We start from the raw sequence: 288,358 nt of genomic DNA on the forward strand, positions 1-288,358 counted from the left end.
ACCCTCCTTTATCCAGGTTTCAAGATCTCTCAGCATTAGACCAGTGAATAACTTGCTCTCGGCGTCAAATAATGTTATGACCCGATAACTGGCTGGGTTTTTCGTATCCCCCTTCTTAAAGATCAGCACTATAATAGTAGACTTCCATGATGGGGGAAATCAATCTTTTTTCTTAAGACGTAATATTATAGAGAATTTGTGCCCACAGTTCATGATTTCTCTTAAAGACTTGGTAGGTAAGACCATTAGGTCCAGCTGATCTTGATGGTGAGGATTTTCTGATCAAATCTCGGATATCTTCTTTACTAAATCTTAATGCCCATTTACCTTCTTCCACTTTGAAAGTGGGCTATCCTTGTGGTTTTAGGTATTTTACTCCAAAATACCTTATCCAGTCTGGTTCTGACACACTGCTTGTTTGGACACCCTTCTGATCGATATTAAGATTATTAATTAATGTCCAAATATTGCGGGTAGAGTTTGTACCCAGTGACTGCAGCATCGATTGAGTTGTTCTGCAATCGGGTCACTTTATGGTGTCTGGACCAACTTCTATAATTATTTTTAATTATTTTTGTCCTAGCGGGCAATTTAAGTTTATTTAATTCCTCCTTCCTTACCATTCTTAATAATCTACGTGTTTCATTTTTTTTGGACCATGTGGTCTCATCAAACACGTGTTTGCAAATGCGCTGTTGACCCTGCTGCGGATTCTGTGGTCGATCAATAGACCACAGAAAGTCGTGGAAGATAAGAGGTGTAAGATTATTTTCCAATTCTTTCAAGGACATCACACTACAGAGTTGGTCCAATCCATCATTTAGGCGATCACCGTCTCTATGGTATTACTAGTCGATTTTTATGGATGTTAACGACGACAGAATTGTGCCATCAGTCTATTTTCTTATTGGTATTCCAAGTTATTAAGGCTTCAAGCCACTTATGATCACTTGTGCCACCCTCTTTTACAGAGAAACGTACACATCTTTTGAATAAATTCCTAGATAGAAAAATATAATCCAGTGTTGATTCTGTAGTCCCTCGCCACCATGTGGTGATGGGTGGAAGATCCCCCTCTATTGAGCCATTCAAAATCTTAAAGTGCCATTCATCAAAGAAATGCAAACACCTTCTTCCATTTGTTGCTATTTCTTTTCTTATTCCTTTGGGGCCAGAGTGGTTAATTGGAACACATTGAGAGTTCAGATCACCCGCTACCAACACAAATGCACCAGGATGGGACAACGTAATTTCAGTGAGAATGGTTGAAATTGAATCTAAAAATTCCAATAATTTTTCCCGGTTCCAGTATAGATTTATTACTATGACCTTTCTGTGGCCATTGCTTCAGGGTGTGACTAGCTTCACTACAAGGATACCTTCTTGTTTACAAGGAATATTTGTTATTTCTCCAAACAGTGCCCGTCTACAGGCTATTAAGAGGCCCCCCTATCGGTATTTGTTTTGTTTGTTTGTTTTTTTTATTTATTTGTAATGCGCGCCAGACCCAGGGGTAACCGGGCACAGCAGAAAGAATATGCAAAGCTTACAATGTTGCAGGGAATTACAGTGTTAGATAATTTACAATGGTAAGGAGATATGTAGGTACATACTTAGCAAGATGCAGATCTGATCAAAAGTTTGAGGCACTACTGTCAGGCGAAGCAGTGAATTATAAACAGTGTTAATATAAATATTTACATTTGTGGTATAAATCTAATAATACATATATACAGTTCAGATATAGTAGCACAACAAAGGTATCTAGCGGTGCATTACATGTTATTGGCATTGATATGTTTGATAAGATTCTTTCTGAAGTATGAGAAAGGTTGGTCTGTTCTCAGGTGTGTGGCAAGGCATTCCGCCATTTGGCAGCTAGCACAGGGAAACTAATACCGCCAATTTTAGCAAGTTTAAATCTGGATACTACCAAACAGTTGGAGTTGGAGGTTCTTGTTGGTCTACTAGAAGTTTTTCTTTTTATTTTGTCCATCAAGTAGCTGGGAGCAGCGTTATTAAGAGCTTTGTGTGTCAGGGAGATCATTTTTAAGTGGATTTTATTGTCAGTGGAAAGCCATTTATATTGGTGTCTAATGGGCGAGATATGTTCCCTTTTATGTATGTCAAGAGCAGCTCTTAGGGCATTATTTTGTAGGATATGTAACCTTTTAGTGATGGCTTTGTTGGCACCACTGTATAGGGCATTGCAATAGTCAAGTCGGGATAATATTGATAGTCTCACCAGGACCATGCAGCTATCATTGGATAAGAAGGGCTTACCTGCTCTTATTAATTTGCAGGTATATGCTGTGGTGGAAGCTAAAGAGTTGACTTGTTTGGTGAAAGACATGGTAGAATCAAGATAGAAACCTAGTGTTTTTACTTCCCTCGAGACCTTGATGCTATTGCCGTCTATGTTAAACATGGAATAGTCCGTGCCTAACTTGTTGATATTGGCCTGCGTACCCAGGATAATCAGCTTGGTCTTATCATCATTTAGGCAGAAGCCATGGGATGCCATCCATGCCTGAATAATGAGGTACACCCTATACACCAACCCCCTGTCCTCGCTGTGATCCCCGGAAAGCGGGAGGAGAATCTGTGTATCATCTGCATAATTAGTGTAGGTGATACCTAGAAGGTCCAGATCATCGAAGAGAGGTTTGGTGAATATGCTGTACAAAGTTGGTGAGACGCAAGAGCCTTGAGGGACTCCACATGTGATTGGCGTGGGGTCTGCTGCTGCCGAAGGGGAGAAAACTCTCATTGTTCTCTCGCTCAAAAAGGATTCAATCCATTTGATGGCATGGGTGGAGAAGTGCACTGCAGAGTCCAAATGTTTGCAGAGGACCTTGTGGTCCACGAGATCGAAAGCAGCTGAGAGGTCAAGTAGAAGGAGGAGTGATGTCTTGCCTTGATCTCTCAATTCATCTATTTGAGTCTTTAAATCAACGAGGGCAGTTTCAGTTCCATGAAGTGGATGGAAGCCAGATTGTCTAGCTCCCAGTAGTTTGTGTAATTCAAGGTGTCTTTGAATTTGTGTATAGGCAACTTTGTCTAGTATCTTCAGTAAGAAAGGTACCGTAGTAATGGGCCGGGAGTTAGTGGGGATGCAGGGGTCTAGAGTCTGCTTCTTGAGACGTGAGAGCACCAATGATTTTTTTAGGCTAGCCGGGATGGTGCCTATAGCGAAGGAGGCATTGATCAGTTTGGAGATGAGGTGTGATAGGTCTCTGGCAGCGTCTTTTATTATTTGTGCTGGGCAGATATCACCTTTACAATTAGAGGGTTTGAGAGAGAGGATCATTTTCTCTAACTCTATAGTAGTAGTTTTTGTGAAGGAGAATTTGTTGGTGGGGTCGTTAATGGTATCATTAAGAGGCGGCTTATTTGGGAGGTTTAGAGATTCTTTTTTTATTTTGCAAAGTGGTTATTTTATTTGCTAAGGCAGTTTGGATATCTGCGCACCAGGTCTGATCCTTGATACAGGTATAAAAATAGAGAAGAGTTCCTTCATGCTTGAATTAGAGTTGCGATGCGATCATTGTAGGAATTACACTTTGCCAGGCAGATTTCATTTTTATAGTGCCGAGAAATATTGGTTAAATTAACCTTATTTTCCTCAGTTGGACATAATTTCTAATTTAATTCACATTTTCTTTTTGTTAGGCGTAAGGCTTTGAGTTCTGGCGTGAACCATTTGTTTAAGTGTGCCTTAGGTTTGCTTGTTCGCATTTTGAGTGGGGCGACTTTGTCCATAGTAGCACGCATGATACTATTGTATTTATGAACTAGTGCACTAGGGTCAAGGTTGTCTGGCAATGCATTTAAGGCAGGGAGGATAGCGGGAATAATATTATCCAATGTCATATTCTTTTTGTTTCTGGTAAGGCAGGATGGAGCCGTATGTGGGGCTGGAATGGATGGTCTGGTGGTTAGTAAGTTAAAGGACACCAGTCTAACTGTAAAGCCAGTGAACTGTGGCTGTACAGTTAGAATCAACGATCCAGTCAAGTATTCTACCCTTCGCGTGCGTAGGGGTGTTAACTTTTTGCATTAGTCCTAAAGTGTTAAGGGTACAGGCAATAGTTGATGCAAGAACATCTACTTGGTCATTGAAGCCAAGATTAAAGTCCCCTAGTACCAACAGTTGTGATGTGTTTTTGACATTGTTGGACAGTAAACTGTGCAAATCCTCCTCAAATGTTCCAAGTGGACCCGGTGGTCTGTAGATTAGGTGAATAGTAAGAGATTGGGTATTGTTTATGGGGATTTTCGCAGTGAGGGCTTCACAAGATTGCAAAGTTGTAGCAGGGGCTAGTCTAAATGATAAATCTGTTTTAGATATAATGGCGATCCCACCTCCACGGGAGCCTTCTCGGTCTTGCCTGGATATGGTATAACCGTCGGGAATGGCCAGCATAAGTGATGGTCCTGCCTTATTGTGTAACCAAGTCTCGGTTATAGCAATGAAATCTAGATTAGCTTCTATAATTAAGTCAGCTAGGTCGATGGCATGTGCCACTAAAGATCTTACATTGAGGAGTGCTCCCTTAAAGGAATGTCCTTCCGAATCCGTTTTAGTTTGGACAGTGTTTGATGATGTGTTAACATTTGTCTTGGAATTGACAATTTGGATGTTTATATTGGCTGGTAGGGCATGAGGGAGATTGGGAACGTTACCTACCCTGGTATATTGGCCTTTCATTGTGTGCTTTATAGCAGGAAGGCCTTCCTTTTGCTCTGGCCATTGTTGGTTGTATTGATAGGTTAGAGCGTTCTATTTCAGGCGCATTAACTAGCCTGGTATCCTGTAGTAATATCAGGTCACTTCCCCCAAACAACAATGCTCTCATCTCATTGTTCCTAAATGAACTGGAACCCTGTGTGTTCCAAATGGTAATCTTTATATTCTCCCAACTAAAGAGAGGTCTGTCCCACTCCCAATTTCTGGCATACTTGCATTATTATCTCAGGTAGCATTGGCCAAGGCATTAATTCTGCCCCACCCGTTGGTTCCACGTCTTGACTCTTTTGCCATTTATTTTGTGCACACACTTCTTTGAGATGGGCCCCTTCCTTTCCGCCAGCGCCCACAACACCAACTTCAAGACTTGCTTTGGTTTACAACACTTCTAAGCCTTGAAGGTGCAACTTATTGACAACATTTAAAATAGTGTTTGCACCAATCTGGGAGGCAAACCCTACTTCTACCAAACATGTCAAACCAAACTCTGGGAATTGAACATACTCAATATCTTAAGCAGAAAATAAGTAAAGGTCTGGTATCTTTATAAACATTGAGAGTAGTGCCCCCCTGTTAAATGGTTTTTTAGTTTGTCCATTGGTATCACCTGTAAACCATAGGCTGGGTACTGCATATGGTGCTAAGATCTCTTGACCCCTGCTGTTCTTATTAAAACCCTCTCCAAAGTCAGGTTTCCAGGACGTTCCACTATTGAAGAAATAGACAGATTCCTTTCTTCCTGGCTTGTTTGAAGCTGGTCTCGCTTCTCAATTTCAACTTGCGTTGACAACTTCTTATCTTTGCCATTGAGGGATTCAGTTTGAATTTCTACTATTACTGTGGTTGCTGACGTTTTTTTTTTCCCTTGTCATATTAAAGATTGGAGCTATTTTTAGACCAGTGTCGTGGTGGGGAATGCCTATTGGAACTGATTTATGACGTGGAAGAAAAATCGGTGCCCATTTAGGCAGTTTCCCCGTTGTAGTAAATCTCAAACTCTCCTGTTGATGCAGAGGTCTGTGACTTTTATCCTTGCCCCACCCGTCGTCAGTCTGGATACCTACAGTGACTTTAAGCACAGTTCCTTCCTCTGACATCGTGAGTGATTTTTCCTTTCATATTTTCTTTGGCTTGGCTATAACCGGTGCTTTGGAATCCTTTGTCTTCCTGACCACCAAGCCTCTTCACAAAGTTCTTTACATTAGATTTTTTTACTTTGTTCCCCTACATTTTTTATGACTTCTTCTCTTGTGAGCCCGCTGACTTGGATGTAAGTAAAAAAGGCTTTTGTTTTCTGCATCTTGCCCTTCTCCGTCTCCTGTATGTCTGCTGTGAGCTTTCTCTCCATGGTATTATGTTGTCAGTGGCTTCCTGTACTGGTGCCTCGGTTATTTCAACTGGTGTTACTATAGTCGATTCAATTGTCCATTCCGCGGCCTGGGCCCAGCAACAAAACTCTTCAATAACTGACTCAGAAAGAGGGGTGTCATCTGCTATTTCAACTGTTCTAGGTAAGGGTCCCTCAGTTATAAAGTCTGTTTCCTTATCCTTGCTTATATCCATCGTTTGTCGCTGTATGAGATAAGCTATATAATTCTAGTCTCCTTATCTTCCTTCAACAATATGGTCAAAAGGTCCTTTATCCCAGTCAGCTCTCCACTTTTTTTTAGGACTTCGTCTTCCAGCTTCATCGAAGCGGGTATCACCGAACAATTTATTGCATTGCTCTGACCCACGACAGTAAATTCGAACTGCACAATGTCCTTGGCCATTTCCATGAGGATTCCTGTGTGCATTTGTATGTCCCCTTTCATTAGTTCAAACACCTTGACCACAGAATTGAGGACAAAGTTCAAAGCTGGAAGGGTAAAATCCCCTCTTGGCTTGGGCTCCGCAGGTCAGTATTGTTCATGTTCACTGGTAAGTTCTGCTTCATTTCAGCAGATGCCATGGACTCCCTCCTAGACTCCTCAGCTGAGTTGAGCACATTAACTTGATACAGGGGATTTTGCATTACATTGGGCGAGTAATTAGATGTGCATGAGAGGTTAAAGCCCAGCCCCAACAAGCGAGATTGCTTATTCTCAACAATAGTGTTTAGATCTTGAACTTGAGAGAGTTGAGCACTTGTGGTAACCTTGTGTCTATTCTTCTGAAAGAATCAATCTATTGTTCCTTTAATGTTGGTAGCTGACAGGGTAAAGTCATGTACTCTTATAGGTCAAGGATTTCTTATCTCTTCGACTGGACTCTCCTCCCTTGGAGCCATCTGAACGGAAATCTCTTGGTGAATTTGGGCAGTGACATAAACCGGCCCTCCAAAGCGAGTGTTGAGGCTTGGTCCCCCTAGATGGACTACCTGTGGGCCTACTGCTTGTTCCGTGTATGAGTCATCCCAATGCTGGACTCTGGAGTCGTCTACTAGTTGTCCACTCCTCAAGTTGCATCGCGTTGACATTATTCCTTGTCTCTCTCCTTTTTTGTACAGACTAGCAGCGTCTCTGTGAGGCAGTCGCGCAGAGCCGCCTATAGTTCTTTGAATTGACTCACGTGATTCACGTTCTTATTGAAATCAAGCGTGTGCTCTGCAACTTAATGTTATTGTTCAAGTGAATCTGTGATTAATGTTAAAAGTAACATTAAAGCAAATCGGGAAGGATCAAAGGGGTTTAACCCCGACAGTCTCCTTGCCCGCCGGCTCACGCTCTGACTTACTGGCGTCTATTGTGGGCCAACCAGCCGTACTTTCAAGGTCCTCAGGGATCGTGGTGCGTAATCGTGGGTAATGCTGTTCCAGAAGTATAAGGACTGTCTCCTTATCACCTGCCCACGACGGACCACAATAGACCACTAGTCCTCCCACTTCTCTGCCCGCGCTACGCGCACCAAATGATGTTATGTAGAGTTTCACAGGATCAGTATCACGCCGGCTCCTCCTCCGTTTAACAGCCACAATAAACAGACTCAAAACTCCTCAGTCGACCACAACAGACCACTTGTCCTCCCACTTCTCTGCGGTCCTTTTCCCAGTCCTGTGCCACGGGATGCAGAAACCTAGCATGGAAGAAAATGGCAATGTGTGGTCAGGGTGCACAATTACAATTACAATTAAACTATGCAACATGCACCAAAAGAATAAAAAGAAGCAAAGCAATACGCTGTAAAAGTGACAGCAAATCTTGACTTTCTGTAATTCCCTTGGATTTGGTAGTGAATTTTGAAAAAAACAACACTGTCAAGAAAATATCAAGCGAAAAAAAAAAGCACAAAAACTGTCTCTGGGTGAAGTCTTCCCACACCTGCATATGTAATTCCAACTACCTTCAGCAAAGAAAAGAAACGTAAAACAGGAAGCCATCAGATACACTAATCCCACCAAACTCTGAAGACGCAGGTCCCTATGCATGCTTTCAGTCCTAAACTAATGCAAAAAAGACACATCACTACAACACACGGGTGTCTGGGATGGGCATAGAGAGGTAAAATCAAGTGGCAGATTTTCTGCTTGCTGTGCTGTCAACATCACTAGCCCTGGATGGAACAAGGGGCATTCCTGTCATTAGAGTGTATATTTAAAACATAGCCAAATGTTGTTTAAGGGGGAGGGGGTTTGACATACCAGTTGACCACTCACAAAAGCCTTCTACTGGACCAAGTAGCGGATATTAGTTTTTGGGCAGTGAAAGGGACCTCTATTGGTAATTAAACACACACATTGAAAGCAATAGGCACCAATGATCTTTTCCAAAATGCACGTGCACTTGCTGCATTGTTCTCCGTGCAGATTTAAACAACTGCACCCAGTAGAAACAATGTCTAAGTAGTAAATTAGAGCTGCTTTAAGAGCGCAACAACTCAGACTGCACAAACAAATAACTGCAACGCACAGGGCAGCAACAACAGATATAGCTCTAAACGCCGGAGTCAAGTCCTAAAAATAAAAGTGGGGGGACTCATCAACAAATGAATGAGATGTGACGCCGCCAGAAATGATCAAATCAAGGTGAAATATGCACATTTCATTAAATTGGCTTTGCAATCATAACCACCCAAATTGCGAAGGACGAATGGCATTTGCCTTTCAAAAAATCAACACTCACTCAAAACCAAGAGGACATTTTCTTCTAATAGTGTTTTTGAAAACGTTAAAAGGTGTGCATGTTTTAAACTCCAAGAACCAATACAAATGTTTTCCCTGGGACTTGCAGTACCGGAATGGGACATTTCGCCTTCAGTTGTTTGTTATTCTTCATCCGGTTACATAGTGCAGTGATGAAGAATCCCGACAACGTGGTTTGATCCCCGAGGTCGGCTTTAATTCATAAATTCAAAGAGGACATTCAATGTTTCTCATTTTTGCTGGGGGGGTCTGAGTCCACCCTCTGAATAAAGTGGGGGGACTCCGTCCCCCTGCGTGTACCCTCGACTTGAGCCCTGTCTAAACGCACACAATGTACAGGGAGTATTGGAAAACACGTTGAATATATTATCAGCTAAGAGCGTCCCCGACCAACCCTCCAAGGACTGGCTGCCTTTGGGTAGTACGATGATGACACAACCCTAATTCAGGATGTTTTGAGAGATTTGCAGGAAATGGGAACTGGGCATGTGCCCGGCAGTGTTTGAGAAAACACATCATGGAAAACCCATTGGCCTCGTTCATTGTTTTTCTACCCAACACACTTTATTAAAGTCCCACTGGACGTGCCCTACTACTCTGGGATGCCTACACCAGGTTTACTCTCTGAGCCAATCTCGTTAAGGGAGAGCCAGGGGTGGGGGGCATCACAATCCGCAATGGTAACAGTCTTGAGATGTGCCACCACCGGGGTGCTCTGAAAACCAGCAGACATACCCAACCCATGCCCAGATGAGCTGGTACAAAGCAAAAAGCACACTTCTAAACATCACCATTGAACTTCTGAGAATGTTTCCTCTGGTGCTTACGAGTGTCAGACTATGATCCACCCTGGCTTTGTCTGGTCCCCTTTTTGCAAGAGTATGAAAACTGCTCCGTGTTTAAGGGGTGCCCACAGAGACCCATTTGCCACTGTCTGTTAGGCTATCTCTTATTTTGGAACAGACACTTTAGGCGCTTTTCCAAAATAAGATTTGTTTCAGTACTATGGATAAACATCTAATTTGATCCCATACCCCGGAATGCCATAAGTGATGGTGTTTGGGATCCTCATGATGAGTACCGCCCTTCCACAGAATGGATCCATAATCCTGCACCTTGTTAAATTGTCCTTCACTGTGTGAAAATTAGTCCGGAGAGCAATATTCCACTTCAGTGGCAAATGTCCGAAGCCTTAAGTGCCCCTTGCCCCTCACGGCCCACTATGGGCAAGTCTCTGATCCACAGCAAGGATGCAGATGGCCAGGGAGAGTGCTTGGTGGCCAGCCTGTGCATGGGACCATGCCATGTCGCCTTCAGCAGTTACCTTTTGTGTGCTGCAGTGTCTGGACCTCGGTGTGGGGTACCGAGCAGGTTCCTCTACAGCTCTAACAACTTCTCTGGTGGAGCAGACACTCATCCAGGTGTTGGCAGCAGGCATGGGGGGGCTCTCCACTGCCCCCGGGGGAGTGCAGGCATCACCAGTCAGGACACCCACATGCACATTAGATGAGCGTTATCATAATATTGCTCTCAGCTGAGAAATGTCACACTGAGGCTCGTGCACAGGATGGGGCTCCATGGGGGAGGCTGGCCATGCGGATAGAAAAGGCTGTGCATCCTGGGGAGAGATGGCACTGTAAACAGCGACTGAGGGAGATCTGAGATCTGAGGGATGGAGTTACAGGATGCAGAACCCCAAAAGGGCAAGCACGCACTGTCTCTTGTACCTTCTGCTCCATCTCCTCCTCTACCCGAATAGGCCCTAGAACGAGCCAAGCTAGGTGAAAGCACAGACTCATGCAAGAGTTCTGTATCTTTGCACGGTTGCTAAGCAACCACTGAACAGTTACAGAACTCTTGATAGCACCCGACCAAGTGCCACAGCCACCCGCCGCCCAGGCAGCCATAGAGCTTCTGTTTCATTTTTTTATTTTTATTTTTATTATTATTGTTTACAAGAGGAGTCCTGAAGGTCATGACAAGGGTCGAAAGGGAGACAGAAGAGGTCACAGTGGCGACCCTTAGTGACCCCCAAATGACATCCCAAGGTACTTTCAAATACTACGATACCATACAATGCAATGAAATGAAACAGTACAATACAAAAACACGGAAACGTGTGTTTCTTTGTGTGTCTTGTGTTTTTGGGGAAACAAATTGGTGCGAGGAAATGTTTTGTTTCACATTGTATAAAGTTGCACACAAGGGCAAAGGAACAAGAGGAAAAGGCAAAAAACAGACTATTTTTTTTTGTTAAAGGGAAACTAACACAGCACACTAACACTGAACAGTTCTACATGTTTTCAAATCCATATTTTAAACGTGTGCACTTTGTTCATACATTTTTGGTCAAAATCAATTTGGTAATATTTTTAAAAGGGGGCCTCCTACTTCTATTCTAGCCTACACCCCAACCCAACACCGTCACCCCCAGCACCCTACTCCCCAACCCCGCATACATATATGCATATTCGCATACATGTGTATGTAATTTGTCAAATTTTATCAAAAAGTGCAAATATTGAACACTTTTAAAAAGACATTTATGTGAAGATGTTTTGCACACAAAGTAGATCAAAGCAGTGAAATAGATAATAAGATAATAAGAATTAATCATACGGAAACAGCAAGGAGATTTAAACTAATGAAATGGATATAATGCATGATGAATGAACTAATGGAATGGCGTGGATGAAATAGTTAGAATGGATGAAGCGTGTGGAACGGACAAATACGCTGAGAGGAAGAATGTGTTGAAAAGTTGAGTATGTAGACCAGATAAGTGCATAGAGCGGATGAGTGTGTAGATCGGATAAGTGTGTAGATCGGATGAGTGTGTAGATCGCATAAGTGTATAGAATGGCTGAATATGTTGAGCGGATGTGTGTGTAGAACGGTCGGGTGAGTAGTGCGGACGAGCGTGTAGAATGGATGAGTGCGCAATAACAGAGAAGGAGTAGAACGCAGGAGTACATAGAAGAGATGAACGTGCAGAACGGTGAGCGTAAACCGGATGAGTGTGTAGAACGGATGAATATGTAGAGCGGATGAGTGTGGATAGCGGATAAATATGGAAGTGCTGAGAGTGTGTAGATCACTGGAGCAGATGAATGTACAGACCGACGAATGTATAGAGCGGATGAGTTTATAGACTGGATGAGTGTATAGACTGGATGAGTGTATAGAGCGGATGAGTGTATAGAGCGAATAAATGTATAGAACAGATGAGTGCGGGGAATGGAGAAGTGCGGGGAGTGGATAAGTGCGGGGAGCAGATGAGTGTGGGGAGTGGATGAGTGCAGGGAGCAGACGAGTGCGGGGAACGAACGAATGCGGGGGACGGAGGAGTGTGGTGGTCGGGCGAGTGTGGGGAGGGAACAAGCGCAGAGAGCGGACATGCACGAAGAACGGATGAGCACAGAGAGCGGATGAGTGTGAAGAGCAGATGAGTGTGGAGAGCGGACGAGTGTGGGGAGCGGACGAGTGTGGGGAGCGGATGAGTGGGGAGAGCGGATGAGTGTGGGGAGCGGACGAGTGTGGGGAACGGACGAGTGTGGTGAGCGGATGAGTGTGGGGAGCGGATGAGTGTGGGGAGCGGATGAGTGTGGGGAGCGGAGGAGTGTGGTGGCGGATGAGTGCCGGGAGCGGATGAGTGCCAGAGAGGGGATGAGTGCAGAGAGGGATGCATGCCGGAGAGGGGAGGAGTGCGTGGAGGGGATGAGTGCATGGAGGGGATGAGTGCGTAGAGGGGATGAGTGCATAGAGGGGATGAGTGCGTAGAGGGGATGAGCGCGTAGAGGGGATGAGTGCATAGAGGGAATGAGTGCGTAGAGGGGATGAGTACGTAGAGGGGATGAGAACGGACCGGAGCGCATTGAATTGCGTGACGTATAGAGTATGGTTTGGAGCGCAGGGAACGTTTGAAAGAGCATATAACCCATCATATCACACCACCACGCTTACTCTCTTCTTTACACCACCACTCAACTAGAACACAGAGATACTATGACACCATTCGGAATAACTGTTCTCATACCAACATCTGCCACACATTCCCCATCATTCTAAGTAAACACTGCTGGTTACACCCCCCCCCCAGCCAGGCTTTCTCCTCAGGTCTGGATAAATCCTGCCAGAATGAACACATACTCCTGATCTCTCAACCACCACACCTACCGCTAAAAAGCAGCTATCACACACATACCGCACCAGCTGCAAACATATCCGGTGCGCACACGCACCTTTGACTCTCTCTACTCTCTCTACTGATCTGAACTTCAAGGGTGTTCAACCTACCAGCACCTTCAGACCATACCAATGGTATATATGGCGCTATATAAATGCAAAATAACATAACATAACACTGAACAGACACGTAGACAAGGAAAACATAAAAAGGGATTTAAAAAATCATGACTGTGCCACAGACCAGCAACATACACAAAACACTTTTCTAATCTCCTTAAAAGACTGTTCAACACACTTTCCCTCACAGTCTAGCAAAATCCACCAATAAAGAAACAGGAATTTATCAGAGCCTTATATAGGGGTCAAACATCTTCAAGAGATGTGTGGCATCTGATTGGCTGCACAAACTCAGTCAAATCACCTGTGGGGGGACTTATTGGCAAAATAAACTTTAATAAAAAGCCTGTTATTCTTCACAAGATCTGCTTCTTACTGGCGAAACAATTATCAACAAAGGCCCACACACCTGCCATAAATTCATCAAGGATTTAGTCTGTTTTTAGAAATATGTTGCATTCTCATGGTAGGGGTGAATCCTCTATAAAAGATGTATCTGATACCATGGGCCCATCTTCAAAAACTTTGATGAAGTCTAGTGTGCAGTGCCTTCTAAAATATAGTATGTAGCCCAGCTCTTATAGGGACAGCTGAGGTATTGGGTAAAGAAAACAAACACACAGCATGTTAATGTCATATGAAGATAGATTAAAGTGTTGGTTGGGGGGAGATACCACTGAAATGCATGGCAATTTCCTGACTCACACCCAATTTGAAGACTCTCACACAAGTAACATTAACATTAAGAGAAGTTATAGGAAACAAAGTAATAGCATGCATTCCTAAGTATGTATGTGCCAAGAATATGTCTTATAATAAAAAAGAAAATATCATTGATCATCTTTGGGTTTGAACTTGGCCATGTTGACAGATGGAAGGACTGGCATCAATCACCTTTAAGAGTACTCTTATGAGCATTGGTTTCCCTAGGAGGGTACACCTAGATGAAAGTAAACATTTAGGCTGATGGATTTCTACAGTCTCAGGTAGGTCTCAAATACGCTACACATTCTTTGTCCACATTTGAGCATCAAGATTAAGTAGGTAAATACCTAATGTGAAATGTTATGTTTGCAAAATAGAACTGTACATATAACACTCTATAATGAAGCCCCTACTGTATTAGTCACTAGATGGCTGAACTAATGTAGAAAAATGTAACATGACATTTATTTAAACTTTTTATGCATGATAATGCTTTATTCACCTTACATTTGTGAATAAACACTACTGGGGCAGCTATGCCTATCTACTTGGGATTGCAGGCTTTATTGAAAGAGAAATGTCATTGTAATGTTTATTGACATGTGAATGACTTAATGATGAACTCTGTAACTTGAATTCTAGTATTTATTTACAAAATGATACACAGCATATGTATTACACATCAAATCAGAAACCAAATTAGAAATGGATATGACAACCTATAGTTTGATTTGCTATAGAAATGGTTTAAGTTAGACCCTTTCATCTTTTACATGGGACAGAAAAACTATCATGTGAACTAGAAATGAAGAAAAATGTGCATGTCATTGTTAAGACGGATTTCTGAACTCTGTCCTGGTGGCGCAGAAGTTCAGAAGGCCAACCTAATTACTTGGAACAGGGTAACCTCTGGACAAGCCAGACCAATCAAGGTAGCGATCGCGGCGGTCAAGACTAGGTCTCAAGAGGGGTGAGGGTGACTGAAAGCCCGCAATGAGCACACAAAGTAAGAGCGCTTACAAACTACTCCAAACAGTTGTTATATCAAAAATAGATACACATTTATTTTAAGGCCTTTAAAACAATGACCGTAGCGAGAAAATCACAATATCACAATATTAAACCAACACATACCATATCAACACAATATATATACAAATACAACAGTCGCTAGCGTTCTAAGCACGAAATGGGTAGTCCACCTGAAAGGGAAGGAAAACAGGCAGTGCGATAACGCTTTAGACTCAGTTCGCCTTCAGAGGTACCTAACTAGATGGAAGTCCGAGCCCTGCGAAGAGTGGAGCCTTGTGCTCAAAGTACCTGCCACGCCGGTGCCAACGGGCAAAAGGAGAAGCTCTTCGGAGGAAGTCAGGCAGTTCGGGTTAGTGCACAGCAGAAGGAGAACAGGTTCCGCAACTCAAGCGCAGCCTCCACCGCGGGCAGAAGCAGAGCGCGAGTACGGCCAAAAGGGTGCTGTTTTTACCCAGCAGGGAAAAGCAATGGGATATTGCAGGAGGGCGACCAGATCCTAGCTAAACTACTCACCGGTCCCCGAAGCAAGCAGACCCAGGCTTCTCCACGTTAGTTTCAGCAGCTGGCAGGTTCAGAAGAGCAGGGAACGCCTCGTAGTCGTGTAGAGCAAAAAGACGTCCCAATCGACGAAACCAGCACAGTTTGTTGCCGCAGCAGGACAACGGAGCGGCCGTGTGTATCTGAGCCAAATGTACACTCCTCCCTTCAGACTTGGGAACGCCAAGTGTACGAAGCGTGGGAGAGTGACAAGGACTCGAAATACAACACAACCTGGCGGCTGTTACAGAGCAGGACTCCCTTGTAAGCTGGTCAGTCAACTGGATGGCCCAGAGACACTTCCGAAGGCTTACTTGGCAGGAGTTGATGAAGTCGCCGGGTATAGCTGTTCCTGCTATTCCAAAGGTCGAAGCACCAGTACAGGCCTTCTGGTTCGATCAAAGGAGGAAAGGGTTTCACAGGACGACAGCAGTGCAAAGGAGGATTCCTTCAGCGGGTCACCAGCGATTCCTCGGTCCAGCCTCTTGGTTGCAGGATACTTGGCTCCTGTATTCCTTCGTTTGTGAGAACTCAGGAGATCGACATGGTAGTGGTGTTTCCAGCCCCCTCTTATCCACGGTTCCCTTCGCGCCAAAACGGAGGGGAGCCAATGGGAGATCCGCTCATCAACACACAGACCATACGTGGACCAATCACGGACCACGGTGGTCCCAGGCATTCACACTACCCTAGACTCTCTGGCACCCAGGATGTGTATTGGGACCAGACATCCCAGCCCACACCCTGGAGGCACACAAACGACATGTAGAAGCCCGCGAAAGCAACCACGTTTCGCGGGAAAGTACATGCCCAAATAAGGAAGGCCCCGGGTCGCTCGACCTGGGGAAGGTGAAGGGAGCAAGACGGTCAGTGGACAGGACAAAGGAGCCTCGTGGTCTGGCCATTTTGGGAGCCAGGCCACCATTTTGGGTTCAGTGCGAAAAACGTGCTCAGAACGCCAAAAGGAGCTCAAAATAAACAAAACGATCGCTGCCACCATTCCAGTCCCTGAATGACTTGCACCGATCAAAATACCATCCTAAAAGAGTATCTAGGGCCTGTAGAAGGCTAGAGACCCAAGAGAGCTGTAACTTAGGTTACAGTGCCCTCTTGTGTCATGTTGCGCGAAAGCCGCAACATGATAGAAGAAACTACGGGAAACAGCGTTCCCCGGTATTGACTGTCTTAAGGGCATGTCAGTTTCCCCGTAAGAAAAGAGCGAAAGCCCAGAGGAGTGCGGCAGAAGGCTGCACTTCTCTGGCAAAGTCAAGAACAAGGTGAAGCACAACAGCAAAAAGTTTAGGGGTTGCCACATGGAAGGAAAATTACCTACAATTACGAAATCTTTCCTAACACTCGCCCCTCCCAGACTATGGACAGGGGGAACTAATCCACCCCTGGATGAGTCTCTTGTTCAGGTCGGTTAAACATTCTGGACAACCCATCAGCATTGCTATGTTGGACACCTGGCCTATGCTCAACAGTGAAGTCGAAGCCTTGTAGACTTATGGACCACCTAAGCAACTTTGGATTCTCCCCCTTCATGTTCATTAGCCACTTTAACGGCTTATGGTCAGTTTGCACAGTGAAGTGGGTCCCATAGAGGTAGGGCCTCAGCTTCCTTAGGGCCCACACAACAGAGAAACATTCTTTCTCTACCGTGGACCATCTGAGCTCTCTGTCCTTAAGCTGGCGACTAATAAAACCGATAGGGTGTTCCTTACCCTTCTCATCTACTTGTGATAGTACAGCTCCTATCCCAGTGTCAGAGGCGTCCGTCTGCACGATAAAAGGTCTTTGATAATCAGGGGCCCTAAGGACAGGGGCCTGGCACAAGGAGTCTTTTAAGCCATTGAAGGCCTTCTCACACTCGTCGGTCCAAGTTACCTTCTTGGGTTTCTTCGGAGTTGTGAGGGCAGTCAGAGGAGCAGCTATGGTGCCATAGTCTGCCACAAAATTGCGATAATACCCCGTGAGTCCTAAGAAGGCTCTCACTTGGGTTTGCGTAGTGGGGGTAGGCCAGTCTTGTACTGCTTGTACTTTACTGGGTAGAGGCTGTATCCTCCCTCCACCTACTTCATGTCCAAGGTAAACCACTGAGCCTTGTCCAATCTGGCATTTACTAGCCTTTATGGTCAAGTGGGCTTTCTGAAGAGCCTGGAGCACAATCCCGAGGTGTTTCACATGGTCTTCCCAGGTGGCACTGAAAACTGCTATATCGTCCAGATATGCAAGACAGAATTCGTCCAACCCATTCAACACATGATTCACAAGCCTCTGGAAAGTGGCAGGTGCATTCTTCAACCCGAACGGCATTACCCGGAATTGGTAAAGGCCGTCTGGAGTAGAAAATGCTGTCTTCTCCTTGGCATGTTCTGCTAAAGCTATTTGCCAATAGCCAGCAGTGAGGTCAAACGTGCTGAGGTACTTGGAGGCACCCAAAGTATCCACCAGCTCATCTGTTCGAGGCAAGGGGTGTGCATCTGTCTTGGTGACAGCATTCAGAGCCCTGTAATCCACGCAGAACCTCAATTCAGAAGTGCCTGCTTTTGGAACCAACACCACTGGGCTGGACCAAGGACTACTAGAGGGTTCAATCACCCCAAGATCTAACATCTTGTTGACCTCGGTCTTAATATAAGACCGTACTTTGTCTGACATCCTGTATCCCCTACTTTTGGTAGGTACACTGTCTCCTGTGTCAATGTTATGTTTGCACCAAGGTGTCAAACCAGGGGACTGTGAAAACAGGGGGGAAAACTGCCTAAGCAAACTTTTCACCTCAGCCTGCTGATCAGAAGTCAGGTGAGGGGCCACTCGGACACCCTCAAAGGAGCTATCTGAAGGACCGCTTTGGAACAGGTCGGGAAGAGGTTCAGACTCCTCTTCCTCAATGTCTGAAGCCAGTAGCAGTGCTGCGATTTCGACTCTTGGGACGAAAGCCTTCAGCCTATTCACGTGAAACACTTTTGGAGCCTGTCCAGGCCTTCCAAGGTCCACTAAATAGTTAACCTCACCCAGGGGCTCCACCACTGTGTAAGGGCTTGACCATTTGTCCTGTAAAGCGCGAGGCCTTATTGGATTCATGATCAGGACTTGCTGACCAGGTGTAAAGTTGATGAGGGAAGCTTTCTGGTCGTACCAATGTTTCACCAGCGCTTGCCCTGCCTTCAATTTATCACTAGCCAAGCCCATCAGAAGTACCATCCGTTTTCTGAGCCCTAGCACATAATCAACTACATTGGTAGTAACAGGGGGAGTGGGCATCTCCCATCCCTCTTTGACGATGGCTAAGGGTCCCCGTACGGGATGACCGAACAGAAGTTCGAAGGGGCTGAAGCCAACACCCTCCTGTGGTACCTCTCGGTAGGCAAACAGTATGCATGGTAACACAAGATCCCATTTTCTTCTCTGAGGCTCCTCCAGAGCCCCAATCATGCTCTTTAACGTTCTGTTGAAACGTTCCACCAGACCATTGGTCTGGGGGTGGTATGCAGAAGAAAACTTGTAGGTGACCCCACATTCTTTCCACATAGCCTGCATATACTTCGACATAAAGTTGCTGCCACGATCCGACACAACTTCTTTAGGGAAGCCAACCCTAGTAAATATGCTGAGTAAAGCTTTTGCAACTGACTTGGCAGTTACAGTTTTCAATGGGATGGCCTCAGGATACCTGGTTGCATGGTCGACCAGCACCAGGATAAACCTATTGCCCGAGGATGTTTGCGGGTCAAGGTGACCAACGATGTCGATCCCTACCCTTTCAAATGGTACCCCCACAACTGGGAGCGGTACCAACGGAGCTTGGATTGTCGCGCCAACCTTACCAGACAACTGGCAGGAGGCACAACTCCTGCAGTGACTTTCTACTTGCACCCCCATCTTGGGCCAGTAGAAGTGCATGGATAACCTTTGCTTGGTCCTCTTCATACCAAGGTGACCAGCAAGAGGAACTTCATGCGCCAACTGCAGGAGGAAGGGCATAACAGCAAGGGGAACCACCAACCTCCTATAGTCTCCTTCTGTAGACTCTGTGGGCTCACTATACAGGAGTCCACCTTCCCAATAAATCCTATGCTTCCCAGGAGGTTCACCCTCAAGCTGGGAGCAGGCCTGTCTCCTTAGGCCTTCCAGAGATGGGCACTCACGTTGGCCTTTACTGAATTCGTTCCTATCAGGACCTCCTTCAACTAACAAGTCTTTTAGTTCAGGATGATCGTTGGGGTCGAATACTTCAGGCATCGCCACCTCCTCGTCAGGCCCGGGCGATTGACCAACTTCCTCCACCGCAGTGGTAGGCGAGCTCGGGGGAATATTCTCTTTCCCTCGTTTTGACTTGTAGACTCCTTTCGCCTTGGGTTTCCCCTTTGGCTGGGGCGGCGTATTGGACTTGGCCAATGCTGCCCGTGCTTGAGACCGTGTGTAGGGTCTTTCGGCAGTGTCTCCTACGAGCCCTAAAGCTCTGAGATCATTACCCAACAAGACCTTTCCCGGGACGTTTCTCTGAATGCTCACTGGAATCCTGACTGCTGTACCATTTAAAGTAAGATTTACAGGTATTACTGGAAACATACGTAGGGGACCGTCAGCCAACTTAGTGGGCATCAGAGTAGCTCTGGCAACTTCCTCTGAGTCTACCAAGGTAGAATCCACTACAGTGCGACTGCACCCACTATCCCTAAGAGCTGGAGTATCCACTCCATTGATCAGCACACTGTCTTTAAAGTAGTGCTTGGTATTATCCGGAATCCTAGCATAAGCCTCTGCGACTTTAGGCTCCCAGGAACCCAGGGACACTAAAACTACCTCAGCCTCTATTCCGCTGGGAAATGAGTCTGAGGAGAAGGATGCTCCTGTAATCTCTTCTTCCTCATAGGAGGAGAAGGCCAGATTAGCGGAGTGGACCCCCAAAGGTCTAACCTTACAACGGGGATCCCCCTTCACGTGGTCAGTTGCTTCACAAGAAAAACAAGCCCCAGTGGGTCTGTTTACGTAGGGAGGCTTATTGTAACCAGAGTTCTGTTTCGGAGGCTGACCTCCACTACCCTGTGAGTTCTCTTGTGTCTTACCCTTGTTTTTCTTTTTGTGGCCCTTATGGGAAGAAGATTTAGCAGATTCCCCACCCTCCATATCTTTGGACTTTTTCCCTTCCTCCTGCTTACCAGGATGAGTTTTGTCCTTATGGGACACTCGATGTGACACCCATAAGTCTGCTGCAATGGCCAGCTTCTTAGGATCTATCTCCTTCGAATCGGCCAAATGCTGCTTAAGCTCCGGGGAAGAAGAAGCAAAAATGTGTTCCAGCATGACAAGATTTATCATGCCTTCGAAGGTAGAAACCTTATAACCTTCGACCCAGCCAGTTAAGTTTTTCAAGGATTCAGCGACATAAGATACCCAAGTACCACCTTCCTTTTTCTTATACTCTCGAAAACGCTTTAAATATTGGGCCGGAGTCTTCCCAAACTTTAAAATGAGAGTTTGCTTTAACATTGCGAAATCAGCTCGCTCAGCCTTCGACATTTCCATAATGGCACTACAGCCAGAATGGGGCAGTCTACTGAGCAACCACGCAATCTTATCAGCATTGTCAACTTCTTGAACTTTGCATGCATACTCAAACGCATTCAGCCAGTCCATAATGTCATTCCTTTCTTCATACACACTGAGCAGATCTTTCGGAAACCGTGGATGAGAGGAAGCCCCAGACCCATGTCCAGGACCCTTGGACCCATTTGCAACCTGAAGCTTGGCCAGTTCCAACTGGTGATCCCTGTCTTTCTGTTTTTCTGCCTGTTCGATTTTTAGTTTGGCTATGCTGAATTCAAGCTCCTGCTGCCTAAACCGCAGCTCTTGCTTCTTGAATTCAAGCATAGCCTCCCCATCAACACTGGCAGAGGAAACATTAGACATCACATCCTCCCTGTCCTCGTGGTCGCGATGGATCAGTGCAGCGGCAGAACCGTCGGTTCTACCAGTGAGAGCAGCCCCACCACCTTCTGCACTGTCCTCAGAAGTTATAGCGTCAAGCTGCGCTTCTTGCCACGCCACGATTCTTTGGATCATTTCCAATTTAGTGCCTTGAGAGGAAACACCTCTCTCCGCACACATCTTCTTCAATGTTTCTGATTTGGAAGCATTTAAAGTTAACAAGGTATTTGTTTCCATACTGTTTGATAGGACTATGGCCTTTTTAAAGTTATACTACAACAATTCACTACGTGTACTGGTTGGAATAACCTGAAATGCCTTAGTTCGAGCGCAACACTGGATACCTTCAGTCGTATCCCACCGCTGTACACCAATTTGTTAAGACGGATTTCTGAACTCTGTCCTGGTGGCGCAGAAGTTCAGAAGGCCAACCTAATTACTTGGAACAGGGTAACCTCTGGACAAGCCAGACCAATCAAGGTAGCGATCGCGGCGGTCAAGACTAGGTCTCAAGAGGGGTGAGGGTGACTGAAAGCCCGCAATGAGCACACAAAGCAAGAGCGCTTACAAACTACTCCAAACAGTTGTTATATCAAAAATAGATACACATTTATTTTAAGGCCTTTAAAACAATGACCGTAGCGAGAAAATCACAATATCACAATATTAAACCAACACATACCATATCAACACAATATATATACAAATACAACAGTCGCTAGCGTTCTAAGCACGAAATGGGTAGTCCACCTGAAAGGGAAGGAAAACAGGCAGTGCGATAACGCTTTAGACTCAGTTCGCCTTCAGAGGTACCTAACTAGATGGAAGTCCGAGCCCTGCGAAGAGTGGAGCCTTGTGCTCAAAGTACCTGCCATGCCGGTGCCAACGGGCAAAAGGAGAAGCTCTTCGGAGGAAGTCAGGCAGTTCGGGTTAGTGCACAGCAGAAGGAGAACAGGTTCCGCAACTCAAGCGCAGCCTCCACCGCGGGCAGAAGCAGAGCGCGAGTATGGCCAAAAGGGTGCTGTTTTTACCCAGCAGGGAAAAGCAATGGGATACTGCAGGAGGGCGACCAGATCCTAGCTAAACTACTCACCGGTCCCCGAAGCAAGCAGACCCAGGCTTCTCCACGTTAGTTTCAGCAGCTGGCAGGTTCAGAAGAGCAGGGAACGCCTTGTAGTCGTGTAGAGCAAAAAGACGTCCCAATCGACGAAACCAGCACAGTTTGTTGCCGCAGCAGGACAACGGAGCGGCCGTGTGTATCTGAGCCAAATGTACACTCCTCCCTTCAGACTTGGGAACGCCAAGTGTACGAAGCGTGGGAGAGTGACAAGGACTCGAAATACAACACAACCTGGCGGCGGTTACAGAGCAGGACTCCCTTGTAAGCTGGTCAGTCAACTGGATGGCCCAGAGACACTTCCGAAGGCTTACTTGGCAGGAGTTGATGAAGTCGCCGGGAATAGCTGTTCCTGCTATTCCAAAGGTCGAAGCACCAGTACAGGCCTTCTGGTTCGATCAAAGGAGGAAAGGGTTTCACAGGACGACAGCAGTGCAAAGGAGGATTCCTTCAGCGGGTCACCAGCGATTCCTCGGTCCAGCCTCTTGGTTGCAGGATACTTGGCTCCTGTATTCCTTCGTTCGTGAGAACTCAGGAGATCGACATGGTAGTGGTGTTTCCAGCCCCCTCTTATCCACGGTTCCCTTCGCGCCAAAACGGAGGGGAGCCAATGGGAGATCCGCTCATCAACACACACACCATACGTGGACCAATCACGGACCACGGTGGTCCCAGGCATTCACACTACCCTAGACTCTCTGGCACCCAGGATGTGTATTGGGACCAGACATCCCAGCCCACACCCTGGAGGCACACAAACGACATGTAGAAGCCCGCGAAAGCAACCACGTTTCGTGGGAAAGTACATGCCCAAATAAGGAAGGCCCCGGGTCGCTCGACCTGGGGAAGGTGAAGGGAGCAAGACGGTCAGTGGACAGGACAAAGGAGCCTCGTGGTCTGGCCATTTTGGGAGCCAGGCCACCATTTTGGGTTCAGTGCGAAAAACATGCTCAGAACGCCAAAAGGAGCTCAAAATAAACAAAACGATCGCTGTCACCATTCCAGTCCCTGAATGACTTGCACCGATCAAAATACCATCCTAAAAGAGTATCTAGGGCCTGTAGAAGGCTAGAGACCCAAGAGGGCTGTAACTTAGGTTACAGTGCCCTCTTGTGTCATGTTGCGCGAAAGCCGCAACATGATAGAAGAAACTACGGGAAACAGCGTTCCCCGGTACTGACTGTCTTAAGGGCATGTCAGTTTCCCCGTAAGAAAAGAGCGAAAGCCCAGAGGAGTGCAGCAGAAGGCTGCACTTCTCTGGCAAAGTCAAGAACAAGGTGAAAAACAACAGCAAAAAGTTTAGGGGTTGCCACATGGAAGGAAAATTACCTACAATTACGAAATCTTTCCTAACAGTCATGCAACATAAACATTAGTTAAGTTTACAGAAAAGAAAAAAAAAACAACAACTCCCAGTCTCCCTTAATACAGATGTGCTTACTGAAGGCAATAGGCCCTGCCTTTAAATTTCAAGCAGGTCCAAAACTGTGGTCTTATTTTTATAAGCGCATCTGAAAGTCAGCCATTGCATTGATTACAAGATGTCTGGTTGACGATTAAGTGCATTTAAAAAAAAGCAGGTGCCTACAAAGGTCTTCAACCACTGACCTTGTAGAGCTTTAAGGTAGGGAGAAAGAATGTTCATCTGTTCCACTAGTCCATTGTAATGACAAATAGATTACTAATATGTGCTTTTGCCAAGTTCAATGACAATTTAAAAAAAAAAAAAAAAATGTTGGTTTCTGCTAATAATGACTAACCCACACACAGATTAAATGCAACTAATGTACAGCAAAATTAAACATTACAATCATGCAACATGACAATTGTACTAAATCAGTTGTAATTTTGGAGCCATTTGTCTCACTGGAAGGAAAAAAACGAATACAGTCCTGTTTTGACCAGAAAAACCAAAATCATATGCATACACAATTGTACAGTAAAACATGATTTGTGCTTATTTTGCTTATCATATGAACTCCATCACATATGAAATAGCAGAAACACAAAGGATAGCTCTGAATTCAGACTAGTTATACAAATCTGAATGTTATTTTCACCAATTAGACATGTCCAGGTAGAGATACATTTGAAAAGTGAATATTCCTGTTTAATATTGGTTTCTAACTCTTGAGGAGCAGTGATTTTGTAGCATGCACATCCCTCTTGTGACATATATAATTCAACAGGCCAATAGAAACAAGAGGTGGGCTGTGATGGGTGTGAGAAAGTCATGGGTCTGCCCAATCCAAAATGATGTGTCAAATGAAGCAGAATGCATTTGAGTTTGCTTAGCATTTAAGCTCAAACATATTGGAAGAAGAGAGATGATTGGGAAAAGAGAAAAACAAGATATCCCTTCCGAATTGAGAGAAGCAGATTCAATATCAACTGGAAGTAGCTTTTGGGAAGATCTCTTTCAAAGGGCTTTTACAGATTGGACTGAATCCATAGGCCTTTTGTTGAAGCAGGGTCAGATTCCCTGAAAGGGATTTTGGAGCAAAGGAATAGACTGAGGGGGAAACTTACCTGGTGAGCTGCCTGAGGCCTGCCAATGTTTCTACCTGTCCTAGGCTTTTTTCCCCAAGAATGTATCACATCTCACACAGTAATTAAACATATTTTGTGAGTCCTATTTCTATATCTATGTGCTTGTAACTCGCCAAAAGTCCGCAGGCAGCAGGGCACGGAGAAAACCTAAGAGCAAAGATTAGCATTAAAAAGGAAGATAGAAGGAAGATTGAAGTTCTAGGTTAGCCATAGCTATACCTAGAAAGTACCCTGTTATCTTGGTATTCACTGATATAAAAATGTTTTCAGTGATTTACTAAAGGTGATGTAATCACCTTCCTGTCTCAGGTTCACTGGGAGCCTGTTCCAAAACTTGGCTGCCCTGACCGAGAAAGCGCTACCTTTACCCTACCCGCTGCCCGACTAACCTCTGGGATCACCAGGAGGCCTACATCGGCTGATCTAAGGCTTCTCTTTGGTGTGTGAAGCGAGAACTTCTCTTTAAAGTATGAAGGCGGCACACCAAATAAGCATCTGTGTACGATCGGCATGACCTTAAAATTGACTCTCTCTTCCATTCTAAGCCAGTGAAGATCTTTCCTTCCTGCCGATATATGTTCGCCGTATTTAGTTTTCTTGACAATACGGACGGCATCGTTCTGCATGACCTGACATCTCTGTAACTCCCTCTCGGTAGCTCCCATTAACAAAGCATTGCCTTAATCCAGGTGGGACAGTATAATCGCCATTGCGATATTGGCAGTATTTGCTTTGCTAATGTAGGGTCTGATGGCTCTTAGCAAGCACTGATAATACGCATTGTTTTTAGCTAAGTAATTGACTTGGGCTTCGGCACCCACTGATGCTTCCCCCATCATCCCTAGTGTTTTAACTTGTGGTGACACTGGGATGGTGGCTTCTTTTATCGCGAAATCCTTGTATTGGGCTCCTAATTTAGATCTTACGTGGTGAGATACGAAAATCATAAGTTCTGTCTTACTATTATTAAGACACATCCAGTGTCTCTGCATCCAGATGTCGATGACCTTATAGACCTCCTCAATGTTGGTGCTATCTGTAACATAGTCTCCTGTTAATTCGAAAACCAGCTGTGTATCATCGGCGTAGTTTGTGAAAAATACACTGATGCTTTCCAGTAGGTCACAGAGGCTTTGCATGTATAAGTTAAACAACAAAGGAGACAGATTGGCTCCTTGAGGAACTCCAAACAGGATAAGGGCCACTTCTGAGAATTTATCTCCCCAGTGAATTCTTGCCTTCCTGTCACTCAAGAAGGACGCTATCCAAACCAATGCTGGAGGAGAGCAGCCTGAAATTTTATCTAGTGCAGCTTGGAGTAACTGGTGGTCCACCAGATCGAATGCCGCGCTGAGGTTCAGCAGCGTGAGCATCACAAATTTGCCCTTGTCAATCAACTCTAGCATATATGATTGTAAGTCAAGCATGGCTGACTCAGTGCTATGAGCTGTTCTAAAACCTGATTGCTGGTTGTGTAGCATCTCATAAGTTTCCACATGTTTTTGCAACTGATTCGTGGGGATTTTGTCCAATATCTTCAGAACAAAATTCAAGTTGGTTATAGGGCGTAGGTTGCTTGGGTCTTTGGGGTCCAGACCCGCCTTCTTGACTAGAGGGGTTATTGTGACTTCTTTAATGGTGTTTGGAACTTTTCCCTCCTGTTTAAAAATGTGTATCACTGAAAAAAGCAAATATAGAGTAATGTGTAGCAAAAGGTGTATGCTCTTTGTGATGTATACTTAAAACACAACTCTAGGAAGTTATTGAAGTATTTCTTTATGGAACACTTTGAACTTGGGTATTATGAGGGAAAAAAAACTGATCCCTTGAAAATAGTGAATCAAATAGGTGTTAGACTTTGTCACATCACTCTCAGAATTGGAGAGTTGCAGTATATTTGTCTCTATGGCAAAATAAGCAGAGACGACACCCAATCTAAAGATGGTACTGAGAAGGGACTGAGTGGCTTTTCAAGAGCATGAAGACAATACTGCCATCATCAGGTGAAGAGTTCCCGGGAAAGCAGGGATGTAGGCAGTGATTACATGTAAGAGGTGCATCACATCTCTACCCTAATCCTTGTTGCCTACACTAGTTCCGCTTGCTCCTTTATTTCTGTTCTTCTCTCTTGCTCCCCCCATTCCTGGTATCCCGCTTCTGCTTCCCTCCCTCCTGGTTTTATTTGTTCTTCCTTCTGTTCCGGTGGCTCCTTATACGTACATTCATTACTCATCTCGGCTGAGCCGCTGTTTCATCTGTTCCATGCTGCATCTGGAGGTTCTTTCCCCTGCAAGAAGGGGTTTTTCTTCTTGTACTAGGATCATGCTCCTGGAGGTGCACCAAGCCCTCTGTCGCACCACAAAGATGTGAAGTGACTTCTCAAGGAGACAGGCCTTTTCTCTTTCCTTAAAGTCCTCTAAAAATCTGGACTGCTCAGCCACAGCTACCAACTAAATCTTTGTGCTACAGACTGATACCAAAGGGGATTTATTGCTCTCACCTGTAGTCCTAATCTGGTGTAGTGCTCCCTAAGGGAACTGCACTGGATTCTGCCTAACACTGGTGTACAGCGGTGAGGATAAAAGTATTGGATTTACATTTTAGTTTGCTACTAGTACCTTGGTTCAATTAACCACAAGGTTAACATCACAAAAAGTTATTTTAACAAAGTCAAAGATGGAAAGTTATAATCAGGAGACCCTCCTTGCAAAAACTGCTGATTATCTTAAAGATTTGTGCAGACAGAAATGTCTTCCTGTCAAAGGCAAGAAAACAGAAATGATTGATAGACTGTTAGAGAAACAAAGTCTGGATAGTGGTGCTGTAGGCCCTACTACTCCAGCAAATGTGGCAACCAGTAATGAGGATAATGTTGAAAATGTTATTGTTGAGTCAGATGAGGAAGAGGAGGATAACAATGTCACCCCTTCTGGCCCTCTGTCTGCTCAAGGGCCTCAACCTGTAGCTACTGGACCCTTACCAGGCTCCACATTAAGTCCTGAATTTATATCTCTAGAAAAAATGAGACTTGAACTTGAATTCAAACAAATTAGTGCCCAAACTGAACAGAGGCATCAAGAACTAAGGCTCAAAGAAATGGAGCTCAACCATGAGCGTGAGATGAAGTACCAGGAAGGGTGCTGTTGGGCAATGATCTGAAAGACCTGGGAGTAGTGTCAAGTACTCCCAGACCTCCTAGTAAGAGATTACAGGAGCTTACCAGACCTGCAAGGGAGAGGACCTTGAGGGGCTCTCCCGAGGAGATGATAGAAAAATAAATCACTCCTACCCCACTGGAGTTACGAACTGCTTTTTCCGAGCAACCAGAAGCAAAGGGGAAACCCAAGACTTCAAGGAAGAAGACAGCAGAAAGCACTCCAGTGCTGCCAACCAGGAAATCTCCTAGGGTAGAAAAATCAAACCTGTGATTCCTGCTCCAGCTGAGGCTGAGAGTGAGGTACAACCCAGTGTGGTTGAACTAGAGCCTGAAGACTCAGATATAGTAGGAGGCCAGGAACTCATTGAGATCTTGACCCTGTGGACCATCCTGAGCTGCAGTCATTACTGCCGGAAGGGGGACCCCAAAGGGCAGACTTCAGTAAGAGACAAAGAGAATGTCCAACTCTGGAAGGTCTTCGCCACCAGGCAGCTTCTCAACTTGAAGGGCAAGAGCCTGGGAAGTATAGGTTACACTGGGAAGATGGCCTCTTCTATAGTGAACCAACAGAGTCAACCCCTGGGGACTACACAAGACTTTTATTACCCCAAGCAAACCAACTCCAATTCTTGCAACTAGCCCATGAGATACCTTTGGCTGGTTACTTGAGTTTCAAGAAGACCACGGAAAAGCTCTCTCTCTACTTTCATTGGCCTAAAATGGCGGCTGAGGTAGATAAGTATTGCAAGAGTTGCCACACTTGGCAAAACTTTTGGTAAAAGTGGCTGCAAGAACGTGGCACCTCTAGTGCCTCTCCCTGTGGTGGGAGTACAATTTGATAGGGTTGGAATTACCACCCCATTCCAAGGTTGGCGGGGCGGTAAGTTGGTCCCCTTGATCCTCCAACTTCTTCAGGCAAAAGGTTTATACTTGTTGTAGTAGACCATGCTACTAGGTTCCCTGAAGCAATTCCTATGAGGACTGTTACAGCTCCGGCTGTAGCTAAGGCCCTCCTTGGTATTTTTACCAGGGTTGGGTTTCCTAAGGAGGTTATATCCGACAGGGGGTCAAATTTTATGTCCCACTACATGAAAGCCATGTGGAAAAACTGTGGAGTTACCTACAAGTTCTCAACAGCATACCACCCTCAGACAAACGGGTTGGTAGAAAGGTTTAACAGAACCATGAAGAGCATGATAGGAGCTTTAGAAAACCCTCTTAAGAAAAAGTGGGCTCTTTTACTGCCATGCCTTCTCTTTGCATATAGGTAATTACGGTACCACAATTTGCGGTACCGTAATTACCGCCTTCCCCATACCCATTGAGCCCTATGGGGCAAAAATGGGAATGGGGAAGGGCCATGGAGAAAGGAGGAATTATTGCCCTGTCAACCTTGGAATGGGGGGGTAATTCCCCCTTTCCCCATGGCGGACTCCGGCATGGACCATGGTGCTAATAGCACCATGGCTTAGCACCGGAGTCAAAATGAGGGCCACTGACTATGTGATAGGACTCCGGAGGAGAATGTCACACATGATGGCTGAGGCAAGTGATAACTTGAAAGCAGGTCAGGCTCTGGTCAAGCATTGGAATGACCAGAAGGCCAACATGGTTGAGTTTGCTCAAGACCGGCTAGTTCTTGTTATGGTCCCAACAAGGCAGAGGTCCTTGCAGGGCAAATGGATGGGACCCTTCAAGGTTGTGGGAAAACTTGGAGAGGTGAAATATCTGGTGGACTTAGGCAATCCTAAGGAGGCTCCTAGAGTCTTTCACATGAACCGTCTAAAAGCTTATGTCTCAAGACCATAACTGGGAGCTTTGCTTCTAGCTTCAGCTTAAGAGGAGGAGGGGAGCGAACCTCTACCTGACCTCCTCAGAGGCAAACCTTTAGATGAGAAAATAGAAGGAGTCAATCTCTCTTCTAATCTAACACCTGAGCAACAGGAGGAGTGCAACGTTTTGTTGAATCAATTTGCCTCCCTGTTTTCTCCAGCACCAGGCTTGACCTCTTGGGGCCAGCATGATATTGAAACTGGTGACTGTTTACCTGTCAAAAGCAGGGGCTACAGGATGTCAGAAAATGTAAGAACCCACATCAAATGAGAGGTCAACAAGATGCTTGATCTCGGGGTAATAGAGCCCTCTACTAGTCCATGGTCTAGCCCAGTGGTGTTAGTACCAACAGCAGGATCCAAGGAGTTGAGATTCTGTGTGGACTATAGAGCTCTAAATGCAGCCACAAAGACGGATGCCCATCCTTTGCCAAGGACAGATGAGCTGGTGGATAGACTTGGTTCAGCCAAGTTCCTCAGCACATTTGATCTCACGTCAGGCTATTGGCAAATAGCCCTGACTGACCATGCCAAGGAGAAAACGGCATTCTCCACCCCAGTTGGCTTATATCAATTTAAGGTGATGCCTTTTGGACTAAAGAATGCACCTGCTACATTCCAAAGGACGGTTAATCAGGTTCTGAATGGGATGGAGGACTTTGGCATGGCAAACTTGGATGATATTGCAGTATTCAGCCCTACTTGGAAAGAATGTGTTGACCACCTAGGATATGTTTTGCAGGCTCTGCAACAGGCCCATCAAACCATAAAGGCAAGCAAATGTCAAATTGGTCAGAGTAAAGGGGCAACCATGGGCAAAATTGAAGCTATGCAAAATTGGACAACCCCTTCTACTCAAACCCAGGTGAGAGCCTTCCTAGGCCTCACTGGGTATTACAGGAATTTCATTGAGAACTACAGATCCATAGCTTCTCCACTGAATGTAATCTCTTCTCCCAAGTTCCCTAAAAAGGTCAAATGGAATGAGGAGTGCAATCAGGCCTTTGAAAGCCTGAAGAAAGCCCTTTGTCAAGCTCCAGTTCTCAGAGCTCCTGACTACCACCAACCCTTCATTGTACAGGCAGATGCTTCCAATATAGGTATAGGTGCAGTACTCAGTCAACTGGATGAGAAAGGTAGTGAGCACCCGATTTGCTTCATCAGTAGGAAACTGAAGGAACCTGAAACAAGGTGGGCAACTTTTGAGAGAGCATGTTGTGCCATTGTGTGGGCTTTGAAGAAGTTTAGACCATACTTGTATGGATCTACTTTCATCATTCAAACAGACCACCAACCCTTGAGATGGTTGATGCAAATGAAATGGGAAAACCCAAAACTGCTAAAATGGTGAATCTGCCTCCAAGGGTTTGATTTTACCATTGAGCACAGGTCAGGATGTCACCACCAAAATGCTGATGGTCTCTCTAGGATGTTTATAACCGACTAGAGGTATGAGACTCATCCAGGAGTGGATTAGATCCTCCTGTCCCTTAGTCTGGCGGGGCGAGTGTTAGGGAGAATTCTCATTCTATGGCTAATTTCCCTTACCTATAGTGTCCCCCAGCAGCTTTGCTGGATTTGAAGGGTTTGTTTCTTTTTACCTGCTAAGAGTGAGACTCTTTTTCCCACTCATAGGCATTTTTGCTATGTGTGTTCTGGGCTATTTGTGTGTTTAATGCCTATTGGATTTTCTCTCACCCATAGGAACCATCTTTATGCACATGTGTTACACAGCACCCTCAGTGCAGTGACACAGGGGTGTCGTAGCAACCCCCAAACATAGACTCCATACCCTGGGACTGACTACTGTCTCCCAGAGCATGTAAAGTCCCCATTGACTTTACTATTCAAATCTTCTGAACTTAACCACTCCAACCCATCTTACTATGGAGGCACTGGAAAGGGTTAATAGTTTTTCCCTTGGGTTCATTTTTGAGGGGGTACCTTAAAGTCCCGCTCTCTAAAGTTTCTGGCTGGTGGCAGTGGTTACTACCAAAAATATTCAAGCGCAAATATTTTCCTATGGGATTTTCCATTGTTCGAGGCTAACACTTTTACTGACAGCCTCTAACATACCGCCGGTTTCTTTTTTTATTAACTTTACTCCGGTAGGTTTTATTTGCCAGAATTTTAATATAACTTCTTTCTCGTGTCTTACTCTAAACTCCTAACCCAGGTCGGGGATCCTTTGTTCGCTCTGCCAAGAAGCCCTCCTTTCGGCGCCTCTGAGTCTGGGGTGGGTCTGTTGTTTGGGAGGGGGAGTAGAACCCCTGGACAGAGTTGCCTCAGCAACTCAGGTCGCACTTTAACCTGATAGGCTGGAGGGTCTCCCGCCAAGAAGACCACTCCACTGTGTGAGTGACAGCTAGGCTGTTTGAATGGGTCTCTTTCTGCATAAAAGCAGGGTCCTGAGGACTGGAACAGCAAGACGTTGCCACTGGAACTACGGAACCAAAGGGGAGAGAAGCCAAAGACATCTTCAGCATCTACACCACCGGTGAAGCCCTGCCGGATCGTCTCACCACTTTTCTTCCACACGACGAGAGGAGATCTTCATCGAAAGAGCCTTCTTCCCTTGAGCTGGTGGGAACAACCAGTTCACCCATCGCTCCCTCGGACCTGCCTTGGTCGAATCGACAGTGCTCAGCACTTGGAGAACGGATAGTCAGGTAGATATCGACCCGGACCGCGATTAAAAGGAGCGTACCTTTTAAAATTTGTTTGGCAGCACCGCTGCTGGTTTCATCCCTGGGTAGTGCAGTGACTCGAACCTTCCTCCACGACGAGAGCCTCTCTTCCTCTGCTGGACCCCTCGAACTGCAGGAACTACCAGGAACAACCGCCACCGCAGGAGCCACTTCTTCACGTTTAAGGTACATTGTTCTGCCAGGCCTCCCTTTCCCCGTGGTAGCCCTAAAGGTGTTTTAAATCCTTTATCTACTTGTTGGGTTGGCCGCCCTCTCTCTTAACATTGTCTTTCACCTCAATTCTACCTTTTCAATATTCGTTCACCAAAGACTTGACTGCAGCTACAAGAACATTTTTGCTCCTAAGCTCTAGGTCCTGTACCACTGACTCTGGCTCAGGCCTATTGACTCTGGCTGATTTGTTAGATCTGCTTTCACTAGATTGATTTTCAATAAGAAATGTGTTGATGCACCTGAATCTTCTAAACTCCTCTTCCTTCCTACTGTTTTAACTTCAGGAGTGCCATTTTGCTCAGTTTTCATTCACTTATCTTTCTGTTAAAGTGTCACTGTGCATTACTTGTTCACAAAACTTCAGGGAAGTGTTGCTAGGGGGTGGCTGAAGATATTTCGATTTAACGTGTGCTTTCCCTCCCTTTCGTTAAATTGATAGATGCCATTTGTAGTTGGTTTTCACTGTGCCGTTTTGCTCAGTTTTCACTCTACCGCAAACTTGTCTACAATTGAATAGGGAGTTGTATATACTTTTCCTTGACTAAACTTAACTCACTTTATCAACTGTGATCTATGTGTTGAACTAGATGTGTATAGAATAAATATATTCTCCGTTTGATACAAAGCTTTGGTCAGTGTTTCCTTGTTCCATAGTACTGTGATACCTATTGTGTAAACCCTGAATACTGCTCATCAACCTCTTGAGACAAGTCTGATTGCTCAGCCACAGCTACCAAATAAATCTTTGTGGTACAGACTGATACCAAAAGGGATTTAATGCTCTCACCTGTAGTCCTAATCTGGTGTAGTGCTCCCTAAGGGAACTGCACTCGATTCTGCCTAACACTGTATTCTGAGAAATGATTCACCATTCAATTTTAGGTTGGATGTGGGAAAAATGTAGTCCTACTTCTGTACTTTATATCATTTGATTTAATTTTTTTTGATACCATCAATGTCAAGTTGTGTGCTCGCATATATATAAAACTGTACTCATGTGTGATTTAGATAGTAAAAAGATAAACCTGAACATATTTTCTAGAATAATTATTCATATAATTCTTTCTGCAAATTGATGTTTGTGCAAATGTAATTGATACATGTTAGTGTGACAAAAAATAGGCGGGTTGCAACGATTCATTCTCATTGTATTCTGAACGTATTTGTAGTGTTAAAAGTGACCTCACCATCATTGTGAGCTATAAATAAAATGGAAAATGTTCTGATTAAAATGGCCTGTTTATTGTGATTGATTGTGGGATAGGATCACTGCAGATGAGATATTAGATCATTGGTATGCCCTCATAATATATGAACCGGTAAAAAAGTAAAAGTACATTCAATAGACATTTCATTACAATATCCAAAAACAAGTCCAAAGTGCCCTTGATTCTTGCTGTTTGTCAATGGCTGAGGAGCAGCAGCTGAATACTATAGTGCTGGGTGGCAATGCAGAGGATGTGATGGACATTTAGACAGACATATAAACAAGAGGTTGGCAGTTACTATAGCCAGCCAGTATGAATATCAATGTAAAACGGCCTTAAAATTAAAGTTGCATACATGAATGCATGCCCCATTCCATTTTGGATATGCTGCACCAGCAACAAATACTGTAGTACTCTTTCCTCAACTCTTCTAAATGAAGGACTTAGAGGGATTAGACTGGCCAGTTAATGCATAACTAGTAGTTGGAGTGCACTGAAAAAACAAATAGCTGTTTCTACTGTAAATATGATTACAATTAAAATAAATAATTAAGGGGAAAGGTAAATTAATACCATGACATCATTGGTGGGGACGATTGAACCCACAGATCCTGCAGATGCACTCTTCCTGATGAGGGCCTCAGCACATATAAACAGGCACTCTGTGGAGAGAGAATGAATGTGCAGCCATAATGAACACTGCTGAATGACATGGAATCACATAGGAAAAATGATAGAGAACATTTCGCAAAGTTTAATCAGGAGCGTCTTATGGATTTAAATCTGCCACTCAACCTCTAGAAGAGCAGCCATCACATTTGGAAGTGTTGGTTTTGGACCAAAGTGTGTGTGTTTGGCACCCACTGCAATATCTTTTTAGAAACATGCAGCCTTTGCATTGTAATTATGCGGACTACATTATGCTGTGCTGCGTTATGTCATCATTTTTCTGTGTGTCTTAACAATGGTAATCTATGCTGTTGTTTCATTGCTGTGTCCTGCTTTCAAATGATATGCTCCGTTAGGTTTTGAACGCTATGCTGCATCATGTTGTGCTTTGCCATGCCGTGTTTAAGCTCAGAGGACATCTTGAGCAATGCCTCTTTGGATTTTTGGGCCTCATTAGAATTTTGGCAGTGCATTAAAAAGAAAATCAGTAACAGAATTGCTGCCACTTTTTCCATATCACCAAATTACAAGAAATACAAAATCAGTGGTAATTTCCCCAGCAATAATTCCACTAGCAAAGCTAGTGGAGGAGGAATTATGGCTGAAAAAAACAGTAGTAATTCCTCCAGTGCTAATTCGCCAAAGGAATTAACACCAAAAAAGACGACAGTAACTCCACTGTGTTACAGGGAGAAATACAGCCAAAATACCACCCATAAAGGCAGTAGTTCTCCCAAAATATCAGTGCAGTTCTCTACAGCTCAATAGTGGAGGTAAATGTATGCAGGTGATGATAATTAAGCCACAGATGAATCCAAATGCATCCCAATAACTATTTAAGGCAAACACCTTTCACCCAACCTACTTTCAAGCAACATGCAGTCCCTACCAGACATGGATTGTGGGCGCCACAATTGGCTGTTGTGCATTGAACATCAGGACATGCAGTGCAGCAGCTGCCAAGATGACTGGTTCAGCAAAGGCAGAGGATACATGTGATGAGGATGCCATCCATACCGGATGTTAGACACTTACCCTGGACAATGACCCATGAGCATAACCACACTATTTTGCCTGAACAGGGACACCATAGCCGCACCGCTCACCCTCATACAGATAGACACCCACAGTGGATCAGCATCAGGACTGCCATCCCACCCCTGCTGCAGCTGTAGACTGTCCTGCAAGTTGCAGTAATGGGAATGTTTCAGCACACAGTTAGCATGCGATGTTGGGTAAGTAGCAGCACTGACAATGCAATGCACATGTGGGCCAAAGGATGAAGCATAAGAAGGCCGTTGCAAAGGGGGTAGGCATGCGCAAGAGTATTCCCATATACATGTGTTGTATGGCCAAAAACGTGTCAGTACATGATGCATGCGATTTAAAGAATGCAAGCCTACAATGCTATACACGCTAGAATGAATATGCCATCTCCAACATCACCCCATACCCCAGGCACAGTGTGACATGTGTAGGCATAATAGTGGAATACACAGGACTCACTGAAGTATGTACCACTACCCCCGGCAATATCTACCTCACTGTAAGAACCAGAAAGGCATACCAATGGCAAGATTGCCCACCAATGCAGTACCATTGAAGAGCAGCAAAAGCCTAGAATTTTGAATTAAGTAAGGGCAATTTTGCACCAGGGATAATGAGGTGAGGATGGCAGCAAAGGCCTTCACGATGCAGCAGGAATAACAGCACTAGTTGACCATTGCTCATTGCAAGGCCCATCACCCCTAATGTTGTGAAGTGAGAGTCTCGATGTATATTTGATTATGTACCTTATTAAAAGGAAAGCCATTCAGCACATCAGAATGATGTCTACTTGAACAACAAACATTCCTCTCTTTAAATACTTCTCTTGCCCATTTTAGGTGACTCTGGCTATCCGCTGCTGCCATACCTGATTACACCCATCAGAAATCCTGCAACATTACAGAAGGTGGCGTACGACGAAGCACATACAGACAATGGTGTGCATAGAGTGCGCGTTTGGACAGCTCAAAGGTAGATTCAGGAGCCTCCCGTGGGGTATTAATGTACATCCCTGCGAAGGAGAGAAAGATTGTCATGGTCTTCACAATGTTGAATTAAGAGGAATGTCCCCATGCCTCCAGAGGATGGCAACACTCACCCTGACTCGGACCCTGACTCAAATGATGCAGGTTGCAGATGCCATCTCAAGGTGGATGCATCATCTGTCATGAGCATTCAGTACTGTTTCAAACACGTATAAATCAACACTTCACTGTAACATGACTTCATTGAAAGCACATCTTTAAGAGACACTTATTGACTACTGGATTCCTTTGCTGAAATCCTAATTTTGTATCGACCGGAGACACACCCTGTACACCCATCTCCTGAATCACCAACATGCATGCCCATCCACCTCTCACATCCTCAACATCAATGCCCACCCACCTCTTTCATCTCCAGCACCCAACTAAACCTACCTCCTGCAACCCCAACACCCATGGTCACCCAACTCCCACTTTCACTAGGACCCATGCCCACAAACCCTCTGCATTGCCAACACACATGCGTACCCACCTCCTGCATCTCCAAGACCCATGCCCCCCAACCCTGCATCCCCAACACCCATGCCCACTCACCTTCCACATCCAATAAACATACTATGTGGCATGGCATCCCCTAATTCCATTGGGTCTTGCCACATCCATGAGCAGCAGGTAATGAGGAGGGCTGTATCGGGCAGGAGCACCTCAAAAGGGTCTTGGGGAGATATACTTCCGTGAATGTGGCTGATATGGAACGGACCCTGCTTCCCCTTCAAATATGCTACAAAGTGAGGGTAGTGGCTCCCTGCATGGTCTGGTTTTTGCTATAAATGCTAACTTACATTTGTGCTTTTGATATCCTCCTTACCTGTTCCCTGGACTTCCACGTCCTTCCTTGCTGTGCATAAACCTAACACTGCTCCGCGCTTGTGCTTTTACTTTTTAACTTCTCACTTCCCAATTGCAATTTCATAACAAAATACAAATAATTTGTTTTTTAAGGGACTTTTGCACATGTGTGTTCTCCATTTAATTATATCTCCATTTTATTATTTGGGACATAATCATGGTTTTGTTTTCTAGCTAGTTATGTCAGGATATATGATGTCATGTTTCAGTTTGTCGTTTGACATTAATAAATAAGTCAAGTGCTTTCAAGGAGCCATACGGTTGCAGATATCACTCCACAAAACACGCACAATGATAAATAATTCATGTGGAGGTAATGAGCTCAGGTATAGGGCCATAACACCCTAAGTATTCCTGTGAATGTAAACTGGGAAGCATAATCTAAACTCTTGCTACAATTGAGTGCTCCAGGCTGCCCTCTATTATCAGCACAAGGAAACTGCAAAACAGTTTGAGAAGGGTAAACAAAGCAGAATAATTGTTTTCTTTTATTATTATTTTGTTATTTAGTGCATTTGAAAGAACATTGTCAACCTTTTACACTGCTGCAGTTTACAACAAAAACACATTACAAAAAGATTATAAAACCAATCCAAAAAATTCATTACATCTACCTATAAAAACATCAATACCTTAAATATGAATATATTGAAACTTAAAACGTTCTACGCTTATATTCCAGGCTTGTCAGTACAGGCCCATTCATCTCTTAAATAACTATTAATTTACTGGTTGTATTAACAACCCAGTAGTTTGCTGTTCTGTTAGTCTATTTATCCTAGCCATCGCCTGTTGCCAGATATGGTGTGCGGCAGAAGCTATTACCAAGGATTCCACACTGAAAATCATACTCCAATCTTGGTCTGATGAGTGTAGCCTGAACTTCGCATAGCCCTTCTCATATGCCGCAGTTGGTGATTATATGCCTCTGAGTCTCCACTTGGTTAGAGCAGAGTCTACATAGTCGCTGTCCCCATGGGATGCCGAGCCAGGATCCAGTGTTTTTTAGGACAGGAAGAGTGTTTCAACGCAAGGCAAGGATGAATCTCGTCAGAGAAGGAGAGTTAAGTTTGGTCAAATAGCTCCTGGGGTCAACAGAGAAACTCTGGTTAGAGTATATTAGATATTTTCCCAGCTTAGATAGGTGGTTAACAGCTTGGGATATATCCAAGTATCTTGACTTTTGCTCCAGTTTTAGAAGATAGAAGTCCTGCCATGTTACGGGCAGAGTATCTATTCCTATTTCCTTAAGATGTGCAGTTACCGAATGAACTAGTTCTCGGTACCAGCCGCTTTTAGAGAATCGCGTTGGATGCAGTATCGTAATGTCAAATGAGAAATTATATCGTGCCTCCTATTGCAATGAATATATGTATATTGGCCTACGCCAAGCTGCTTGTAAGTCACTTGCGAAGAAATCCGTGTTGCAAGGTCCTGACCTTAAAATCAATGTAAGCCGCCATTTCAGGTCTATCCGCCATTTTAGGTTCGCTCTGTAGAGTCAACCTGTGAATTGAAATGGTGGATGATGTCATTCCAAAATACAACATGGCCGTCTTGACCTCTGCATGTAGCTAATATGTAAGTTGCCTGCGGGCCACTTGTTGAGGTCGTGAACTGAGACCTTGTCCTTCGTTGACCTGTGTGTAAAGGATTACTCGTGCAATGAAACTAATCCGCGAGCACATGATGAGAACAATGTATTCAAATGCTGAGCTAAAAACACTTGTTTAACTACATTGTATTAATGTTTGAAAGGATTTGTATGAAGAATCCCAGAACACACAGTTGCCGTGTAGGCTTGTTGATATATGTATTAAAAGCAAACCAGTTACATGTGGATATGCGAACTCAGCATGAACCCTAGATAAGTGATGTATTAGAGGAATATTAACCCGAAGTAGGGTTGGACATCGTGTTTGCAAATAGTATAAAAGAGCAATGAATTCTAATGTACAGCGTCTCTCACTGAATACACTGAACCACGCTGGAGTTTGCTGTGTTGCACAGAGTGCCGATAGCTATCTGATTTTGTTCTGTTCTTTGTAACTGAATTCAGAATAAAATAAAGTACCTTGTATGTTCTTTTGTAACCCGTGTTCGGTGTATTTCCTTTTGGGGTACTCAGCCTCGATATTTTGATTTTGTTTTCACAGTTGGCAGCCGAATAGGGACCCTCAAGATCGATGCCAGATTATCGAAGGTTGACCCTCGCTATCGGACCGGGATCGGACAGTGTGACAAAATAAGGGGGCCCCCACTGAACAAGACACGACACCTCAGAAGCGCTGCACGACTCGATCCCTGGACGATTATCTTGTGGTCCGAGAACGGCATCCGTGACGAGGGTCCACTTATCCTGGCGGGCAGCTTTGCCGAAATCACCACACACGAGGTAAGATTAGTTAGGTAAGATTCTTTAAATCCGATCGGACCTCCTTAGGCTTGGTCAGGTGAGTCGTGACCCGACTCTTAATATAATCCTGATAATTTGATTTTGGCGTATTGTATCTGCAGACACAATTATTGACCAGGTAACACCAATAATTTGATACGCCTGGGAAATTGTCTACCTGCCTCAGGGCGTTGTTCCACAGCGATAGACAATCTTTGGAATTTAGCTGTCCCCCGCCATAGGAGGGGTCGCCGGAGTTTACTATGCACTGTAAGCATGATATTGGAAGTATAGTGTTTAATGACATTTGGCACAGACAAACCAGACATGCCTCCGAACTTCAGTGGCCAATCAATGGTAGTTCTGAAATCCCTCATATTGAATATTTAGAGTCATTTCTATTAAAGAAAAAGGCTAGACCTGCAGCATTTGATGTTTTACAAAATTGGAAAAAAGAAGCGTTGCAGCAATTTAAAAGTAGAGAAAAACAAGCACGCCGTCATAAGACAAACGCCGAAAAAGCATTATTGTATGACCAAGATAAACATTCTGAATCGACTAGGAATATGGATAGGGCTTTCTCACTTGGAATACAGAAATGTATCCTTCTAAAGACCTTTGTGTTTCTGACAAATTCATAGACAAATTATTAAATGAACGAAGGCCTGGTGCCTCTGTGCCACCTCTGTATGTTCCTCTTCCTCCTGCTTTGCCTCTTCCTCCTGCTATTCCTGCTCTACCTGCTGTTGTTCCCGTTGTTCCTGCTCCTCCTAATGTTCCTCTTCCTTCAGCTCCTCTACCTCTTCTTATCGCACCTCTAACAGTACCTCCATTGAATTTGCCTGCCCCCTCTCTTCCAAGTGGTCCTTTGCCGCTTGTAGCCGATCATGGTGCGGGGTCGAAGCTTGTCACTCACAATACTGTACCGCCAGAGAAAAAACGTGATTTGATTGCATGGGCTAAGCATTGTATGGAGAGGGATGATCAAGCTAATGTTTTTGCCACACTTTATAATATGGATAATTTTCCTGAGAAAAACGTTTTTATTGAAGGTTTAGGGATTAATTTATGTGTAATGTGGGGTACATTAAATAATGCAGATCTCCCACAAGAGTTAAGGGATCTAAATACTTAAGCGTTTTCAAGAGATTCTGTGGAGAAGGTAAATGAGCATGTCGGAAGGTTATTTGAGTATAGAAAGGAGTTGGAAAGGTTACAGAATGAGGATGAGGAGGGGGAAGGTATGTATGTACAGAAATATTTCCTTCCTTCTCAAAAATCGATATCTGAGGAAACACGAATTTGTACGAAGGACACGCTTAGATGGATTTCAGATATGTCGATAACTCCAGTTGAAGTATATGACACATATAGTCAGTATATGCCAGAAATGCAGAGGAAAGTGATACAGGTAATGATAGAGTACCTACAGGATGATTGTGTAAAACGAAAGATTAGTTGTCCCACAGAGTTATTGAGTATTTATAAGAGAGCTTTTTCACTTGACACTTCTTCGACTGCTTTAGCGCTCGACTTAGCTATGTTGCTTAGTAAGCGTTTGGAGTCACCTACTTCTCAGTTGCCTATGAGAGAGGTTCCTCCGACATTTGTCCCGAAGGTTGAGGTTGCAGCCGATGCTGCACAGGGTATAGTCGCTGTGAACATTCCTGCACATTATATATCACAGTTTGTTCACGCCCCGTTCTCGAGACAAGAAGTGAATACTATTAGACAATCTATTCCTGATATTAGGAAAAATCCGACAGGATTCTATAAAGAAATAGAGTCAGTCTTGCAGTCCTCAGTGTTCACCTTAGGAGATATTGATTTGTTGTTTCCTGTACTCCTGCCTGTAGATTTGTGGAAACAAGTTAGAACTATAGACAACGTGCCAGGGTTGGGCGATACATGGGCGAATATAACTAGATTTGATGGGGAAAGGCCAGCTGGTGAAAGACCACCCCAGTTGATACTAACTTTTCCTGATAGAATCATTAAAAAATTGAAAACCATAATTCCAGAAAAAAGAATTATTTGGGACAAACTTACGGCCTGTGTCCAAGGGAAGTCTGAGGGTGCTACCGAGTTCTTTAATCAGTTCGAACAGGTATTCTCGATTTCAGCAGACAAGACCTAGGCACAAAGTCTGGGAAAAGGTTATTTGTGGACACATTTGTGCGTGGATTGCTGCCTGACATCCAGTCACAGATTATGTCCTCTGAGAGCGCTTGGCAGGCGAAGTCCCAATCAGAAGTACTGCATATGGCCCAGTACTACGAGAATCGTGTCAATAATGAAAAAGATAGAGTTGAAAAATGAAAAGGTGATTTAAAAACTAAATTACTATTACAGCAAATTGTTAGAGGCCCCAGAGTGGGTAGTTCGCAGATTAGAGGTCAGTATGGTCCACAAGGGAATGAGCCCTTGGGTCCTGTGAACATTAACCAGTGTGCCTATTGTCGTCAAGAGGGTCATTGGCATGCACAATGCCCCGTCCTTCGACAAAGGTCGAATAACACATTTGGAAATATGGGTAGACGATCCAGAGGTCGCCCGGGTGTAGGAGGCCCTGGTACAGGTCAGTTTGCAAAGGATCCTCAGCAACCTTTTTCACACGATAATCAGACTCTGAGTGTGGATACTAGGAACATATTTGATCATCCTTCTACTGCATATTTATCTGAAGAGCTTCCTTTTGATGATATTCTGTTTCGTTAGGATTGCCCGAAGCAGGGTTTGGAACCTATATCTATTCCCGTCAATCAGAAAGGTCCCTACGTCGAAATGGTGGTGGGAAATAGGAAACATCAGTTTTTGATAGATACTGGAGCACAGAAGTGTTCCATTGATCATTCACGGGTTCCAAACATTCCACTGTCAGGGCAAACCAATGTTTCTGTAGGGTTTTCTGGCACGCCTCTTGTTTGTCCAGTTTCTTCACCAGTACCCATTTCTTTGGGTCCCTTTACGGACCACTGTCCATTTCTGTTGACTTCGAATTGTGGAGAGAATTTGCTGGGGTTCAACCTGTTAAAAGAGTTAAATGCAGTGATTTATTGTTCTTCTGATGGAGTGCGCTTGACGATTTCACCACAGAAATATTCTGTCTCGCAATTCTTGACAAACCTTTGCCGCCCAAATTCATTAATGTACCAGAGAGCTTATGGGCTGTTGATGACAATGATGTCGGTGTTTTACAGATTGAGCCTGTTAAGAAAGTTTTGAAACATGGAATTGAGTTGCCACGCATTCCCCAGTATAAGATTTCAGTTGAGGGCGAGCGAGCTTTGAAATGCATCGTTTCCGACTTTGTGCATCGCGGGGTGATTGAAGAAATTTCAGGAAGTTTGTGCAATAGTCCGATTTTACCCGTGTACAAGAAAGGCGATAATGCAATTCCATTTAGTTTCATAATTGATCTACGTGCAATTAAAAAGTCGTTGCTCCGCAATTTCCAATTGTGCCTGATGTGACGACAATATTGACCATGATTCCAGCTACAGCTAATTACTTTAGTGTTGTGGATCTAAAGAATGCTTTCTTTAATATTCCTATAAACAAGGATAGTAGATACTTGTTCGCGTTCACCTTAGGGGGACGCTCGTTCACATTTACTCATGCACCTCAAGGGTACACAGAGAGTCCTAGCATCTATAGTAGGCCTCTGAAAGAACAACTTGATCCCCTTCAATTACCCTCTACTTGTACATTGCTTCAATATGTTGATGACTTGCTTTTAGCTGCTGACTTTGAGAGCGCCTGTAAGGAGGGCACTGTGTTATTGCTTATTCATCTAGCTAAGCATGGTCACAAAGCTTTGCTTAAAAAGTTTCAATATTGTTGCCAGGAGGTCACCTATTTAGGCTGTCTCTTGTCAAAGGAGGGAAGAAGATTGACACCTGAACTTATAAAACACATTTCTGGCATGTCTGTCCCAAATACACAGAAGGAAGTTAGAGCGTTGATAGGTATGGCTTCTTACTGTAGGTTGTGGATCCCACATTTTTCACTAGTGATCATACCGATGTTGGCTTTGACAAAGAAGGGCATTTATTCGCCATTGCCGTGGAACGCGGAACGCCAGCAATCGTTTGACTTGCTCAAGACTGCATTATGCTCTGCACCAGTTTTGGGCACACCAAACTATGAGAAGGCCTTTAAGTTGTTTGTGCATGAATGTGATGGATGTGCTTTGGCTGTATTAACGCAGGAACATGGAGGGAAGAATAGGCCATGCGGTTACTTTTCTTCCGCCCTTGATTCTGTAGCATGCGCTTTGCCAAGATGTTTGTGAGCTGTCGCTGCTGCTGCTGTGTCTGTAAAACAGAATGAGGGAATGGTCCCAGGCCATGATCTAACCCTGATGGTGCCTCACTCTGTAGATGTTCTACTGAACCTAACCCAAACGCAACACCTCACTTCTGCACAGTTAACGAGATATGAATTGATCTTGTTTGCTCCTCACATTGAAATTAAGAGGTGTTGTATTCTTAATCCAGCTAAACTCCTACCTTTCCCGCAAGATACTACTTGCGGCGATGAAGAGTCACATGACTGTCTGTATACTACCGAACAAGAGACAAAGGGTAGAATTGATTTGAAAGACACTCCTTTGGATAATCCGCAAGCAGTGCTGTTTTGTGATGGCTCTTGCTTTAAATTTCCGGATGGTACATCCACAGCTGCTTATGCAATCACCACATTAAGCACGGTCGTGGAGACCAAGAGAATTACGCATAACTCTGCGCAGGCCGCAGAGATTATAGCATTGACCCGAGCTTGTGAACTTTCCGAAGGGCTTGCAGTAAACATATATACTGATAGTCAGTATGCCTTTGGGGTGGTTCACAACTTTTGGAGACTTTGGTCAGAGAGAGGGTTCTTAACTTCACATGGCACCAAGATCCAACATGGCTCCCTAATAGTACAACTGCTCTCAGCGCTTGAGCTCCCTACTCAGTTAGCCGTCATGAAATGTGCAGTACATCGAAAGATTACAGATGATATAGGAAAAGGGAATGCTTTCGCTGATCAGATAGCTACACAAACTGCTACCTATCCCCTTATGATATGATATGATATGGCATTTGTAATGCGCCTATACACAAGTGTTTCAAGGTGCGAAATGTATGTTTCAGGGGAGACTGTAAATGTTTATGCAATGGATGAGGGTGTTGGGTCTCTACGGGATGTCCAAGCTGATGCCACGTTAGAAGAATCCAAGAGGTGGGCTGAAGGCTTGGGGAAACTTGATGATGACGGGTGTTGGGTGGACATAGTTGAAGGGAAATGGCTACTCCCTGACGCATATGTAATGATGATGGTCATCATGGCCCATGGTCCTATGCATGTATGTGCCCAGAAAGTGACGAAAATGTTAGAGAAAGTTGGGGCAAATGACAAAATTGCCCAGCGCTATGTTCAGGATTGTATGATTTGCCTACAACACAATGTGGAAGTTTTGGGCCACCCTCCGTCCCCTTTGAAGTTATCCACTTTGATTTTATTGAAACGGAACGGTGCAATAATATGAAGCACGTGCTGGTGGTCATCTTTTAGTAAATGGGTTGAGGCTTTCCCCGTTAAAGATGCTACAGCCATGACTACTGCAAAAACCATGTTAAAGGAGTACTTCCCATGGTTCGGGCTACCAAGAGTTATCTGGTCGGACAATGGTCAACATTTTGTTGCTGCTGTAATTCTGCAGATATGTGCGACATTACAGATCGACAAACGGTTCAATTCGGCCAGACACGCTCAGAGCGCCGGACTAGTAGAAAGACACAATGGTATCATCACGAACAAGCACGCTAAGACCTGTGCCGACACTAAATTAAATTGGCCGGACGCCTTACCGATCGTGTTATTATCTATGCGGGTTTCTGGAAGAAAGAATTGGATCCACGCGTCCCACGTTAAGAAAATTCCTCACCCTGTGCCACACGATACAGAAGAAACAGAACCCCTCGCTAGCGCTGCAACCAACGATCTCAAAGCAGTAAATAGCGCCGAGAGTGTGTCGGAGAATCTTACTGAGCCCATGAGGCTTGGGGAAGCAGCCATTTTGTCTCCACACTCTCCAAATGTTTTTCATCCGGAAACTGTTGTTTCAAATTCAGCATCTTCACTTGTTTCTGATACGTTGCTTCCAACAGGTAGTGACGACATATTGTTTCCGGATCAATCAGTACCGGGAAAAGCAAGGTACAATCTGCGTCCAAGAAAATAGACTTACGGCATGGTGTTGCTGTGCATTTGATAGACTTTCGGCACGGTTCGGCTGTGCATTCGGAGAAGGAAAGGATCATTAAGGGCTTGTTTTTGCCCAAATTTGAGAAAGGGGATTCTGTTGGCTAGGGTTGTGGAAGGACAAAGAAGTCACACGGCCGGGAGGTCGCCAGCAATGAACATATTGGTTTCCCTATGAAGACTCCAATGCCTGCCACCACTACCGCTCGTATGGGGCTTGTAAATGATGGTGTGACCAACCGGGACAATGGACAATGCACCTGGGCCCCAAAAACGTATTGCTGTGTTTTTATAATAATATTTGGTTTTATAATAGTCATTGTCATAGGATTGTGGTACCTCGAGGAAACGCATCCTTTAGAATCCTTGTTGCCTACTGAAAATGTACCTTCTGTTCCTACTCCCTTTGTACATTTGCATACTCTGTCCCCTAGGGACTCTCAGCATAGACAAAGGTACCACAGTAATACTCTGCTACTTATAATGAATGCTACGCATGCCATTTTTAATAAGTCTAACTGTTGGGTCTCCTCACATTTACCGCAACCCGGGGAAAAGGGGCTAGGTTGGTATATTCATCCTTTACCTTTGACAACTGCTTGTTATGCTTCTCTTAGAGCACTGTTGTTTGGCCGTTGGAACGATAGCATCTCAGGGAACTTTGATGGCACTAATTTGAATAGTTTTGAGAAACGTGTTTTGACTCCCCTGGGATGCTGCTTTTCGCAAACAGGAGTAAACCTAACATTGCTTCCATTAGGCCTTCCGACAGACTGTCCCGTCCTTTCCAATCTTTGATTTCCTTTAAGATGGCTCCGATAGGCAATATGCCTCCTTCTTACACTGTTAACCATAGCCGCAATTCAGTTTCTTTTTGCATACAGAGGAATAGCACTCAGTCAATGGGAGATTTTCTAGGTTGTGCCAACATTGCAAATTTGTCTGGGGAAAACAGACTTTTGTATGTAGGGGAACCTGTCTACTTTATCTGCGGTAATGTAGCATTTCCATGGTTGCCCAGGGATTGGCAGGGAACCTGTTATTTACGGATCCTGTTACCTGGAGTGTTTATAGCTAGTACAATAGAAGTTTCAAAGGCTCGTCCACGACGGGACTAGAACGGTGACACTCCAACACAAATCCTGGGAGATATAGCAAAATCAGTTGTGCCATTTTGGGGGCAGATAGCGAATTCCAAAGATATCAGAAGACTAGCGAGAGTACTGGAGAGAACCATCAACCGGACCACTGACATACTCTATAATATGACATTAGAACAGAAAGCGATAAGATTAGTAGCGCTTCAGAACCGGATGGCATTAGATGTCATTCTGGCTGAACGTGGTGGAGTGTGTAAATTAGTGTGGTCCGCTTGCTGTGTTTTTGTGCCAGATTCCTCCCCAACCATCTTCAAGGCAATACAGAATCTGCACGTCCTTAGTTCAGAAGTGCATGTTCCCGAGGGAAACTGGGATCTTAGCGCTTGGTTCTGGGACTACTTGCGATCTTGGGGTTGGGAGGTACTTTCAGTCTTACTGATCATTTTGGGAATTCTGTTGTTCCTTTGTTGTTGTATTCAGTGTCTACCTAGTATATGTTCGATGCTAGGGGGATGTTGCGCACAAGCGATAGGTAAGATAGGACATAAAGTGTATGCCCTAGATAAAAATTCCAAAGAATATGTGTTGAAAGAAATTTTATCAAATGACCTAATGGCAATAGGTATTTCTGACAGCGATTCAGGGTGCATGGACGATGATGCATGGAGTTATTTGCAAGGAGATCAGAAGTAGTTTAACACTTGGCATAAGGCCAAAAGGAGGGTTTGTCAAATGAGAAATTATATCGTGCCTCCTATTGCAATGAATATATGTATATTGGCCTACGACAAGCTGCTTGTAAGTCACTTGGGAAGAAATCCGTGTTGCAAGGTCCTGACGTTAAAATCAATGTAAGCCGCCATTTTAGGTCAATCCGCCATTTTTGGTTCACTCTGTAGAGTCACCCTGTGAGTTACAATGGTGGACGATGTCATTCCGAAATACAACATGGCCGTCTTGAACTCTGCATGTAGCTAATATGTAACTTGCCTGCGGGCCACTTGTTGAGGTCGTGAACTGAGACCTTGTCCTTCGTTGACCTGTGTGTAAAGGATTACTCGTGCAATGAAACTAATCAGCGAGCACATGTTGAGAACAAAGTATTCAAATACTGAACTAAGAACTCTTGTTTAACTACATTGTATTAATGTTTGAAAGGATTTGTATGAAGAATCCCAGAACACACAGTTGCCGTGTAGGCTTGTTGATATATGTATTAAAAGCAAACCAGTTACATGTGGATATGCGAACTCAGCATGAACCCTAGATCTGATGTATTAGAGGAATATTAACCCGAAGTAGGGTTGGACATCGTGTTCGCAAATAGTATAAAAGAGCAACACATTCTAATGTACAGCGTCTCTCACTGAATACACCGAACCACGCTGGAGTTCGCTGTGTTGCACTGAGGGCCGATAGCTATCTGATTTTGTTCTGTTCTTTGTAACTGAATTCAGCATAAAATAAAGTACTTTGTATGTTCCTTTGTAACCCGTGTTCGCTGTATTTCCTTTTGGGGTACACAGCCTCGATATTTTGATTTTGTTTTCACAGTAATGCTCAGCAGGGTCACTTCCGAAAACCCGCTGAAATTAATCTTTGCCCATAATTTGCATATGTTTGTTTTGTTTGTTTGTTTTTATTACTTGTATTGCGCACCAGACCCAGGGGTAACCGGGCGCATTTTTATAAGACAGCTTACAGCTTAGTTACAGGAAAAACACATGGCAAAAAGAAACAAGAAATATACAAGGAGTATATGTACACAAAACACACAGCAACGTATTTACAGTTCTACAAGAACAGGCAGTAACTGCTGGGCAGTGGGTGTGTGCAGAGTGCAGAAGTGGAGAGGGCTGCAGGATACATCCAGGCGGGATGGTGGTCTGTTATTTGTCTGCGTCTTTAATGTACTTTGTAAGGTTGTGTCGGAAGGTGAATTATGGTTGGTTTGTCCGCAGGGTGGGTGGGACTGTGTATCTTCCACAGTGACATAAGTGAAGGCAGCCCTAGTTCATGACATAAGGCCTCAACTGGTACCATTGCTGTTAGACCCAGCAATGAGCGTAACATTTTTGCCTCTAGTTTAGGTAACCAGTTGAGTAACCTTAATAGACAAACTTTCAAGGCATATAGGATGCTAGGTATAATTGAAAGTCGGCATGCTCTAATATTCACCTCTACGGATCGACCACCATGGAAGTTAATTGTCTTATTAATTGCCAGACACTTTCTCATCGCTTTCCTAGTGATGCCCTCTGATTAATGACCCAAAGTCATTTTGGCTCTAATTCCCATCCCAGATATTTTTACTCTTCATTTTGTTCCAGTTCAGCCACACCTAGATTACACCTAAAAGATCGAGCACTGCATGTCCCCCTACCCACAATCATCACCTTTGTTTTAATGGGGTTAGGGCCCAAACCATTCTCAGTTGCATTTACATGTAAGGCATCCAAAGAGCATTGAATACCTATGGCCGTACGGTCGAATATGACTGTGTTGAACGCATATGTCAGGCAATACAGGACTTTGTGCCCATAACTCGGGCAGACGTTAAAAGCAGCCCTAAGCGCCAGTGATAGCTCTGCAGTGTATACATTGTATAGCAAGGGTACCAAAGGGCACCCCTGCTGAAGGCCTCTGTTTGTTCCAAAAGGCTTAGCGAGGGTACCTTCCTGTGATGTGCTTACCCTCACCTCAGTGTCAGAGTAAAGGAGTTTGATGAAATACAAAAGAGAAGGAAAATTATGCAAATCAACTCCCAGTAAAGCCCTGCTTTAGCCCAGGAGGAATCCCGCCTCTCACAAAACTATAAACATCCACATGAAATACTTAGCGGAAGGCCTGAAGGAATCACAGCCAGCCTGGTCAAGGGCTTTACTCCCAAAGGAGCGACAGTTCAAAAACCTCCAATATTTAAAAGCACCTGTAGCTCACCACTGCTTTCCCTTCTTTAGGCCCCATCTATGGCCATTGTAAGCATTTGTGGAGCCCCGGGCACAGACACATTTGGGGCCCACTCCACACCGGGCCAAAGAAACAAAGGGTTCCAGGATATCTGGTCACACCTCCACTGTCGTAAAACACAACCCATAGCTTGGCATGCTGCCGGAAGTGATCAGAATAACCATGGATACTTCCCTCCAGTTCCCTTACCATCGTCATCTTGGCTGGAATCAGAATAATAAGCCAGTTGCATTCCAAGGGCAACATTAGCAGTCCAGGACTAGGGTAGTTATGTTCTAGCATAGAAACACAACACTATTTAACAACAGTAGCCACAAGGAATTTATTCAGGCTGTAGTATAAATGATGGACAAAGATAATAGCTGTATGAAAAAGGCAGCCAGAGAAGACGCAGGACAAACATAAGTGGTTTCACAGATTGTAAATGTGCGCAAACAAGGATATAGGAGACCAATAGGAAACACCAAGAAAGGCACACGGGCCAAAGCATTGATAGTGGTCAGAAATTAGATGACAGCAGCAAGGGGCATGTTTCTGGCCATAGACTGATGTAAGACGTGGGCCGTGATTTTCAAATGTTGTTGCTAATAGTGAACAAAGAAGCAAATTGCTGTAGTCTGCAATATATCAACAGTCATGATACTATATATTAATAATTAATGTGGCACGTTATGGCCTTAGTGAGGATTTTTTGAAGAGTATATCCTGAGAACAAACTCAATCTCAATGGCTGACAGTTTTGAAACTATTTTGGAACTGACCATTTTGACAGGTTAGTCACTACAAGATTAAATGAGCTGCCTAGTATCACACACATTGGTTAAGAGGTAAAGCTGTGATTTGAGCTCAATCTGCAATGGGTGTCCTTTGTTTTCCAGTTATTATTCACAGTGTTAAATTATTGGGGAAAGTTGGACTTTGACGAGCTGCAATATTACCATTTTGTAGAACTGGCTTGTACAGTACACAAATCACGTAATACAATATGATTTTTTTTTTAAAAATGTTATTGTAGGATGTTATGCAAAATGGGAATGTCTTTAGATGTATTGTCTCCATTATCAATGGAAGTAAACAAGTACCAGGACACCAATTGATATGAGCATTAAACATTTAATCTGGTGTTTGATGCTATATTTTAACGCTTTATATAGACCCAATACACAGACCTGTGGATTACAATTCAAGATATGCATAAGAAACCTTGATTTTTTTTTTTTTAAATAAAGAGAACAATTCTTTTGTCAGATAAGCAGACCTGAAATTGTGCTTGTCAGAGGCCATTGACGTTTGGCCCACTCTCTTCTGTCTACGATATATTTCACTCAAATGGCCTCCAGAAAAATAAAAATTAAAAAATGGACTAAACAATGCCACCAGCATGTGAGAAGGCAAACCTCTTAATGGAAGGAATCACAGTAGAAGACAGTGATTTACAATGGTTTGTCTAACGTTGTATTGTCCACTGCCAAAACCAGGACACAAGCCTGAACCCTTTGGTTCCACAGTCTTGATGTTGGCTACACAATCACCTTTTCCAACTTCAGAAAAGGTTGAGTCGGCCTCGCTGGAATTCGGCACTGTGATCGGGGCTTGTGAAAAAAAAATCTATGTAACAAATGCTTAACAGACAAAGCTATCATCTCAACCATTTTACCACTCAAATGTATCAATGTGCATTTCAAATGTGATTATTGCACATGATCAAAATATTACCCATAGAAAGTTGAGGATGCCACAAGAGATGTGCTGTTGTAAATGCACACACTATTTTTCCACAGTGAACACATAAAGCATTACAGAATAATTTAATCAGAACAGAATGTACTTGTCAACAGCAGTCAGGCAGAAGGTTCAGAGTCCATCAGTGCACCAGAAAAATATCTGAACAATGGAAACTGGCTTCTTTGGATCAGGCAGCCATGTCCCCACTCACCTCTGCAAGGTGTGGGCCCAGGGACATACCACTTTTGCCTTGCCATAAAACGTCTCTGAACCCATCTGTTTATTGCTTAGGGAGCAAACGGAAGAGAATGTGCTCTCGCGTTCTCCCGTGCATGAGTTCTACAAAAACGGATGCACACTGACACGCAGGCAGTTATGGAAGGCTTTAAGCGTGACGACTGCTGCTGCTACGGGATACTCACATCATCATTTTACAAAAGGGTTCCAGACTCTCACTGCATTCAGGACAGATAAACTGCCTTTCTATCTATTCCCACCTTGTTAAATGCACATTCACCTTTCACACAGTCACATGAACACAGTCTGCACAGAGCACTTGTTGTATATGTTCTCACTGTAGCTGTGTACCAATTACTATGTGTTGATAGCTTACTCTCCAGTAAGGTACCACACTTTCTCCCTGGGAACTGAAAGAAACAGGGAACAGACCCTTAAGAATAACCTTTTTGGCATATAGATGCAAGGTTTCTTCAGTTATACCATATTAGTTTGACCAATCAATTCCCTTATCTTTTGTTACCAACAACATTCACCTTTATACAGTTTACATTTGATTAGTACCTGGTGGGGGGTTGTGGGGGTGTGACAGCTTCCCAGCCAGTGAGGAGGCTCAGAACACGGTGATTGACAGATGGTAATCCCACTGCCCTCAGCCTCCTAAGGGCTTGTGACCACCATCTTCCCCACAAGGGAATGAGGTAAGTGCTCCACTCCCACCACCCTCCACTGCCCAAACCCCCCCCAGCATTGCCCTTACATCCCTCCGTCCCCCCTACACTTACCTGCTTTCAGGGAGCGGATGCGCTTGGAACACTTCCGTCTTCAACTGGTCACCTCCCGATCAGCGACACACGAAACCATGGAAAGGAAGAAGGTATAACGTGGAGTCCCTTCTCTCCATTTCCATGGCAGCCAATTTGTTTGGTTTACGTTTATTTTTCTTTTTTTTTAATGGCTGCCATGGAAAGTGAGAAGGGACTACTTGTAGTCCCTTCTCCTTTTTAAATGGTGGCCATTTTGTTTGTTTACCTTTTTTTTTACTATTTACAATTGCCACGGTGCAAAGGGAGAACGGACCACATTCCCCCTACCTTAGCGACCTATTTTCTGTAAAAAAAATTTCTGTTGCGAAACACAGGAGCATTTCGCAACTGAAAAAGAAATTCATTTAGTACCCCCGTCTTATGGGCTGGAGTACTAACAGCAATAAGCCCCTTGGAGGGGGGCATTACCACTTCAGGTAATGCCCCGGGGCCTGTTTTAACTATGGGCCCGGGGCATTACCTGAAGTGGTAATGCCCCCCCCTGCGAGAAGCTTATTGCGTAAATAGGACACACTTGGCTAAGGCTTGGGCGATGTGGATTTAACATTATGGAGTTTAACATGGAGCCAACATATAGAAATTCTCAGGCAAATAAGCCACCAAAGATCCAGGATTGCATAAGCAAGTTCTCAAGCCCAGCATGCATCCAACATAACTGTTTGCTTTCTATATTCCATGGCCCCGGAAGCCTGAGGCACAAATAGTCACGCACAAAAGCACTGCCTTTTGTTCTGCAGGCTTACGGGGACGTAGTATCTAGACCGCAAACTGTGAAGGAAGGAGACAGCCGGCGGCTGGAGGGTTCTCTGGTAAGTGGGGGAGGGATGGGAGCAGTTTGAGCAGGGCTGAGTAAAGCCACACAGCGTTGGGGTTTTTGGGAGGGCCAGTTACAAAAGTCTTAACCTGCAGAATCATGCCTTTTTCTTCTCGAATCCACAGGTTTAGTTTTTCGTAACTGGCCTTTACACAGATATCTAAATTAACATTGTTTTATAACTTACAATTCTCCAAATCTAAGCCAAATATCAGAATACTTAAGAATACTTAAGAACACAAACTCCTCAATTTTGCAGATTTATGCTTCACGTGACAGGACAGAGATATGTTCATGCTACCACACAACATTATCCACACACTGCACATTTCTCTCCTTGCTTTTACAGCATCTATTTCCTGCTTTCTTGTCCTCTTATGTTGCCCTTGCTCATGTTCTCTCCTATAGCAGACTAAGGCTTAGAAGCCCCTGGCGGGGACATAATACACCACTCCACGGGCACGCTTTGTCACCCTGAAGCTATTACCGAGTTGATTTAGTGCAATATAAAAGCCTACTAATTTATTAACAAAATATTTGTCTATGTTATGTTAAAGGATATTTATACTGTGCACTATCACCACCGGAGTGGTCCCCTGGCATTCTGGCAGATCTGAAAAGCAAGAGGGTAGGGTATGTTTGTGGAATGAGCAGGAAAAAGCACATAGAGCTTTGATGTGCTGTTGGCAGCTTCAGTTCGGTTTACACGTTCGCTCAGCATTGGTGAGATTTTTCGGTCGGTAGTTGTCATGTGATGTTTTGCAAGGGTATGTGTGGTTTGTTTAGTTGATTACGGTGTAGTAAACTGTGTGCAGTCTTTTTAGCAATATAGGTATGGTTTTGTTTTGTTCAGAGTTTGAGAGGATTAAGCAGAGGGATGAGTTTTTTAATGGGTTGGTTATTGGTGGCGCTCCATTCTACCTGCTCCGCTTCGACTAACTGTCGCCACTCGTTTCCCTTCAACTCTTATGTCCTCTGTCTATGGTTCAACCTAGGATGCTTGAAAAACTACAATAGGGGATGTCTCAAAGAACGTTATCTTCTTTGAATCATATTCAGGACTCAGATAGTAATGAAGAGAGTGATGGGTCAGTGTTCATATTATAAAAGTTGCATTATGTATTTAATAAATGCATACAAAAGTGGTCTACTAAGTAAAATTCAAATTTTATATAAACCAGTAATATTTCTAAAAACACATATTTCTCCCATGTGCATAAAAGCATAATCTGATAATATATACAATATGCAAAAGATGCCGATTAAATTGTATTCAACAGTGACCTGTGGAGACGAACAATCAATTCTCCTTATCCATATCAATTCTTTAGAAAAACTACAAAAACAACAACTTAAGTAATGTGTTTGTATACTCAAATATCACTGTTGTGATTCATTTCAAGTTAGTCCAACCTAGGACGCTCCCATCTCACTTGTTAGCCTCTGGTAGGGCCCTCCATGGGAATGGGTGCACTAGGGTCTCCCACCCACTCAGAAGTCTCGTCACTTCCCTACACTTGTCATGGTATGGTCTAGTCTTCCGTCTTGCGATATTTGTGTTCATTCCAAGGGGTGTGGATGTTGCTCATTCTTTTTCGTCCGGTCCTGAGCTGAAGAGCCAGGTTTTTAGGAGTTTTCTGAATTTTCGATGGCCCTTCATGTTTCGTATTTCTCTCGTTAGGAAGTTCCAAATGTGTGCAGCTAAGAAAGAAAATGCTGATCCCCAAGTTCTTTCCTTGTGTACGGTTTGGGTTCCAGGTGGATGGTGTTGCTGGTGTTTTGGGCAAGAAACAAGAGCAATATGTCCAAATGTCAAGCACAGTGTTCATGGAAGCAAAGTGTGTGCGCCCCATGGGACTGTGGGACTCACACACATAGGGGTGGTGTCAATAAACCCCACCATGATTGTTATCTGCATATGCACGTGCACTTTATATTACTATGCAGTGGTTTAAATGGACAGGCACTCACCCACACTGACTACATAATTTCCTTAATGTGAAGTATTTAGTACCAGCGCTTCTCAGCAGGACCACAATACATTTAGTTGAGGAGTAGCAACACTCCTCAACAGTAAGCAGGTCTCTTCTTCCATTTCAAGCACTACGATTATGTTGAACAATGATTTTATTTTCAGTACAGGAAGAACATGCTAAATAGCGATTGTTCTATAAAGATAGCGAAGTTACAATCCCGGCTAAGTGCGTGATGGTGGGGCGACCATTTAATGCACCTGTACTCTAGTTCTATTTTACACAAAAAAAGTCAGCGCTTCCAAATATCTTTCATTAGCAGCACTTTGCAAACGCTCGGTTCTTCCAAGGTCATTAAAATGAAAAAAAGAAACAACTAGTCTGATGAAGAGTGATTGCTCTATTGCAAGCATTTTGAAAAGTATTCATGAGAAAACTCCAGTACGTTTAGACGCACCGGACCTAGTCGTGCTGTGCATGCGAAGTTATTAAATCGCCTCAGAGTTAGGATTTGAGGTCTATATGACAATGCTGCCACCAACTGGCCATATTGCAAACGGCAGGATGAATAGCCCATGCATATATTTTCACTTTTTTCAACCATAAGCACTACTAGTGTAAAATGTAATCAAGTTGTGGGTTTCTTGGCAATGCAGAGGGCAATACCTGGAACTCTCACTGTACGCTGCTCATGCAAGTGTGATTCACCACACTCACTTGCAAAAACGGTAGGCCCTAGGTCTTCAATTCAAGTTTGCTAGACTGCTAGACTTTGAGGTAAGTATTCTGCCCCTTTCTTCCATCTCACAATACGCATTCTTCCCACCTTATCAAGTGCTGATTATCTCGCCACTCCTTCTGTATCACCCTGTTGGGGTTGGTACAGGAAGCATGAACCTACAGTTAACGAGTAAGGAGCTGTGGGAGAACTGTGTGTGGGTAGGACTTCCACACTAACAGGCCGATTCATGGAATAATTAGCACGGCGCAAGTGGCCAAAAACGTGCGATTCGCAGTGGAATAGCGGAAATCGCAGTGCAAGTGCGAAAATCGCACGAAAAGCAGCGCACATCGATTCATGGAAGGCCGTGCCTGAGAAAACCATCGGATGTGCGCTAAAAAAGTGCGCGGCGCACGTTGGCGCACAGGCCATCTAACGGCGTGCGCCAGGTCACAGCGAAAATCGCACAGGCCACAGCGAAAATCACATATAGCGCGGCGCACACAACAAAAGTAGGCGGAACACAGGGCGTAACACTCGGAATGGGGAACAACTTGCCAAAATGTGGGCGTCACGGGGGAAGTACAGGGTGCAAGTGCGCGGAACGCCCACACGCTCGCCTACAACACGTATTCATGGAATCGAATAGTGCAAAAAAGCGCACGGTCAAACCAGTGCACAGGCACAAACACGACCGCCACAAGAAAGCAGGCGGTAGCGTCTCAGCGCCTGTAATAAATGTGCGCCAAAAGGTGCGCCAACAAATAGCACTTATATACAGCCATGATGAATGTCCTATACTGTGGCCCTCCAGGACAAATGACGTGCAAAGGGATACCCACAAACACGGACACCCGCTGACTGAAAAATAACGTGTGCGTGTATTCCGGGGTGCGCTTGAACTTTCACACGCGATTTGGCTGGGTACGTGGATCTCAGGGGTGCGCGGGAAGTCCCACACGCGATTTGGCTGGGTACGTGGATCTCAGGGGTGCGCTGGAAGTCCCACACGCGATTTGGCAGGGTACATGAATTTCAGGGTTGCGTGGGAAGTTCCACACGCGATTTGGCCCGGTACGTGCGCGGGAATTTACACACGCGACTTGGCTGGGTACGTGGATCTCAGGTGTGCGCGGGAAGTCTCACACGCGATTTGGCAGGGTACGCGGATTTCAGGGGTGCGCGGGAAGTTCCACACGCGATTTGGCCGGGTACGTGCGCAGGAATTTACACACGCGACTTGGCTGGGTACGTGGATCTCAGGGGTGCGCGGGAAGTCTCACACGCGATTTGGCAGGGTACGTGGATTTCAGGGGTGCACGGGAAGTTCCACACGCGATTTGGCCGGGTACGTGCGCGGGAATTCACACACGCGATTTGGCTGGGTACGTGGATCTCAGGGGTGCGTGGGAAGTCTCACACGCGATTTGGCAGGGTACGTGGATTTCAGGGGTGCGCGGGAAGTTCCACACGCTATTTGGCCGGGTACGTGCGCGGGAATTTACACACGCGATTTGGCTGGGTACGTGGATCTCAGGGGTGCGCGGGAAGTCTCACACGCGATTTGGCAGGGTACGTGGAATTCAGGGGTGCGCGGGAAGTTCCACACGCGATTTGGCCGGGTACGTGCGCGGGAATTTACACACGGGACTTGGCTGGGTGCGTGGATCTCAGGGGTGCGCGGGAAGTCCCACACGTGGTTTGGCAGGGTACATGGATTTCAGGGGTGCACGGGAAGTTCCACACGCGATTTGGCCCGGTACGTGCGCGGGAATTTACACACGCTATTTGGCTGGGTACGTGTATTCCAGGGGTACGTGGGAAATTCTACACGCGATTTGGCTGTGTGCTCCCAGGTATTCCCTGTACACCCTCCACGGCCCCTGCAGGCAGCCAACACCACAGGGGACTACCCTGCACACCTGCTCATGTCACCCAGCACCCCCACCCCCCAGCATCCAGGGGCAGCCTCCACCAGGCCCCCACCCATGTCTCCCACCACCCCCACCACCCAGCCATCATGGGCATCCCCCACCAGGCCTCCACTCATGTCTCCCACCACCCCCACCCCCCAGCAGTGCAGGGGCAGCACCACCAGGCCCCCACTCATGTCCAACTCATGTCTCCCAACACCCCCACCCCCCCAGCCACCATGGGCATCCCCCACCAGGCCCCCACTCATGTCTCCCACCCACCCCCACCCCCCAGCCACCATGGGCAGCCCCCACCAGGCCCCCACTCATGTCTCCCACCCACCCCCAACCCCCAGCCACCATGGGCAGCCCCCCCCAGGCCCCCACTCATGTCTCCCACCCACCCCCACCCCCCAGCATCCAGGGGCACCCTCCACCAGGCCCCCACTCATGTCTCCCACCACCCCCAGCCACCATGGGCATCCCCCACCAGGCCCCCACTCATGTCTCCCACCACCCCCACCCCCCCAGCCACCATGGGCAGCCCCCACCAGGCCCCCACTCATGTCTCCCACCACCCCCACCCTCCAGCATCCAGGGGCACCCTCCACCAGGCCCCCACTCATGTCTCCCACCACCCCCACCCGCCAGCCACCATGGGCATCCCCCACCAGGCCACCACCCATGTCTCCCACCACCCCCACCCCCCCAGCCACCATGGGCAGCCCCCACCAGGCCCCCAACCATGTCTCCCACCACCCCCACCCCCCAGCACTGCAGGGGCAGCACCATCAGGCCCCCACCCATGTCTCCCACCACCCCCAACCCCCCAGACACCATGGGCAGCCCCCGCCAGGCCCCCACTCATGTCTCCCACCACCCCCACCCCCCAGCAGTGCAGGGGCAGCACCACCAGGCCCCCACTCATGTCTCCCACAACCCCCACCCCCCAGCAGTGCAGGGGCAGCACCACCAGGCCCCCACTCATCTCCAACTCATGTCTCCCACCACCCCCACCCCCCCAGCCACCATGGGCATCCCCCACCAGGCCCCCACTCATGTCTCCCATCACCCCCACCCCCCAGCAGTGCAGGGGCAGCACCACCAGGCCCCCACTCATGTCTCCCACAACCCCCACCCCCCAGCAGTGCAGGGGCAGCACCACCAGGCCCCCACTCATCTCCAACTCATGTCTACCACCACCCCCACCCCCCCAGCCACCATGGGCATCCCCCACCAGGCCCCCACTCATGTCTCCCACCACCCCCACCCCCCAGCCACCATGGGCATCCCCCACCAGGCCCCCACTCATGTCTCCCACCCACCAACACCCCCCAGCCACCATGGGCAGCCCCCACCAGGCCCCCACTCATGTCTCCCACCCACCCCACCCCCCAGCCACCATGGGCAGCCCCCACCAGGCCCCCACTCATGTCTCCCACCCACCCCCACCCCCCAGCATCCAGGGGCACCCTCCACCAGGCCCCCACTCATGTCTCCCACCACCCCCACCCCCCAGCCACCATGGGCATCCCCCACCAGGCCCCCACTCATGTCTCCCACCACCCCCACCCCCCAGCCACCATGGGCAGCCCCCACCAGGCCCCCACTCATGTCTCCCACCACCCCCACCCCCCAGCATCCAGGGGCACCCTCCACCAGGCCCCCACTCATGTCTCCCACCACCCCCACCCCCCAGCCACAATGGGTATCCCCCACCAGGCCACCACCCATGTCTCCCACCACCCCCACCCCCCCAGCCACCATGGGCAGCCCCCACCAGGCCCCCACTCATGTCTCTCACCACCCCCACCCCCAGCAGTGCAGGGGCAGCACCATCAGGCCCCCACTCATGTCCAACTCATGTCTCCCACCACCCCCACCCCCCCAGCCACCATGGGCATCCCCCACCAGGCCCCCACTCATGTCTCTCACCCACCCCACCCCCCAGCCACCATGGGCAGCCCCCACCAGGTCCCCACTCATGCCTCCCACCCGCCCCCACCCCCCAGCCACCATGGGCAGCCCCCACCAGGCCCCCACTCATGTCTCCCACCCACCCCCACCCCCCAGCATCCAGGGGCACCCTCCACCAGGCCCCCACTCATGTCTCCCACCACCCCCAGCCCCCAGCCACCATGGGCATCCCCCACCAGGCCCCCACTCATGTCTCCCACCACCCCCACCCCCCCCAGCCACCATGGGCAGCCCCCACCTGGCCCCCACTCATGTCTCCCACCACCCCCACCCTCCAGCATCCAGGGGCACCCTCCACCAGGCCCCCACTCATGTCTCCCACCACCCCCACCCCCCAGCCACCATGGGCATCCCCCACCAGGCCACCACTCATGTCTCCCACCACCCCCACCCCCCCAGCCACCATGGGCAGCCCCCACCAGGCCCCCACACATGTCTCCCACCACCCCCACCCTCCAGCATCCAGGGGCACCCTCCACCAGGCCCCCACTCATGTCTCCCACCACCCCCACCCCCCAGCCACCATGGGCATCCCCCACCAGGCCACCACCCATGTCTCCCACCACCCCCACCCCCCCAGCCACCATGGGCAGCCCCCACCAGGCCCCCACTCATGTCTCCCACCCCCCTCACCCCCCAGCAGTGCAGGGGCAGCACCACCAGGCCCCCTCTCATGTCTCCAACCACCCCCACCCCCCAGCAGTGCAGGGGCAGCACCACCAGGCCCCCACTCATGTCCAAATCATGTCTCCCACCACCCCCACCCCCCCAGCCACCATGGGCATCCCCCACCAGGCCCCCACTCATGTCTCCCACCACCCCCACCCCCCAGCAGTGCAGGGGCAGCACCACCAGGCCCCCACTCATGTCCAACTCATGTCTCCCACCACCCCCACCCCCAGCCACCATGGGCAGCCCCCACCAGGCCCCCACTCATGTCTCCCACCCACCCCCACCCCCCAGCCACCATGGGCAGCCCCCACCAGGCCCCCACTCATGTCTGTCACCCACCCCCCAGCATCCAGGGGCACCCTCCACCAGGCCCCCACTCATGTCTCCCACCACCCCCACCCCCCAGCCACCATGGGCATCCCCCACCAGGCCACCACCCATGTCTCCCACCACCCCGACCCCCCCAGCCACCATGGGCAGCCCCCACCAGGCCCCCACTCATGTCTTCCACCACCCCCACCCCCCAGCAGTGCAGGGGCAGCACCATCAGGCCCCCACCCATGTCTCCCACCACCCCCAACCCCCCAGCCACCATGGGCAGCCCCCACCAGGTCCCCACTCATGTCTCCCACCACCCCCACCCCCCAGCAGTGCAGGGGCAGCACCACCAGGCCCCCACTCATGTCTCCCACCACCCCACCCCCCAGCAGTGCAGGGGCAGCACCACCAGGCCCCCACTCATGTCCAACTCATGTCTCCCACCACCCCCACCCCCCCAGCCACCATGGGCATCCCCCACCAGGCCCCCACTCATGTCTCCCACCACCCCCACCCCCCAGCAGTGCAGGGGCAGCACCACCAGGCCCCCACTCATGTCCAACTCATGTCTCCCACCAGCCCCACCCCCCAGCCACCATGGGCATCCCCCACCAGGCCCCCACTCATGTCTCCCACCCACCAACACCCCCCAGCCACCATGGGCAGCTCCCACCAGGCCCCCACTCATGTCTCCCACCCACCCCCACCCCCCAGCCATCGTGGGCAGCCCCCACCAGGCCCCCACTCATGTCTCCCGCCCACCCCCACCCCCCAGCATCCAGGGGCACCCTCCACCAGGCCCCCACTCATGTCTCCCACCACCCCCACCCCCAGCCACCATGGGCATCCCCCACCAGGCCCCCACTCATGTCTCCCACCACCCCCACCCCCCAGCCACCATGGGCAGCCCCCACGAGGCCCCCACTCATGTCTCCCACCACCCCCACCCCCCAGCATCCAGGGGCACCCTCCACCAGGCCCCCACTCATGTCTCCCACCACCCCCACCCCCCAGCAGTGCAGGGGCAGCACCACCAGGCCCCCACTCATGTCCAACTCATGTCTCCCACCACCCCCACCCCCCAGCCACCATGGGCATCCCCCACCAGGCCCCCACTCATGTCTCCCACCCACCAACACCCCCCAGCCAACATGGGCAGCCCCCACCAGGCCCCCACTCATGTCTCCCACCCACCCCCACCCCCCAGCCACCATGGGCAGCCCCCACCAGGCCCCCCACTCATGTCTCCCACCCACCCCTACCCCCCAGCATCCAGGAGCACCCTCCACCAGGCCCCCACTCATGTCTCCCACCACCCCCACCCCCCAGCCACCATGGGCATCCCCCACCAGGCCACCACCCATGTCTCCCACCACCCAACCCCCCCAGCCACCATGGGCAGCCCCCACCAGGCCCCCACTCATGTCTTCCACCACCCCCACCCCCCAGCAGTGCAGGGGCAGCACCATCAGGCCCCCACCCATGTCTCCCACCACCCCCACCCCCAACCCCCCAGCCACCATGGGCAGCCCCCACCAGGCCCCCACTCATGTCTCCCACCACCCCCACCCCCCAGCAGTGCAGAGGCAGCACCACCAGGCCCCCACTTATGTCTCCCACCACCCCCACCCCCCAGCAGTGCAGGGGCAGCACCACCAGGCCCCCACTCATGTCCAACTCATGTCTCCCACCACCCCCACCCCCCCAGCCACCATGGGCATCCCCCACCAGGCCCCCACTCATGTCTCCCACCACCCCCACCCCCCAGCAGTGCAGGGGCAGCACCACCAGGCCCCCACTCATGTCAAACTATTGTCTCCCACCACCCCCACCCCCCAGCCACCATGGGCATCCCCCACCAGGCCCCCACTCATGTCTCTCACCCACCAACACCCCCCAGCCACCATGGGCAGCTCCCACCAGGCCCCCACTCATGTATCCCACCCACCCCCACCCCCCAGCCACCATGGGCAGCCCCCACCAGGCCCCCACTCATTTCTCCCACCCACCCCCACCCCCCAGCATCCAGGGGCACCCTCCACCAGGCCCCCACTCATGTCTCCCACCACCCCCACCCCCCAGCCACCATGGGCATCCCCCACCAGGCCCCCACTCATGTCTCCCACCACCCACACCCCCCCAGCCACCATGGGCAGCCCCCACGAGGCCCCCACTCATGTCTCCCACCACCCCCACCCCCCAGCATCCAGGGGCACCCTCCACCAGGCCCCCACACATGTCTCCCACCACCCCCACCCCCAGCCACCATGGGCATCCCCCACCAGGCCACCACCCATGTCTCCCACCACCCCCACCCCCCCAGCCACCATGGGCAGCCCCCACCAGGCCCCCACTCATGTCTCCCACCACCCTCACCCCCCAGCAGTGCAGGGGCAGCACCATCAGGCCCCCACTCATGTCCAACTCATGTCTCCCACCATCCCACCCCCCCAGCCACCATGGGCATCCCCCACCAGGCCCCCACTCATATCTCCCACCACCCCCACCCCCCAGCAGTGCAGGGGCAGCACCACCAGGCCCCCACTCATGTCCAACTCATGCCTCCCACCACCCCCACCCCCCAGCCACCATGGGCAGCCCCCACCAGGCCCCCACTCATGTCTCCCACCCACCCCCACCCCCCAGCCACCATGGGCAGCCCCCACCAGGCCCCCACTCATGTCTCCCACCCACCCCCACCCCCCAGCATCCAGGGGCACCCTCCACCAGGCCCCCACTCATGTCTCCCACCACCCCCACACCCCAGCCACCATGGGCATCCCCCACCAGGCCCCCACTCATGTCTCCCACCACCCCCACCCCCCCAGCCACCATGGGCAGCCCCCACCAGGCCCCCACTCATGTCTCCCACCACCCCCACCCCCCAGCATCCAGGGGCACCCTCCACCAGGCCCCCACTCATGTCTCCCACCACCCCCACCCCCAGCCACCATGGGCATCCCTCACCAGGCCACCACCCATGTCTCCCACCACCCCCACCCCCCCAGCCACCATGGGCAGCCCCCACCAGGCCCCCACTCATGTCTCCCACCCCCCCACCCCCCAGCAGTGCAGGGGCAGCACCATCAGGCCCCCACTCATGTCCAACTCATGTCTACCACCACCCCCACCCCCCCAGCCACCATGGGCATCCCCCACCAGGCCCCCACTCATGTCTCCCACCCACCCCCACCCCCCAGCCACAATGGGCAGCCCCCACCAGGCCCCCACTCATGTCTCCCACCCACCCCCACCCCCCAGCCACCATGGGCAGCCCCCACCAGGCCCCCACTCATGTCTCCCACCCACCCCCACCCCCCAGCATCCAGGGGCACCCTCCACCAGGCCCCCACTCATGTCTCCCACCACCCCCACCCCCCAGCAGTGCAGGGGCAGCACCATCAGGCCCCCACTCATGTTCAACTCATGTCTCCCACCACCCCACCCCCCCCAGCCACCATGGGCATCCCCCACCAGGCCCCCACTCATGTCTCCCACCCATCCCCACCCCCCAGCCACCATGGGCAGCCCCCACCAGGCCCCCACTCATGTCTCCCACCCACCCCCACCCCCCAGCCACCATGGGCAGCCCCCACCAGGCCCCCACTCATGTCTCCCACCACCCCCACCCCCAGCAGTGCAGGGGCAGCCTCCACCAGGCCCCCACTTATGGCCCCTATCACCCCCACCCCCCAGCCACCATGGGCATCCCCCACCAGGCCCCCACTCATGTCTCCCACCACCCCCAACCCCCAGCAGTGCAGGGGCAGCACCACCAGGCCCCCACTCATGTCCAACTCATGTCTCCCACCACCCCCACCCCCCCCAGCCACCATGGGCATCCCCCACCAGGCCCCCACTCATGTCTCCCACCCACCCCCACCCCCCAGCCACCATGGGCAGCCCCCACCAGGCCCCCACTCATGCCTCCCACCACCCCCACCCCCCAGCAGTGCAGGGGCAGCACCATCAGGCCCCCACTCATGTTCAACCCATGTCTCCCACCACCCCACCCCCCCCAGCCACCATGGGCATCCCCCACCAGGCCCCCACTCATGTCTCCCACCCATCCCCACCCCCCAGCCACTATGGGCAGCCCCCACCAGGCCCCCACTCATGTCTCCCACCCACCCCCACCCCCCAGCCACCATGGGCAGCCCCCACCAGGCCCCCACTCATGTCTCCCACCACCCCCACCCCCAGCAGTGCAGGGGCAGCCTCCACCAGGCCCCCACTTATGGCCCCTATCACCCCCACCCCCAGCCACCATGGGCATCCCCCACCAGGCCCCCACTCATGTCTCCCACCACCCCCAACCCCCAGCAGTGCAGGGGCAGCACCACCAGGCCCCCACTCATGTCCAACTCATGTCTCCCACCACCCCCACCCCCCCAGCCACCATGGGCATCCCCCACCAGGCCCCCACTCATGTCTCCCATCCACCCCCACCCCCCAGCCACCATGGGCAGCCCCCACCAGGCCCCCACTCATGCCTCCCACCACCCACACCCCCCAGCATCCAGGGGCATCCCCCACCAGGCCCCCACTCATGTCCCCCTGCACCCAGGTCCTCACAATCCCCAATCATGTGCGTTATGGTCAGCCTCCACAGCCAAAAGGCCCTACCAAGTAACCCATTCACCCACATGGAAATGGAAATTACATGTTACACCCCCAATGTTCATAAAGCAAATGAACCCATGTCCGCCACACACAATGGTTGCAAATGAATGGGAAAACACCCAACATGACATGCATGAAACCAATGAGATGATACCACACAGTGAAGTATGAAAACAAAATTGTATTAAAAAAAATTGAATGCAAATGAAATGAAACAAACTACAATGGCACTGAAAAAAAGATAAGCTGCATGTCCGTCCAAAAAAAATCAAAACTACAAATACAAATACAAAAAAATGTTGTTCAAAGTCACATTAAAAATAAAATCAATCCGAGACAGAAAAATAAATGCAAAGACCATTGCTCCATGGAGAATAAATCAAAAATAAAAAAAAAAAAACAATCCAATGAAGAACTATGTACAAAACATCCAAGGGTCCATGAGCACAACTGAACAAAGGAAACATACAAAATACCCTAACTAAAATCCAACTATATACAAAAAGTGGAGCAGTGTCCGTCGACTCCAAATCATAAGAAGAAACAAAGGAAACCTAAAACTAAAGAACTATATACAAAGGCGGCGGGCAAGTCCAGCGGCTCACTCCTCGTCTATGTCCCCAACACCCCCTCCTCGTCTATGTCCCGTAGGCGGTCCTGTTCCATGACCCCGAGGGTCCGCAGGGACGACGCCATCTGCTCCTCCAACCCCCTGCGGATTGCCTCGAGGCACTCGGCCCGCCTCAGGGCCCTCCGCATGGAGTTCTCCGCCCTGACCATCGTGAGCTGCGCCTCTTCCGCCCGCTGCCGCTCCGCACCTATCTGCTGGCCCAACCGCAGCCACACGGAAGACACTTCCTGTCCAGGGTCCTCCTGCCCTCCGGCCGATGCCTGCCCCTCCGATGTTGATGGCCCCGAGCCATGATGCCTCCCACGTTGACTCTGCTGCTGCCTCCGACGCAACTGCCTCTGCCAGCACGACGGCATCCAGGCTGATGGAATCCACCGACGCCGTCGTGCACGTGCCCTGCCTGATGATGCCGGCCCATTCTCCATCTGCTGGGGTACAGTTGCTGTGGTGTCCACCCCTGCTGGACCTCCGACTCCCGACAGTGGCAGGGATGGGATCCCCACCGAGCTGGCTGCATTGGTCAGGGCAGGTCCACAGGGGGCCCTGGTGGCATCTGGGCCGGAAGACGGCAAGGAGAACGACCGGCGTATAGCCTCCACAGAGGAGGAGAGGGCCGCCAGATTGGCCGACACATGCAGGAAACCCCCCGAACATGGAAGATCCCAATTGGGCCACGTCGGCACGGTGCTCTTCGTGATGATGTGCGTGCTCCTCCCGGGAAGCATGTGCGTCATCACTAATTGCACCCGCGCGCATCGCGACCCCAATCAGGACCTTCTCCATACGGACACGGGTCCCCTCGTCCGCAGGTGGAGGGGAGTCAGGTGACATGGACATCCCCTCTACCTGCGGAAGGGCCTGGGACGGGGCATCCCTGCTGGTGCATGGTGGTGCACTCACAGGGTCAGGGACAGCGACATGCACAGGCCCCTCCACGGTGACCTGTGCTGCCTCGTGCCCCTGCCCCTGGACTGCACCACTTGCACCAGCAGGGATGCCCCCACCAGGCCCCATGTGTGCCTCAGTGGCGGCCTCCTCCTCCTCTGTGGAAACCACCAACCTGGATGGCTCCTCACCGTCTTCCGCCGTAGCAGGCCCCTGTGGGGGCTCACCCACCCCTTCCGCTGCAGCCGTGGGGGCATCCCGGCCGCCTTGCTCCACAGCGCCGCCTCCGCCCTCTTCTTCACTAGCCGCTGCGTAGAGGGAGACATAGAACACAAGCATCAGGGTACTGTTCAATGGTCCCCTAGACAGGAAGCAATAGCAGATGAGTACCACTGTCAAAGTACACTTCCATCATGTCCCTCCACAACACATGGGTCAGTCCAGGCAAAACACACACAGTAACAGGCTTGGTGCATGCCATGGACATTTCCATACATGTCCAATGGACTCTTGAAACATACAATGATATGGAACTCACATGCATCATGGGTCATGCCTATCACATGCACACACTTCACCTCAGTCACATCCATCTGGCCTCATACACCCCAAACACAGCGGATACAAGGGTAACTAGGCTGCATCAGTGAATCTGTGCATTGTCACACATATGTGTCATGCATCCATGGCATTCACAAGTCACAGACACGCAGGTCAGGCACACAGACATGGCTACCATATATGTACCTGGCATCAGCACCCATCCCTCACCCCCACCCATGTCCAGGAACAGACACTGGCATGCTCTCATGTGTAAAATCTGCATAGGGCTCCCCATTTCGCATTTAAACACATGCAACAACCATGTGGTTCACACATCACTGGTCGCACATGCATTACCATGATGTCCCTGCACACATACATGCATACATGGCCTATGTCACACATACAGGCAAGTATCAGACAACCAGCACACCGCAACATGCCCTGTCTCACACAGCAATGCTTGGACACTTACCGCTCAACTCCAGACGGGTCTCCCTCTCAAGGATCTGGGCAAGGAGCGCTGGGCGTACGCGTTCCAGGACCCTCATCTGGATGGAACTCATGCGGCCCCGGTCCCCCTCCACGAGGCGCTGGGCCTTCACGAGGGTCCTGGGCCTTAAGTCCTCCAAGCGCTTCTTGATCTTCTGGACGTTGCGGGTTGCCACCCCCTCCGCGTTGATGGCAACCACACAGTCAGCCCAGATCCTCTCCCGTCCTTCCTTGCTGGCGCGGGACGATCCAAAGAGGGCATCATACTGCCCCAGGACATGCTCCACCAGGACACCAACTTCGGTGGTAGTGAAGCTGGTGCCCCTCTGCCCCTCTGGCCTGGGGTTGCCACAGGTGCCAGATGTGGAAGTGCCCGACATGGCAACCCCAGAGGCAGGAGTGGGTGGGCAACTGGATCCTGGGGCTGGGCTGTGGAGCGATGTTTTCCCAGTCGGGAGTCTTCTGTTCCAGCAGGGGTGGACACAGCAACTGGACCCCTGCTGATGGCTGATGTGCAGGCACCAAATGGCAGGGCACGGTGGCAGCAGACAGGCAGGCAGGCAGGCAGGCAGCAGCAGCAGATGGCACGTGGGAGGCTGCACGGGGCACTGGGGGGCAGTAATTCAGCCTTCTGGGCAGGAGCATGGTCTTCCGTGTGTTTTCGCGTGGCCAGCTTGATACGGAGTGATTTGGCATGTGAAAATCCTGCACGTCAGCGTGAAATTCGAGGAAAGGCCCTTAGCGCGTAAGCGCGTCAGCACGCATACGCAATTCTATTGGACCAAAGGCCCTCAGCACGTAAGCGCGTCTGTGACGTGACACGCACGGGTGTTTCCCTCATAGCACGTGATGACGGAGCACACGTGGAAAGACTGCACGTCAGAGTGTCATTGCGTGTAATTGGACAAAAGTGCGCTACACGCAATTGGCCTATGTACGTGTATTTCAGGGGTGCGCGGGCACTTACACACGCGAGTACATCAGCGCACGTGTATACCGTGGTGCGCGGGAATTTCCACACGCTATTGGCCTGGGTACCGGATATCAGGGGTGCGCGGGAAGGTTTACAAGCGAGTACATCAGCGCACGTGTATACCGAGGTGCACAGGAATTTCCACACGCTATTGACCTGGGTACTGGATTTCAGGGGTGCGCAGGAAGTTTCACACGCTCGCCTACAACACGCGCAAAGAAACACGTACGCCAGTAGGAAGCAGGCATACGTCGTCCCGCGACGCATAAATTTGCGCGCAAAAAAAATAACAAGCTCAGACGCCAGGATGAATATACCGTTCCTAGCAGCAGTGGCCGTGGGCTACCAAAGGAGGAGGAGGAGGATAGTCAGGGCCAGAATATTCACACCGGGAACCAGCCTTTTCGGGATGCCTGATGACCAGGTGTATGGGAGGTACAGGTTTCCACCACACATAATACTGGACCTGGTGAGTGAGTGGGAGGATGACCTCACATCACCCACCCTGTGCTCCCAAGCACTCAGCCCCCTGGAGAAGGTCCTCAATGTACTGCACTTCTTAGCCACTGGATCATTTCAGCGGACAAGTGCCATAGTGGGTGGGGTGTCACAGGCCACGCAGTCATGCTGCCTACACCAGGTCTTGAACATCATCACTGCACGCCCATCAGTCCGCAGGCACATATACCTGCCCAGAACACCTGCAGAAAGGCATGCTGCCGCCCTGGATTTTTACGGTGTGGCACGATTCCCCAAAGTGCTAGGTGCCATCGACTGCACCCATGTGGCTCTACGTCCCCGCAGGGCATCTGAGCACATCTATAGGAACCGCAAGCACTGGCATTCCATCAACGTGCAGGTAGTATGTAATGCCAAGGGAATCATCACCTCAGTATATGCCAACTATCCCGGGTCCACCCACGACAGCTTCATTTACCGAATGTCCACCCTAAGCCGGGACCTAGAAGCTGGGCGGCATGGCGATACATGGCTGCTTGGTTAGTATGAATGCCACTGCACATGCATGCATGTCAGATACTGAGCAAGGTCACAACCCCACCAATGATACCAATCACCACCTCCACAGGGGACAGTGCCTACCCTCTCAGCCCCCACATGATGACGCCAATTCGGAACCCCACCACGCCACCCGAGGTAAGATATAACACAGCCCACATTGCAACCCGGGGCATAGTGGAGCGCACATTCGGAGTGCTTAAGTCACGCTTTCGCTCCCTTGACCGTTCTGGCGGGCAGCTGTTATACACTCCCCCAGTAGTGTGCAGGATCATAGTGGCAGCATGTGTCCTGCACAACGTTGCAACACGCCGGGGCCTGGCCGTGGACATGGTGGTGGCCCCACATCCCCAACCACATGCACGGCCGCTGCGCATGGGAGGGGAAAGGGCACGGGGGAGGCAGCCCGTACACAGCTAGTGGCTAATTACTTCACATAGAAATCACACCCCTGTGGAGTGCACACTGCCCTGGCACATACCATCTGACAATCAATGATGACTCAACCTGACACTGATCCTGAATGTCTTGAGAATCAACCGTCAAAACCATATCAGCCTGAGATTGTTCACCTGGAAGTGTTACAATGTGTGCATCCCTAGCTACACAGACACCACCAATGCAGTTTCGTGAAAAAACACATTCATGCAGCTAAAATGAATACCCACTTGCAAAATGCAACATGAGGACAGTGCCATGTCACCCAACCCATCCCCAGCACCGCCACATGACACACCATGCCATGTCATGCTATGTGCAGGTAAACAAAGTAATCCCCACAACATGACACAAGTGTCACAATGTACAGTGTCCCTAATTGAAACTCGCGACACCTGAAATGCTCACAGTAATGCAGGACCAACAACACACTTGAGCAGGTATTTAGCAATAACACTTATCAGCTACTGACCCTCAAAACTACCATTAACATGACATTATGAATGTAAGGAATTAGTAGTCTCACCACCTGGAAATGCCTGCACTCCCACCACTTCCAACTGTACAGTGTTGCCGCCATGTAGAGTTGTAGGTGCACTGCTGCCAACATGGACCCCATCTCCAAAGTAGAGGGCCTTGTGTAGACATGAGGAAAGGACCTGCAAATTAGGAGGTAGACACGGATGTTGAGTTACACATCAATGCAACATGCAGTGTACAACACAACAGCAATATGCACTAGGAATGTATGCACAGTATTGACTAGACTACCCACACATGTAGTGGGAGTCCAATGTCACCATGTACGTCAATGTCACTTGGGCACACCCTTTGCAAGCCCATGGAAACGGGAAGCAGGAGGGGTGTGTGTGACAAAAACCCAAGCATCTGAACCAAATACATGACAAGCCTGCATGTGCCCAGCCACAATGCAGCGTATGCCCACAGGAGCCACAGAAGGCAACACATTGTCCCAAAAAAAAAAAAAATAAAGAAAAAAAAAAATGGCCATTAATGGGCCCGGTGGGGTTGGGGAGGCCACCCAGGAGGTCCGAGGACAGGGTGCACACCAAAACCCACCCGTGTGGATCTTGCGGAAAAAAAAACAGCTCCATGGGCTCATGGCCCACACGGCTACCCTATTGTGGGAGTTTCACTGCTGTCGCTATTATCACCCTGTGCAGCTGCATCCGGAGGTGGTTGCACCATGGGAGGCAGCCCACGCAAGGCCCTAGTCTGTTCCTCCATGGCTGCAAGCATGCGGGTGTGGTAGGTCTCGTTCTGGAGGATGAGTGTGCGGAGGTCCCCATGCAACAACTCACGGGATGCCCGGACCTCCGCCCTAGTTGCCTGCATCTCAGCTGAGAGCGTATGGGTGAGACGCTCCAGCTGCTGTTCTGTCCTTCGGTTTGTTGAAGCCTCAAGCTCAACAGGAGTCGTCCTGAGGTGAAGGAGCTCCAGCCTCAGGGCTTCCCTGTGGCCCTGGGACTCTATGGAGATGGCTTCCTGCAGAGTCACCAGTGCCGCCCGCCTGTCCCTGTTGGACGCCAACATGTCCTCCCTGTGTGACTGGCAGCTGTAGTCGCTCCATCAGCCTTTCGGGGGGGACTATGGAAGTTGCCACCCTATACATGGCCTGAGCCATCATCTCTGATGATGCTGCCTGTTGGGTTGCCATACCGTAAATGGATTGCTCCCATGCGGTATTGCCAGGTGGCGTACGGCCACCACGTCGGCGGGCACCACACCTGTCTGGGGCAAGGCGAACTGCAGCTTGCTGTGCCGGCACTGCCTGAGGCTGCAGGACTGCATTCCCCCTCTGATCTGCTGGCCCAGGAACAGGATCAGATGTCGCGGAGTGTGACCCTGCATCCGTAACCACCAAAGGCGTAGCTGCCAACACTGACATCCCCATTGAGGGTTCTGACCCTGGTGCAGGTGGGTGGGACAGAACAGAATCCCTCCCAGGAACACTCACCTGCGACGGCACGTAGGTCTCATCATCCGAATCAACACCTGAGTACAGCTCGGGGGAGGTGGAGCCAGAGACACCCCTTGAGAGCACGACCTGCAGCAGTTGTGGGTTCTCACCCACCACCACACCACGTCCCTCACTGGTGGTCGGTCGGCCCTCGGACCCCTCCTGGGTCTGCACCCTCTCCACAACCCCAGCAGTATCAGGTGCGTCTTCCCCTGCAAAGACATAAAAGCAAACAAATGGAAACAGGCATTAGCACCATGGCACACAATGAGGGCTGAGAAGCAACAGAACCAGTACTTGATTGACACATGTCCCACATGACTAAAACCCTCCCATGCATGCACCCTCACTGCGTATGAAGGGCAGGCAAATGGCAAACACTGATGACACCAAGATGGAAGATGAACACATTTTCTGCATGCTGCCTGGCAGTGGCATCACACATTGGCCTGTGATTGCCAGGTGAAATACACATGCCATCACACAGATGGCATGTACCATTGCTATTGAGTGAAGATGGAGAGGAGGGCAGCACTTATTCATTAAGTCCAGTTCCCTCATGTAATAGCTTTTCTAATTCAAACAGGTCTGATTTTTCACCTGGAGCTGCCAGTCCAAAATGGTCCGATTGCACAGGGACATGTGTGAACAAATGATATGCAGGTAACAAAGTCACTCCACTTTACCATAGCCATGTCAGACATGTGACTAGAGGACTGAGAAATACCTAGTAAAAGTGGTGGAATGCAATCTGCCTGAATGAACAAAGAAAAATAAGCAACAATGTTGTGGCAAGGTGACACTTCAAGGGCAACTGGCGTGCTGTTGGGCTAGATGTCTACTGTTGGCAGAAGGGATACTGCTATGGCCAAATGCTGCTGCGCAGAATGTATTGCATGAAGCACATGGGTGACCCAAACGACTCAGGCGCACACACCCTCACCTGGCACACAAACAGAAGCCCTCACACACACACCATGCACATGGATGACACACACATGCATGTGCACTCACCGGACAATGCCTCATAATCAGGCAGATCTCCTACGCCTTGGATCTGTTCCTCCGTGACGTAGGTCCCAGCGACTGACTCATGTGGAGTGAGTCCCATGTCTTCTACTGGAGACCCACCTCCAGTCACTAGAGTTGCGGCATGACTTGAGGCCAGCTTATTCTTTGCCCTGCGCTTTAGGTCATTCCAGCGCTTATAGCAATCATTGGCTGTGCGCCTCACGATTCCGAGGGCACTTACGATGTCCGCAACGGTCTGCCAGTGTGCCTGGCGTTGTGCAGGTGTGGTCTTGGATCCTGCAACAATGACCATCTCGTTATCATGTGCGGACACATACTCGACAAGTGCATTCAGTTCGGCATCCGTGAAGCTGGGCTTCCTCGACGGGCCGGACTGTGTAGCCGTGTCTGGGGCATCAGCCTGTGCCGGACGAGCACTCTTCCTCTTCCGCTTGGAAGGTGGTGGTGATCCTGAGTGTCCTGCGCCGCTCTGGACACTAGGGGCAGGAGCCCTGGTGGACTCTGTATCAGGAGTGTGGGATTGCACACTCAGCATGGGAGTTGGTGCAGGCATTGGCTCAAGTGTAATGGTGTCAGGGGGAATGTCAGCAGGATGGACTAGGACCGACATTGTCCTGGCTGGGTGTGTGAGAGCTGGGGTGGATGGAGCCGCAGCTGCCCCTGCAGCCTCTCCACCCTGCCTACTTGGGGCAGCAGATGACCTTGCTGCCCCTGATCCACGTGGCCTGATGACATCAACGTGCACCAGCGCACGTGTCATAGGCCTGCTGACCTGGAAGTCAGCCATGGAGTCAGCCAGGTCTGTTGCCACAATGGGCTGGTCCAACAAGGGCTGAGCATGGATGGTGTCAGCCACATCAGCCTCAACCAGGGGGGGGATTATGGGTGCCCTTGACTGGTCCTCCACACATGGGGGGTTAGGGTCACCTTGCAGGTAACGACCACGTCCCCTACCGGATCCACCACGGCCACCACTTGTGGCTCGTCCACCTTTGCCACCCTTACGGATTCCTCGCCTCCCAACCATGGCACTGATGTTAATGTGCGTATGGGAGTGGCTGTAAACTATTGTCCTGGGCAATTGGGGGTCAAAGGGGTTGGGTACCAGATGGTAATTGTACCCTAGTGCTCTAGCAAGGCTGAATGTGACCCCTGGGGAAAGATGACGGGTCACGCAACGCACAGGAAGCCCAAAAAAGGGAGATGACGTGCACGCAACCCCTCCTAGACCACGTGTGCGGAAAAAAAACCCTGCGCTACGCTGTGGCACCCAGTAACACAAGAATGAACGTATGCGTGTCACACGCAGCCTAGAATGACCTCTGAAGGGGTAGGCTACACACGGGGCAAGCACAGATGTTAGATACGTGCGTGACTCACCGTCTGCCAGGAAGAAGAGCGTGAAAAAGAAGCGCGTTTGGTTGGCAACACCCCCGCCAAAAGAAGAATTGTACGCTGTCTGAGGAGACAGGAGAACAGTAGAAGGGAACACTGTTTGAGGGAACAGGCCCAGGAAAACCAGAAAAAGAGAAAAAAGAGAAAAAGCTGTCAGAGGTAACAGGGAGTACGAACTTGAAATGCTGGGAAGTAAATCGCGTGTGAACCAACAAGAAGTACAGATTTCACCCACTCGCTCTCCACAAAAAGCACGTACAAGGAAATGGTGTTCTACACGAACCTTTTATGCAGGCCCACACGTCCAGCGTCACGCTAGGGCCATTTCCACCAATTACACGCTTTGTCACTTCCGCGTGTATGCGCTCTTTCCACCATTTACACGCTTTGTCACTTCCGCGTGTACGCGCTCTTTCCACCAATTACACGCTTTGTCACTTCCTCGTGTACGCGCTATTTCCACCAATTACACGCTTTGACACTCGGACATGTCTTTCATTTTTTTAACACGCAACATTTCAAATGTGTGCCATATTCAACGTGCACGTGACTTCATAGACTCGCACACGCTGGTGGCCTTTGGGCCAATGAATGTACAGACCTGTGCTGACGCGCTTACGCGCTAAGGGCCTTTCCTCGAATTACACGCAGACGTGCTGGATTTTCACGTGCAAAATCACTCCGTATCAAGCTGGCCACGCGTTCACACACGGAAGACCACGCTCCTGCCCAGAAGGCCGAATTACTGCCCCCCAGAGCCCTGAGCACGCTCCCACATGTCATCTGCTGCTGCCTGACTGCCTGCTACCCACGTGCCCTGCCATTTGCTGCCTGCACATCAGCCAGGGGTGCTGTTGCTGTGACCACCCCTGCTGGAACCGAAGATTCCCGACTGCTTTTCCATCGCCCCACAGCCCAGCCCCAGGACCCAGTTGCCCACCCACTCCTGCCTCTGGGGTTGCCATGTCGGGCACTGCAACATCTGGCACCAGTGGCAACCCCCGGCCAAGGAGGCAGAGGGGCACCAGCTTCACTGTTACCGAAGTTGGTGTCCTGGTGGAGCATGTCCCTGGGCAGTATGATGCCCTCTTTGGAAGGTTGCGCGCCAACAAGGAAGGACGGACTCGGATCTGGATGGACATCGTGACTGCCATCAACGCGGAGGAGGTGGCAGTCCGCGACTACGAACGTGTCAGGAAGCGCTGGGAGGACTTCAGGTCCAGGACCCTCAACAATGCCCGGCGCATCCTGAAGGCAGCGGATGCTAAGGGGTGCCGGGGCCACGTGTCGGAAGATCAGATGAGGGTACTGGAATGCATATCCTCAGCGCTCCACGTCCAGGTCCTTGAGAGGCAGACCCGTCTGGAGTCGAGCGGTAAGTGTACATGCATACTGATTGTAAACTGTGCGTGTGGTGTGCCAGGAGTGTGCAGGTTGAACATGTATTTTTATGTGGGCAAGTAGGGGGGGGTGTACAGGGCCGTGAGGGTGACACATGTGAGGGGTCTCATGTGTGACACATGGATGGTGCTTGTGTGTGTGGGCTTGCATGGCACAGGATGTGGAGGAATGATTGTCAGGGGTGACATGGATGTCGATCGGAACACTGCGACAGTTGGCGGAGGTGTACACATGCATGCAAGTTTGGTGGTGTGTGTGCATGTGTAGTGTACTCCCTATGTTGCATGTGATGTGTGGATGACCTTTGGCTGCTCATGCTGTTGTATGTGAATGGATGGTGCTGGCTGTTGCAATATGCCTGTGGTATGGCTCATGTGTGCAAGTTGAAATGACATGTGTGTTGGGGATTGTGATGCCATGTCTGAGGTTTACCAATGCCACTCATGTATGACTGTCATGTGTGTATGAGTCCATTGGACAGTGCCCTGATGCCTGTGTTTTCTTTCTCCCTGTCTGCAGCGTCAACTGATGAAGAGGGCAGAGAAGGTGCTGTGGAGCACAGCGGCAGGGGTCGCACCACCAGCCGGAGACGCAAGGCCCGGATCCCCTCCCAGGTTCTGATCTCGTCGGGGAGTGAGGAGTCCGGTGCCGTATCCCAGGCCGCAGCTACCGAGGGGAGGTCCAAGAGGTGGAGGTTGGAGTTGGACTCCTCGGCAGCAGAAGGGGCAGCTGGGACCCCACAGGGCCCAACGGAGGAAGATGGCACGGAGTCATCCAGGTTGGTGGGGGGTTTGGAGGAGGAGGAGGCCGTGCAAGCAACAGAGGCGGGGTCTGGAGGTGGGTATTCCACTGGTGCTAGTGGTGCAGTGCAGGATCTGGGACAGGAGGCAGCACAGGCCGCCGCGGAGGTGCCTGTGTGCAATCCTGTCCCTGCTCCTGTCACTGCATCATCTTGCACCAGCGGGGATGCCTACCTCCAGACCCGTTCTCAGGGAGAGGATTGGCTTACAAGACCTGGCCTTCCTCTCCCTGCGGATGTGGCTATCCTGCACCAGGTTGAGCCTGTCCAGGGTGGGGTGGCATTGCGTCAACGGGCCATGCGAGCTGACCTGCAGTCTTTTCATGATGAGTCTGCAAGTCTTCTTGCATGGCTCGTTGACTGCGTTGACCCACTGGGACAGCTCACCAGGGCTGGATTCCTCCGTTTCCTGGACCTTGTTCCGACCCCCTCCTCCACGGAACCCCCTATGCCCCAGTCGTCCTCCATGCCATCTTCCCACCCATGTGTCACCTGGGTGCCCTGTGGAGCTGCCTCCGATCGTGCGGCCAGGCTGGTGGACAACAGATCCCTGCCACAGTCGGGAGTCGGACGTCCAGCAGGGGTGGCCACATCAACGACTGCACCCCAGCTGGAGGAGGATGTGCAGGCACCATCTGACAGGGCACATGGACAGCAGCAGCTGCAGCAGCAGGAGGCTGTAGGTGGGAGCCACGATAGCTCGGGGCCTTCAACATCGGAGGGGCAGGCATCGGCCGGAGGGCAGGAGGACCCTGGACGGGAAGTGTCTTCCGTGTGGCAGCGGTTGGGCCACGCCATAGATGCGGAGCGGCAGCGGGCGGAAGAGGCGCGGCTCACGATGGTCAGGGCGGAGAACTCCATGCGGAGGGCCCTGAGGCGGGCCGAGTGCCTCGAGGCAATCCGCAGGGAGTTGGAGGTGAACATGTCGGCGTCCCTGCGGACCCTCGGGGCCATGGAACAGGACCGCCTCCGGGACATAGACGAGGAGTTCGATGATGCCCTGGCCCGGAACACCACTAAGTGAGCCGCTGGACTGGCCCGCCGCCATTGTATATAGTTATTTAGTGATAGGTTTCCTTTATAGTTTATTTTTATTTGGAGTCGACGGACACTGCTCCACCTTTTGTATATATTTCCATTTTAGATTAGGTTTTTTGGTAGGTTTCATTTCTTCTGTTGGGATGATGGACCCTGAATACTTTGTACATAGTTGGACTTTGGATTTGGATATTTTTTTTACTATGGATATTTTTTTCCATGGAGCAATGGTTTTAATTTTCTTTTTTCCCTTCATTTCCTTTTTATGGACTTGAACTTTGGAAGACATTTTTTAGGATTGTCATGTATTGATTTTAATTTGAAAAGGGACAGTCAGCTTAATTTTGTTTTTTTTTTACTTGTGTATTTTGTTTCAATTTGATTGCCATTACTGTTGTTATTAATACGTTATTTGGATTTTTTAATTCTTCAATGTGTGGTTTCATCTCATTGTTTTCATGCATGCATGTCATGATATGGGTTTTCAGGTTCACTTGCAACCATTGTGTGTGTGTGAGACACATGGGTTGATTTACATTGTTTCCATTGGAGTAGTATCATGGGTGCATGTAATACTTGGTTGTGTCTTTGGGCTGTGGTGGCTGGCCATGAGGCCCATGCTTGAGGATTGTCAGGGCCTGTGGGCAGGGGGACATGGGTGGGAGCCTGGTGGGGGCTGCCCATGGTGGCTGGGGGGGTGGGAGTGGTGGGAGACATGGGTGGGGGCCTGGTGGGGGATGCCCATGGTGGCTGGGGGGTGGGGGTGGTGGGAGACATGGGTGGGGGCCTGGTGGAGGCTGCCCATGGTGGCTGGGGGGTGGGGGTGGTGGGAGACATGGGTGGGGGCCTGGTGGGGGATGCCCATGGTGGCTGGGGGGTGGGGGTGGTGGGAGACATGGGTGGGGGGCTGGTGGGGCTGCCCATGGTGGCTGGGGGGTGGGGGTGGTGGGTGACATGGGTGGTGGCCTGGTGGGGGATGCCCCTGCACTGCTGGGGGGGTGGGGGTGGTGGGAGACATGAGTGGGGGCCTGGTGGGGGATGCCCCTGCACTGCTGGGGGGGTGGGGGTGGTGGGAGACATGAGTGGGGGCCTGGTGGAGGCTGCCCATGGTGTCTGGGGGGTGGGGGTGGTGGGAGACATGGGTGGGGGCCTGGTGGAGGATGCCCATGGTGGCTGGGGGGTGGGGGTGGTGGGAGACATGAGTGGGGGCCTGGTGGAGGCTGCCCATGGTGGCTGGGGGGTGGGGGTGGTGGGAGACATGGGTGGGGGCCTGGTGGAGGCTGCCCCTGCACTGCTGGGGGAGTGGGGGTGGTGGGAGACATGAGTGGGGGCCTGGTGGAGGCTGCCCATGGTGGCTGGGGGGTGGGGGTGGTGGGAGACATGGGTGGGGGCCTGGTGGGGGCTGCCCATGGTGGCTGGGGGGTGGGGGTGGTGGGAGACATGGGTGGGGGCCTGGTGGAGGCTGCCCATGGTGGCTGGGGGGTGGGGGTGGTGGGAGACATGGGTGGGGGCCTGGTGGGGGCTGCCCATGGTGGCTGGGGGGTGGGGGTGGTGGGAGACATGAGTGGGGGCCTGGTGGGGGATGCCCATGGTGGCTGGGGGGTGGGGGTGGTGGGAGACATGAGTGGGGGCCTGGTGGAGGCTGCCCATGGTGGCTGGGGGGTGGGGGTGGTGGGAGACATGGGTGGGGGCCTGGTGGGGGCTGCCCATGGTGGCTGGGGGGTGGGGGTGGTGGGAGACATGGGTGGGGGCCTGGTGGGGGATGCCCATGGTGGCTGGGGGGTGGGGGTGGTGGGAGACATGAGTGGGGGCCTGGTGGAGGCTGCCCATGGTGGCTGGGGGGTGGGGGTGGTGGGAGACATGGGTGGGGGCCTGGTGGGGGATGCCCCTGCACTGCTGGGGGGTGGGGGTGGTGGGAGACATGAGTGGGGGCCTGGTGGATGCTGCCCATGGTGGCTGGGGGCTGGGGGTGGTGGGAGACATGGGTGGTGGCCTGGTGGGGGATGCCCCTGCACTGCTGGGGGTGTGGGGGTGGTGGGAGACATGAGTTGGACATGAGTGGGGGCCTGGTGGTGCTGCCCCTGCACTGCTGGGGGGTGGCGGAGGTGGGAGACATGAGTGGGGGCCTGGTGGAGGCTGCCCATGGTGGCTGGGGGGTGGGGGTGGTGGGAGACATGGGTGGGGGCCTGGTGGAGGCTGCACCTGCACTGCTGGGGGGGTGGGGGGTGGGAGACATGAGTGGGGGCCTGGTGGAGGCTGCCCATGGTGGCTGGGGGGCGGGGGTGGTGGGAGACATGGGTGGGAGCCTGGTGGGGGATGTCCCTGCACTGCTGGGGGGGTGGGGTGGTGGGAGACATGAGTGGGGGCCTGGTGGAGGCTGCCCATGGTGGCTGGGGGATGAGGGTGGTGGGAGACATGGGTGGGGGCCTGGTGGGGGATGCCCATGATGGCTGGGGGGTGGAGGTGGTGGTAGACCTGGGTGGGGGCCTGGTGGAGGCTGCCCCTGCACTGCTGGGGGGGTGGGGGTGGTGGGAGACATGAGTGGGGGCCTGGTGGAGGCTGCCCATGGTGGCTGGGGGGTGGGGGTGGTGGGAGACATGGGTGGGGGCCTGGTGGAGGCTGCCCCTGCACTGCTGGGGGGGGTGGGGGTGGTGGGAGACATGAGTGGGGGCCTGGTGGAGGCTGCCCATGGTGGCTGGGGGGTGGGGGTGGTGGGAGACATGGTGGGGGCCTGGTGGGGGCTGCTAATGGTGGCTGGGGGGTGGGGGTGGTGGGAGACATGAGTGGGGGCTTGGTGGGGGATGCCCATGGTGGCTGGGGGGTGGGGGTGGTGGGAGACATGGGTGGGGGCCTGGTGGGGGCTGCCCATGGTGGCTGGGGGGTGGGGGCGGTGGGAGACATGGGTGGTGGCCTGGTGGGGGATGCCCTTGCACTGCTGGGGGGTGGGGGTGGTGGGAGACCTGAGTGGGGGCCTGGTGGAGGCTGCCCATGGTGGCTGGGGGGTGGGGGTCGTGGGAGACATGGGTGGGGGCCTGGTGGGGGATGCCCATGGTGGCTGGGGGGTGGGGGTGGTGGGAGACATGGGTGGGGGCCTGGTGGGGGCTGCCCATGGTGGCTGGGGGGTGGGGGTGGTGGGAGACATGGGTGGGGGCCTGGTGGAGGCTGCCCCTGCACTGCTGGGGGGGTGGGGGTGGTGGGAGACATGAGTGGGGGCCTGGTGGAGGCTGCCCATGGTGGCTGGGGGGTGGGGGTGGTGGGAGACATGGGTGGGGGCCTGGTGGGGGCTGCTAATGGTGGCTGGGGGGTGGGGGTGGTGGGAGACATGAGTGGGGGCCTGGTGGGGTATGCCCATGGTGGCTGGGGGCTGGGGGTGGTGGGAGACATGGGTGGGGGCCTGGTGGGGGCTGCCCATGGTGGCTGGGGGGTGGGGGCGGTGGGAGACATGGGTGGTGGCCTGGTGGGGGATGCCCTTGCACTGCTGGGGGGTGGGGGTGGTGGGAGACCTGAGTGGGGGCCTGGTGGAGGCTGCCCATGGTGGCTGGGGGGTGGGGGTCGTGGGAGACATGGGTGGGGGCCTGGTGGGGGATGCCCATGGTGGCTGGGGGGTGGGGGTGGTGGGAGACATGGGTGGGGGCCTGGTGGGGGCTGCCCATGGTGGCTGGGGGGTGGGGGTGGTGGGAGACATGGGTGGTGGCCTGGTGGGGGATGCCCCTGCACTGCTGGGGGGGTGGGGGTGGTGGGAGACATGTGTGGGGGCCTGGTGGGGGCTGACCATGGTGGCTGGGGGGTAGGGGTGGGTGGGAGACATGAGTGGGGGCCTTGTGGGGGATGCCCATGGTGGCTGGGGGGTGGGGTTGGTGGGAGACATGAGTGGGGGCCTGGTGGAGGCTGCCCATGGTGGCTGGGGGGTGGGGGTGGTGGGAGACATGGGTGGTGGCCTGGTGGGGGATGCCCCTGCACTGCTGCGGGGGTGGGGGTGGTGGGAGACATGAGTGGGGGCCTGATGGAGGCTGCCCATGGTGGCTGGGGCGTGGGGGTGGTGGGAGACATGAGTGGGGGCCTGGTGGGGGATGCCCATGGTGGCTGGGGGGGTGGGGGTGGTGGGAGACATGAGTTGGACATGAGTGGGGGCCTGGTGGAGGCTGCCCCTGCACTGCTGGGGGGGTGGGGGTGGTGGGAGACATGAGTGGGGGCCTGGTGAAGGCTGCCCATGGTGGCTGGGGGGTGGGGGTGGTGGGAGACATGGGTGGGGGCCTGGTGGAGGGTGCCCCACACTGCTGGGGGGGTGGGGGTGGTGGGAGACATGAGCAGGTGTGCAGGGTAGTCCCCTGTTTTGTGGGCTGCCTGCAGGGGCCGTGGAGGTTGTACAGGGTACACCTGTGAGGACCCACCCAGCCTAATCGCGCGTGATTATTCCCGCGCACCCCTGTAATACACGTACCCAGCCAAATCGCGTGTGATAATTCCCACGCACCCCTGTAATACACGTACCCAGCCAAATCGCGTGTGATTATTCCCGCGCACCTCTGTAATACACGTACCCTGGCTAATCGCGTGTAAAACTTCATGCGTACCCCTGTCATACACGTACCCAGCCAAATCGCGTGTGAAAATTCCTGCGTACCCCTGTAATATACGTTCCCTGGCTAATGTGGGATGTATTTACCCATGCATCCTAGCCCTACCTCAAAACTGTGCAGTACTGACATGAAAACATCATGATGGCCAGAGCTTCCCAGAAAATGCACAGGGAAATGCAGGAAGAATAGGCTGCCACCCATTTTTGCCGATGTTATGGGCACAGAAGGACACTGCCTAAAACCACCATTGGACTACCCGCACAGTAGTCTGAAACCATTGGGAATGGCAATGCTGATTGCCAAATGCAACCTAGAATTGTGGGGAATTCATTTCTTAAATCCCAAAAATGGGTGCAGTACCAGTACTCACCACTATCCAAAAGCCGGCGTTTTAAAACCACTCTGTTTCCCTGAAGGCAAGTCAAAATGCCTATTTTCAAACCTTGCAACATGTGCAAAATATTCACTGAACACCAGCAGACATTTGGCAGAATGGAGTTTTGTGTGCCTACAAAATCTGGGAAATGAAGAGCCCAAAAACAATGCTTATAACAAAAATGCTATGGAGTCAGCAGCTTAAGCCTAACTGCAACTGGATTTAAAACCACCAAAATCGAAAATGTTAAATTAAATGAGTGACCTATGTTTGGTGTCACATGCCTTTGTAACTGTTGAAATGTCATAGTTTTGCACTTAGAATCAGCATTCTAGCTGCATGTGTAAAATTACAAGTTATTTTAAAAGCAACAAAAAGTTAGCTGAAGGTCTGGCTTAAGGAACTTGATTTTGCCTAGCAACGGATCCCATCAGCAGTGAAACTTGAGTCACCACTGTGTTCCCAGGCCAACCTTCCTTTTGCTGCCCAGGCTAAGGATATGCCATCTATCTGATAATTGAATTATCTGTGCTCTGCAAGAGGGTGAACAAAGCCCTCTTCACTCAGGCAAAGGTTTTTATTACCGCAGTCGTAAATTGTAGCTTCCTCTTGGCAGGAGCTGGGAGGAGCACTGCCTGTGAGAGCAAGCTGGCTTGGCAGAACTGGAAAGAACCAGAAATTCAACCTTGTGCTGAGGGTAAACCACACCCCTTTGGAGCCAGAACATAACTTTAAAAAGATGAATAACTCATAGAGCGGACATGTGAAAATTTTATAAATGATACCATAATTCTTGTGATTTTTCTGCCCACAGTTTAAGACGTGGTAGGAACCGGTGGTATGTTCAGGGGGGTTTTAGCGGAAAAGTGGATATTACTCTAAATGTGTGCATGTTAAAAATCTGAAACTTCATCAGTTAATGTCCCTACCCCCTGCACACATGTATGTAAAGTTGGGTCCATGTCGGAAATTGAAAAAGCAGTTAAAAAGTGAAATATGTGCCAGTTCTGAATGCAAGCTCCCAGGAAGAGCAGAGTTTGAACAGGGGATACCTCCTGTAATGCATGATGGGTGCATATGATTTTAAAACAATATGTACCTCTGCAAATATGTATTTGTTTCAAATCTAGATTTGTGTGTAAGTTGACAGGAGGAGTGGACTTTCTGCAGGCTGTAAAATGACATCAATCTGACTCACAGTTCATTCCCCCAATCAAGTAAGAAATGGAAGTTTGACCAATTAGAAGTTGAGAGAGAGGTAGGGTCAGTGATGCTAGAACACACCCACATTCTAAACACATAAAAGCAGACAGACAGGACAGATAGGGGCATTCATTTTTCATCTGCCGCTGGAAGCCCTGCCGGAAAAATCCATACTTACCTCCATCAACCTCCAGAGAGCCAAACTAGAGACTTCAATCTATCCAGAGCAGAGAGACCCAAAGAACCGGTGCCTAGCAGAGACCAGACCCCTGTGAGCAGTTCCAGAGGCCAGGCGCTGTGAGCAGAACCCGGAAAGACCTGACCAGACTGAAGTCCGTGACCAAGTCGCTTTCCTGTTCAAAATCTCTTGTGAGTACTTAGCAAAACTCAGAACACATCTCTTAGTTTAAATTCATCTAATTCAATCTATTTAACCTAAGTAGAACTGCCTCCTAGCTGTCACCTGTCATTCTAGCTGCAAAAAATTTGTCACTTGTCATTTTGAAAAAGTGTGCGTTTAAAATTTACAAAACCAAAAACGACCTTTACTAAATTACTCATATCTCCGCAACCGTTTGGGCTAGAGACTTGCAATAACTTTCATTTGGAAGCTGAGATCCCAGGCTTTTCTAGGACCCCAAAACGGTAGAGATAGTCCTTGCGGTTCCTTTGTAATAGCGCTCGGCGCATCCGCGAATTTTACCGCGATTTGCAAATTTCTTCACGTGTAAAAAGACAGCAGTTTTGCCTTCCATTTGCCAGAAGTTCGTTTAACCTGCTAACTATCCCTGCATCATTGCTAGTGTGAGCCTGGACTAATATTAACTAGATACCACTCACCCTGAACCTCTATAAGGGAATTAAAAGCAAATTTAGCATATTTCTCATTCATTGCCAGCACATATCCAAGCATTGCCTGTGTTTTCAAAACTCCTATCTGTTTTCTGTTGTCTAAGCTTGCTGGATTGAACTGAATTACCGTTGATTGCATTTCTGAGGACTGTGTGTTTTCCTTCCATTTCCTTGCATTGCATAAAGAGGGGGGGAGGGAATAGCCCGAGAAAAGTGATTACATTGTCTGGTTGAATCATATTGCGTATTTTCTGTACTGCATTCATTGAATATTGCATCCACCTGAGCTTACATAAAGCATCCTCTACCACATTATACTTTTGTTCCTATTTACCAGTGTGTTACCTTATCCATTCATGTCAACTCATTAGTGATTATAAGAAGAGTGCTAGTGCCAGATTCTCCGTTGTTGATCTTTATCATATCAGATTAAGTGTGCTATTCAATTATTAATTTATTATAAAGTGGGATATATATACCTATTGTTTAAATTATCAAATAAACCTTTTAACTTGCAAAACAGAACTACTTCTTGGCTCAGTGGGGTCAGGGGGATTCCAAGAGAGGGGTGTTATATAAGGGTAGTCATCCAGAACGCATGAACTGGACCTAAAGATATATCAATAAGGGTTTTCATTCAGTCTTCTAGACTAGGCGTTAACTTAGCTGTAGTGCTGAATTGAATCCTCTTACAAAGTGGGGGCTCGTATCCGGGATTCTGGGTTAGAATACCACTTGTGCAGCTTAATACAGTGTGCTAACTGACGGGATACATACATCCAGTCGGATCACCACGCTGCATTACGCTGTGAAGCATTCCTCAAAAGGGACACTCCAAGAAAAGTTCTGTTCTGCAAAACTAAAATACTAACTTCTGTAAGTCAGGACAGAGACCAATCTCTAGAATGACGACCTTGGTAGATATGAAAATAGCCAGAGAGCACTTCTTACATAAGTTATTTGTGAGAGGTGAGTGGACTCACCAGGACCAAACAGTCTGGTTGCAGGCCATCATGCAACAGGTCACGGAAACAGGGTCAGATATATATAGAGATCAGGGTCCATTACACGTGGCCCTGAGTGAACTATATATGGCTCCTAAGGCCAAAGATGAGCACGACAAGATTGTTAGGATAGCGGCATATTTATATTTATACATGGGAGCCATACAGAATAAATGTGCTGAAGGCCATGATCTGGCAAAAAGGCAACAGATGGCGTTAGAGAAGGCCCAATCTGATCTGGACTCTTCTGAGCAAAGGCTGCACAGAAGCCAGGAGTCAGAAAATGAGACCAGACAGTACATCACTAAAATAAAGGAGGATATGGATGTGCTGCAAAAGGAAAAGTCAGAACAGGATACCAGATTTCTGGCCTTGCAGAAGGAACACCAAGAAGGTTTGGACTCCCTACTGCAAAGCCAGAAAAAGCTGGAGCAACAGCTAGACTTCAATAGGGCATGTGCTGAGCAGGTAGTCACCCTGCAAGGCCACCTAGATAGAGTGAAGGAGGAGAGCAATAAACTGATTCTGAAAGACCTGGATACCCAGGCAGAGTTTGATCAGGAGCGCCAGAAAGCTGGTGCCTTCCAAAGGCAAAGGGACGACCTGGCGGCACAAATGCAGGCTCTTAGTCAGGAAAGAGACGCCTTAGGCCAGGAAGTCTGCCATTTAAAAAGAAAAATGGAAGAAAATCACCTGGCCCACCAGGGGCTGGGTGATCTCCAAAAAGAAAACCAGAACTTGGTAGAGCACACCAGAAGGGTGGAAGATGCTCTAGCAAGAAAGGAGCAGGCCAATAGGGACATTGCCCAGGAGGTAAACCTCCTGCAGCAAAGACTGGCCCAGTTCTCCAGGACCAACCAGGAAGCACAGAGGGAGAATGAGGCCCTCTGTCAACACAATGATAGGCTCCAGCAACAGGTAGCGATGCAGGAGAAACTGATAGAGTCGAGTAAGGCCTTAACAGAGGAACTGAAAGCACAAATGCAGGCTCTTGCATTGCAGCAGGGAGCAGGGGCGGATAGAGATGAGGTCCGCTGGGAAAGAGAGATTCCTGACCATAACCGCAGGAGCCCTAACACCAGGGGCCTTCATCTCCCCCAGTCCCTGGACTCTACCATCCCCATGTCCCCTGGCGCACATGAGCACAGGGCCACAGGGATGGCAGATTACTATCCAGCCAGAAGCATGGGGCTCATAGGCCAGTACCATCCAGGAATGGAGGGGTGGGCATCCGGGTATGGGCACCCAAGTACAATACAGTTCAGTGGGGAACCCCAGGAGAGTAGGCCCATTAAGGGCATCCTGAAAACCTCTGCCCAGTTAGGTCAGTGGAGGGGGTACCCATCAAATCCTGGCAGCAAGGAGGAATCTGAAGACTCCTCTGAACTGCGCAGGACACAGGAGACCAGGTCCCCACAGTCTGCCAGCCATTCCCAGGCTCGCAGAATCCGGGAAAACCTGGAAGAACAGACGGGAACCTCTGGGAGCAGTGCCTCTGAGTCCGAGGAAGAATGGACAAGGGTTACCCGAACCAAAAAGGCCAATAAGGCAAAAAGGGCCTTGCTTAAGGACCCCTTCAAGCAGATTAAGGCGATCAGGAGCGTCATCACGCCTTACCATAAGAACGCTAAGTATTCTGTTTGGGAGCACTTAGAGTTGTTTGAACAAATGATGGAGACTTTCCATTTGAAGGACAGCCAAAGCTGTATTCAATATGTAAAGTGGACATTCTCCCCGGAATACTCCAGTTTCTTTGCGGGGCTGGAGGACCAAAATCATTTAAGATGGTCCACATATAAGGCGGCCATCCTGAAACATTTTTCTGTTCACAGAAATCCTCAAGAGGCTCGCAAGGCGGCCTACAATTTGCAATGTGGGGAGGATCAGGCCCCACGAGAATTTGTGCAGGAGTTAAAGCGTGCGTTTGCGCAAACCACCAGAAGGGTGCGCACAGATAGTAGAGAGTTTGTCAATACATTTTTCCATGCCTTGCCCAAATATATAATGACCCAGCTCGTGAGAGATTTTCATGAGAAAAGATCTTTAGACTGGGTCATTGAACAGGCTACCCGGATCTATGAGGTGCAGAAGCCCATAGAAAATAAAAGCAATGCCCAGAAAAACCCCAAAGCCAACAGCACCCCTGCTGCTGTCAAGGTGGCAGAGGTAAAGGTCACCCCCGTTTTGGATCTGGAGATGGGGGGGCCTAAAAACCTACCTGCACCTAATAATGCTAGGCCCAGAAGGTCCTCGGGCCAGTCACAGACAGGGAGCCAGGGAGGCAGCCCCACAAATGGGGTCCCTCGCTCTCCTGACTATGTAAGTCCTCGCTACAAAGGTAACAGACCCATCCTGGGTTATGTGTGGACTCCTCCAGCCCAAGGGGGGGGATCCAGACAAGCACCTAACCCAGGGAACTTCCCTCCAAACTTCCCACAGGAGGGCAGAAATTTACCAAACCCTGGGCAGAACTTTTTCCCCAGATATCCACCCGACTTTCAGCCCCAAAACCATCCATCCTTCTTTCCCCAATTCCCTGAGCCCAGACCACTGAATCCGGGAGAGGGGAGGCCAAGGGTGGAGGGGTACCCAAATCTTCCCAACCCGGGGTATTACCAGAGGAGGGATAGCTACCCTTCCCGGGATCAGCCCAGGGGAGAAAACAGGGCCCCGTATCAGCCTGAGCGGGTTTCCCAGTTAGAGCGCCAGGTTCAAAACATGGCGCGGGATATGGGTGACATACTGAGGGCTCAGCAGAACCCTCAGATCAGCATGCCGGCGCAGAACGCACCCAACTCTGGACCTGGTGCTCCAGAACAATGACGGGGGCAGCACCCCGATAACTCACCGGTTCCCAGGGAGGAGGCACAAGGGGAAGGGGGGTGTAAAGCCTTGGAGGAAGCTTCCTTCCTCACTTGTAAACAGCCCCTAGAAACCCAGGAACCGGAAACAAAATCTCTTGCCCCTGAAAGTCTGCCTCCTAAGGAGCAGAGGGGGGGTAGGAGAAACAAAAGACCCAAACAGACTCAGTTTGGGGAGGAGGTACAGATCTTCCAATTTGAGGGAGAGGGATCCACAGAGGATCCTGGGAAAAGGATCTTCTCCTTCAGAGAGGGGGGAACTCCTCCCAAAGAAAAATGGGTCCCTAGGGATGCAAATCTAGACTGGGGAGATGTGGAGACTGAGCTACCGCCGCCCACCATCTCATCCCAGAACCAACCGCAAGAAAATCCCCTGGTTCAAACCCATCCTGGGGACTGCCTCCAAAAAGGGGGGGGCGGCCCAGAACCGGAGCCAGGGGAACCCACAATGGCTCTGATCTCCAGTTGCCAAATTTTTCTTTCAGATTCCCAAGGCTCTCCACAGAATTCTGTCCAAATTTCTTCTCTTGCAATGTCCAAAACCAGAAAATTAGCCCACCAGTTGTCCAAAAATGTACATTATCTGTGCCCCCTTGAGGAGAAGGAGGGAAGATATTATGCCCCGGTACAAGTACAGGGGCAGGGTACAATCTCGGCACTGGTGGACACTGGATCTCAAGCTACCCTTCTGTCCAGAAGGGCCTTTGATGAACTCAATGCAGGAAGGGGAGAGGATTACCAAATTCCTCTCACCTCTCTTCCGGGACAACTGCAGAACTTTGACGGGAAGGAAATTCCCGTTGAGGGGACTGCAGACTTGGACTTTAAGATCGGGCGACACAAGTTGAAACACCCGGTCATAGTTGTGACCCCAGAGGGCACCCCTTGTTTACTAGGGAATGACCTCCTGAGAAGGTTGTCACCCCTAATAGATTGCGTAAACAAGGTCCTCTGGACCCAGACTAGCCGACCAATAAAATTAAAACAGAGTGTCAACCATATTAGTTTAAACGGCACCTGCCACATGGTTGAACAAAAATCTGACCAAGTAGAATTTCACTTCCAGAACCACCAAATTCCAGACGTGACAGTCATAGCAGTAGGACAACAGACTGGTGATGGGGGGTCCTCTCTATTTCTGAAAATCAACCTTCCTTCCAGTCTAAAGTGGTATTCCACGCTGGAAGGAAACACTTTGAAATTCTATACCAATCCACAATCAGAAAACCCCACTCCTATAGTCCAGAAAGATGTGAAATCAGCTCAAAGCCTGGCTGATATTCAGCAAATTGGAGAGCAGTTGTTCATCCCTGTTCAGTTAAATGATGGGAAGGACTCTGTTCTCGCTCGAGTGTGTGTGAACAACGGTAAGAGCTTCATCAGCGAAGCCATGTTCCGCCAACTCCCAAAAGATCCAGCCATTCCCACCTTCAAACTGATAGACAAATGGGAAATGGACCTGGAAGCACCTGACTCCAAACATCTCCTGCCAAGCAGGTGTATGCTCAAAATCTCCATTGGCAACAAGAGCATAGTCCATAATTGTTGGGTCGTGCGAGACGTCACTGCCGCCTTTTACTTAGGCAGTGACATTCTCAATCGCTTTGCCATTAGTTTGGACCTAATAAACTTCAAAGCTTGGTCCCGATTAGCGGATAATCCCATGGGCTTTGATGATCCAGAAAAAGCATTTAGGTCAGCTCAATTGCTACCTTATGCAGTTGAAATTCAGGTTAAAGAGGAAGTCACCATCCCAGAAAGGACCCGACAATTCTCCCTGGAAGTGAAAGTTAAAAGGGGACAAGAGTTGAAAAACCCTGATGCTTACATACATCTAAATGCTTCTCTCCAACAGCAAGGGTTGGGGGTAAACCCGACTCCATTAGTCAACATAGAACATGACCCCATTCTAATAGAGGTGGATAACAGCGACTTAAAGAGTATTACTCTAGCCGCAGGCACCATTATTGGAATGGCGGTTGATGACCGACATTTCTCCATTGATCTTGTAAATGAACTGTTAGGACCCATCCCCAAGGACTGTTTTGACAGTGACAGTGATGACAACGCAACACCAGACAGGATTTTTACCCGGCATGGGGGGAACTTCCTGGTGTACACTTCCTGCCCCTATGGTAAGGAAGATGTGACCTGTGACTTCAGGAGGGATGAGGTGATTTTCCAGGTCCATGAGGGCTGCCTTTCCCACCTGAAGCCTCCGGTCCAAATCAGCACTCTAACCAGGGACTTCTCCACCCAGCTGGAGGAGGCCGCGGAGATAGCCAAACCAGAAGTCTTTCCAGGCTTCAGGCAGATGGTGGAAGAGAGAGTCAACCTAGCTGATGCCTGTGTGACTCTGGAACAAAAGCAAAAGTTGAAACAAGTTTTCTTGGATTTCCAAGATCTCTTTGCGGTAGACTCATATGACTGTGGTCGCACTGACATCCATACAACAACAATCCCCACGGACCCTGGCATGACTCCTGTGTTTGTGAAGCAATATCGCTTGCCTCTCGCATCAATGGAGTCCCTTACTGAAATAATTAAGAACCTTGAGTCCCGGGGAATAATCCGTCCAGTCCACAGCACCTTCAATAATCCGGTGCTGGGAATATTGAAGCCAAACGGCCAGTGGAGACTCTGCGCTGACCTCAGGGAGCTCAACAAACGGGTCCACACTTCCCGATGGCCTCTTCCCTACATTGACCAAGGGCTGGCCCAGATTCAGGGGTCACAGGTATTCACTGCAATAGACCTGACCAATGGATACTGGACCGTGCCTGTCAGTAGGGAGGACCAATACAAGCTGGCTTTTACCTTTGGGGGCCAGCAGTACACATGGACCCGGACTCCCTTCGGATACCTTAACTCCGGTAATGAGTTCAATATTTTCCTACATAAGGCCATGCCCGACCTGGGTGCGAGGGGTAACCTGGCTTATGTAGATGATGTCCTCATCAAAAGTTCATCTGTGGAGGAACACATAGCGGAGATCCGTTATGTTCTGACACAGTTGAGGGCCGCCGGAGCAAAACTTTCCTTTCAAAAAGCACAGTGGTGTAGAACCCGTGTTAATTTCTTGGGGCATGAGATTACTCCTCAGGGTCTCTGTCCCCAGGAAAAGAAAGTGGAAGCACTTCAGAAACTGAAAGACCCCACAACTCTGCGGGAACTAAGGAGCCTCCTTGGACTGACTAATTACAGCAGAAAGTTCATTGAGGGCTACGCAGAGATCACCAGACCCCTGATTCATCTCCTGAAGGGGGGGGTCAAGTGGGAATGGGGTCCAGAACAAGCCGAGGCAGTAAAACAACTCAAAAGAAGCCTCTCACAAGCGCCTTGCCTAGCTTACCCTGTCAGAAACAAGGAGTTCTTCCTGGAGACGGGGTTCTCTAATACGTGCTTGACGGCAGTATTATACCAAAAGCATGACAAGGTCAATAAAGTAATCTCCTATGCGAGCAAAACTTTATCCTCTGTGGAGGAAAAATTCAACGATTGTGAGAAGGCACTCCTGGCAACGGTGTGGGCATTGAAGAATTACCGCCCGTTTATCCAGGGGGAACACATCATAGTGGAGACTCCACACCAGCCTCTGCAATATCTCCAAAGTGACAGAATCCGGGCCGGAAATGTGAGTAATTCCCGAATTACTTCCTGGATTCTGTCAATGCAAGGCTTTCCTGTGGAGGTCAGATATGGCCAAAACAAGAAGAGTCCCCTCGCGCAAGGTCTGGCTGACTTGCATGATTGTGCCAGAGAAAACTGTCTCGAGGACGAAAGTCTAAAAATAAAGGACAACATGGAGGCATACCTTAATTCCCCCCACAAAGTCTTTGAAGAGGACAAGTGTGAGGGAATGCCCACTGTGTATGTGGATGGATGCTCTTACCATGTCGACAACAACGGGGAGAAAGAACTGGTGGCCGGCGTAGGGAATGCATGGGTGAATGAGTCCCCAGAACCCTCCGCTGGATACAAAATTGGTCCCCGAAGTAGTCAGGTGGCAGAATTGATGGCGGTGCATCAGGCCATCCTCACTGCTGTCCAGCATCAACTCCACGAACTGGTCATAATCACAGATTCGGATTATGTACGGAACGGGTTCGTGGAGCACCTGGTTAATTGGAAGACCAGAGGCATGGTATGTGCTAACAACAAACCCTTGAAACATGGGAAGTTGATCCAAAACATTGATGATCTGGTCACCTCGAATGGGATGACCATCTATTGGAAGAAGATCAAGGGTCATTCCAAAGTAGAGGGACCAGACAAAACTGGAAATGACTTAGCTGATCAGCTGGCCAAAACCGGGGCCATCCAAGGGGATCTAATTGAGATTGAGTCCCTGGTGGGGGAAATCCAGGTCACTGCCATCACTAGGTCCCAGACAAATGCTCACAACGACCTCTCAATTGCACAATGGAGTAAGGAGACCCCTGATGCTGATTTGATTACTGCTCAGAAGGGGGATCCAATAATTGGTAAATTTTACCAGCACCTTGGGGACCCTGAGAACTTTCCCCTGACGGATACCGATTACATTGGGAAAGAGGACCTAAGAGTGTTGATGAAATGTCCAAAAATGTTCAGAATCCAAGACGGGTTGTTGGTAAGGAAATCCAAAGCTGGCCACGATCAGTGGGTGGTTCCTACCTCATTCCGAAGCCTGATGTTAAGTCACGCCCATGATGCGGCCACTGCCGGTCATAGGGGGTTTCACACAACACTGGAAATCTTAAGAGAGGTTGCATACTGGCCACACATGGGCCAGGACCTCAACCAATATTTGAAGGGTTGTCTTGTGTGTGCACAATTTCAGCCATCATCCCTCACGCACCGGGCGCCTTTACAAAAGAGGGGAATGACACTGCCATGGTCAGATTTACAAATCGACTTCGTAGGCCCCGTGATTCGCTCGGCTAGGGGGAATAAGTACATGTTGACCGTGACATGCTTGTTTACCAAGTGGGTGGAATGTCTCCCAGCCCCAAATTGCAAGGCAGAAACTGCAGCGGCCTTGATGATTAACCACATCTTTTCCCGTTTTGGTCTACCTCAAAGGATTGAGTCAGACAGAGGTAGCCACTTCACCAGTGAAGTAATGACAAAGATGTGGGAGATACTGGGGGTCAAAAGGAAGTTGCATATTGCTTACCGGCCAGCTTCTTCTGGGGCAGTAGAGAGATATAACCGAACCATTGTGAGCATATTAAAGAAGTTTGTGGCAGATTCTGGGCCAAGTTGGGATATCCGATTACCTCTGGTCCTAATGGCCATCAGATCTACCCCTTCATCTGCAACCAAAATGTCACCATTTGAGTTGATGACTGGGCGCAAGATGGTGCTTCCTCAGCATTTGCTCTACAGGACCCAAGAGCAGACACTAATAAATGCCTCCACTACTCATGAGTATGTGGAGAATTTAAGGAAACACCTTCAACATGCTTTTGCTTATGCTCAGCGGAATCTAGAAAGATCAGCTGATAGCATGAAGACCCACTATGACCTGAAAACTTCCAGGAAGGAATATCAGGTGGGAGACCGGGTCTATCTATACAACTTCCAAAGGAACCAGGCCAAGCAGCGCAAATTTTTGCCTACATGGAAGGGACCCTTTGAGATCATCGACAAGATCTCCCCTGTGGCCTACAAAATCCACATCCCCAAAGGTCCTTTGGCAGCGGGGGAAGACAAGTGGGTCCACATAAACCAGTTGAAATGTTGCCATCCCAGGCACACTCTGCAACAACTGGAGGAATCCTCTGGAATCCTAGCGGGTACTGTCTCAGACTAATTCAGTTCCAATCATAAAACATACCACATCTAGTCTCTAAAATATTGTGATTTGCATGAAACTGTCTCTTAGTTATACTGTTTTTTTTTCAAAATAAGAATGTAATGTTTCGTGATGATGAAATGCATATGCTGCCCCACTATCTCAACGGTGGTGGAAAAACGTCTATGAATAGGTATTGCCGCTCTTCCTTTGTCGTCCTAGGAGAAAGAAAACCTGAAGACGGGCCAAGGAGGATGATACGGAGACCGGGAACGAAGATCCAATGGGCCCAGTGGACCGCCCAATATTCCCATCAGGACCGGCGAGGAGAACTGATCGATCAGTACCGGATGGAGGAAAAGATGCTGAACTGTGCCATCTATTGGAAGAAGAGGAGGAAACATCCCAGATCTTGCGAGTCCCATCAGTGAAACTGAATGGCCATCGCAAGAGGGGGGCTTGTGGGATGTATTTACCCATGCATCCTAGCCCTACCTCAAAACTGTGCAGTACTGACATGAAAACATCATGATGGCCAGAGCTTCCCAGAAAATGCACAGGGAAATGCAGGAAGAATAGGCTGCCACCCATTTTTGCCGATGTTATGGGCACAGAAGGACACTGCCTAAAACCACCATTGGACTACCCGCACAGTAGTCTGAAACCATTGGGAATGGCAATGCTGATTGCCAAATGCAACCTAGAATTGTGGGGAATTCATTTCTTAAATCCCAAAAATGGGTGCAGTACCAGTACTCACCACTATCCAAAAGCCGGCGTTTTAAAACCACTCTGTTTCCCTGAAGGCAAGTCAAAATGCCTATTTTCAAACCTTGCAACATGTGCAAAATATTCACTGAACACCAGCAGACATTTGGCAGAATGGAGTTTTGTGTGCCTACAAAATCTGGGAAATGAAGAGCCCAAAAACAATGCTTATAACAAAAATGCTATGGAGTCAGCAGCTTAAGCCTAACTGCAACTGGATTTAAAACCACCAAAATCGAAAATGTTAAATTAAATGAGTGACCTATGTTTGGTGTCACATGCCTTTGTAACTGTTGAAATGTCATAGTTTTGCACTTAGAATCAGCATTCTAGCTGCATGTGTAAAATTACAAGTTATTTTAAAAGCAACAAAAAGTTAGCTGAAGGTCTGGCTTAAGGAACTTGATTTTGCCTAGCAACGGATCCCATCAGCAGTGAAACTTGAGTCACCACTGTGTTCCCAGGCCAACCTTCCTTTTGCTGCCCAGGCTAAGGATATGCCATCTATCTGATAATTGAATTATCTGTGCTCTGCAAGAGGGTGAACAAAGCCCTCTTCACTCAGGCAAAGGTTTTTATTACCGCAGTCGTAAATTGTAGCTTCCTCTTGGCAGGAGCTGGGAGGAGCACTGCCTGTGAGAGCAAGCTGGCTTGGCAGAACTGGAAAGAACCAGAAATTCAACCTTGTGCTGAGGGTAAACCACACCCCTTTGGAGCCAGAACATAACTTTAAAAAGATGAATAACTCATAGAGCGGACATGTGAAAATTTTATAAATGATACCATAATTCTTGTGATTTTTCTGCCCACAGTTTAAGACGTGGTAGGAACCGGTGGTATGTTCAGGGGGGTTTTAGCGGAAAAGTGGATATTACTCTAAATGTGTGCATGTTAAAAATCTGAAACTTCATCAGTTAATGTCCCTACCCCCTGCACACATGTATGTAAAGTTGGGTCCATGTCGGAAATTGAAAAAGCAGTTAAAAAGTGAAATATGTGCCAGTTCTGAATGCAAGCTCCCAGGAAGAGCAGAGTTTGAACAGGGGATACCTCCTGTAATGCATGATGGGTGCATATGATTTTAAAACAATATGTACCTCTGCAAATATGTATTTGTTTCAAATCTAGATTTGTGTGTAAGTTGACAGGAGGAGTGGACTTTCTGCAGGCTGTAAAATGACATCAATCTGACTCACAGTTCATTCCCCCAATCAAGTAAGAAATGGAAGTTTGACCAATTAGAAGTTGAGAGAGAGGTAGGGTCAGTGATGCTAGAACACACCCACATTCTAAACACATAAAAGCAGACAGACAGGACAGATAGGGGCATTCATTTTTCATCTGCCGCTGGAAGCCCTGCCGGAAAAATCCATACTTACCTCCATCAACCTCCAGAGAGCCAAACTAGAGACTTCAATCTATCCAGAGCAGAGAGACCCAAAGAACCGGTGCCTAGCAGAGACCAGACCCCTGTGAGCAGTTCCAGAGGCCAGGCGCTGTGAGCAGAACCCGGAAAGACCTGACCAGACTGAAGTCCGTGACCAAGTCGCTTTCCTGTTCAAAATCTCTTGTGAGTACTTAGCAAAACTCAGAACACATCTCTTAGTTTAAATTCATCTAATTCAATCTATTTAACCTAAGTAGAACTGCCTCCTAGCTGTCACCTGTCATTCTAGCTGCAAAAAATTTGTCACTTGTCATTTTGAAAAAGTGTGCGTTTAAAATTTACAAAACCAAAAACGACCTTTACTAAATTACTCATATCTCCGCAACCGTTTGGGCTAGAGACTTGCAATAACTTTCATTTGGAAGCTGAGATCCCAGGCTTTTCTAGGACCCCAAAACGGTAGAGATAGTCCTTGCGGTTCCTTTGTAATAGCGCTCGGCGCATCCGCGAATTTTACCGCGATTTGCAAATTTCTTCACGTGTAAAAAGACAGCAGTTTTGCCTTCCATTTGCCAGAAGTTCGTTTAACCTGCTAACTATCCCTGCATCATTGCTAGTGTGAGCCTGGACTAATATTAACTAGATACCACTCACCCTGAACCTCTATAAGGGAATTAAAAGCAAATTTAGCATATTTCTCATTCATTGCCAGCACATATCCAAGCATTGCCTGTGTTTTCAAAACTCCTATCTGTTTTCTGTTGTCTAAGCTTGCTGGATTGAACTGAATTACCGTTGATTGCATTTCTGAGGACTGTGTGTTTTCCTTCCATTTCCTTGCATTGCATAAAGAGGGGGGGAGGGAATAGCCCGAGAAAAGTGATTACATTGTCTGGTTGAATCATATTGCGTATTTTCTGTACTGCATTCATTGAATATTGCATCCACCTGAGCTTACATAAAGCATCCTCTACCACATTATACTTTTGTTCCTATTTACCAGTGTGTTACCTTATCCATTCATGTCAACTCATTAGTGATTATAAGAAGAGTGCTAGTGCCAGATTCTCCGTTGTTGATCTTTATCATATCAGATTAAGTGTGCTATTCAATTATTAATTTATTATAAAGTGGGATATATATACCTATTGTTTAAATTATCAAATAAACCTTTTAACTTGCAAAACAGAACTACTTCTTGGCTCAGTGGGGTCAGGGGGATTCCAAGAGAGGGGTGTTATATAAGGGTAGTCATCCAGAACGCATGAACTGGACCTAAAGATATATCAATAAGGGTTTTCATTCAGTCTTCTAGACTAGGCGTTAACTTAGCTGTAGTGCTGAATTGAATCCTCTTACACTAATCACATGTTTAACTTCACGCGTACCCCTGTCATACACGTACCCTGGCTAATCTTATGTAAAACTTCCCGCTTACCCCTGATATGCACGTTACCCGCTTTGCGTTCCTTGTTTGGCAGCCCTATCAACTGGTCCAGGGTTAGCCCAGCCCTTTGCGATGATTTAGCGATTTTGCAGGGTCGCTGCTGCAGGGTCGCTGCGATACTCTGCGCCAAGTCTGGTTTGGGAGCCTAAAATCCATGAATACGCTGTGCGCGGAAATCGGTTTTGGCGCACGCGCCTGGCGCAGACAATCGCACGCGGACACTCTACTCCAGCCGCTTGCGACACTTTTCTGCGAAAATCTATGAATTACCCTGTAAATCTGCATGAATAGGTTGAGGAGGTTCGACAAGGATGGGTCTTAATTCCAATACTGTAAAATAAGGATACGTTCTAGGTCATGATTAAGGTGCATTGGCAAAGCCATGTGTGTGCTACAGTTGTGGAATAACACATGGGTGAGTTGCACTGCCAGAACTGTTTTTATAGGGACATTGCATTTGAAGTTGTGGTGGGCATTTGATGGCAGCATCTGCACTTGTTTTTTTTAGTCTAAACAACAAAAAAATGTGTGTCTGTAAAACACATATACATAACTATAAGAGTAAATGTTACAAACAATATTCAAAGAAGAGGACCGATATGTACTTCCATGCCGTACAGTTTTCCATTCTTTAAGTTGCATAGTATTGAGATGACAACAACATTAATGCAACCACGTTATTTATAATAGTCATTGAGAACTTACCAAGAAAGGGCGAAACACAAACTATAGACAGACACAGGGGGATCTGAGATAGTGACACAGGAAGGGTAGAAGGAGCAACAGGATTATACTTAAGTATAATTATATAGTAATGGTGGAGCTTGGCAACAAAAAAAAATAACAAATACGTTTCATTTTAGTTAATGCATTAAGAAAAGTGTCAGAGAGGTTGCCAAAACATTTGTAAGTCTATGATAATTGCATAAAAAATTCTACCACATTTTGTATGTAATTTTATTGAATTGCTTATAATTAGATGTTATGATATGATATGATAGTTTATTTATAAAGCGCCTATACACAATGGGCCTCATTACACGTTAGGCGGTAAAAAATGCGATTTACCGGCATGGCGCTATTAGCGTGTCCGCCCTCGCAGGAGACCGCTAATAGCGTTCCATTACGAGTAAGGGGACACGCGCATAGGGCCATGCCGATAAATGACCTTACTGCCATTGCGCAAAAGCACCTTTCCGGCTCCGACCAAAGTGCTGATAGCACCTCCGCCCTCATGCTGCATGCTATTAGCGGTCACCGCTATTAGCGGTCACTGCTATTAGCGGTCACCGTAAAACACCGGAACCGGAAATAGCGTCATCGCACAGGAACGGGAAAGAGCCCGGCGGCCATCTTTAAAAACACAATCCATTGCCATCCCCTGCACTCAGGACCTGCAGCAACACCACAACTGGCAAAACCACTTCCCACAATAACAAACAATGCCCAAGGCCCTAAAGAAAGCTGATGCGCGCCAGTGCAAAGAACGCTTTTCAAACGAGGAATTGAAAATGCTGGCAGACACCCTGGCTGCAAATGCAGACGTAGTGTTTGCTAGCGGCATGCGGCGCGCTGCACTCCTGAGAAAAAAGGAGATCTGGGCTGAGGTGAAAAGTCAAGTGCGGTGGGCTCCACCCCCCGCACCGTAAAGGACGTGCGCAAGCGGTGGGATGATCTGCGCCTTCGTGTACGCAGCATATTATCGGCCAACAGGAATCTGGCCATGGGCACAGGAGGCGGAGGAGGATCCCCGATGAAGATGCAGGAGTGGGAGGAGACATGTGCCAGCACCATTGGCATTGAATCTATCGAGAGAGTGGGCCGAATGGAGTGCGGTGTGGCAACAACGTCAGACGGAGGTGAGTGTCCACGCAAAACACTGCAATGCAAAGCATGAGTTCCTCCCCCAAATGTGAAATGGGAATTAGCTAATGGATGGGGTCATCACACACACATGTACACAACCCTGCATATATGCCGTGCATATTCCCACACAACCACATGCATGCAGCACCTCACACACGTGTCACCCTGACTCATGTCCGGATGACCCACCCATCTGGCCAACAACCTGCATGTCCAAACTAGATGTCCAAATCCAAAGAACTGCAGCAACAACAACATATGCATGATGCACGTTGACCCATCACTGATGCTATCCCTGTCTTGCTCCCCCACAGGGTCACATTCTGACAGTGAGGAGTTGGACTCTGCAACGCAGGCCCCACCACCCAAAAAGCAGGCCAAGGGAAAGGATGCAGGCACCAGGCCCAGTACATCGAGGGGCACTGGGAAATCTGGAGTGGCCCAGGGTTCACAAGCCACACAAGCACCGACCACACCAAGGGTCGAAATGCCATCCGACACTATGGTAACACCCACACCACCCACCCCCACCACTCAGGAGCCAGTGCCAGAAGGCACGCCGTCTGCAGCCAATAGCTCCGTCGGGGAAGCAGCAGCCACGGCACCCATTAGTGATGTGGACGACCCATGTCTGACACCGGAAGGGCAGCGTACACCCAGCACCCAGCTGTCCCCACACCACAGCCCATGCAACACATCCAATGGCAGCATCCATGAGGTGCATGCCGGAGATTCAATGGATGGGTCATTCAGTCCCGTGGCAAGCTCACCTGATGTCGGCCACATGCAGCAAGCTGCGCTGAGGAGTAACAGGGGCAGGGCCGCAGACGACAGCATGAGCCTGATACGACAGCGCCAGGAGGAGCTCAATGCCCTGGTTGCCCGGCAAGTGAGCGAGGCTGCTCCGACCAGGGAGGAGATCCGGGGGTTATCAAGGGACATGAAAGCTGCCTTGGACAGCAACACGACGCGCCTATGTGACGAGATGGCTGCTGTGAGGCAGGTCCTAACGCGCATTGCTGAGGCGATGGAGAGCATGCGTCACACACAGGGAGCAGATCAACCAGCCACCCCCTCGTCTACTAGCTCCGACCAAACAACCATCCTGCGCAGGTCCAGCCGGTCCTTGCAGCGGTCAGACTCACAACCCCCCAATGGTGGTAGTGGAGAAGGGAAGTAGGGCCAACCTGTCACTGTTGACACTTGGAGACTAATGCAGCACTGATGTGCACACCATGTTTGGTGGAGTTGTGGGGGGAGGGGGGTGAGGGTGTTTGGTGGAGTTGTGGGGGGAGGGGGGTGAGGGTGTTTGGTGGAGTTGTGGGGGGAGGGGGGTGAGGGTGTTTGGTGGAGTTGTGGGGGGAGGGGGGGAGGGTGTTTGGTGGAGTTAAGGGGGCAGGGGGGTGAGGGTGTTTGGGGTGGAGGGTACATGCACGTTTGAATGACATAATGCTCAATACACACGTAATGGCATGGATAATCACATGACTGGACATTGATTATTGTGTATGTGTGCTTTATTGTTGAAGGGTGCACTGTGTTAATATCCTCCATACACCCCGTGCCCTGAGCTCCACATCAATTGCACCCTCCTAATCCATGTGCATCAGAAACAATGGTCTATCAGGTGCTGCCGCACAGCACGTCCCTCATGGCCATCGCCACCAGCATGACCTGCAGCCCCCTCTCCTCCATCCTCATCCCCGTCATCATCCTCAGACGTTGGTTGCAGTTCAATGTCAGGGGGCATTGGCACATTCCGTCTGATACACATATTGTGCAGCATGACACATGCCATGGTGATCTTGGCCACCTTCACATGCCCATACAGGAGTGCCCCGCCCGACCTGCTGAGGCACCGGAAGCGTTCCTTCAATAGGCTGAATGTCTGCTCGATCACCACGCGGGTACGGGTGTGTGCATGATTGTAGTCCTCTTCGTGCCTGTTCTGTGGGTTCCGCACAGGGGTAAGGAGCCACCTCTTCAGGGGATAACCTGCTTCACCTGCATGGGTGCAACAATGGGTATGTGTAAGTGTCTACATAAAGTGGAGCCTGCACATATCACACATACAAACATAGCATTTTCAACGACATCCACTGATCCAAGCACGCATGGCAATCAGGGTAACTGCAATGTGGGAAGGTGAGGTGGTCCTTGCAAGTGGACATGCACCATGCATGCATACGTCAGGGATTGCCATGTCCCGCCTGAGTTTAAGTAATTTGTGTTTCCTGGCCCTGGCAACGTTAGTGCCACACTGCTAGTACACTGCCATTCCTTAGTTGATGTCCCCATGCTGTTCAATGGCAATTCAGTGGTGGGGTACGGGTGTGGCTCACTACAATGGCTACAGGAGATCCATTTGTATGCACTCATGTGCGCGGATCATTTCTGATGTTGTTCAGCGTACATTTCAAATGTGATTTATATATGCATGTTGCTGATTTTTGTATTGGGGGAATGGTGTGTTGTGCGGTGTGCATGTTGTTTGGTATGGCCTGTTTGTCGTAATGGATAGATATGTTTGTCGTGGCACTCACTTCTAGCATGTGGTTTTGTTTCTGGTCCATTGTGGGCTGCCTCACTGTACAGGGATGCAAATATGTATGTCCATTCTTCTCCTGACGCCAGTTCACGCCCAGTTGGAGTATGCATCTCCCCCCCCCAATCACGCCCAGTTGGAGTATGCATCTACCCCCCCACTCACAGTCACATCACACTGCCATGTGGTTGGCCTCCTACTCACCAAGTAGCCACGAACGTTGTCCAGCATGTCGCTCCATGTATCGTGGTATTGTCGAGTTCCGCAGGACCATTGCATCATGGGTTGAACCGGGATATCGGGCACAGCAATGTGTGATGATCTTATTGGAGTCACATACCATTTGGACGTTGATGGAGTGGTATTGCTTTCTGTTACGGTACACTACCTCATTGGCATGTGGGACCACCAGTTCAACATGGGTACAGTCGATGGCCCCGATGCAACGTGGGAGGCCTGCCAGTGAATGGAAGCCAACTTTGGTGTTGGAGATCTCCTGGGCAGTCCGTGGCATGTATATGTGTTGACTTGTGTGCTTCAGGAGGGCATCGAGCACCTGGTTCAGTGTGCGTGAGAATACTGGTTGTGATATGCCATGCATCTGACCTACCGTATGCTGGTAGGTGCCTGTGGCCAAGAAGTGGAGCACAGTTACCACCTTCAGTAGAGGGAGGATGGCAGTACGGATGTCAATGAGACTCACAATGTCGTTGTATATCATGTCTACAATTGTGGTGATGGTATCCCGGTCCAGACGGTACAAGGTGTGTATCTGCTCAGGGGTTAGGTTGACTGGACTGGCTCTGATCCTGGGAATTGGTGGCTGCCTCTGTGGTATCACTAGGTGCACTGGTGGTGCTTGCTGCGCCTGTCTTGCCCTCCTCCTCCTCCTCCTGCGTCTCTTCTGTGCTGCCTGTTGTTGTAGCTGCTGCACTGCAATCATGTCCTCTAGCCCATGTAATGCTGCTAGTATTGCATCCATCTTGGTGTGGGAATGGGTGTGGGAAGGGGTGTGGTGTGCTCTTTTGTGCTGCCAGTCTCCATTGCCTCCACCTGTGCTGATTTTGTCAACCTGTGGCAGGTAGGAACACTGCTGTGCTCTTTTAACGTGTGGTTCACGATGCCGGTATTAGCGCCTTGCCGGTAAGGGGTTTTTGGGTCTACTACATGCCGGTATTGCCATGTCCGCATGGCTCGTGATGGCGTGATATTAGCGCTATGCCGCTATTTCCGGACTGAGGGGCGCGCGCTCACGGACTTGCCGCTAATAGTGCCACCGTACTTAGCGGTGCCGCTAATAGCGGTATGTCCGGGTCGTAATTGGGGAGGGGATTTACCGATACCGGTAATCCCTTACCGGTAACGGTAAATCCCTACCGCCTAACGTGTAATGAGGCCCAATGTGTTTCAAGCGCTATAGTTTCGGATCTCGGATCGTGTGCCTATAAGGTCCCAATTCAACGGTTCATACTACTCTGCGTCAGATACTATGCAAATGACCTATCCTACTGACATCTGAGTGGTTATAGGTGGTGGCCGTAGATCTTCTGTTTAGGACATAGATGGCTAGTCTGATACCCACTGAAGGCGGTCAGTATTTCAGGAGGTAAAGTATTGGCGTAGCTGGGGTAGAAGAATCCTCGGGGAAAGGGATGGGTCATATTGGGACAAGGAGAGTCATCGATCAGGAGGTCAGAACACCATTAAGCAAGATTTAATGGAACAAGGATGAAGGATACCCCCAATGGTGTACATAGGTGTGTCGGAGCATATATATCAATCAGAGACATTCATTGGGTCAGCGCAGGTTCCACAGAAGTTGAGAAAGGTGTCTGGATGTAGGATGGTGGATGTAGGGTGCATCAGAGTAAATGGCATAATAAGGCACAGCATCATGTACACAATACAGATTCAATAATGCAGCCTTATTCCTAGCATAAGCATCCTACCCTGCAGAGATTGGGGCCTTATGCCCAAAAGTTCCAAAGAGTGTCAGTTGTAACAGGACCTGGTAAACAGGAGAGAGGATGCTGCAAAAGTTCAGGATCCCTGCAAGGATAATCATAGCATAAGCATAGAGCTGTATGAAATTGGCTGAGGCACTGAGCACATTCAGCGCCCCCCAAACACCCTTGGACTGGAGGATTTATGCACCTATACTCCAGGTGCACAACATTATTGTGACTGCTTGGTGAAAATAAAAACTTTGAGAGTGATGGGCCACCTGTAAAAGACTAGTGTGGCAACTTTTGAGAGCAATGGTTCACCTGCTGATGTCCGGTGAGATGGTGGTAGCACTCTGCAAGTTGTACCTCGCAACAGGTATCAGAGCTTGGGCATCGAGGAGTGTGGGATGCGTAGTCACCAGGGATTTAGCTGCTGGTTCCCCAGTGGGCAGCTGAAGAGAGGTCTCTTTCTCCTGTACCTCTGCCGATTGCAGCTTTGCTGTGTCTTTGGTGCTTGCAGACAGCAGGTTGTCTTTGTTCTGGACCTCTTGCAGTTTTTTATGTCATTGATTGGAGGCATTGTTTTCACACACTGGTGGGTGTGGGCCCAGGAGTCATGGCCTCTACTGCATACTGTGGTGTGGGTTGTCAGCAGGACCTGGAATGGAACTTTCCAGTGAGAATACAGGGATGATTTTCATTGATGCACTTTCAGGACAATGCAGTCTTCCGGCAGGAGGCTGTGGCTCAACGTTTCAGGCAGTAAAGGCAAAGCTTCTTGGATTTGCTGAAAGTGAGAACTGACAACAAGTTTTAGTAATTTGCAATATAACACAAGCTCATCATTCAGTTAAGTCACAGAGTTCAGGGGAAGGTGTCGGAGTAACTGGCATTATCATGGGACTGTTCAATCTGTCCATTGAAATGGGAGCCTCTATCAGAGTTTATGGAAACTGGAAGACCAAAACACGGGATGAACTCTCTTGGCCACTGTAATGGAATCAGCATATTTACAGGGATGGGCCTCAGTCCATCCAGAACATTTGTCAATGATGACCAGGATATACTCAAACGAGGCACACTTCGGTATGCTAATGAAGTCTATTTGGAGATTCAAGAAGGGGCCATGAGGTACTTCATGTGCCCCTGTAGTGGTTTTCACAGGCTTCAAGGTTTGACCGTGAGACATGTTGGGCAGTGAGCACAGTATTCCTGAGCAATGGAGGGACACTAGTTGAAAACGAATATCTCTGGACTTCTGAGGTAATCTTTCCCTTGCTTGAGTGGGACACAGTTAGCAACACGTGCAAGATATGGTAAAAGAGATAGTGGGGCCACTACCTGGTCCGTGTTATCATGCCATATGTAAACGGAGCAACAAACACATTTGTGATTTTCACAGCCCTGTTTCTTGGCATGGGGGGGTCACATCTTGGAGGTCTGCCAGGATGGAAAGAGAAGCTAGCTGGTCCTGTAATGAGTAGAGAAACAGCAGCACATAATCCAGAGCCTGGTGGCCATTGAGGTCCCCATTTTTCACATGGCCATCAATCAGCCAGCACGTTACCCTGCGAGGTGATGTCAGGAAGTCGAGTGTGGGCTTTGCATTTCACAATTGCCAACTCAGTGGGTAGCAGAATCACATTAAACAGTTCATCCACATAGGATGCATTGAGAATGGGAGTACCTTGTACAGTGAGGTAACCTCTCTGTTTCTAGAGGGTCCCATAGTCATGTGCGATACCAAAAGCGTAACGGGAATCAGTGTATATAGTGGCTGTGAGTTGCTTGGCGATTGTGCAAGCCTGTGTGAAGGCATTGAGTTCCACAACTTTTGCTGATCATACTGATGGCAGCTGAACCACATCTACCACTTCAAAGGAGGTGCAGATGGCAAAACCTGCCTGTGGAATACTTGTTGAATCTCTAAAACAAGCCCCGTCAAAACGAGAAGGAGGTCTGCATTGGGGAGGGGGATTTCCTTGAGGTCGGTTCTTGGTGATGATACAACATCAACCACTGCAAGGCAGTCATGCTGGTGGCCATCATCGGGAATGCGTAGGAGGGAAGCAGGGTTTAGTGGAGCTCATCTGCTGAGAGTGATGTTGGTGGTAGTTTTTCATATTTGGTGAGATTTGCAGCAGATAGGTGTTGTGCTTTACCCCTGAGGAGGATTACTAATACAGTGTGTTACTGCTACGTTTATGTGGTATGCTAGGGTGATATTGTCAGCTTTTGTAAGGAGAATGGCAACTGTAGCTTCCGCTCTGAGGCATTTTGGAAATGCATAAGCATTAGGGTCTAACTGTGAGCTAAAATAGGCTACCGGGCATTGTAGGACTACATGCCTCTGTGTGAGTATGCCTATGGTATACCCCTCTTTCTCATCACAGAACAGAGTGAATTTATTAGAGTAGTCAGGAAGGGAGAGTGCGGGAGCAATGGACTGGGCAGTCTTGATCTTGGCAAAGGGTGTGGAAGCTTCAGGAGACCATGTGAGTTTGTCAGGTTGCGAGTCATGTGGCATCTTTTGCATAGGTCCAACCATGCAGCCATAATCAAGGAACCAGGGGTGACAAAATGTGCTCATTCCTAATTAGGAGCATAGTTGCCTTTTAGTGGCGGGCATGGGATATTGTAAATCCAGGACACTCGAGAGGGGGCAATGCGCTTAGCTCCATGGGAAATGTTGTGTCCTAGGTAGCGGGCAGTGGTTAGGCATAGCTGCAATTTAGCTTGTTTAACTTTGTGACCCTTTTCTGCTATAGCTGTGAGTAGCACTTCAGAGTTAGTGAGGAAGACCTGAAAGGCAGGTGATGCTAACAGTATGTCATTCATGTATTGGCTCATAGTGAAGCCCCCGGAAAGGCACAATCCAGGAGGTCTTCCTGCAGAATCTGGGAGAAGAGAAATGGGGAGTCAATAAAGTCCATAGGCAGGGTCCTGTAGATGAGCTGATGTCCATTGTAAGTGAATGCAAGGAGATACTCAGAGTCCTGGAGGATGGGCATAGAGAAGATGGTAGAGGCTCAATGCAAGTGAATAACAAGGCATGGGGTGGGATTGAGGAGAGAATGGTCAGGGGTTACGGGACCACTGGATGTGAGAGCATTACCGCCTTATTGAGGTTGTGCAAATCGAAGGAAGAACAGAATTCTCCTGTTTCCTTTTTCTCAATTGGGTGCACCAGTGTACTGCAAGGGCTGGTGGTGTATTAGAGGATGTCCTGCTCAAAGAGGGAAGAGATGACAGGCTTGAAACCTTTCTCTGCATGAGGGGATATTCTGTACTGGGGCACACGTGGGAGAGGCACTTGCAGATTGAGAATGATGCAAACAGGTTTAGCAAAGATAATGTGTCCTACCTCATTGGCATGTGCTGTCCAGAGGGCTTCTGGCACTGAGTCAAACACATGTTGTACATGTGTAGTATGTGTGTGCTTGACGAGTAAAGGAGGTTCTGTAGGAGGCTCTGGGTCAGTGGGTTGCTCAAGGAGAAATAAACATTCAGCTTGCCTAGATTGTTGAAACTCTAGATAAATACCATCAGGAGAACAATAATTTGTACAATGCACTTTGCACAGCAGATCTATACCCAACAGTTTGCTGGTGAGCAAGAGCTCAACAGAAAAGCATGATGTTCAGTGATGGGGCCAATAGAAACAGACAGTTCATTTGATACCCGGTGTGGAATATCGGTGCCAGATATCTCAACATCACTGAAAATTTCCTTTGAAGCATCAACATTTGGAAATTCAGACACTTGCAGGATGGAGCGCCTGGCGCAGTGTCAATCAAACAATTCACCCTTCTCCCTTGGATGAAACAAGTCTAGTGGTTGCCAAGCAGCAACAGCATGGCAGGGTCCCTCTGGCAATGTCATTGGGGACCATAGGAGATATGCAAGTCCTGGTATCCCCCATTAGGAGAAGGAGGAAGTGGAGGCTGCGGTGATGGGGCTGTAGGTTAGCAATTATAACTGTTAGGATTAATTAAATCATTGCATGCAGAAATCGCACTATACTGTTGTGGTCTGGCAGGATTGGTAGGACATTGCTGGATGAGATGGCCTGTCTGCTTACAATATCTGCTGAAAAGTTTCCCTCAGTGTGCAAATGTCTGTTGTGGCTGGTGACCCTGATGAAAAGGAGGCAGAGGATTCTGTTGGGCATAAGGCTGGTGTGAGGTACCCGGGTGTCCCCGATCCCTAGAGGTAGTTTTTTGTTGAGCATGCTGCATTTGCAAAGCCATGTGGTTGGTATCCCCATATGTCTCCTGGCATTTGAGTTTGTCAAAGAAATGTTGAACTGCTTGCAGGGCTTTTTTAATAGATTAAGCATGCCACGCAATCTGAAAATGTTGAATATTGTTTGAAATTTCAGGAAGGAGACCATTCACAAAATGAGAAACTAATGTAGGTTTAGTTTGTTCCACAGCATTTGCAATACCACAGTATTTAGTTAAACAGAGATTCAATCAAGATTGGTAGTCAGAGGGAGATTTAGACTGGTTTTGCATGCAATTGGCGATATTCGACCAGTCATATTTGAAAGGGTATTTTTCTTTGATGAGGGCGGTAAGAACAGAAATATTAGCAGTAATATTCTCATCTTCCACCAGTGTGTCAGGCCATTGCAGTTTGTCCATCATTTTTCTGTTTAGAGTGTTTATGAGCACAGCCACTAGGAGTTGCTTAAGATCCCCCATCGTGGGATCATAACAAGCAATCATAGTGTTCAAATGTTCTATGAAAGTAGTAGAGTTGTCAGGCAATATGGGGATCTGTTGTGCTATATGGTATAATGTAGTGGAGCTGCAGGTAGTGTGAATTCTCACATGTTCAGCCTTAGTACTGGCCTGAGGATAGGTGCGCATAAGCATAAGTGTGGTAGCAGCATCAGAGGGTGATAAGGCATCCATATAGTGGAGTGAGAGTGGCTCAAACATGGATGAATGTGATAATTGAATATCTTGCCTGGTAAGTTGTTCTGGCCTGGAGTTTACAGCATAAGATTTGGAAAGTGCTTGTACGTCATCCATGTATTTTTGGCAGATTGAGTCTGACATGCGCCTATAGGACTGGTGGCTAGGTAACGGTGTAGAAGTATATTGAAGTGGCAAACTGATTCTGTTGGGAGCAAAGCCAGGGTGGTGTGTAGGTAGAGGCCACTGGCAGCGGAAATATAGGTGGGGCAGAGGGAAGAGAAATTGTTAAGTCTCTCTGAGGAGTGAATGGAGAGGTTGTGGTGGGAGCGGAAGATGGGGTGGCTGTGGATGGACGTTGGTGTGTGATTGGCAGGGGAGGATGGTGAGGGAATGTGGCAGGTTGCTGGGCTGGCATGGCAGCTTGCTGTGGCATGATGGTGGTGGATCCATTTGATAGAGAATCACTTGGGTAGAGGCCCATTTTGGGAGTGTGTTTACTGTTTGGCAAGTTGGCTTTTTAGGGATACTTGTACTGCTCTAATTATTTCTCTAGCTTAGCCTGAGAGTTCCTCAGTGATCTAGTCTGACTGTCTTGCTATCTGTCTGTAGATACTTTATACCAGGTGGAATAAGCCAACCAATGAGCATCCGACATCTTACACTTTCTGTGTTCCTAAGCCTTGTGCAAGACAACAAGGTGATCCGCATGAAATGCGCCCTCAAAGGCCACTGAAACTCCTGAGAGTAAAAAAGGCCACTCTTTCAAATATTTACAGGTGAATGCCCCATATGTTGAAAATATAAAGAAATTGTTAGTCCCTACTGTAGGTGTAAGTGTTGTTGCGGATAGCCAAAAGCCCATTGCTAAGTTTAGAAATCAAAAGAGCGGGGAGACATAAAGGGAGGAAGTCCCACAGGTGCTGTCTGGGTGGTGCAAATTAACTCCTGGCAATTGGTATATACTGGTGGTGATAGCGTAAAGACAAAGTCGAGAGGTGGGGCACAAGGAGAGACAGGAGCAAACATGGTTTGATAGATGATGCTGACTATAAAGACAAATTAAGACACAAGATGGATAGAAGGAACCACATCAGGTATAGCTCAGCAATAATGTTTGACAATTAACTCCCAAATGGCCATGTTCCATCAGCATCGTCTTTTTAGTTGAAACAAGAACACTTATGTAGACTGCATGGCTCTGAGTGTTGAAGTAGGTCAAGTAATGAATTTGGGAGGCACATCATGCAAACGTAGCTATTATAAAAAATAATTGTCTTGCCAATCAAGGGCTTCCCTGTGAATGTAAGCAAAACATGTAGGTATAGCTGTATTAAGTTGTCTGTAGCATGGACAGGGCACTTGTTTATAGTAGAAAAATAATCTTGACAATGACCGCAATAATTCTAGAAATATAACTCAAATTTAGTTCATCAACCAAAATCACAATGACAAGTAACCCCAAAAAAACATGGAAATCCCAAAACGCAGCAGGCCTACAGGCAACAATTTAAAGACATCTGCAGTAGGCTAAGGATATGTGTGGTAATGGCTTACCACAGAGCCCTTCTGAATGAGTGGCAAATGCGAGCCACAGCATGGACCAAGTCAAAATATCAAAATAACACAGCGTCAGAACACAGAAGGCAACCTTAGCCGCTGCAGCAGCCACCTGAATGCACAACAATCTTACAGTGACCTCCCACTTAGAAACACTCTCAATAGACAACAATAGACAGCAAGGGGCAAATGCATAATCCTGGTTATGTGACAGCTCACATTAACCACGGTGGAGTGACTCTGAAACTCATTCAGTCCAGGGACAGTAGCATGTCCCACTAGTTTGCAAACCAGAACAAGACTGTGACATTATATGGGGGCTGTAGGCCTGCATCAGAAGAAAATGCAATGAGGATCAAAACCTCCTCTTCAACCAATGTGAGAAGCAAAATGAACAGTAGCCTGAACTGTTAAACCTAACCTTACAAAATGAGAATCAAACATCCAATGCAACAATGCGAAACAAAACTTAACAGTGGTAGAAACAGGAGCAGTTTTACTCAGAACATGACAAACTGTCAGTAATGTCGGTTATATCTTCTTCTTTGGATGGAATTGCGGATTCTCCCCCTTTCCCCCAACTCCTCACCTTCCTCTTTCTGCTTGATCTTTCCGTCCTTATGTCGTGGAGGCTTCTCTTTTTTCTTGTGAAGATAAGGTCGCCCTCGATAGGATGCCACCGTGCCACTAAGATAGGGGCAACAGGGGTTATCCTACCGAGAGCGCCTCACAGGGGGAAAAAAGCCGGAAGGCACAAAAAACCCCCTAGAAGTAGTATTTCAGATGGATGATCGAAGAAGGTAGGTTCGCTGATGGAAGAGCAATCCGATAAGCAAGCACAGGTCGGGCAGGCAGAGGTTCCAAAAGGGGTACAAAGGATTGAGCGCAGGCAGTCCGATAAGCAGGCACGGGTCTGGTAGATGGAAGTTCCAAATAGGTACAAGGGATTGAACATAGGCAGTCCGGTAAACAGGCATGGGTCTGGTAGTCGGAAGTTCCAAATAGGTACAAGGGATTGAACACAGGCAGTCCGGTAAGCAGGCACGGGTCTGGTAGACTGAAGTTCCAAATAGGTTCAAGGGATAGGAAAGAAGGACAAAACTGGGAAGGAAGGGGAAAAAAAGAGGGAAAAGGAAGAGGTAAGAAGAGGCAAAAAAGAAAGGGGAAAAGGAGAAAGGAAGGCTAAACAAGGACGAGGCAATGCACAAGGCAGAGAAACAAGGGTGGAACACAGCTGCGTGGAAACAGCGAAACGAAAGGCAAGAAGGCAGGAAATTCACCAGTAACGGGAGCGCCAGCAACACAGGAGGGATCCCAGAAACGTTGCAACGCGTATGCGACCCGGAAGTGAAGTGCTTTATACTTCCGGGTCACGATCGCTTACAACGACTAGAGCGGTACGCAGAAAAGACGAGGAGTGAAATGCTACGGCGGACAGAACTGCCAGCGATTCCACACCTGCTATCCCCGCTGCGGTATGACACAAACAGACAGTAATGACATATACATGATAGATATGTTTTTTGTGCAAGAAGGCCCTTTAAAACAGAACTTTCCAGAGACTGCATCATGTAGTTCAGAACTTGTCTTTATCATTGTTTAATGTGTTTAGAACATTAAGAAACATTGGCGTAGATGTGAGCTGCCACAACCTATCAAAGCCTTTCCACGTCTTGCAGGGAGCTGCTCTGATACAGGGAAGAGGTGTGGCACCCTGTGTGCAACCCTGTCAGTGCGTCTGAGACCTGCTCTTAATAAAATATGGGAAGTCAAACTGTTTTTTTTTTCTTTTCTTCCAAGATCGCTCCACACAGACTTGTTACCCTATTTGTTTCTAAGAAAGAAACAGCATCAACATAACTACGTACAGGATAGCCTAATCTAATGGGTACTCAATTTGAGAAATTTGAGTTATACCTCTCTACACTATTCAGAAGCAAGTCAGACATGACAAATTCAATAAAAAAAAAATCTCTCCAACATAACTATCTATCTAGAAACAGACGAAATGCAAACATACCAGGAGGTGCAGAGCGAGAGACAGCGAATACATGATATGACAAATCACATTTCAGTAAAAATATAGTGCAGTGTCGAGAAAAAACAAAGTGACAGAACCTAAGCACAAGGTTGTATTTATCGATCAGCCAGGGGAATAGGTTCACGGCTGTGCACTGCGCTGGAGAGTCTATGCGGACATCTTGAACCTCATTGCAGAGTTGGCAATTTCACTGTCAACAAGTGTGCCATGCTTATAAAAGCATCCTCCGATGGTGAGGACCATGTGTTATCTGGCCATGCGATTGTGGTGGAGGGCAGAGCATAGCAACATTCCTGCACAGTTAGGCCAGAGATAGTACACCATTCTGAGGTAGCCCAGATCGGGCTCCTTCCCAAGGGAACCTCTCGGCATTAGGCTCAACTTTCAGCAAATAAGGAGATTAGACAACGACTGATAGTAAACCAAGTTTCTTAAATTAGATGGAAAGTATGGAGCAGCATACAGAGACATTATCAGCATAGAAGCAGGAGAATACAGCAGGACAACTGTCCAGGCATTCAGCACATGGAGCTCACTGAATGGGCCTCCCTTAGGGTGCAGGTTATATAACATATCATAAGCAATCACTAATATATTATAACATTTTCACAATGGGGGTGCTACTTTGCAGCACATTTGCAGACATTTGAAAATAGCTGTCAGCATTGTACTTGTGACCTTGTGACAAAGCTGCTCGGTTACATGGTGTTGGAACATTGATAAGCAGCATTCACAGAAACACTATTGTTATCTGCCATATAATATGGTGCTCACGTTATACTTGTAGAGAGCAAATGAAGAAGAGAAAGTCTGACATGTCCCGTTGCCTTGCTACGGGGTGTCTAATCTGCAACAAGCGGGGAGTGGGCATGTCCAAGGACCTGAGTGCAGATTGAGGCAGATGGATACAGCGGGAGTGTGAGAGCATCATGTAGCTTACCCTAGCATAGCATAACATAACAATCCTGCCAATGTGAAAACTTAGGTTAAGCTGAAAAATGTGCATAATTTTCCATACATTAAAAAAAAAAACAATGAGGGAAGTAATGGAGTCGTCTTTGGATGTGTTGAACAGCTGTGTCTGCCCCAAAAGCCATTCATAGTGCAACTTCCATACACAGGGCTACTCCCAGGCGCACATGGCTCGAAGACCCATCAGAGGCCTAATCAGACAACGTGGTTCGCTGACGCAGATATGTGAATTTGCACCTCTCACACCAACCAGTCTCATTGTGTGCACTATATAGCCATGTCAACGAGAAGGCCCAATCAAGAGGTTCAGATCGTTGATGCAGCTACAAAAAAATTCCTGCCTCTCGCACCAACCAGTCACATTGCATGCACTATATAGTCACAATCAAGAGAAGGTCCAATCAGAAGGGTCTATTTGTTGACACGGCTATGCAAATTTGCACCTCCAGCACCGTCCAATCAGATTGCATGCACTATATAGCCATGTCAACGAGATGGCCCAATCAGGTGGCACAGTTTGTTGATGAAGCTGTGGGAATTTGCACCTCTCACGCCAACCAATCACATTGCGCGCACTATATGGCTGCATCAACGAGAAGGCCCACTCAGGCGGAGCGGTTAGTTAACCAGTACCTGTGCATACGCCATCGGCCCATCAAACTGCACAAGCTGCACTTTCACATTTACACATGACATATAGCGCATCAACAGCCTCACCCAATGAGAGCGTGACCTGCAAACATGCGGCTACGCCAATGCCCTCTGCCAGAATATGTGCATGTGCTAGCAACCAATCAGAGAACACGCTGCGCTTACATGGGTACACATGACATATAGTCATGTCTAAATCCTCAATCAATTACATGTCGAGTTCCGTAGATGTGGTTATGATGATATCACACGCATGCAGAATTGACAAATCAGAATGCGTGCTGTGGTACATGGATACACATGACATATAGCGAGGTAAACAGCCTCACCCGATGAGAGCGCGACTTATGTAGTAGACACGGCTATGGGTTCCATTGGCGCGACTACAGAACATGTTAATGTTCCTCCCTTCCAAGTTCCACCTCCTCTTTGCCTCTCCCCCAAATTATCCCCTTTAAAGGCCGCCCTCTAAGTTATAAAAATAGACAAAATAAAACAAACTGCACTAAAAGATCACAATGTCTTATGTGATCTATTTTATGCAGTTTGTGTTGCTGAAATTTATTTTTCGGAATGTTTCTTTTTAGCCGAGGGTATGGAGTTCATTGAAATTTTATAGCCACCATCACGGGATGATGGTTAAAAAAAGAAATGTTTATATGTTTGTATGCATATATATTTACAAGGAAAAAACTCTAGTTGCAGGGAAGTTAAGGTGAGAACTTAACGTAACAAAACCACTGAAAATCTGCTAAAGCAACCTTAACTTCATGACCCCTGTTGCGCAGCCTATGACCACAATGATGACATCACAGATCACATTACTGATGACATCACTAATTACATTACAACAGCAAATGGCATTAAGTCTGGCCTTCAGCTATAGTCAGTGTGCATGGCCAAATATATTTTAACACATGAATGGGTACTAGTCATGGCCCTCTGTTATGGACAGTGGTCACAAACTTGATCCATGTGCACTGAATATTTTAAAACACTGTCAGGCTACCAATCATACATTTTGACCTTTACCAGTGGATACAGCTTTCAACCTTGTCCACTTTATATTATATACAGTGATCAGGCACTAGTCATGGACTGTAACACAATACTGGCAGGGTTCACAATGTTTGGCTGTGCCCACTATATATTCTAATATATAAATGAGCCTCACTAGCTTTGGCCTTTGAACATGAGCAGTTTGTTTGGCCATGTTCACTTCATTTTTTTTTTAATACATGCCATAAGCGATGGCCTTCCGACTTGGCCACTGTGTATTGTACAACAATAACCAGCACCTATCTATGGCCTCTGCTGTGCCCACTGTATGTTATATACACTTACTAGCCACTAGCCAAGGTCTTCAACACAATACTAGCTAGTGGCTATGGCCTTTGTCTGTGTTGAGTGTATATTCTAACATATTAATGGTCTCTAGCTATGGGCTTTAGGTATGGCCACTGACTACAGCTTTTAACCCTGCAAAATGTGTATTTTTTGTAAATTTGTTTAATTGGCATTTGTTAAAGAAAGGGAAAATTGAAAACGAGCAATATGGGGTGTCACACCCCCAGAACATCTTAAAGGCTATGTTACCAAAATGTTAGTAACCCCTCTCTTGCCCTCCCCCCGTACCTCCTCCATCTTCAAAGATGCAGTCCTGGGTTGAACGGATCAGTGAGCTCCTGACGCTCTACCGTCTGGGGCCGGGCATTCTAGTGTCTATTATGCAATGACTCCCTCTAAGTCTGGCTTCTTTATTAGAAACGTGAGTCTAGTGATGCCGCGCCTGTGTTCCTTTGGCCCTCTATTCTCTGTTTCCAGTGTTACAAAAAGTCTTGTGGATTTGCAGCCATTCTATCTCCACATTCTATCATTGCTGCTGATATTCTTTCTATAAAATAAATGTCTTTGGCTATCCTGGCCCATTATCGCACCATTGGGGGGTGTCCCCTTTGCCAGTGTCCAGCTTGGCAGGCTCTTGCCGCTAAGAATAGGAAGTGTGCCAGTGGCTGGAGCTTGTTCTACTGTTTGTCTCTTCTCTCCAGGCCAAACAGCACTAGGACCGGGTCCAAATTGTAAGATCCCGCTCCTGCATCCCTTATCCAACCCATCATCTCTGTCCAGTACACCTGTACCTTGTGGCATGTCCAACACATGTGCCAGTAGTTGGCTCTTTCCCCGCGCCCATGCCAGCAGTGGGAGTCGACAGTGGGGAACATCTTAGAAAGTGATACCGTCTACGTAGCAATTTTATGACATGCATTTTGTATTGGCAGGAAATCAAGGTCTTAAAAGCCCTTCTGCAGAGTTGTGCCCAAAGTCCTTCCCATAATTCTATACCCAGATCCCTCTCCCATTTTGCTCTAAGACCCCTGGTCACCCCCTCCCTGGATTCCAACGGGGCTCTACAGAGAAGGGAGATGAGCCTTTTTATGTCTGCATGGGTGTCCAAGACCTTCTCAACTGGGGTAAGGTCCCTCCGAATGAGTGGCTTCCATTTCTCTGACATGAATATCCCTTTCAATCTCAGATATAGGAGTGGAGACAGCGTACTAATACCTAGTGCGTCTTCTAGTTTTTGGATGCTTTTGAACTTGTTTTCTTGTATCAGCTAGCCCACCCTGCAGATCCCTGCCCCAAAGCGGGTCTGATAGTGCCCAACTCCCGGGACTGACTCCCTGACCAATGGTGCACAGATGTGGCTCATTGGACAAGGCCACGTGGTTGCCTTCTTGCTTTTACCTCCCGCAGCCAAAACTTTCCACCTGGTCCCCAGGAATGGATGTTCCCTGATCCGCTTCGGGAGCCTATTTAGCGGAACCCGATAGCCATTCCCCCACCACAGCTGGGTGCAGGTGATGGTTCTCCAGGCAAACCCATGGTTTATCCACGTCCTCTCTTAGGTGGGGGACCAGCACCCTTAGTTGTTCTGCCCTGTAGTACACCTGCAAGTCTGGCAGGCCTACCCCTCCTTTCTCCTTTGGGAGGGTAAGAGTCTCATATCCCTCCCTGGGTTTCTGGTCTTGCCATATAAATCTCAAAATGTGCCACTTGGCTTCCTTCAAGTGTTCTTCTGGGGCCTTAATTGGGAGCATTTGAAACAAGTATAGTACCCTGGGGAGGAGGTTCATTTTGACCGCATTTAGTCTCCCCATCCACGTTACCTGCCCTTTGTTCCACTCCTCCATCTCTGTGAATAGCCTGTCAAACAATGGCGGGTAGTTGCCCTGCCCCGGTTCCCCAGCTGGTCTAACGATATTTATCCCTATATATTTCACCCCTTCAGTCTGGATTCGGAGGCCCAGGGGGTCCAGCTCTTCTATGTTCCTGGCTGAGTCGGGGCGAAGTGCAAAATCACAGATTTTTACATTAACTTTAAAGCCTGAGAAGCGCCCGAAGTCTCCTATCACCTGCAGGGCTGCCAGCACTGATTGGGTGGGATGTCGCAGGTGCAGCATTATATCATCTGCATAGAGACCGATTTTAATAGTTCTATCTCCCACTTCGATGCCCCTCACCTCGACAGATCCCCTAAGGTATTCTGCCAGTATATCCATTGTCATGGTGAACAACAGAGGGGACGAGGGACATCCCTGGAGCCTAAACGTATGGGACTACCGCCCATTAAACGTGACCCTGGCCGATAGATTCACATATAGGGCCTTGACGGCTCACCGGAGTCCTTCGCCAAAACCAAATTTCTCTAGTTCTCTGTGTAGGAAGCCCCAGTCAACCCGGTGAAATGTCTTTTCGGCATCTATGGCCACTAGGACTGGATTGCCCCCTCCTGCTACTGCCTACATCATGAGGTGTAAGGTCTTTCTCATAGTGTCTGATCCCTGTCTCCCCTGTATAAAACCCACCTGATCAGAGTGGATGAGTTTCGGCATAAGACTTTTCAGTATTGTAGCGATTATCCTAGTGAACAACTTCACATCAATGTTCCTTAGGGAGATGGGCCTATAGGACCGGCATTCTCCCAGGTCCTTCCCATCCTTGGGAATTACTGTGAATAACGTCCTTCTGAAAGAAGAGGGAGCCCTCCCGGTTTCCATGATGTTTGAAAACAGGCCTGCCAGGAACCCAGCCAGTGGACCAGCACAGGTCTTGTAAAAGCCACTGTGAACCCGTCTTCTCCCGGGGCCTTCCCTAGTTTCAGGCCAGCTATTTCTGTAAGGACCTCTTCTTTCATGAGTGGCCCATCTAACGCGGAGGCCTCGCTGTATCTAAGTATCGGTGGGGTCACCCCCTCAGGGTAGGAATCCTTTGCCACCCAGTCCTGAACCCCCTCGTTCCCATACAGAGATTAGTAAAAGCAAATTCTCCTGCTATTGCCTCTACTTCTGACTTACCACTATTTCTTTCCCCCTAAACCTGTCCAACCACCTCTCCGCCCTTTGGCCTCAAAGCTTAGCCGTCAGCATGGCATCTGCCTTATCCCCTTTTTCATAGTATTTTTTTCTCAAGTACTGGAGGCCCGATATAACTTTAACTATCTCAATTTCTTTCAATTCCTGCCGTTTTCCCCTGGCTGTCCCCAGGTCCCTTTCCTTCTCTTTGTCCCCTTTCCCCTCAACCCTCTCCAGGAGGCCTATCTCTCCCATACCATTCTTTTTTTAAACACACCATACAGACATTAAAAATAATACAGACACAGAGACTTTAGAACATCATGTGGCTAAGAATGCAGAAAAAAATTGATCTATTAAAAGAATAGTGCGCTCAGAAATATTATTGTCCCAAGTGTTCGGGCATGTGCTTCTAATCATACGTTGATCGATCGTACAAACATTTCCTATGCACATTATCGTAGTTTTCCTCTTTTTTACACATGCAAAATCAGCACCAGAGCGTGGCCGTTTTGTGATAATCTTATCCGTTGCTGCATCGCCCAACGTGGACTGCCCTGGCGGCACTAATTCATATCCCACGCCCCTGAGGCTGACATCACCAAACCTAGCGATATTCTCCACCTATCTCCAGGACATTACTGGACAGCGTAGCCAAACGCACCCAGTCATCACCTACGTGATAACGTTACTTGATGCAGAACCCGGAATATCAACTCACATCATCTCACAACACAGCACGTCCCAATTTTCAATATAAAACCATACTTTTAAAGGAAATAGCAAAACTGTACAATTTTTAAAGTACACATACATTTCACAATAAATGCTCCGAGAACGTCCAGCATTTGCCATATTCAAGCAAATAGATAATTTTTTTCTTCGTTCTCTATGCACAAATGTTTATCGCGCATCACACGGTGTTCCTTTTGGGTATAAGAAGCGCATTGGACGCACTGTGAATCGCAAGGCATTGGCATCAGCTTGGTGCTATGCCACCGTAAACGATGTCAGGTTGCTCCTTATCTCTGGTACCACGTAAGGGCATATCGGCCCGTGGCAATCGTCCCAAAAAAGAGTCACTGGGATCCACCCATTTACGTGTATCTGCAGCTGACGGTTAAAAAAACGTCAGTTGGTATCTGGAATCAATGTCAATCAAAGAAAGGCAGGATGTAGCTGTTTAAAAAAAGAAAACAGAAATGTGTCTCAGTAGCCGATCTTTATTACAGTTTATCATTTTAACCATTAATTTGGTCCTGTGTTACAACTATTGATAAACACTGACGTGAAACAATTGGAACACAGAGAAAACAATGTGGAAAGTACTCTTAAATCTGTTTCAGAAGTTAATGCTATGGAGTATGGTCAGCTCGAAATGGGATGCGGAGGTTGACGCTACAATCAGGGAGCAAGCTAAGGCCAAAAAGAACACATAGGTGTAATTTTAATTAAATATTAGCGTTGAATTACGCGTTTGTGGAACCTGGGGGAACCCACTAGTAGACTACATGCATCTCGATGCTGGACTGCCCATCTGCACAGGACAAAGCCAAGTACACACACAAGTTGTAATTGCGTGTTGTTGCAATATGCCACAAACAACAACCGAGTACAATGTAAGCCACCAATAATAATCGGCGAATGATAAGTTGACTAGTTCATCTATAAAATCGTCGAAAGTAAAACTTACATAATATTCGGCATTTCCATTCTATCGGCGTAACGCAAACACTCCATTCAAGTCAACACATTTTCCTAAAATGAAATGACATGTTCCTTTGTCCAGTTTTGGAATGGTGTACCTTATCATATTTAAAATTGATAGAGCCCTCCCTTCATGCATTCCTTTCGGAATCCTCTTTTTGTTTCAAGGTCGAAAAACAATTGAACCTTATACTGTGTACGAGGCGTGGGTTTGCTTAGCTCAGAAACAAAAATTTAACGGCGCTGACCTTCACTCAGAATGGGAGGCAATAGCCCTTCAGACCATAGTGGCATTACAAATATTTTAGAAAAAACATATGAATTGTTTGCTACCATTCACCAATGCAGGCGGCATTTCTACAGATTTATTTTGTTCCTCTGGAGAACTTTGCACTCTCCCAGCGACTCCCACAGCCAGGCCACACCACCTGTCAGCTCAGCCCATGTCCTGTTCACAGGGCACATCATGTAAACATTTTTCAAAGGAGCAAGTCTCAAGCCCTGACAACATGTGCTCGTATGAGAATGTCCGAGCAAACCCTGCTGAAACCCCCTCTGGCTAGGCAGCGGTCCCCTTAACCCAATGACCGCAGTTATACATTAAAGGCCTATAATTTGCACACGTGTGTTTGTACTATCCCTCTTTCAGTCACTAGCGAGTGAACTGTGTGGGGGTCTTGCCACCTTACAAATACACATACATACTAAACATGTAATAGTAATACTTTTACGTTATAATGCAGATGGTACCAAAAACAACTGCAAGCTAACTGGATTCACACATTGTAAACTATCACTTGGTAAGAAAACCTTCACAACAGTAGGTATAATCTACCACGCAGGAGCCACAACCAATGCAAGTCACTACACTGCAAATATAAAAAAGGAAGTGTGGATGGGTCAAATATAATGATACCAACATTACTGTAAAACAGAGAATGAGAAGGTCTGCGACCTACCTCAAAAAAGCCCACCCTACATCTTCCTCTCTTCACCTGCTGAGAACAAAAAACAAACTATAGTCCCATATTGCCCTAGGTACTAAACCAGAAAAAATAACCTTGACATTTGGACATATTTTCATTACTTCCTGAACCAAGTGTTCCAAATCTGCCAACAAAGTAGGGGTACTGATATACCCCAAATGCAAAGCACCACAGTGCAACACAACTACATATGGAATGTTTAGCCTGCCCAGATCTCCACAAACTTGTACAATTCCCTGCACATTGAAACCAGGCACAGTGCTCCACACCACCTCCACCCCTTTAACATCAAAATAGTTTGCCACATTTCTACATTTAGCATACTGCGCCAAACCATGCACAAAATATTTCCAACCATCAACACCCTGACTTTCTCCACCTCTGCCATCTTCACTACACAGAGCCTCTTTCAACACAAACCACAACCTCAACATCTGATGATTGGCTGATCCCTACAGTCCCCTTTCCATGCTGCATTTGCTGAGAAACCCAGGATGTGGCACGCCCTGTCCGCGGACAGCCGCTGTGTCTGCAGAGAACGTAACAATGGGGCAGCTCTTCTATCCTGTCCACTTCACTCTTTGCACCATTTCCTCATTGGCTACTGTTAAGCAGTCGCACAATCATCCACCAATCACATCCAAGAACTCTACATCTAACTCTATCATCACAGATCAGAACTTTAGATGTACTATTGATCACTCTCATTACAATTCAACGGTCACTGCAACGGACCTACAGCAACAACTACTATAAAACTCCCCAAGATTTCTACTTGCAGATTCATGCACATCCACATGCATGAACACAGACTACAGGTATGAATATTTTCTACATAGTACATGTACAGCTCTTCTGGGAATACATATAAACAGAGTAACTGCCACTTACCCTGCATAAACTGTAAAATGAACTTACTGGGCCTCATTACGACCCTGGCGGAGTGGGTTTACGCCAGCGTTATTCGCGGCGGACCCGTCCGCCCTACTACGAGTTTCCGTAGCGCCATGGAGCGTTTTCCGCCTGGTTTTTCCGGGCGGAGAAATCCATGGCGCTACGGGACCTTGTCGTTAATTACGCCACCGTATTTTGAGGTGGCGTAATTAACGCCTTCCCCACTCCCATTATACCCTATGGGGCAAAAATGGGAATGGGGAAGGGTAAAATGGGGAATGGGGATTTACCGCCCCGCCAAGGTCGGAATGGGGCGGAAAATCCGCCAACCCCCATGGCGCTATCGGCAGCTTTCCGCCGTGCTCCATGGTGCATTTTGCACCGCGATTTCCGCCAGGGTCGTAATGAGGGCCACTGTCATTTCTCCCATCTGCTATGATGAAGTGTTAAATTCAAACCTGTCTGCTCTCCAAATTTTTGTTTACTCACACAGCTATCTAAAAAAATATTATTTCATATTAAAAGACGGGAGAAATAACAATATAATTATGAAAAAGGCTCTCCAGTGTGTTATAAAATTACACGCAGCCAGGATGAGTACATGCATCTTCATTCAAGCACAACACACAGACAATATCATTAGAAAGGCTCCCAGTTCAAAAAAACACTGCCTCTATATGAAATTCTTCTGCTTTATTTCCCACACCTTCACAAATGCATACATTGCAAGCTTTTCTGTATAATCTCTGCCATTTACCCTGTAAAAATAGCAAACCATGCACATGATTATTTCTCCTATCTCTTAACATCCAATGACATAACATTAAAAAAACAAGTGTGCTCAATACGTTTACTATTATACTCATTTGTAAAACATATTCAACTACCAGATTCTAAATAAAATGTACAGGATGCACATAGGCAAAGGAAAGTGCATATGCATACTACGCTCAGTTGTAAGAAAACATTACTAATACAAAAACAAAAACAAAAACAATGTCTTCATTTACAAAAGTGCTATAAAGACACATATTCACTAACTTCTTTCTTTTACAATTGCAGTGAAGACCACTCTCCTGAAAAGCAGCAGCGTCTGAAGTACGAACAAGGACTTAGAAGAAACCTAGTCTTTCCATACAAAAAAGTAAGTACAATACGAACATAATGTTCTAACTGTTACTCAAACACACTAGCATTTTAGTGTTGTAGAACAAAGAAGTGTATTAACCCTTTCCCATTAGATGTAGTATTAATGCTTCCCCTTACCAGTTGCATACTTTATATTGTCATCTGAATTCAGTACAGTAACACACAAATACAAGAATAGCCTTCCCAACTTGATGTAGCTCCCATTCACAATCACACACCTCCACAATCATCCTTACCATCATACCCAGACAATCATGCACAAAGCACACATACACTGCACAAGATCCCAACCACACTTTCTTTTTTCTCCAACAGATCCCAAAGAATGCCTACCCTAAAAGCAACTCTGTAGAAAGCAACACAGAAGTAGAGCAAATCAAAATAAAAGTGTCCAAAATAAGCATCCATCTCTAGCAGATTTTGCACAAAAAGTTCAAACAAAATACCTAATACAGTCATTAAGCGAAACAAAACAAGCTTCCAGTACAGAAACTTTGCCTCCTCTATCAAATGTAAAACGAAACAGAAAGTGATTATCAAGACTTCAGCTACCACTGTACAAATAGCAACCTTCTATCGCACACATACAAAAAAGAAATACTAAACGTTTAAAAATACCTCTGCTGAAGTACCAAACCATGTGTGTGTGTGTGTGTGTTGCTGCAGGACTTTTTATAATAGTAGCACAAAAACTATAGACATAACATACAAAATAGAAGACAATGGGCCTCAATACGAGTAGGGGAGTAAGGGGTTGACGGTGTCAGTAAAGGTGCCGGAGCCGTTAAACCAGTACCTACCTATTTACCAGACATCCTTTGCGGGTCCCGCGTGGGGACAAGCATGCTAAACAACAGGCCTGTCATTAACAAGCCCGTTGTTAGCATGCTTCCCATTCCCATTGAACTCTATGGGGGCTCACATGGGAATCGGGATGGGCCGGGTTCCCTGAATGGGGAAATACCGGGCCTTCCAAAGTCGGAAAGGCCCGGTATTTCCCCATTCAGGGACCATTGACCCGGACCCGAGTTTGGAGGCAGCCATGCCCTTGTTAAGGGCATGTCTGCCTCCAAACTCGTAATGAGACCCAATGAAGATTCCAAATGGTTCCATTTAGCTCTCCACCTTATAGCAGAAAACAAATAGGAAATGACTGACCCCTTAATACTTTGCAATTACTGCACGGCAAAACTTGACAACAACCAAACACCTTCACGTGCTATCAGAAATAACTCGGAATTATTCCCATTACCAAAACCGCTGCAACAACTCAACTTATATGAGAGCATCGTAATTCAAACAGTGCACCCATTTCAAGCAATAACACACCTTCAACCAAAAACAACAAAACTACCTTCCTCTGAATTAGTGAAAGGCATTGGTGGCAAAGTAGTTTATTTGCCATTACATCTCAAAGAAATTGTACACCCTGTGGGAGTGCAACGTCCAATAGATCAATCTTCAATTATCTTAGTAAATGGCATACCTACAAAATACAAAATAATGTGGCAACAACTCGTGGACTTACATAAAGTTAAACAAGCCCTGCAATATCTAAAAGACAACAATGAATACTACAGAGAAATTAATATTGAAGAAAACCTTTGGGAAACCACTGCAATAATTCAAGAGTCATCAGAAACTGGTCAATTTCAACTTCTAGATCCTGCTACAGAATCCAATATTTTAGACCATTATACAATTCATTCATTACACACATTAAAGACATCATAGATGATGCATTTCAAACTTATCAAATGAGACAAGCCTAAGGATCTCCAATCAGCATATGGGAAAAAAAGTATAGAAGCATGTGCCTTTCCTCTACCCTTTCCTACTGGGAAAGGAGGACAGTACGATGATAGACCCACACAAAAAACAGCATCAGAATACCACTCTTTACAAATGTATTCTGAAGACCCCAGATTCAGACAAAACGTGGAATACATATTCCACCTTCTCTTTGAAAGTGAACCAGCAACTCTATGCTACGGAGTTGCACAGACATTGAAATCAGGTACCCATTTTCAAATATGTCAGCTACGCAATTACTACAAAAAGTGCAAGAAAAAGATGAGGTTTTACAGTAAAGCATTAGAAATCTTTTAGCAGACATGCGTGGTAGAAATGAATACAAAAAACATACACATATTCAATTCCTCCTACTGAACTCAATGAAAGAAATATATTGTATCACAATGTAGAAAGGTTTTTTTTAATCCAGCATGGATTTCTTTCCCCACAGACCCAATTATTTAATCAACAAACACAGGAACTGAGCAAATTGTACAATACACTGGTTTGAACTATAGTACTTCTAAGGTACGAACTATGAGGGTCAACAAAATACAGAAATGTCCACTATGCAATGCAATACTCATTATAAACTACCTACACTAACATGTGATTTTTTTCTTTTATCACAGTGATTAAAAAAAAAGTCTGCTCCAACTACCCATGTCATGAAAAAACTACATACAACCACAAAAAGTCAAACAATAAGTATATAATGATTGGACTCACAAACACCACAGCATACACACCCATTCAAGCAAACACCTGACCATAAACCACAATCTAAATTGTTTGCTTCTATGGGTATTTTATGCTGCAGCAATTGTTGCCAAACACTACAATCTTGACTGCATGGCCTGGCCAAAACTCTTCATACAGCCTCAACAAAAGAAACAGTAAGTATATAATAATTAAACTCACAAACACCGCAACATAACACAGCCAAGCAAACAAACGCAAACAAATATCAGCATTCTGAACACAATCCAACAAACAAACTAACACACATCATCTCACTATCCTGTAAACACTATTACACTACTACCAATCAGTACACATATTTTTTAAACATATCCCCTAAGCAGTCCACATACCACAGTACCCATAGAAATAAACACCTGCCAAATGACCACAACCCAAAAACATATATCCACCTAAAAACATATCCACTTCAATTAACATTCTAAAAAATAATCACAACCAACGCACAAACTCTTCAATACATACCCTCTTCACCCAATGCTCTTCTAATGACCAAAAACCAACATCATACTAAACTAAAATAGCCAGTAGTGCGCCCAATATTTGGTATGTCCTCAGACAATCGCAGTGACCGCGGACACCGCAAAAACATCACGGCCTTCTCCCACCTTAACAAATACAGCATTTGACCCATCTCTTACTCCCCCAACCTCTCCAAGCACTCATACACAACAACACACTCCGCAAAATTGGATTTATGCTCACTTCCACTCTGCACTGTGCGCGGATATCCGCGGAACCAATATGGCGGGTGCTTCGAAACAATATGATGCACCTCACGCCTCATCCAAGCCAATCAGAGAACACGTCATGTGTCCGTGGATATGACGCAAGCCGATTAGCCCATCAGTGTCCTGTCCGCGGAGAGAACAGGGAAGTGTGTCTGCGGAACGGACATCGATATCACTAACTTTTTTGCCTTATGTATTGGTCATTTAAAAAAAAAAACTACTGTATGGATTTACACCAAATTAACAAAATCACGCTTTCGAGACCAAGCCGCAGCTCCTGACGTAAATTTGCTGAAAATCCATCCAACAGTTTCGGGTTTAGGCGTAACAGATTTTTTTTTTTTCACCATCATGTCTATGGGAACGAAAGACATTTTGGGACCCCCCTATAACTTTTCCCCCCCTTGACCAAACCTCACCAAACATTACAAAAAAATTCAAAGTATACTTTTTTTGCAAAAGTTTGGTGAGGATTCATCAATGGGGAGCGAAGTTATAAGCTACCCAAAAAGTCCTCTTCTGATGGGTTTAGCAACTTAACCATAACTACATGGCCGCTACCGCAGACCATGTAATATATCTTTATATGTCTATATATATATATATATTACACAGCCATGGTAGTGGCTGTGCAGTTATGGTTAAGTTGCTAATCCCATAGGAAGAACATTTTTGGGTGGCTTATATCTTTGCTACCTCTGGACGAATCCCCACCAAAGTTTGCAAAAAAAGTATATGGCCCGCTCTGTTTTTTTGCAAAGTTTGGTGAGATTTGGTCCAGGGGGGGCAAAGTTATAGGAGGGGTCCCAAAATTTCTTTTTTTCCCATAGACATAAAGGAAAAAACTTTCATCACGCCTACAGCCCAAACCGCTGGACGTATTTTCATCAAAATTGGTGGCAGGAGCAGCAGCTTGGTCCCGTAAGCGTGCTTTTGTTAATTTGGTATAAATTCGTCCAGTAGTTTTTTTTTTAAATGATCAAAACGTGAGGCAAAACAATTAGTGATATCTATGTCCACTCCACAGACCCACTTCTCTCTTCTGTCAGCGGACTGGACTCTGATTGGCTGTACTGTCTGCGGACTGGCCTCCGATTGGCCAGAAAATGTGCAGACTTTTGCATGGTCTGTGGATGGCGGGACACGCCCGCTGATTGGCTGGTGGGAAAACATGGAATGCATCGGTTTTCCTGAAGCGCCCGCCATCTTGGATTCATGGACTTTTTTATGGTCCGCGGACAGCGCAGTGATTTTTTTTTTTTAAAAGCAGCATTTCACTTGTCGAACTCAACAAACAATCTCTGGGGATGTGGGGAGGATGAGGATTGGATTGGATATGGCCATTAGAAGCCCAAAAATGGGTTTTGTCACCCCCGAAAGTCCACAAACACTCCAGATATCCTGGGGCAGTGCTGTGGTGTTTGTGGACACTTCAGATGTACTAGGACATCTGTATCTATTTCTGCATTACAGGGTTGGGGGAAAAGCAGTTTTTGGATGGTTTATAACTTTTGCGCCATCCAATGAAACTGCATGTAATTTTGCATTTTTATTCTAGAACAAATCTTGAATGGTTTTGCAAAGTTTTGTGCAAATCTGTCCAGAAGGGGCAAAATTAGATGGGTGTCTCAAAATATTGTAAAGGCATATAGATGTGATGTCATTTGATGAATCTGCACAAAATTTAGAAAAAATGATTTTGAATCTTGATATAAATGGTTTTCTAAAGTTTGGTGGGATTTTCTCAAGAGGGGGTGAAATTAGAGGGGGGAATCTTAACATTTTTTAGATGGCTTATAACTTTGTTGCTATTTGAAGAATTTGGACAAAAGTTTTGAGAAAGATTATAGATCCCACCTTCAATGTTTGTGTAAAGACTGAATGGTTTTTGTTAAGTGGGGGCTAAGTTATATGACTATTGTATGTACATACATTTTGACACTTTTTAAAAAATAAAACATGAGCAGATTTCTAGCAAACTTGTGAGGAGCATTGACAAGGACATTAAAGCATGGTTTTGCAAATGTGCCCATGTTTTATTTTTTTACAAGTGTAATAATGTAGATACAAAAAATAGTCATATACCTTTGGTGACTGAGGTATAGCCTGTGGCCGTGGGCAGTAGCCAGATTGTCTGGGTCATGGCATGAGGTCATGACGCAGACAATCTGGCTACTGTGCATGACTGCTAGGGACGAACAATGGTGTTAAAGTGGCTATGTCTACCTGGTACCGGCTATGTGGTAAAGTTATTCGAAGGTAGGATAGGTTTGAAAGGGAAAAAAGTGCTTGTGGTAATATGTTCATAGGGTTTTGCAAGCTGCCATGGCAAGGGAAGAGGGGCCGTGTACGGAGCCCTGCCTTCTCTTTCCATGTTGGCTGTCTTGGAAAAGGATGTTCCTTCCTACAACACTGTAAGAAGAATAATCCTTCCTTCTTACAGCAGGACGCTGCAGGTGTCCCACTATAGGAAGAAAAATCTATGTTTTAGCACTCTGGGTTCCCGCTTTGGGAACCAGGGGTGCTAATGGCCTTTATCCCCCATTTCAGGGGCTGTAATGGGCGATTATGGTCTGTAGCCCTATTTATTTATTTATTTATTTATTTATTTATTTATTTATTTATTTATTTATTCATAACACACTAATGCCCGCAGACATCAGGCTGTGTGGTTACAGTATTTGTTGAGGAAGATGAGGTGGAGGAAGACAGCTTAGTACTTGCTGAGAAAGGACAAACCTTTCTGAGAGCATTGCGTTCATTGGATTTGGTGCGGCGGCGCTTGGAGGTGGTCCCGTAGGAGTACTGTCCAGGTAGTCTGCGACTGAGTGCACTCAGTGCATTTCACTTTGGTAGCTTTAGCCTTTGGTACACTCCCAACAGTTGCAAAGAACTGGCACACCCATGATTTGATCTTGGTGCTAGAAGTATGCACTTCCTCTACCTCATCTTCTTGGTCCTCTTCATTGTCTTTGAAAGTACTGCACTTTTTGTTGTTGTGAAGGTCCTCCAGCTGGTGGTGGTGGTGGCTCTTGGGGAGGAGGGATGGCAATAACTGATGCCATGTTTAAGATAAATAGCAGTTTTGATAAAATTCTTCCAAGTATGTACTGTGTACTAGATTGGTAATGGATAATGAGTACAAACAGGTATAGGAGGTATGCAAGGGACATTTTGAAGTTGAAAGTTCCTAGATCAGTTGAAAATGCAGTTCCGAATTGTCTGCACAGGACAGATCTTATCATGAAGTGCAGACGGGTTCTCGGACACATCATCATGCTGCGCGCCAGTGCATGGTCATGTGGTGCTTTACGGAAGGTCCGCAATGAAGTCAGATGTTCGTAGATGTCTACGGATGCAAAACTAGTTGAAATAGTTGCAAAAAGTGTATAGAAGTGTTGAAAATGATTCTAGAATGTGGGGAAATGGCAGAGTTTTAAGGTGACACTTTGTAAATTGGACACAAATATTGTTATATTTGGTAAGTATGATATTAGCAAGTTGTAGGAAAATTGCATACTCTGGTAAAAACACATGAAATTCACTGAAAAAACGTTGTTAAAGGGACCTTATGGTTAAGTTGGACTAATAAAAACCTATGAAATTCAATGAAAAAACTTTGTTAAAAGGACCTTATGGTTAAGTTGCACTAATGAAAACCTATGAAATTCAATGAAAAAACGTTGTTAAACGGACATTATGTTTAAGTTGCACTAATAAAAACGTATGTAATTCAATGAAAAAACTTTGTTAAGGGGACGTTATGGTTAAGTTGCACTAACAAAAAACTATGAAATTCACTGAAAAAACTTTGTTAAAAGGCCGTTATGGTTAAAAGTAAAATCTAAAAAAAAACCTGAAATTCGCCAGGTATGGTTAACTAAGCAACCATAACTCGCGCCACCACTGTGCCCTGCTAAGACTAACACCCAGGACATCAAAGATGACAAATATCATGTTTTAGAAATTGAATTCTCTAGTTGAACTAATCAGGCTTTTGCTCTCTTTTCCAACTCTAATGGCATAACATGACCATCTAAAACATCACACAATTTTATCTCCACAATATCTTACTTCTCTGACAGTTACAGTTTGCAAGTTTGCACATCAAAGCAACACAAGAAATGTTACTTTACTGAAGAATCAACATAACATCAGAAGGACTGCAATCTGCATGAAACATGTTAGAAATGAGTCCTCCTTTTAAGACTGCTTTCACATTCTGCTCAATAACACCTATACAAATCTTATTAAGCATTTTTGCATACTCTAAGTCTGCAGATTGCCTCATATTAATGGTAAGTTCCTGGAATTTAAAACAATGACAACAGTTAAAATTACCAATACTTCCTATAGTTATTTGGCTATCCTTAGAGTGCAGCATTTTGAAAACTGGGTACATGTTTACCTCCAAACAAAATGTGTAGTCAGTCTTCAAAACCTCTTGCATTCACAAGTGAATGAAAGCTAGCATCAAGTTAGACACCATGATTACTTCATCTACAATCTAGGTATTTCATTTTCGAAGAACTTTTCCTACTTCTTGTGCTGCACTTGATACAAGATTTCAATACTCTGGTTTGTTGTCATGCTCCACTGATAGCATCACCAGTTTATGTAAAGTAACACCGTCTACGTTGAATGCTACTAAACCTGTTGGAACAGTTACAATACATGACAAAGAGCAATCATTTACATTTTGGATCATAGCTCTAATTGCATGAATTAAAACATATGTACCTGTTCCTGCTTGTTCACTAACATACAGCAATACAGATTTGTATTGGACACACAAACATTCATGCGTGTCATGCTGTAAAGCATGTAAGCACCTATCTTTGATTTTACAATGAACTTATCTTTCCTATATATTAAGTTTACTATTTCATCATAATTTGCATCTGCAACTTTAGTTTGTTACATTGCACTTTCTAATTCTTCTATGGCAAGCTCAACATCAGTTTGTACAATTAGATCACCAAGAACATTTTGACTTCCTGCTACAGAGTCGTCTTGACTTTCCCTCAGGAGCCACTTTTGCCAATTCAGCTGCTAAAAGTTCTTCTTGGCATAGTTCTGTCTCCAGTAACTCCAAGTACTGCTCATATTTTGGATATGTAATTAAGCTTTGTTTAGCAAAAAATGATTCTTCAAAAGTTTCAAAACTTCCAAGCAAATCACTCTCTGCATGCCATGAGAAGAACATTTACAAAAGACAAACATGAAATAATTGCTTTTCAACTGAAGTTTGGCAAGACAGTTTCATGCGGTTGATGAGACTTGACTTCTCATGTCTACATTTCCATGTACTTTAAATCGTCCTCTGTCACTATTTGATTCAATAATTTGATATGAGTAGCATTCTGCGACTTCATATAAATAATTATTCTCCAACTCTATAGATTGATTTGGATAATATGTGTTAATCAAGTTGGTTTTCAGAATCTTTGTACTGTCAGGTACTGTTTCAGCTAAATGCTAAGTTCACTCAAAGACTTCAGTACCCAATTTCTAGTACTAGCTGGGCCAAGACTTAACCAAAGTACATTAATGCCACGTCCATACAGAGGCAAAATAGTTGTCTGATCTGTAGATTTGCAGCTACCACACTGACTATCTGAGAGCATCTTCAGACCAAAGCTTAGGTGTTTTTGACTCAGAGTTTTACCTGCTGATAGTTCTGCCAATACCTCAGCTGCATTGCTCTTTTCAGTGTTAGTCATGTTGCTGTAACATAATGACCAACAGATGTTATATCATCAGCAATATACTGTACATAGAAAGATTTAGAAAGAGGTTCTTTCTAAATCTGCCTGCTTCTTCTCTCCGACCTCTGCAACTCATCTAGAATAGAACTGCAAGACTTGTCCTTGGCCTCAAGCCCAGGGTTCGTATCTCCCCAGGACTGACATCTCTGCACTGGCTCACAGTGGCTTTGAGGATTAAGTTCAAAACCATCTGCATTGTCCACAATGCCTTCTGGGACTTGGGACCTGAATACCTTCAACTCTCTCTTCCTATATATCTTCCTTCTCGAGCTCTTCGCTCATCCGCCACCTACTCCCTCAGGGTCAGTCGCTTCTCAAAGCAACAAGTTGGTGGAAGATCTCTTTCTTCTGCTGGGGCATTCCTCTGGAACAGTCTCCCTGCCTCCCTGAAACTTGAGGAGAATCATCTCTGGTTCTGGAAGCACCTCAAAACCTTTCTCTTTGCTTCTGCTTTTTCTGCTCTTCTCCCCTGCTGACTTCCTGGCTGAAACTGAAACTTCACTGGTTACCTGGCCACGGTCTGATCTCAGGCCCAGGTCCCTCCCCAGCCAGTTGTATACCCGCACTGCCTTCCTGGCAACCCCTGCACTTGGGGACTTTGTTTCTGTATCCCCACAGTCCCACTACCAGCACTTGACACCTGATGCCTGCACTTACCCTTACACTTGCAACCTGCTGGCCTTACTTTTACATACTGTTATTTATTCTATTATCCCATGTACTGCACTGTCCCCTCCCACTCCCCCCTGCACTTTCCTCCTTCCCCCTTCCCATGCACTTGCATGATCTGAATGACACCTGGCCTAATAGGATCGCTGTCTGTCTTCCCTCTGTTCCCCCTCCCTTGCCTCATCGCGCCTTGAAACACTTGTGTATAGGCACGTTATAAATGCCATATCATATCATTATCTCCTTTTTAAATTATAGGTATTTATTGGTGATTTACCAGTAACATGGTGTTGAATGGATGACTTCAAACTATTCACTCAACCAACTGGTGTCACAGGGCTTGGAAAGCCAAATCTGCACTGAGCGTAGTAGTTATCTTTACTTTTGCATTTTCTCTGACAGTACTTACCACATGAGTGCCTTTGAAATCTTTCCACCTTTTTCCGTAGATCAATATTCACATGCTGAGCAGGAATAGAAAAAGTGACATATTTTTCAATGAACTCCAACACACATATATCACTTTATTTCACAAACTGAGCAGCATCTTTAATCCACAACAGCATATGTATATGTGGAGCCCCATGTGCCTTGCTGCGGTCCAAAGCTCCAAGGTGCAGGAGTGGCACGAACCAACCTCCCACGCTTTGGTCTCAGGACCTGCAAGTCAAAGCTAACACAGGCTTCATTGACCACTGCAGGAGAGAAGGGTAGGTTATTGTTGGTTGAATAGGTTTGGGGGTCGTAGGGAAACTGGGAAGAGGTTTAGGAAGGTTGTGGATAGAACTGGGGGTTTTAGGTAAAAAAAAAGATCCTTGCACATGTTTATTCAGCTCCTGTACAATGTTGCTGTGATACACCATCAATCCCCTCATCAGCCACTCCTCCCCGCCCCCTATAGGCCCTCCCATTACAACAGTTCACACTCACAACCATCAGAAAGGTGGAAGAGCTTTGGTAACATGAGAATCCGGCAACACCACTGCTGTGGTTACATAGCAAAGCATGCAAGACTTAGCTTTTGGGATGGGGTCCCTGTGTAGTGTTGCCCTCTTGTCTCCAGAATGCTGTCTAGTCCTGTGGTGCGCTAGGTATTACAAGAACAGTTTCATGCTGAAAAAGAGCGACCGCATTAGTGCATGGTGAACGCTATAGCAAGTGTGGCAAATACACTCATACACATACGCTTTTTGCACGTATCTGTGGTCTATGACGTTCTACCGCATGTGATTTCCAAGAGACAAAGCAGAGTGATGCGAGAAACTCTAGTGGCCTATAACGTGGGTTGCTGCATGTGGCTTCCAGAGACCATGCGGGCTAATGTGGATGGTTTCTGTGGTCTAAAACATGCATTGCTGCATGTGGCTTTCGTTTTGCGTTGTGGGTTGGGATCATTTGTTTAACACCTCATGCGACTGTCCATTGTTCGCATGAGGCCGGAAGCACCCGACTGCACTAAATTGTGCATGCAGGAACTTAGCTTTGGTATGGGTGCTGGGGCTGAGGGGTGGGCTGGAGCCCCCTGTGCAATTCCCCCTGGCCCTTTCACTCTCTGGGGCACTGAATCACTTATCTGATAGCAGCAAGGGGCCATACTGCTGCTCCGGTGGGGATGAACCCATTGCATAGGCTTCTTGAACAGGAGCTGCTTGGCACACATCCTCTTTGCGTGAAGACTCAAGCACAAACCCCCGCACATTGAGTTGCGTGCATGCGCATTGGTCTCCCCCACCCAGTCCAGCCCCTGGCAGTATCAGACTTGCTGAGAAATGTGGTCCTTGTAGGCTCTCCTCCTACACAATGGGAAAATCAGTCTCCTAGATGGAAAAATGGCCATTAGCTTTTCTAGGTTTTGTTGAAGGTATTTCTGCCACTGTTGCTGTCTTCTTCATCCTTGTCTGTTTGCCCCTGACAGCACTCCCCCCTACCCACGGAAGGTATGTGGCCTGGGCTTTTCGGGATGATTGATGTTAAATGTGCACAACAATCTAGGGGAATGCACATGATGAGATGGTTCCCGGGAATGATCCTCAGGTCTGTAACCCACCCAATCTATCAGGTAATATACCTGCCCATTTTTATGACGTTTGACACTTAGAATAGCCTGGATTTCGTACCCGGGTTCCCCATGTACCAAGATGGGTGGTGGTTTCTTGGTACGGATGGGCTTCTGGAAAGAAACATGAAACGTAGGGTACATTTTAATCTGGGGAGGTAGTGCCAATCGGAAAGTGACAGGGTTAATGATTTTATTAATGGCAAATGGACCCAAGTGGCATTGTTGGCATTTCCTTGGTCTACGTAGCTGTATGTCTCGAGTGGAGAGCCAAACCCAATCTCCAATGCGTTACATCAGACTTACCCGACAATGTTTGCCAGCATATGTCTTATAAGAGGCCTTGGCCCGGAGAAGATTGTCTTCGACTTCCTTCCAGACTTGCTGGATGCAAGTTTGTTGCCCTACTGGTGTAGGCAATACCATTGATGGAGAACAAACAGCAACTGTAAGTGTTCGGTACTGCATGCCATAAACGCAATAAAACAGGTTTTTTTGGTTGAGGTATGCATCACATTATTATATGCAAATTCAGCCAGCCAGGCATACTGGACCCAAGTTGACCCGCTGCTGGTGGTAAAGCAGCGCAGAAAATGTTTGAGTCCTTGGTTTACTCTTTCAGTTTGTGCATCAGTTTCTGGATGGTAACATGATGACAAACATATTTCCATCCCTATGGTTTTGCAGAACGGCCACTTGAACCTGGAGGTGAATTAAGGTCCTCTATCAGTGATAATGCGGGTGGGGAGCCCTTGAAGATGTTTCACATACTCCAAAAACAGCTCAGCTATGTTACTAGCTGTCGGGGCTCCTTTGCAAGGGACGAAATGGGCTATTTTTTAAAAGGCGTTCACAATGACTAGTACTGAAGTGTAACCCTGTACTGAAGAAAGGTCTACAATAAGGTCCATGGTGACTGTGTGCCACAGTGTTGGAGGGGTTGGTAAAGGTTGAAGGAGCCCTGCTGGCTTATGGTGATCCGACTTATTTCTGGAACACATCTCACATGCAGCTATGTGTTACTGGATTGCACGCTGCCACGTTGGCCAACAAAAATGCCTGGACACTAGCTCCTGTGTTTTGGACCTACCCGGATGTCCCTCTAAGGATGAGTCATGGCACCACAACATGGCCTTTTCTCGCAGTTGGTTCGTGGGCAAATACAGGGCCTGAGAATGATATGGGAGCCCGTTGATGATCTTATGTTGTGGATCTTTGTTACACAAAGCCCGCAGATCCCGAATTGTCATGCCCTTCTGGACTGCTTCAAACAGGCCGGTGGTGGCACCTACAACCTGTCTGGCTGGGGGTTTGCCTCTTGATCTTTGACCACCGGTTCAGGGTAACGTGGCAAAATATCAGCCTTATGATTGTTTGACCCTGGTCTATAGGTTATAATAAAATCAAACTCGGCAGAGAACAGAGCCCAACATAACTGTCATGGGCTCAAAGTTTTAGCAGTCTTAATAAATTGGAGGTTGCGATGATCTGTCTTACAGTCACAGTGTGACGTGCTCCGATTAATTAATGCCGCCATTCGCTAAAGGCAGCCTTCACTGGCAATAATTTGCGGTTGGCTATGGTGTAGTTTGCCTCAGCTGGGAGTAACTTTCTTGAATAGTACGCCACTGAATGAGGCAACCCGGTCTGGGGGTCCCTCTGAGACAAGACGGCTCCCAGCGCATAACTGGAGGCGTCAGTTTCAACCAAGAATGGGTGAGACAGGTCGGGATGTCTAAGCACTGGTGCATCGGTGAAAGCCTTCTTGAGTTGTTGGAAACCTTGTTCTGCTAGGGTATTCCACACAAATGGGCACCCCTTACGGAGAAGGCTCTTGATTGGTGTGATCAATTCCGAAAAGTTCATGAACCGTCTGTTAAAGTTGGTGAAGTCTAAGAAGGACTTTATGTCCTTCACATTGGATGGGGGTACCATAGTCCAAATGGCCTGCACCTTTTTTCAGCCCATTTGCACACCGGTCGGACTTAAGTAATACCCAAGGAATTCCACGGAGATGCAGTGGAATTCACACTTCTCTAGCTTGACAAAGAGATGCTGTTCCCTTAATCGGTGTAAGACCGCTCGCACATGTTGGATGTGTTCTTGAATACATTGCAGAGACCGAATGACATAACCTGATATTCAAACAAACCGAACTTAGTTCGGCAGGCGGTTTTCCTCTCATCTCCTTCATGCACCCGCACCAGATGATAAGTGCCTCGAAGGTCCGAATTGGTATAGTTGACATAGTTGACCACATCCCTGACTTGGTCTAAAAGGACAGGGATGAGTGGAAGTGGATACCGCTTTTTACTAGTGATCCGATTTACCACACGGTAGTCGATACAAGTGTGTTGTTCCCCGGACTTCTTCGGAAACAAAAAATAAGGGCGAGGGCACCAGGGAGCTGGAATGTGGATAAATCTGCTCCGTGAATTGGTTTCAATATACTACTGTAGTCATTCTCGGCCTCAGTCAGGGCATAGAGGCGGCTACATTGCAACATGGCTCCTGTCTCTAAATCTATCCGGCAATCCAAAGGCTGATGCAGGGGTAACGTCTCTGCAGTCTGTTTGCTGAGAACGTCTCAGAAGTCCTTATATTCTGCTGGTAAGTCATTGTGACCTATCTTCAAGTAAGTGTCCGTTGGAGCATCAGTAGCTCCTACAACATATGGAGTAGGTGTTGCTGCCCATTGACAAAGTTCCTGACAGTAGCGTGAATTCAATTGTACCAAGCTGTAGGTCCAATGGATATGAGGGTCATGTTTTTTATCCAAGGTAATGCCAGGATGAGCCCGAATTGCGGGGCAGCAATTATATCAAACAAATGTTTCCCAATGGGTGCCACCGTACTGCAGAGTCACCAGGTGGGTACTATGAGTTAAGGGCCCTGCACTGAGTGGTGTACCATCCACAGCCCACACCAGTTTGGGTCTCCGTTACTGGCACACAGGGACCCCAAGTTTGCCACATAGTGGGCATCTATGAAGTTCTGGTTACGCCAAAATCCACCAACAGGGTGATTCCCTGTTCTTGATTTGAGAAGCCTAAAAGGCCAGGTAAAGTGATGTGTGGGGCAAAATTGAGCTATGCTATAATAGGGGACACTCTGTTCACTAGGTTCGACTGGGTGACCACCACAATCGCCGAGCCAAAGCATTTCCTTGGGTTTTGGGTTTAGTGGGCACTCACGGACAAAGTGACCCGTGGTCCCACAATACATGCAGAGTCTGTCTTTCCTTCTCCACTCTTTTTCTTCCTTGGTTAATGATCCTCAGATGCAACCTAGTTGCATGGGTTCTTCCGCACTCGGCTTCTCCAAATCCCTGTGAGTACCTCGGGACTTTTCAAACCGGGCTATGGAACACAAATCGCTCCTTCGCTTATCTGCCACCCTTTCTGCCAAGTGGTGGTCCATGCATAAAGCCAGGACATTCATGGCAGTGCATTCCTGAGGTTGTCAGTCTACTTGGGCTATCAAGTCCGTCATATCATCGGGAAGCCCCTGGTAAAATAAAAACATTATTTTTTCTCGTGGCCACTCAGCTTCAGCCACCAACCTATTTAATTGAGTGACATAGGTCACTAAGTCCTTGCCACACTGCCTTAACGCAAGTAGCTCCCGGTCTTTGCACAGTGTTGCAGCTTGAACGTTAAATATTTTGCCGAATTCATTAAGAAATTCCTCCCAATCGTACAAAATGGATTCATCCTTTTGGACCTTGGGGTTTGCCCATGCCGCTGCATCACCCGTTAAGTAGGAGATCACAAAGGCAGTTCTGGATTGGGCTGACTGGAATGCCCCTGGCTTGGTCAGAAAATGGAAGCAGCATTGTGTCAAAAAGGTTGGGAACTTTTGAGGGTCTCCCGAGTAAAGCTCGGGTGGAGGAAGGGGCACTAAATCCTCTGAAGTTACCTGAAACTGAACTGGCACTGGGGTCAGACTGTGCACTGGTGATGCATGCACAACCAGGCCGCACACCTGTGCATCCAATGTTGCATACTCTTTCCTAGAAGCAGCTAGTTCCCCTGCAGGTCCTGCAATTCCTTTGCGATATCTTATATATTGGTGGTTGGTCGCATCACCCAGGCGCCTGAACAACACGTGTGCTTGTGCTTCTGTCGCAGTCCACAGCTCCAAGGTGCAGGAGTGGCACGAACCAACCGTCCCAGCTATGGTCCCGGGACCTGCAAGTCAAAGCTTACACAGGCTTCCTTGACCACTGCAGGGAAGGAGGGTAAGGGTATATTTGGTTGAATAGGTTTGGGGGCTATAGGGAAACTGGGAAGAGGGTTGGGAAGAGGTTGTGGATAGGACTGGAGGTTTTAGGGGGAAAAACAGATCTTTGCACATGTTTATTCAGCTCCTGTAGAACGTTGCCATGATACACCATCAATCCCCTCAACAGCCATTTCCCCCCTCAGACATCTAAGCCCTCCCATTACAACAGTTCACACACACAAACATCAGAAAGGTGAAAGAGCTTTGGTAACATGCAAATCCGGCAATATCAATGCTGTGGTTACAGAGAAAAGCATGCAGGACTTAGCTTTTGGGGATGTGATCCCTGTGAAGTGTTCCCCTGTTATCGCCAGTGGGCCATCTAGTCCTGTGGTGTGCCAGGTATTACAGGAGCAGTTTCATGCTGAAAAAGAGCAACTGCATTAGAACGTGCTGAATGCTATAGCACACATGGCAAATAGACTCATGCACACATGCTTGTTGCACATATCTGTAGTCTATGACATGTGCTGCCACATGTGGCTTCCAATAGACAAAGCAGAGAGATGCTGGAGACTCTAGTGGCCTATAACATGGGTTGCTGCATGTGGCTTCCAGAGACCATGCAGGCTAATGCAGACTGTTTCTCTGCTCTAAAACATGTGTCACCTCATGTGGCTTTCGTTTTGGATTGTGGGTTGGGATTGTTTGTTTAACACCTCATGCGGCTGTCTGTTGTTTGCATGAGGCTGGAAGTACCCGACCACACTCGGTCAAATGCATAATGTTATCAAAGTGTAACATGGCTAAAAATCTGTCATGAAACCGTGATACAAGTACAGGGTCCGCGGAACACAATTCTCCTGTTGTCATGTGTTTTCTGTTGATTAGTTTCACAAATCCACTATGCAAGATCATCACAATCATACTCAGCAGAACTTAAAGTCACCATTTCTGAACATGTGTCTAACCTCAGAACGTCTCCTATGCCAATATTCGTTGGTTCCTCTCATTGTAGCAAGAATATTGGTAAGCTTACCCCCTCAAACTTCAATTTTTTCTTCCTCCTGTTGCAACATCTCACATGCAGAAATATTTTAAATCCTGTTCGAGTTTGAAGTGAATGAACCACAGCATAACATAATTCTGAAAATTCACTTTCATATGTCTCAGGAGGATAGCTCAGTGGCAACGTGCTTGCCTTGGAAGCAAGACGACACAGAGCAATACAGATTTGATCCCAGGGTCCACAGTTAGAAACCTCGGGGTATTAAGCGCGTTATAAATAACCTCTCATATCATATGATACAATAAGTGACAAATATATTCAAAATTGGTGTGGAAGTAGGAATCCTTAGAATATATCCTTGTACGTCGATATTCTGAAGAAGAAATTGGAACCTTCTGATCATCCAATCTGCCTCCTGTACCAGTCAGAATAAGCAATGGGAAACAATGAGATTCTAACATCTTTTACCAGACATTGATTGGTGCACCTTTCGTTCCTTTCATTTGATACAATCCTAAACTGTTGCCCATTACTTCACGCGAGTGTAGAGGATGAATAGTGTGATGTTCATACAAACTATTCCATTCTGCAACAGATAGATGTTGGAATTGACCTTCACTGCTTTTGTTTGTTGACTCACTGTCAAGGATAGACAATCTGGTAGAGTCACACAGCTGTTGCCAAATGTTCCTGTCTTTTGTGGCAACACCATTTACTAAAACAAACAAATAATTTTCAATGTCACTCCACTCCTAGAGTGTTGATATGGTCTTCCAAATTGAGTGGCAAATGCACAACTTTACCTATGAGACCTTGCACTAATGATTTTCTAGTTAAGTTTGACATATTTGTTTACAATCTAACAATAACTTGACAAGGATGAACAGTTTGCAATGCAATCACTTCAATTATGTAAGATATTTGAAGCAAAACAGGGAAATCAGGCACTACCATGTCGTTCAAAACACTTCTTGTAGGAATACTTGTTTGATTATAAAAAACAAACACAGTGTCGACAGACATTAAGTGCCTCACTTTTGTCATGTCATTCTTCTACAAACAAATTCAGATAAAGTTATGTCCAAATATCTTCTACACTCTGTTTAATTCTCTCCTTAATGTACACTAGTTGCACCAGAGACTTATGAAAATTAAATTGACAAGATATACAAAAAAATGTAATGTCTTGCAGTAGAAGACAACTCAAACATTGCAATACATGTTTTATACTGTTGAAAAATCAGATCCTTTGAAAGCATAGGAAAATCATTTCTACTTCTTATAAGTGTTTCATCTGTGTACACATAATCTTTGAAATGCATCATATTCATCAATTGCAGTGTAGAAACTAAACTTTCTACATTTCCAGTCAAAAGTGTTTGATTTAAATATGCAGTAGACATACTTGGAGTTTTGCACTCATATAGTTTAACTAGAAGGTATCTAATTTTAGTATTATGTGCAGCCAACATCCGTATATAATGAAACTGACTCTTACATTTAGTTTTATCAAGACAAGCTAGAGAGTGACCTAGAAGTCCTGTTTTTTCACGAACTTCACAGTCATCTGTTCTCTGTAGCATAATGATCTATCTCTGAACAGTATTATTTGTGTGCAAAAATCTCTTTAAGACTTTACAAGAAAATGTATCAATATTGCACAAAAAATTGCATATCCATACCCTACTTTGCTTTTTAGGTTTTATTCTAGACTGAACTAAATGTTCAATTACTTTTATTATCACACCTTAGCATTCATTCTTTTTTAGAAATCATGCAGTGTTTGGACTTCATAGCCACGTCCACTCTCATCAATACCAAGAGCCACATTCTTTCCTTGAATGTATCTCGCTTCCTTAAAATATCTTTCTGTATGAGAAGTGTGTTTCCACTCTTCACCAAACACGTCACAAAAGTTGTCACGTGTAAGCACTTGAACTGTTTCTATATTTCGATGGAATGGTTTTGTCACATTAAGTAATTTCTTAAGTTTATTCAATACAAAAATAAACAATGTTCTTTTCATATGAAAATATTTTTTAATTATTACTTCTACTTTTTTTTCTTTTGCAAAAAAAACACTTTACAACATATCTAGATTTTGGCTCCAACTTCTCCAAAGATTTGTAAACCTTCGAGAGTGGTAGATTTTCCTATATGCATCTTTATTCCTCTGTTTCAAATTGATAGCAGATTTACTATCTTTTCTTTTAAAAATCTTTATTTTTTTACTTACTATAAACAGATTTGATAATATTTTTCTTTTATTACTTTCACTACTACTATTCTGGGTTCCATTAATTTGTTCACTTGGCACATCTCCTATTTGAAATTGCAGATTTTCAAAAGTATTATCGATAACAAGTATTCTTACAGAACATTCATGTACAGATTTAAGAACAGTGCTTTTATAATTATGATATTGGAAATGTCTACTTCCCTGAATATGATTGTTCCTTCTGGCACATTGTTGTTGCTTGCTTGATGGCATATTAGAAAAAAGCTGTAAATAAAAACATTTGGGATGGTGAAGGTCAGTGATTGTGTATTTTATATTTTCAATATAGAATATGAATTGTTGTGTAAATAAAATATATTCAGTATATTTAAGTTTTGTAATGTAGTACAGTTTAAAGTTCCCACTTGAAAAGTAGAGTTTTCCATATTTTATGTCAGTGTTTTCTGAAGAGTGTTCAAGCAGTAGTACATGTTATGCTATGGTTATGTTTGAGAAAAATATATTTCCCATATGAATTGTCCTTGATTCTTATTCTATAGGTATGACCTGGCAAATCCCATAGTTGATACATATCTTTCACTTAATATGTCGCTCCATTTTTATGAATTCTTAGGCTGTGAAACAAATTATCACTATAATCTAAATAACTCAGGTTTCATTCAGGCTTATCATCTTAAAAATGTACTGTGCCAACCACAATGCATCGCAAACTGAGAAACTCAGGTGTCACCCATTGAAACTCTACTTTGCTCATGTTATTAACGCTACATGCAAACCTTCACACACTTTCTCCAATTCTATGGGGCTGATCTACTAGAGGTATTTCAGCCTATTAGGAAACAGGCATTTCTTCACCAGCAATTTGAAAGAAGGGCACATGGTCTTCTCCCTCTACATTCATTGATCTCTATAAACTGAAGGTACAAAGTGGGTATCTTACTCCTAAGCACAGTAAACATGCCATACATTAGCATAACCTGTTAATTCAGATGCATAAAGGTGTTACAGATAATCTGTTACAAATTTTTGGTTTGATGTAGGAACCTGCCATTCATGAATCTCTGGTGCGTCCTCAATTCATAAGGAAAATGATGAGGGAGGAGAGCTGGATGGTAATGCTCTGACACTCAGTTGCTTTGTCCAGCTCCAGTTTTCACACCCTACAAGCCTCTACTGAAGGACTGTAGGCAAATTCCAGGCAGACAATATTGAGTACATGCTGGTCATGTGACTGGGTCCTGCCACGTAACTTCTCCTTCCACCATCTATTTAATCAGTCCTCCTTAGGTGTCCTCATCAAAGGACATGAAACAACAAGGATCTCACCTGTTTCTACCTGTTCAGGCCTGATAGGGCCTATGGCCTGACCCACTATACTGCATTTCACCTACCAAACTAATGACTAATAGAGCAACTCAACAAAAACAATCACCATGTGTGTCCTTCCTCCACTGCCCATCCTGACTCTCACTAGGGGTAGACTGGCCAAGTGCCTTGGGCAGCCCCGGAAAGCTACCCTAGTGAACCTCATCAATATTGCCCTTGCCCCATCCCAGTGAATAATTCTTTAGTAATACCTGGCATACTGTAGCCATAACTTCAGAGTACAATTTCCAAACCACTTCCCAAGTGAAGGAATGTTCACTGCAAGGTTACCAATTGAAATTATCTTTCCCTGTAACCTGGCAGAATCCATGAATTACCACAAATAAAGAAAATAACATTGGTGAACATTGGTGAACATCACAACCAAGTTAGCCACATTCAAACACTTCCAAAACTTTAGCACAGTAGACAGTCACTAATATAGGGTCACAGGAAACATCTTAATATTGAACTACAAAGCACATACACAGCTGCAATATCTGACAAGGGTAGAGTTATGCTGCTTGATTGATGCTAGTGTTTCCTACGCAGCCCCATTTGTTTCACATCTTCCAATGTCACCGAGAAACAACCTTTAATTGGAAATATATTTTTCTCATACACAACCATAGTATAAAATGTTCTGCTTGACCACTCTCCTGAAAACACTGAAGAAAAATATGCAAAACTTAACTTCCCAAATAATACCTATTCACTTTACTAAATCAGAAGCCTAAACATATTTTATTTATCATTTATAAACAATATACATGAAATATACAAAACACATAATCATTGACCTTCAGCTGCTCCATAGAATGAAAAGATCTTCACAATAACCAAACAAAGAACAACTGCACGCTCTGAGTTCTGGAATGGAATGTCAAACAATCACAAAAAGGTCACTTTCATAGCTTTCAGAACTCAATAGCAGACAAAGAGGACTGTCCAAATTATAAAATTACTAACAATGGAAAAGCCCAGGCCTACCTAAAATCCAGGATTCAATCATATGTACCCAGCAGAACACTAAGATCGTCCTACCTTGGTAAAATCATATTGGCCCCACACAAACTCAAATGTGGCTTAGGCAGAACCTTTCCTATACTTGCAGCCGGCCTTTGGAACAAACTTCCCAACCACATAGGATTGGACACCAACTACATGCTTTTTCGCAAACTGGTGAAAACCCATATCTTCAAATAATAATCTCTAGGCCCCACTTAGCATCTGTGTGACTCTCTTTGTTTGTCCCGTCTTCATGTCAGTCTCTGTCTGTCTGTACCGTGTTCTTGTTTCTGCGCCCCCAGGCTCACCAGCTACTGCCGCAAAATAAATATTAAATAAATAAATATAAATAAATAAAAGCAAACAAGCAAAATGCCCAACACCTTTGCATTACAGCCTATAACAGTCAATAATACCCAAAACAATCCTTCTAAAGAATACTTTGGAGAACATGTAATAACACAATTAAATAAAAAAAAATTGTTAAATTTGATAAATTACATAACCGCTGTTACACTTTGAGGACCCTCTCATAGCCGCCGGTACATGTACATTTTTCAAATGTACTGAAAAACAAATATTGCAAAGGTTTCAAATTTAAATCACACATGCCTCGATTTCAGAACATCCAAACAGAAAGACATGTACAAATATGTACTAAAACATCCATACAATAATATGATCACTGCACCAAAATACAAGACAGTTATAACCTCGGGTATGACCACCGGGTTCATACCTGTGGCTCCCAACGCCCAGCACAAAGTACTAGGTCCAGTTGGAGCGTGAATAGCCGCAGTTCTGGGCAACCATCTGTGGCCGTGGCTACCCGTAACATTCTTCAAAAAATTCAAACAACACAAAGGTAAACTTGAAGACATACAATCAAAAACATATGTAAAATTGTGTACTGTAATAAAATATCATGATCAATGCACACAAGTAGGTATTGCGGTACCTGTGTCTAAGGCGATAGTTATAGCCGCAGTTGCCAGAATATACACTACGTCCCATTGGCTCAGTGATACCGGCAGCTGTAACCCCTCTGCCAGGCCTAATGTTTCATTGGCTGCTGCTGTAACTGTGGCTATTTAAAAAAAGCATCAATAGTATTTACCTTTTGAAATATACCGAAAAAGTTCTCTGGTCGGTTCTTAATAGAGCCTTTGTTTTCTTTAGCAATAAGTAACCAAAAAATATATTTTCAATCAGGGAAATACTCTTCACCTCTTATACAATTAAACCAATCTTGGAACATTTCTTTTAATGATGAAAAAGAAATTCTTTTGCCGAAGAGAATAAAACCTGTGCTCCCTGTCAGAAATATTTCTCCACCATTGCAGCATAAACTTCGCATTGCAAACACTCTGTCTAAAATAATATTATAAAACCAAAATAACTTATTAAGTCAATGGCCCTCATTAGGACCCAGGCGTTAAGGTGTTTACGGCGGCGTAAACGGCGCCGACCCTTAACGCCTGATTCCAAGGTCCCTTTGCGGGATGGTGATTTTAACGCCTGCTTTTTGCAGGCGTTAAAACCCATGCCGCAAAGGGACCTTGGTGCTAATTACGCCACCGTAATTTATGGTGGCGTAATTAGCGCCTTTCCCCATTCCCATTATGTCCTATGGGGCAAAAATGGGAATGGGGAAGGGTAAAATGGGAAATGGGGATTTACCGCCCCACTCACCTTGGAATGGGGCGATAAATCCGCCAACCACCATGGCGTAAACATAGTTTACGCCATGGTGGTAAGGGTACGACCCAGGTGGTAACTTACCGCCTGGGTCGTAATGAGGGCCAATGATTTGACAACACATCACCCATGTCCTCAACATCACTATGAACCCCATTCTCAAAATTCTGAACAATGAAATTCCTCTTCTTCTGAAAAGGGCTCTGACATTTCAAATATCCAAAGAAACAATATATATATACCTCAAAGATAGCACAAACTCCTAAAACTACACCTCACTCCCAAGCAATACAAATGTACTATATATAAATCTCTTAATATAATGATATAATATAATCTAAAGTTTTATTGGCACATAAAAACATCACTCAAAAAAAGTTAATTCTCTGATAGGTTGAACAATTCAACAGCATCTGAGATGCTTGATATCCTATTGGCAGTTACCCACCACACAAACAATAAACAACCAATCAGAAAGTAAATACAAGAAATTCCACGTTCTCTCCTCATGTATTCTTCCTACATTTCTAATTCTTTTGTCAAAATCTTTTTATTGAAACATCGTACAAACATGAAATTCATCGAGTAATCTATCATAGAAGGAAAATAGCAGCCATAACAGATAATTAACGCTTCAACATTTCATTTTCATTGTTACAATTCATCTGTTCTATATAACTTCATCATTATAAAGCTCATAAAGGAAGGGTTGACTAAACATAACTTAAAAACTACAGGAAAAAAAAAATAAAAAAAAAGAGGTCCACAGTGCCCATGAGTGCAATCAATAGTTTTAACCTCTATAAATGGCACATAAGGTCAGACCTCCGCGTGTGCGTTGTTCTATGTCCATATCTAGAGTTTGTCATGGTTTCAGAAGGTATTTAAGCAGTTTTGGTTGAAAAAACATGTGCTCCTTTTCGGCTACGTGTTCCAGGAATGGTCCCCAGATTCTAGAAAACCTGGATGTCTTGCCTTATATTGTAGCCGTTAACTTCTCCATACCAAGTAGCTCCCAGATCTTTACCCACCAGTAGGCTAAGTGGGGGCCCTCTGTGTCTTTCCAGAACCGGGCTCAGGTGAGACGGTCTGCCATAAGCAAGTGAGTTATTGGATCCACTCTAGGACCCGACTGCGGATATGACCCATCCTCTGGAGTATCGCCCAGCAGCATTATAAGCGAATCCATGGGGAGGAGCACTCCACAGATGTCCTTAATCCTTGATCTAATTTCCAGCCAGAAAGACTGGATGATTGGGCAGTTCCACCACAGATGGCCCAGGTCCCCCCTCCCTCCGCATCCATGCCAGCAAGTGTAAGGGTAGTCGGGCTGAATCGCATGTAGTTTCTGCGGGGAAAAGTACTAGCGAAAACATATTTTAAGCACACATTCTCTTACTGTGGTACACCTAGACAATTTATGAGCTCTGCCCCAGATCCTTTGCCAGGACTCCTGGGCAACATCTATCCCCAGATCCCTCTCCCATGCTAGCATGTAGGGCAATTTCTCATCCACCGAATCCTCTTCTAAGAGGCGGTAATACGTGGCTACCCTGCGGGTATGTTGACCTTCCACCGCCGTTAGCTCCAACCCTGTAGGGGGCCTAGTGGCTACCCTTTTAACATTTGGGTTAGTTATCCAGTGGCGATGCTGAATATATCTAAACCTTTCGGTTTCTGGGAGATTTAATTTCTCTTTGCATTGGGCAAAAGTCAGGGGGGAGTTGTCCACATAGAGTTCACCCAGCCTCAGGGGATTCTCCCTTGAACAGAGCAAGTATGAGTTGGTTTGAAGCCGAGGAGTAAAGGCCAGGTTCTGCGTTACGGGAGACAGTGGGCCCAGGCCCGGCGAAAACCCTATCTGCGCACAGGATCTATCCCAAGAACGAAGTGCAGTTTTTGTGGAGGGAAGGAGGGATCCTCTATAGGTACGCGCCTTCCGTGGGAGAAAGGGCAGATGGCCCAGGGGTATCTCAGTGGAATGCTGCTCGATGTTCTGCCACTTAGGGGGTTCTGTTGGATGGGACCAGCTCAGAATGACCGCTAGCTGAGCAGCACAATAGTATCTAGAGACCGAGGGAAGTCCCAATCCACACATCAGTCTTTCCCGGGTTAGGAGCCTACATTGGATATGCAGAGTTTTGTGCTGCCAGACAAAGCGGCCTATTTCTTTCTGAAGATCTAAAAGGTCTTGGTCCGGGATTCATATGGAAAGTGTCTGGAAAGGATATAAAAGCCTAGGGAGTTGGATCATTTTAATAGCGCTGATGCACCCCAACCAAGATATTTCTTGTAATGACCCCCTGTGTAAGGATTCTTTAGCTTCTTTCAATATGGTGGGAACGTTGGCCTTCAGCAGACCCGCAAAGGTCGGGGTTAAGTGTATTCCGAGATATGTGATAGTTGTGCTTTTCCAATTAAGGGGATAAATATACTGTAGGGAATTCAGGGTGTCAGAGGTTTCTGACAGGTTTAGTCCCAATGAATTGGCCATATTTATTGAGAATCCCGAGATCATTGTGAATTGGGTAAGGAGGTCCATAAGGGGAGGAATTGTGGTCCGGGCCTTTCTCAGGAAGCAGAGGGCGTCATCCGCGTATAACGTGACTTTATGACATTGTTTTCCTACCTCAAATCCTTTAATGGTCGGTGGAGACGGATGTGCAGGGCTAGGGGTCCCATAGCTAACTCGAATATTAATGGGGATAGGGGGCAACCTTGTCTGGTTCCTTTACCCAAGGGAATTTGGGTCGTCCATTGCGAGTTCATTCATATTTGTGTTGAAGGGATCTGGAAGTTTGACAGGATTCGTTTAGAGAATTTTGGGCCAAATCCAAAGCCATTCAACGCCAGCTTCAAGTAGTCCCAGGACATGCTATCAAATGCCCTATGGGTGTTTAAGGACAGGAGCGATAAAGGGCCTGGGGTGAGGGAGATCAAGTTTATTACTCTGTGGATATTATCATGTGCCGAACGACCCAGGATGAACCCAGTCTGATCTCTATCTATGATGGATGGCAAGACGCAGCCATTGATTGTGTGACAGAACCTGTTTCCCATAAGTGATTAAATAGTTCTGTAAGGTGGGGCGTAAGCTCAGAAGAAAAGGTTTTATAAAATGATTTTTTTAAGCCGTCTGGGCCCTGGGCCTTACCCAAGGGGAGGGCTTTGATTGCCATTTCAACTTCCTTATGGTTATTGGGTCTTCCAAGGGCTCTCGCAGGGCCTGTGGAAGTTGTGGGAGATTTGCCCTTACTATAAAATCTTTGGAGTCTTGTAAGTTTGCCAAGTGGGTGGAGGCTTGTTCTGTGAAAATGTCTCAATGATCTGGAGTTTGCCCTCTTCTGTATGGATACACCTGCCCGCCTCATCCCGCAAGGCATCTATCCTGTTTTGCCTATTCTGTTTCTTTAGTTTAGCTGCTAGTAGTTTATTAGCTTTGTTCCCCTTTCTGTAAAAGTATTGCTTGGTCAGCATCATGGAGTAGGCCGCCTTTCCCATGTGGTGTGCCTCCAGCACCCTCTTAGCCACCCGTAAGTCTCTCAAGGAGCGTTGCAAGCCCTTTGCTTTATGTATCTCTTCGGGCCTACGGGCTTCATTCTCTAGTTGCACTTGCAATAGTTTCCTTCCTTTGCCTCTCTGTGCTGCCTGCTCAATCAAGTGCTCCCTGATGACTGCTTTACTTGCATCCCATAGTGTGCCCGAATTCCTGTCGCCTGTGTCGTTCTCATTGTAATATAATTCCAAAGTCTCCCTTATATGAGTACGGATCATTGCGTCTTCTAGTAAGAAGTCACTCAGCCTCCAGGGGGGTTTTCGAGGTGGGGTCACCCGGAATGGGGAGAGCATTAGCCTCACCGGTGCATGATCTGAAAGAGCCTCCGGGAGGATCTCTACCTCTTTCACCAAAGGGGTTAGTGAGTCAGATATAAGAAACATATCTAACCTGGAGAATCCCCCGTGCACTGCCGAGAAGTAAGTGTAGTCTCACTCATTTTGGTGGCAATAATGCCAGATCTCAATGAGGGAGTGCTCCCGAAGCAGCGTGGTAAGGGCTCTGAAATTGCTCTTACCGATGGCCGTTAAGGGTTAGGTTTTATCTACAAGAGGATTTATTACGGCATTGAAATCTCCCCCCAAGAGTATTTCTCCCTCTGCATGGTCATATAAAGCTTTAGACAATTTTGTGAAGAATATGTCTTGTTTGGCATTCGGGGCATATATTGAGACCAATGTGATTTTGCGCCCGTCTGTATGGCTACCACTAGCAGGAACCACCCCTCCTCATCTCGGACCAACTCCAATGTCTTAAAAGGAGTACCTTTGCAAACCAAGATGGTGACGACTCATTTTTTAAGACCGCTGGAAGCAAAGAATTTCGTGGGGTTCAGCTTATTATTAAGGCGAGGTTCATCAGCAGGGCATAAATGAGTTTCCTGAAGGAATAAGAGTGTTGCCGGTAGGGTTGCTAGTCTGTGAAACAATGCTTTACACTTTAGGGTGGAGTTTAGGCCTTGCACATTGAGAGTAACACATGCAACATTCGGCGCCGCCATCTCAGGTTTGATCCGACCTCCATGTCCCGTTTGGAAGCATTCATCCATCCCCATTACAGCCCTTTGTAGGTGTAATCCAACAGGAGGGGTCCGAGGGAGACCTCCCGCAAAATCTACCACTGGGGCATTAGGTATGGGTATTGCGTGGTGTGTGGGGTCGAGATTCAGGTTTATCAAGATCGTAAGGAGGGGGAAAGCAAACAAAAGGAAACAAAAGACATATGCAATACAAAGAAATAACCAGAACATATTGGGATAAACAACATCCTTGAGAATCTAACCATCCTCGATTCCCAAATACATTTTTGCCAACCAGTAAACATTTAGGGTGCAATCCGCACCGGTGCCCAAATCTGCTAAGTAAAATGAACTTCAACAACCATTAGTCACCCTGGATCTAACTTTCAGGAGTTACAGGGAACTGGCGTGCCCCGCTGAATGGGCGATGCATGAAATCAAACTGAAAGAGGAAGCAAGACTGCAGGTCAGAGCCTCCCAAATCATTCATCCCGAGGGCTTCACGTCCAGGGGAGTACACCATGTCGAGTGTATATAAGGAAAAAATATTTATCCGCAAGATGAGCAACATTAGTTCAGGTAATTTTCCAGCTGAGCCATTCGCAAGATTATCTTCCTCCGTCTCCGGAGAGATCCTAGATGCGTCTCGCTCTTCAGTTCCTCCCAAGACTCTCATTTCCTGCTGCAAGATTGGTTCTAGATGGCGCTACCTGCGGGGCTTTCTCCGATTATCTTTTGGCGTGGGGCTGAAGGTCAGATGGGTCAGGTCCCGGGTGCAAGAGTCTGAGGGGTTTGTCTTAGATGTCTCCGCCATCAAGGCCCTGGCTTCCTCACCTGAGGAGATTATGTAGTGTTGGTTCTGGAAGTCAAAAAGTAGTTTATATGGGTGGCCCCAATGATATCAGATCTGTTTAGATCTCAACTAGTCCGTCACATTGTGTAGCTGTCTTCTGCTAGCTAAGGTGTATGGAGAAAGATCCTGAAAGAGCTGGACTGTCGCTCCCCGAAATTGTACTGAGGCCGAGTTCCTGGCAGCTGACAAGATCTTTTCCTTCTGTCGAAAGAAGTGCACACGTGTGAGGACATCTGGCAGAAGGTTTCTTTTAAGCTGGTTCGAGGACTAAACTCAATTGGTTCTGTCTAACAACAGATCTTCAGATGAGGAAATGTCCAGAATGGATCTAAACAGCGCTTCCACATAATCAGGCAAGTCCTGCTCCAGGACCTGCAGGGGAATACCGCGGAGTCGCATATTGTTTCTCCTTGACCTATTTTCAAGGTCCGCTTGTTTCGCCCAGATATCCTCTAGTTGTTCCTCAATGGTCCTCACTCTCTCGGCCAGAACCTCGGCGTCATGTGTGTGCTCACATGTTACATTTTCCAGCTCGTTGACTGTAGCCTCTAAGCCACCAAGATGTGCTGTCAGGTCTGCTAGTGACTGGGCCAGACAGTCCTTGGAGGTTTTAATTTTCGTTTTAATTTCTTGGGTGATTTCTTGTTTAAAGGACATTAACATTACTTCAAAGTCCTCTCTGGAAAATGCCATTTTCAGATCTTGTCCCGGGGCCAGAGGTGGGTTTATGTCTGCTATAACAGTGCATGAGCAGGACGAAGTTGCTGACTGCGGTGCCAAAAAAGATTGGATCCCCTGTGTGTTCCGCTTTGCAGCTGTCTAAGGCATTGCCAGTGGATTCTCAAGTTGGTTGCACCTGTGATTTCAGCGCCAGTGTTCGTGTCAGCTTCAGGGAGGGAGGGTGAGCTTCCTCCAGCTGGGACTGGGGCTTGTTCCTCAGCTTGGGCTGTGGGCGACAGTAGGCTTTCTTTATCTTCCTTTCGGTCTTGCCCTCCTTTTCTCCTTTATCCCCCTCCTCTCTTTCTCCGCTCCTCTCTCTTTCCTTCTCCCTCCTCCTTTACTCCTCTTTTCCTTCCTCTTTTCCCTTTCCTCTTTTGCTTGGGCTTTTTATTTTTCCTTTTTCCCCTTCCCCTGCAGCTCTTCTATGGCAGGTGCTGATGTCTCAGCTCAGGCAGGTGACACACTCCATGTCGCCCGGGGAATTCAAGGCAGGCACACGCACACACAGCCCCAGCACACCCGGGGCCTCGGCAGGGAGCAGGTGTGAGGCGCACCCCCACGGGCCCTGGGTTCACTAACCTTCACACTGCCACAGAAACACTTGGTCGCTGGCCGGAGGGCGTGCCGGCTCCACGGAGTCCCGCTCAAGCACTGGTGCCAGATCCCCTCAGCAGCGGGTCGCACTGGATCTTAAATTAGGCATCAGGGGTGTCGGACTCAAGGGCAGCGCCGCTGGGGAAGCGGTCCAACTCCACTATATGCCCCTATCTGAGCTCCACCCCGCCTCCTATTCCTCTCCTCCAGACAGTTGGGAGCTTCCGGTGTTCGCGCTCCATGTTACGGGCACACCGCAGGGGCACAGCGAGGGATGTTAAGATATTCCTCCTTTCTCCCTAATGCACGTGATCAGCTCGGCAGGGCTGGGGCATCCCGGGTCTGACTGGGCGTCCCGTTGGCTGCAGGAGCACATTGGAGTGTTGAAGTCACCGACGGTTAGGGCAGCCAGTGTATGCCGCCATTTTCTCACCAGCCGCGCGGTACTTTTCGGCAAGAGATGTCAGCTCCCACAGGGCATCCAGCACCTCAGCCCGCACCTCGGTAGTGCCGCACCTTCTGGCATGTCCCAGGGGTGGAAATCGGGTGAGAAGTCATGATTTAAGGCATAGGTTATTCTTGATTTAGGTGCCTGGCTACGGAGCTCACAGCAAACACAGCCACATGGCGATCCGCTTAGCCACGCCCCTACATTTCTAATTCTAATATCTGAGGTGACAAGCAGTATTTTGTTCTATCACAGTACAATGAAAACCTTCATGGAATCGCCAGAGGAGATATGTAACGTACATGATAACAAAGGGAGCATGCCAAAGACCTTAAAAGAGTACTTATCACATATGAATATACAAATGCAATGAAATAACACCCATCACATATAGATACACAAATACAATGAAAAAAACATCTCAAAACGTTTTCTAAATTATGTCATTACTCACAGCCGTGGCTAAAGTTCATTGACTTTATATCTAGCCACAGTTACAATATGAAACTTTGGGGGGTGTGTCACATAGATTTTTATACATATATAGATAATAGATAATTCTTAGAAAAAACTCTTTAGGGTACAAACAGCTTACTTTTTTGCACATTAAGGACTATAGCTGTGGGTATGATTCAGAATCCCCGTCTATGACCCTTCTCAGTCGTTGCTACGATTAACTGTACCTCAGAAAATCAACACCACATTGGGCTATACCGTAGCCGAAGTTATTCATCTAGGTTTAAAAAAAATATATCTTTCTTTCTGTAAAAAAAGAAAACATAATTAGTTAAAGAACACACACACTTTAAGAAACACAATTCGATACACACTTTTTTTATGACCCTCATATCTTGAATGCAGTGCATCACATGCACTATATAAGATATAACATTTGAGCATATATCTTCTATCTATCTATCTATCTATCTATCTATCTATCTATCTATCTATCTATCTATCTATCTATCTATCTATCTATCTATCTATCTATCTATCCATCTATCTATCTATTCTGGTTTTTATATAGCGCCCTATCGCCCATAGGCCTCAGAGAACTCACAACAGAGACAGAAACAATGTAAAACACAAGACTACAAAGAGAACGAGATATAGATTCTATTATACCTCTCCTTCGTCGAACAGATATGTCTTAAGCAGTTTCTTAAAGATGGTAAGAGACGTACTGTTTTTTATGGGAGATGGCATAGCATTCCAAATCATCGGAACCCAGTGTGTAAAGTTTGTGCCACCAACGCTTTACCAAGGTTTTCTGTGGTTGTTGCAGATTATTTATTCCATTAGATCGTAGAGTTCTTTCAGCCGGGGCCTTAATTAGTCTCTTTGTGATATAATTAGGAGCGATGCCTGTCTGACATTTGAAGGTCATAACTGAGAATTTGAATTTTATTCGCTGTTGAACTGGTAGCCAGTGAAGTTTTTTCCTGGAAACTGATGTTTTCTCCCACCGACTCAAGCCCCAGACTGCCCTAACTGCACCATTCTGAATGGTCTGCAATCTCTTGATGTTAGCCTTAGAGGTACCCATCAAGAGACTATTGCAGCAGTCCAGATTTTGTTGTGATAGATATAGTCGAATTTGCCAAATGAGACTGATGTAAAAGGCGCATGTGGATTTAAGATAGGAGGCCTGTCTCTTATACGAGAGATGTGAGTCCATAAAAATGCCCAAGGTCTTAACATGCTTAGATACTTCAATGAAGCTATTGTTTATCTTGATTTTTTTGTATTGTTGATCTAATTTCCCTATTTTTTGAGGTGTGCCAAGAATTAAGAGTTCTGTTTTTGCCTCCTTGAGGGCCAAAGAGTTGTTTGCCATCCACTTTTGGATAGCATTGAACACTTTGTTTATTTTTTCGACGTCCTTTTCATAGGAACCTGACAATTCAAAGACTAGCAGGGTATTATCAGCGTAATTTGTGAATTGAGCACCCAAGTTTTTAAGCATATCGCATACGAGTTTTGAGAAAATGTTAAACAGCAGAGACGATAGGCATGAACCCTGCGGTACACCACAGGTCAGCAGTGTTTTTAGGGAGCTGAAATTGCTGTTTACGACTGCGGCCATTCTTGGACCTAGGAAAGTTTTAAACCAATTTATTGCTAGGGGGAACACCTGCCAATGGATTTATTTCAATCTCTCAATCAAGAGTTGATGGTCTATAAGATCAAAATCTGAGGAAAGGTCAAGTAGCATAAGTAGGGCAGTGTTTCCTTTCTCAACAGTACTTACAATGATTGCCTGGAGTTCCAGAAGCAGGGTCTCTGTTCCATGTTTGGCCCTAAAGCCGGATTGCTCATTAGCCAAGATTTTGTTGGTATCTATGAACTTCTGGTATTGTAGGTAGGCAATGCTATCGATAATTTTAAGCAGGAATGGCACGTTATGGGCCTGAAGTTGCCTGGTATAGAAGGATGCAGGTTTTCCTTTTTTATAAGAGGAGTAATCCATGCTTCCTTAAGATCACCAGGAATATAGGTTTCTTCAAAAGATTGATTGACAAATGGTGCAACCCATGGTGCCAAGTTGTCTGGGTAATCTTTGAATAGCTTAGCAGGGAAAATGTCCCCCTGACTGGAAGATGGGCTCAATTTATGAATCACTTCCAAAACCTCTGAAATTGAGACCATTTTGAAAGAGAAAAGATCTAAATGACTATTTGGCAGATCACTCTTAATGGTAGTCAACGTTAAGTGAGTTAACTTGTGATCAGAAAATAGTTTCTTTGGGTTTCAATAGCCTGTTGATGTTTACTATTTTTTTTCAGAGAAACCTTCATGAATCTCTTGGCATTACTTATCGCTCTCTTGAGCTGGGTGTGTAATTGGAGGATCTTTCAGTTCTTTAAGAATTGAAAAGATTTCCTTACATTGGGATTTTGCCTGCTGAATCCTTGCATTAAAGTGTTCAGTTTTGGATCGAAGAATGGTCAGTTTGCAATCCTTAGCAGCTAGCTTATAAGATGCTAGTGATGCTACAGATTTGTGTTTTCTCCAAAGGTGTTCGGACTTACGCTTATTTCTTCTGGCTTCAATAATATCCTTGGAGAACCACTTGTTCACGTTGGTGGTTTGTTACATTTTTTAGGTTTAAGGGGGGCCAATTCATCAAATGCTTGATTAGTTGCCTTTCTAAAGGCCTGAGTGAAGGAATCCAAGGATGTGTGCTGATGTAGCGGGGGCAGGAGAGGACCGACCTTATCTTTAAAAGCCTCACTGGTTACTGCCTTTCTGTTACGCCAGGTTCCTATAGGTGGAGATTTTGTGGGGCACTGAGTTTGTCTATTAGTGATTTGACAGGTAAAATTGGTCAGATGATGATCAGACCATGCAAAATCTAAAATTGAAGTGATGGTAATTTCCTGTTTTTTTGTCAGTATCCAGTCCAACATGTTACCAGCATTGTGGGTAGGATTTTTAACTAATTGTTGGAATTTAATGGCAACAAGTGAAGCTTTAAGGTTCTTAGCTTTTATATTTTATGACTTATTGTCCCATAGGTTCAGATCCCCCAGGACAACAACTTCTGAGGTGTCTTTGGAGATATTACCAATACTAGCCAATAAATGTTCATCAAACTTAGGAGTGAGTTTGGAGGGGCGGTACAGCAGTAGGAAGCTTATAGACGACACGCAATTAGCTTTAAGTTTGACATGAAGAGCTTCACAATGTTCCAGATCAAGGGTACTGGACATGTGAATGTTTAAATCCTTTTAAAAATAATAACAACTACCCCTCCTCTCCCTGTGACACGATCTACGTGAAGCATTGTGTGACTTTATGGAATAGGCAACGGTATCACATGGATAGTAGTTTGAGTCAGCCAAGTCTCAGTGAGAAACAGGATATCCACTTTCTTATCCGAGATCATGTCAGCAATTTCTGTTGCATGTTTTACCATGGAGCAGGTGTTTAATAAGCAACAATTAAGGTGGTCATGTGGCTGATGAGCAGTATTATTCTTATCTAGACCCTTGACCTTTGTCAAGCAGTCATGTTTCTTGGAACCCCCCTCCTGGGTGGGTTTGGTAATTACCCCTTGGCTATTGTGGATCAAGGTATTACATCCATGATGTTTTGTGCTTTCTATAGTGAAGGGGAGTCTATAGGAGTGTTAGTCGTAAGCAGCAAAGATGGTTCAGCATTTATTGGTTGCTCGACATTCTTACCTGGGCTCTGAGCATTGAGTAGTGCAAGGTGGGCCAATGTATCCATTCATATACGTTCCATTCTCAACCGTGAGCTCCCCTGTGCAAGTTTTTATAAGTCCAAGACTTCTATAAGTCCCATGTCAAGGAAGAGGGAAACAACGTGACCCGAACCTTCCTGAACCTTTATCTGACCGTATCAGACCATCCCCGACACTCAAGCGCTGACGCGCTTGTCGTGAGAAAATAAACGGTCAGAGAACTACAGGTCCATGTGGAATTGTAGTTCTATCTCAGAATGACACGTGGCAGCCTTTTAGTATAAGTGAGGTCAGCAAAGCTCACAACACAATATGACTGCACGGCCCAAGTGGATTTTAAAATACAAATATATTCAGGTTCAATTCACAAAAATGAATCTCATCAGCATAAACAGTAAAATAGTATTAAATCAGCTTTCTAAAAGCAATGTTAAAACAATGCTGCAATAATACCAGGTGACAAAACACTGTTGTTCTCTTTGCACATACTAATCATTGGGTCATTGGGAAAAAATCTAACTTGGATTGAAAAAAAACATCCAATAATGTAAAAAAGTGTACAACATAACACTACAATAAACATACGGGGATATATAAACCAGGTGAGAATAAACAAAGGACGTTATACTAGGTGGTTTCAAGACAGGGGATGGGGAAGGTTAAGTAAACTTGGAGAACAAGAGAGAATAGGGTGGGATATGTAAACTTGGAGAACATGGGTGGAAAACAATCAAACAGGTAGAAACACTAGTACTTAATTAATACATTGTTTTTCATATTTTGTGACAAAAAAGAAATGGAGAATGTCCAGTGCACCTTGTGTAAAAATAAACTAAGACGTAAGCCTTCAAATATTTCTATATGGTCTACCCCATACTGGGCTGCCGCCTCTTTTGACTCACATGTGGTCTTCTGTCTTCACTGGAGCTGTGAGTGGTTGTGCAGAATCAGCCCCCACTCTTTAAAGTTGCTGCCACCAACTGCCAGAGTCTTGAAACACCTGCAGCACTGAGAACTCCATTTGAAGAATCGTCAGAAATGCTAAAGAAGTTTGCGAAGGAGGCTTTTAATGAAATGTCTACAGATGTGCTGCTCTCATCTCCAGCAGTACCACTATATTTTGAATATGGGTTGGCCTTTCAAAGGAGTTAACTGTAAATCATCTGGTGCAAGTTCACTTGAATGATGAGAACGATCCAGCTACAAGAAAATACAAATGTAAAAAAATTACTAAAATTAACTTTCTAAACACCATCAATTGTATTACCGCACAGAAAACTCATAATAGCTAAGAGTACTGCACATCTGAAAGTGCACTAAAATTACAGCAAATACAATTAAATAAACCGAAAACCTCATTGACATGAATACAACAACTAAATGCCTGCATATAAATGCCATTGATTGACAAATCTAATTTTGTAGGCACATGTTAGTGAAAGTAAAAAAATGAATTAAAAAATACTTGACACAATCAGAGCAGATGAAAACAATGATAATGAACACTACCTGATAGCAGTGGATAATATAACTAACACGCACAACACTACAAATAGACCTTCAAATATGTAAATATATATTAACACTTACTTTCACATCAGCCCAACTCCTGACATGTGCTAAGTGAGAGTTCTGATTTCTAAAGGATAAAACAGCGGAAAATGGCTGGCTTTTATACTTTCCATAATGAATACCAAAAAAAGAGGACTACATTATAATAAAACTATTAAAATGGATGAGGCATTTTCCCTACAACATATCACAAAGAGCTACACAAATAGAATAGTAACAACAACCAATAATAAACAATCAAACTCACAGAAATAGTTTTTTTCTCCGCCAAACATCTTTCAAACCAGCGGCTATTCGACACGCCTGCAGATCTTGCTTTGTAGCATTGGCTATTCAGACATTTTTTTTGCACGCTCAAAAACAAACTAAGCCAACCTTCTAAACTTCAGATAAAACAAGGGAACACCTATGCATATAAAATAACACACACAAATGAAATTCTGTGCTGTATCATCCACATAACAATATGATTATTGCACAGAAAATGTATGGTTTAGTAGACGCGTCTATAACCATAGCCACGCCTATAGGTACAACTAATAAAATGACGAAAAGCATTGATGCACCGATGCATGTAGACACAGTTATTTAAAAGGCCTTCATGGCTGTTTGCTGTTAGCCGCAGATGCATGAAGAAAAATAGTGTCCCTAATTTGTCAACCAGCCGCCCTCCACTCTCCATGGATCTCATCCACCTCCATGATCTCTCCCAATCCCCCAAAACACTCAAAACATCTATGATGCTACTTCACCCAAAATGTATGATAGCCGCGGCTACCACACCTCCACAAACACATGACCTGCAATTTGCCAGAATATAGCCACAGCGGCACAGGGTCCCACTGTTACTGACGGATAAGAACACACTGTTGGGTGCTGAATAGCAACGGGTAAACACCCCAGTCGCTGCTGTTGCTAGGAGCGATCCTCAATACATGAATCACTCCCTTTTTTTCATAACCGCGGCTATAAGGATTATTTAAAAACAAATCTGAGTATGGAATATAAATGACAAAAGAGGCAGTAGTGATACAATGTTACTCAAAAGGTGTCAATACAATAAATGACTGCTCATGGAGTTATTTAAAGTGTATGATGATAAAGTATACATAGTACTAAGAATACAGAAGATTACGGTTAGGTAGGGTGGAAAAGGTTCAAAACAGGTAAAGGAGTGGTTGGACTCAAACAACAAGAGTATAATGCATAGAGAGTTCTAAATTCTGAAGGACAACACTGCATGTACTTATAGCTTTTATACTTTCCAAAATCAAAACTACAAAGATGGGACTATATTTTCTAACCAAAATATTAAAATGGCCAGCACATGTTGAGTGTAACCTATCACAGACAAACACAGAATTACAACAGTAACATCAACCAATTACAAACACCAAAACACATACATCATACACACTCAAGTCATACAAAAAACTAGAAATTGAAACTAGGAATCATTTTCCAGGAAACAAAGTGTTTTCCTAACGTTAATGATGAAACAAGGCATGGGAAAACTAATGGGACTTTTTCCTCACACCATATTTATCTTTTCTAAACTGACTCACAGGCAAAAATGGAGATTGACCAACAGATGTAATGGTAACATTGAAAAATCATTGAGAAATATCAATAAAGCAGTTTCAGCATTCATGATAGACCACAACAAATTATGGATTTCAAACAACAACATGCAGTTCTACATTATCAATTTCTAAAGACATCAAAATAGTACTCCAGTGCTAAAATACAGTGTACCCCAAAACAGTCCCTTTTATGTAAGGACTTATAGTCCTTATATAGGACTATTTATCACATATAAATACACAAATATAATAAAATAATACTCAACATTTTTTGTTTGTATAACCGTTGGTAGAGATCATTGACTTTTTTATAGGCGGTTACACGTGCTTAGTCAAAGGGGGGGCTCACAGACGGGTTTATACATATGGATATTTGTGTAATAGATAGTTCTTAAAAAGCCCTCTTTCAGATACAAAGAACACTTTTTCAGCATATAGCGCCCTAAAAACCACATTGGACGATACAGTAGCCAAGGTTATGGATCTATGTTTAAAAAAAAAATGGTATATATGTGTAAAGTCAATCAAAATAAAGAGGTGTGAGTATAGTTAATCTTTAAGGTACTGAAGCTGTGAATAGATTCACGACATATAGAAAAGGGAACATATAATACATTTCCCTTTATCTGTAAAAATAAAAAAACATAATTAATTTCAGAACACACACGCTTTAAGAAACACAATTTAATGCTCAACTCTTTATGACCCTCATATCTCCTATAACAACCTATAGCAGTCCATAAACCTCCAAACAATCCTTCTAATGACTACTTTTTAGAACACATAGAAACACAATTAAGTTCAATCTTTTATTTATTTGACAAATTACATAACCGTAAATGTTTCCATACATTGAAAAACACATATTGCAAAGGTTTCAGAATTAAATCACACATGTCTTGCGGTAAGAACATCCAAATAGAAAGAGACGTAACATTCTGTGGTAAAACATCCATAAAATAATATAATCACTGCACCAAAATACAAACAGTTGTAGGCGTGGGTAGGGCAGGTGGACTCATACCCGCGGATACACCTGCCTGCCAAAATGCTCGACGTCCGATTGGAGCGCTGATAGCCATGGGTGTGGACAATGGCTGATAGCTACAGCTACCAGTGCAAATTTTACAGATCCAAAAAAGAGATATTAACAAGGTGTACACATTCAAACAACAAAAAAATACACATGAGGGTGTAGGATCAGAAACACATCTAAAATTGTGCAGTGCAAAATTGCTGAAATATCATGATCAATGCACAAGACTTAGTATTGCCATAGCCGAAGCCAGGGTGATAGTTATAGGCACGGCTGCGCCCTCCAAAAATACACAACATCCCATCGGCTTAGTGATACCCGTGGCTATAACCCATCTGACACGTCTAAGGAACACATGGTGGCAACAGAAAAGACAGATACAAGTGATCCCAGTTCAAGGGTTTTTATTAAACTGTAAATGCAGGGTGGAAAAATGCCTAACCTAAACCTGGATCTAAGATGGGAGCAAATTCCGTCCATCATATGAAAAATAAAGCAGTCCTTGTGGTGTTGTGTCAAAATAAATGGGGCTAAACTAAAGAAAAACCTATTGCCAATTACTAATTACAGAAAGAGTGTGGGATAGGGTTTCAATAAAGAAAGAAATGTTCAAAATAACAAGTCAAGATGTGATTGCCAGGGGTATCCCATCCCCAGGTTTTGAGCACGGGACAAAGCGGGACGTTGCAGCACAGCACACGCTCGAGCTTTCTCAGCACGAGCCAATAGTTCCATGCCAGCTCTCAGGATCTTTGTTGGTTAAGTCTCTTTTAAAAAAAAAAAGTCTCTGGTGCAGGAAAAAAGCATGAGTTTACCTCTCCATATTACAAGCAGACAAGGCCAACAGAGGGCTCACAGCCCCCTCACTGAAGGCCTATTACCAAGCGGCCCAGATAAGCTGGATGAAGTGGTGGCTAAACACAAGCGACGACACCAGCTGATGGACCATGGAACTTGCCATGATGGCCCTGCTAACCCCCATGGAGAGGATGGCCACACCACAGCACAAACTGCCGCCGAAAATTACAACGCACCCCATAATGGGACCAACCATTCAGTCATGGCACAGACTCAAAGAGGCCGATTCATGGAATTAATGTGTGCTGAAAATTCCTGCGCAAGCATGCAAAAGCGTGCGAATCGCAGCGCAAGTGGGAAAATCACAGCGAAACCAGTGCACAGCGATTCATGGAAGTCCGTGCGCGTGTAAATCCATGGATGTGCGCTAAAATCCTGCGTGGCGCACACGTCTTCAAACAGCGTGCGCTATCAGCACAGCAAAAGCGCACATAGCGAAGCGCACACAACAAAAGTAGGCGTAACACGTGGTGTAACACGCGGAATGGGGAACAACACGTGAAAATGTGGGCGTCACGGGGGAAGTACAGGAGGCAAATGCGCGGAACGCCCACACACGCGCCTACAACACGTATTCATGGAATCGAACGGGGCTAAAGCGTGCGCCAAAAAAGACGCGCTAATCCGGAAACACGTACGCCAGCAGGAAGCAGGCGTACCTGGACCCGCGCAGCATAAAAGTGCGGGCAAACAATAAACAAGCTCAGACGTCAAGATGAATATACCGTTCCTCGCAGCAGTGGTCCTGGGATACCGCAGGAGGAGGAGGAGGATAGTCAGGCCCAGAATTTTTACACCTAGAACCAGCCTTTTTGGGATGCCTGATGACCAGGTGTAAGGGAGGTACAGGTTTACGCTTCACATAATACTCGACCTGGTGAGTGAGTGGGAGGATGACCTCACATCACCCACCCTGTGCTCCCAAGCACTGAGCTCCTTGGAAAAGGTGCTAAATGTACTGCACTTCTTAGCCACTGGTTTATTTCAGTGGACAACTGCCATAGTGTGGGGGGTCTCACAGGACACGCAGTCACGCTGCCTGTGCCAGGTGTTGGCCATCATAACTGCACGCCCATCAGTCTGCAGGCACATAAACATGCCCAGAACACCTGCAGAAAGGCAGGCTGTCGTCCAGAATTTTTACGGGGTGGCACACTTCCCCAAAGTGCTAGGTTCCATTGACTGCACCCATATGGCTCTACGTCCAGCCAGGGCAACTGAACACATCTACAGAAACCGCAAGCACTGGCATTCCATCAACGTGCAGGTAGTATGTGAAGCCAAGGGAATCATCACCTCGGTATATGCCAACTATCCAGCGTCCACCAATGACAGTTTCATTTACAGAATGTCAACCCTAAACCGGGACCTAGAAGCTGGGTGGAATGGCGATACATGGCTGCTTGGTGAGTATAAATGCCCCTCCACATGCATGCATGTCAGATACTGAGTAATATCACAACCCCAGGGGACAGTGCCTACCCACTGAGCACCCACATGATGACGCCAATTCGGAACCCCACCACACCACCCGAGGTAAGATACAACACAGCCCATATTGCAACCCGGGTATAGTGGAGTGCACATTCGGAGTGCTCAAGTCACGCTTTCACTCCCTTGACCACTCTGGTGGGCAGCTGCCATACATGCCTCCAGTAGTGTGCAGGATCATAGTGGCAACATGTGTCCTGCACAATGTTGCAACATGCCGGGACCTGCCGGTGGACATGGTGGTGCCCCCACATCCCCAACCACAAGCATGGCCGCTGCTCATGGGAGAGGAAAGGGCACGTGGTGAGGCAGCCCGTACGTAGCTGGTGGCTAATTACTTCACCTAAAATCACACCGCTATGGAGTGCACACAGCCCTGGCACATACCAGCTGACAATGAATGATGATGACATAAGGGACAGTCAACTGTCACAACCATACCAGCCTGAGATTGGTCACCTGGAATTGTTACATTGTGTGTATCCCTACCTGCCGAAAGACAACCAATGCTGTGTCACAAAAAAACACATTTTTCCTGCATGAATGACTACCCCCTTGCAAAATACAACATGAAAATAGCGCCATGTCACCCAAACCCTTCCCCAGCTCCACCACCCAACACACCATGGCATGTCATGCAATGTGAAAGCAAACAAAGCAATGCACAAGACCTGACACAAGTGTCACAAAGTGCACTGTCCCAAATGGAAACTGCCCACAGACAATATGCTCCCAGTAATCAATAACAAACAGCACACATGAACAAATACTTACCACCAACACAATACAGCAACACACCATGAAACATTGCAAAAACATGATAGTACTAAGTCAAAGTAGTGATAGTCTTACAACCTGAATAAGCCAGCACATCGACCCCTTCCAACTGTAGAGTGTTGCTGCCACGCAAATGTGTCAGTTTACTGCATACAACATGAACTCCATCTGCAAAGGAGACGGCCTTGTGAATTCATGAGGAAGGAACCTGCAAATTAGGAGGAAGACATGGATGCACAAGCACATATCAATACACCATGCAGTGTACAATACAACAACAATACCCACTAGGGATGTACACACAGTATTGACTACAGACTGCCCACACAACTCATGGGAGCCCAATGTCACTGTGTAAATCACTGTCACTTGGTCACACCCTTTGCAAGCCCATGGAAACGGGAAGCAGGAGGGATGTGTGTGTCACGAACCCAGGCATCTAACCCAAACTCAGGACAAGCCTGCATGTGCCCAGCCTGAATACAGTGGATGCCCACAGGAGCCACACAAGGCAACACAATGGCCCTCATTACGACCCTGGCGGAAATCGTGGTGCAAAATGCACCATGGAGCACGGCGGAAAGCTACCGATAGCGCCATGGGGGTTGGCGGATTTACCGCCCCATTCCGACCTTGGTGGGGCGGTAAATCCCCATTCCCCATTTTACCCTTCCCCATTCCCATTTTTGCCCCATAGGGTATAATGGGAGTGGGGAAGGCGTTAATTACGCCACCGTAAAATACGGTGGCGTAATTAACAACAAGGTCCCGTAGCGCCATGGATTTCTCTGCCCGGAAAAACCAGGCGGAAAGCGCTCCATGGCGCTACGGGAACTCGTAGTAGGGCGGACGGATCCGCCGCGAATACCGCTGGCGTAAACCCACTCCGCCAGGGTCGTAATGAGGGCCACTGTAAAAAAAAAAAAAAAAGTGGCCATGTGGGGGGCAGGGGGGGGCACCCAGAAGGTTCGAGGACAGGGAGCACACAAACACCCACCTGTGTGGATGTTGCAAAAAAAGAAAAAAAAAAACCTCCATGGGCTCATGGCCTGCACAGCTATGCCATTGTGGGAGAACTGTTGTCGCTCTCTTCACCCTCTGCTGCTGCATCAGGAGGTGGTGGCACTATGGGAGGCAGCCCACGTAAAGCTCTGGTATGGTCCTCCATGGCAGCAAGCATGCGGGTCTGGAAGGTCTGATTCTGGAGGATTCAAGTGCGGAAATCCGCATGCAGCACGTCACGGTTTGCCTGCACTTCTGCACACATGGCCTTGTGGGATGCCCGGATCTCCTCACGTGTTGCCTGCAGCTCATCTGAGAGCGAACCTGTGAGCTGCTCCAGCTGCTGTTCTGCCCTAACATTTCGGGAAGCCTCAAGTTCAAACAGACTCTGCCTTAGGTTATGTAGTTCCACCCTCAGGGCTTCCCTGTGGCCCTGTGACTCTATTGATATGGATTCGCGCAGAGTCTCCAGTGACGCCCGTCGGTCCCTGTTGGATGCCAACATGTCTTCCCTGTGTGATTGGCAAATGAAGTCTGTTGCCTGCTGTTGTTGCTCCATCTGCCTTTCAGGGGGGATAATGGAAGTGGCCACCCTCTCCATTGCCTGAGCCATCATTTCTACTGATGCTGCCTGTTGGGTTGCCATACCGTACTTGGAGTTTTCCCATACAGTATTGCCTGGTGGCGCACGGCCACCGTGTCGGTGGGCACCACACCTGTTCGGGGCAAGGCGATCTGCACCTTGCTGTGCTGGCACTGCCTGAGGCTGCAGGACTGCATTCCCCCTCTGATCTGCTGGCCCAGGAACAGGATCAGATACTGTGGAGTGTGACCCTGCATCCATAACCGCCAAAGACGGACCTACCAACACTGACATCCCCATGGAGGGTTCTACCCCTTGTGCAGGTGGGTTGGACAGAACAGAATCCCTGCCAGAAGCACTTACCTGCGACAGCACATAAGTCTCATCATCCGACTCAGCATCTGAATAGAGGTCTGGGGAGCTGCACCCAGAGGCACCTCTCGACAGTATGGTCTACAGTACCAAAGTGTTTTCACCCACCACCACACCACGTCCCTCACTGGTGCCTGGTCGTGGCTGAGAATCCTCCTGGGTCTGCGCCATCTCCTGAACCTCACCAGCATCAAGTGCGTCGTCACCTGCAAAAACATGAAATTCAAGAAATGGAAACAGGCATGAGCACCATAGCACAAACATAGGCCTGACAAGACAGAGATCCTGTACATGGTTTACACATGTCCCACATGACTATAACCCTGGCATGCATGCACTGTCAATGATTTTGAAGGGGAGTCAAAAAGGCAGACAATGAGGACACCAAGATGGAAAAGCAACACATTTGCAGCATGTCGTGTAGCACTGGCATCACACATCAGCCTTTGAGTGGCATGTCCAATACACATACATGACACATACCAGCACACAGATGTCATGTAGCATAGCCATGGTAAATTAGACAACTACAGCGATATGTCAGTGAATGTGTACTGTCACACATCCATGTTACATGGACATGATGAGAAGATTAATGCAGAATAGTGTTGCAAAATATGCATGTGCCGCACACTGCAACACATCCAGTGTACAATTAGACAATGATTGTAGGCAGATGTACACATCAATGGTTGGTCACTTCAACATGACAGGAAACAACTATCATGTTCCACATGCAAACAGGCCCTAAAAATACATTTCAGCAGGTCAATTCTCCCTCGCCCTGAATGGTTTAATCTTTCACATAACCAGGTAACTAAAGTGGCACAATGTGGGGTGTAAACAATGACAGAAGCATGTCACATATGTGGCATTAGGGATGAAAAAAGCATATGAAAAATGGGATAATCAAAACAATCAGCCTGAATGAACACAGAAAAAATCAGAACAATGTTGTTGCAAGATGATAGTTCAAGTGCAACAGCAGTAATGTGGGGCTAATTGGCTACTGTGGGCAGAAGGGATACTGTCATACCCAAATCAAAGGCACGTGAATGTATTGGAGGAAGCACATGACACTCAGGAGTACACACCCTCACCTGGCACTCAATCAGAACCTGTCACCCACACAACATACACATGGATTACACACACATGCATGGGCACTCACCGGACAATGCCTCGTAATCTGGTAGCTCTCCCACGCCTTGGATATGTTCCTCTGTGACGAAGGTTTCAGCAACAGACTCATGTTCAGTGAGTTCATTGTCCTCTGGTGGAGACCCACCGCCAGTCACCAGAGTAGCGGCATGATTTGAGGCCAGCTTGTTCTTTGCTCTGCGTTTCAGGTAATTCCACCGCTTGTAGTAATCATCAGCTGTGCGCCTCACAAATCCAAGGTCACTTATGCGGTCCGCGATGGTCTGCCAGTGTGCCCTACATTGACCAGGTGTGGTCTTGCACCCTGCAGTCACCACCATTTCGCAGCTATGTGCCGACACATAGGTCACAAGTGCATCAAGTTCAGGGTCATTAAAGTTAGGCTTCCTTGATGTGCCAGACTGTGTAGCCGTGTCTGGGGCTCAACCTGTGGTGCCAGAGCACCCTTCTTCCTCTTTTTCAAAGGTGGAGCAGAGCGTGAGTGGCTCGCGCCGCTCTGGTCAGTAGGGGCAGAAGCACAGGTGGACTGGGTACTGGGAGTGTGCGAAGGCACAATGACCTAGGTCTTGGTACAGGCAAGGGCTGAAGTGTGATGTTGGCAGGGGCAACGTTAGTTTGATGGACCAGGACCGACACAGTCCCGGCTGGGAGACTCAGAGCTGGGGTGGATAGAGCTGCAGCTGCCCCTGCAGCTTCCCCACCCTGCCTACTTGGGGCAGCAGATGACATCGATGTCCCAGATCCACGTGGCCTGGTGACACCAACTTGCACCAGCACACGTGGCGTAGACTTGCTGACCTGGAAGTCAGCCTGGGAGTCATCCTATGCTGGGTCAGGTGCCACAATGGGCTGGTCCAACAAGGGCTGAGCTGGGATGGTGTCAGCCACGTTTCCCTCAACCATGGGGGGGGAGCATGGGTGTCCCTGATTGGTCCTCCACACATAGGGGTCTAGGGGCACCCTGCAAATCCTGGCCACATCCCCTACCGTGCCCACCACGCCCACCTTTTGGAGGTTGGCCATCTTTGCCTCCCTTACCGCTTGGTCGCCTCCCAACCATGGCACTGGTGTTGTTGTGCGTATGGGAGTTGCAGTAAAAAATTGTCCTGGGCAATTGGGGGTGAAAGGGGTATTGTACTAGATGGAATTCGTACCCTAATGCTCCAGCAAGGCTGTCTGGAACCCCTGGGGGAAGATGACGGGTTACGCAATGCACAGGCACACCAAAAACAAAAAGCAACGTGCACGCAACCCCTCGTAGACCACGTGCGTGGAAAAATGAATCCACACTATGCTGTGGCACCCAGAAACACAAAAATAAGCGTACATGTGTTACACGCAGCCTACAATGAACTCTGAAGAGGTACATGACACACGGGGCAAGCACAGTTGGTAAATGCGTGCGCGACTCACCGTCTGCCTGGAAAAAGAACTTGAAAAAAAGCGCGTGTGCGCGTTGGCAACACCCCCGCCAAAAGAAGAATTGTACGCTGTCTGAGGAGACAGGACAAAAGAAGAAGTGAACAGGCCCAAAAAAAAAAAATGAACCCTGTCAGAGGTAACAGGGAGTAAGAACTTGAAACGCTGTGAAGTAATCGCATGTGAACCGACAAGAAGTACAGAATTCACCCACTCGCTCTCCACGAAAAGCACGTACAAGGAAATGGGGTCCTAAACGTACCTTTTAAAGTGGCCCACACATACAGCCTCACTTACGCGTGTACGCGGTAAGGCCCTTTCCTCCAATTACACGAGCTGACACCGGACGTGCAGTTTTTGGATGTGTACGATGAACATGCACCCGTGTTGATGGAAACGCCCGTGCGCGTCATGTCACTTACGCACGTAAGCCCTTTCCTCAGATTACACACATTCACACGCGGACGTGCTAAGGGCCTTTGGTCCAATGAAATTGCATATGTGTGCTGACGCTTCTACGCGCTAAGGGCCTTTCCTCCAATTACACGCTGACGTGCAATTCTTTTCAGGTGCCAAATCACTCCATATCAAGCTGGCCATGTAACAACACACGGAAGACCACGCTGCTGCACAGAAGGCTGATTTACTGCCCCCCAGAGCCCCGAGCATGCTCCCACCTGCCATCTGCTGCTGCCTGACTTTCTGCTGCCCATGTGCCCTGCTATTTGCTGCCTGCACGTCAGCCAGGGTTGCAGTTGCTGTGAACACCCCTGCTGGAACCGAAGACTCCCGACTGGGATACCATCGCTCCACAGCCCAGCCCCAGGACCCAGCCGCCCACCCACTCCTGCCTCTGGGGTTGCCATGTCGAGCACAACACCATCTGGCACCACTGGCAACCCCCAGCCAGAGAGGCAGAGGGCCACCAGCTTCACTGCCAGGGAAGTTGGTGTCCTGGTGGAGCAAGTCCTGGGGCAGTATGACGCCCTCTTTGGAAGTTTGCGCGCCAACTATGAAGGACGGACCAGGATCTGGATGGACATCGTGACTGCCATCAACGCGGAGGGGGTGGCAGTCCGCGACTTACAACATGTCAAGAAGCGATGGGTGGACTTCAGGTCCAGGACCCTCAAAAAGGCCCGCCGCCTCTTGAAGGCAGCGGATGCCAAAGGGCGCCGGGGCCACCTGTCCGACCACCAAATGAGGGTCCTGGAATGCATGGGCACAGCGCTCCACGTCCCGTTCCTTGAGAGGCAGACCCGTCTGGAGTCGAGCGGTAAGTGTACATGCATACTGATTGAACGCTGGCGTGTCGTGGTGTGCCAGTAGTGTGCAGGTTGAACATGTGTTTTCGTAGGGCCATGTAGGGATGTGTATGTACAGGGGCGTGAGGCTGACACATGTGAGTCCTCTCAGGTGTGAGACACATCGATGGTGTATGTGTTGGTAAGCATGCAGGCCAAATGCAGATGTGGGAGCACACATGTTTGAATTTCTGTGTATGTACGTTGGCATGGTTGTGGTTTCACACATGGATGGTGGTTCCAGCTGCATGTATCTGCACTGTGTACATGTGCATGTGTGTGTATTTGATAAGTGTGCAACTGTGATGCAACATGGATGCATGTGACACTGATATGTAGAAGTCTGAATGCCAGATGTGACGGCGATCTCATCACTGCGACAGTTGGTGGAGATGTACACATGTATGTAAGTGTGGTGGCGTGTGTGCATGTCTTGTGCACTCCCCGTGTTTCATGTGATGTAAGGCTCACCTTCGGCTGCTCATGCTGTTGTATGTGTATGGATGGTGCTGCCTGGTGCAATATTGCTGTGGAATTGCTCATGTGTGTGAGTTGAAATGAAATGTGTCTTGGGGATTGTGATGCCATATCTGAAGTGTGACACTGCCACTCATGTGCAAATGTCATGTGAGTATCAGTCCATTGTACAGTGCCCTGATGCCTGTGTCCTCTCTCTCCCTGTCTGCAGCGTCAACTGATGAAGAGGGCGGAGAGGGTGATGTGGAGCAAGGCGGCAGGCAGAGGTCGGAGTTGGACTCCTCGGCAGCAGAAGGGGCAGCTGAGACCCCACAGGGTCCGAAGGAGGAAGATGGCATGGAGTCATCCAGGTTGGTGGGGGGTTTGGTGGAGGAGGAGGCCATGGAAGGGACAGACACGGGGTCTGGAGGTGGGGATTCCACTGGTGCTAGTGGTTCATTGCAGGGGCAGGGACAGGAGGCAGCACAGGTCGCCGCGGAGGTGCCTGTGTGTAATCCTGTCCCCGATCCTGTGACTGCATCATCCTGCACCAGCAGGGATGCCTACGTCCAGACCCGTTTTCAGGGAGGGGATCCACTTACAACAACTGGCCTTCCTCTCCCTGCGGATGTGGCTATCCAGGACCAGGTTGAGCCTGTCCTGAGTGGGATGGCGTTGCATCAAGGGGGCATGCGAGGTGACCTGCAGTGTTTTCGTGAGGACACTGCACGTCATCTCGAATACCTCGTTGACCGCGTTGACCTACTGGGACGAGTCACCAGGGCCGGATTCCTCCGTTTGCTGGACCTTGTTCTGACCCCCTCCTCACCTGAACCCCCTATGCGCCAGTCGTCCTCCATGCCATCTTCCCACCCATCTATCACCTGGGTACCCTGTGGAGCTGCCTCTGACTCTGCGGCCAGGCTGGTGAAGGACACATCCGGGAGTCGGACGTCCAGCATGGGTGGCCACCTCAACAACTGCACCCCAGCCAGAAGAGGACATGCAGGCAGCAAGAGCAGAGGCACAGGCACAGGCACAGCAGCAGCAGCAGCAACAAGGTGGGAGCCATGATGGCTCGGGGCCTTCAACATCCGAGGGGCAGGCATCGGCCAGAGGGCAGGAGGACCCAGGATTGGAAGTGTCTTCCATGTGGCAGCGGTTGAGCCACGCCATAGATGCGGAGCGGCAACGGGCGTAAGAGGCACGGCTCACGATGGTCAGGGCAGAGAACACCATGCGGAAGGCACTGAGGCGGGCCGAGTGCCTCGAGGCAATTCGCAGGGAGTTGGAGGTGAACATGTCATCGTCCCTGCAAACCCTCGGGCCATGGAAGAGGACTGCCTCCGGGACATCGAGCGGGAGTTCGATGATGCCCTGGCCCGGGACATCGAAAAGTGAGCCGTCGAACTAGCCCACTGCCATTGTAAATAGTTTTTAGAGTTAGGTTTCCTTTTCCTTTTCCTTTTCCTTTGATTTGTGGTAAATGGACTATGCCACACACATTTGTATATATTTATTTTTATTAGGTAGTTTCTTAGGTAGTTTTCATTTCTTTTGTTGGGCTCATGGACCCTGGACAATGGATTGTACATAGTTGGACAATGGATTTATTTGAACTTTTTATTTTATTTTGAACATGGATTAATGGATTTTTCTTTTGGACAATGGATTGTACATAGTTGGACAATGGATTATTTTGAACTTTTTCTTTTGATTTCACCATGGATCAATGGATTTTTCTTTTTACGTTTCCTTTGGATTTGCGTTGGTGGAGGGAGAGTTTTGACTATTTTTCTTTAGGATTACTTTGGATTGGTTGTACTTTTCATTTATTAATCTTTTGCACATGCTTTTCATTTCATTTTTGCTATTTTTTTATGCTTTCATTGCATTGCTTTATTTTTGTACATAATAAATTTTCATATTTTAGTTCCATGTGTGGGATTCGCTCATTGGGTTAATGCATGTGAAAATGTGGGTTTACACAATCAATGACAACCAGTGTGTGTGTGTGTGACGGACATGTGTTGATGTACATACATGCCATTTGGGTTGTTTCATGTAATGGGCAATTGAATGTGGGGTGTATGTTATGCTTGGTTGGTTATTTGGGCTGGGGTGGCATGCCATGGGATTTTGGTGGCCATGAGGGTCATGATTGTGGGTCATGTTGAAATGTTGGGGGGGAAATGAGTGGGGGCCTGCTGGCAGGTGCCCCTCACTGATGGGGGGTGGGGGTGCTGGGGGACATGAGTGGGACATGAGCGGGGGCCTGCTGGCAGGTGCCCCTCACTGATGGGGGGTGGGGGTGCTGGGGGACATGAGTGGGACATGAGTGGGGGCATGCTGGCAGGTGCCCCTCAGTGATGGGGGGTGGGGGCGCTGGGGGTGCTGGGGGACATGAGTGGGACATGAGTGGCTGCCTGCTGGCAGGTGCCCCGCACTGCTGGGGGGTGGGGGTGCTGGGGGACATGAGTGGGGGCATGCTGGCAGGTGCCCCTCACTGATGGGGGGTGGGGGTGCTGGGGGACATGAGTGGGGGCATGCTGGCAGGTGTCCCTCACTGATGGGGGTGGGGGTGCTGGGGGACATGAGTGGGGGCCTGCTGGCAGGTGCCCCTCACTGCTGGGGGTGGGGGTGCTGGGGGACATGAGTGGGGGCCTGCTGGCAGGTGCCCCTCACTGATGGGCGTTGGGGGTGCTGGGGGACATGAGTGGGGGCATGCTGGCAGGTGCCCCTCAGTAATGGGGGGTGAGGGTGCTGGGGGACATGAGTGGGGGCCTGCTGGCAGGTGCCCCTCACTGCTGGGGGGTGGGGGTGCTGGGGGACATGAGTGGGGGCATTCTGGCAGGTGCCCCTCACTGCTGGGGGGTTGGGGTGCTGGGGGACATGAGTGGGGGCCTGCTGGCAGGGGCCCCTCACTGATGGGGGGTGGGGGTGCTGGGGGACATGAGTGGGGGCCTGCTGGCAGGTGCCCCTCACTGATGGGGGGTTGGGGTGCTGGGGGACATGAGTGGGGGCCTGCTGGCAGGTGCCCCTCACTGATGGGCAGTGGGGGGCTGGGGGACATGAGTGGGACATGAGTGGGGGCCTGCTGGCAGGTGCCCCTCACTGATGGGGGGTGGGTGGTGCTGGGGGACATGAGTGGGGGCATGCTGGCAGGTGCCCCTCACTGATGGGGCGTGGGGGACATGAGTGGGGGCCTGCTGGCAGGTGCCCCTCACTGATGGGGGTGGGGGTGCAGGGGGACATGAGTTGGTGATCACTAGTGCAACATGACACATGGCCTGGCTGGGGGGCATGGCCATGGTGGACAGGCTGCCTGCAGGACATGTCCAGGGGTGCAGGGTAGTCCCCTGTGGTGTGGGCTGCCTGCAGGGGCTGTGGAGGGGGTAGAGGGGACACCTGGGAGGACCCACACTGCCAATTCACATGTAGGACTCCCCGCAGACCACACTGGATACACGTAACCCGCTCTGACAGCAAATTCGCGTGTGAAAGTTCCCGCACACCCCAGTAATACACGTACCCCGCTCGCACAGGGCCAATCGCGTGTGAAAGTTCCAGCGCACCCCAGTAACACACGTACCCTGCTCGCACAGGGCAAATTGCGTGTGAAAGTTCCTGCGCACCCCAGTAACACACGTACCCCGCTCGCACAGGGCCAATTGCGTGTGAAAGTACCCACGCATCCCCGTAACACGCGTACCCCGCTCGCACAGGGCCAGTCGCGTGTGAAAGTTCCCCCGCACCCCAGTAACACACGTACCCCACTTGCACAGGGCCAATCGCATGTGAAAGTTTCCGCACACCCCAGTAACACACGTACCCCGCTTGCACAGGGCCAATCGCCTGTGAAAGTTCCCGCGCACCCCAGTAATACACGTACCCCGCTCGCTCAGGGCCAATCGCGTGTGAAAGTTCCCGCGCACCCCAGTAACACATGCACCCCGCTCGCACAGGGCCAATCGCGTGTGAAAGTTCCCGTGCACCCCAGTAACACACGTACCCCGCTCGCACAGGGCGAAACACGTGTAAAAGTTCCCGTGCACCCCAGTAATACACGTACCCCGCTCGCACAGGGCCAATCATGTGTGCAAGTACCCACAAACCCCACTAACACCTGTACCCCACTCACACAGGGCCAATCGCGTGGGAAACTCCCCGCGCCGGGGTGTACAGGTATTCGGAGGAGTGCGCAGGGAGTTTTACTGGCGTTTTCGTGGTAGGGGCCTGTGCGCCATGTACGGGATTTGTGCGCTGTGTATGGTGCATGGGGAGGGGTTGGGTACATAACTGGCGCTGCTGCAGGGTCACTGCGCCACTCTGCACGACATCTGGTTTTGGAGGCTAAAATCCATGAATATGCTGTTCGCGGAAATGGATTTTAGCTCACACGGCTGGCGCAGAAAGTCGCACGTGCACACTGTGTGCCAGCCGCGTGTGCCACTTGTGCGCTGAATTCTATGAATTACCCTGCAAGTGTCACAAGTGGCAACCACCAAGGTAGCATCAGTATAGGCCAGCATCAGATTGGTACTAGCATATGAGCAACCACAGAGTATCCACTGAACCAAACGGCTGAATGGGCAAAGATGCAGGTAATGGACATAATAGGATGTATCACTGGTACCCTTCCGAGAATCACAAGGCATCCTGGGGCTAGGAGAGGGGGATTGGCTATGCTACCACACCATCCGGGCTACGATCTTAAAACACACAACAGCAGAATCCCACCGACTGCCTCCCACCCAGTGCAAGAAAGAAATGGAACAAAACATAGGGCCTCATTACACAGACGGCGGTATGGGTTAACGGTCACCGTTAATGGTACCGGTGACCGTTAACCCTTACCGCCTTACTACGAGGTCCCTTTGCGGGTTGGAGACTTTAACGCCTGCTTTTTGCAGGCATTAAATACCAACCCGCAAAGGGACCAGGGAGCTAATTACGGTACCTCAATTTGCGGTGCTGTAATTAGCACCGTCCCCATTCCCATTATGCCCTATGGGGCAAAAATGGGAATGGGGAAGGGCAATGGGGGAAGGGGGAATTACCGCCCCACCAACCTTGGAATAGGGCGGTAATTCCCCTTTCCTCCAAGGCAGTGCCGGTATTTTACCGGCATTGACCAAGGTGCTAACAGCACCTTGGTCCACCGCCGTCTGTGTAATGAGGCCCTCAGACATTTTTCCACGGCTCTGCACAGTTTATTCCATGTCAATCCCAGACAAAAGATTAGAATACAAACACTAGCCACACTGTGGGCGGGAGACTTAGGCGTCACAATCAGCATCCCAGACATGCACAATAGTTTTCGGCTATCCCAGCAACCTCCCTCTGCCTCAAAAGCAGGGAGATACAATATAAAGTTCTCCACAGACATTATTACACCCCAGTGAAACTTTACAAAATGGGCCCCCAACCCACAGCATTGTGCTGGAGAGGTTACAAGGGGACGGGGACAATGGGTCACATACTCTGGTCATGTGCCACCCACCCTCCTACTGGCATAGAGTATACAACTAGCAGACATAGAGGGGGCAGATATAGCTCTGACCTCCAACGCAATGCTCTTGGGCGCAGATGGAGCAGACTGGCATGGTGACACGCTAACATGTAAGCTCATGAACCTGGTTTTCTACACTTTGCGAACACTCCTAGTCACGCATTGGAAGTCTAATATGCTGCACTCTCATGAGGAATGGACTGCCACCCTCTCAAAGATATGTTGACTGGAAGGAGCTGCGTTCTAAATGCAATCAAGACTGAACCCTGAAAGGGGGGACCAATACTGGGTATTGTTAGACCCATATATCTGACCAAAGGGGCATCCCTCACAGAATACGACTCTCTACACACTACAATAACCTGACAGATCTATCCGGCACCGAAGGCCGTGTCTATCTTCCGTGACAGAACTAAGAGCATGTCATGGAAAAAAGAAAAGAGAAAGGGAATTAGAGGGAGCGAGGGTTGAAGGGAGGGAGGTATCCATGGGGAGGGAGAGGGATGGGAAGGGAAGAATTACGTCTCTAATGTTTTAAAAAAGGTCAAATTTAGCTGCTTGCTACTTTTTGTTCAGTTCAGTTTCTTATCGACTCTCCCCTCGACTCCCCAGCTGTGATGGATCGCTTGGCTTTCTACTCCTTCGATTCTAGGTTGATACCATGGAGACCAGTGTCTCTCCCCGGCTTGGTTATCAGCAGAGGAGAGTCTTGTGTACCATTGACACCTGCTGCAACAGATGCTGGCCTTTGTTCACAGTCTTATGTTTCCGTCTGTGGAGGTTTCACAGGCATTAATCGGAAGGGCAAGGTCACTTCTCTCCTTGTCACCCTCTCGGTATTCGCTGTCTTTCGCCTCCTCTTGAACTGCCATGCTGAGTTAGCCCTCATGTCGTGCAGTTTGTCTTGCTGGTCCTGTGCTCTTGTGCTCCACATTTTATCCCCATGGTGAAAGAAAAGGGCCATCAGGTTTATGTCATTCTGGTAAATTGCCTGACTTTGCCTGACACTTGTATTGGGACATGTCAGGTAAACAAATCTGGTGTTAGTCTGTTGTCTTTCGTGTTGTGCGAAAGTGTTTCTGTTGGAAAAAGGGGGGTAGTGTTTTGGAATATCCTTTGTTGTAGGATGGGGAAAAGGTGTTGAAAGAAGGGGGATACTGCATCTCACCCGTTGGTGTCCCACTCCCACTCCCCAAGGACCGTCCATCCAGGTGATCCTCCTTCACTAGTCCACCCCCAGGAACTGGATCCAATAGCGATGGCCCTGTCCTGGCCACCTGAATGACATATCCCCGGGGACTAACTAGGGAGACACTGAAAGGTTTCTCACATATCCTTCCTCCATGCAAGGTGGATATACCTATTTTTTGGTTAGATTTCCTGTCATTGAGACTGGCCAAAGAACAGGGGTGAGAGAGGTCCATGCACTCTCTAATATTCCTCTGATCGATTTTAATAGGTTGAGGTGAAGTGATTTTATCTGACTCTCTACAATAACATACAAATTGGGTTTCAGAGGCTACCTTGGGATTCATGGGTTTTGAGTTTTCCCAATCCCATACTAGAGAGTTTTGGGAGTTGGAGCTTTTAGGTGATCAGTATAATGGACTGAGGGCGGCCTTGAACATCCCCAAATGAGAGTATATCTCAGCCACTAGAAGAAATGTGCACTGGCTGCCAGTTCGCAAGCACATTATTTTTAAAACGCTAACAGTAACACACTAATGTCTCTCTAATGACGCACCAAGATAGCTATCACAGAAACATATCAAAGCAAACTGTGAAAGACACACCCGCTACTTGAACACTCATCTCTTCATCGCCCCCAGATTCAGGCTAACAAGATCAGGGGGCTTAGGTCCCCAGTCATAGTTATCAAGAACTGGAATGCCCTGCCATTGCTTTTAAGATCGGAAACAATCATATTGGGTCTTCTGCAAGCACAGCAAGCCTCTACTGTTTGACCAGACTCAACACTCGCATAACTCTTGTTTTAATGCAATGTTACATTCTAATTATTTACATTACTTGTCTTCTTACGCTGCTGTAAAGTTGGCTAATAGCGTTTTCATGCCTACGGGTTTAGTGAGCTTTATACATGAATAAAGACATTTAAAAAAAAATAAAGATAATGTCATGTACACCATGACATCTGTATGTCAGCCGAGGACATGGTAGCTATGAAATATCATCACACCAAAAACATGTAATGACTATGAAAACTCAAAACATCCTCTCACTGTGCACACCATGCAAGGCCCATGTCACTGGGAAAATATCTGCAATATTCAGTGAACATGTGCTGTGTGGTGAGCCACATTCCAGCCATTACGAATCTATTGCATACATGCTAAGGGCAATGGCCACAATACCACTGGCACTGCATTCACAAGCCCTTCTCACTCTATGTTCTCCCAGGCTGAAAATCGTTATCTAGTCATGTCTGTTGTATGTCTATCGGTCTATTTTTTGGTTGAATCATTTTTTAAATCAGGGGGAGACGATTGCACCCCCTCCCCAATGGCCCTATACACACCCACCCAACCACACCAATATTGCCTAACCCCACCTCAACATCAACATTTTTGGGGAGCAATTCAAGCATCAAGCAAATAAATCCAAGCCAACAGGGTTCAAGCAAAAAAAAAAATACATTAATAGATCAATAGATCCACTTCCACCATATTTCTGCAGAAGCTCAGCTCACAATGTCATAGCTGAACAAGTTGATCCCTTACAAATGTCACACGGTGCTAATCACCCACAAGCAGAGGTTAGGTTCGAAGAGTCACTATCCACAGTCTGAAGCCTTTTACATTAGACTGCCTGATTGATCCTTTGGAAGACAATATCACGAGAAGCAGTGCAAGGCTCTGTCTCTCCAGTCGAGCAAGGCTTAGTGAGGTTGAAGGACACATGTGTCCACACACACATTTCAGATGCATAGCTACTCAGTAGCCATTCTGAACTGTGGCTACCCTAACGCATGTCCAATATGTGTGCGAACAATAGGAGGAACCAATGCCAGATTGAGGCTGGGTGAACAGAAATGGTGGTCCTTCACCTAATGTGACGGGGTGCATATCTACAATCGCAGGTCAGATGTTTGGGCCATCATAATATACATTATTAAATGAAAGGAGAAACTGTGCTACACACCCACACTTTGAAAAGTACTCATGGCATGTGCCATTCTAATGTGCTTGAATCAAGGAACTTGAGAAGACTTGGTTATCATCATTACTGCATACAACATGTATGTCTGTTGTAGCAATGGCCTCTGGCAGTATTAGACATGAGGTTGCTGTATATATGCATATGAAGCCTACCAACATACTACCCCTGAAGGTTAGCATTCATGCCTTACAAGCCCCAAATGCATGATAGGTCATGTTGTACTTACATAGCCATTACCTACTTTTACTTGATCAATAACATAAGTACATACTTGGCCATGCTTCTATGCACCCACTATATGTCTGTTGTGAGTCAAAGCTGGAAACGGATAAAATAGATATCACTAGGCAGTACGTGGTTGCCACTCACATTCAGGCCAGGGCAAGATCACTGAAATGACATCACTGTATCTCAGGCTTGTGGGTAAGCACATGCCTCCGGATGACATGTTAATGATTGATTATACCTTTCCCTTGGCCAGGGGCTGCTATAGCCACTCAAGACATCAGTAAAGTGTATCCCATAAAGAGGCATCTGTAGTGGGGTCAAATGCCCATCCCCTGAACTGACACATGTATCGGCTGCTATAACCTATATGTTGCATTCAAAGGGCAGTTTATCAGGATGTCATTTTCTCTTGTTCAAAGATATATTTATGATTGAAAGTACAACTATATCACACTGTCCCTGGGATGATACTTTTAACAGGTGTGCAACATCCCATTTCATTGGGCGCACAGGTTCAGATTACATGTGGAAAGGGGGGAGGAAGAGAAGGACACTGAATAATGTCTCTTGTACATATTTTTACATTTAATCTATGGGAAACAACAAAGCCATCATGCATATGTCATTCACCGGTTGTGGCCATATATGACTACATGCCTACTATGCCCATGACTTGCTCACTCGATATGAGGCCACTGACCACCTCTTCAATCTGTCTGGGAGATCCTTCAACTGTTGCCTGGATGTGAACCCACGTTCCACCTCAGCCTGTCCTTTGTTCTCCTCGTCAGATCTTCCATGTGCTTACATAGCACCTTGGCAGTACTATGTTGCTGTCCTCTAGCATTTATCTTATACATCACCCCCAGCCATATGTTCCTGTGTTATGTAACTTAGGCTGTTCTTCCTGTCCAAGTATAGAAGTCCACATGATGTGTATCTCTGTGAGAATAACCAGCTCCTCATCTGTGATTTTTTTTCCTTGGTGACCCATTCTCGTTTGTTGACCCCTTCGTCTTTTTTCTCTGATTGTTCAGCATGACTCATGGTGGCTCTTGTCCTATTAGTGAATGCTGACCTAATCCACATATAACCCCTGTGATTGTGTATTGGATCACAGAATTGCAATATGTGTATGCACTCCCTTTTCATATCTGAAATGGTGAGCACTGCACATGCATAGCACATATATCATGCCTTGTGGACATTGGACACCGAGGGCCTTTCCTCCACGTTTCTCCATCTGTTACCTCATACTGCTCCTGATGCCACCTGTACCTTCTTGGTCCTCCTGCCTTACCTCATCTATTGCATCTTCCTAGCTTCTCTGTTTCCTCTGCATTGCAAACCCTGTTGCCTGGTAGTCTGTCATTGGTGGCTGATGACTTGCAGTGTCCTGAGGTGATTGCTGGAGCACTGCACACCATTACATCTTCTGCCCGTGCTCACCTTATCTGCCTCACCGGGATACCTCCATTGGACAATTGCAGTCTGCAGTTCAGGATTTATGAGGATCCATTCTCACCCCTACAGCTTCACCTCTGCAATGGCTGCACCATCATCAGACCCCACCATGGTGTTGAGGCAGAGGGCTGTCAACATCTCCCCCGATGAAGTTGGCCTCATGGGTGACAAGGTCCTAAGACATTATTCCTCAGCTCCCAATGTCCCAGCTCAACAAGTGCTGACAAGCAGCTTGGGCCTGCTGCCCATTGAATGATCTGGGATGACATTACAGCTGCCATCATTGGGGGGTTTGGGGGTGGAGTGGCATTCTGTACTGTGGACAATGTGAAGGACCACTTGGAAATTATCCTTCCTTGTGGCAGCCATTGTCTGACACAGCTACAGGTACAAATCCTGGATGAGGTGAACCCAGCACTCCAGACTGAGGTCCTTGACATGCTGGCCTGGATAAAAGCTTCTGGTAGGTACACAAAGGGAATCTGCTCCAGCAGTTTTACAATGGCCTGGAATAGATGGCATGAGGTTCATGGGAGAGAGTATGTCTACCAAGAGAAAAGTGGTATCTAGCAACTTTATTGTGCAGAGGGTCATTGCCACACTGCAAAAGTGGTTAAGGATCAATGGGCATAGTAGGACCACACTGGGCTTACATACATCTGGTCATGTAGTGGAAGCAAGCTCTGGCAGCTTGTCCAAGATATGTGTACATGTGGTGGTCGGTCTTATGACCATAAACTTGTACATGTCATTCTTTATAACACTTGTGTCCATGTCCTGTTTTTTAGTGATATTCACATGATGCACTGTGGTTCTCTTACCAGTGAAGTGTTGAAAGGCATGTCATATCATTATGTGGTCAGACTACATATATCTGTTGCTGCACAATGATAACAGGTGACAAATGGTGGCCATGGGAGGATGTGGGAGGTGAATGTGACAGGAGTGTAGATTAACCTACAAGTAAAAACCTTGCATAGATGCTCATCTTTTGATTGAGATTCTCAAGTCAGCAAGGCATTGCATTCCACCTTGATGTGCCCTTGCTTTTTCCATAAACCAGATGAAGCACAACACATCTGCATATTGTCAGGGAACATGGTGACATTTAGGGGGTAATTCACAGTGTGCGCGTGCGAATCTCTGCGCCAGCCGCGTGCGCTAAAATCCATTTCTGCGCACAGCGTATTCATGGATTTCAGCTACCAAAACCAGCCGTGGCGCACAGTGGCACAGTGACCCTGCAGCAGCGCCAGTTATGCCCCCAAGAATGCCCCTTGCGCAGGGAAAAGCCATCAAAATCCCCAATCCAGCGCAAAGGCTGTGCTAACCCTGTACCAGCACGGCAAGCGGGGTACGTGTATTACTGGGGTTCACGGGAAGTTTCACACGCGATTGGCCCCGTGCGAGCGGGGTACATGTATATCAGGGGTGCACGGGAAGTTTCACATGCGATTTCAGCAGGGTACGTGTATTTCAGGGGTGCGCGGGAAGTTTCACACGCGATTTCAGCAGGGTACGTGTATTACTGGGGTTTGCGGGAAGTTTCACACGCGATTGGCCCTGTGCTAGTGGGATACATGTATATCAGGGGTGCGCATGAAGTTTCACACGCGATTCCAGCAGGGTACGTGTATTTCAGGGGTGCGCGGGAAGTTTCACACGCAATTTCAGCAGGGTACGTGTATTACTGGGGTTCACGGGAAGTTTCACACGCGATTGACCCTGTGCGAGTGGGGTACGTGTATATCAGGGGTGCGCGGCAAGTTTCACACGCGATAGGCCCTGTGCGAGCGGGGTACATGTATATCAGGGGTGCGCGGGAAGTTTCACATGCAATTTCAGCAGGGTACGTGTATTTCAGGGGTGCGTGGGAAGTTTCACACGCGATTTCAGCAGGGTACGTGTATTACTGGGGTTCGCGGGAAGTTTCACACGCGATTGGCCCTGTGCGAGTGGGATACGTGTATATCAGGGGTGCGCATGAAGTTTCACACACGATTTCAGCAGGGTACGTGTATTACAGGGGTTCGCGGGAAGTTTCACACGCGATTGACCCTGTGCGAGTGGGGTACGTGTATATCAGGGGTGCGCAGGAAGTTTCACATGCGATTTCAGCAGGGTACGTGTATTACAGGGGTGCGCGGGAAGTTTCACATGCGATTTCAGCAGGGTACGTGTATTTCAGGGATGCGCTGGAAGTTTCACACGCAATTTCAGCAGGGTACGTGTATTACAGGGGTGCGTGGGAAGTTCACACGTGATTCCAGCAGGGTACGTGTATTTCAGGGGTGCGCGGGAAGTTTCACATGCGATTTCAGCAGGGTACGTGTATTTCAGGGGTGCACGGGAAGTTTCACACGTGATTTCAGCAGGGTACGTGTATTACTGGGGTTCGCGGGAAGTTTCACACACGATTGACCCTGTGCGAGTGGGGTACGTGTATATCAGGGGTGCGCGGGAAGTTTCACACGCGATTTCAGCAGGGTACGTGTATTACAGGGGTGCGCGGGAAGTTTCACACACGATTTCAGCAGGGTACGTGTATTTCAGGGATGCGTGGGAAGTTTCACACGCGATTTCAGCAGGGTACGTGTATTACAGGGCTGCGTGGGAAGTTCACACGTGATTCCAGCAGGGTACGTGTATTTCAGGGGTGCGCGGGAAGTTTCACACGCGATTTCAGCAGGGTACATGTATTACTGGGGTTTGCGGGAAGTTTCTCACGCGATTGGCCCTGTGCGAGCGGGGTACGTGTATATCAGGGGTGCGCGGGAAGTTTCACACGCGATTTCAGCAGGGTACATGTACTACAGGGGTGCGCGGGAAGTTTCACACGCGATTTCAGCAGGGTACGTGTATTTCAGGGGTGCGCGGGAAGTTTCACACGCGATTTCAGCAGGGTACGTGTATTACAGGGGTGCGTGGGAAGTTTCACACGCGATTCCAGCAGGGTATGTGTATTTCAGGGGTGCACGGGAAGTTTCACACGCGATTTCAGCAGGGTACGTGTATTACAGGGGTGCGCGGGAAGTTTCACACGAGATTTCAGCAGGGTACGTGTATTTCAGGGGTGCGTGGGAAGTTTCACACGCGATTTCAGCAGGGTACGTGTATTTCGGGGGTGCCGGGGATTCCTACACATGATTTGGCAGTGTGGGTCCTCCCAGGTGTTCCCTGTACACCCTCCACGGCCCCTGCCGGCAGCCCACACAACAGGGGACTACCCTGCACCCCTGATCATGTCCCGCAGGCAGCCCACCCAACATGGGCTTCCCCCCAGCAAAGGCACATGTCTGCTTGCACTACTGATCACCAACTCATGTCCCCTTGCACCCCCACCGCCCAACAGTGCAGGGCACCTGCCAGCAGGCCCCCACTCATGTCCCCTTGCACCCCCACCCCCCAGCAGTGTGGGGCTCCTGCCAGCAGGCCCCCACTCATGTCCCCTTGCACCCCCAGCAGTGTCGGGCACCTGCCAGCAGGCCCCCACTCATGTCCCCCAAACACCACGCCATGACTATACAGACCCATGGCCCTAATGCCAACCCAAATCCCACCCCTCCACCCCCCAGTACAAACACCCAACAAACCATTGCACCCACTGCCTAGTAAATCACCCATTCCATGATAGTCTGAAAAGAACCAGCATGCCCATCAGCAAATGTCATACAGAGCCACACAGTTGCAACACATGACTGTGCCAATGCTCATGGAGACATGCACCAAAATCATCACTGTACACCACATCAATAATGTTGAATAAAGTAATGTATTAAAAAGTATAACAAATGTCAAAATGAAAAGCACACATGCAAATGAAGAAATCATTTTTGAAATAAGAAAAAGAAAGTCGAATCCAAGCAAGAAAAGAAATCCAAAACATGAAAAAATATAAGTGGTGCATCCCCAAAGTCCATAGAACGAAATCCAAAGATAGAAAGCATAAAAAAACATTACTCCATGTGAATATGACTAAAAGAAAGTATATACATGTCCTGAAAATTGAAAATGAAAGTCTGAAGGGTCCATTATCCCAAAAGCAAATGAAACCTACCAAGAACCCTATCTAAAATACAACTATATACAAAAAGTGGAGCAAAGTCCGTGGACTCCAAATCATAATAATCAAGAAATGAAACCTAAACCTAAATAACGATATACAAAGGCGGTGGGCTAGTCCGACGGCTCACTGTTTGATGTCATGGGCCAGGGCATCATCGAACTCCTGTTCAATGGCTTGGAGGCGGGCATGTTCCCTGGCCCCGAGGTGTCGCAGGGATAATGCGATGTCCAGCTCCAACTCCCTGCAAATACCCTCGAGGCACTCAGCCCGCCTCAGCGCCCTCCGCATGGAGTTCTCCGCCCTGACCATTGTGATCCATTCCTACTCCGCCCGCCGCTGCTCCGCACCTAACTGCTGGCCCAACCGCTCCCACATGGAAGACACTCCCATTCCTGGATTCTCCTGCCCTCCGGCCCATGCCTGCCCCCCTGATGTTGATGGCCCCGAGCCATGATGCCTCCCACGTCGAGCCTGCCACTGCCTCCGACGCAACTGCCTCTGCCAGCACAACGGCATCCAGGCTGATGGAATCCACCGCCGCCGTCGTGCACGTGCCCTGCCCGATGATGCCGTCACATCCTCCATCTGCTGGGTCCAGTTGCTGGTGTGTCCACCCCTGCTGGACCTCTGACTCCCGACTGTGGCAGGGTTGGGATCCCCATCGAGTTGGCTGCGTTGGTCGGGGCAGGTCCACAGGGGGCCCTGGTGGCATTTGGGCCGGAAGACGGCATGGAGAACGACTGGCGCATAGCCTCCACAGAGGAGGAGAGGGTCGCCAGAGTGGCCGACACATGTAGGAAACCCCCGACCATGGCCGCTCCCAACTGGGCCACGTTGGCACGGTGCTCTTCGTGATGACGTGCGTGCTCCCCCCGGGAAGCACGCACGTCATCACGAATGACACCCGTGCGCAACGCGACACCAATCAGGACCTTCTCCATACTACCAGGGGTCCCCTCATCCGCAGGTGGAGGGGAATCAGATGACATGGACATTCCCCCTACCTGCGGACGGGCCTGGGATGGGGCATCCCTGCTGGTGCATGGTGGTGCAGTCACAGTGTCAGGGACAGTGACATGCACAGGCCCCTCCACGGCGACCTGTGCTGCCTCCTGCCCCTGCCCCTGGACTGCACCACTTGCACCAGCAGGGATGCCCCCACCAAGCCCCATGTGCGGCTCAGTAGCGGCCTCCTCCTCCTCTGTGGAAACCACCAACCTGGATGGCTCCACACCGTCTTCCGCCATTTCAAGCCCCTGTGGGGGCTCACCCACCCCTTCCGCTGCAGCCGTGGGGGCATCCCCGCCGCTTTGCTCCACAGCGCCGTCTCCGCCCTCTTCTTCACTTGGCGCTGTGTAGAGGGAGACATAGAACACAAGCATCAGGGTACTGTACAATGGTCCCCTAGACAGGAAGCAATAGCAGATGAGTGGCACTGTCAAAGATCACTTCCATCATGTCCCTCCACAACACATGGGTCAGTGCAGGCAAAACACATGCAGTAACAGGCATGGCGCATGCTATGGACATTAGCATACATTTCCAAGGGACTCTTGAAACATACAATGTTGTTTTGGAACTCACATGCATCATGGGTCATGCCTATCACATGCACACACTTCACCGTAGTTTCATCCATCTGGCCTCGTACACCCCAAACACAGTGGATGCAAGGATAACTAGGCTGCATCAGTGAATCTGAACATTGTCACAGACATGTGTCATGCATCTATGGCATTCACAAGTCACAGACACGCAGGTCAGACACACAGACATGGACACCATACATGTACATGGCATCAGCACCCATCCCTCACCCCCACCCATGTCCAGGAACAGAGACTGGCATGCTCTCATCTGTCCATTCCGCATAGGGCTCCCCATGTTGCATTTAAACACATGCACCAACCGTGTGGTTCACACATTACTGGTCTCACATGCATGACCATGATGTCCCTGCACACACACATGCGTACATGGCCTATATCACACATACAGGCAAGTATCAGACAACCAGCACACTGCAACATGCCCTGTCTCACACAGCAATGCTTGGCCACTTAGTGCTCGACTCCAGACGGGTCTGCCTCTCAAGGATCTGGGCATGGAGCGTTGGGCGTACACGTTCCAGGACCCTCATCTGGATGGTACTCATGCTGCCCCGGCCCCCCTCCACGAGGCGCCGGGCCTTTATGAGGGTCCTGGACCTCAAGGCCTCCCAGCGCTTCTTGACTTGCTTGATGTTGCGGGTTGCCACCCGCTCCGCGTTGATGGCAACCACAAAGTCGTCCCAGATCCTGTCCCGTCCTTCCTTGTTGGCGCGTGATGATCCGAAGAGGGCATCATAATGCCCCAGCACAAGCTCCACCAGGATACCAACTTCCTTCTGACTGAAGCTGGTGGCCCTCTGCCCCTCTGGCTGGGGGTCGCCAGTGGTCTCAGATGGTGTTTTCCCTGACATGGCGACCCCCGAGGCAGGCGTGGGTGGGCAACTGGGTCCTGGGGCTGGGCTGTGGAGCGATGGTATCCCAGTCGGGAGTCTTCTGTTCCAGCAGGGGTGGGCACCGCAACTGGACCCCTGCAGATGGCTGATGTGCAGGAACCAAATGGCAGAGCACGAGGGCAGCAGGCAGTCAGGCAGCAGCAGATGGCAGGTGGGAGCGTGCTCGGGGCTCTGGGGGGCAGTGATTCGGCCTTTTGGGCAGGAGCATGGTCTTCCGTGTGTTTTCGCGTGGCCAGCTTGATACGGAGTGATTTGGCACATGAAAAAATTGCACGTCAGCGTGTAATTCGAGGAAAGGCCCTTAGCACATAAGCGTGTCTGCACGCATACACAATTTCATTGGACTAAAGGCCCTTAGCGCGTAAGCGCGTCTGTGGCGTATCGCGCACGGGCGTTGCCCTGGCAGGGCTTGAAGATCCCACATGGATTTCCATTGCTCTGTACGTGCTTTCCGTGGGGTGCGGTGCGTGTGTTTTCCAGGCATTGGGGTTCACACGCTATTACTTCACAGCAGGTGGGGGTTGGCTACGCGTTCTTCTACACGCAGACGGTGAGTGGTAGCCCGCTCGCCCAAGGCCTATCGCATATGAAACTTCCTCCGCACGCCCAAAATACACGTACCCCGCTCAATCGCGTGTGAAACTTCCCGCGCACCCCGAAATACACGTACCCCGCTTAATCGCGTGTGCAACTTCCTGCGTACCACCAAAATACATGTACCCCGCTCAATCCATGTGAAACTTCCCACGCACCCCCGAAATACACGTACCCCGCTCAATCGCGTGTGGAACTTCCTGCACACCCCCGAAATACACGTACCCCGCTCAATCGCATGTGAAACTTCCCGTGCACCCCCGAAATACACGTACCCCGCTCAATCGCGTGTGAAACTTCCCACGCACCCCCGAAATACACGTGCCCCGCTCGCACAGGCCCAATCGCAGTATGGGACATTCATCATTGCTGTATATTGCCACTTTTGTAATGCGCAGGGACGCTACCGCCTGCCTTTGTGTGGCGGACGTGTTTCGGCTTGTGCGTGTCTTTGGCTGTGCGCGGCTTTGCCCTATTCGATTACATGAATACGTGTGGTTCGAGTGCGTGTGGGCGTTCCGTCTGCTTCCCTGCAGTACATCCCCTGTTACGCCCTTATTTTCGCGCGTTGTTCCCCGTTCCGTGCGTTACGCCCCGTGTTCCACCCACTTTCTGGTGTATGCGCCGAGGTTGTGCGCTTTCACTGTGCGCGTCGCACACGCCGTTCGGGATGTTGCAGTGACGTGTGCGCCATGCACGGGTTTGGCGCACATCCCGAGTAAAACACGCGCAGGGACTTCCATGAATCGCATGCGTGCGTGTGTGCCTGTTTTTTCGTGCTTGCGCCTGCTTGCGCCAAGATTTTCGGCGCACGTTTGTTCCATGAATCGGCCCCCTAGTGTGATGGAGTGACAAGTCTGGCATCTGTGGTGAAACTTGCATAATACACATCATTTGCATACATTTCTCCCAGAGTGCACGGATGCTCATATCCAGTTGGAAAGACAAGAGTCTGTGAATTGGAGTTCACGTCCCATGTGCCATTCCCATTCCGCTGCCTGTGCAGGCATGCATTTAGTACATGCATCTGTGTCCAGTGGAATGTTAACATTATGTTTTCTTTAATGTTTGCATGGCCACATGTCACAGTTTTCTACAGACAGGTGCATGCACGTTCTCATGGTGAGGTTTTTCTCTTGTCCTACTTTTGCAGTTTCTCAAGCAGCTGAAATGGGACCCACCACTGAGGAAGAGCTGCATGCTATGGACAAAGCATCAAGATGGCACTATACATGACATTGCTCTCCATAGAGGGGCTTATGTCTGGGCTTCTGGTCTCCTCCAATGGCACTGCGGCTTAGCACCAGGTCATAGGTGAGGTCATTTATATTTCACACTTCAGCAGCTGAGGGAGAGATGGTTCCCAGGAGACAGAGGGCACACAGAGCCTGGAGAGCTCATTTGCAGCGACAGGGTTGGCTCTGGGGAGGGAGGAGGAGGAGGACATTTAGGGCCTACCTTCTATATCTGGAGTATGATTTAAGGGGGGTGCACATGCTGCAGACATGAAGTGAAACAAAAGGCTGTGCCGGACATCGTGGAGGTGTCAGCACATCCTCTCAACCCCGGCTCATCGACTGCAGCCCTACGTTTCTTCTCTGATGCTACCACACAGACTAGTTGGTTCTAATGCAAAAGAGACCATCCAAGTCAAAGTGCTGCCACTGCTGGTGGTTGGATTGCATCTGACCAATACTCTCCATGCTGTTGTTAACAGCAGGCAGCATGGAATCAAAGAGAGGTAGTCCTGCACTTCACCCACCTGGCGGAATCACCAAGCATGGATAGCTCTTCAATGGCCTCTTCCTCCACTGCCACATCTGTTCCTCAGATTAACTAAGTGGGGCCTCTGTGCTGATGCTCCTCTGTTTCTGTCTTGTTATCAGCTTTTTGGATGTGCCTTGGTGCCTGGTGGGAGGGGAAGTCCGCACTGAGGCAGATGAGCTGGTGCCCATGAAAGGACTATCGTGTGGGGCAAGTGGTGCAGGACTATGCCACTGCCATAGTTCCCAGTGCAGGACATGCTTTGATGGTCCAACAGTCATTTCAGGACAATGCCAGAAGGGGCTCCTCTCTCTGCATCTGCTCACATTTGCAGAGGGAGAACAAGTGGCTGAGACTGATTGCCAAGCAGTGGGAGTTTGTCAGAGAAAGCATGACATGCAGATCAAGGAAGATAGTAGAGCACAACAGATCCACAACTTCACCCATGCAAGGCAGGAGTTCACGCGAAGCATGCAAACACGGGTGGCAGCTGTGTTTGCACAGACGAGGCAGCAGGAGGAGGAGAGGCAAGCAGACCAGGCTGCAACATGTGTGACTGCAATTGACAGTGCCTTTGCTCAGGCTTCCATTTGGAGAAGTCTATGATGGCTGCCCAAGAAATTGAGGCAACAATGAGGGAGGCTCTAGTGACCCTACACATAGAGAAGAAACTCTGACTCCCGGAGCCAATATGCAGACGAAATTGGCCTTGGCACAGACATTGGTGGAACTGGAAAAGAAGAAGGACAATTTACATTGTATAATGTAGGGTTGGGATATTTATTATTTAGGAAGGGTAGCTGTATGTTTATTTTGAAAGCTTTCCTTTCCTTTTTGCACATATGTTCAGATTGTTCATATTTTATTTATTTTTTACATTACATCACTTAATTTTCCATGTCAATCCATGGTGTTGCGTTGTTATTGGAGAATGAGGTAAATGCATTTTCTTGCTGTTGAATGTGTGTCCAAGTGGGTTCGTAAACATGTTGCTATGCGTTTGGCACATAATCTCCATGTTCCAATGTTTGTGGTATGACAGTCACAAGGTTAGATGTGGTTTAATCTGGTGATTGACATGTACCTGCAGGCCATGTGTCCATGGCGGATTCCAGGTGAAGTTTTCACGATTTACACATGTTTGTGTCTCTGGGTAACACATATCTTGCATTACATCGTCTATTGTTTGTTAGACATCAAGCCAGTTTATTCCTGTAAATGTGTCGTAGGTGGGTGAGGAGGTGATGTGGCAGTGGGAAGTGTTGAACATTTCTTCCTATTGATTTAATTTGTGGGATAATGATAGTGGAGCTTGTTTCAGGAAGCTACTGTGCACTTACCTGGTCAAATGGGGATGTGCACATGGATGGAAGAAGTTGCCAGGGCATCAATGGAATGGTGTGTAGAAATAACAATAGGGGAAGTGCAGGCAATATACAGTAAGCACTGTACATGCAATCAAGCAATTTGGAAGGGGGATTAAATGGGCCAATAATGGGCCAATGTGGTTCGGTGAGGAGTGGAAGGTGTGTGAAGGTAGGTGTGTGCAGGAGATATTCTTTTTGGATGATGGTATTGGGATCATTCCTGAGAGGAAAAGATAATGAAATACTAGTCCAGCAGATTAGTTTTAAATGAATTGTGTACTCTATTCAATTTGTTTGAAGAATTTTTTTGCACATTTCTATAAATGGTGCTTTACATTATTTTAATTGCTCTGAAGTCGTGTTGCCTTATTGCAAGTTCTGGCAAGAATTGTTGTTGGTGCAGGAGCATTTTAAAAAGCAGTTTTTCTGTTTTTTAAGTGATATACGTACTAACTGGGCTAAAGTACTACAATACCCAGGTGTTTCTGTGGTTCGTGCATGCTCTTAATGACACATCAGGTGCATCAGCGCTGGCGCATCAGGGACGGTTTGTGGCAGTTTGTGAAGGGAAGAAGGAGGTAGGCCTTACTATTTGTTGTATTTTGCACCTAATAAGGCACTCTAAAACATAATGGGCATCCTGGAAGTGCTCAATTCTATTAATGCCGCTATAGCTAGGCTAGATGCTTCTAGAGCCCCATATACCACACATGACTCCTCACCCTACCACGATGTGCGATGCCAGCAATAGCGATATCCCGATGGCCCAATACCGGCCACCTCTGCCCTTCCCTTGTGAGGTTGCTATCAATGCCCATAGGGAGGGGGAGATGAGAAGTAGGGATCAAGTTTGGCAGTCTCGCCAGCCCCTATGGTGGGGGAAAACCACACACTAGTCCAACATCCAACTGCACACAGATGTGACAACAGAATAAAGAAAACACCAAGGTTGGTGTTTAAACAAGTTTCTGGTGAAAATAATATTGAGGGTTTAAGTGTTCCCCCAACCTGCACATTGAAAATGATGCTGCTGAATACCAGGTCACTCATCAAACATGCTACTGAAGTCGCCACGCATATCGAAGTGCACAACATAGAGCTATGTGCACTTATTGAAACTTGGAGCATTGAGGCTGCTGGTCCATCTTCAGGCCTGGCCATACCAGAAGGGTACAGCATCTTGCGTCAGGACAGACAAGAGGGTAGAGGGGGTGGAATAGCTTTGATTTTTAAATCTGACATCAAAATGTGGGAAGCCAAGGGAGAAGATATTCTGGGTACAGAACTAATTGTGGTAAAAATAGACAAATCAACCCTAAATCTTTTATTATTATATAGAGCACCAGCAACAGGACTTTAATTCCCTGTTTAACTGAGTAACTGCCTTTTACCCTTATTCAAACCTAATACCAAAATTATACTATTAGGTGATTTTAATTTGTGGCTAGGTAGCGACTCTGACGCCACGGCAGGGACCTTGGAGGTCGCACTGGACACCTTAGGATTTCAACAATCTGTGAGAACCACCACGCACACAAAAGGACACATCTTAGACTGGGTAGCCTCACACAATATGAACATCTCTCACATCGAAATCCTGCACTGTCCTTGGTCGGACCACTCATGCATTTATTTTCAGACCTGCATTGATTGCTTTACAACGAAATCAGGTGACATCAAGGTCTCAAGGCTAGATAGAAATCATAAGAAACTAATACTAGAGAAATTAAAACTATGGGCCTCGACAATCAAATCAGAGATTCTTAAATCAGGAACTGGCATTACTAACACTATTATCGAATCCTTTAAGGATATCACAGAGGAACTGGCACAATTAAAGGAAAAACGCTGCCAAGAGGGGTATAGACGTAATACTTGGTTCAATGCAAACCTCTTGGAGCGCAAAGCCAAAAAATGGAATATTTCTATGCTTGTAGAAAAAGTAGGGATTCTCTTAGCCTCGATAAATATTTAAAAAAACAGCTAAGACTGATAAAATGGCACTCCTTACAGCCAAAAGGAGTCATTTACAGATAGAATCACAAACGCAATCTCAGATAGTAAGGAGCTGTTTAAAGTCCTAAAGGAACAAGAACAGACGAAAGGACCAAATAAAGATCCATTGTTAAACAACTAGGTATGGTGCACCAATATTTAGACAGACAAGATGGGTAAACTTGAAAAAAATTAAGAAATCGTTGAAAAAAAAACTCACTCCGAATAAAGACGTGGAGCTAGAACTCTGTGATACTTCATCTAAGTACAGTGCTCAGCAGACCTTTATCTTCTCACCTATCTCTGAAGCAGAACTTACTAAGATTATCATGCAGCTCAAAGCCACCAGCTGCAAAGGGGATCCATGCTCCTTCTTGATCATCAAGGCGTGTTCTCCTGTGCTTATTACAGCTTTTACTAAATTCATCAACACATCTTTCCCTCAAAATTGCATCCTGAGGTTCTAAAGAAGGCATGGAATACCCCCTTATTAAAAACAGATCTCTGTCCTTTGACCTCGATAAATTACAGACACATCACCAACACCCTGTTTCTCTTGAAAATATTGGACAGGGTTGCCTATAACCAGATTTCACTACAACTCAATAGTTTGCGGATACTGCACAGGAATCAATCAGGATTCAGGCAAAGTCATGGGACAGAGACTGCTCTCCTTTCCCTGAAATCCCAGTTGCTTGAATCCATGGATAATGAACACGCTTCCATGCTTATGGTTTTAGATCGTTTGGCTGCCTTTGACCTGGTGGATCACTCCATCTTGATTGCCAGGTTAAGGGACATTGTGCCTCATTATGACTCATTTTTTTTCCGGCACCTGGCAATGGGGATTTACCAGGGCATTACAGCCCTGGCAGTCCCAGTAATTTTCCATTGCCGGGTGCCTGAAAAAAAGACTCCCTATTCCCATTTGAGTCCCATTGGACTCAATGGGAATTGGGAGGACGGATGCACTGGCACTGTGTACAACAGTGCCGATGCACCTGTCAAGGTCTATGGGCGGGTGACGTTCCGCCCGCCAGGTCAGACCTGGCGGGTGGAATGGCAACCGCTCGCAAAACTCAGAGTATGCCGGTCCGGTAACAATGATGTGGGTAGCTTACCGGCACAGTTGTTACCGGGCCGGCATACTTGTAATGACCCCCATTGCCTTTTTCTCAGACCATGCCTCGCAATGGATTACCTCCTTTCTGAGTGGAAGACAAGGTATGGTTGCTAGTGGGGAGGCAGAGGCGAAACCAGTCCCTTTGACCTACGGGGTTCCTCAGGGGGCTTGCATCTCACCATGTCTCTATAACAATTTCATGGTGCCATTCTTCAACTTATTAGAACATAAGGGCATTCTATTTGCCAATCACAGCATGACACACAATGGGCCTTATCACGACTTTGGCGGTAACGCAGCGGTTTTCCCGTCGGACGTAATCAGCACTAACGCCAAGGCCCCCGGCGGATAATCCGCCAAATCACGAGTTATCGTGCACGCGCCCCGGTCCATGGCGTTATCGCAAATAGCACAAACCCTTAAATTCGACGGACCGTGCGCTACCGCCATATCGCGCTAATAGCGCGCGGGAAACACGTCACCGCCGGAACAGGAAACAAAGCGGCGGCCATCTTGGAAATCACAATCCGTCGGATATCACAGCCCCTGGAAGCCATCCACGCCATCTGACACCAAAACATGTCACAGGAGCGCACTAGGGGCAAGACTGCCCTGGGCAGGGTGAGAAAGCCCAAGTTCAGCAACCAGGAGCTAGCTGTACTGGTGGAGGAGGCTGAAACCCATCATGAGGAGCTGCAGCAGCACAAAACCAGTGGGCAGCGCAGAGCACAAATTTGGCGCACCATCAGCCAAAGGGCCATTGCTGTGGGGCGCGTGCCCCGGGATGGGGAGGATTGCCGCAAGCGCCTGAACGACCTGCGTGTGCGAGTCCGCGGCATCCTGTCCCAGCACAGGGGTGCAAGCAGGAGCACTGGACGAGGGCCACCACCACCCCCACCCGAACTCACACCTTGGGAGGAGAAAATGACTGCCCTGATAGATGTTGGCACTATCGAGGAAATTGGTGGAGTGGAGGCAGGCACTGGCATCGATCCAACTGCAGGTGAGTCCCACCCCCGAAAGCATGCAACTGAAAGTATCACACATGCAGACCCTGAGTGAATGAATGCGAAGAAATGTGTGTGAGGAACTGCATACACCCATAAGTGAGGCCTAAATCCATTGAACCGTAGTGCTGCCTAGGCGACCCTGCACGTGCAGTGCATGAATGACAGGGGCAGGGGATAGACATCCATAGCCATGGGACAGCTACGTAGAGTTTGAGTGTGCATGAATACACCCCCAAAACCCTGAGGGCAGTGCACCCCAACCACGCATGCAATCTTGTCACTCCGACATTCCCATGCAGTGTACCTCCATACCCACTCACAACAAGCACCACATGGCGACTGAACAGAATGCAAGTTGAATGCGTGATTGATACTGTCTTCAATCCCACTTGTTGGCATGGACTGCATTACATAAATGTAGGTAGCATTGAACTCAGACCACACCCTATGTACCCCAAAGGCACACGTCAAACCCAACAGGACGAGGATGATGGTGTCATGATCTCTGCTTCCAAAAGGTCAGGGTTTTCCCAACTCCCTTGGAAGCAGATCCATAACCCAGGTTCCGAGTGCCAACCAGTCCCAATTGGGACCTTTTGGACCCAGTCCTGGCGCCAGTGGCACCAGGCTCATAAATATGCCCAGTCCCAGCGCTGGAAGCGCCGGGCTCATAATGCTTGGGTGGACTTACCTGCAGCAGACCATGCTGCTTACTTGCCTGCCAGTTGAGCCTCTGATCCTCTTCTGTTTGGAACTACTTTTCCTGTTGGGTGGGGCAGGAGCCACTCCCTAGATTCAGAACACTGGAACTCTTCTGGAAAGCAGGAACTCTTTTCTTACCTAGGCGTGGCTGTGGAAGGAGACACCTAAGCACTACAGGAGGCTATTTAAACCACACCCGATGGATGAATCTTGCTTTGTGTTATTCTGCATCCTCTGCAGCAGAACGCTCATCGTGTCTTCTGCATCTGATCCTGGGCCTAAGGAAAAAGGCTTACCATCCTGAATCCAGTCTTCAGCAACACCTATAAAGACAAGAAAGAACAGGTTAGCATTACGGTCTTCAGTGACAGCTCTTCACTTACCTGGTCCATCGGCTGTCACCAACGCCTCGCGCTGCATTCCGGCATCTGAAAGACAAAGGCTTACCTACTCTTCGTGCGCTCCGGAGGTCTTCACACTGCATTCCGGCATCTGAAAGACAAAAGCTTACCAACTCTTCGCACGCTCCGGAGGCCTTCGGCGCTGCATCCCGCATCTGAAAGACAAAACAAGGTTTGTTTAAAGACATTGGGGAACTTTAATACTCATGTGCCATTACTCCTTTCCACATCTAACCCAGTGGATATTCCGGCACCCTGCAGCCGCTCCGAACTTGTACCTGCAAAATAAAAAGACAGTTAGAGCGCATCGTGAAGCAGGCAACAAGCGCTTACTTACGTGCTTCCAGGCGCTTCTATTCATCACACGGGCTCCATCTTCAACTCACTTCAGCCCGTCATCCGCCATCGCCGGAACCCTGCAAAACAAGAAACATCATTACTAAAGACTTTAAAGACATTAGAATTACTCGAAACTTACCGTTCGTGCAGTAAACGACGGACAGCAGTCCTATGAAGTCAAGAGGCCTGCTCCCCTTATCCAGTGAAGAAACTGGTTACAGCACCCTGCCCCGAGGCAGATGGAGAGCACGGCGTTCACTTACCTAAGGTGAGAGCGTTAACCTTTGGGGTTCTACAGGAGAAGAGAAAGGGAAGAAGAGAGAGACATTCAATAACCCAGTTCCTTAATCCCATATTTTCTATCTGCAGACATCTTACCCTTCGAGTCAGACATACAGTGCACAGAGGTCCAGCCCAAAGAGCCAGCCGTGTGTTACACATCACCTTTGAAGATACGGTATACGCCCAGTCAAGACCGGCGCCTCTACGGGAATCAGGTGAGCGTTACAGAACACAAAGCCTACCACAAAACTCCCGTCCAGGTGCTATGGAAACCTCGGATACCGACCAGCTAGCCCAGTTACTTGGGGAACTAAGGGCAGAAGTGCATGCAGCCCGTCAGGAAACGAACGCTCTAAGAAGGGAACTGATTATTTCCAAGGAGCGAACAGATGATCTCGCTAGACAATTGCTACAGTCACAAGCCGGACAGACCCCGTTACCCGCATCTGGGGGAAATCTTCCTTCTACATCCTCTATGAATCCAGTGCAGATCAACCTACCTGGGAATGTACCTCTGGCTCCGCCCGAACGATTTTCTGGTGACCCAAAGAGGTTTCCAGTATTTATCAATCAGTGCTGGTTGCATTTCTTATGCCGGCCAGCAGCCTTTCCAACTGATCAAGCTAAAGTAGCTTTCGTGCTTTCGTACCTTAGTGGCAATGTGGCAGACTGGTCGATCCCTCTAGTAAATCAAGATGATCCGGTCCTCCATGATTTTCAAGCTTTTCAGCTCAGTATGGAAAAACTGTTCGCAAGACATTCACAGGGGCAGGCCTTGGACAATGAGCTTCTTTCGTTGCGACAAGGTAATCAAGACCTTTTGGCTTATATTGCGTCTTTCAACAGACTGATAGTGGAAACTCAATGGCCTGAGGACAAAAGGATTATGCTGTTTTATAGAGGTCTACATGGAGAGCTCAAAGATGTGTTAGCCCAAGTAGTGAATCCCCCACAAGATTGTTCACACTATATAGACTTAGTCGTTCAAATAGATCACAGACTGCAGAACAGGAAGGCCGATCGTTCCAAGTTTGATGCTCGAGTATTTTCCAAACCGCCAACTCCTTCCAAAGGAGTAGACTCCGGGGAACCCATGCAAATAGGGGGTCTGAAAGGTCCTCTAACACAAAAGGAGCGGGAAAGGAGAAAACAGTTGCAATTATGCCTCTATTGCGGAAACTCAGGGCACTTTCTTCGAGACTGTCCGGTGAAACCTGCCAAGAAGGCAATAGGAGCTGCAGTTACCAAAGTTACAAACTCTGAGCAGGGAAACGACCTCGCCCGACAAGAATAGAGGTCCTCTTGCCGAGCGTGAAAACCAGTTCCGTGACCTCGCATTTCGTTATACCTATGGTCCTCATTAGCCCTGATAATCCGGATCGATTACATGCAATTGAAGCTTACGTCGACAGCGGTGCCATCGGCAATTATGTGGATCATGAAATGGTTTTGAGGATGAATCTAACTCTTTGTCCCAAGGCTGTAAAGGACGTCATTACTACGGTGGATGGTACGGAGATAGCCTCCGGGCCAGTAACGCATACCACTCAAGAGGTGACGCTAGTAAGTCAAGATGGACACCATGAGAAGATTGTGTTCGATGTGATCAAGGCCCCTCAGTTTCAGATTATTCTAGGAATACCTTGGTTAGAGAAACACAATCCTCTGATCGATTGGCGAGCAAGAACGGTCCAGTTTCCAGAATGTGTCTCTACTTGTCACCCTCCACCTGGTGTTGCACTGGCAGCAATTTCTTCAGAGACTCCCCAGTTACCTCCCGAATACCTAGAATACCAAGATGTTTTCCGGAAGGATCAGGCTAACTCTCTACCTCCTCATAGGTCTTATGACTGCCAGATAGACCTGATACCTGGATCTACTCCTCCTTGTAGTAGAATTTATGCCCTCACCGAGCCTGAGAACCTTCACCTTCGACAATACCTGGATCAATACCTGGCAAATGGGTTTATTCATCCTTCCAAGTCCCCTGCTTCTTCAGCTTTGTTCTTCGTTCCAAAAAAGGAAGGAGACCTTAGAACTTGTATAGATTATCGCTCCCTGAACCAGATCACCGTTAAGAATAGATATCCGTTACCTTTGATCCCTGAACTCCTGGACCAAGTCAGAAAAGCATGCATATATACAAAGCTGGATCTTAGAGGAGCTTACCACTTGGTACGAGTAAAAGAGGGCGATGAATGGAAGACGGCCTTCCGCACCAAGTATGGGCTATTTGAATATCAGGTCATGCCCTTCGGACTTTGCAATGCCCCGGCCGCCTTTCAATATTTTATGAACGATGTCCTCAGAGAGCTCATAGATGTGTGTGTTGTTGTTTACATTGACGACATCCTCGTTTATTCTTCATCGGAATCTGAACATCGGAAACACGTGAAAATGGTCCTCGAAAGATTGCGTCAACACAAACTTTTCGCTAAATTGAAAAAATGTGTTTTCAACGTGACTGAAGTTGAATTCTTGGGATTCATATTATCACCTGGCGGAGTGCGTATGGATTCAAAGAAGGTCGATGCAGTTCTCAAATGGCCATCACCATCCTCCGTAAAAGGTGTGCAAAGCATGTTAGGCTTCGCTAACTTTTACCGCAGGTTTATCCCCGAATTCTCTCGAATAGTCCAGCCCATCACTGCCTTGTTAAAGAAAAACAAACGTTTTGAATGGTCTACCGAGGCGGAACAAGCTTTCCAGGATTTGAAGACTAAATTTATCTCTGCACCAATCTTAAAACACCCTCGCCCCGAACTCCCCTAAATCGTGGAAACTGATGCTTCAAGCCTTGCCATGGGGGCAGTTCTATCACAAAAGGACCCGGTAACCAATCAGTTGCATCCCGTGGCATTTTGGTCCCACAAATTCTCGCCTCCTGAAATCAATTACACGATTACTGACAAGGAACTTCTGGCTATCAAGTCTGCCTTTAAGGCTTGGCGGCATTATCTGCTGGGGGCCCGACACACCGTTACTGTGATTACCGATCACCGAAACCTGCAATATTTGAAAACCGCAAAAGCCCAATCCTCTAGACAACTCCGTTGGGCATTATTCTTTGCCGAGTTTGACTTCATAATTACCTATCGACCTGGTACAAAGAACGGTAAAGCTGATGCCCTTTCTCGGATGGGAGTGGAAGAACACTTGATCAACCCTAAACCTGTACCAATCATTCCCGAACAAAGAATTCTGGGTGTAATCGCCACAGAATCCATAGAGGAAGTTAGGGATAAAGCCAGGCAACTTGTAACTCCAGCAGACATACAGAATTGGCATCTGCAGGGAAAGGACTTTGCAGTAAAGGACAACTTATTGTATTTCCAAGAACGATTATACCTACCCAGCACAGATTTACAGAAAAAAGTAATCTCTTGTTATCAGGATTCTTTAATGGAAGGACATCCCGGTATGGCCAAGACCTCAGAAAAGATCAAGCGCTACTTCTGGTGGCCGTCTTGGAAAAAAGATGTCAGAGACTTTATAATGTCCTGTGGAGTATGCGCCCAAAACAAGAGTCAAAAGGAAAGACCATCAGGCCTCTTACGCCCTATTGACATCCCACCTCGCCCTTGGCATACGCTTTCTATGGACTTCATCACCGATCTACCTCCATGCTCCGGATACAATACGATTCTAGTAATCGTGGACTTATTCTCCAAGATGGCGCATTTCATTCCGCTCAAAGGCTTGCCAACAGCAGCAACTCTGGCCCGAGAATTTCTCGAAAACATCGTCCGACTGCACGGTTTTCCTTCGGTTCTAATTTCGGATCGAGGTAGTGAATTTATTTCTCATTTTTGGCGAAGTTGCTGTCGGTCGGCTCAAATTGATGTGAGACTATCGACCAGTCATCACCCTCAGACCGACGGACAAACCGAGAGGACCAATCAAACTCTGGAACAGTATTTACGCTGCATGCTGCAACAAACTGAAAAAACTTGGAAAGACATCCTTTGGATAGCCGAATATGCCTACAATAACTCTGTCCATTCGGGAACTGGGAAAACCCCGTTTTTTCTTTTGTACGGCAGTCACCCTCGAACCTCGGAGTTGGATCCCCTCCAAGATCTTGAAACACCAGCAGTAGACTACCTGCATTCTACAATCACCCAAGCCTTTAAGGAAGCTGTTTCTCACCTTCAAAGGGCTAAAGAACAATACAAGAAAGGAGCAGATCAACATCGGAAGGAAGCCCCTCAATATCAAGTAGGGGATCAAGTCTGGTTATCCACCAAATATCTACCTCTAAAAGGACCACGCACATTCAACCCAAGATACCTTGGTCCCTATTCCATCACTACCATAGTAAACCCAGTAGCGGTCAAGTTGGACTTGCCCCCGCACATGAAGATACATCCGGTCTTCCATGTCTCTCTATTAAAACCCGTGCAACCTCAAACCCGACTAACTAAATCTCCAAAACCTATCCTAGTTGATGGAGAACTCGAGTTTGAAGTCAAAAGCATTCTGGACTCCAAGATCTCTAAATCTAAACTATTTTACCTAATTGACTGGAAAGGCTACGGCCCCCAAGAGAGATCCTGGGAACCTGCTGAATATGTCCACGCTCCTCGCCTAATCAAAAGATTTCACCGAACATTTCCTGACAAGCCAAAACCCCCGGAGAAGCCCGGTTTGGGAGGGGCTTTGAGGGGGGGTACTGTCATGATCTCTGCTTCCAAAAGGTCAGGGTTTTCCCAACTCCCTTGGAAGCAGATCCATAACCCAGGTTCCGAGTGCCAACCAGTCCCAATTGGGACCTTTTGGACCCAGTCCTGGCGCCAGTGGCACCAGGCTCATAAATATGCCCAGTCCCAGCCCTGGAAGCGCCGGGCTCATAATGCTTGGGTGGACTTACCTGCAGCAGACCATGCTGCTTACTTGCCTGCCAGTTGAGCCTCTGATCCTCTTCTGTTTGGAACTACTTTTCCTGTTGGGTGGGGCAGGAGCCACTCCCTAGATTCAGAACACTGGAACTCTTCTGGAAAGCAGGAACTCTTTTCTTACCTAGGCGTGGCTGTGGAAGGAGACACCTAAGCACTACAGGAGGCTATTTAAACCACACCCGATGGATGAATCTTGCTTTGTGTTATTCTGCATCCTCTGCAGCAGAACGCTCATCGTGTCTTCTGCATCTGATCCTGGGCCTAAGGAAAAAGGCTTACCATCCTGAATCCAGTCTTCAGCAACACCTATAAAGACAAGAAAGAACAGGTTAGCATTACGGTCTTCAGTGACAGCTCTTCACTTACCTGGTCCATCGGCTGTCACCAACGCCTCGCGCTGCATTCCGGCATCTGAAAGACAAAGGCTTACCTACTCTTCGTGCGCTCCGGAGGTCTTCACACTGCATTCCGGCATCTGAAAGACAAAAGCTTACCAACTCTTCGCACGCTCCGGAGGCCTTCGGCACTGCATCCCGCATCTGAAAGACAAAACTAGGTGCGTTTAAAGACATTGGGGAACTTTAATACTCACGTGCCATTACTCCTTTCCACATCTAACCCAGTGGGTATTCCGGCACCCTGCAGCCGCTCCGAACTTGTACCTGCAAAATAAAAAGACAGTTAGAGCGCATCGTGAAGCAGGCAACAAGCGCTTACTTACGTGCTTCCAGGCGCTTCTATTCATCACACGGGCTCCATCTTCAACTCACTTCAGCCCGTCATCTGCCATCGCCGGAACCCTGCAAAACAAGAAACATCATTACTAAAGACTTTAAAGACATTAGAATTACTCGAAACTTACCGTTCGTGCAGTAAACGACGGACAGCAGTCCTATGAAGTCAAGAGGCCTGCTCCCCTTATCCAGTGAAGAAACTGGTTCCAGCACCCTGCCCCGAGGCAGATGGAGAGCACGGCGTTCACTTACCTAAGGTGAGAGCGTTAACCTTTGGGGTTCTACAGGAGAAGAGAAAGGGAAGAAGAGAGAGACATTCAATAACCCAGTTCCTTAATCCCATATTTTCTATCTGCAGACATCTTACCCTTCGAGTCAGACATACAGTGCACAGAGGTCCAGCCCAAAGAGCCAGCCGTGTGTTACACATCACCTTTGAAGATACGGTATACACCCAGTCAAGACCGGCGCCTCTACGGGAATCAGGTGAGCGTTACAGATGGGGAGGAGGCCACACCGACACAGTGCCCACGGCAGCAAGCCTCCACCAGCCCACGAAGAGGCTGCATGGAAGGGGGACGACCCAGGCCACCCCCCACTTCACCCCAATGCAGCCATACCAGACAGCAGCAGCACCCACATGGCTGCAGGGAGGCCACCGCCAGCTCGCCCCAAGCCACCAGACACAGCCCCGATGCAAAGAGACTGAGTGTGGATCGGTGCCCGGCGTAGGAGTTAAGCCTCCACGTGCTCATCATGCAGGAGGACAGCATTCACCCAGAAGCAGTGACGCAGAAGGGATAGTCACACCACAGGGAACCCCAAGGCCTGGCACACAGCAAGCACAAAGCCCACATGTGCCTTTGCGTCGTGTCCACACACCACAGCCGGACGAGGACACGCCATCATATGGCAGCCCAGAAGACCGGCACTCTGAGCCTGGCAGCCCAATTCAAGCCGGCGCCATGTCCCCATGCAGCCCCCCCCCCGACAGCGCACAAGTCGCAGGCCAGCACATGACACACCAGGGGTGCCCTTCGTCACAGGGGCAGCAGTGATGGGCCGACACGACGTGATTGAGGCCAAACAGGCCAGGGTGGAATCACTGGCCAAGGTGCAGAACCGGCACATCAAGGATGTCAGTGAATCTATACGGCATGGATGCAAATACATAGCGCGTGACAATGTGCGCACATGCAGAGACATAGAACAATGTACCGCTGCCCTGATAGGGTTTGGACAACGAGTGAGGGAGTTGAGCGAGGCAGTGTCAGCACTTGCTGAGCAAACAAGGGAGGGAAACAACCTCATGCGACAGCACATGCAGGCCGCCGCTTCAGTCCCTTCTACATCAACCACACCCACGGAGGGTTCCCTTGAGCCATCTCCTAGGCACCGGTATATGCGCCAGCTGAGGGCAAGCACACCAGAGGGGCCTGGAAAAGGAAAGCGCCCACGACCATCCTAGTGGTGCATGGCATCGTTGTTGGTGCCCTGATAAGACACATACACCTATCTGCACAGTTGAGGGTAGTTCACTGGGGGGAGGGGGGATTGTGTGCTGGTTGTTCACTGGGGGAGGGGGTATTGTGTGCTGGGTGTTCACTGGGGGCAGGGGGGATTGTGTGCTGGGTGTTCACCGAGGGGAGGGGGGGTTTGTTGGACAGAAAATAAATCACGCTTGAAAAATCACAAGGCATGGACAGTAGTGATTGTTGACAAATCCAATTCAATGTTGAAGTGACATCTGTTCAATTTACCCATCACCCGTGTTAGAAAAATGCATCAATCAATCCCTGTCTGGCCAACCTCCCCTCCCTCAGCCCAAACCTTTGTGCATGTGCAACACCTTCTGGCACGTCATCACCCTCACTCCCATCCTCAGGTGGCTGCACATGAGCATCAGGGGGCAGTGGCACATTTCTGCGACAGCAGATGTTGTGCAGCATGGCGAAAGTCAGTACAATTTTGACAACTTTTTCTGGTGCATACATCATTGCCCCTCCCGTGCGGTCGAGGCACCGGAAGCGTGCCTTCAGCATTCCAAATGCCCTCTCCACACAGATCCGTGTATGAGCATGAGCAAGGTTGTATGCCCGCTCCGCTGCCGTGTGTGGATGACGCACATGGGTCATGAGCCACGTGTACTGGGGATATCCATAATCACCTCCAGGGGAGAGAAAGCCGGTATGGGGACAAGGTAAGTCCAATGGGTGTACAGAGCTCTGTCATCAGTGTCATGTTGCCATACTTGTCATTAGGTCTACAACATTGTAGAGTTTGCTGTTCTACGGGCACAATTCAATCAATGAGGTACTCTCAACTTGGTACACCTATGTTTCTGGATGTAACAGTACTCATTCACTTGTCGCTGGGTAAGGGGGCCCTTCCATCTTCTTCTGCATGACAGAAGTGTCTGCCTCATGTGTCATTGCAATTCCATTTGGCTGCAGTTGCATTTGCTGGTTGTACTATTCTGTACTGTTCTCCATGCATTTGCTTGGCCATTCTGGGGACAGTGTTCTTGGGATGTACATTGCCATTACTCAGGCTACTTATGTGTGGTGCATTTGTGGATGTGCCACCTTATGGTTTAGATTTTCATTACTGTCGGGTGGGCAGGGTGGGATTTCTGTACTGTGTCAGTGTTGTGAGCCCTGGTGCTACTCACACAGGAGGCTTTATGGTGGTGGGGCTTCCATATGTCACTGTGCTGCCACATGTCTTTTACATCCTGAATGGGTGTGGTCTGCTGTGTTGGACATGTCCAAGGTTTGTTGTGCAAGCTGCTTGAATGTGCATGCTGTAGTAATGGTGCTGCCTAATGGGAAATACATTTGTACTCACCCAGCAGCCATGTGTTTTGGCCTCGGTGCCTTTCCATGTACGCCGGCAGGGTACTGTTGCGCAGGACCATTGAGTCGTGGGTGGATCCTGGGTAGCAGGCACAGCAGTCGCTGAAGGTGAGGTCAGGACCACATGTTATTTGCACATTGAGGGAATGGTACTGTTTCCGGTTTCTGTAGGCTGCCTCGTGTGCCTGGGGTGGTAAGAGTGCCACATGTGTGCAGTCCAGGGCTGCTATTACAATCGGGACTTGGGCAATGGCATAGAATTGACCCTTCAGCTGGTGCACCTCTGCCTGTGTGGCTGGCAATGCAATGTGCTCGTTCACATGATTCAACAGTGCATCGAGTACCAGTCCCAGCATGGCACTGAATGTGGACTGGGCCATTCCATGCATCATGGCAACGGTATGTTGGTAGCTGCCAGTCCCAAGGAATTGAAGCACAGACACGAGCTTCACTAGGGGAGGCACTGCTGTGCTGGTGGCTATGCGGCTGCCGATGTCGCCCTGGATTGTGTCCAGCAACTGGGTGATGGTTGCCCTGTCCAGCGGATATTCCGTCACCAACTGGCCATCAGTCAGGGCCCAGGGTGTTGGCCTGACCCTGTGTTAGGGATAATTCTCTGTTTAGGCTGAATTTCCTAACCTAGTGAGTCCCCCAGCAGCTTTGCTGGATTTCTGGAGTTTGTTTTTTTCCATCCTGCCAAGAGTGAGACTCTTTTCTCCCACTCTTGGACATGTATGTGTGTAATTCCTTTGAAATGTCAATGTGTTCGATGGGCTATCGGGTCTTTTACTCCATAGGGTCTCATATGTTTTTCTATGTGTGTTACCCCGCACCCTACGTGCCGTAACACGGGGGCGTTCTAGCGGATCTCCCACCATAGACTCCATACCCGGGGACTGACTACTGTCTCCCCGGGCATGTAAAGTCACCATTGGCTTTACTAGACCTAAATTTACTAACAGAACTAGTACAAACCATCTTATTGTGGACGTACTAGTAGGGGTAATTCGATTACTCCTGGATCTGTTACTCGAGGGGGCACTGTCCCGTCCCCCCTTGTCGAGTTTTGGCTGGTGGCAGTGGAAACTACTTATTATGTTCGTTCCAGAACATAACCCTATGGGATTCGTCCCATTGTTGGAGATTGATACTTTTTCTCATTAATCTCTAACGTACCACCGATCTACTTATCTTAAATAGGTTTATCGGGTGGAATTTTCTGCCAGAACTCGGTTTGTAAAATGGCGTCTGTGTTCGTCTCTGTGACTCCTAAACCAAAGGTCGAGCCCTTTGTTCCACTTTTGGCGGGCTCTGTACAGAGTCCCTCCAAAGTGGTGCCATTCTGTCTGGGTTACCACAGGGGTGTGGGAGGGGGTTTATTCACCCTGGACCGAGTTGCCTTGCCAACTCCGGTCGCACTCTGGAGTGATTGACCCAGGTGGTGAGCCTTCCCGCTCACCACTTAGCATGTGTTGATTGACAGCTAGGCTGAATGAATGGGGGTTTTCTGCATAAAAGCAGGGCTTTTGGGACTGGATCTTGAGAAGTCGCCACAGGACCTAACAATCTGACGAAGGTAACGCTGAGCCGACCTGCACGACGACACCTCCCGTGGAGCCCTGTGGAACCGACTCACCACTAACCGACGACAGAGGAGATCTCCCTGCCGGAGAATCTCTTCCCCTGACTGGTGGGAACAACCAGTCCCCTTTGCTTTTTATTCGCCTCAGGACGCAGTGGTCGAATTGCCCGTGCAGAGCACCTCGGCAACCGGATAGCCACTACCCCTGAACCACGACCAAAAGGTGGTGCCTTGTGACGGAGCACTCCGCGGCTGGTCTCTTCCCTGGTGGTGCACCGGACTTCATTTTCTTCGACGACGAGATCATCTCGACTCTTGGCAAAGACCCGACGTGCATCCACCACCAGGAACAACTGCCCCCACCGGAGCTGCCCTCCACAACAAGGTACCGTGTCCGCCTGGCTCCCCTTTCGATCGGTTCGAGTGAGGTGTCTTAATCCTCTCCGTTCTGTTGGGTCGCCTCTAAGCTTTTCTCATTCTTTGTTCTGAACTGGTTCAATCTACCGATAACAATTTGCGATACAGACTTGAATGCATCTCCACTAGAGACTTTTTGGGACATTGCGCCTTGCCTCTCTCCGAGTGGGCCTGGCCCCTGAACTTTACGATCTATTGTGATTCTTGCCTTCCTGCCTTGCATGTTATCCGCTAGGATCGAACTGTGTTGATTTCATAACCTACCTATCTTTTTCTCTCCCGTCCTAACTAATATTCGAGTGTCATCTGGGTTGGGGTATATACCTCTGTCTGAAAATAAGTGGTACCGGTAGAACCTAGAGTTGTCGATATTGCTAGGGGGATTGATCGTCTACTTTGTAGAGTAATTGTGTTTGATTTGTTTGCCGTGATTTGCCTTATTGTTTTTCATCGACGTGTTGTTTTAAATAAATACCTTAATATCTCTACACTAAGCCTCGTTGCATGTTTGCTTGTCTTGCTGTGAAGAATTGCCCTATTTTGTATACTCCACATACTGCTCCAACTTTTCTTGAGAGAGGTCTGACTGCTCAGCCGCAGCTACCACGTGAATCTGTGTGGTGTAGACTGCTACCAAGTAGGTTCACCGCCAACGCCTGTAGTCCTAAATCTTTTGCAGTGGTCCTAGAGGTAACTGCACAGGTTTCCGCCTAACACTGGTGTACAGCGGTGGGATTTGTATCGAGTATACAGTTTAGAGTGCTTTTCGACACTGTAAGATAACTAACCACAAAACTTTGCACAAAAAGCAACTTTCAAAAAAAACATGTCTACGATGGAAACTTACAGTCAAGAGTCTTTGTCAAGTGAAAATACTGAGAGTCTGCGAGCTCTCTGTAGGCAAGAGAATCTTCCTGTAAGAGGCAAGAAGTTAGAACTAATCGAGAGATTGCTGGCGAACCAAAGTCTGGGTACTGGTTCAGAGGAACCAATCTCTCCAGCAACTGTAGATAACAGTAATGGTGTTGATCTGAATCGTAATTCTGATGATAGCGATGAAGAGGCTGACGAGGACGGAGAGGCTAACGAAACTGTCTCCCCTGCTCCTCTACCTGCCTTACCAGCTGTGCCTACGGGGCCCATACCAGGTCCCACAAGTAACCCTGCTTATTTTAAACTTGAAAAAATGAAGCTCGAACTAGAATATAAACGGTTCTTGGCTCAATCTGAACGAAACCAAGAGCTCGAGTTCAGACAGATGAATGCCCAGGCTGAGCAGAAGCAAGCTGAGTTAAGACTCAGAGAAATAGAACTTAATCACGAGTTAGAGATGAAAAAGTTGTCTATGGAAAATGCTTCTCTCTCCTCTGGTTCCTCTAGGAGCTCCAGTCCCAAAAGACCCCGGATGCCGAAAGAATTAGTAGGTATGTATGAACCGAGATTGGATGTGTTGGATTGGTTAAAACTGTTTGAATACAATCATGGGCTCCAGGACATCACAGGGAATGCTTTGCTCCCCTGGTTGTTCTCTAGGCTCCCTCCTGTTGCGACTGATGTGGTAATGGAGTTGGGGGAGGCGGATAAGACGGATTACGAAAGTGTGAAACTAGCTTTAATAGCTAGATTTGGGAAGACCCCTTCCCAGTATCTTAAGAGGTTTAGAACCCTCAAAAAGCATGATGGTACCCCTTGGGCTACCTGGGTGAGTGAAGGGTTGAAAAACGTAGAGGGATGGATTAAGGGTTACAAAGTGAACACTTATGAGGGTATGAGAAATCTTTTTATGTTGGAGTCTATTTATGATGCCTGTTCTCTTGAGCTCAGACAGCACTTGGCTGATTCGAAGGAATTGAATTCCAGGGAGCTAGCTAGGGCTGCTGACTTGTGGGTTGCCAACAGGGCTACTCATAAGGATTCTGGGGCAACTCAGAAGAAGGATGAGGGAAAACAGCCTAAAAAAGACTCAAAAGAGAATTCGAATAACTCCCATTCCAAAGAGGGCCCCAAACAAAACCAGAAGTGTAAGCCACTGGGAAAACCACTGCAGAATAGTGTGTCTTCTGGTGCCAAACCGGAAGGAGGTCAGACCAAGCCATCATTCCAGAAAGCATTTGGTAAATGCTTTGTTTGTGGCTCGACTGATCACGTGAAAGGAGATCCCAGATGTAAGGGTAAACCTTCAGGGGTCCATCTTGTCTCCTTAGCCTTCGCTCCAGAGGAGGAAGTCCAAATGGCAAGTGGAAACTTTCTACTGCTAGCTGACGAACCCATTAGAGTCTCAGCCAGCGGTTCTTTAGTATCTCTGGGGTTGTGGGAACAACAGAATTTAGATGTCTATAATTCTATCCCCGATAATACTAAAGAGTATTATAAGGACAGTGTCCAGGTGAATGGTCAGGAGACTCCTGCCATTAGGGACACTGGGGCCAGCATAACTGTGGTGGATAAATCGTTTTTTCAGGCCGAGGATGTTGCTAAGGCACCCAAACGACTCACCAAGTTAGCTGGAGGGCCTGTGCAGATGCTTCCCCAATTACCAGTTCTCATCCAGTGTAACGACATGACTGTGAAGATACCTGTCAGCATACAGAGTGAGGTACCAGGACGCGTACTGTTGGGTAACGATTTGAAAACTCTCGGAGTTGTATCGCATACTCCCAGACCTCCTAGTAAACGGTTACAGGAGCTAACCAGACCCGCAAGAGAGAGGACCATGCGCTGAACTCTCCAGGAGATGATGAAGAAAGATATCACTCCTGCTCCACTGGACTTGTCGGCCGCTGTCTCCAAGAAATCAGAAGCAAAAGGGAAACCTAAGACTTCTATCCCGAAACCAGCAGCCAGCATTCCAGAGCAGCCAACACGGACTTCCCCGCGCTTGTCCAAAGTTACACCCATAACTCCACCTCCAGCCGAGGCTGAGAGGGAGGTACAACCCTGTGTGGTAGAATTAGACTCTGAGGAAGAGCTAATGGAAGGCCAGGAACTCATTGGAGATCTGGATCCTGTTGACCATCCTGAGCTGCAGTCTTTACTGGCAGAAGGTGGACCCAACAGGGCAGACTTCAGTAAGGCACAGAGAGAATGTCCAACTCTGGAAGGTCTTTGCCACCAGGCAGAAGCTCAGGCTGAAGGGCAAGAGCCTGGGAAATACAGGTTGCACTGGGAAGATGGCCTCTTCTACAGTGAACCGACCGAGTCTGCACCTGGAGACTACAAACGACTTGTAGTACCCCAAGAGAACAGACCACAGTTCTTGCAGTTAGCCCACGAGATTCCTTTGGCTGGTCACTTGAGTTTCAAGAAGACTAAGGAAAGGCTCTCGCTCTACTTCTATTGGCCAAAGATGGGGGCCGAAGTAGAAAAACACTGCAGGAGCTGCCACACCTGCCAGATCTCTGGTAAGGTTGGCTCCAAGAATGTGGCACCGTTAGTGCCTCTCCCAGTTGTGGGAGTCCCATTTGAGAGAGTAGGGATTGACATTGTTGGTCCCCTTGATCCTCCAACCTCCTCAGGCAACAGGTTTATACTTGTTGTAGTAGACCATGGTACTAGGTATCCTGAGGCAATTCCTATGAGGACTGTTACAGCTCCGGCTGTGGCTAAGGCCCTCCTTGGTATTTTTACTAGGGTCGGGTTTCCTAAGGAAGTCATCTCTGACAGGGGGTCAAACTTTATGTCCCACTACATGAAAGCCATGTGGAAAACCTGTGGAGTTACTTACAAGTTCTCAACAGCTTACCACCCACAAACCAATGGGTTGGTAGAACGGTTCAACCGAACCATGAAGAGCATGATAGGTGCTTTAGAGGAGCCCCTTAAGCGTAAGTGGGACCTTCTACTGCCGTGCCTTCTCTTTGCTTATAGAGAAGTTCCTCAGGAGGGAGTATGTTACTCTCCCTTCGAACTACTCTATGGTCATCCCGTCAGAGGTCCATTGGCCCTGATTAAGGAGGGGTTGGAGAGTGCTCCTTCCCCCAAGCCAGTCAGAGTGACTGACTACGTGATAGGTCTCCGGAGGAGAATGTCGCACATGATGACAGAAGCAAGCGATAACTTGAAAGCTGGACAAGCATTGGTCAAGCACTGGTATGATCAAAAGGCTAACATGGTTGATTTCGCTCAAGACCAGCTCATTCTCGTTATGATCCCAACAAGGCAGAGGGCCTTGCAAGATAAGTGGATAGGACCCTTCCGAGTAGTGGGTAAACTCGGGGAGGTTAACTATCTGGTGGACTTGGGCAATCCCAAGGAGGCTCCGACAGTCTTTCACACAAACCGACTTAAAGCGTATGTCTCGCGACCTGATGTAGGAGCGTTGCTTCTAGCGTCATCCGAGGAAGAAGACGAGAGTGAAGCTCTTCCGGATCTCCTCAGAGGCTTACCTTTAGATGAAAAAATTGAAGGAGTGAATCTCTCCTCCAATCTGACACCCGAGCAACAAGAAGAGTGCAAATCTATGTTGAATCAGTTTGCCTCCCTGTTCTCGCTTTCACCAGGCTTGACCCCTTGGGGCCAGCACGACATACTCACTGGTGACTGTCTGCCAGTCAAAAGCAGAGGATACCGCATGTCAGAAAACGTGCGAACCCACATCAAAGGTGAGGTCAGAAAGATGCTCGATCTCGGGGTAATAGAGCCCTCTACTAGTCCATGGTCTAGCCCAGTTGTGTTAGTACCAAAGGCTGGATCGAAAGAGCTTAGATTCTGCGTGGATTATAGAGCTCTTAATGCAGTCAACAAGATTGATGCCCACCCTTTGCCAAGAACAGATGAGTTGGTGGATAAACTTGGCGCCGCCAAGTTCCTCAGCACATTTTACTTGACGTCAGGCTATTGGCAAATAGCCCTGACAGACCATGCCAAGGAGAAAACTGCATTTTCTACCCTCGTTGGCTTATACCAGTTTAAGGTAATGCCTTTCGGACTGAAGAATGCACCTGCTACGTTTCAACGGATGGTAAGGTTCTAAATGGGATGGAGGACTTCTGCATGGCATACTTGGATGACATCGCAGTGTTCAGCAATTCCTGGGAAGAACATGTAACCCACCTGAGAGATGTTTTGCAAGCTCTTGGATGAGCCAATCTGACCATAAAGGCAAGCAAATGCCAAATTGGACAGAGTAAGGTAGTCTATCTTGGGCATGAGGTAGGCGGTGGAGAGATAAGGCCTTTGCTCAGTAAGATTGAAGCTGTACAAAATTGGACAACACCGACTACTCAAACCCAGGTGAGAGCCTTCCTAGGCCTCACTGGGTATTACAGGAATTTCATAGAGAACTATGGGACCATAGCTTCTCCACTGAATGTCATCTCCTCGCCCAAATTTCTGAGAAAGGTTAAATGGAACGAGGAGTGCCATCAGGCTTTTGAAAACCTGAAAAAGGCTCTTTGCCAAGCCCCAGTACTCAGAGCTCCTGATTACCGCCAACACTTCATTGTGCAGACAGATGCTTCAAATGTAGGAATAGGTGCCGTACTCAGTCAACTGGATGGGAAGGGTAGGGAGAACCCCGTTTGCTTCATCAGCGGTAAGCTGAAGGATCCTGAAACAAGGTGGGCAACAATCGAAAGAGAGTGCTTTGCTATCGTGTGGGCTCTGAAGAAGTTTAGGCCGTACTTGTATGGTTCTACTTTCGTCATTCAGACTGACCACCAACCCTTGAAATGGTTAATGCAAATGAAAGGGGAAAACCCAAAACTACAGAGATGGTCGATCTGCCTGCAAGGGTTTGATTTCACCATTGAGCACAGGTCAGGATGTCACCACCAAAATGCTGATGGTCTCTCTAGGATGTATGTCATCGACTAGAGGTATGGGATTCATCCAGGAGTGGATTAAATCCTCCTGTACCTTAGTCTGGGGGGGGGCGAGTGTTAGGGAGAATTCTCTGTTAGGCTGAATTTCCTAACCCAGTGAGTCCCCCAGCAGCTTTGCTGGATTTCTGGAGTTTGTTTTTTTCCATCCTGCCAAGAGTGAGACTCTTTTCTTCCACTCTTGGACATGTATGTGTGTAATTCCTTTGAAATGTTAATGTGTTCGATGGGCTATGGGGTCCTTTACTCCATAGGGTCTCATATGTTTTTCTATGTGTGTTACCCCGCACCCTACGTGCCGTAACACGGGGGCGTCCTAGCGGATCCCCCACCATAGACTCCATACCCGGGGACTGACTACTGTCTCCCCGGGCATGTAAAGTCACCATTGGCTTTACTAGACCTAAATTTACTAACAGAACTAGTACAAAGCATCTTATTGTGGACGTACTAGTAGGGGTAATTCGATTACTCCTGGATCTGTTACTCGAGGGGGCACTGTCCTGTCCCCCCTCGTCGGGTTTTGGCTGGTGGCAGTGGAAACTACTTATTATGTTCGTTCCCGAACATAACCCTATGGGATTCGTCCCATTGTTGGAGATTGATACTTTTTCTCATTAATCTCTAATGTACCACCGATCTACTTATCTTAAATAGGTTTATCGGGTGGTATTTTCTGCCAGAACTCGGTTTGTAAAATGGCGTCTGTGTTCGTCTCTGTGACTCCTAAACCAAAGGTCGTGCCCTTTGTTCCACTTTTGGCGGGCTCTGTACAGAGACCCTCCAAAGTGGTGCCATTCTGTTTGGGTTACCACAGGGGTGTGGGAGGGGGTTTAGGCACCCTGGACCGAGTTGCCTTGCCAACTCCGGTCGCACTCTGGAGTGATTGGCCCAGGTGGTCAGCCTTCCCGCTCACCACTTAGCATGTGTTGATTGACAGCTAGGCTGAATGAATGGGGGTTTTCTGCATAAAAGCAGGGCTTTTGGGACTGGATCTTGAGAAGTCGCCACAGGACCTAACAATCCAACGAGGGTAACGCTGAGCCGACCTGCACGACGACACCTCTGGTGGAGCCCTGCGGAACCGACTCACCACTTCCTGACAACAGAGGAGATCTCCCTGCCGGAGAGCCTCTTCCCCTGACTGGTGGGAACAACCAGTCCCCTTTGCTTTTTATTCGCCTCAGGACGCAGTGGTCGAATTGCCGGAGCACCTCGGCAACCGGATAGCCACTACCCCTGAACTGCGACCAAAAGGTGGTGCCTTGTGACGGAGCACTCCGCGGTTGTTCTCTTCCCTGGAGGTGCACCGGACTTCATTTTCTTTGAGATCATCTCTAATCTTGGCAAAGACCCGACGTGCATCCACCACCAGGAACAACTGCCCCCGCCGGAGCTGCCCTCCACAACAAGGTACCGTGTCTGCCTGGCTTCCCTTTCGATCGGTTCGAGTGAGGTGTCTTTATCCTCTCCGTTCCGTTGGGTCGCCTCCAAGCTATTTTCATTCTTTGTTCTGAACTGGTTCAATCTACCGATAACAATTTGCGATACAGACTTGAATGCATCTCCACTAGAGACTTTTTGGGACATTGCGCCTTGCCTCTCTCCGAGTGGGCCTGGCCCCTGAACTTTACGATCTATTGTGATTCTTGCCTTCCTGCCTTGCATGTTATCCGCTAGGATCGAACTGTGTTGATTTCATAACCTACCTATCTTTTTCTCTCCCTTCCTAACTAATATTCGAGTGTCATCTGGGTTGGGGTATATACCTCTGTCTGAAAATAAGTGGTACCGGTAGAACCTAGAGTTGTCGATATTGCTAGGGGGATTGATCGTCTACTTCGTAGAGTAATTGTGTTTGATTTGTTTGCCGTGATTTGCCTTATTGTTTTTCATCGACGTGTTGTTTTAAATAAATACCTTAATATCTCTACACTAAGCCTCGTTGCATGTTTGCTTGTCTTGCTGTGAAGAATTGCCCTATTTTGTATACTCCACATACTGCTCCAACTTTTCTTGAGAGAGGTCTGACTGCTCAGCCGCAGCTACCACGTGAATCTGTGTGGTGTAGACTGCTACCAAGTAGGTTCACCGCCAACGCCTGTAGTCCTAAATCTTTTGTAGTGGTCCCAGAGGTAACTGCACAGGTTTCCGCCTAACACTGGTGTACAGCGGTGGGATTTGTATCGAGTATACAGTTTAGAGTGCTTTTCGACACTGTAAGATAACTAACCACAAAACTTTGCACAAAAAGCAACTTTCAAAAAAAACATGTCTACGATGGAAACTTACAGTCAAGAGTCTTTGTCAAGTGAAAATACTGAGAGTCTGCGAGCTCTCTGTAGGCAAGAGAATCTTCCTGTAAGAGGCAAGAAGTTAGAACTAATCGAGAGATTGCTGGCAAACCAAAGTCTGGGTACTGGTTCAGAGGAACCAATCTCTCCAGCAACTGTAGATAACAGTAATGGTGTTGATCTGAATCGTAATTCTGATGATAGCGATGAAGAGGCTGACGAGGACGGAGAGGCTAACGAAACTGTCTCCCCTGCTCCTCTACCTGCCTTACCAGCTGTGCCTACGGGGCCCATACCAGGTCCCACAAGTAACCCTGCTTATTTTAAACTTGAAAAAATGAAGCTCGAACTAGAATATAAACGGTTCTTGGCTCAATCTGAACGAAACCAAGAGCTCGAGTTCAGACAGATGAATGCCCAGGCTGAGCAGAAGCAAGCTGAGTTAAGACTCAGAGAAATAGAACTTAATCACGAGTTAGAGATGAAAAAGTTGTCTATGGAAAATGCTTCTCTCTCCTCTGGTTCCTCTAGGAGCTCCAGTCCCAAAAGACCCCGGATGCCGAAAGAATTAGTAGGTATGTATGAACCGAGATTGGATGTGTTGGATTGGTTAAAACTGTTTGAATACAATCATGGGCTCCAGGACATCACAGGGAATGCTTTGCTCCCCTGGTTGTTCTCTAGGCTCCCTCCTGTTGCGACTGATGTGGTAATGGAGTTGGGGGAGGCGGATAAGACGGATTACGAAAGTGTGAAACTAGCTTTAATAGCTAGATTTGGGAAGACCCCTTCCCAGTATCTTAAGAGGTTTAGAACCCTCAAAAAGCATGATGGTACCCCTTGGGCTACCTGGGTGAGTGAAGGGTTGAAAAACGTAGAGGGATGGATTAAGGGTTACAAAGTGAACACTTATGAGGGTATGAGAAATCTTTTTATGTTGGAGTCTATTTATGATGCCTGTTCTCTTGAGCTCAGACAGCACTTGGCTGATTCGAAGGAATTGAATTCCAGGGAGCTAGCTAGGGCTGCTGACTTGTGGGTTGCCAACAGGGCTACTCATAAGGATTCTGGGGCAACTCAGAAGAAGGATGAGGGAAAACAGCCTAAAAAAGACTCAAAAGAGAATTCGAATAACTCCCATTCCAAAGAGGGCCCCAAACAAAACCAGAAGGGTAAGCCACCGGGAAAACCACAGCAGAATAGTGTGTCTTCTGGTGCCAAACCGGAAGGAGGTCAGACCAAGCCATCATTCCAGAAAGCATTTGGTAAATGCTTTGTTTGTGGCTCGACTGATCACGTGAAAGGAGATCCCAGATGTAAGGGTAAACCTTCAGGGGTCCATCTTGTCTCCTTAGCCTTCGCTCCAGAGGAGGAAGTCCAAATGGCAAGTGGAAACTTTCTACTGCTAGCTGACGAACCCATTAGAGTCTCAGCCAGCGGTTCTTTAGTATCTCTGGGGTTGTGGGAACAACAGAATTTAGATGTCTATAATTCTATCCCCGATAATACTAAAGAGTATTATAAGGACAGTGTCCAGGTGAATGGTCAGGAGACTCCTGCCATTAGGGACACTGGGGCCAGCATAACTGTGGTGGATAAATCGTTTTTTCAGGCTGAGGATGTTGCTAAGGCACCCAAACGACTCACCAAGTTAGCTGGAGGGCCTGTGCAGATGCTTCCCCAATTACCAGTTCTCATCCAGTGTAACGACATGACTGTGAAGATACCTGTCAGCATACAGAGTGAGGTACCAGGACGCGTACTGTTGGGTAACGATTTGAAAACTCTCGGAGTTGTATCGCATACTCCCAGACCTCCTAGTAAACGGTTACAGGAGCTAACCAGACCCGCAAGAGAGAGGACCATGCGCTGAACTCTCCAGGAGATGATGAAGAAAGATATCACTCCTGCTCCACTGGACTTGTCGGCCGCTGTCTCCAAGAAATCAGAAGCAAAAGGGAAACCTAAGACTTCTATCCCGAAACCAGCAGCCAGCATTCCAGAGCAGCCAACACGGACTTCCCCGCGGTTGTCCAAAGTTACACCCATAACTCCACCTCCAGCCAAGGCTGAGAGGGAGGTACAACCCTGTGTGGTAGAATTAGACTCTGAGGAAGAGCTAATGGAAGGCCAGGAACTCATTGGAGATCTGGATCCTGTTGACCATCCTGAGCTGCAGTCTTTACTGGCAGAAGGTGGACCCAACAGGGCAGACTTCAGTAAGGGACAGAGAGAATGTCCAACTCTGGAAGGTCTTTGCCACCAGGCAGAAGCTCAGGCTGAAGGGCAAGAGCCTGGGAAATACAGGTTGCACTGGGAAGATGGCCTCTTCTACAGTGAACCGACCGAGTCTGCACCTGGAGACTACAAACGACTTGTAGTACCCCAAGAGAACAGACCACAGTTCTTGCAGTTAGCCCACGAGATTCCTTTGGCTGGTCACTTGAGTTTCAAGAAGACTAAGGAAAGGCTCTCGCTCTACTTCTATTGGCCAAAGATGGGGGCCGAAGTAGAAAAACACTGCAGGAGCTGCCACACCTGCCAGATCTCTGGTAAGGTTGGCTCCAAGAATGTGGCACCGTTAGTGCCTCTCCCAGTTGTGGGAGTCCCATTTGAGAGAGTAGGGATTGACATTGTTGGTCCCCTTGATCCTCCAACCTCCTCAGGCAACAGGTTTATACTTGTTGTAGTAGACCATGGTACTAGGTATCCTGAGGCAATTCCTATGAGGACTGTTACAGCTCCGGCTGTGGCTAAGGCCCTCCTTGGTATTTTTACTAGGGTCGGGTTTCCTAAGGAAGTCATCTCTGACAGGGGGTCAAACTTTATGTCCCACTACATGAAAGCCATGTGGAAAACCTGTGGAGTTGCTTACAAGTTCTCAACAGCTTACCACCCACAAACCAATGGGTTGGTAGAACGGTTCAACCGAACCATGAAGAGCATGATAGGTGCTTTAGAGGAGCCCCTTAAGCGTAAGTGGGACCTTCTACTGCCGTGCCTTCTCTTTGCTTATAGAGAAGTCCCTCAGGAGGGAGTAGGTTACTCTCCCTTCGAACTACTCTATGGTCATCCCGTCAGAGGTCCATTGGCCCTGATTAAGGAGGGGTTGGAGAGTGCTCCTTCCCCCAAGCCAGTCAGAGTGACTGACTACGTGATAGGTCTCCGGAGGAGAATGTCGCACATGATGACAGAAGCAAGCGATAACTTGAAAGCTGGACAAGCATTGGTCAAGCACTGGTATGATCAAAAGGCTAACATGGTTGATTTCGCTCAAGACCAGCTCGTTCTCGTTATGATCCCAACAAGGCAGAGGGCCTTGCAAGATAAGTGGATAGGACCCTTCCGAGTAGTGGGTAAACTCGGGGAGGTTAACTATCTGGTGGACTTGGGCAATCCCAAGGAGGCTCCGACAGTCTTTCACACAAACCGACTTAAAGCGTATGTCTCGCGACCTGATGTAGGAGCGTTGCTTCTAGCGTCATCCGAGGAAGAAGACGAGAGTGAAGCTCTTTCGGATCTCCTCAGAGGCTTACCTTTAGATGAAAAAATTGAAGGAGTGAATCTCTCCTCCAATCTGACACCCGAGCAACAAGAAGAGTGCAAATCTATGTTGAATCAGTTTGCCTCCCTGTTCTCGCTTTCACCAGGCTTGACCCCTTGGGGCCAGCACGACATACTCACTGGTGACTGTCTGCCAGTCAAAAGCAGAGGATACCGCATGTCAGAAAACGTGCGAACCCACATCAAAGGTGAGGTCAGAAAGATGCTCGATCTCGGGGTAATAGAGCCCTCTACTAGTCCATGGTCTAGCCCAGTTGTGTTAGTACCAAAGGCTGGATCGAAAGAGCTTAGATTCTGCGTGGATTATAGAGCTCTTAATGCAGTCAACAAGATTGATGCCCACCCTTTGCCAAGAACAGATGAGTTGGTGGATAAACTTGGCGCCGCCAAGTTCCTCAGCACATTTTACTTGACGTCAGGCTATTGGCAAATAGCCCTGACAGACCATGCCAAGGAGAAAACTGCATTTTCTACCCTCGTTGGCTTATACCAGTTTAAGGTAATGCCTTTCGGACTGAAGAATGCACCTGCTACGTTTCAACGGATGGTAAGGTTCTAAATGGGATGGAGGACTTCTGCATGGCATACTTGGATGACATCGCAGTGTTCAGCAATTCCTGGGAAGAACATGTAACCCACCTGAGAGATGTTTTGCAAGCTCTTGGATGAGCCAATCTGACCATAAAGGCAAGCAAATGCCAAATTGGACAGAGTAAGGTAGTCTATCTTGGGCATGAGGTAGGCGGTGGAGAGATAAGGCCTTTGCTCAGTAAGATTGAAGCTGTACAAAATTCGACAACACCGACTACTCAAACCCAGGTGAGAGCCTTCCTAGGCCTCACTGGGTATTACAGGAATTTCATAGAGAACTATGGGACCATAGCTTCTCCACTGAATGTCATCTCCTCGCCCAAATTTCTGAGAAAGGTTAAATGGAACGAGGAGTGCCATCAGGCTTTTGAAAACCTGAAAAAGGCTCTTTGCCAAGCCCCAGTACTCAGAGCTCCTGATTACCGCCAACACTTCATTGTGCAGACAGATGCTTCAAATGTAGGAATAGGTGCCGTACTCAGTCAACTGGATGGGAAGGGTAGGGAGAACCCCGTTTGCTTCATCAGCGGTAAGCTGAAGGATCCTGAAACAAGGTGGGCAACAATCGAAAGAGAGTGCTTTGCTATCGTGTGGGCTCTGAAGAAGTTTAGGCCGTACTTGTATGGTTCTACTTTCGTCATTCAGACTGACCACCAACCCTTGAAATGGTTAATGCAAATGAAAGGGGAAAACCCAAAACTACAGAGATGGTCGATCTGCCTGCAAGGGTTTGATTTCACCATTGAGCACAGGTCAGGATGTCACCACCAAAATGCTGATGGTCTCTCTAGGATGTATGTCATCGACTAGAGGTATGGGATTCATCCAGGAGTGGATTAAATCCTCCTGTACCTTAGTCTGGGGGGGGGCGAGTGTTAGGGAGAATTCTCTGTTAGGCTGAATTTCCTAACCCAGTGAGTCCCCCAGCAGCTTTGCTGGATTTCTGGAGTTTGTTTTTTTCCATCCTGCCAAGAGTGAGACTCTTTTCTTCCACTCTTGGACATGTATGTGTGTAATTCCTTTGAAATGTTAATGTGTTCGATGGGCTATGGGGTCCTTTACTCCATAGGGTCTCATATGTTTTTCTATGTGTGTTACCCCGCACCCTACGTGCCGTAACACGGGGGCGTCCTAGCGGATCCCCCACCATAGACTCCATACCCGGGGACTGACTACTGTCTCCCCGGGCATGTAAAGTCACCATTGGCTTTACTAGACCTAAATTTACTAACAGAACTAGTACAAAGCATCTTATTGTGGACGTACTAGTAGGGGTAATTCGATTACTCCTGGATCTGTTACTCGAGGGGGCACTGTCCTGTCCCCCCTCGTCGGGTTTTTGCTGGTGGCAGTGGAAACTACTTATTATGTTCGTTCCCGAACATAACCCTATGGGATTCGTCCCATTGTTGGAGATTGATACTTTTTCTCATTAATCTCTAATGTACCACCGATCTACTTATCTTAAATAGGTTTATCGGGTGGTATTTTCTGCCAGAACTCGGTTTGTAAAATGGCGTCTGTGTTCGTCTCTGTGACTCCTAAACCAAAGGTCGTGCCCTTTGTTCCACTTTTGGCGGGCTCTGTACAGAGACCCTCCAAAGTGGTGCCATTCTGTTTGGGTTACCACAGGGGTGTGGGAGGGGGTTTAGGCACCCTGGACCGAGTTGCCTTGCCAACTCCGGTCGCACTCTGGAGTGATTGGCCCAGGTGGTGAGCCTTCCCGCTCACCACTTAGCATGTGTTGATTGACAGCTAGGCTGAATGAATGGGGGTTTTCTGCATAAAAGCAGGGCTTTTGGGACTGGATCTTGAGAAGTCGCCACAGGACCTAACAATCCGACGAGGGTAACGCTGAGCCGACCTGCACGACGACACCTCTGGTGGAGCCCTGCGGAACCGACTCACCACTTCCCGACAACAGAGGAGATCTCCCTGCCGGAGAGTCTCTTCCCCTGACTGGTGGGAACAACCAGTCCCCTTTGTTTTTTATTCGCCTCAGGACGCAGTGGTCGAATTGCCGGAGCACCTCGGCAACCGGATAGCCACTACCCCTGAACTGCGACCAAAAGGTGGTGCCTTGTGACGGAGCACTCCGCGGTTGTTCTCTTCCCTGGAGGTGCACCGGACTTCATTTTCTTTGAGATCATCTCTAATCTTGGCAAAGACCCGACGTGCATCCACCACCAGGAACAACTGCCCCCGCCGGAGCTGCCCTCCACAACAAGGTACCGTGTCTGCCTGGCTTCCCTTTCGATCGGTTCGACTGAGGTGTCTTAATCCTCTCCGTTCCGTTGGGTCGCCTCCAAGCTATTTTCATTCTTTGTTCTGAACTGGTTCAATCTACCGATAACAATTTGCGATACAGACTTGAATGCATCTCCACTAGAGACTTTTTGGGACATTGCGCCTTGCCTCTCTCCGAGTGGTCCTGGCCCCTGAACTTTACGATCTATTGTGATTCTTGCCTTCCTGCCTTGCATGTTATCCGCTAGGATCGAACTGTGTTGATTTCATAACCTACCTATCTTTTTCTCTCCCGTCCTAACTAATATTCGAGTGTCATCTGGGTTGAGGTATACACCTCTGTCTGAAAATAAGTGGTACCGGTAGAACCTATAGTTGTCGATATTGCCAGGGGGATTGATCGTCTACTTTGTAGAGTAATTGTGTTTGATTTGTTTGCCGTGATTTGCCTTAGTGTTTTTCATAGACGTGTTGTTATAAATAAATACCTTAATATCTCTACACTAAGCCTCGTTGCATGTTTGCTTGTCTTGCTGTGAAGAATTGCCCTATTTTGTATACTCCACATACTGCTCAACTTTTCTTGAGAGAGGTCTGACTGCTCAGCCACAGCTACCACGTGAATCTGTGTGGTGCAGACTGCTACCAAGTAGGTTCACCGCCAACGCCTGTAGTCCTAAATCTTTTGAAGTGGTCCCAGAGGGAACTGCACAGGTTTCCGCCTAACACCCTGGGGATGGCTGGCCACCTTACTGGTGCTGCTCTACTCCTCCTTCTCCTAATCCCCACTACCCCCTGCACTCCCAGGCCTCTGTAGCTCCAGGCGCAGCAGGTAGAAGTCAACATGAAGGCTCCCGGCTCCAAATGGCATCATGGTGCTGGTTAGGGTTTGTTGTGCATGGGTGGGTCCTTTGTAGGCCTCTGACTTGCATTGGTTTCAACTGTGTCCTTATTGTTGTCTCCTCCCTGCTCCTGCTGGTATAATGGTGCTGGGGAGGGTGTGTTGTGCATGGGTGGGTCCTTTGTAGGCTTCTGATTTGCATTGGTTTCACCCGGGCCCTTATTGCTGTCTCCTCCCTGCTCCTGCTGGTGTAATGGTGTTGGGGAGGGTGTGTTGTGCATGGGTGGGTCCTTTGTAGGCCTCTGATTTGCATTGGTTTCAACTGAGCCCTTATTGCTGTGGCCTGTGTTCTGTTACCGCCACTTTTCTGGCGCTAATTGCGCCTACACCGGACTCGTGATTGCTGATGTTTTAGCGCAAATGGTTACTGGCGCTGTTACAGTCGACGCTTGTACAGCCGGCCGTACTTGCGCCAGCTGTAATGGCGCTGGCGGTATTTGGACTCATGATCCGACGGACCCTTAAAATCGGCGCTGATAGCGTTATCGCCGATTTTAAGGGTTACTGTCAAAGTCATGATGACGCCCAATGTATCATCCCTATATCTAGGTCACACAGCATTGATGAGAGCAACATCAATAAAGCAATCAGTGAGAAAACCAAGCTCATGATTGTTTAAGAGAGGACTCGTGGACAATGAACTCTGTTGGAAGTGCAAGGGTGCTAGAGGCTCCCTCAGTCATATGATATGGTTTTGTACTAAAACAAAGAACTTCTGGGAGTACATCTGTGAGAGATTGGGTCTGGTTTTGGGTTGTACGATCCCCCTCTCTGCCACCTTGCTGATTCTAGGGGACGTGTCAATGACTAATGTTATCTCTTTTGGGCAGGCGACTTGGATACTCGGTGCCAGTATGATAGCCAAGAGGATGATACTAAGATCATGGAAGTCAAACTGCTCCTTTAACATTGATGAATGGGTGGAGGAACTTTTGACTTTCAATTTATGAGAAGGCAATTTCCAAGAATGCGGATGATATTGAGAAATTCTGGAACATTTGGAACAGGTTCCTGGAGGTCTACGGTTGAATTTCATTTTATGTACACGATGTGATGTCTCTGTAGCTAAGAAATGTGCTTTGTGTTCAATATTTAATTGAGTTTACCTTGATGGTTCCTTTGGCCAACCATTTGCCTTCTGGTTCTCTGTACTTTCTTGGTTTCTGTCTTTCTTTTTTTTACCCTTTTGTTTCCTTTCTTGTCTATTTCTTTCATTTGCAGATTTGGTTTTTAAATGCACTGTTGATTGTTTGCTTAGATAGTGTAATTTTTTTGCTCATTTCTGTTGGCTGTATATTGTAATTCTGGAATAAAAATGTAAATCCTCATTGTGGTAACGGACAATAAAATTGTCAAACTAGGCCCGATATTCAATAGCTTCAACATTGATAACTGTTAGATCGAGGTTAAAAAAAAGTAAAAACTCAAGGCATTATCTTGGATCGGAACCTGAACATGAAAGTTTAGGTGAGCAATCTGGTCTCAATATCAGCTTGCTGCATCAATCTTCTGAGACATCTCCGTCCACTCATATAAGAAAGGAACACATAGACCATAGCCAGAGCCATTGTTGGCCCACAAATCGATTACTGTTGCATCCTCCTCATCGCCATTACACAAGTCGCCACCAACCAACTACAGGTCAATCAGAATGCTGCAGTCAGGATGGTGAAGGGTCAGAGATGGAAGGACCATGTGTCAGAGGCAAGACAGTGCTTGCACTGGCTACCCGTCAAAGCCAGAGTGCATTTTATGATGTTACTTATTACACATAAATGTGTCAAGGGTCACAGGCCATCTAACTTATTAGAGGCAATTGTGAAAGAGTGGAACGCAAGATCCTTAAGATCCAACAACACCAATCTCTTAAAAATAGTATGCTGGAAAACAAGTAAAGCTCTCAATGGAACTTTTAACATAGCAGCCCCATTAGCCTGGAACACCCTTCAATCAGACCTCAGGGACATTGAGTCCAAAGACATGTCTAAAAAGAAACTGAAAACTGTTTTGTTCTGCTAGTCTGATGGAATCTCCCGAATTTGAATTCAAATCTTCCACTCCTTATGTGTGTCTGTTTGGCACCATTAAACCTTCGGGTACCTGGTGAGCGGTAGAAACTAATAGTAAAGTAAAGTAAATAGGTAGAATATAGTGGCGAGTCAGATGTTGATGCCGAGAGTGTTATAGGGTCTGTGGGCATGGGCAGAGAACACTTCTGTTCTACTTCCTTCCGTTCTGGCCCAGCCGAGTGTAGTCTGGGAGTCTGTACATGACCTTGTTTCTGGTGGATTGAAGGGCTGAAAAGCTGCATAATATATCGGCGCTGTGACTTGGGGACTTGAGGCAGAAAGCATTGATGATGGTGCATGTTATTTTGAAGGTGCCCTGTATTTAAGATGCAAACTAATATTGTTTAATGAGGGTTGCTTAACTGTGTTAGGCTTAGCAGTCACTTCCTGATTAATGCTGCAACATGTAGGACACCTTTGAGGTATATCAGGTTGGTGTCCAAAAGAGCTTCCAGGGAGGCATAGTGCCCATCCAGGTTGGAGTGGACACATGTTTGCATAGCTGGTTGTGATTTACTTAGCTGGGATGTGGGAATTTGTTTTCGTTATGGATGCATGCTGGTAGTGATGTTGTGTATGGCTCATTGCTATGTGCAACTTGAAGGAGAGGTGGCTGTCATTTTGGAAGTGAAGGGACTTTGCAAAGCTGAACAGCTCGTGCAAGTGGATGTATGTGATGTGTCCTATATCCCACCCACCAGTGGCATCTTTCCCCTTGCTTTCTTTTTTTTCCAAAGTTAGGTCACTGGCCATTGTAATTGTAATTTTAATTGTAAATTGTAATTGGTTATTTATATTGCGCTAAACACCCAGAGGTTTCTAAGCGCGGACCCGGGGATCGAACCTGTGTTGCTCAGCGTCAACTTTAATGTTGCCCCTGAGCTATCCTCCTGAGACATAGAAAGGCCATCCCTTTCCCAGCCGTCCTAAGGGTATGGCACACATACTACAGCTAGTTCCTGTGTGGACTAGTTCAGAGCAGGAGGTACCACCAACAGATGCTCTGCTCCTCACAAACAAGGTGTGCCCCCGTAATAATTTGAACACACCTCTCTCAACAGCCCACACACACCATCTCCATTCATTGGTGTCATCATGTCACTGGCAACATCATGGTCATGGCATCACTGCTACCTCACACATATCAGCATAGGCTGCATCAGCACTAAAACGGCCACTACTGCATGAGGAGTATTCCCCAACATGCACTGAACTACCTAGCAGGCATCATATGCTGCCAGGCTGAATCCCACACATGGCGTTACACCTTCTTCATGAGTTTGACCTGTATGTCACCCACTTACACCCCAAGGCCAGAGATCCTCCCGTACAATGCCTACAGCGAACTATTAAGAGACTGTATATAGTTTGTACACATGCACCCTAATCGATTTCAACACGAGTGGCTCTATTTAAGTACTGTCCCGTAACTTCCGGCTTCCAAAAACTGCCACAGTCAGCTTGAAATTCATGTCACTCCCACTCACAAAAAGTCAATATTCGATTGAAAACTTCACCCTCAGTGTCTTCGATATGTATGGCAATCTGGAACAAAATTGGATGAAGGAAGGTGCTCAGTGCATTTGCAACCTTCTTAACCATACACAGTACACAATGTAGAAAATGCATATGAAATGTTCTATCCCCTTTCCTATCATGAACACCCTACACACCTTCTGTCATGGTTGTGAAATAACACTGTACTTTTTGGTGAATGTGACAATTTGCTTTCACATTAGTCACACCACTCCAGTAAATCAAGCAAATCGCTGTTCTGTTTCTTCACATGGTTAACTGGCACGGAAGACCTCAGCAACCTCCTCCTCACATGGGCCGATATCAGTGAAAGTACCGTGACTGAAACTGAATGTCGTTTATCCAAACAGTGAACAACAGTGCTGCTGACATCATCAGCCACCATGAACATGTGTAGCACCAGACCGTGTAAACTTGACCTTCCACAGCCTGGTACACTGAAGTCCTCAACCTCTACAATTGAGGCATCATTAGAGAAGGAGTGACGTATGCAGTTTCCCCACCAGATCCACGCAGGGCCAGCTCAGGTAAGTGTGTGCTACACACGGAGAACTGATGAACAGGGACAAGACAAAATAATGCATAACCACAATAGGTAAGGAGAGTCACAAAGGCTGTTTCCTCTTCGGGCCATGACTCATTGCATGCAGTGTCTTCCTAACACATACTGTAGTCAAACACCATAGAATGTATTGTCATTGAGAAGCTCTTCTGGAGCCACATGCACATGAGTCAGCAACAGCACAACTGACTGCCTAGTTTCACTGAAGGGCACATCCTCCTTACCTCTGCACTCCATGCCCTTCCACCTGCTGCATTCATCCCTTAGCTGGCAATCATTCACAGCTCCTTCAGACACAGCACCTGCACATCAACTCTGAAAACAGGGAGATGCTTGCTATTGGCTAGTCTGCGAAAGCGGACCCCAAGTGGCTCATCTGCTACTGGCCCATCATCAATATGCCCTTCCTAGGTTTGCTCCTTGAGGATGCAGTAGCCACGCATATGCTAGAATGGATGAAGGCCAATACAATTCTTCAGTGCTAGCAATGTTGCCTCAGAGTTAGATGCTGTACAGAAACTGCAACCATCAGTATTGTCGTTTGGCCAGTTTGGGATGGATTTGGCGTTCCCTTCATGGTGTAGTATGTTGGGTGATGCACACTTGGCAGTCCCTCTTTCAGGTGCACATCATGTAACTATAGTGAGCCTCTGCAGATTGGGCCTCTCACAGATTACTATGTCTAATGTTTGGGGGTAGAGGGCAGTTATTCAGTTACTCACCACTTTTGTCAAACGTAAAAAGGTCCAAGTTATTTTTTACCAAATTCTTTACCAAATTTTTTAAGGAAATTGGTAGATGGTAGGTAGGGTTCAGGTATAGAAAAGGAGTTGTTGGGAAGCTTGCTCGGGTGCGACATGTTGCGGTCTTCCTAACATTTTGTGGTAACAAAATGCAACCATTTTACTTTTGACGAAAATCATTTTTGGTGGTATTGTGTTTGTCTTTTGGGATCATCTTGCAGTAACACTAGCAGAATTCATTGTGATGATTACATCTGAAATGATTCTTCTAAAACTTAAGTAGGATCTCAATGAGTGAATCGATAGCTCTACTGATAGCATATCGCCCTCTACCACCAAATACTCTGGACATCTTACTCTCTGATTACTGGTGAACTCAGATGGGCAGATGACAATGATATTCTGTTTACTGATATCAAACTGTGATGGCATCAGCCTTTTCTCCAACACATACACTCGCTCACAGACAATATTCTCATTGTGGAATGCAGAGAATATGTTGTGGGTCCTACCTAAGGCCATGGTCACATGCTTATCCTCCTTTCTTGTCATTAACATATGGTGTCATCCGAAGCCCTGCAGTCAGTGACATGGAATGATTTCTGTTTTATTTCTTTTCAAATCACTTAACCTTCTTTAGCTCTCCACCATGCCTAGCACTTACCTCTGCAAATTAGAGCCTGTAATAGAGTCTCCACCATTGCAGCTATTTGTTTTCTTTCCTCTACAGAACAATTTAATGTGCACCAAAATAAGTCCTCCAAAATATCTTTCTGTGAGTTGTCATTCTAGCTAAAAGAAGCTGCTGATCATCATTTGGCCCCACTGGTAACCAGGTGGCCTTCTCGCATTAGGCTATTGACTCCCTGGTTTAATGATAACCTTAAATAGTTGAACACTCTCATCTACTCTGCTGACAGGCTTATCTATAGGGCTTCTCTTGATGCATGTCACTGAGCCACAGTTAAAGCTAAAGCCACCAAGGATGACAGCCAAATCTCAAACTGTGGCAAAAAAAAATATGAATCAATAGCTGTCTATTCTCTTGGCCCCAACAGCAGGTCCTCCCTCCCAGGAGCTTGCTAATAATGTTTCCTATAAAAGTTATTTGTGATAACCTTCCAGACATCTTGTTAATCAGATGTCCTGGTCTTTTTTTTATCTTCTCATAATCCTATCACTGGTGACCTCACCAGTCTGATACTTTTTCTGGGCAATCTTCACTCTGGATTACAATCTGATTTCATTCCAGCCCGAGTCTTCCCTTGAGTGATCTTCTCAATGCATCATTTCAGGAATGCATTGCCCTTTTTTGCACTGTGGCCTTCTGTGCTGGTTCTCCTCCTGCAGAAGCCCTCTCAGACCATGTTTGCTCTTCAAACCTTCAGCCCACCTCTTTCCTTCCTGTGACTTCCACATTTCTAGAATTTGCAGCAAATCCTTAAGTTCCCTGAGGAATGATACACTGTACAATGAAGACATTACTCTATCCCTGTTAACCTGCCCTCACCCTTTGTTGGATCACCCAGTCAATGCCACAGTACTTCTGGTGACAGTGCATTGTATACATGTAATATCCATAGTTAAAGGGGGCAATGTCCATGGCTAGAGGACTGTGGCATCCTTTGGGTAGCTTGACACTGCCTGGGTTCTACAGTAGCTATGCTCACATTGGAGTGAGTGTGCTGCTGAGTTGAACGTACTTATTGTGTACTTTCCCCTTGTGCTCTGAATGTTTTAACTTTTTTAATTTCAATATTTCCTTGAAGTGACCACTTGGGATTGAAGTTGCCTGGATCCATTTAGTTGTTTGATTCATTTTTGAAGGTCACATTTGAGCCTAGAGTCAAACGTGTACTTGTAATTTGTGTTTGATTATTGAAGATGGGTGACAGCAATTAGACACCTTCTCTGTGATGAATGGACCACCAGACCAGCTGCTCTTCCACCCTGCCTTCATATGAGGGCTCTACAGCGGACATCGCAAGAGAAGGGGATCTCGAAACATTATGAGAAACCACCCACGCTCCGCTATTTACAAAGTTCCGACATTGTGAAGTCTTTTATTGAGAGTTGTGCTTGGATGTTTTCTCTTAATGTTTTTCTCTTAATGTTTTGAGAACCCATTCTCTTGTGATGTTATAATAAACAGTTTAGGCCAGGATGTATGGTGGCATGGTTTAGGTAAAACTTCTGCGACCCGAGAGGACGTCTGCACCCTTAAATGTCTGCAATTCGAAAAGCTGGTGGATGAGACGTATATGAAAAAGACAAAGCCGCAACTAACCAAAAAGTCGAGTATAGCCTTCTCCGAAGTCCATTTCCCGGTGCCATCAAAAATCGACCAAGAAATGAAAGGTTCCGTGACATGGGCAACAGTGAACCTATCTTTGAGAAAATAACAACTTCGGCACCATGGCCGGCCAAATAACTTCTGCTAAATTGACAAGCAGTACAAAAGAAGATTGTTTGCATACCGCAACCCACGAAATGGAAGTGTACCTCCATTTTCCAGCCAAAGAAATCATGCTTCAGTACAACTATGATAGAACATAAAGCACCCGATAAAAAATTTGCGCATAAACTGGGGATTTGTTTTGAACTTTCAGTCAACCTGAACAAGCAATATATCGTCCTGAAGTGGGCCACAAATAAAACAGCAGAACACCAGGGATGGTGTTGATGTAATTTCTGTGCCGAAACATATGTAGACATCCTGTAGACATTGAAACAACTGTGTCTTTTCTTGCAGTACAAGTACTTTTTTCTTATGCTGTACATTGATAGTTTGTTCCCCCGAAATTGCAATATGAAAAATATATTGAGAAAAAATGTGTGAAGGTGATCTGTCATAAGTGTCACTCTACTAACTTTAGACACCACTGGTAGAACACATGATTTTGCTAGACTTTTTTTATAATTAGTGTTTCTTTAAACTGTGAATTTTTTCCAAATTTAGGTGGTGTCTTGCGGAAAGCACCCACCATATTTGTCTGTGTGTTGAAAATTAATTGATTAAAGTGTTTTTTACTTTGTTTATGCTCTGGTAAAAATCTTTTTGCTCCACGTGAATGGTAGAAAGATGAAATAGTGAATCTATCAATAGTCCTCTCCCTGCTCAGTGACCCGGTACTATAGTGGACTAGAAGAGGGGTAATTGAGCATTATGTTTGTTTGTTTTACACTGTGTAAGTAGTCCCTATTTTTGCTCAATCCCCCATAAACAAAAAATCTGGGACCACCCATTTTTACTCCCTCCGGCATGGTTTAGGGTCATGTCCGGTGCAAATTGACTGGCGTCCCGGTGACGTAACATGACATTTGGGCCCCCCTGAACCATGCTGTAAATTAATTTGTCGTAATTGACCTCGAGGATATAACTCCAAAATACTTCGAATTTGTAGTTGGGATGGAGCCCCCCAAATAAAATTAAAAATAACTCGATGAGATGTTTAAATAATTGCGTCGAAAAAAATGTTATTTCGAAAAATGTCGGTAAAACGACATATAACCCAGGATGCTCATCCAATCAGGTGCAAGAGAACGCAGTCTCCATCCAATGGTACACCCGTGTGATCTTTTCATGTAATTTACTTCACTGTATCTATCCACTAGTCCTCCTACTGTGTAAATCATTTTTTCCCCTGGAGAAGCTCTTTTTTCTCTGTCACTGTTTTGTAATCTGAGCCGGTATCTTGCCGGCAAGACGCTGCCTGTGTTTGACTCCGATTCTGCTGTCTGCCCTGTATACCTAAGGTGTTTTGGTTCTTTCATTACTTCCTTCATGGATTATCTCGTGATTGTGTATTTGGATCTCGCGGTGTGGTGCATGTCTGTATCAGTCTGCCTGCTCGTCCTTGCCACACTTACCATTCATTTTTCGTTTCAGATGCATACGATATTTGCAGTAACATTAGTCTGTGTCTTTCCCCTGACCCTATGAGACTTCCTGTGCTCTGAGTTAAGGTTGATGTCATTGCGTAGAATGTTGTGTGTGTGCATATTTGAACGATTGTTGCAACGCAGTCAGTTATTCCTCGAAATGTAACATACCTTACCCAAATATTGCACGAGCCTCCAGTGTGCTTCCTGAAGTATCTCGCTCTTCTAATTACCATACACTGGCTTATTTGTCGGCGTTCTTCCCACTGGTGCTGTTTGTTTCCCTCTGATCCCCCCCCCCCATGTTTTATTGTACTTAGTTAGGCCAGCCGTTACCCACGTGCGCAGCCTGCCGTGTAGGTTGTTATTATCTAAAGAAATCAATGGGAGAACGCATGGACTAGCTGTTCCGGGGTCCTGTGTCTGCCAAACACACTTGGAATACATTTTTACGAGCATCTTCTGGCATATTGTATTTCACGTGTCTTCTTCCTATGCATGTTTTGGCTGTAATGAGACAAGTGTGCACCCGCGTTCATACTGTTGTGGCAGGGCTGCTTGCGAGGTGGGACAGTAACTCAATGGTGCCCGAACTGTATTAATGACACTGCTTGTTTCACTTTACGTTGTGCAGTTATTATGAAAAAAATGAACTTACAATGCACGAATGGCAAACTTTATGTCTGTTCAGAACCGTTGGTGTCTGGCAATATTGGAAACATGAACTCCAGTGGGCAGGGGGATTTGTTTGCTTGGTGTTTTACTTTTTCGGCAATCATGTTTCTCGTCAGTTCCAACTTCCAACACAAGGGGACAGCAAAAAGCCACAAAGAAACATTTTGTCCGCTGATTTGATATGCGGCTTTTAGACAAACACGGGATGTGTGCATGTTTTTCTCAATGTTTTCTTAGAAAGCTGTTTCATCTACGCTCTGCTCCATTTTTCCGACTGAACGCTTATGTTATTCGGAGAAACCGCCACGCTTTTATTGCCACACTGCTTCAGGGAAATGCTGATTGTGTCACAGAACTTTTGCTATTCATTTGAATTTTTTTGGATAGTGTGAATTGTGTTTCTTTTCTGTATGACTATTGTCTTTATGATGCCCTATTTTATGCATTCATTGTCTGCAGTTTCGTGAGTTGGTAGCTTTTTTTGAATATGTTAGTCCATGTTAGTTGTCTGGTATGTTGTATATTTATTTTGCTGAAAGTATTGTTTTATTTTTTTTCGTGTGATGGGTTTTAGTTGTGTTTTGTGCGTTTTGTGCTGGTGTTATGTAGGTTTGTAATACATTGGGAAAGATGTGTGCTCCAAGAGGGGTGTCAGTTCCTGGTCAACTGAATTGAACATTTTTTCTCACTACAGCTACCAGAATCCTTAGAGACTGAAAGAGCAACTAAATTGGTAACACTTGAAAAGAAACACAGCCTCCCTGATGATTGTGACAAGAAAGCGCTTGGAGGAGAAGAACTAAAGAACAACTGAATTGCAGCACTTGGGATTTAACTCTGTTAATACTTTCAACTGAACTGCAGCACTTGGGATTCAACCCTGTTAATACTTGGACATTCTTGGGATTTAACCCAGTTACTTTTTGCAACAGATATATTTTGACTGGGAACTGGAGTGCGCGCCTCGCCTTCCTCACTTTTTCACATATTGTTTTACATTGTGGTTTAAATATGTGAGCTGTGTTTGTGTTGTATGTCGGGGTAATATTTGTTTAAGTTGTGTTTTTTGGTTAAGTGGTGGGCTGCGCTTTGCAATTCTGCACCTGTCGCAATGCTGTTTCAAACCAGCTGGTACCATGTTCATTCCAGCACATCTTGCCTGGCTGATTTCCTTTTCTTTATTTTTTTAAAACATGTGTGCCAAGAACGAGCATAACAAAGCACCGTCTTGTTAGTTTGAGACCTAAAAGGAAGCCTCACAGCGTATATTATAGTGTTTGGTAATCCTATCTCACATGAGCATTGACGGCAGTATCACAGATTGCCAGGCGCAGGAAGACTGGTCATTGAAAGAATTGCTCAAAGTTTCTCAGCAGACTGATTCCCAGACAGTCTGCAATACTAACCTGCACAATGTTATTAATAGTTCCATAATCTTTGGCAAGACTATGAATATTTAATTAAAGAGTTTTAGATCTCAAAATGCCAAACTAATATCCACGGCAGTTTCAGTGTCTCATGCTCCCTTATTGGCAGCAATTACCCCATTGATAAAAGGCCTTCATTTTACTGCAGAAGGGGACGGGTGCCTGTGCAAAAAGAGGAAAGACCTGGATCGCACTGTGGATATGGGTGTTGTGTATTACCCTCAAAGTGAGCGGAGGATAGCACAGGGGCAACAAGCTGGTCTTGGAAGCAAGACCAATGCCGGATCCGTGCTGAGAAACCGAACTCCGGTATGGTATTAGGTGCATTATAAAAAAAAAAACTATGAATGTGCTCACGCCCTGTATCTTCAGTTTGAAATGATGGCACAGGGCCCTCAAGCTGGGACAGGTTCTTAGTCCCAGTTGAGGGATCATGGTCTGTTACAGCTCTATCACCCCCTGTAGAAAGGTGTAGATGTGAGTATTTTCCTTGCACTGAGAATGATGATGCTGATGATGCTGGCGATATTCAGAATGCCGATTCCTCAGAAGAGGTAATACTGATTTCAGGGGAGCACTACTAGTGTGAGTTAGAGCTGTCATGTTGTTGTCGGGTTCAGGATTCAGAGGGTAAGTGTATGTTTGAACCTGAGTCAATCATTCAAATTCTGTAGAGTGGTCCCCTCTACCTCTGGTGACTACGTTCCCAAACACCTTCATGGTTGGATGGATATCGCATCGCTGCATGAGGAAGGAAGCATTCTGAATGCCCTTGTAAAGCCCTCCCTAGTAAGTGAGATTCCACCCCTTACGGTGGAACCTATAATTAATATCTTCTTAGCCCAGTGTGGCAGAAATCCTTGTAACATCAGAAACCTGGAATTGTTTACATGACAAGAAAAACTCCTGGATACCTTTGGCCCAATGGTAAAGATTCTAGATATGGCAGAAACTGACAAGCAAGATCCATCCCTGGTTGATCCTGACATACTTAGTGGCTGGGTTAAGAGAGCATTATGATTTTCACGCAATGAAAGCGTCCCCATGAGTGCTGAGAGATGCAAAGGGTCCCTACTGCAAATGACCCTCCAATAAGGAGCTATGTCAGAATCGAAACCCCAGAATATGGAAGGTCCTCCGTTTTTGGGGGAAACATCTGGAAAAGTGTGCTAAGTATGTCACATCCGCCTTATCTTTGTAAAAGTCTGAGACTTCCATGAGGCAGATATTTGATACTACCAGGGTTTTCTATGGGGCCAAAAGAGGGAAGGGCCATTCACCTGGCCAATCCCGTAGCACATTATACTCTACAGGCCTCCCGATAGGATGGGGCATTTTCCTACAATCAACCAACAAAGTGCTTTTTCCCTCGAGAGATGACAGTTTTATAAGGGAGGATTTCCCAGAAGGAGGTCAGTTTAGGCACATGTTATTGGTAAGTATTACCTTCCTTTCTTTCCCACTAATGTTTGGGGACTTCTTTGCAAATCGGTTAAAGAGCAAAATGATCTTTGGGCACTGCAGACCGTGCAGATCTTTTTCATCAAATCTGTGTACCCTTCCTTTCAGTTCAGGTACCCCAGAAGGATTGTATTTTTCAGCTTAGATCTGCGGGCCATCTCTCAGGTTATCAGAGATCTCCTCCAGAAAGGAGATAAAAAATGGACTTGTTTTCTTCTTCAGGCTTTTTTAATCAGTCTTTTTATCATCTGAAGAAAAAGACAAGGGGTTTCAGCCTATCATAAACCTAAGGGAACTCAACTCATTTCTTCATTAAAGACACTTAAAAATATAAACTATTCACATTCTTCAGGAGGTTTTATGTCCAGGGGACTGGATGGTCTGACTAAAGCTGATAGCTGACTATCTCTCACGTCATCACGTTATCTTTCATTTGCTTGGGCAGGAACATATTTTGGTTCACATGCCTTCTTTTTGGCCTGTTAGCTGTACCATGGTGTTTCACAAAGCTTTTAAAATCAGTTTGGGTTGCGCTGTGAAGTCCGGGGACCTGGATGGTGATTGATTTAGACAACCTCTTGATAATGTTGCCTTCCAGAGATCTGGCAATAGCTCAGTCTCTGGCGACCCTGGCTGTGGTTTTGAGGCTAGGATTTGTCATAAATTGGAACAAAGCAGCGGTAAACACTTCACAGCAGTTGACTTTCCTGGTCTTCGGAATCCATGCAGTATCAGCATTCTTTCATTTGCCATAGTCCAAATTCAGGGACATAAAAAGAGAGTTATGTGCTGTTTTAACTTGCCCATTTATCGCTTGGAGCAGCATCAAGCCTGGATCAGAGGTCCAGCATCATCTGTTTCTGGGGCCAGTGTACTAAATGCAGGACACAACAGAGGTTGAAAAGAATTTGTCTGCATCAAGGCCGACTTCCTCAGGTTGGAACCCTCTCTCTCTCATTGGGATGGAACAGAAATGCATTGGTGGCTCAGCCATATGGAGGCCTGGAATTTCAGGGCGCCTTTTGGCTCATCTCACAGCCTCATATTACAATCTCATGCCAACTTGTACAACATTATAAGCAATAGCGTAGACTGATAAATTCCCATGGAAAGAGAGTTCTTCAAACTCTGGAAGCAGAACTTTACGAACATGTGACTAGAATTTCCATATTACTTCTGTGCTGGGGAAGTGAATCAGAGTTGCACTTTGCAACATGTATGTCTCATTGTATTCGCAAGGCTTTTATGGAAATGGGCAACTTACGCTTTGCTTGAAAGGATAAAATAACAAAGGAAACATATTTGCTGGTGTGCAACCACATTAGAAAGGAAGATTAAATAATGCCCCACATTTGGTTGAATTTTAAGAACATCCTTTCAAAATTTTCCAGGATCTCGAACACAAAGTGAGGATATTTGGACATACATTGGGGCAACCCAGACAAAATGTGCACGACCCCTGAGCAAGCAACGCTGCAGGTTTGGTCAATCAGCCACAGATTTGCTATGAGTCACTACTGCAAACTATCAATCAATTGAAGGCTGGGAAAGATAGAAATATATTTTGTAAAAAGATATACATTTATAGGTTACCACTGGCAGTAGTGGTATTGCTGGAATACAGCCGCTAGTGGTGGAAGATTTGGAAGATGGATCCATAGAACCCGTAAAGAGTGTGAGCGATTCAGTTACCACATGTGCCCCAAATCCCACTATAACGACTTTCGTAAGTGCCCCTGCGCCCCACAGAGAGAATTCATTGTCCCCTTGTAGGATGTTATCCCACATGTGCTGCATCAGGATATACGAACCCTGAGTATGCTCCTTTGCCTGCCACTGCTCTGCCGCCACCCACGCTGGCCCAATTCCACAACCTTCCTAACCCCACAGCGTCTGTCGCTGAGATGGTTGAGGCATGAGAAGGAACTTATACAAAACCACAGAAGGAGCTCATAGACGCATTAAAGAAGGTGAAAGGTGAACTGCATGATTGAAATGTGAAAGGCAAGAGGGGCAGCATGCATCTATAGGATAGGTGAATGGAGAACAGGGGATATTTTGTTCCGGATAGACAATACAACTATTAAGGATGTGCACATAGAGAAGGAGAGAGAGAAAAGGAGGAGGCGAGGGGAAAGTATGGGCTGTGGTACAGTATGGTCGGATGACAAATATGACCATATGTAAGGGGATGAAGATGAGTTGGATACTGTAGACGAATTAGAGGTGGAGGAGTAGCCACCTGTCATTTCACCACGAGTAGAGAGTTTGTGAAGACCTAGATTACAGAATAGAAATGGGCATATGGCAGTAGCTAAGAGGTGGGCAACACTAAAAAGGAAAGGGGGGAAGGCGATAGGAGCACAGTTTCCATTATTACACAAGGGACCGGGGAGAGTGCACTATATACTGTGGCCCATATGGATAAAAACAATCCCATAAAGGCACTCCTTTCTCTAACACTGGAGTGGGTAAGTGGATATATGCTTTTGAGAAGCAAACAGCTGGTACAACTTTGGTGGTGGGGGACTTGAAAAGATTGCTTGTGTTGATACTGGGGGGCCAGGCTGATGACATATGGGTTAAAGCTGATTACCCGGGTGTGAAGTAGGGTGATGATAGTCAGGATGGAGCACCTTTTCATGACATTAGGCACCAATTGTGGGTGGCACTATGGTGCAAAAATCCGGATACACCTGAACTCCAGTCGATTATGCAAAGGGCAATGCGAGATTATATGCATCCTGCCCAGTATATATTACATATGTAAGAGATGTGGAGGGCAGAAACAGTTAAAAGAGGTCTTCTGAAGGAGGTACAGAAGGCACAAGATAAGATAGTGGGGATTGAAGCAGTGGGTTGGGCAGAAATTCAATCTATTATTATACACCATTGTAAATGGTTGAAAGAAAAGGAGAAGGAAACCACACCGCGAGCACATGTGTAGGAAGTGAAACTGGTTCAAAAGAAGCTAGCAAAGGTTGCATTGGGGAGCTGTAGTGACTGTGCAGACTGAAGGATCGGCAAATGTCAGGACAGTTCAGGCCTATGTCCAAGTGGTACCTATGTGGGGAAGTGAAAATGATTGTGCAGGTGGGTATCGGACCCAGTATCAAGGTAGGTTTCCAGGGGGTCCCAGTGGGGGGGGGGTTTCAAGACCCTGAGGGGGATGAGGAATGTTCAGAGGAAAGAGGCCTTAGAGAGGAGGAAAGGGTTAGTTTTGGCAATGTGGGCAAATGGGTCACTTTTCAGGAGAATGTAGAAGCAAGCAATCATTTGCATACCCCCAGCAACAGATGTATCCTTATCCCCAGGGAGGTTCACCCCCATGCTCCCAGCCATACGGACAGTTACCCCGGCAGTTACTTATGGTGTGCCATTGCCTGTTGCCCTGCCTGCTCCCCCACCAACTTTCTCACAGTTGCCAGCTCCAAGCTCCAGTAGCATGCCACTGTATCCAGTACATTAGGGACAATAGCAGGGCCCTCAAATACCAAACAGTAATGCTGTGCCGAGTGGCACAATGACACATGATCGGGGGCCTTAGTGTTTGGAGGGATCCCATTTGTTTTCACAGGGGCAAACACATATCCAGATAGAACAGCCCATAGAGAATCATAGCATGCCGAGTCCTATTGCTCACCACCGACCCATAAGAGGAGCCCTTGGTGGGAATGGAGATCGGAAATAAACCATTCATTTTCAGGGTGGACACAGGTGTGACCAAATCCTGTAAATAACTTGTTGGGAAGGGACATTCTGAGTAAGCTCAACATGACCATCTTATTCACTGAAAGTGGCGTGGCATGCTCAACACCCGGTATATGTGCTGTGAGGGTAATGTTGACTTTGCATGAATTGGGCATTGAGTCTGAGAACACCAGTGGCCCCTGATTTGTTTTTGTACGTTATCACTATATTACTCAGCGTAGTGCCACAGGTGGCTAATAAATACTGGCCAGTACCTTCTGAATTGTTGTTCAGGCCTGCCCAACCTCAGGAAGTAGTTGCAGGAATGATTATCATGCTTGACATATAAGGGGTTACAGTGTCAGAGGACAGGATTGTGTCGATATCAGTTGATTCTGATAAAGGGGAGTGGTGCACAGTTTTGTGCACTGACCCTACAATACCAATGAAAAACTTTTTTGAGAATAAAGAATACGAGTGGGAAATAATATTGGAAGCATGTGTCCCCTGTAGACTATGATAAAATAAAGACACATGGCTTGTTCCATGTTACTGATAAGGAATGTCCCCTCCTTTGTTTCAGAGGATTTGTCCCAGGTACCTGACAACTTGTGGAAATGCAATCTGCATGATACTGGGCTCTTACTGAATGCTGCACTAATACGTATCACCTTGAAACGGGTGGTGTGTTGCCCCAAGTTAAACAGTATCCCCTATCAAAGGCAGTGGAAGAAGGAACCTCTGACACCATAATGGCCCTGTGTAACACAGCCATCTACCCAGTGAAAAAATCAAAGGGGGCTAGTTGGAGGATGATTCAGCATTACACCCCCTTAATGATGTTGTACAGGCAGAGTTCCCGGTGGACTCAAACCCAATCCATATTATGTTTTAATATACCTGTGGAGGCAACCCATTTTACTGTGGTGGATTTGAAGAACCCATTTTTCTCGGTACACTTACATCCAGATTCATAATATCTCACAGCGTTTACATTTGCTTTGCACCAATTCCAACATACTAGGCTTCTTCAAGGGTACTGTGAGTCCCCAAGTATCTTTAACAGAGTATTACATGAGAATTTAGGGAACATTGATGTCCTGAGTACTATTATTCAATAAGTGAACGATTTGTTGTTGTGTTGCACCACTGAACAACAGTGCAGGTTAGGACTCCATTTCCCTGTTGTGCGTATTGGCTGACAAAGGCTATAAAGTGGACAGAACAAAGTTGCAGTACTGCCAGCGGGAAGTCTTGTATTTGGGTCAAATGATTTCAGTTAATTGTAAAAAAGTGACTCCCAAACACACAGCAGCATTACCTGCTACCCCCCAGGTAAGTGAAGGTTAAGGAAATGCAGACAATTCTCAGTCTGTGTATTTACTGTAGAGCATGGATCTTTGATTACACATCATATACTCAACCAGAACGACCTGAAAGAGGAAGATGGAGGCAACATTAAAGAAAGCAGTAGAGACATTTACAAATTACGAACCACTCAAAAGGCTTACCTGGCTGGTCGCCTCTCGGGTGCCACCACTCCGGACATTCCACTTGTGCTGAAAAACACTGTGACCTACAAGGAAGGAAAACACAGGTTAGCAAGGGCAAGACTTTGCAGCGCTGCACACAGCGCTTACTTACCGCATCATAGCGCTCTTAATGCGCCATCATTTACCAGCGGGGCTCAACCAAGCCAGTTCGCCGTGCTGAAGCCCCGCATACCTAAGGGAGAAAAAAGAGACATTTTAAACAAAGAAAGGCATGCAGGATAGTAACAAAACTAAAGAACAACAATAAGACCTACCTGAACAATATCAAACGGGCCGGCGTCAGTGAAGTAACTGGACAGCACTCGCCCATGAAAGACAACGCACCCCTGCAAAGAAGGCAGGACGGAGAGCACGCCTAATTCTACCACAAGGCAGAACCTTCCCCGCAGACCACATCAGGGCAAAGCATAGAAGCATACCAGCGAGTTTTCCCGGCTGGGTGGCGTCCCTGTGGATACCAGGTGAGCGTAACAGAATGAGAAGCCTACCATAACAAATCCCCTGGGCGCCATGGAGACATCAGAAATGGACCAATTGGCCCAATTACTAGGAGAGCTTCGTGCTGAGGTTCATTCTGCCCGACAAGAGACTAATGCCCTCCTGAGAGACCTAATAGTGACCAAAGAATGCACTGAAGAGTTTAGCAGGCAATACTTGCAATCACAGGCAGGACAGACGCCTCTACCTGGAAGCAATCCAACGATGCAAAACCCCGCCATACCACCCACTCCGGTACAGATCACCTTATCTGGAACAGTGCCCCTGGCACCACCAGAAAGGTTCTAAGGTGACCCACAGAAGTATGCAGCATTCATCAATCAGTGCTGCCTTAATTTTCTTTGTAGGCCTGGAGCATTTCCAAACGGCCAAGCTCGGGTAGCTTTTGTCTTATCATACCTGAGTGGTAGTGCAGCAGATTGGTCGGTGCCATTAGTAACCCATGACGATCCTCTATTACATGACTTCGGGGGGTTTCTGAGAGAAATGGAAAAACTTTTTGCTCGCAATACCCAGGAACAAGCAGTAAACAATGAACTATTGTCCCTCCGACAGGGGAATCAGGACTTGTTAACGTACATTGCCACCTTCAACAGACTGGTTGCCGAAGCTAAGTGGCCAGAAAACAAAAGAACCACGTTATTCCATCGAGGCTTACGAGGCGAATTAAAGGACGTCTTAGCCCAGGTGGTTGATCCACCCAGAGACTGTGCAGAATTCATAAATCTGGTCTTGCAGCTAGTATGTTGTGTATGGCTTGCCTTTGCAGAAGGAATGTTGTGATGTCATGTGGAGTGTTTATGCCTGAGTGATGGAATGCATGGGTGAATTTTCTAACCTGGTCAGTTGATCAGCCAGAGGCCTGGGTGATGGGCTGCCAGTGTTTTATATGTCCTACCTGTAACTTATATGTAACTTGATTGACCGCTTGTAATGATACCTATGAAGCCGGTAATAAACCTAGCAAGTCAACCTAAGAAGGCTGTGAGTCACTTCACTACAATGGCGACAAGTTGGTCTTTTAAAAGACATATCTACACGTGAAACAGATGTAAATCAGATGCCCTGCTGCGGGGTGTGCAGGAAGGAAGAAGAGAGCAACACTGCCCCCAAATGAAGTAAGGCCCATCACCCAGGGTGGCAAGGTACTGCAGGGCTAAAAAAGGGAAGCCAACTCTTAAGTTGAAGAAAGGGGAGTTGTTTCCATCAGCAGGAGAGAGAAGCAGAGCTGGGTCCCATAAGCAGGAGAGGGAACAAACGATTGGTTATTAGCCGGATTATTATTATCCAGGGACATCTTTATGGAGTCCTCTTCCCAGTTTTGGGGTGCCAATTAATGGAAGATGCATAGCGCTTGGATGCTGGGCATGAATTGCATGGCAGGTGAAGCGAGTGTCATGTGCAGGAGAGAGGAGTCTGATGGTCTGGAGAATGACTGCTGTGTGTGATGTGCAATAAAAACCGCTGCTCCGGTTATGTGCACTGAAGTCTAACATCATAGCTGGGCTTATGTGCATGTCATTACTGCACTTACAACTACGGGATACTGTCCCATCTGTGCTTTGGAGAGTTTGAGCTGGGTCCCATAAGGGAAGACAGCGGTACATATAAGGTCTGGTGGTCAAAGGATTGGAGTGGTTGGACAAACCTGCAATGAGTACTAATGCAGGGGATCGGAATACGTAATGGAGGTTGGTAAAAGCTGCGCAGTTTGGCTACATTGTGGACACATCTGCACAATGGAGGTGTTTGGACATGGTACGGCGTGCAACAGATCCATGGAGGCTGGATTTGGGTAAAACACAGGACATGGTACGGCGTGGGACAGATCCATGGTGCCTGGATTTGGGTAAAACTATGTATGCTTTAAGTAATGGAGCTATGGACATGGGTAAAAAGGTTGAAGTTGCTTGCTCTATGGATTGAAGGAAAATGTACTATGTGGAGCATCCTAGTGTGTATTTTGCGTATGTGCTTATCTGTGTTTCATTTACTTTGATGCACATAGATGGATTGCAGGCTGGTATCTGGTGTTTTGTTTTTAAGTGTGGATGGGCATGGTTTGGATGTGATGACTGTATTTTAGATTTAACACTCTTGAGGATTAGCAGTTTAGAGTTGCAGGAAGCGACATGGACTTTTAGTATGGAGTAAGGTGTATGGTATGGTCCAAAACTAGTATGGAAGTTGGGGTTTTCCTGAATGTTTAGTTTTTGACTTCTTTGAGAATTTTCAGCATTTACGTTGTCCCATGACACCATGGACTTTTATTTGACAACATGGACTTTTAGGATTGGGTTTGGGTCGGGTTCATGACATCTAATGGTTTAGAGACTAGATGTAACTTTTTGAGGATTTTCAGCATTTAGGTCGCTAAATAGCGACATGGACTTTTAGGAATGGATTTGGTTTGGGCTTCATGACATATATAGTGTCTTTTAAGAAATACATCCAAACTAATGCTGAAAATATTGCAATGTGAACTACATATTGTGTAATATGTGATGTGTGGAGTAGGGTATGGAAGATCTGTATGGATCTGGGCAGTTCAGTCATTTTGGGGGTAGCGCCTTCAAGTATCCCTTGTATGGGTGTTGATATGGTTGTCTGGTGATTATGGGGGTAGCGCCTCCCATGTTTTTGGTTTCGGGTGAAGCTTATATGAAATTTATAAGTATGGTTGCTTATGGTGTGAGTGCCAGGTCAGCATGTCTTACCTCTCAATGTGGTTGCTTTCAGCCTAACATTCAGTATGGATGTGGATGGGTATGCCACAACGGTGTTTGAGAGGTTTTGCCACATGGTATGGTATCTGGGGGTAGCACCTCCAGTTTGGTGTGGGCGTTATTGTGATGAGTCGCGCATGGTTAAACAGTGTACATGCGTTACTGGTGGTAGCGCAACCAGTTCAGTCGGGGCGTGACTATAATAGGTTATGCATGGTTATTCCACGTATGGCTGTGTGAGGTGGTAGCGCTACCAATTGTCAGGGTGTGACTGAAGTTAGTCATGCAAGGTGATTGGTTTGGTATCTGGGCGGTAGCACCCCCAGTAGGTGTAGGGGTATGTGTGTACGGGTGGTAGTGCCCCCGACTTTGGTATGGACATGTCTGTGGTATTAGGCATTGCATGGTCAAACACTATCCCCGACTTTGTGGTTTATTTACCACAAATATATATATTTCTTTTCTCTGTGCACATGTGGTGTGGCTGTGTTTAGCTGTACTGTGTGCGCTTCTATGACTCTTTCCACCCTCATCAGGGTCCGAAGTGTGACAGTGATATTGGTTGCAGGTCCAGGTGTGCCTGGCCAGTGCATCGGGTATGAGGTGAGTGGTAGAGTGTCAGAGCACGTGTTGTGTGCTAGCCCTGATGATGTGAGTCGGTGTGAATGGCTTATGTTGGTGTGTGTGGAGATGTGTTGTGTAATGTCTTGCGCTGTTGTCGGAAGAGGGGAGATGTGTTGTGTAACATTTTGCTGTGTGTGATGTGCAATGTAAAGGGAGGAGATGTGTTGTGTATGGCTTGGCTTTGCAGAAGGAATGTTGTAATGTCATGTGGAGTGTTTATGCCTGAGTGATGGAATGCATGGGTGAATGTTCCAATCTAGTCAGTTGTTTAGCCAGAGGCCTGGGTGATGGGCTGCCAGTGTTTTATATGTCCTACTTGTAACTTATATGTAACCTGATTGACTGCCTGTAATGATACCAATAAAGCTGGTAATAAACCTAGCAAGTCAACCTAAGAAGGCTAGGAGCCGCTTCACTACATAGACCACCGGTTGCAGGACTGAAAGGCAGACTGGTCTAAGATGGACCCGCGGACCGTGTATGTTCGACCAAGGGAAAACACACCCTGTATACCTGAAAATGCTGTAGAATCCATGCAGATTGGAGGGATATGGCCTCCATTAACAAAACAAGAGTGGGACAAAAGAAGACAACAACAGCTTTGTTTTTATTGTGGGAAACCAGGACATTTCCTGAAGGACTGTCCAGTAAAACCACCAAGAAGAACAGTCGGGGCCACAGAGAAGGATGAAGCTAAGGAATCGGAAAACTACCAAGCTCGACAATCGTAGAGGTCAGTTTGTCGAGTGAGAAGAAAGAGTTGCTGACCTCGCACTTTGCAATACCAGTGATCTTAATTAACCACCAACAGTCGTCAAGAATGCATGCCGTTGAAGTATACATCGATAGCGAAGCAGTTGGAAATTATATTGATCAAGAACTGGCAGCACAGGTGGGGCTTCCTTTGTGTTCTAAGCCAACTATGGACAAGGTAACCACTGTGGATGGGACAGAAATAGATTCCCGACCAGTAACCCAGTGCATAGCCAGGGTAACTGTTAGGCGGAAACCTGTGCAGTTCCCTCTGGGACCACTGCAAAAGATTTAGGACTACAGGTGTTGCGATGAACCCACTTGGTAGCAGTCTGTACCACACAGATTCAATTGGTAGCTGTGGCTGAGCAGTCAGACTTCTCTCAAGAAAAGTTGGTCAGTATAGGGAGTATACAAGATAGGGTAATTCTTCGCAGCAAAACGAGTAAACACGCAACCAGGCTTTAGTATAAAGATAGTAAGTTATTTATTAATAACAGAACGTCTACGAAAAATACTAAAGTGAACCACGGCAAACAAATCAAAATACAATTACTCTGCAGAATGGAATAAAGCTCAATCCCCCGAAACACAATATCGACAACTCTAGGTTCTACGGCACCACTTATTTTCAGACAGAGGTGTATACCTCAACCCAGATGACACTCGAATATTTAGTGAGGAAGGGAGAGAAGAGAAAGGCAGGTAATGAAGTCAACACGGTTCGTACTGAAGCGGGTAAAAATGCAAGGCAAGAAGGCATTAATCACACTAGATCATACAGTTCGGCGGCCAGGCCCACTCGGTGAGAGGCAAGGCACGATGTCCTGGAAAGTCTCTACGGATGATGCACTCAAGTCTTGTTTAGCAAATTGGTTAGCGACAGGTTGAACCTGTTCAGAACAAAGAGTGAATAAAGCTTGGAGGCAACCCAACGGAACGGAGAGGAATCAGATACCTCACTCGAACCGATCGAAAAGGGAAGCCAGGCGGTTACGGTACCTTGTTGTGGAAGACAGCTCCGGCGGGGGCAGTTGTTCCTGGTGGTGGATGCACGACGGGTCTTGGCCAAGAGAAGAGATGCTCTCGTCGTCGAAGAGAAGATGTCCGGTGCACCACCAGGGAAGAAACCAGCCGCGGAGTGCTTCGTCACAAGGCACCACCTTTCGATCACGGTGCAGGAGTAGTGGCTATCCGGTTGCCGGGTGCTCTGCACGGGCAATTCGACCACTGCGTCCTGGGCGACCAAAAAGCACAAAGAAGAAGAAGACTGGTTGTCCCCACCAGCCAGGGAAAGAGACTCTCCGGCAGGGAGATCTCTTCTGTCGTCGGGAGATTGTGAGACGATTCCGCAGGGCTTCACCGGAGGTGTTGTCGTGCAGGTCGACTCAGCGTTACCCTCGTCGGATTCTTTAGGTCCAGTGGCGACTTCCTGAAGATCCAGTCCCAAAGCCCTGCTTTTATGCAGACGTCCCCCATTCATTCAGCCTAGCTTGTCAATCAACACATGCTAAGTGGTGAGCGGGAAGGCTCACCACCTGGGCCAATCACTTCAGAGTGCGACCTGAGTTGGCAAGGCAACTCGGTCCAGGGTGTCTAAACCCCCTCCCACACCCCTGAGGTAACCCAGACAGAATGGCACCACTTTGGAGGGTCTCTGTCCAGAGGCCCGCCAAAAGTGGAACAAAGGGCTCAACCTTTGGTTTAGGAGTCACAGAGAAAAACACAGACGCCATTTTACAACCCGAGTTCTGGCAGAAAATACCACTCGATAAACCTATTTAAGATAAGTAGATCGGTGGTACGTTGGAGATTAACGAAAAACAGTATTAATCTTCAACAATGGGACGGATCCCATAGGGTTATGCCCGCGGTCGAACATAACAAGTAGTTTCCACTGCCACCAGCCAGAACTCGACGAGGAGGGACGGGACAGTGCCCCCCTCGAGTAACAGATCCAGGAGTAATCGAATTACCCCTACTAGCACGTCCACAATAAGATGGTTGGTACTAGTTCTGTTAGCAAATTTAGGTCTAGTAAAGCCAATGGTGACTTTACATGCCCGGGGAGACGGTAGTCAGTCCCCGGGTATGGAGTCTATGGTGGGGGGACCAGCTAGGGTGCCCCCGTGTCACGACACGTAAGGTGCGGGGTGACACACATAGAAAAACTTATGAGACCCTATGGAGTAAAAGACCCCATAGCCCATCGAACACATTGACAATTCAAAGGAATTCCACACATACATGTCCAAGAGTGAGAGGAAAAGGGTCACACTCTTGGCAGGATGGAAAAAACAAACTCCAGAAATCCAGCAAAGCTGCTGGGGGACTCACTAGGTTAGGAAATTCAGCCTAAACAGAGAATTCTCCCTAACACTCGCCCCCCAGACTAAGGGACAGGAGGATTTAATCCACTCCTGGATGAATCTCATACCTCTAGTCGATGATATACATCCTAGAGAGACCATCAGCATTTTGGTGGTGACACCCTGACCTGTGCTCAATGGTGAAATCGAACCCTTGCAGGCAGATCGACCATCTCAGTAGTTTTGGGTTTTCCCCTTTCATTTGCATTAACCATCTCAAGGGTTGGTGGTCAGTCTGAATAACAAAAGTAGAACCATACAAGTACGGCCTAAACTTCTTCAGAGCCCACACGATAGCAAAGCATTCTCTTTCGATTGTTGCCCACCTTGTTTCAGGATCCTTCAGCTTGCGGCTGATGTAGCAAACGGGGTGCTCCCTACCTTTCCCATCCAGTTGACTGAGTACGGCACCTATCCCTACATTGGAAGCGTCTGTCTGCACAATGAAGTGTTGGCGGTAATCAGGAGCTCTGAGTACTGGGGCTTGGCAAAGAGCCTTTTTCAGGTTTTCAAAAGCCTGATTGCACTCCTCGTTCCATTTAACCTTTTTAGGGAATTTGGGCGAGGAGATGACATTCAGTGGAGAAGCTATGGTCCCATAGTTCTCTATGAAATTCCTGTAATACCCGGTGAGGCCTAGGAAGGCTCTCACCTGAGTCTGAGTAGTCGGTGTTGTCCAATTTTGCACAGCTTCAATCTTACTGAGCAAAGGCCTTATTTCTCCACCGCCTACCTCATGCCCAAGGTAGACTACCTTACTCTGTCCAATTTGGCATTTACTCGCCTTTATGGTCAGATTGGCTCGTCCAAGAGCCTGCAAAACATCTCTCAGGTGGGTTACATGTTCGTCCCAGGAATTGCTGAACACTGCTATGTCATCCAAGTATGCCATGCAGAAGTCCTCCATCCCGGTTAGAACCTGGTTTACCATCCGTTGAAACGTAGCAGGTGCATTTTTTAGTCCGAAAGGCATTACCGTAAACTGGTATAAACCAACGGGGGTAGAAAATGCAGTTTTCTCCTTGGCATGGTTGGTCAGGGCTATTTGCCAATAGCCTGACGTCAAGTCAAATGTGCTGAGGAACTTGGCGGCGCCAAGTTTATCCACCAACTCATCTGTTCTTGGCAAAGGATGGGCATCAGTCGTGGTGACTGCGTTAAGAGCTCTATAATCCACGCAGAATCTAAGTTCTTTAGATCCGGCCTTTGGTACTAACACAACTGGGCTAGACCATGGACTAGTAGAGGGCTCTATTACCCCGAGATCAAGCATCTTGCTGACCTCACCTTTGATGTGGGTTCTTACGTTTTCTGACATGCGATATCCTCTGCTTTTGACAGGCAGACAGTCACCAGTGAGTATCTCGTGCTGGCCCCAAGGGGTCAAGCCTGGTGAGAGCGAGAACAGAGAGGCAAACTGATTCAACATAGACTTGCACTCTTCTTGTTGCTCGGGTGTCAGATTGGAGGAGAGATTCACTCCTTCAATGTTTTCATCTAAAGGTAAGCCTCTGAGGAGATCCGGAAGAGTTTCACTCTCTTCTTCTTCCTCGGCTGATGCTAGAAGCAACGCTCCTACGTCAGGTCGTGAGACATACGCTTTAAGTCGGTTGGTGTGAAAGACTGTTGGAGCCTCCTTGGGGTTGCCCAAGTCCACCAGATAGTTAACCTCACCGAGCTTACCCACTACTCGGTAGGGTCCCATCCATTTATCTTGCAAGGCCCTCTGCCTTGTGGGGATCATAACAAGAACAAGCTGGTTTTGAGCGAACTCAACCATGTTAGCCTTTTGATCGTGCCAGTGCTTGACCAATGCTTGTCCAGCTTTCAAGTTATCGCTTGCTTCTGTCATCAGGTGCGACATTCTCCTCCGGAGACCTATCACGTAGTCAGTCACTCTGACTGGCTTGGGGGAAGGAGCACTCTCCAACCCCTCCTTAATCAGGGCCAATGGACCTCTGACGGGATGACCATAGAGCAGTTCGAAGGGAGAGTAGCCTACTCCCTCCTGAGGGACTTCTCTATAAGCAAAAAGAAGGCATGGCAATAGAAGGTCCCACTTACGCTTAAGGGGTTCTTCTAGAGCACCTATCATGCTCTTCATGGTTCGGTTGAACCGTTCTACCAACCCATTGGTTTGTGGGTGGTAAGCCGTTGAGAACTTGTAAGTTACCCCGCAGGTTTTCCACATGGCTTTCATGTAGTGGGACATAAAATTTGACCCCCTGTCAGAGATAACTTCCTTAGGAAATCCGACCCTAGTAAAAATACCAAGGAGGGCCTTAGCCACAGCCGGAGCTGTAACAGTCCTCATAGGAATTGCCTCAGGATACCTAGTAGCATGGTCTACTACAACAAGTATAAACCTGTTGCCTGAGGAGGTTGGAGGATCAAGGGGACCAACAATATCAATCCCTACTCTCTCAAATGGGACTCCCACAACGGGAAGAGGCACTAACGGTGCCACATTCTTGGACCCAACCTTACCAGAGATCTGGCAGGTATGGCAGCTTCTGCAGTGTTTTTCTACTTCGGCCCCCATTTTTGGCCAATAGAAGTAGAGTGAGAGCCTTTCCTTAGTCTTCTTGAAACTCAAGTGACCAGCCAAAGGAATCTCGTGGGCTAACTGCAAGAACTGTGGTCTGTTCTCTTGGGGTACTACAAGGCGTTTGTAGTCTCCAGGTGTAGACTCGGTCGGTTCACTATAGAAGAGGCCATCTTCCCAGTGCAACCTATGTTTCCCAGGCTCTTGCCCTTCAGCCTGAGTTACTGCCTGACGGCGAAGACCTTCCAGAGTTGGACATTCTCTCTGTCCCTTACTGAAGTCTGCCCTGCTGGGTCCACCTTCTGCCAGTAACGACTGCAGCTCAGGATGGTCAACAGGATCCAGATCTCCAATGAGTTCCTGGCCTTCCATTAGCTCTTCTTCAGAGTCTAATTCTACCATACAGGGTTGTACTTCCCCCTCAGCCTCAGCTGGAGGTGGAGTTACGGGTGTGACGTTGGACAACCGCGGGGAAGTCTGTGTCGGCTGCATCGGAATGTGGGCTGTTGGTTTCGGTTTAGAAGTTTTAGGTTTCCCTTTGACTTCTGTGTTCCTAGAGACAGCGGCCGCCATTTCCAATGGAGCAGGAGTGATTTCTTTCTTCATCATCTCCCCGAGAGTACCGCGCAGGGTCCTCTCTCTTGCAGGTCTGGTTAGCTCCTGTAACCGTTTACTAGGAGGTCTGGGAGTATGCGATACAACTCCGAGAGTTTTCAAATCGTTACCCAACAGTACGCGTCCTGGTACCTCACTCTGTATGCTGACAGGTATCTTTACAGTCATGTCGTTACACTGGATGAGAACTGGTAATTGGGGAAGCATCTGCACGGGCCCTCCAGCTAACTTGGTGAGGCGTTTGAGTGCCTTAGCAACATCCTCAGCCTGAAAAAACGATTTATCCACCACAGTTATGCTGGCCCCAGTGTCCCTAATGGCAGGCGTCTCCTGACCATTCACCTGGACACTGTCCTTATAATACTCTTTAGTATTATCGGGGATAGAATTATAGACATCTAAATTCTGTTGTTCCCACAACCCCAGAGATACTAAAGAAACGCTGGCTGAGACTCCAATGGGTTCGTCAGCTAGCAGTAGAAAGTTTCCACTTGCCATTTGGACTTCCTCCTCTGGAGCGAAGGCTAAGGAGACAAGCTGGACCCCTGAAGGTTTACCCTTACATCTGGGATCTCCTTTCACGTGATCAGTCGAGCCACAAACAAAGCATTTCCCGAATGCTCTCTGGAATGGTGGCTTGTTCTGACCTCCTTCCGGTTTGGCACCAGAAGACACACTATTCTGCTGTGGTTTTCCCGGTGGCTTACCCTTCTGGTTTTGTTTGGGGCCCTCTTTGGAATGTGAGTTATTTGAATTCTCCTTTGAGTCTTTTTTAGGCTGTTTTCCCTCGTCCTTTTTCTGAGTTACCCCACAATCCTTGTGAGTAGCCCTGTTGGCAACCCACAAGTCAGCAGCCTTAGCTAGAGCCCTGGAATCTAATTCCTTCGAATCAGCCAAGTGCTGTCTGAGCTCAGGAGAACAGGCATCATAAATCGACTCCAACATAAAAAGATTTTGCATACCCTCGTAAGTGTCAACTTTGTAACCCTTAATCCATCCCTCTAAGTTTTTCAACCCTTCACTCACCCAGGTAGCCCAAGGGGTACCATCATGCTTTTTGAGGGTTCTAAACCTCTTAAGATACTGGGAAGGGGTCTTCCCGAATCTAGCTATCAAAGCTAGTTTCACACTTTCGTAATCCGTCTTATCCACCTCCCCCAATTCCATTACCACATCAGTCGCAACAGGAGGAAGCCTAGAGAACAACCAGGGAAGCAACGCATTCCCAGTGATGTCCTGGAGCCCATGATTGTATTCAAACAGTTTCAACCAATCCAACACATCCAATCTCGGTTCGTACATACCCACTAATTCCTTCGGCATCCGGGGTCTTTTGGGACTGGAGCTCCTAGAGGAACCAGAGGAGAGAGAAGCATTTTCCATAGACAACTTTTTCATTTGTAACTCATGATTAAGCTCTATTTCCCTGTGTCTTAACTCAGCTTGCCTCTGCTCAGCCTGGGCATTCATCCGTTTATATTCTAATTCGAGCTTCATTTTTTCAAGTTCAAAATAAGCAGGGTTACTTGTGGGACCTGGTATTGGCCCCGTAGGCACAGTTGGTAAGGCAGGTAGAGGAACAGGTGAGACAGTTTTGTTAGCCTCGCCGTCCTCGTCAGCCTCTTCATCGCTATCATCAGAATTACGATTCAGATCAACACCATTACTGTTATCTACAGTTGCTGGAGAGTTTGGTTCCTCTGAACCAGTACCCAGACTTTGGTTCGCCAGCAATCTCTCTATCAGTTCTAACTTCTTGCCTTTTACAGGAAGATTCTCTTGTCTACAGAGAGCTCGCAGACTCTCAGTATTTTTATCCGACAAAGACACTTGGCTGTAAATTTCCATCGTAGACATGTTTTTTGAAAGTTGCTTTTGTAAAGTTTTGTGGTTAGTCGTCCTACAGCGTCGAAAACCACTCTAAACTGTATACTCGATACTAATCCCACCGCTGCCACCAGTGTTAGGCGGAAACCTGTGCAGTTCCCTCTGGGACCACTGCAAAAGATTTAGGACTACAGGTGTTGCGATGAACCCACTTGGTAGCAGTCTGTACCACACAGATTCAATTGGTAGCTGTGGCTGAGCAGTCAGACTTCTCTCAAGAAAAGTTGGTCAGTATAGGGAGTATACAAGATAGGGTAATTCTTCGCAGCAAAACGAGTAAACAAGCAACCAGGCTTTAGTATAAAGATAGTAAGTTATTTATTAATAACAGAACGTCTACGAAAAATACTAAAGTGAACCACGGCAAACAAATCAAAATACAATTACTCTGCAGAATGGAATAAAGCTCAATCCCCCGAAACACAATATCGACAACTCTAGGTTCTACGGCACCACTTATTTTCAGACAGAGGTGTATACCTCAACCCAGATGACACTCGAATATTTAGTGAGGAAGGGAGAGAAGAGAAAGGCAGGTAATGAAGTCAACACGGTTCGTACTGAAGCGGGTAAAAATGCAAGGCAAGAAGGCATTAATCACACTAGATCATACAGTTCGGCGGCCAGGCCCACTCGGTGAGAGGCAAGGCACGATGTCCTGGAAAGTCTCTACGGATGATGCACTCAAGTCTTGTTTAGCAAATTGGTTAGCGACAGGTTGAACCAGTTCAGAACAAAGAGTGAATAAAGCTTGGAGGCAACCCAACGGAACGGAGAGGAATCAGATACCTCACTCGAACCGATCGAAAAGGGAAGCCAGGCGGTTACGGTACCTTGTTGTGGAAGACAGCTCCGGCGGGGGCAGTTGTTCCTGGTGGTGGATGCACGACGGGTCTTGGCCAAGAGAAGAGATGCTCTCGTCGTCGAAGAGAAGATGTCCGGTGCACCACCAGGGAAGAAACCAGCCGCGGAGTGCTTCGTCACAAGGCACCACCTTTCGATCACGGGGCAGGAGTAGTGGCTATCCGGTTGCCGGGTGCTCTGCACGGGCAATTCGACCACTGCGTCCTGGGCGACCAAAAAGCACAAAGAAGAAGAAGACTGGTTGTCCCCACCAGCCAGGGAAAGAGACTCTCCGGCAGGGAGATCTCTTCTGTCGTCGGGAGATTGTGAGACGATTCCGCAGGGCTTCACCGGAGGTGTTGTCGTGCAGGTCGACTCAGTGTTACCCTCGTCGGATTCTTTAGGTCCAGTGGCGACTTCCTGAAGATCCAGTCCCAAAGCCCTGCTTTTATGCAGACGTCCCCCATTCATTCAGCCTAGCTTGTCAATCAACACATGCTAAGTGGTGAGCGGGAAGGCTCACCACCTGGGCCAATCACTTCAGAGTGCGACCTGAGTTGGCAAGGCAACTCGGTCCAGGGTGTCTAAACCCCCTCCCACACCCCTGAGGTAACCCAGACAGAATGGCACCACTTTGGAGGGTCTCTGTCCAGAGGCCCGCCAAAAGTGGAACAAAGGGCTCAACCTTTGGTTTAGGAGTCACAGAGAAAAACACAGACGCCATTTTACAACCCGAGTTCTGGCAGAAAATACCACTCGATAAACCTATTTAAGATAAGTAGATCGGTGGTACGTTGGAGATTAACGAAAAACAGTATTAATCTTCAACAATGGGACGGATCCCATAGGGTTATGCCCGCGGTCGAACATAACAAGTAGTTTCCACTGCCACCAGCCAAAACTCGACGAGGAGGGACGGGACAGTGCCCCCCTCGAGTAACAGATCCAGGAGTAATCGAATTACCCCTACTAGCACGTCCACAATAAGATGGTTGGTACTAGTTCTGTTAGCAAATTTAGGTCTAGTAAAGCCAATGGTGACTTTACATGCCCGGGGAGACGGTAGTCAGTCCCCGGGTATGGAGTCTATGGTGGGGGGACCAGCTAGGGTGCCCCCGTGTCACGACACGTAAGGTGCGGGGTGACACACATAGAAAAACTTATGAGACCCTATGGAGTAAAAGACCCCATAGCCCATCGAACACATTGACAATTCAAAGGAATTCCACACATACATGTCCAAGAGTGAGAGGAAAAGGGTCACACTCTTGGCAGGATGGAAAAAACAAACTCCAGAAATCCAGCAAAGCTGCTGGGGGACTCACTAGGTTAGGAAATTCAGCCTAAACAGAGAATTCTCCCTAACAGTAACCTTGCTGTGCCAAGACGGACATCGGGAGTCTATTTCATTCGATCTCATCAAGGCACCTCAGTTCAGGCTAATTCTAGGGATGCCATGGTTGGTTGCTCACAACCCTTTGATAGACTGGCGGGCATGAAAATTAACCTTCCCCGGTGACTGCTCCCCTGCCTGCTATTACCCAGAGGAGAAACCCGACGTCTGTATCCCCATGACTACCGGAGCAACAGTATCAACCCCGGGAGCAACTAATACCTTGCCAAGTGAATACCATGATTTACAGGATGTCTTCCGAAAGGACCAAGCCAATACATTGCCGCCGCACAGGCCCTATGGCTGTCAGATCAACCTTGTTCCTGGTGCACAAATCCCTTGCGGCAGGATCTACGCTCTCACAGAACCAGAAAACCTTCATTTGAAATCCTATTTAGACCAGTACCTTGCAAATGGATTTATCCGTCCTTCGAAGTCCCCCGCAGCCAGTCCTTTGTTCTTCGTACCGAAAAAGGAAGGAGACTTGAGAACCTGTATTGACTACCACGCATTGAACCAGATCACCGTGAAGAACCGCTACCCCTTGCCACTTATCCCTGAGATGCTAGACCAAGTTAAAGATGCCCAGATTTATACCAAATTGGACCTTCGAGGACCGTACCTCCTGCTCTGAGTCAGAAAAGGAGATGAATGGAAAACCGCCTTCCATACTAAGTACGGCTTGTTTGAATATCAAGTCATGCCCTACGGGTTATGCAACGCTCCTGCGGCATTCCAATATTTCATGAATGACGTCTTAAGGGAGTTAATTGATGTGTGCGCCTTAGTGTACATAGACAACATCTTAGTATACTCAGCCTCGGAACAAGATCATGTCAGGCACGTTCGTTCAGTCCTCACCAAGCTCCGTCAACATCGCTTGTTTGCAAAGCTTGAAAAATGCTTTTTTCACATCACTGAAGTAGAATTTCTTGGTTTTATCCTTACTCCAGGAGGCATCAGAATGGACGTGCACAAGGTAGATGCCATTCTGAAATGGCCTTTACCGACGTCTCTGAAAGGGGTACAAAGCATGCTGGGATTTGCGAACTTCTACCGCCGGTTCATCCAAGACTTCTCTCAGGTTGTGCACCCAATCACAGTACTATTATGAAAAAACAATAAAAAGTTTGCTTGGACCGAAGAAGCAGAAGAAGCCTTTCAGGAACTTAAACAAAGATTTACCTCCGCTCCAATCCTGTGACATCCTCGTCCAGACCTCCCTTATGTCATTGAAACTGATGCGTCCAGTCTCGCGATGGGGGCTGTCCTTTCACAGAGAGACCCGGAACCGGCCAGCTACATCCTGTGGCCTTCTGGTCGAAAAAGTTCTCACCTCCAGAGAATAATTATGCCATCACGGACAAGGAATTCCTGGCTATCAAATCCGCCTTTAACCCTTTAAGTGCCAAGGACGAGGTATCTCATCCTTGACAGTGCACACGCAGTGCCAAGGACGAGATGGCTCGTCCTTTTCGGCACCTTGTTTTGAGCGATCTCTGCAAAGGATCAAATGAAGATCCTTTTGTGATGCGGGGGGAGGGGGGGGCTGCTTACTAGGTAAGCGGCCCCCTTCCCCCGTGGCCCCAAAGCATGGGGCCACAGCACCAGGGACCCCTGGGGGCAGATGATCACTGCCCCCAGGGGTGAAATAAAAAAATAAAAACACAAAAAAAAATCGAGGGATGGAGGGAGGTGGGAGGGGTTTTGGGGCCCTTGGGCCCACTGGACCACCAGGGATGGAACAAAAGTGGTGTCCCTGGAAAGGGGACTTTCTCCCCTTTCCAAGGACACCACATATGAGGCATTGCTGCCCGCGGATCGGGCACAGGGCGCGCGATCCGCGGGCAGCAATGCCAGTGGATCAATGAAGATCCATTTGTGACGCAGGGGGAGAGGGGGCTGCTTACTAGGTAAGCGGCCCCCCTCCCCCAGTGGCCCTAAGGCATGGGGCCACAGCGCCAGAGACCCCTGGGGGCAGATAATCACTGCCCCCAGGGGTGAAAATAAAATAAAAAAAACATAACAAAAAATCGAGGGGAGGTGGGAGGTGGGAGGGGGTTTGGGACCCTGGGGCCCACTGGACCACCAGGGATTGATCAAAAAGTGGTGTCCCTGGAAAGGGGACTTTCTCCCCTTTCCAAGGACACCACATATGAGGCATTGCTGCCCGCGGATCGGGCGCAGGGTGCGCGATCCGCAGGAAGCAATGCCAGTGGATCAATGCAGATCCATTTGTGACGCAGGGGGAGGGGGGGCTGCTTACTAGGTAAGCGGCCCTCCTCCCCCAGTGGCCCCAAGGCATGGGGCCACAGCGCCAGAGACCCCAGGGGGCAGATAATCACTGCCCCCAGGGGTGAAAAAAAAAAAAAACAGAACAAAAAATCGAGGGGAGGCGGGAGGTGGGAGGGGGTTTGGGGCCTGGGGCCCACTGGACCACCAGGGATGGATCAAAAAGTGGTGTCCCTGGAAAGGGGACTTTCTCCGCTTTCCAAGGACACCACATATGAGGCATTGCTGCCTGCGGATCGGGCGCAGGGCGCGCGATCCGCGGTCAGCAATGCCAGCGGATCAACGCAGATCCGTTTGTGACGCATGGGGAGGGGGGGCTGCTTACTAGGTAAGCAGCCCCCATCCCCCTGTGGCTCCAAGGCATGGGGCCACAGCTCCAGAGACCCCTGGGGGCAGATAATCACTGCCCCAGGGGTGAAAATAAAAATAAATAAAAGCAAAAAAAAATCGAGGGGAGGTGGGAGGGGGTTTGGGGCCCTGGGGCCCACTGGACCACCAGGGATTGATCAAAAAGTGGTGTCCCTGGAAAGGGGAATTTCTCCCCTTTCCAAGGATACCCCATATGAGGCATTGCTGGTCACGGATCGAGCGCAGGGCGCGCGATCCTATGAAGGGGCATCTGACCCCAGGGAGGGATCCAAGAGGTGGGGCCTCCCTATCTGCCGCCAGGAAGGGGGGCCCCCAGGGAGGGTTGCATGAGGTGGGGCCCTCCATTTGGGGTGGGGGGGGCTGAGGGCCACCCTCCGTTGCAGTACATCATTCGCTGCAAATTTAGGGTGCCCCTCAGCCCCCCCTAAAAAGCAGCCTATGAATTTGTATTTTTTTTTTGTTTACCCAACTTCGCTTGGTGCAGATGGCCACATTAGTGTGGCTATCTTCCCCCAGGGTGCCCAAACCCTACTTCCCCATCTATTGGGGGACTTGCCCCACCTTTTGTGGTGGCCCTCTCCCTCCCCACCCCAAATGGAGGTGGGGTGTACCTCATGCAGCTGTTTGTAGGAGGCCCAGGGAGGCCTGCATGAGGTGCCCCCGCCAGCCATTTGGGGTGAGGGGGGAGAGGGCCCCCAAAAATGGTGGTACAGGCCCCCCCCAGTGGGTGGGGCAGTAAGGTTTGGGCACCCGGCGCCAGATTGGCACACCAATGTGACCCTCTGCAGCAAGGGGAGTTGGGTTACCAAAGGAAAAAAATGAAAATGGTGGAACGCTTTTTAGGGGGGGGGGGCGGTGGGGCACCCCAAAGGGTCAGGGAATTTTCTAATGGGATGGGGCATTGACCCCCTCCCCCCCACCGACAATGGAGTGGGTGCCAAGTCATGCAGCCCTCCCTGGGACCAGATATCTGCTTCTAGGAACGGACGCCTGAGCCCAGGGAGGAGTGCAGGACAGCCCCCCTCCTTATCTGCCCACGGGGAGGGCTACATTTTGCTGGTGTGACCGTAGGTAACACATGTTCTTTGTTTTGTTTACAGCTTTTTCTACCCGAGCAGCTGCAACGTTATGTGAGTACTGTTTTTTATTATTCTATGGTTAGGGCCCATTGTCAGTGGGGTGGGTGAGACTGGGGCTGGATTGTTGGTGGTGTGGGTGGGAATGGCCCGTCTGGGCAGATCACCTCCAACTGTCCTGGAGTTGCGGCTGGGCTGCATTACAGCTTTTCCCTTCGGGGAGGTATTGGCACACTGCCGAGACTCCTTGGTGGGGAGAAGCTGTAACGCAGGGCAGCCAGGGCTCCAGCAAAGTCGGCGGTAATATCCCTGGCCTTGGGCACCCTTCTCCCATGTGGGTCTTTGCTGGTGGTTCTGGGCATTACATTCTGGGCCGATTTGCGTAAGTCAGACCTCTGTGGATTCCCACGGGTGTCCTCTTTTGGGAAATGCATGGGGTTCCCTGTTTTCCTTGCTGGCTTCGACACCCTAGGCCCAAATCTGTAGGTTGCCCACATGAACAAAATGGGCAGTGGCGAATGGCTTGGGGTTCCCAGTGGGTTACCCTTTTCCTTTTGCGCCCCCGGTAGGTGCACCCACACATGTGAGGTACCGTTTTCATCGGGACACGTGTGGGGACGTGGGAAGGTAGGCCACGTGTTGTTGGCGGTGTGTTTCGGTGGGTGGCCAGATAGAAATGTCTGAGAATTGTCTTCATTTCCGGCCAATTTCAGAGACATTTCCCTGTGGCCACTCACCGAAACACGTCGCCAACAGCAGATGTCATACCTTCTCGTGTTCCCACAGGTGTCCCGACGAAAAAGGTACCTTGCATGTGTGGGTGCACCTACCGGGGGTGCAAAAGGAAAAGGGTAACCCGCTGGTAACCCCAAGCCTTTCGCCACAGCACAATTTGTTCATGTGGGAAACATACAGATTTGGGCCTAGGGTCTCGAAGCCAGCAAGGGAAACAGGGAACCCCATGCATTTCCCAAAAGAGGACACCCGTGGGAATGCACAGAGGTCTGACTTGCGCAAAGCGGCCCAGAATTTATTACCCAGACACCCCCGCAAAGTCCGAAATGTGGGGAAAAAAACGAATTTTCCGCACATTTAGCTCGGCGCACCCATCGAAACACGCCCCCAACAACACATGGCCTACCGTCCCACGTTCCCACAGGTGTCCCGATGAAAACGGTACCCCACATGTGTGGGTGCACCTACCTGGCCGCCAAGGGGAAAGCCTAAAACACAAGTAACCCCAAGTCTGTTTTCATGGCGAAATCTCAGACATTCTGCCGACCGGCACAATGTACATATATGGGCCTCGGGTGTCCAAGCCACCGAGGAAAACAGGGAACCCCATGCATTTCCGAAAAGAGGACACCCGTGGGAATCCGCAGAGGTATGATTTGCGCACATCGCCCCAGAATTTATTAACCAGACAGCCCCGCAAAGTCCGAAATGTGGGGAAAAAAACACCTTTTCCGCACATTTTGCTCGACGCACCGATCGAAACACGCCCCCAACAACACATGGCCTACCGTCACGCGTTCCCACAGGTGTCCCGATGAAAACGGTACCTCACATGTGTGGGTGCACCTACCTGGCCGCCAAGGGGAAAGCCTAAAACACAAGTAACCCCAAGTCTGTTTTCAGAGCGAAATCTCAGACATTCTGCCGACCGGCGCAACGTACAGATATGGGCCTCGGGTGTCCAAGCCACCGAGGAAAACAGGGAACCCCATGCATTTCCGAAAAGAGGACACCCGTGGGAATCCACAGAGGTATGATTTGCGCACATTGCCCCAGAATTTATTACCCAGACACCCCCGCAAAGTCCGAAATGTGGGGAAAAAAATGCATTTTCCAGACATTTCGCTCGGCGCACCCATCGAAACACGCCCCCAACAACACATGGCCTACCATCACCCGTTCCCACAGGTGTCCCGATGAAAACGGTACCCCACATGTGTGGGTGCACCTACCTGGCCGCCAAGGGGAAAGCCTAAAACACAAGTAACCCCAAGTCTGTTTTCATGGTGAAATCTCAGACATTCTGCCGACCGGCACAATGTACATATATGGGCCTCGGGTGTCCAAGCCACCGAGGAAAACAGGGAACCCCATGCATTTCCGAAAAGAGGACACCCGTGGGAATCCACAGAGGTATGATTTGCGCACATCGCCCCAGAATTTATTACCCAGACACCCCTGCAAAGTCCGAAATGTGGGGAAAAAAACGCATTTTCCGCACATTTCGCTCGGCGCACCCATCGAAACACGCCCCCAACAACACATGGCCTACTGTCACGTGTTCCCACAGGTGTCCCGATGAAAACGGTACCTCACATGTGTGGGTGCACCTACCTGGCTTGCAAGGGGCAAGCCGAAAACGCAAGCAACCCCCAGTCTGTTTGCAGAGGGGAATCTCAGCCATTCTGCCGACCGGCACAACATACAGATATGGGCCTCGGGTGTCCAAGCCTCCAAGGAAAACAGGGAACCCCATGCATTTCCAAAAAGAGGACACCTGTGGGAATCCGCAGAGGCATGGTTTGCGCACATCGCCCCAGAATTTATTACCCAGACACCCCGCGTGACGGTAGGCCATGTGTTGTTGGGGGCGTGTTTCGATGGGTGCGTCGAGCGAAATGTGCGGAAAAAGCATTTTTTTCCCCACATTTCAGACTTTGCAGGGCTGTCTGGGTAATAAATTCTGGGGCGATGTGCACAAATCATACCTCTGCGGATTCCCATGGGTGTCCTCTTTTCGGAAATGCATGGGGTTTCCTGTTTTCCTCGGTGGCTTGGACACCCGAGGCCCATATCTGTACGTTGTGCCGGTCGGCAGAATGTCTGAGATTTCGCTCTGAAAACAGACTTGGGGTTACTTGTGTTTTAGGCTTTCCCCTTGGTGGCCAGGTAGGTGCACCCACACATGTGGGGTACCGTTTCCATCGGGACACCTGTGGGAACGCGTGACGGTAGGCCATGTGTTGTTGGGGGTGTGTTTCGATGGTCGCGCCGAGCGAAATGTCTGGAAAATGCGTTTTTTTCCCCACATTTCGGACTTTGCGGGGCTGTCTGGGTAATAAATTCTGGGGCGATGTGCGCAAATCATACCTCTGCGGATTCCCACGGGTGTCCTCTTTTCGGAAATGCATGGGGTTCCCTGTTTTCCTTGGTGGCTTGGACACCCGAGGCCCATATCTGTATGTTGTGCCGGTCGGCAGAATGGCTGAGATTCCCCTCAGCAAACAGACTGGGGGTTGATTGAATTTTCGGCTTGCCCCTTGCCAGCCAGGTAGGTGCACCCACACATGTCAGGTACTGTTTTCATCGGGACACCTGTGGGAATGCGTGACGGTAGGCCATGTGTTGTTGGGGGCGTGTTTCGATGGGTGCATCGAGCGAAATGTGCGGAAAAAGCATTTGTTTCCCCACATTTCGGTCTTTGCAGGGCTGTCTGGGTAATAAATTCTGGGGCAATGTGCACAAATCATACCTCTGCGGATTCCCACGGGTGTCCTCTTTTCGGAAATGCATGGGGTTCCCTGTTTTCCTCGGTGGCTTGGACACCCGAGGCCCATATCTGTACGTTGTGCCGGTCGGCAGAATGTCTGAGATTTCGCTCTGAAAACAGACTTGGGGTTACTTGTGTTTTAGGCTTTCCCCTTGGCGGCCAGGTAGGTGCACCCACACATGTGGGGTACCATTTTCATCGGGACACCTGTGGGAACGCGTGACGGTAGGCCATGTGTTGTTGGGGGCGTGTTTCGATGGGTGCGCCGAGCAAAATGTCTGGAAAATGTGTTTTTTCCCAACATTTCGGACTTTGCGGGGGTGTCTGGGTAATAAATTCTGGGGCGATGTGCGCAAATCATACCTCTGCGGATTCCCACGGGTGTCCTCTTTTCGTAAATGCATGGGGTTCCCTGTTTTCCTTGGTGGCTTGGACACCCGAGGCCCATATCTGTATGTTGTGCCGGTCGGCAGAATGGCTGAGATTCCCCTCTGCAAATAGACTGCGGGTTGCTTGCAATTTCGGCTTGCCCCTTGCCTGCCAGGTAGGTGCACCCACGCATGTGAGGTACCGTTTTCATCGGGACACCTGTGGGAACCCGGGACGGTAGGCCATGTGTTGTTGGGGGCGTGTTTCAATGGGTGCGCCGAGCGAAATGTCTGGAAAATGCGTTTTTTCCCCACATTTCGGACTTTGCGGGGGTGTCTGGGTAATAAATTCTGGGGCGATGTGCGCAAATCATACCTCTGCGGATTCCCACGGGTGTCCTCTTTTCGGAAATGCATGGGGTTCCCTGTTTTCCTTGGCGGCTTGGACACCCGAGGCCCATATCTGTATGTTGTGCCGGTCGGCAGAATGGCTGAGATTCCCCTCTGCAAACAGACTGGGGGTTGCTTGCGTTTTCGGCTTGCCCATTGCCAGCCAGGTAGGTGCACCCACACATGTGATGTACCGTTTTCATCGGGACACCTGTGGGAACGCGGGACAGTAGGCCATGTGTTGTTGGGGGCGTGTTTCGATGGGTGCGCCGAGCGAAATGTCTGGAAAATGCGTTTTTTCCCCACATTTCGGACTTTGCGGGGGTGTCTGGGTAATAAATTCTGGGGCGATGTGCGCAAATCATACCTCTGCGGATTCCCACGGGTGTCCTCTTTTCGGAAATGCATGGGGTTCCCTGTTTTCCTTGGCGGCTTGGACACCCGAGGCCCATATCTGTATGTTGTGACGGTCGGCAGAATGGTTGAGATTCCCCTCGGCAAACAGACTGGGGGTTGCTTGCGTTTTCGGCTTTCCCCTTGGCGGCCAGGTAGGTGCACCCACACATGTGGGGTACCGTTTTCATCGGGATACCTGTGGGAACGCGTGACGGTAGGCCATGTGTTGTTGGGGGCGTGCTTCGATGGGTGCGCCGAGCGAAATCTCTGGAATATGTGTTTTTTTCCCCACATTTCGGACTTTGCGGGGGTGTCTGGGTAATAAATTCTGGGGCGATGTGCGCAAATCATACCTCTGCGGATTCCCATGGGTGTCCTCTTTTCGGAAATGCATGGGGTTCCCTGTTTTCCTTGGAGGCTCTGACACCCGAGGCCCATATCTGTATGTTGTGCCGGTCGGCAGAATGGCTGAGATTCCACTCTGCAAACAGACTGGGGGTTGCTGTCATGATCTCTGCTTCCAAAAGATCAGGACTTGCCCGACTCCCTTTGAAGCAGACCCATAACCCCGGTTCCGAGTGCCAGCCCGTCCCAATTGGGACCTTTTGGACCCTGTCCTGGCGCCAGTGGCACCAGGCTCATAAAGATGCCCAGTCCCAGCGCTGGAAGCGCCGGGCTCATAATGCTTGGGTGGACTTACCTGCAGCAGACCATGCTGCTTACTTACCTGCCAGTTGAACCCCTGATCCTCTTCTGTTTGGGACTACTTTTCCTGTTGGGTGGGGCAGGAGCCACTCCCTAGGTTCAGAATACTGTAACTCTTCTGGAAAGCAGGAACTCTTTTCTTACCTGGGCGTGGCTGTGGAAGGAGACACCTAAGCACTACAGGAGGCTATTTAAACCACACCCGATGGATGAATCTTGCTTTGTGTTATTCTGCATTCTCTGCAGCAGAACGCTCATCGTGTCTTCTGCTTCTGATCCTGGGCCTAAGGGAACAAAGGCTTACCATCCTGGAATCCAGTCTTCAGCAGCACCTGTAAAGACAAAGAAAGAACAGGTTAGCACTACGGTCTTCAGTGGCAGCGCATCTCTTACCTGGTCCATCGGCTGTCACCAACGCCTCGCGCTGCATTCCGGCATCTGAAAGACAAAGGCTTACCTACTCTTCGCATGCTCCGGAGGTCTTCGGACTGCATTCCGGCATCTGAAAGACAAAAGCTTACCAGCTCTTCGCACGCTCCGGAGGCCTTCGGCGCTGCATCCCGCATCTGAAAGACAAAAGAAGGTGCGTTTAAAGACATTGGGCAACTTTATTACTCACGTGCCATTACTCCTTCCCACGCCGAATCCAGTGGGTATTCCAGCACCCTTCAGCTTCTCTAAAGCTCCGAACTTGTACCTGCAAGATAAAAGGGACAGTTAGTGCGCATCGTGAAGCAGGCTACAAGCGCTTACTTACGTGCTTCCAGGCGCTTCTATTCCTCACGCGGGTTCGATCCTCAACTCTCATCAGCCCGCCATCCGCCATCGCCGGAACCCTGCAAAACAAGAGATATCATTACAAAAGACTTTTAAGACATTTGAAGTGCCCAGAACTTACCGTTCGTGCAGTTAACGACGGACAGCAGTCCTCTGAGGTCAAGAGGCCTGCACCCTTATCCAGTGAAGAAACTGGTTACGGCACCCTGCCCCGAGGCAGATGGAGAGCTCAGCGTTCACTTACCTAAGGTGAGGGCGTTAACCTTTGGGGTTCTACAGGAGAAGAGAAAGGGAAGAGGAGAGAGGCACCCAATAACCCCAGTTCATTAATCCCATATTTTCTATCTGCAGACATCTTACTCTTCGAGTCAGACATACAGTGCACAGAGGTCCAGCCCAAAGAGCCAACCGTGTGTTACACATCACCTTTGAAGATACGGCATTCACCCAGTCAAGACCGGCGCCTCTGCGGGAATCAGGTGAGCGTTACAGTTGCTTGCGTTTTCGCCTTGCCCCCTGCCAGCCAGGTAGGTGCACCCACACATGTGAGGTACCGTTTTCATCGGGACACCTGTGGGAACGGTTAACGGTAGGCCATGTGTTGTTGGGGGCGTGTTTCGATGGGTGCGCCGAGCGAAATGTGCGGAAAATGCGTTTTTTTCCCCACATTTCGGACTTTGCGGGGGTGTCTGGGTAATAAATTCTGGTGCGATGTGCGCAATTCATACCTCTGCGGATTCCCACGGGTGTCCTCTTTTCGGAAATGCATGGGGTTCCCTGTTTTACTTGGTGGCTTGGACACCCGAGGCCCATATCTGTATGTTGTGCCGGTCGGCAGAATGGCTGAGATTCCTCTCTGCAAACAGACTGGGGATTGCTTGCGTTTTCGGCTTGCCCCTTGCCAGCCAGGTAGGTGCACCCACGCATGTGAGGTACCGTTTTCATCGGGACACGTATGGGAACGCGGGACGGTAGGCCATGTGTTGTTGGGGGCGTGTATCGATGGGTGCGCCGAGCGAAATGTCTGGAAAATGCGTTTTTTCCCCACATTTCGGACTTTGCGGGGGTGTCTGGGTAATAAATTCTGGGGCGAAGTGCGCAAATCATACCTCTGCGAATTCCCACGGGTGTCCTCTTTTCGGAAATGCATGGGGTTCCATGTTTTCCTTGGAGGCTTGAAAACCCGAGGCCCATATCTGTATGTTGTGCCGGTCGGCAGAATGGCTGAGATTCCCCTCTGTAACAGACTGGGGGTTGCTTGCGTTTTCGGCTTGCCCCTTGCCAGCCAGGTAGGTGCACCCACACATGTGAGGTACCGTTTTCATTGGGACACCGGTGGGAACGCGTGACGGTAGGCCATGTGTTGTTGGGGGCGTGTTTCGATGGGTGCGCCGAGCGAAATGTGCGGAAAAGGCATTTTTTTCCCGACATTTCGGACTTTGCGGGGGTGTCTGGATAATAAATTCGGGGGCGATGTGCGCAAATCATACCTCTGCGGATTCCCACGGGTGTCCTCTTTTCGGAAATGCATGGGGTTCCCTGTTTTCCTCGGTGGCTTGGACACCCGAGGCCCAGATCTGTACATTGTGCCGGTCGGCAGAATGTCTGAGATTTCCCTCTGAAAACAGACTTGGGGTTACTTGTGTTTTAGGCTTTCCCCTTGGCGGCCAGGTAGGTGCACCCACACATGTGAGGTACCGTTTTCATTGGGACACCTGTGGGAACGCGTGACGGTAGGCCATGTGTTGTTGGGGGCGTGTTTCGATGGGTGCGTCGAGCAAAATGTGCGGAAAAAGCGTTTTTTCCCCGACATTTCGGACTTTGCGGGGCTGCCTGGGTAATAAATTCTGGGGCGATGTGCGCAAATCATACCTCTGAGTATTCCCACGGGTGTCCTCTTTTCGGAAATGCATGGGGTTCCCCGTTTTCCTCGGTGGCTTGGACACCCGAGGCCCATATCTGTACATTGTGCCGGTCGGCAGAATGTCTGAGATTTCGCTCTGAAAACAGACTTGGGGTTACTTGTGTTTTAGGCGTTCCCCTTGGCGGCCAGGTAGGTGCACCCACACATGTGAGGTACTGTTTTCATCGGGACACCTGTGGGAACGTGTGACGGTAGGCCATGTGTTGTTGGGGGCGTGTTTCAATGGGTGCGTCGAGCGAAATGTGCGGAAAAAGCGTTTTTTTCCCCACATTTCGGACTTTGCAGGGCTGTCTGGGTAATAAAATCTGGGCCGATGTGCGCAAATCATACCTCTGCGGATTCCCATGGGTGTCCTCTTTTCGAAAATGCATGGGGTTCCCTGTTTTCCTCGGTGGCTTGGACACCCGAGACCCATATCTGTACGTTGTGCTGGTCGGCAGAATGTCTGAGATTTCGCTCTGAAAACAGACTTGGGGTTACTTGTGTTTTAGGCTTTCCCCTTGGCGGCCACGTAGGTGCACCCACACATGTGGGTTACCGTTTTCATTGGGACACCTGTGGGAACGCGGGACGGTAGGCCATGTGTTGTGTTTGTGTGGTTTTCATAAAGTTTTGACCCATTTGCTGGTGCCCTTTGTCTCACAACCCTTTCTTTTCCCAAATGTGACCTACATTTAGTCGCTGCTTTAGCCACCATACACTTTTGTAACCTGCACAAGTCACCTACCCTTGAAAAGGTCTGCCTGTGCTCTTTCAAAAAATGTATGGCTACCGTTCCTCACCACATTGGTTTTCCCAATTTACAAATGCTAAGTGCGTCTGGTCAGGCCGTGAGCGTAAAACTCCTGTGTACCATGGCTCAGTGTTTGGCTTGTGGTATTGCTTGTTTTGTAAAAACACTACAAAAATGGTATGCTCTCCTAACTGCAAGAGTCGGGGGAATGTAGTGGAGCATTGCTTTTCTCAAAATTCATAGAAGCCATTGCCGTACCAAGCCAACCATGTCCAACACATACCTTTTTTTTCAGTCATTTTCCCGCTTTTCCCCCATTCGATGGCAGTTTCCCCTAGCTAGTTGTTGCCTGACCTATGCAAATCACCCCTTCGTAAACTTGGAATTTTGTCTACTTTTCAGAAATATATGCCTTTCTGTCCTCCAATTTGGCTTTCCTTCCCTTTTCTTCCATTCCGTCCATGCATGTCCAATTGGCAAAAATGGCAAAAATCGCCTACCTCTCACAAAACGGGTGATAACCACATCAAAATATTTTTTTTCCATTTCCACTCAACCTGTTCCTGAAAGCCACGACATTGGGGAACTCAGCACAACAAACCATTTGTTCCTAGCTCTTACAAGGAAAAAACCACAGGCTTCTTTGTACATCATTTTATTGGCATTTTTTGAAAAACCCCAACATTTTCGCACTTTTTCCTTATTTTCTCTCACCCCCCTACAGCAACCTGGGATTCCTGGGTGGCGTTACCACCGCCTACATGTGCGAAAAAAAGGAGCCAAATTTGGCCGAGATATATCATGTAACAAAAAAGTTACAAGCCATTGAATGGCCACATAGCAAAATCACCAAAAAAGGCTCTGGCACTGGGGAGAAATACCCATGGCACTTAAAGGGTTAAAGCCTGGAGGCACAACCTTCTAGGGGCCAGACACACCATTACAGTCATCACAGACCACCGAAACCTGCAATATCTCAAAACAGCCAAGGCCCAGTCCTCGCACCAATTACGGTGGGCACTTTTCATCGCTGAATATGATTATGTGATCACATTTTGAACAGGAGTCAGAAACGGAAAGGCGGATGCCTTATCTCACATGGGCATAGATGAAATAGTATATACAACTCCAGACCCAGTACCTATTATACCTCAAGACAAACTCTTGGGTATCACGACAGCCTTAACACAAGCAGAACTACGAAATGAAATCCAACGGACAATGAATCCTGATGCCTACCTCGCATGGCAAACTCAAGGAGAACAATATACCATCAAGGACCATCTACCCTTTTTTAGGAATCGCCTATATGTACCTTAAGAAGGAATTACAACAGCATATTATTTCAAACTATCACGATTCACTGATCGAAGGGCATACTGGGATCGCCAAAACCCTAGCTAAGGTGAAAGAGAACTTTTGGTGGCCTACCTGGCGTAAGGACATCATTCAGTATATTCAGTCCTGTGGTGTCTGCGCACAAAATAAATCACAGAAACAAACAACATCTGGTCTCCTACAACCATTGGACATTCCTCCAGTTCCATGGCACACTCTTTCCCTTGACTTCATCACTGATCTACCTCCAAGCCAAGGGTTCAACACCATCCTTGTGGACTTATTCTTGAAGATGGCCCATTTTATTCCTCTCAAGGGCTTCCCAGATGCAGCTACTTTAGCAAAAGTGTTCCTGGAGGGCGTAGTTAAGCTACATGGCATCCTTTCAGTTCTGGTTTCTGATCGAGGCAGCCAGTTTGTTTCAAACTTCTGGAAAAAATGTTGTGCAATGGTGCAGATCGACTTTCGGCTATCTACCAGTCACCATCCCCAAATGGACGGCCAAACCGAGAGAACCAATCAGACACTCGAGCAATATTTACGGTGCATGCTGCACCACGAACAAAGGAATTGGAAAGACTTATTTTGGATAGCCGAATATGCATATACAATTCTTTGCATTCAAGCACGGGACAAACACCCTTCTATACCCTTTATGGCAGACATCCATGTACCTCTGAACTAGACCTTCCAGCCAGCCAGCTTGGAAAGGCCAGCAGTAAAGACTCTACACACAACCATTACTCAGGCTTTCAAAAGGGCAAAGGAACACCTTATTCATGCCAAAGAAAAACAAATGAGATTTGCCGACCAACACCGGAAAAAGGCCCCTGATTATCAAGTAGGAGACAAAGTTTGGTTAGCCGCTAAATTCATACCCATCAAGGGAACCCGGACCTTTCATCCCAGATTCTTAGGACCCTATACCATTAAGGCAATTATCAACCCAGCAGCCGTGAAACTGGATTTACCACCTAATCTACACATCCACCCAGTATTCCATGTGTCCCTCCTGAAACCAATGCAACCCGGCACACGGATTGGGACACCACCTAAACCCATACTTGTTGACGGAGAACCAGAATACGAAATCAAAGATATCTTGGACTCTAAATACTCTAGGACCAAGCTATGTTATCTCGTTGATTGGAAAGGATTTGGACCACAAGATAGATCCTGGGAGCCCAGTGAGAATATCCACGCACCACGTCTAATCAGGAAATTCCATTGGAACTTCCCAACCAAACCTGGGCCAGACAGTAGGAACACCATGGGAGGGGCCTTAGTGGGGAGTGCTGTCATGACCCTCGCCCAAAACCCCCTCTGGCAAATCCATTGGCCAGGTGGAGTCAGGACTCGGGCCTCTAGAGCCTGGCATCCTCTTCAAAAGCCCTCATGGGGCCAGTCCTGGCACCTATGGCGCCAGGCTCATACACCATGAAAAACAATGTGTTGGGAACTACTTTATTGTATTGTCAGCCAATATGGAGGCATCCACATAGCTTGGTTCCTAAGAACCAAGCTATGCTGTCTAGTGTTTTGGGTGTGGTAGCCTAGGGACTACTTTACCTGGACTATATTGTTGGGGCTATTTAAACCACACTCGAGCAAGACAACACGCTTCGCATTACTTTGCAGCTTGCAACGTGACGCTCACCGTGTCCAGCTATTCCCTCGAACCTCGGAGAAGCAGAACCTGCAAGGAGACAGAAGGAACATCATTAGCAGCAACATCTTACCTGCAGTCTTCATCTTTAAACAATTGCAGCTACTGAGAACAGCTTCCTCGAATCTACACACCTCCCGGACAGAACGACCTGAAAGAGGAAGATAGAGGCAACATTAAAGAAAGCAGTAGAGACTTTTACAAATTACGAACTGCTTAAAAGGCTTACCTGGCTGGTCGCCTCTCGGCTGGCATCAATCCGGATATTCCACTCGCGCTGAAGAACACCACAACCTACAAGGAAGGAAAACACAGGTTAGCAAAACTTTGCGGTGCTGTGCATAGCGCTTACTTACCGCATCATAGCGCTCTTAATGCGCCATCATTTACCAGCGGGGCTCAACCAAGCCAGTTTGTCGCGCTGAAGCTCCGCATACATAAGGGAGAAAAAAGAGACATTTTAAAGAAAGAAAGGCATGCAGGATAGCAACAAAACTAAAGAACAGCAATAAGACCTACCTGAACAATATCAAACGGGCCGGCGTCAGTGAAGTAACTGGACCGCACTCGCCCATGAAAGACAACGTGCCCCTGCAAAGAAGGCAGGACAGAGAGCATGCCGAATTCTACCACAAGGCAGACCCTTCTCCGCAGACCACATCAGGGCAAAGCTGAGAAGCATACCAGCGAGTAACCCGACTGGGTGGCGCCCCTGTGGATACCAGGTGAGCGTAACAAACTTGCCCTAATACTAAAAAAGGAGTAGACTTGATCATTCAAAACAAAGAAAAACATTGCTAGTCAGTCTTAGACCAAAAATAATAATATTTAAACTAAGAAACCTATTGTCTGCCCTAAGCTTATGTGAAAATGTGTAAAGGTGAATGTGTATACAAAGGAAAGTCAGTGTTATTACATAAAGGATCAAGGTGGCTGAGTCACCTCTCCTCCCCACTCTGGACAGCACAAAGTATTGTGGCCTTTGTAGACAGGATGACACACTCTGGCTCAGGTTATAAAAAAGGAAGTTCAAAACGTGGGTTGAGGCCTTCCATGTTAAAGTCACTTATTTTCAGTTCACCACTAGTTCTTTCACGGTTCAACTAAATTTCACGTAGTTCTCCCTCTGTCGGTCTCAGACCTCTCAAGGCATCAACAGTTCATGTAGGTCTCCCTGAGTCAGGCTCAGACCGCTCAACAAAAAGTACCTGATTCAACGTGGATCTCTTTCAGCCAGGTTCAGATCTCACAATCACAGGACTTGGAGGGGTTCCCTTGTCCAAGCTTCATTCACATTCTCATTTGTATTCGTTAGGCGTTCCCATCCCCTAACTTATTTCACATTCCATGTCTCCCTCAGTCGGATTCAAACCTTTCACTGATGTTGAAGTCTTTTGAGTGTGCAAGGTTTTGTCATGGACCTCTGCAGCACCACTTCTATATTGACTTCATCTCTCCCTTTTATTATTTGCCCCAATGTCTCTTGCTCTCAGTAGTTCCATAACACAATCAGAAAAGTTCAAACAAATCTTTCTCTTAAAGGATTTACCTTTTCATTTCCTCTTTCAACAGGATTAATCTTGACCATTGTGCATTTCAGAGTTCATTCACAATGTTGCTATATAACAAGACATGAAACATTTTGCTCAGACTTTCGAGTGGGCTATTTCCTTTCGCCGCCCACTCGGCTACTCTGTATCACTCCGTTCACTGTGTTTCCTCTCTTTCTTTTCACAAGACTCATCCGGCTGGTGTGATGCTGGCGAGCAACTTCTTGGGGATCTCTGGGTTAAGGTCAGGGTCTCGCCACCTGTCCCTCCTTCCTCCCCAACTCTGTCATTCACCTAGGAGGCAGTGCACTACACTTCCCAGGATGCATGTCTTTCTCTGCTCCACAATGCCCCAGAGGAGCAAGCACTGGGCGGAATGGCCTATTGTGAGCAGCTCTCTTGTTCTGGCTCCATGGAGACATGGCTCCCTCACCCTGCTGCAACCCTTCCGACACCCCGGGCCAGCGTTCCAGCTTGCCCCTCTCTGTTGGCTAAGATAACAATTTAGGTTGGGTTTTAGAAGGGTTCTCTTGCTGGATTCCACAAAACAGCCACCCTTCTTCGATCCCAACTGCTGCTGTCTGAGTGATTGGGATTTAGGTAGGGCTCCTCATCCGGACTCAGCCTTGCAGTCTCCCTCCTGGCTTCCCAAGAGCAACTGACTCCCTTTCCCCTTCAGTCTCCTACACCTTGGAGAGGTTAATTTTGTGCAGGTGTTTGGTCAGGGTTGGGTCTGCCGGACCTTGCCTGTCCCTGTTTACTGGACAAACTGCTGTCAGAATACAAGCGTCTGTCCTCTGCATCTTAGTGTGTTTTTTGTTGGAAATAATTACTCTCTAGGTTGCCTCTTCTTCTTGGTATTGTGTGAAAATGGGGGGGGGGAGTTGTGTTTTTGAATATACCCTAGAAAGAGAGAGGGGCATGTGTTGGTAACTGGTAGAAGCGAGTTACCACATCTTGCCCAAGGGTGTTCTTTCTGCAGTCCCAAAGGACCCCCTGCCCAGGTGATCTCTCGTGACACATCCGCTGTCCGTGTTGGGATCCAAGGGCGATGGCCCTTCCCTGGCCACCTGAACAAAGGATCTCAGGGAACGTACAGTGAGAAGACCCTCTGGTTTCTCACAACACCCATTACCGTTTTAAGGTTCTCTCTCAGGATACCATCACCCCTTAAGTTTCTTGGGTTTTGTCACAGGGCACAGCCATACAATAAAGATGCTGGGTTATCTCACAGAATGTAACCACATAATGAAGTTCTTCGTCCTGACCTTTCTATATCTGAATGGACTTTTCTTCTCTTTCTGCGTCCTGATACCTGCGGGCTCTGTCATATTACAAGTAAACAAACTAACAAATCAAATCCTGTGTTCTCACACAGGGTGCAGCCATTCAATAAAGTTATCAGGTTCTCCCACAGCATGCAGATCGGACACCCAGTACATTTCTCAGGCTATCTCTCAGGACACATACACCAATTACATTGCTCAGCTTCTCCCACATGGCACAGGCATCACTTAAGGTTCTCAGGTTCTTTGACATGGCTCATACACTGCATGAAGTTTTCAAGGTCTTCCACATAACATTTCATAACGTTTTCCAGCTCTCCCTAGACTGCTGCCACTCACACGGATGGGTACTCTCCCTGTAAATCCAATCAATTCCCCATGTTTGCCTTATGTATTTCCCCTAAACAGTGCTATACAGGGAGGAAGGATGGCCGGGCTCTGTGTACATCCTCATGTTGGCCTCCACCAGTGCTTTATCCAGGTCCCCCTTCACTTCAAAAACACAGGATATTCTATCCTCTCTCTCTTCCTCACCACCTCATGCACCAACATCTCCTGTGCCACCCAGGGCCACCTCCACCCCTACCCTTTTTCTCTCTTATCTCTCCCCTGCCACACCTGAGGAGGTTACTAGACAAGACTGGTCCATTAAAGACTCCTCCAAACAGGTGGACCCTTGTCCCTCCATAACCATCAAGGACAACATGGACTCACTTGCCCCAGCCTTGGCCAACCTCTGCAAACTCACCTTCATCACTGGAGTTTGTTAAGCAACTTCAATTCAGTACTCCAACTAAGTCAGTGCCTAGTCTGGGATGCCCAAGGGAAGCCCTTATTTATATATTTTTATGACTAGTTCATAAATCTGGATGATAAACCCTTGCATAACGCCCCTCTCTTTGAATCCCCCTGACCTCACTGAGCCAAGAATTAGGTTTGTTTTGCAAATTGAAAGATTTATTTTACAAATTAAACGATATATATATATCACACTTTTATAATAAATTAATATTTGATAGCACACTTTTGTAATCACTTCGGAGTTAGTATAGAAAGGATAAGGTAGCTGAGAATGCTTTTATGGTTTCAAGGAAAAACAATGAGGGAAAGAATACAGCACAGAAATGAACTGATATGGTTTCAACAAGATAGAATATAATCACTTTTCCCCTTGTGGCAATTCACTCCCCCCCTATGCAGTATAAAGAGATGGAAGAGGAGCACACAATTTTCAGGAATACCATCAAATGCAATACCAATTCAGTTCCCCCCTAGCAAGTTTAGAGCACAGGGGTGATTTTAAAACACAGGCAAAAATACTTTAAATGTGATTTGCAAAGAAGTGAAAATATGCTAAAAATGATTTTTATTCCCTATAGGAGATTTAGGGTAGGTGACAGCTACTTTGAATTAGTTCAGGTCTACACTAGCAATGATTCATGAGGGATTATCAGGTTGAAAACGAATTTCAGCAATGCAAGCAAAAGACAGCTATTTTTGACAGGTGAAGAAGTTTGAGCTAGTTTTCAATTAGCGGCACTTTTTCAGAGTGCGTTGAGCACGATTACAGAAAAACTATAAGAGAGTCAGTTTAGGGCTTGTTGGAAAGCTTAAATTCTTAGCTTACAAATGAAAGTTAAATCTTGTTCCTAGCATATGTGGTTCCAAAGATACAGACAATTTTGAGGAGGTAGATTTTCAGAAATGAAATAATGATTCAGAATGGCACTTGACACTTCACAGGTTTGAAATCACAGAATGGACACACGATTTCTATGCAGTTCTAGGCAGGTTGAATTGGATGGGATAAGCTTATTTTAAACTAATAGATGACTATGCACAGTTCTGGCTGGGTACTCACACTATAAATTTGAAACAGGCCGTCAAGATCTGGTCAGGTTGGCTGCGGTGTTCTCGCCACGGGACGGTCTCTGGCCCCGGTTCTGCTCTCAGCGATCTGGTCTGGGTCTGGTCTGCGGTTCTGGATCTCTGGTTCTGGTCTCGGCACTGCACAACGGTATGGTCTGGGTCTCTCTGGATACAGCACTGCTTTCTGGGTTCTGGCACATGGTTCTAGCCAGAATCAAACAGCTCGCCCGGCTGTTGAAAAGTTTGGTTAGGTTGCTGGATTCTGAGGCCTGCTAAGAAGGATTCAGCTTTTGGACTAGGCCTCTCTGCTGCAAGTTCTGAAGTCTGGAATCTAAGTTCTGGTTCTGGAGTCTTCTGGATATTGTCTGGTCCGGCAAAATGCTTCGCAAGAAATCAGTTTGAAGTGGAAAGTGAATCTCTCTACCTGGGTCCCAGTGGCTCCTTTTATGTCTTTAGAAAGTGGGTGGGGAGGCTGACTTTCTCTGCCCCACCCTCTGAGGATCCTGATAGGTGAGAGAATCTACCGTCATCTGATTAGGGAAGAAATGAAATGTCATCGTGATGAGGTAGGTTTATGGGTCAGAGGATCCTCCCCTTGTCAATTTGCACACAAATATCTATTTTTGATCCAAATACATATTTATCTATGTACAATTTTTCTAATATTATATGTCCAGTTAACATATTTTCTGTAGCACCAAATCATCCGATCCCTGTCTTTGTAAGATGTCGTGTCCTCTTCTGACAGAATTCTGCCCTTTTCATCCAGAACACAACCTCTAAACTTTTCCATAATTTACACAAACTTGCGCAATGAATATGGCCATCAGATGATAAAGTGTCAGATTTTTAACATAAAGACATTTGGAGTAATACCTTATTTTCCGCTACTACCCCCCAGAACATACCACAGAATCCTAACACCTCTTAAAATGTGCACAGAAAAATCACAAGAATAATTGATATTATTATATAATTTTGACAATTTCGTACTTTGAATTATCCATCTTTTTAAAATTATGCTCTGGCCCAGAGGGGTGTGGTTTCCCAAAGCACATGGTGGAATTTCTGGTTTGTCCACTTCTTCCAAGCTCAGCTTGCTCACAGAGGCACTGCTCCTCCCAGTTTCTTCCAAGAGCAAGCCATTTACGACCCCCCTAATTTAACATTTGCCTGAGCCAAGGAAGGTTCATTGTTCTCCCTTGCAGTCCCAGGTGCCCCTCCTCTGATTCAATCAGAGAGGTGTGATCTCCTTTTGATGGTGCAGCAGAAGGGAGGCCAGGCCTGGGAATGCAGTTGCTGGGCAAGTTTCAACTCCTGTCGGGGGTAGTTGCCGGGCAGAATTCAGTCCCTTTAAGCCAGGCTTTAGCCAAGTGTCACTTTTGGTTCCAATTTTTCTTCATTCAAATCAAACTTACAATTTTTACACATGCAGCTAGAACGCGGATTCTAAGTTCAAAACTATGACATTTAAACAGTTGCAAACTATGTGACACTCAAAAGTAGGTCACTCATTTATTTTAAACATTTCGATTTTAGTGGCTTTAAATCCCATTTCACTTAAGCTGTTGACATCCACAGCTCAGCCAGTTTTGTTATGAACATTTTTTTAGGCTCTTCATCTTTCCAGATTTCGTATGCACACAAGACTTCATTCTGCCAGATGTCTGCTGGTGTTCAGTAAGATTTGTGAATGTCTTGCAATGTTTGAATAGGCATTTTGAGCTTACATTTCAGAGAAACGAAGGTGATTTCAAAGCGCTTTTTGAGCTAACAGGCACTGCAGTTTTTCCTTTGGAACCACGTTTCACTCATGGCGCTTCTGGCCCATCACGCTTGCACTGGTGGGTGGCAGGTCAGGCGACCATTTTGGTGTGCGCAAAACTGTGTGGTTTTCCTGGATTCTGGCGCAAATGTGGGCTTTTCGGCCATCTTGGATTTTCTAAACCCACAGCACCAAATGTTGTAGCCTAATAATTAAAACGTGGGTCAAGTCACCTGACAAGCCCCCCCGCCCGACTGCACTTTGATTTCGAGTCGAGGGGGAGTCGGGTGCAAAGGATGTTTTGATCCAAGCGCTGGGATGTCCGCATCATCTTCTTTCGATTCTGCAGATGGCAAAGTTCAGCATCTTTTCCTCTATCAGGATGGATCGATCGGTTCTCCTCGCCAGTCCTGATGGGAGTATTGGGCGGTACCCCGGGCCCCTCGGATCTTTGCTCTCGGTCCCCAGGTCGTCCTCATTGGTCAGTCTGCATGGTTTCATCTCTCCTAGGATGACAAATCAAAGTGGCAGAAACATATTTGTGGGCATTTCCCCACCACTATTAATGGTGGGGCGAACATATACATTTTATAAATCAGGAGACATTTGCATTCAAGAATCATAGAATTTTATAGGCTATATGTGGAATATTTTAGGGTTGGACTTGTATTTCTCTGGAGCGGCCCCCTCTGAGATTGCAGAGGACTCCTCCAGTTGCTGCAGTGTGTACCTGGGATAGCAACACTTTAGCTGATTTATATAGACCCACTTGTCTTCCCCTTCCGCCAAACTACCCTTGGGGATGCGGATCTTGTAGGCGACTGGAGAGATCTTGTCTACAATTTCAAAAGGTCCCTTCCATGTAGGCAGAACTATTCGCTGTTTGGCCTGGTTCCTTTGGAAATTGTATAGATAGACCCTGTCTCCCACATTGTATTTTTTCGTAGTATTCTTGAAATCATAGTGAGTTTTGATACTCTCGGCTGATCTTTCTAGGTTTCGCTGAGCATAGGCAAAAGCATGTTGAAGGTGTTTCCTTAAATTCTCAATATATTCATGAGTAGTGGAAGCATTGATCAAGGTTTGCTCTCGGGTCCTGTAGAGCAAATGCTGGGGAAGCACCATCTTGTGTCCAGTCATCATCTCAAATGGTGACATTTTAGTTGCAGATGAAGGGGTAGATCTGATGGCCATTAGGACCAGAGGTAATCGGATATCCCAACTTGGCCCAGAATCTGCCACAAACTTTTTTAAGATGCTCACAATGGTTCTGTTGTATCTCTCCACTGCACCAGAAGAGGCTGGCCGGTAAGCAATACGTAGCTTCCTTTTAACCCCCAGTATCTCCCATATCTTAGTCATTACTTCACTGGTAAAATGGCTACCTCTGCCTGACTCAATCCTTTGGGGTAGACCAAAATGTGAAAAGATGTGGTTGATCATCAGGGCAGCTGCTGTGTCTGCCTTGCAGTTTGGGGCCGGGAGACATTCCACCCATTTAATAAATAAGCATGTCACCGTCAACATGTACTTATTCCCCCTAGAGGAACGAATCACGGGCCCTATGTAGTCGACTTGCAAATCTGACCATGGCAGTGTCATCCCCCTCTTTTGGAGAGGTGCACGGTGTGTGAGGGATGTTGGCTGACATTGTGCACACACAAGACACCCCTTCAAGTATTGGTCGAGGTCCTGCCCCATTTGTGGCCAGTATGCAATCTCTTTTAAGATCTCAAGTGTTGTGTGAAACACCCTATGGCCGCATCATGGGCGTGATTTAACATCAGGCTTCGGAATGAGGTAGGGACCACCCACTGATCATGGCCAGCTTGGACATTTCATCAACACTCTAAGGTCCTCTTTCCCAATGTAATCGGTATCCGTCAGGGGAAAGTTTTCAGGGTCCTCAATGTGTTGGTAAAACTTACCAATTATTGGATCCCCCTTCTGAGCCGTAATCAAATCAGCATCTGGGGTCTCCTTACTCCATTGTGCAGTTGAAAGATCATTGTGAGCATTTGTCTGGGACCTAGTGATAGCAGTGACCTGGATTTCCCCCAAAAGGGACTCAATCTCTATTAGATCCCCTTGGATGGCCCCGGTTTTGGCCAGCTGATCAGCTAAGTCATTTCCAGTTTTGTCTGGTCCCTCTACTTTGGAATGACCCTTGATCTTCTTCCAGTAGATGGTCATCCCGTTCGAGGTGACCAGATCATCAATATTTTGGATTAACTTCCCATGTTTCAAGGGTTTGTTATTAGCACATAACATGCCTCTGGTTTTCCAATTGACCAGGTGCTCCATGAACCCGTTCCGTACATAATCAGAATCTGTGATTATGACCAGTTCGTGGAGTTGATGTTGGACAGCAGTGAGGATGGCTTGATGCACAGCCATCAACTCTGCCACCTGACTACTTCGGGGACAAATTTTGTATCCAGCAGGGGGTTCTGGGGACTCATTCACCCATGCATTCCCTACGCCGGCCACAAGTTCTTTTTCCCCGTTATTGTCAACATGGTAAGAGCATCCATCCACATAGACAGTGGGCATTCCCTCACACTTGTCTTCTTCAAAGACTTTATGTGGGGATTTAAGGTATGCCTCCATGTTGTCCTTGATTTTTAAACTTTCGTCCTTGAGACAGTTTTCTCTGGCACAATCATGCAAGTCAGCCAGACTCTTCTTGTTTTGGCCATATCTGACCTCCACGGGAAAGCCTTGCATTGACAGAATCCAGGAAGTAATTCGGGAATTACTCACATTTCCGGCTCGGATTCTGTCACTTTGGAGATATTGCAGAGGCTGGTGTGGAGTCTCCACTATGATGTGTTCCCCCTGGATAAATGGGCTGTAATTCTTCAATGGCCACACCGTTGCCAGGAGTACCTTCTCACAATCGTTGAATTTTAAATGCACAGAGGATCAAGTTTTGCTCGCATAGGAGATTACTTTATTGACCTTGTCATGCTTTTGATATAATACTGCAGTCAAGCATATATTAGTGAACCCTGTCTCCAAGAAAAACTCCTTGTTTCTGACAGGGTAAGCTAGGCAAGTCGCTAGTGAGAGGCTTCTTTTAAGCTGTCTTACTGCCTCGGATTGTTCTGGACCCCATTCCCACTTGACCCCCCCTTCAAGAGATGAATCAGGGGTCTAGTGATCTCTGCGTAGCCCTCAATGAACTTTCTGCTGTAATTAGTCAGTCCAAGGAGGCTCCTTAGTTCCCACAGAGTTGTGGGGTCTTTCAGTTTCTGAAGTGCTTCCACTTTATTTTCCTGGGGACAGAGACCCTGAGGAGTAATCTCATGCCCCAAGAAATTAACATGGGTCCTACACCACTGTGCTTTCTGAAAGGAAAGTTTTGCTCCGGCGGCCCTAAACTGTGTCAGAACATAACGGATCTCCGCTATATGTTCCTCCACAGATGAACTTTTGATGTGGACATCATCTACATAAGCCAGGTTACCCCTCGCACCCAGGTCGGGTATGGCCTTATGTAGGAAAATGTTGAATTCATTGCCGGAGTTGAGGTATCCGAAGGGAGTCCGGGTCCATGTGTACTGCTGGCCCCCCAAGGTGAAAGCCAGCTTGTATTCGTCCTCCCTACTGACAGGCACAGTCCAGTATCCATTGGTCAGGTCTATTGCAGTGAATACCTGTGACCCCTGGATCTGGGCCAGCCCTTGGTCAATGTAGGGAAGAGGCCATCGGGAAGTAGGAACCCGTTTGTTGAGCTCCCTAAGGTCTGCGCAGAGTCTCCACTGGCCATTTGGCTTCAGTATTCCCAGCACCGGATTATTGAAAGTGCTGTGGACTGGACAGATTATTTCCTGGGACTCAAGGTTCTTAATTATTTCAGTAAGGGACTGCATGGATGCGAGAGGCAAGCGATATTGCTTCACAAACACTGGAGTCATGCCAGGGTCCATGGGAATTGTTGTTGTGTGGATGTCGGTGCGACCACAGTCATATGAGTCTACCGCAAAGAGATCTTGGAAATCCAAGAAAACTTGTTTCAACTTTTGCTTCTGTTCCAGAGTCACACAGGCATCAGCTAGGTTGACTCTCTCTTCCACCATCTGCCTGAAGCCTGGAAAGACTTCTGGTTTTGCTATCTCAGCGGCCTCCTCCAGCTGGGTGGCGAAGTCCCTGGTCAGAGTGCTGATTTGGACTGGAGGCTTCAGGTGGGAAAGGCAGCCCTCTTGGACCTGGAAAATCACCTCATCCCTTCTGAAGTCACAAGTCACATCTTCCTTACCAAAAGGGCAGGAAGTGTACACCAGGCAGTTCCCCCCATGCCGGGTAAAGATCCTGTCTGGTGTTGTATTGTCATCACTGTCACTGTCAAAACAGTCCTTGGGGATTGGTCCTAACAGTTAATTTCCTAAATCAATTGAGAAATGTCGGTCATCAACTGCCATTCCAATAATGGTGCCTGCGGCTAGAGTAATACTCTTTAAGTCGCTGTTATCCACCTCTATTGGAATGGTGTCATGTTCTATGTTGACTAAAGGCGTTGGGTTTACCCCCAATCCTTGCTGTTGGAGAGAAGCATTTAGATGAATATAAGCATCAGGGTTTTTCAATTTTTGTCCTCTTTTAACTTTCACTTCCAGGGAGAATTGTCGGGTCCTTTCTGGGATGGTGACTTCCTCTTTAATCTGAATTTCAACTGCATAAGGTAGCAATTGCGCTGACCTAAATGCTTTTTCTAGATCATCAAAGCCCATGGGATTATCCACTAATCGGGACCAAGCTTTGAAGTTTATTAGGTCCAAACTAATGGCAAAGCGATTGAGAATGTCACGTAAAAGGCGGCAGTGACGTCTCGCACGACCCAACAATTATGGACTATGCTCTTGTTGCCAATGGAGATTTGGAGCAATCAGCTGCTTGGCAGGAGATGTTTGGAATTGGGTGTTCCCAGATCCATTTCCCATTTGTCTATCAGTTTGAATGTGGGAATGGCTGGATCTTTTGGGAGTTGGCGGAACATGGCTTCGCTGACAAAGCTCTTACTGTTGTTCACACACACTCGGGCGAGAACAGAGTCCTTCCCATCATTTATCTGAACAGGGATGAACAACTGCTTTCCAATTTGCTGAATATCACCCAGGCTCTGAGCTGATTTCACATCTTTCTGGACTATTGGAGTGGGAATGTCTGATTGTGGATTAGTAAAGAATTTCAGAGTGTTTCCTTCCAGTGTGGAATACCACCTTAAACTGGAAGGAAGGTTGATTTTCAGAAATAGAGAGGACCCCCCATCATCAGTCTGTTGTCCTACTGCTATTACTGTCACGTCTGGAATTTGGTTATTCTGGAAGTGAAATTCTACTTGGTCAGATTTCTGTTCAACCATGTGGCAGGTGCCGTTTAAACTGACATGGTTGACACTTTGTTTTAATTTTATTGGTCCGCTAGTCTGGGTCCAGAGGACCTTGTTTACGCAATCTATTAGGGGTGACAACCTTCTCAGGAGGTCATTCCCTAGTAAACAAGGGGTGCCCTCTGGAGTCACTACTATGACCGGGTGTTTCACCTTGTGTCACCCAATTTTAATGTCCAAATCTGCAGTCCCCTCGACAGGAATTTCCTTCCTGTCAAAGTTCTGTAGTTGTCCAGGAAGAGAGGTGAGAGGAATTCGGTAATTCTCCCCCCTTCCTGCATTTAGTTCATCAAAGGCCCTTTTGGACAGAATGGTAGCTTGGGATCCAGTGTCCACCAGTGCCAAAATTGTACCCTGCCCCTGTACTTGTACCGGGGCATAGTATCTTCCCTCCTTCTCCTCAAGGGGGAACAGATAATGCAAATTTTTGGACAACTGGTGGGCTAATGTTCTGGTTTTGGACAGAAGAGATTTGGGCAGAGTTCGGCAGGGAGTTTTGGGAATCTGAAAGAAAAAGTTGGCAATTGGATATTGATGCGGTTTTGGGTTCCCCTGGTTCTGGTTCTGCCCCCCCCCCCTTTTTGGAGGCAGTCAACAGGATGGGTTTGAACCAGGGGTTTTCGGTATTGTTGGTTCTGGGATAGAATGATGGGCGGCGACAGCTCAATCCCACCATCTACCCAGTCTATGGATGCGGTTTTGGGTTCCCCTGGTTCTGGTTCTGGGCCGCCCCCCCTTTTTGGAGGCAGTCACCAGGATGGGTTTGAACCAGGGGTTTTCGGTAATGTTGGTTGTGGGATAGAATGATGGGCGGCAACAGCTCAACCCCACATCTACCCAGTCTGGGTTGGAATCCCTTGGGACCCATTTTTCCTTGGGAGGAGTTCCCCCATCTCTGAAGGAGAAGATCCTTTTCGCAGGATCCTCTGAGGATCCCTCTCCCTCAAATTGGAAGACCTGTACCTCCTCCACAAAATGGGTATTTTTGGGTCCTTTGTTTCTCCTACTTCCTCTCTGCTCTTTGGGTGGCAGACTTTCAGGGGTAGGAGATTTTGTTTCCGGTTTGTGGGTTTCCAGGTGCTGTTTACAAGTGGGGAAGGAAGATTCCTCCAAGGCTTTACACCCCCCTTCCCCTTGTGCCTCCTCCCTGGGAACCGGCGGGTTATCGGGGTGCTGCCCCCGTCATTGTTCTGGAGCACCAGGCCCAGAGTTTGGGGCATTCTGCGCCGGCATGCTCGTTGAGGGTTCTGTTGAGCCCTCAGCATGTGACCCAGATCCCGTGCCATATTTTGGACCTGTTGCTCTAACTGGGAAACCTGCTCAGGCTGATACGGGGTTCTATTTTCTCCCCTGGGCTGATCCCGGGAAGGGCAGCTATCCTTTCTCTGGTAGTACTCCGGGTTGGGAAGATTTGGGTACCCCTCCACCCTTGGCCTCCCCTCTCCCAGATTAGGTGGTCTGGGCTCAGGGAATTGGGGAAAGAAGGATGGATGATTTGGGGGCTGGAAATTGGGTGGATACCTGGGGAAAAAGTTCTGCCCAGGGTTTGGTGAATTTCTGCCCTCCTGTGGGAAGTTTGGAGGGACGTTCCCTGGGTTGCGTGCCTGGTTGGTTCCCCCCCTTGGGTTGGAGGAGTCCACACATACCCCAGGATGGGTCGGTTTCCCTTGTAGCAGGGACTTACATAGTCAGGGGAGCGAGGGACCCCATTTGTGGGACTACCTCCTTGACTCCCTATCTGTGACTGGTCCGAGGGCCTTCTGGGCTGAGAATTATTCGGTGCAGGCAGGTTTTATCAAATCTAAAATGGGGGCAATCTTTACCTCTGCCACCTTGGCAGCAGCAGGGGTGCTGGTCGGTTTGGAACTTTTCTGGGCGTTGTTTTTATTTTCTATGGGCTTCTGCACCTCATAGATCCAGGTGGCCTGTTCAATGACCCAGTCTAGAGACCTTTTCTCATGAAAATCTCTCACTAGCTGGGTCATGATGTATTTGGGCAAGGCATGGAAAAACGTATTTACAAACTCTTTACTGTCCGTGCGCACCCTTCTGGTAGTCCGCGCAAAGGCACACTTCAATTCCTGCACAAATTCTTGTGGGGCCTGATCCTCCCCACATTGCAAATTATAGGCTGCCTTGCGAGCCTCTTGGGGTTTCTGTGAACTGATATGTGTGGACCATCTTGAATGGTTTTGGTCCTCCAGCCCCCAAATAAACTGGAGTATTCCGGGGAGAATGTCCATTTGACATACTGAATGCAGCTACTGCTGTCCTTCAAATGGAAAGTCTCCATCATTTGCTCGTAAAGCTCCAAGTGTTCCCAAACAGAATACTTGGCGTTCTTGTGATAAGGGGTGATGACATTCCTTATTGCCTTAATCTGTTTTAAGGGGTCCTTAAGCAAGGCCCTTTTTGCCTTATTGGCCTTTTCGGTTTGGGTAACCCTGGTCCATTCATCCTCTGACTCAGAAGCACTGCTCCCAGAGGTGCCCGTCTGATCTTCCAGGTTTTCCTGGATTCTGCGAGCCTGGGAATGGCTGGCAGAATGTGGGGACCTGGTCTCCTGTGTCCTGTGATGCTCAGAGGAGTCTTCAGATTCCTCCTTGCTGCCAGGATTTGATGAGTACCCCCCCACACACTGACCTAAATGGGCAGAGGTTTTCAGGAGGCCCTTAGTGGGCCTACTCTCCTGGGGTTCCCCACTAAATTGCACTGTACTTAGGTGCCCATACCCAGATGCCCGCCCATCCATTCCTGGGTGGGACTGGCCTATGAGCCCCATACTTTTGGCTGGATGGTAATCTGCCATCCCTGTGGCCCTGGGCTCATATGCGCCATGGGACATCGGGGTGGCAGAGTCCACGGACTGGGAGAGATGAAGGCCTCTGGTACTAGGGCTCCTGAGGTTATGCTCAGGTGTTTCCCTTTCCCAGCGAACCTCATCTCTATCAGCCCCTGCTCCCTGTTGCCATGCAAGAGCCTGTGCTTTCACTTCCTCAGTTAAGGCCTTACTAGACTGTATCAGTCTCTCCTGCATGGCTACCTGTTGCTGGAGCCTATCATTGTGCTGACAGAGAGCCTCATTCTCTCTCTGTGCCTCCTGGTTGGTCCTGGAATACTGGGCCAGTCTTTGCTGCAGGAGGGTTACCTCCTGAGTCTGATCCTACTGGCCTGTTCCTTTCTTGCCAGAGCATCTTCCACCCTCCTGGTGTGCTCTAACAAGTTCTGATGCTCTTTTTGGAGGTCACCCAGTCCCTGGAGGGCCAGGTGATTTTCTTCAATTGTTTCTTTTAATTGGCAGACTTCCTGGCCTAAGGTGTCCCTTTCCTGACTAAGAGCCTGCATCTTTGCCGCCAGGTCGTCCCTCTGCCTTTTAAGGGCCCCAACTTCCTGGTTCTCTTCTTCAAATTCTGTCTGTGTATCCAGGTCTTTCAGAATCAGTTTGTTGCTCTCTGCCTTCTCCCTATCTAGGTGGCTTTGCAGGGTGACTACCTGCTCTGTGCATGCCCTATTGAAGTCCAGTTGTTGCTCCAGCTTTTTCTGGCTCTGCAGTAGGGCGTCCAAACCTTCTTGGTACT

At 47.7% G+C, this 288,358-nt stretch overlaps 1 long non-coding RNA gene across 1 annotated transcript; it reads left to right on the forward strand.

Annotated features, from left to right (window-relative positions):
• Positions 1-97,402: 97,402 nt before the first annotated feature.
• Positions 97,403-236,500, forward strand: LOC138579741 (uncharacterized). Its single transcript, XR_011304129.1, has 2 exons — positions 97,403-97,911; positions 235,690-236,500. It is a non-coding gene; the product is annotated as an uncharacterized lncRNA (long non-coding RNA).
• The last annotated feature ends 51,858 nt before the right edge of the window (positions 236,501-288,358 follow it).

Source organism: Ambystoma mexicanum, chromosome 3p (genome assembly GCF_040938575.1).
Source record: "Ambystoma mexicanum isolate Mex_15411 chromosome 3p, UKY_AmexF1_1, whole genome shotgun sequence".
NCBI classification, from domain to species: Eukaryota; Metazoa; Chordata; class Amphibia; order Caudata; family Ambystomatidae; genus Ambystoma; species Ambystoma mexicanum.